Below are 226,723 nucleotides of genomic sequence, written 5' to 3' on the forward strand. Positions count from 1 at the left end.
CTGGGATTTTTATTAAGGGAACACAATCATGATGTCATTCACTGTGGGGAAATGTCTATTTACATGAGTCAGCCCTTGTAATTAGGCAACCTTTGGGGATTCCCATCAATATATGCAACATGGCTCAAGCTTCCTCCTATCACTTTCATTTCGCTCTTTGCTCACAAGTGAGGTCATAGTCTGGAAGTGACACACCCCTCTCTGGGTGCAGTTGTCCATTGTGAAAACAGGATGCTGGACAGGATGAGCTATGGGCCTGATCCAGCAGGCTCTTCAGCAGGTTCTAGGGATGCGGGTGGCACTGTGGTCTAAACCACTGAGCCTCTTGGGCTTGCTGATCGGAAGGTCAGCAGTTCAAATCCCCACGACAATGTGAGCTCCCATTGCTGTCCCAGCTCCTGCCAACCTAGCAGTTCGAAAGCACACCAGTGCAAGTAGACAAATAGGTACCGCTGCGGCGGGAAGGTAAACAGCGTTTCTGTGTGCTCTGGCACTCATTACAGTCCTCTCTGCACCAGTAGCGGTTTAGTCATGCTGGCCACATGACCTGGAAAGCTGTCTGTGGACAAACGCCAACTCCCTCGGCCTGAAAGCAAGATGAGTGCCGCAACCCCATAGTTGCCTTTGACTGGACTTAACCGTCCAGGGTCCTTTACCTTTTTACCTTTACCTTCAGCAGGTTCTGATCGTCCCCCTTCTCACTGTCTCAGAATTCATGTGCGGCCAATGTTCTGGTGGCCGCATGCCAAAAGTGGGTGTGGCTACCCCATATTTGTCTACACACTCCTGCATGCACACACAACACACACACACTCACTCCCTTCCTCAGTTGATTTGTTGCCTGACGATGGGAGAGGAGGGTTTTTTGAACCCTTCAGGGTGCTTCCCCCACCCCAGTGTTATGTCTGCTTTATTTATTTTTTATTTTTGCTTCCACTACCAAAGTCAAATGGGTCTTGAATTACCAGAAAAAGACTGCTTTGTTGGGATCGATGTCGCTCCTAACTATGTGTTGGCCACCCCTGTTCTATGTTTTCAAAAGCATATAAATCAGAGTCCTTAAGCCACTTGTCTGCTTATGTAATTCTCCTTCCTCCATTTTCTTTTGCATTGCTTCATTCAAAGCCTTTGAAATGCAGCCGACAAAGGAGGCTAAATAATATCTAATGCATAAATAAAGCATTTTCGATGAATCTAAAATTAGATCTAATGCACAAGAGAAAGAATGCTATGCAGTTGTAAAATACATAAGAACGCATATTTCTCCTCAGTTCATAACATGCTGCATTACTCCTTCAAGGGTCATTTTAAAAATGGCAGTCAGAGAGGTCTCCCTTCTGACTTGCGCCTACTCAAGATAGATTGTATGCTAAGGTCAAAACATGAAGGGGAAGTGGGAATATCAACCACCAAGTTGTTAGGGCAGAGAACAAGACAGCTGGCAACGACCTTCACTGGGAGAAAAGTGGCTGGAAGGAGAGCAAATGTATTTATTTATTTATTTAAAATGTTTTTACCTAGCCTTTCCTCGAATAGGTCAAAGCAGTTTAAAAACAAACAAACAACCACAACCATCAATTTTTAAAAACTGCAGTAAGAGGCATGATAAAACACAATAAAAAAATTCATTTGTTGAAAATGGTAAGGATTGCCAATTGTTATGGCAGGCAAGCAATCATCCACTGAGGCCCTTATTCATGTGCCTCCTCCACAAAAGGCCCGGAGGATGGCCTTTTCTACAGTGGCTCCCCATTTGTGAAATGCTCTTCCCGGGGAAGCTTGCCTTGCCTGGTGTCTTCGTTACATCTCTTTAAGTGCCCGGCAAAAAACATTCTTCTTTTCCCAGGCCTTGGGCTAATTAAACAATCTATGGATTTTGAAACTGTATGACAGGCGGGAGGTAGGGGTGGGATTTTGTTTGTTTGCTTGTCATGTACTTTTGTGTTTTTGTATTGTAAACCACCCTGTGAAACTTAGATAAAGGGCAGTATAGAAATTTAATACAGTCAGACCTCGGTTTCCAAATGCCTCTTCTGTTTTGGAACCTTTCAGCTCCCGAATGCCAAAAACCCAGAAGTAACTGTAACGATTTTCAGAAGCAAAACGAGCTTCCGTTTTGAGTTTCCCTGTTGTATTGATGCTTCTGCTTTCAGTTTTCGGTTGTCGAACGTTTCTACAACTGAGGTTTGACTGTAAATTACAATAATAATATCCAGCCTTTGAGGGCCAAGGGGCCATTCTTTATAAAAAGGTCTGAGTGCTGCAGCAGAAGGCAGGCAAGGAGGGGTGGGCAGTAGGTGCCACCCTAGGTAGGCCGCTCTAATGTGTGGCTGCAGCATCAGAGTAGTGCCCCCCCTGACCTTTCCCCCCCTGTCCCAACCAAACATGGCCCTGGACCTGACAAGAGGTCCTCTGCAGATATATTGCAAGGGCCCTGTAGGAAGCAGGAGCAATGTGTGTCCCTTTGTGCAAATTCTATATTTATAATCAGAAGCTTCTTCAAAGCCCCGGTGCCAAGTATCACTGTTACGTCTTGTAATCCCTTCTTCAGTGAGCTTCCAGCAGTGCTTTCCTGCCACTTGCAGCTTGCGCAGAACGTGGCATCAGAGTTGTTTACTTTACTGCTTTTGACAACTGTGACCATATTTCTCCAGCTCCGTTCTCTGCATATGCTGCCTGGAGGTGACTGGATTAAAATCAGCATTGCAGAGTTTGTTTCCAAAGCCACAAACCGAATAGATCCTGGCTCTGTCTGAGCACAGACACCACGCATGGTTCGGGGACCCTGCCATCATAGGATAGAATCATAGATTTATGGAGTTGGAAGGGACCCCAATGCAATGCAGCAATCTCAACTAAAGCATCCATTACAGATTCATCATTACCTCTCAAGTCAGAGGCTTTTTAGGTTCCACTTCTGTATACGCTGACCTGTGAGTAGGAATGGGTGAACTTGTCAGTATCTCCTATTTCCAGTCTTAAATTCAGTTATCTACATTTCTACACCAATCTAATGTCCTCATAAAAATCCATCAGCATTTTTCGTGCAAATCTCTCCTAATGACACATTTTGTATGCAATTTTGCCCAATATACACATTTTTGCAAAGCATATTCCCCACCGCACTGCCAATTCAATGCATTTCTGTTCAATTATTTTTCACTCACATATGCAGTTTTTAACGCACACTTTACACAAGTACATGCTGTTTTGTACACATTACCTAGCTGGAGAACTGCATTTCAAAACTGGAAGAAGTGCAGTTTTTGAAGGAAGACTGTGCTTCAGCTCCTTTATGGTTTTGGGAAGTATGAATTAGGAGGTAGGTTCACTGTTAAAGGGGACGCAGGTGGTGCTGTGCGTTAAACCACAGAGCCTAGGACTTGCTGATCAGAAGGTTGGCGGTTCGAATCCCTGCGACAGGGTGAGCTCCCGTTGCTCAGTCCCTGCTCCTGCCAACCTAGCAGTTTGAAAGCACGTCAAAGTGCAAGTAGATAAATAGGTGCCGCTCTGGTGGGAAGGTAAACAGTGTTTCCGTGAGCTGCTCTGGTTCGCCAGAAGCGGCTTAGTCATGCTGGCCACATGACCCGGAAGCTGTACGCCGGCTCCCTTGGCCAATAAAGCGAGATGAGCGCCGCAACCCCAGAGTCGGCCACGACTGGACCTAATGGTCAGGGGTCCCTTTACCTTTACTCACTGTTAAATGTGAACTGAACAAAATCCGCCCCCCCCAAATCATCTGCAGCATCAAGGTGGCAGGAAGAGGTGCCATATGGGCAGCAGAAGTGACCTCATGTGCCCCCCCCAAAAAATGTGGCGGCAACTGGTAATACTAGAGGTTGCCATGTCATTAAAAAACCAAGAATTTGTCTTACCAAAATCCATAAAATCCAGGATTAATATCTGTTGGGGATAATAATATAATCTACTTTACTTTTCCATACTAATTGAAGTTGGAAGTGGACATGAGTCCACAGAGATTTGTGCCATGACAAATTTCTTATTCTTCAAGATGCCAGAAAACTCTTCAGTATTTTTGGTGCTGATGAGGATAAAGGGTTTGAGCAGTAATTCGGACAAACACTGATCATGGCTTTCGTAAGATGAAGCCTCTGTTTCTAAGGTACCATAATCTTGCTTCATAATTGTTTATTTTAACACACACACACACACACACACACACACACACACACACACACATATATATATATATATATATATATATATATATATATATATATTTGCTTTCGTAGATTTTCACGGGTACAGGAATGCAGGTTTTGGTGTCCTCGGGTGTCTTCCCGTGTAAAAGTTGGGGTGTCTAGGCGACGTTTCGACGAGGTCTCACTCGTCATGTGAGACCTCGTCGAAACGTCGCCTAGACACCCCAACTTTTACACGGGAAGACACCCGAGGACACCAAAACCTGCATATATATATATATATATATATATATATATATATCCCACCTTTTTCTCTCTCCAAGTAGCTCAAGGAGGTTTACAAGGTTCTCTTCCTTCCCATTTTGTCCTCACAACAACCTTGTGGTGTAGGTTAGGCTAAGAAACAGTGACTAGACCAAGGTCACCAGTAAGTTTCATGGCTGAGTGGAGACTCAAACCCTGGTCTCGGAGGTCATAGTCCAATACTTTCCCCGCCACATCACACTGGGTCTCTGGTTGCTTCATAAATGTTCACGCAGTTCTGAGGTGTCTCTTTTTGCAAGGAATACCTGCAAAAAGATGCTCTTCTCGCCAAACTGAATGGTTTCTACTCTTTCAAATCCTGTTCTGCTGCTCAATGAAGCTGCTGTACGCACAACTCCGAAGGCTTTGGAGGGAAAAAACCCTTGCAGACAGCCTATCCCTAGAAGGACCTGGGAGGGAGCATGAGGGAACCACTGCGAAGGAGAAAGAGCTACTGTGGGATTTGTCCCCTTTTAGGAACATAAGAAGGCAAAGGATCAAGCAAACAATGGGAGTGTTATCCCAGCTGGTAGACCCTGGAAAAAAAGCTACTGCTTGTATCAGCCAACACTTATCTTAACAGGCTCTTTGTGATTGCAGCAGATATGTAATATCCCTCTTCATAACAACTGGAACATTTCCAGCTATTCACAGAAAAGAGCTGGGAGAGCTGTGTGAAAAACATCGTTATTACAGGGTTTTCAGCTTTTCAATCCCCCCTCTTTCCCCCAATCATTTAATTATGCCTTTTACTCCTGCGTCTCTCTCTCTGATGTCTCATAGTCACTGTCCTAACCTAACCCCGTCAATTTTCCCCACCCTCTCTCATTACCATTCTCTTTCATACTCATTTAAAATCTTTTCTGCTGCACTCTGCTGCAGTTGCCATCGAAATAAACAGGAACTGCACCAATTTGTGCTTGGCTTTCGCTGTGTTGGCCGTGCATCCCTCCATTCCTTTCATTCAGGCTTTCCTTCCCCCTTCCTTTAAAAAGCTGCACCATTGCAGCCCTTCTCTCTCCCTCTCTCTCTCACCAATACGCTGTTTTGGATCAGAGGAGGCTTTCTGTTCCTCATATCAAAGTATCTTTTCCTGACTTCTGCTACCTTATTATTATTCATTCATATCGCACCAGATGTGCATGGCGTTTTACAAAGTATAAGAATGGTGTCTTCCCCAAGGGTCTTCTAATCTAAAATAGGAAGCAGGAAAGGCAATACTGGAAATGGAGGGAGATGGGCGTCAGGGATGTAGACGGAAGAAGAGCATGGCATACAGCAGTATTCTTCAACGATGGATCCCCAACAAGTTGTCAGGTTACAACTCCCGTCATCCCTGACCATTGGCTAAGTTTGCTAAGGATGATGGGAGCAGGAGCGTGGTGGCAAAGTCTGAAGTGCAGGGTCCCCCTCACAGCCACACCCCTTCTAAGATTATGTAGTAATCTCATCATTATACAAGGGGCGTATGGGGTCTTCTTCTCTGGCGATCACTCATAGCCGAGTAAGATTATCTTCCCTGAACACGGTCTTAACAGTGAGTCCATAAGTGACTGTGGAGGCCAATTCTGGATCCACACATCCTCCCACAGTGGGATTTCCGGGTGGGAGTTGATCACAGTGAGGGTTTGCCAAACATGCCTTCCTCTTAGCACATTTCTCCCATTCGCCCTGAATTTGAGCATCTTCAGAGTCCATGACACCTTTGGTAAAGGCTGTTCTCCAATTGGAGCACTCGCAGGCCAGTGTTTCTCAGTTGTCGGTGTTTATACTACATTTTTAAAGATTTGCCTTGAGACAGTCTTTGAACCTCTTTTGTTGACCACCAGCATTACGCTTTCCATTTTTAAGTTTGGAATAGAGTAGTTTCTTTGGAAGACAATATTCAGCCATCCGAACAATATGACCAGTCCAACGAAATTGATGTTGAAGACCCAGCACTCAGTTCTCACATATGGCTCCTAGAAGCTGCTGGTATGCAGCAGTTCCACTGCATGCAAAGACAAGCTCCAGTGGACTGAATGGATAAGACCAATAGTGGGCCCAACGGTCAAGGAGGCAGTTTCTGCATGTGCTATAGAGGGAAATGAGGGGCAGGTGGGGTTCATGGACCTGGAAAGGTAGTCCATCTAGGAGAAGGAAAACTCTGATATTAACTCTCTGCTGTATTCCATGAGAAGAAAAGGCGAAGGAATAAACCATATACAAATCCGGAATGAAGTCCCTAAGATGGTTGCATGACACCATTTTACACCTTCTTCTGGCAATTTCTGCAGCCAGCTGGTGCCAAACATTTTGCTCTGCTTTCCTTTGGATCACATCAGCAAGGCTGAGAGGTTTTTTTTGTTATCTGGAGAGCCCAGGATCTCCATATACACTGCCCAGGCCTGCACCCCAGGGAGGTCATTTTGGTGCTGTTAGTGTTAGGAGTCATTCTGCCAAGAAACAGAAAAGATGATTGTAACTTTAAGAACTGTTTTTGTGAGTTCTGGGTGCGGTTTTCTAGGCTGATTTGGTACAGCTAACTACAAAAGGATGAAAAGTTGCAGTTTGAATTTGCCTGCAGAGAGAGAAAACCTACATGCTTTGTGTTTGTTGTTTTTGTATAACTGTAATAAAACCTTTCTTTGAGTGTTTTACACCGGTCTCGTGGTTCTGTCGTCTGCCACCAGAAGAAAACCCCCCTCTGACAGCTAGCACTACAGTTTCACTTCACCCCTGGAGGTGCACTCCATTGTCTCTCAAGACAGACAACAACATACAATGCCAACAACATACAATAACAATAATTAGGGATGTATTGCAACAGTCAATGCAGATCTCCATGTTTTGCCTTTCAGCTGGACCTACTTGTGATGGGATGATGAGCTGCTTGTGCGTAAAAGCGTAGTCCCTCAGAGTCTGTGCACGTTCACAAACCTCTGTCTGTGACGGAGCCCCTCAGACATGGCTGCTCTAGTCACTTGCAGATTCCGACAGTGGTTGCTTTCGGAATCGTTTCCAGCATAAAAGCTCCTTAACGGAAACACGTCTTCTGGACTCACGGCGTGACAGTTTCCGGCGAGGCGTGGGTCTCCCTATGGGAGCTTCAGATACCTCCCCACTGTTCTCGCTGGAAGCGTCTCTGAGCCCTCCCTCCTGCTCGCATTCCCTCAGAGATCCACTCCTCCCCCGGCTGGTTCCTGCTTCAGCTGTTGAGTCTCTCCCAGCCTCCCTGAGCCCCTCCACCACCTGTTCCTCCGATGGCAGTTCCCTGACATCCACCTCCCCTCCAGGGCCCCCTTCACCCCCTCCCGTTTCCTCTCCTCTGGGAGGTGAGGAGGTAAAACCCCAAAAGGAATCTTCTTCATGTTCAGACGTCTCGAACATTTCCCTCCATCGGTCGCCGTCCCGGCTCGCTGAATCCTCCTCCTCCTCGGACTCTGTGAACCCCTCCAACTCCTCTTCTTCGTCGGTGGTGGCAAAGTATTCCCTCCGGAACCTCGCTACAGGCTGAGGCTTGCGTGGGAACCTCTGATGAAAAGTTTCTATTAAAACCTCGTCATTGACATCCTCTGCCCTGACCCAGGTGTTTTCCGACTCCAGTTCCCCTTCCCACATTACCAAATACTCTACTTGATCTCCCTTCCACCTGGAATCGAGGATCTCCGCTACATGGTAGCTTTGTTCCCTTTCCTCCATTGCTGGTCCCCGAGTGACCCTCCCTTCTCTGTCCCCTTTATACAGTGACAGCAATGACCTGTGGAAAACTGGGTGCAGCTTCATGTGGTTCGGTAACCGGAGTCTGAAAGCCACTGGGTTGACCTGTTGTGTGATTTCAAATGGGCCCAATCTTTTGGGTCTTAACTTTTTACAACCCCCTTTGAAGGGTAACCCTTGGGTTGACAGCCACACTTGGTCCCCCACCCTAATGGTTTCACCTTCTCTCCTGTGTTTGTCTGCCTGCCTCTTATATTCCTCCTTGGCCCTGTCTAAGTTAAGTTGGAGCTGGCGATGGATCGCTTCCATTTCTTCTACGAACTGTTCGGCAGCTGGAACGCTCCATCTCTCCCCTCCCCCCCCCCCTGGGAAAGCCCTGGGATGGCACCCGTAATTAGCCAAAAAGGGGCTCATCCCCGTGGACACGTTCTCCGCATTGTTGTAGGCAAATTCCGCCAATGCCAACTTCTCCACCCAATCATTCTCTCTGTCATTGACATAACACCTCAAATATTGCTGGAGGATGCCATTGGCTCTTTCCGCCTGCCCATTGGTCTCAGGATGCCGGGCAGTCGAGAAATTAACCTCTACCTGCAGTAAGCTCATGAGCTTCCTCCAGAACCTGGAAGTAAATTGTTTCCCTCGGTCAGAAACCACCCTCAAGGGGGCGCCATGCAACCTAAACACATTTTCTACAAACAATTTAGCTGTTTCTTCTGCCGTGACAGCATGTGAGCAGGCTATAAAGTCTGCCATTTTGGTTAACAGGTCTACCACAACCATGATGGCTGTTTTCCCTCTGGACCTTGGCAGATCAGTCATAAAATCTATGGCCACTGCTTCCCATGGTCTTTCTGGTGTGGGTAGCGGTTCTAATAACCCTGCCGGCGCCCGCCTTTCCCCTTTGGCTCGCTGGCATTGGTCACAACTCCTCACATACTCCCGCACGTCTTCCCTGACCTTGGGCCACCAAAATTCCCTGGTCACCAGCCACATGGTTCTGTGTTGCCCAAAATGCCCCGCTGTGGGGCTATCGTGCAGCTGCTTGAGTACCTTCCCCCTCAACTCTCCTTCAGGTATATATAACGCTCCCTTGTAGTACAACGCCCCGTTTCTCTCCTCAAAACCTCCGGGTTTATCTCCCTCCCTCCTGAGTCCCCTGAGTTTGTCCTGGGCGTATTCATCATTCTCCGTTCCCTCTACCAGTTCTCTTTGCCCCACCAATGCCGCCCCACACACCCAGCGGTCCTCTGGAATGACATGTCTTTCTTCAGGTGCTCCCTCCCCCTCCAAATATTCAGGTTTGCGTGAGAGAGCGTCCGCCCTAACGTTCTCTGGGCCTGGCACGTAACGAATCTCAAAGTTAAATTTGGAGAACTCCTGGGCCCACCTCAACTGCCGTTGGTTGAGCACTCGTGCCGTTCTCCAATACTCTAGGTTCTTGTGGTCAGTGCACACTTGCACCTTATGTTGTGCGCCAATTAGCAGGTGCCTCCATCTCCGAAAAGCCTCATGAATAGCAAGAAGTTCTCGATCGTACACCGTGTAGTTCCTCTCGGATTTGTTCAGCTTTCGCGAGAAAAAAGCACACAGCCTCCACTCTGACTCCTCCTTCCACAGCCCCCACCATCCCTTGCCATTCCTTCCTCTGGGGGCATACTCTGGCAAAGTGACCTGGCTGTTGGCAGAGATAGCATTTCCGGGCGCCTTTTCCCTCCTTCTTCCCCCCTTCACTGGGCTTTGAAACTGCGCGCGCGCGCGCTGTTCCGATTTCCATCGGCTCTGCCGGCGGGAAAGCTGGCTCTGGAATGTCTGGAATGCGGAACTCCTTGCAACGTTCCCCCTTCCCTTCCCGCCTCTCCAAAGCTCTCGCCTCCTGGCGCGCTCCTATGGTCAGCGCAGATTTGGTCAGCTGATCCATAGAATCCGCCCTGGGCCCCCGGGAAAGCTCATCTTTCACCGCCGAAGCAAGACCTTCTTCAAAAAGCATTTGAATGGGTTCCGCCGATAAGTCCCACCCTAATCTGTGCACCAGCATGGTGAATTCAGTCCAGTACTCACGGACAGATCGGCTTCCCTGCTTGCAAGCCATTAGCTGTCTGCGCACCACTCCCTTCTCAATATCGCTGGAAAACGTGAGATCCATTGCACGAAAGAACTTCATTGTGTCCTTTAGGATGTCATTATGCGTTGCCATCAGGGGCCGAACCCAGTCCCGCGCCCCCTTTTCAAGATGCCCAATCACGAAAGCCACTCGCGATTCCTCGTCAGGGAATTCCTCAAACTGCACATTGAGAGCATATTGCATCTCTGTTCTAAACGCATGGTAGTCCTTGGGGTCCCCCCCCAAACTTCTGCACCAATCCTGGTACCTTTCTGGTGAACTGGGTGGTTTTCCCCTTCTTGTCTGCATCCTGCGCCCTTCTCTCCTCAAGCCTCGCCGTCTGCAGCGCCAGTTGGATCTCCAACGCTCGGTACCTTTCTTCCAAGCTTGGACCAGCTCCAACCCCTGCTTCTCCGGTTCCGGCTGGGTCACTCATGATGCCTTTTCCTGCACCAGCAGCTTACAAAGACTGTCGGAATGCTGTGATGGGATGATGAGCTGCTTGTGCGTAAAAGCGTAGTCCCTCAGAGTCTGTGCACGTTCACAAACCTCTGTCTGTGACGGAGCCCCTCAGACATGGCTGCTCTAGTCACTTGCAGATTCCGACAGTGGTTGCTTTCGGAATCGTTTCCAGCATAAAAGCTCCTTAATGGAAACACGTCTTCTGGACTCACGGCGTGACAGTTTCCGGCGAGGCGTGGGTCTCCCTATGGGAGCTTCAGATACCTCCCCACTGTTCTCGCTGGAAGCGTCTCTGAGCCCTCCCTCCTGCTCGCATTCCCTCAGAGATCCACTCCTCCCCCGGCTGGTTCCTGCTTCAGCTGTTGAGTCTCTCCCAGCCTCCCTGAGCCCCTCCACCACCTGTTCCTCCGATGGCAGTTCCCTGACACTACTGTTTTCTGCACATGCACCTGGGAAATGATTTGGAGTGCTCCAATATAATTTTTCAGAGTGATTTAAGTTGTGTTCTTTGTGAAGTTCCATTGTGTGTAAGACAACTTGCACACCATTCTTTTGAAGCTGAAGCACCTTCAGTGTTCTGAAATGCTTTGTTTTGCAGCATATGGTGGCTAAAAAGAACCATTTCATCCCAACTGGATGGCTCTTGGATGCTGTAGACAGAGACCCTGCTGCAGAAATAGTCATGGGTCTTCAACACCCTGAAACCCCCTGAAATAGTCATGGGTCTTCAACACCCTGAAACCCCAGAACGATACACTCTTGGGTGGGATTTGTAGTCCAACAACATCTGGGGACCCAAGGTTGAAGAACAATGATTTGAAGGAAGTGGTTGGAGGTTCTTCTCCCTCTCACATAATGCTAAAACTCATGTTGTTGAAAATAGCAACATATTGGGAAATGACCTTCAACAACTGAAGGAGAAACAATATAGTTGAGTGTGAATGATGCAGAACATCTCTCATTGTGGAATGTAGATCTGCAAGGGAAATGTCAATGTGACACATTGTAGAAAACAGCGAAGGGTTGTGAATATGGTTGGGAACAACAACAGAGCCTCGACAAACAGTGACAAGGGCAGGATTAGACAACAGATGGGATTAGAACAAGTCATGAATTGCTAACGTCAGCTGGGCGAGGGGATCAGTTTGGTCATGATAGTTCTTCAGATGAATAAAGCCCTGGAAACAAAGCAACAGAAAAAGTCTGCTGGCAAAGGACAAATAGAATTAAATAATGGGTTGCAGCAGGGCAGGAGGGAAGAGACATGGAAGGAAAGGAGCAATGGAACTCTCAGCAGAAGAGAGAACAGGAAACCTGAAGGTATAACTAGGTTCAAGCGCAAGCAGAAGTGGGGGCTGGTCCTTGAGGAGGAATGGGGCACTGCCCCGGCAACCTCTGTCTGCCCTCAGCCAGCCCCCACCATCATATTTACAAGCAATACGAGGGTGGCTCTGCCTGTCAGCTTCCTCCTCCTTAAATCTAGTGTTGCCCCTTGTAGAACTCAGCAAGGAGGAGGAGGAGGGACAAAATTAGAATCAGGCCACCTTCACATCGCAGATTTAAAGCACTATGATGCCACTTTAAACAGAAACAGCTACGCCCAAAGAATTCTCGGAGCTGTAGTTTGTGATGAGTCCTGAAAGTTGTTAGGAGACCCCCCCATTCCCCTCACAATTTCCAGAGTTCCCTGTGAAGAGGGATTGAATGTTAAGCCACTCTGAAAATTGTAGCTTTGTGGGAGGAGCGCTCAGCACCCCTAAGAAACTGCAGCCCCTAGAATTCTTTGAGGGAAGCCATGACTGTTTAAAGTGGCATCACTGCAAGGTATGAATGTGGCCACAGCTGGCTCTGCCTGTCATTGGTTCTGGCTCCACCTACTGGGTGGGCTCCCTACCAGCTCCAACAGGTGCTAGCCGCCACTGAAAACAAACACCTGATAAGGGAAAGAAAGGAAACACCTGCTTGCAAAAGAAAGGAGAAACGGGGATCGGTTTTTGAGAAACTGCATGGACTTATTTCCCCTCCAGGTCTAAAAACAAGGGAGTTGTTTTTGCCACCTGCGTGCTCTGAAGCCATTACAGAGGCTTCTTAAACCTGCGGCCTACTTCTCCATATTGCTCACCCGGCCACCAGCAAGACCATCGCCACTGTCTCTGCCGAGCGTACAACTTGTGTTGTGCACTTGGAGGTGTCTGTCTTTGTGCCTTCTTTCTGTTCTTGCGCCTGTCTGAGGTATAGAGGACATCCAGTGAACTTTGTGTGCCACGTCTCACTCACAAAGCTTCTGAATATCGGTTGCTAGGGAACAAGAGCTAGAAAGGTCTGTCGTCCTCTGGTTCTGCTTGTGGGCTTCTTGGAGGAATGCTGGTGGTGACCACCATGAGAACAGAACACTGGAAGAGAAAGGCCTTTGGTCTGATCCAACAGGGTCTTTCTTGCATTCACAAAACCTGTGAATTGCTATTCTTGACTCCGACTCTTCCTCTATCTCTTTCTCTCTCACACACACAAACTTTCCCTGTGGTGTATGTGAAGTAGCTTAGACTCAAATATTATGGCTCACCCAGGGATTTTCATGGCTGAGCAGGAATACAAAACCAGAGCTCTTCGATCTAAGTCCAATATCACACTACACTATCTTCACAAGGGGACCCCTAAGTATGTGCACCACAGAGGACTCAGGCACAGAATACACACAGTAATAACAAGGGTGATGGTGCCTCTGAGCATGTGCAGGGTGCCTTTTGTTTCCCATTCATTCCCCTACACAGGGGAATCAGGAAGTGAAGTTTTTAAGTAAAACAGCATTGCACTCAGCCTCTGCACTGATTTTTTTTTTAAAGAACCATTGTTTCAGCAGCTAATTGTTCCATCTGGAAAAAGTTATTTTTAATGCCATCAAAAATACAAGCAAACAGAATACGTATTGCAAGAATCGAGTCCCTGTCAGTCAGCAGATAGCCTGCCTATCTCGTACTTCTGGCCAGCCAAATATAAATGAAAGACAAACCCTAATCTTTAGATAGCAGCTGTATTTCAGTATGGGGTGAAAGGCACCAGTGAGTGGCATTCAGGGTTAACCTGGTAAGCACTAGAAAACAGAAGTCTGTTTGTGTTTCATTTGTTTTCACATGCCCAAGAGGAACAGATAAGCAATGGCACCATTGTCTGCAGTATGTGTGTGCCCATCCAGTTGAAAACACAGGATGGCATGGTGAGAAAACAATTAACCCCTGATTAGATAATAATCCTGGAAGTGCTACACAGGTTAGCCCTCCTCTGGCATCCCATCAGCATGTTAAATGAACACACAAGGAGCAGGCAGCTGTGAGGATAAGTATGGTAGCACCATCCTCCAGTGTATTGGTATTCCCATCAACTTCCCTGAGCTGGAGGGCAACTTTGCAAAGCAAGGAATCTCCTGTGCTCATGGAACCTCCCAGCTCATTTTAGAACCCTGATTTTTCAGGATTCTAAAATGCGCAAGGAGCCTCCTTGAATACAGGAGGGGGGCTATTGGGTTGTTGTTTTTATTTTTATTATGTATTTTGCGGTTTTAGATCTTGATTTTATTCTGTGAACAGCTCTGAGACCCCCGGGTATAGGGCAGTATATTATTATTATTATTATTATTATTATTATTATTATTATTATTATTAGAGACTCACTTTAACAGGCACTCCCCAACTCACAGACAGTAATATGAATTGTGGGGCAGAACTTGCATGCTCAATCCAGGTCCTGCCTTAATCTGTTTCCTGAACAGGCTCACATAATTTCTGAAAATGCTACAATCTGAAAGCAGTGAAAGACGAAGGCTTAGAATATACAGCGATGGTTAAGAAATATGCCTTTAAGAACTCATGGTGATTATTACCCCTTTTCAGTTAAATATAAAGTTGAACAGCATCCTGTAATTACTGGAGGTGCCAATGGTTTCTCACTAGTCCAAAATATATATTTGCCCGAATCCATCAGCTCAGCATCTTTCTCTCACTTCAGAAGCAACTTGGGTACCGGCGTGCCATTTATGAATTAGGAGCAGAAAATCACCCACTTTGTCTTCCAGCAAAATTCTAATTTAGGCAATTATTATTTGTTGTTGCTTTTGTTGTTATTAATCCAAATTAATTGGAACAGATGGAATTTAGCAGCATTCGCCCCATCTCCAGAGTCAAAAATTGCTACATGTAAGTTGCTGAAAGGTTTGTAAGTCTCATGGGTAGACAAAGATCTGTCTGGTTTTATTATAGGTGTGATCAGTCAGTGCGCTGTTTCTCAGATATCAGTGGAGTTTTGTTGGTGCCTGAGGGTTTCCAGATATGGAAGAAGAGAGGAGCGATGAACATACAGGCCAAGAAATAAATAAGATGGAAGAGGCCAGAACAGATGAAAAAAAGATGTTAATGTTTTCCCTCACTTTTAAAACTGACTTTACTGCTTGCAGATTTGCCAGAGCATTTCTGTGGGAATGCGCACCTACACAGACTGCAAGCCAAGGCTATTTTCCTTAAAAACTATGGCTGATGGGCCTAATTCCTTCCCCCCCCAGCCCCCTACCCACACCCCTTGCTAAAACAGGGAGTTCCCAAGAGGGGAACTTTGTTGTTGTTTAGTCGTTTAGTCGTGTCCGACTCTTCGTGACCCCATGGACCAGAGCACGCCAGGCACTCCTGTCTTTCACTGCCTCCCACAGTTTGGTCAAACTCATGCTGGTAGCTTCAAGAACACTGTCCAACCATCTTGTCCTCTGTCGTCCCCTTCTCCTTGTGCCCTCAATCTTTCCCAACATCAGGGTCTTTTTGAGGGAGTCTTCTCTTCTCTTCTCATGAGGTGGCCAAAGTATTGGAGCCTCAACTTCAGGATCTGTCCTTCCAGTGAGCACTCAGGGCTGATTTCCTTAAGAATGGATAGGTTTGATCTCCTTGCAGTCCATGGGACTCTCAAGAGTCTCCTCCAGCACCATAATTCAAAAGCATCAATTCTTCGGCGATCAGTCTTCTTTATGGTCCAGCTCTCACTTCCATACATCACTACTACTTCCCAAAGCCCTCCCTTCCTTATCTACCACTGAGCAACTTCTGCAGGGGCAGCACAAGCCATGGAGGAAAGAAGCCCATGCAGAGAGGAGGACCCACTGAGAGCATCTTGTCCCAAACCTGGAATTGGCATGGGCTATGACAGTAACCCTGATGCGGGGTTTGTTATGTATACAGTGGTACCTCGGGTTATATACGCTTCGGGTTACAGACCCTACTAACCCAGAAATATTACCTCGGGTTAAGAACTTTGCTTCAGGATGAGAACAGAAATCATGCAACGACTGCGCAGCAGCAGCAGGAGGTCCCATTAGCTAAAGTGGCACCTCAGGTTAAGAACAGTTTCAGGTTAAGAACGGACCTCCGGAACGAATTAAGTACTTAACCCGAGGTACCACCGTAATTGGTTTAATTCACACTGAAATGTGAATGCCTGTGTGTATTGCAGAAAGGGTTTAGCTGGAAGATTCAATTGAAGCCAAATGAAAGCAAAAAGGGCTCTCTGAGCTGCCTTGATGGGTTGATAATTAACTGTTATTGTTCTCTGGTAGCTCTGATGTGGCTTTTAACCTTAGCTCACATGAGAGGTATTGAATTGCAAATTCACCACCTTGGAAGGGAGGTGGCTGAAGGTCTTTGTTCCCAGGCTCTGTGAGAGTAAGGATGTAAATGAAGATCTCCAGGTAAACAGCCTAAGTTAGGATGCAGGCTCGAATGCAGGCTGTCGGAAGAGAACAACCTCTGCTTTTAGGTGTGTTGGAATTATTAAGAAGAAGAAGAAGAAGAAGAGTTTGGATTTGATATCCCGCCTTTCACTCCCCTTCAGGAGTCTCAAAGCGGCTAACATTCTCCTTTCCCTTCCTCCCCCACAACAAACACTCTGTGAGGTGAGTGGGGCTGAGAGACTTCAGAGAAGTGTGACTAGCCCAAGATGACCCAACAGCTGCATGTGGAGGAGCGGAGACGCGAACCCGGTTCACCAGATTACGAGACTACCGCTCTTAACCACTACACCACACTGGCTCTCTCATTAAGATGCTGAGCCTATGCCTTGAACTGCCATATGGAACTGTTTGGATGTATTGTTTGATGTTTCTGTTCTGTTTTGAAGAAAGTTCTGTAAGTAAAGTTTTGAAATAAACTCATGGGCCTTAACAATGTTTTATTTCCAAAAGGGCTCGGTTTTTATGCCTCCAGTCACTTCAAACTCTGCAATACTAATATCTGCAATAGGGTTCCCCGTGTGAATTAAGCAACACACCTTTCTAAACTAAAACAGTGCCTGGACCCTATGAATGGGATACAAAGAGAGCTCTTCTTACTGACAGGCCAAACTCATTGACAGTCGTGTGAGCAATGCTAGTTCGTTGAAACAAATGAAAACTGTGCCTTGGTATATGGATGCAGAAAGTGAGAGCTAGCCTGTTGCTGGCAGGAATTCCAGTGCAGCATGTGAAGTGCATTTTCCCCACTTATTAACACAGAATGGCCTCTTTATAGTATGCAGACCTTTTAAAACAGTCTTTAACTAACGGCATTTTTAAAGCTCTTGGCAACATAGAGATGCTGTGAAAACACTAAGTACCCAAATAGAATAATCTTAAGAGGGAAAACTTATGGTGGCAAAGCAGCCAGGAACGAATAGCTTACCAGAAATTTCAGTTTTATTGGCAATACGTTGAAATGCCATAAAATTGTGCTGAATCAGCCCCCACAGAAGAGTAACTGAGGCCACTATATCATACTGGCCCCTCCATCCAGTCATGGCTGTGCTTGCTGAATAATAACATAAGACCCATGAGATTTACAAACCTTTCAGCAAGTTACATGTAACAGCAGTGGTGGACTTGGGTACTATGGAGCCTTGTAGATGTTGAATTTGGCGCCCTCCACCCAGTCTTTGTGATTCCTTCCCAAAGGTGGCCAAGGAGATTCCAGAGAATCTAGACAATGCTCACCCCAAACTTTTGCATTCCTATATATTCTCCCTTTTCTGCGCCTTCCCCCACATACAACCCAAGCACAGAGTTTTAGGTTGTATTCAAGCTTAGGCTAATTTTCTGTAATTGGAAGGATTTATCCTTGCATAATGACACTCTGCCCCCCCCCCTTGTTCCCAGCTCTTAAATATCTTCTGTAGTTTCCTCCAACCCCCTGGAACAGATTTGGTGGTAGTCATGCATGAGGAGCACTACTGGCAATCCTTTTGCATACTGAATGCCACCAATAATCTTACGTAACTGTAGCACAATCTTTTTCTGGTGTCCACAAACTCTAGTGATATTGTCTTACCTAGAAACAGAGAAATGAGTTGTGTTCTTGGTGAGAGCACAGAATCCCACCTCTCCCGTTCTAGGTAAAGGTAAAGGGACCCCTGACCATTAGGTCCAGTCGTGACCGACTCTGGGGTTGCGGCGCTCATCTCGCTTTATTGGCCGAGGGAGCCGGCATACAGCTTCCGGGTCATGTGGCCAGCATGAGTAAGCCGCTTCTGGCAAACAAGAGCAGCACACGGAAACGCCGTTTACCTTCCTGCCGGAGCAGTACCTATTTATCTACTTGCACTTTGAGGTGCTTTCGAACTGCTAGGTTGGCAGGAGCTGGGCCTCAGCAACGGGAGCTCACCCCGTTGCGGGGATTCGAACCGCCGACCTTCTGATCGGCAAGTCCTAGGCTCTGTGGTTTAACCCGCAGCGCCACCCATGTCCCTAACCTCGCATTCTAGTAATCCCTGAATTTTCTTTTCCACTGCCATTTTCTTCAAAGCAGTGTTGCATCTGACAACAATCCCTCCCAACCCAGTCTCTAGCACTAGCTCAGAGGCGGCACTTATTTCCACTTCTGAAACAAAGAGTTCACAGGGAAGAGAAGGATCACGTGGGAAGCACGTACTAACCACAAGGCTCCTAGGGTTTGTTAGGGAATTTCTCACATGCTTTGCCCCTCCTGTTTTTATATATTATAGGAGTAGTATGGGGTGAATCATCTGGAGGCTCTATCCATACTACCAAGATGCCATACTAATCCTTTTCCCAGCTGATGTCGATTGCTGGTCATAGTTTAGTGGTAGAACTCAGTCGCAGAGCACGAACTCTGCATGCAAAAGGTCCCAGGTTCAAGCCTCAGCATCTCCACATAGGTCTCCAAAAGACTCTCGTCCGTAAACCCTGGGCAGTCAGTGTCAATGGTACTAAACTAGATAGACCAATAGTCTGATTCAGTTCAAGGCAACTTCCTATGTTTCTGAATGTTTTGAGTGTTACAGGCTCAGAATCAATAAGAGCATAAGTCCATTGAACTTGCGTGACATAATTGTTTTGAATTTGGAAAATAATTATGTAGCTCACCCCTACTGGAATTTTGCCCAGAACCAAGATAAAGTGAGTAACCTTTCAAAATTATAAATTATCTCATGCTTCAATGGTATTAAAATGGAACGAGATGCCAAAACACCCAAGATATGTGTGTGTGTGTGTGTGTGTGTGTGTGTGTGTTAGTTAATGACTAAGAAAACCGGTCTTTGGTCTCTTTAGTGATCAGAAGCGATTTTTTTTATTGAATTCAAAAGAGCTATTAGAGTCTATTCTCATAGGAAACAGCTGCAATCTCTCCATATTTTTCCATAGCAACTGCCCAGAGCTGACTGCATAGCTGTTCCAAGTCTATTAAGAGAATGAATTTTCAGATATCAAGAAACCTGCTTGTATCCGCCTTGCATTTGATGAGCCTACTGGATTATGCTGGGTCTTGTAAACCAGGAAAAAAATAAAGTTGTGGATATACCTGGAACCTATCACTGGAATCTGTATCACAAGCACTTGATTTTGAACTAGCCAAGGAAATAAATCTTCAAAAGGATAAAATTCAGTAAAAATCTTAACATTTAGCATATCTGGATCTGAAAGCTGATCATTTCAGCCTTGGAATTCTAAGATCATTTGAACAGTGGTCCACAGAGGTGACATCAGGACTGAGTTGTGGGGAAGATGTCTACCCATTGCCTGCATAATGAGTAGGAAGCTGTCCCGCCCCCTTCCCGCCCCCACCCTCTATGCAGCAGGGCTCATTTACCATATTGTGAAGAGATACACATTACCATCTAAAGAGCTTCCTATTCCATAATATCAATGTTGAATGTCTAAAATTTCCCGACTGTACCATTGATGGCCAACATTGCTGGAAAGTTCCAGGAGATGGATTTTTGGACTGTACAAAATGATACGAGCCATAAACAAAAATAATAATTAAACTGATAAGAACAGAGGAATCTCTATATTAGAGGATAAAGGTAAAGGGACCCCTGACCATTAGGTCCAGTTGTGACAGACTCTGGGGTTGCGGCGCTCATCTCGCTTTATTGGCCAAGGGAGCTGGCGTACAGCTTCCGGGTCATGTGGCCAGCATGACTAAGCCGCTTCTGGCGAACCAGAGCAGCACACGGAAACGCTGTTTACCTTCCCGCCAGAGCGGTACCTATTTATCTACTTGCACTTTGATGTGCTTTCAAACTGCTAGGTTGGCAGGAGCAGGGACTGAGCAACGGGAGCTCACCCCGTTGCGGGGATTCGAACCGCCGACCTTCTGATTGGCAAGTCCTAGGCTCTGTGGTTTAACCCACAGCACCACCCGTGTCCCTATATTAGAGGATACTTGATTCCAAATCTATGTACAGGCAGTAAAGCAGCATACATCTTGGGAAATGCAAGTGCACGCAAAAAAATGGTTTTAGTGGGCAACAGTAGAAAATAGCACCTGATATGGTGTACAAGTCCTTCCCAGGGTTGAGGTTTGGAAGTGAAGGTCAGTCTGGTTTGCAAATGTCCAAAAAGGGAGTTTGGGGGCATGTCTGGGTTTGCTTTTTGTGTGGCTACACTAATCTTCTTCCACCATATGGGTGCTTGGCAGCAAGAGTGTTTCTCCAGGCTAGGGGGTACTCTGAGGTGGCTCCTGGGAAGTCCAGTCTTGCCTGAGTCACAGTGGCGTAAGGGATGTGCTATGGTGCACATAAACTGGACTGGTTTATGCTTGGCGGCATTCCGTGAATCTTCAAATTCATTCAAACTTGCAAATCAAATATGGAGGCCAGTGTTTCTATCAAGAACTATTTGTCACTGGGTTAGGACCGGTTTGAATGGTTTAAATCCCCCAAAGTAGGAAATATTCAGCCTACTGTAAATGCATTTTGTCTTACCAAAATGTGCCTTGAGTATGGAGTGTATGCTTGATCTTCTGCATGTTTTGATACTTGCATTAAATAAATTTAATTTTTAAAATGATGCTGATAATTGGGCTCTGTGGTTCTATATTTTGTTCAGAGGACAGGAGTTAGAAAGCATCTGCCTACCATTAGATAAAACAGGAAGGATGCTTAGTTCATATTGAATTGGGAATCTATGTGGCAATTTTCTCTTTCTTTGCTTACAGAACAACGTATTGTTCCTTGATCTGGAGTCATCATTACCCAAAGAGTCCAGCTATTGCACATCCCTGGTTGATCCTCCAGTTGACCCCTATATGGTGCAAGCAGAATGACAAACAATGAATGTGGCAGACTTGGAAAATCATTTGATTGCCAAATACTGCACTAATTGCACAATATCTGCTCAGATGTAAGTCCCACTGAGGACCTTTCACACGGGTATGATTAGCTCCCTGTAGTTTTTTTAATAAGCCGCTTATGTTCTTCCAGATATCTCTGTGTTTTCCTTAAGCTTTGATAGTATGTTTCTTTTCAGAAGCAGATCTATTATTTCCCTTGAAAGTTTTGTCGCTTTCCTGGTGATTGACTGCGGTTTAGCGTTAGGGCGTTTTTCACACCTGGCCTTTCAAGTCGTTCTTGTCATGCCGGCGTTCAAGCTATATTAGCCAGCATGCTCATTTGAATTACAAATGTAACTTTTCCTGCTTTCTGTTCTGCATCAACAACAATCAGATGTTCACACAAATGAACACACTTTCAAAGGCTTGAAAGGCGTTTAAGTCTCTTGTATGAAAATGCTCTTCATCTTGAGATGGGGAACTCTTATCGAGTGTTGCCGGTCTAGACTCTCTTTCCTGCCTATATTGTTACAAACGTTGCATGCCACCCCAAATTCTGCAGAGCGGTGCATGAGATTCCAGGGGGTTCCAGGCCTTCACACAAGGTCAAGACACAGCAGAGACTGCAGTGCCTCTGAAATATACAGTGGTACCTCGGGTTACATACGCTTCAGGTTACATACTCTGCTAACCCAGAAATAGTGCTTCAGATTAAGAACTTTGATACAAGTTGAGAACAGAAATCGTGCTCCGCCGGCGCGGCGCAGCGGCAGCAACAGCGGCAGCGGGAGGCCCCATTAGCTAAAGTGTTGCTTCAGGTTAAGAACAGTTTCAGGTTAAGTACAAACCTCCGGAACGAATTAAGTACTTAACCCGAGGTACCACTGTAGTTTATTAACACATAATTACACTTCAGAATAGGCAAAGTGAGTTTACAGCATTCTCAGCTCAGCAGCAGCTTGTTCTTCATAGCAGCCCAGCATTGCAGACAGAGACATTCTTCTTCTTTTTTTAATTAAAGATTTTCTTGATTTACAAAAGTGTGTGCAATGTCTCTCTCTCGTATTTTCCCCCTCCATGTAACATTTTTACAAATCAGTTTCATTTGTTGAGACATTTGGAGGAAAAGGGGGAAAGGGGTGGGGAGATGGGTGAGGGTGGGGTCGGGTGTCGATGTTTCTATTTTACTTACTATATTTGGGGTTTGGTGTCAGCATTGCTTGTGCAGGTTCTTTGCTGTTCACTTGTGTTGCTTTGGTGGTGAGAGAGGTTGGGGTTGGCCTAGGGTGTGGTTATTCATTTGTGGTTGGCTGTGGTGGTCTTTGTTTTCATGTGTGAGTGGGGTGTGTGTGTGTATTTTGGATCAGGTTAGCCATATTGATTTGTATGCTGTTGGTGGATTTTTGTCGTTGTCTTGTTGGGCTGTGTATTTGATAAAGGGGAGCGTCTTCTTCTATTTGTCCCCGTGCCAGTTTCAGTTTATTGGTTAATTTTTCTAGTAGGGCTGTTTCCCAAGACAGAGACATTCTAAGCACCATCCTTGCTTCCCAGCCAGCTATAATAGCTACAGCCCTTCAGCCCCCACCTAGTATCCTCCCTCTGCTCACCTTCTCCTTCCCAGAAAACCCTGTCAAACACAGTCCCATCCCTTCGGCCTCAGCCATTCCAAACCTGGTGCAAAAGGCCGGATTTTCCTGTGACAGTCACGCCCCTTCCTGTCACCTTGGCAACCCCTGCCCCCCCCCCAGACCTCAGGATTCTTCTTGGAAGTGATAGTGACTTCCTGTGGTTAGGCTAATTGCTTCCTGGTCCCAGGAAACTGGTCTCACCTATATTTTAGCACTTTGCTGAGTCCAGCATCTGGCTCCAAGCATTTATTAAGTTTACAAACTTTGGGGTATCTGCCCACTACCTCCAGAAACCTACACCACTTTATTCAGGAAGACTATGGCTGTGATACATTATAAAAATAGGAGGTTAAAGAAACAACATCCCCAGGTCCTAATCTGGATCCTTGCAAATGGAGAAGATGCTGATGATAATAATCACTGCCACTGCCATCACAACTACTTCTTAAGGAGCACTTACCCAACCTCATGTTCTTACCTGAAATATTAGTTAAATGTGTTTTGAATTAGTATATGCTGTATATTGTTGCATGCCACCCCAGTCTCTGAGCAGTGCAAGATTCCAGGGGTTCCAGGTGATTTGGGATGAGGCACAGAGCAGACTGTGGTGTCTTAATGATATATACACATGATATAAGTGTATATATAATATATACCTGAGCCTGCGCTGGAGGGATTCCAGCATCTACACCCCAGGTGAGTTTTGCTTCTTCCTAGGCCACAGCTTTTGATTCCAGCAGAAATCCAACATGGCTCTCTCTCTCTCTATCACTCCAGCCTTCTGATTCTGCATCCAGCTTTTATCTCACATAACTCCAGCCTCCACTCTGGCCTTTTGACTTTTTAACTGACAGGTGTGTGGGGGACCCCTTTGCCCTCTAGCACAGATCCACTCCCTTGGTTACCTTAACAACCTATATTTAATAGGCCAGCTATTCCAGCAATGGTGGATCCAGGAATTAGAGGGGGCGGGGCTCGTGCATACAGCCTACCCCCCCGCAAACTCATAACAATACAGAGCATTTGGAAACGTCTAAGGCTCACTTAAGACTGCCACCCTCTCTGTATGCAGCACAAAGATAGATTGGATGACCCAGTATTGTCTGACTCTTCTTTCAAAAATCTCTGTAATTCTATTTCAATAAAGGTTTGAAAAAAAAGCTTACATTTCATAACTCCATCTGAAATTCAGGGGATAAAAACGCTTACAAGCAATTTACAAGAAAGCAGCAGCTACTCTTTTAGTGACCCAGCCGCAAAGTATTTTTCACGACTGGAGGGTTGTGGAGGTAAATTTATCCTGGTAAAAGTAAAATTATTCCAGTCACAGCAGGAATACCAATCAAAGCCTCAATAGTGTGTGTACCAAATAGTGTGTTCACAACAGTGAACAACACTCTCACAATTATAAGATTTCAGCGTGCATTAGCTGGTGTTTGGTGCCATAAACAACACAATCTGTGGTAGCATCTGTTTTTGTTTTCTGTAAACTTGCTTGGGTCACATCTGTGCCATGCTTATAGTGACCTAGAAGACTTGCCATTTTAAATATTTTAACATGCATAGTTAATTTCAATTTAATTTCACTCTGTTGGCACTGCCTTAATACTGTAAGTGTGAGGACCAGTGCATCCGTTGGGCAGCTTAGAATGGCGTCCAAGATGCTCAGTCTTCAGATGGCTTTTCTTCCTCTTCCTTATCTTCTTGGAATAGATGGTTTCACAGGTTTTTAACAGTAATTGCAGACCCTCTTATTCAACAGCTTCAGTGGCTCCAGAGGAAGGAAGGAACCAGAGGACTCTGTGCAGCACAAATGGGGCCTTCCTACAAACTGTGGTGGGAACTCAACAGTTAAGAGAATTGCTTTGGAAAGAGTGACAGGCTGTTGACTGGAGCCAGATGGCAAGTACGAGATTCCCAGGTTACAGCAACTACACAAATCCAAGTGCTGGTTATGCCGTATAAACAGTGGCAGAATTCGGGCTCTCAAATTTCAACAATGCCCAGTGTGATGCTAAAATTTGGCACCCGTGTCTCGCGCTCCATTCTACAGCATTGTTGTAACACTTCCTGCAGTGTGGTGCCCAGTGTGGCCAAACTGCTTACACTACCCCAAACCTACCTCTGCTATGAAGTCCTAAATGGCTTGGACCAGGATATCTGAAGGATCACCTTCTCCCATACAAGCCTGACTGGGTGATGAGCTCTTTTGGAGAGTCCCTTCTTTTTCTCCCAATAACATCTGATGTGTGTGTTGGTGGGAACTTGATACAGCATCTTCTCAGTGGCTATGCCCAGACTTTGAAATTCCTTCGTAAAACACCTTTCTTGATAGCCTTGGCTGCCATTCTTTTATTTATTTATTCCAGCTGCTCTTATCTGAACTTTACATTATTTTGCATTATTTTATTGTGATTTATTCTGTTGTTGCTTAATATTTATCATACACCAGGTTTATTGTTAGCTGCCTGGGGCACGTTTTCATGAAAAAGTGGGATATAAGTGTAATAAATTCTCACTTTCTTTGGAGTGATTGACACTGGCCATCACAGTTTTTGAAATACAAGTCGCACACCAAGTACCATTCTTGAAGCAGAGACTTTCAAAATACATACTGTCATTGCATAATATACATGTAACAAAAGTAATAATATTGCAATATTATGTGCTGTGGCAGCGGCATAGCTTCATAAATATGAGATTGGATTTGGAAAATAAGCTGGTGCCAACCAAATACGTGGAATGATAAATAGGCAAGGACCCCTACTTTCTTTAACTCAAAACAGGAACTGCTAAAGAAAGGGTAAGTGCTGCTTTGTTTTGCTTTGAATGATGAACACTTAAATTACTCTGCATTCATCTTTTCATTTTCATTTAGTTATTTTGCAGGGACTCACTGAAGAAAGAAAATAAAATGACAACTCTGAATTTTTTTAAAAAAAACCAACAACCACCATGAGCCAAGACATTATGAAAATACCTTGTGCATTTTTACTCAAAAGTAACTCCTATGTGTGCAATGGGACTTACTCCCAAGCAAGCATGCAGTTCCCAGTCTAAATCATGACATTGCACACAAAAGAGTAACTTCCTGTTGCACAACAATCTCTGACTTTTCCAGTTTGCAACAGGCGCTTCTTCTTCTGAAGAGGTAATATAGATTAACTCTGTTGACCTCCCATAGAAGCCAAGATTTTCAGAAACCTTTTGTTTACGTTGAATAAGCCTCACGTTCCCCTGTGGGTTCATTAACCGGCTTACCTCTATGGGTATATAAATGCCCACAGATAGAGATAAATCAATACATTTCTGTCATGTCTGGCATGGTATGTGCCAAGTGTGAATAGCAAATGTATAAAGGGTATTGACTGAGGAAATGTAATTGATAAGGAGGGTTTTAAGACATATTTATATATATGAAGTTGGCTTATACTGAGTCAGTCAGTTGACCCATCTAGCCCAAGTGTGGGGAACTTCAAGACTGGTTCCCAGATAACTGGCCCTCATAACCATAGCCAGACCCACATCTCTTGCTGGCTCTTCTTTGCATTCAGAGTGTTTTCTATTGCTGGAAAGTCTCCTTGAACTCTGTCCTACTTGCCTAGATGGAGCCTAGAGAGGCAGGTATGTGTACAAACCATCTTACCATACAAAGCCTGCTCCGCCCATTTTTGCCCCTGGCCCTGCCCACCACTGGCATATGGCCCTCAGAAGTTTGCCTAGAAAGCAATGTGGCCCTTGGGCTAGAAAGGTTCTTCCAACCAGTGAACTGAAACACAGACATCCTTTGACATGCACGCTTCTCTGAATTTTGCAATATGGTTTGCCAGCTAAGTAAAAGGTAAAGGGACCCCTGACTATTAGGTCCAGTCGTGACCGACTTGGGGGTTACGGCACTCATCTTGCTTTATTGGCCGAGGGAGCTGGCATACAGCTTCCGGGTCATGTGGCCAGCATGACTAAGCCGCTTCTGGCGAACCAGAGCAGCACACGGAAACGCCGTTTACCTTCCCACCGGAGTGGTACCTACTTATCTACTTGCACTTTGACGTGCTTTCGAACTGCTAGGTTGGCAGGAGCAGGGACCAAGCAACGGGAGCTCACCTCGACTCAGGGATTCGAACCACCAACCTTCTGATCGGCAAGTCCTAGGCTCTGTGGTTTAACCCACAGAACCACCCTCATCCCTATTGCCAGCTAAGCAGCATGTACCAAAATACATATTCAGAGGTAAACTTATGCACATAAATGCATATGTCAGAGGAAATAACTTACAAAAATGCATTAGATATGTGTCTATTGGGCAAATACATGTACAAACGTATTTCTGTTAGGAGCATTTCACACCCGAATGCTGATGAATTTTTATGAGGAATGTTTCCATTGCAAACGAATACACGGAGAACTGAATTTACAAGTGGAAGGAGGAGATACTGAGGGAACCAAAATTAACAAATTAACCAATCCTTAGTAAGCACATAACAGGAGACCTGCTTGATCAGACCAAGGACTTGTATATTAAAGGCTCAGGAAGCAGATGAAGTGAAATAACTTTGCCTGAGACCAAGGAGAGCTGTTGCCAGTCAGAAATGTCCCCAATTTGCATTTTGTGTGTATGCTTAATTCTAATCTTATTTCAGTCGTATTGTCTGTCCTTCTGCCCATCCTTTTCTGTCTATCTTGCATATGTCCTTTCTTTCTTTCTTTTAAAAAAGTAGCTTGGCGGTGTTCTGATGTTAACAGGCTCCACGCTGTGCCTTTCTTCAGCTGCTAATTTCTTCCCCTAAAGATGCTCTGGAATGCTCAAGAGCAAACCAGGCCAGATTATTTTCTGCTTCGTTGACAATGCTCCTTTGTGCTGCACCTGTCACATTTCTATCTGTCACCCAGTAGTTAAAAATCAACAGCGGCCAACCCAAAATCGCAATATACAGGCACGGCCAGCTGAACAGACTTTCAGCCGAACGAGAACAATCCCCAGTCCCACCCGCCCCCCCTCCACCCACTTCAGTTCCTTTTAATACTAAATTATGCCATCCCTAGCCAGATTAAGGCCACCCCATTGTGCCTTAGGCTGAAAACGGAGTCTAAAGAGCAACAGCAGGTGGAGGTGGAGTGCAAAAATCGTTACTACTGATGGCTGGCCACCTGTGCAGCTGGGCTGCTGGAGGAATTTTAAAGATGAAAGGATTCTGGGAGGGAGGGAAGGAGAGAGAGAGGGGGAAAAAATCTGGCTGTGAAAATGTGCAAGACTTGGACATGTTGAGGATTGATTCCCCCCTAGTGTGTGTGCGACAATACAGTTAAGTGCTTCCTCTGATGTCTTCCATTAGCTTCGGGCTGCAATCCTAAGCATATTTACTTGCAGACAAATCCCACGGAACTCAATGTGATGTATGTCTGAAGAAACGTGGTCAGGATCAGGCTATTAAAGAAATGGCAATCATGCATCTTTGGGACCGAGCTGCACCGAATACAGCAGGACTTACCGTATTTTTCGCCCTATAGGACGCACTTTTTCCCCTCCAAAAATGAAGGGGAAATCTGGGTGCGTCCTATGGGGCGAATGCAGGCTTTCGCTGAAGCCTGGAGAGTGAGAGGGGTCGGTGCTCTCGCTCTCCAGGCTTCGCGGACCTCTCCGCAAGCAGCGGGAGCGCTCCTGCTTCTTGCAGAGAGTTGCCTGCATGCCGAAGCCTGCGCGTGCTGAGATAAGCGCGTCCAGGCTTCGCGGACCTCTCCGCAAGCAGTGGGAGCGCTCCTGCTTCTTGCAGAGAGTTGCCTGCATGCCGAAGCCTGCGCGTGCTGAGATAAGCGCGCCCAGGATTCACGGACCTCTCCGCAAGCAGTGGGAGCGCTCCTGCTTCTTGCAGAGAGTTGCCTGCATGCCGAAGCCTGCGCGTGCTGAGATAAGCGCGTCCAGGCTTCGCGGACCTCTCCGCAAGCAGCGGGAGCCAGCGCTGGGCTCCCACGGCTTGCAGAGAGCTGCCTGTTTGGGGGCTGGGGTCGGAGGAAGCTGGGGCCTCCCCCGCCCCAGCCCCGTGCCTGGGGGGGGAATCATTTTTCCCCCTTTATTTCCCCCCAAAAAAACTAGGTGCGCCTCATGGGACGGTGCGTCCTATAGGGCGAAAAATACGGTACTTCAGGCTGAACACGCAGAGGACTGAGCTGTCCTTCTTGCTTGTTTCATTCATCATAATCTCTATGCAGATTATAAAACTTCACCCTGCCCTTCTGATGCCTATGCATTATTCGAGGCAATTTACATAGGTTCGAATTGCAACCTCACAACAGAACATCGACATCAATAAAATATAATAAAGTCATGAGATTTTTTTTAAAAAAATCAAATGTTATCTACACAGCAAGGATTTTTTTTAAAAAAATAGATTATGGTAGCTGTTCTGAAGTTGGTTTCAGGACTTATTCCCACTGGCCCCATATTATTGACTGACTAAGCAAAACTTAAATAATAAAAAGACGGAGCCACACGTCTGATCAGTCTGAGGAACTTTTGAAACTTGGACTTCCTGACATTCTGCTGCAATCGCTTCTCAGGAAATAACCTGAGAGGCTGTTGGGGATGCAATTACTGCAAGCGAAATACTTGTGACGAAAGGAATGCCTTGGGGATCTGTGACTTTGGGCGCAGGGCACTGGCAGCAAAAATGCTCCCCAGCTGTCAGAGCACAAGCGGATTGTCTCACAGTGTAACAGAGGACTGAAGTGTGTCATCTGTTTCCCCCTCCCTCCCTCCCTCCCTCCCTCCCTCCCTCCCTCCCTCCCTCCCTCCCTCCCTGTGTGTGTGTTTCTGCACTAACACACAGCTGCACAGAGAAGACAGCACAGCACTGACATACTGTGTAAGAAGTCAGAATTTAAACAAACAGCATCTTGCTTGCTTTTTTGTAAAATTAATAACCACATTTGTCAAATTTTGGCAATGGGACCCAGCCGTACAATAAAGATCTGGATTTCCCAATGTTGCAGTTTGGTTGGCGCAAAGGTTCGGTGATGCAGTGCGCAGCTGTTGCTCCTTGCATTTTGCAAATGGCAGCTTTCGTAACCGGCTAATCGGTGCACCAGGAAGAAGGCTAATCGAGTGGCATCACTTTCTCTGAGCTTGTGCTGCCCCCCCCCCCTTTTGTTGCATCAAATGGTACATAGTGGCAAAATAATATTCCACAAGATGTGCCTTTGAGATACGTGACTTTCAACACGGGGCACCGACAGTGTCATGCTTTACAGCTGGCAGAACACAAACAGGACTTCTCACAGCGTAGCAGAGGGCTGGAGTGTGCCGTATGTTCTGCGTGGCCAGGGCTGGCAGGGACCTTTCTGGGCAGCCAGCTTGGCATCAGCTCTGAATCAGAAGCAGAGTCATAGCACTTGGTAACAGAGGGCATCATGTTAACACATGCTGATGAGCAACCTCCTTCTATGTGGGCCTTTGGCACACACACACACACACACACACACACACACACACACACACACACACCATGAAGAGCAGCAGAGAGAAATCTGCAACTCCACTGGTGTGGGGGGTGAACAGATGGAATCAATACAGTTGCTGGGTGACTTGCACAGAATAGATGCTCTAATCCAATATATCTCGCCCCTGACAAAATCCTGTTCCAGAAAAAGAAGGCGGCCCTGCTGGCACAATTTGGTCTTCCTCTTGATTCACTTGATAACCAGTTATGGAAACCACTATTTACAATGAGAGGAGTAATAGCTACACAAGGCAGTATGTGCTCTCTGAGCCAAGGTCTCCCCCTAAGAGGCTATGGCCATATGAAATTGTCACTGACAATTTGATAAGTAGAAAGCTAATGTGACTCTTAATCTGTATTTACTCTATTGTTATGTTAACTTTTGGAAGGTCTTCAATTATTGCTGTTACAATTTCTTATTAATAACTTTATTGCTTTATCTTTTTCGCAAACCACTTTGAGGGTTTTATTTTTACAATCAGGTGGTATATAAATCTTAAGAAATAAATAAATTTATGAAATAGAAAGCAAGGATGCTCTTCCTTGTTTAAATCTATGTAACCCTGCCCACCGCTCCCCACACAAAATGCACATCTCAGGCCAACACCACTAACGCTTTATAGTTTTTTTATCTTGAAAAACTTTACTGATTTTTATAATAAAGGAAAGATACATTTTTTGTACACAATAATACAAAAATGATGCAGGTGTGGATGGCAGGAAGGGAATTAATAATAATAATAATAATAATAATAATAATAATAATAATAATTTATTATTTATACCCCGCACTCTGGGTGGCTTCCAACAAAAGATTAAAAATACATTGAAACATCAGTCATTAAAAACTTCCCTAAACAGGGCTGCCTTCAGATGTCTTCTAAACGTCTGATGGTGTAGAAAAGGAAAAGGGGGAGAACAGTAAAACAAACAAACAAACAAACAAATAAATAAATAAATAGGTGCAATGCATCTTTTGTAATGGAAGTCCAAATTAAGATAGAAAGTTTCTGTCTTAGGTTATTAGCAACATACCTTCCCTACAGAACACATACCCAGACCACATCAGACTGAACCAGCAGAGGCCGATGGACTTTTGCTGCTGGCACCACTAATGCTTATGAGACATCACCCCAATCATGCATCAGATACACATGCCCAACTCCACTTCTCTTCTCACTGCTACCATCTTCTCCTTGGGCTGGAAGAACATCAGTGGGGGAAAGAACTTTGAATCCTAGCATGGCACTTTCATAATCCTAATAGCCTAACACAGGAAGAAACTAATGGGATTAAAAGAACATCATTGTCAGATCATGCTTTTCAGCCCATGGGTAAGTACAGAAGTCAACAGAGGTGGAGATGCCTCACATTGACATAGTTTCTAGTTTAGGACTCTGCCTGGAATTTTCAAGGTGACCTGCTGAACTCCTATTGGTTCATGCACATTTGTGTCATCCCACAGAATTCTGGCATGTGGATGGTGCTAATCCAATCCTAAATTTTCCATGAGCAGAGATAGAATCATGTTGACCTGTTCTTGCCATACATGACATCTCCCTAGGGTTCACATGCAGAGGTTGTCAGCATGGCCATCATAGGACCTTATCATGACTGTGACAGCCCTGTGACACAAACTCCTCTGCAGCCTCTCCAATCTTCAGGAGCCAGGAAAGAATAACCTCTCTATTCTTAATCTGACGGAGTCCTGAAAAAGCAAGGCAGGAAAGCCCAGCACTATAAATAAGGGCTCTTGGAAATAAGAGGAAACAAGTGGAACTTGCAGCAAAGTATTGCAGCATGGAGTGCTCTTGTTAGTTAGTTATGCCTCCTTCACCACCACCCATCATTTTCCACTACAGCTACCACACATGCTCCGCCATCACTGGATTCCCCACCTCAAGGTATTTCTTCTGCTAAATATATTTTGGCACTGCTGCTACCCTGAGGATTCCTCAAAGCCAGTGTGGTGTAGTGGTTAAGAGCGGTAGACTCGTAATCTGGTGAACCGGGTTTGCTTCCCTGCTCCTCCACATGCAGCTGCTGGGTGACCTTGGTCTAGTCACACTTCTCTGAAGTCTCTCAGCCCCACTCACCTCACAGAGTGTTTGTTGTGGGGGAGGAAGGGAAAAGGAGAATGTTAGCCACTTTGAGACTCCTTCGGGTAGTGATAAAGCGGGAATTCAAATCCAAACTCTTCTTCTTCTTCTTCCTTCCCCTTGTGTGGTGTTATTTTTTGCTAATAAGGAGCAGCACTCAAAGTCTGAGCCCTGCATATGTATGAGACGTAGCTGATTGAGATAGCTATGTTCATCTCAAACATATTTCAAGGTCGCAGGAGCAGATTAGAGATCTTCACCCCACTTTGCCCCAGTTGAACCTAGTGCTGTTTCAGAAACCACCAGTTTCAGCAAACAGATGTGGTCAGCATATAAAACGCAGTTCTGCTCTTTCTTGGGGAACTTCCCAGCTGAAAAGTGAAGTTGGCATCAGTTCTGCTGGGCCCCAAGCACAGCTACTTCTGGTTGCCGTCACTAAAAACAGTAGAGATGGGAAGCCTGTAACAGCTTTGCAAGGACTGCAAATGAGCTGTTTTCCCCCAAAATAGCAACACTGCCGTCCATGTGGCATCAGTCCAATTTACCGTACTGAAATCAGCTTGTATGGAGGAGAAAGCAAACATTTCTGCTGGCAAATAAGTTAGTTTCATTTTTTAAAAAGGAACAAGCCACCCTAACGTGTAACAAACATATGGAGAACTACAAGACACGTCCCGCTGCTGCCTGGAACCCAGGTCCACTTGATCTAAAGACCTCCTGTTTCATCCAAGATGCATAAGAGTTGGCAGCGGCTGCTCAGGAGTAAGGAAAAGGTACACAGCTATTGAGAGGCAGTGCAAGCTACACTATGTGTTGAGAAAAACAATCCAAGCTAACAGGAAATACAGGACTTCCAGGATGACTATGTTAAACCAACAATGTTCTCTCCCACCCACCCTGCTTGGGACTGGATTCTAGATTCCTGAGCTGCTGGATTCTAGATTCCAAAGCTTTCAGGTCAGGAGAAACCAAACTTACCGGCAACAGCACCCTGTCTCTGTAGCAGGAACGGGGTACCAGTGGTCCTCCTGCTGTTGCTCAACCACAATATTCATCATCCTTAATCACTGGCCATGCAGGAAGGAGATCATGCAAGTTGGAGTGCAACAACACTGGGGACAAGGGCCTGATCCTATGCATGTTTACTCAGGAAAGTCCACTGAATTCAGATTCCCAAGTAAATAGGCACAAGACTGCAGCCTCATCCTGCACGTGTTTATTCAGAAGTGAATCCCGCTGAATTCAGCCTGAAGCATTCATGAGTTCATTGCCAAGCAAGCCTGCCCAAGGGTTCGGCCTAAGACGGGCTTTCGCCACCCAGCTTCCCTAATAACGCCAAATGCTCAGTGCATTATTTTCTTCTCCCATTTGTCTAGGTAATCTGAGCTGGATGATCACCTTATCCCAACAACACGTGGCTGCCTAGAATATTTCATTATTGCAGAGTGACAAAAATAGTTCTTAATTTTATTAATCATATGGATTGAATCCCTTCCCCTCAGACACAAGCACTGGGCATGAACTTAATCTGAAGTGACTGATTTAGCTTTAATGCTGCTTCTGTTTCCCACATTGATCCATCAGTGGAATAAATGACATGGATAATTGCTTTTTTAGAGCAGGCTTTTCTGCTGCTATGGCTGAGCCCACTGTTAAGCTTGTGCTTTTACAGAGCACTGTGTCTGTTTGTTGGCTCAATAATGAGGAGGGGGGAAGACTCTGGTGCACCATTGTGCCATCTTACTGCTCTGTGGATGTGCAAAGCTATTTGCAAAGCCCAGATAGCAAATACAAAGTCATATACAGCTCTGGATGCAGCAGCAGTAATTACATCTATAGATCAAAGGCACAATAGAGCTCAGCTGTTTTATGGGCCTCGGCAATTACAAAATTGACAACAGTAGCAAGCAATTGTAGAGCTGCCTCTATTGATGAAATTACATTAAATGACACTTCCATATGAAATCTCACATAGACCTTATCTTGCACCTTAGTCCCAGTTAAGAAAATTCCTACCAGATGCCGGAAGAAGCTTTATATAGCATCCCCAGATCTGCTATAGCAGCCTTTACGAGGGAGAACATTTCCCTGCATCAACATCATAAAGGTGCATTTTCATGTTTTGTCAACTAGACTCCGTTGGCCTCTCTCTCATTATGAAACTGGCCCTGGGTCGCCTTACACAAAAGATTCCCACTGATTTCATCAAGTGCGAGCTCACAATGGCAGCCACTGGTAACAATTGGATGCAAGGCAGGGAAGCTGCTTCTCAGATGTTAAAAGTCTCCAGGGAGATAAACAGAAAAGGGCTCAAGACCTATGGGGAAAAGCTTGCCTGGCATTGATTGAGCTCTAAAGCACCAAGTCAAACCTTTGCCACCAACTTATATTAGCAGTTTTCAAGGCCACTGAGGGCCCCCTCCATACCGGGCTTGTATTTTTTCCAGGGAGGGAGGTATTTTGCAACATGTCCTTGGTGCAGTCAGAGTGCCCCAGTGATGGATTTATTCTGGACCATCCACACATCGTTCTGCATTGTTGGTTGTGCACTGATGCTTCCCCAACGTTATCTCTTTACTGCCATCTGGAGGGGCACTCTTGCATTATAGCGCAACAAAAGAGGAATTGCAAATAAACAGGAACATTGTGGTATAAAAGGTTGCAGGATTTCAGCACCAGTGTACCAACTGAGAACAAAGCAGTAGGTCCACCCTGAAACATTTGCAGGCACAGGCAGTAGCGAAAGTGGGATCATGTATAACCTTCCTGATACCATCATGAGCACATGTGTCATGAATGCACAATGGAAAAGATATTTGGAAAGGCCTTTGCTATGTCAGCTTCTGCAAAATGGGGACAATCATACTGACTGAGACAATATATGTGTAAAGCACTAGACATCTGCTAAATATTATTTTAAGTGGTCTGACTTTTCCAACATTCAGAGTATATTATTGTTAAAAAGACAAGACTGTGATTTAGCCTGCTCAGCCTTAGCAGAGGAACATAACTGTGTCCTCTAATACAGGAGATGGCTGAAAGAGAAGGGAATGGCTCCACCCACTGTCTGCACAGGACCTCCTAGGGAACACCCCAAGGTTATGTAGCCCTTGATAGGAAAAAAGCCCCCCACCCCTGGAGTATAAGATCAGAAGTCTGGAGCAGCCTTCCTGGCTGGCCTTTGATGCTCACTTTTGACTCTTGCAACGTATCACAGGCTTGGATCTTTCACTGCTTCCTGCTTTGAAAAATATAGGTAGGCAACATTTCATTGCTATCTTGCCATTTCTCCACTGCTTGCCCATGCAATTTGTTTAGTTAGCAAGATTTATATACAGCATAATCAACAAAAGGAAAACTTTGAGGTGTTTGCATAATATAAAATATCAATTTTAAAAATATCAACAAAAGCAAATGTTAAAAACAGTAGACATAGTGTTATCAAAGTATAGATTTAAAACCATGCATAATCAGATTACAGCCCTGTGCACACCATACATTAAAAGCACATGACATCCCCCCAAAAAATTATGGGAAGTGTAGTTTACCTCTCACAGAGCTATGATTTCAAGCACCCTTAGCAAAATACTTCCCAGGGGAAGCTGTGTACTTTAAATGTATGGTGTGTGCACAGCCAAAAATATGGGTAGTCTTGCTAATCAAAAAAGGTTTTACTTGGAGTCGAACCCAAAACAATGAATAATTTCATCACATTGCCTACAAATATTATGCAATGTTAAGCTAAGCAGTGGTGGTATGGTGCAAGTCGTTAAAAGATATGCGTTCCAATAATTACCTCACATGCAAATCAATTTGAGCTGTGCACTTGGGAGAAAACTGTGCCAATGTCACAGAGCTGGAGGTGCAGCTGTCAAGTACCACCATTCAAGTGCTTAACATTTCCCTGAAGTGAAGCAACAGCTGTATGCTAGGAGGCCTATGCAGCTGTATAGCAGGATAGAGAAAACCTATGGCTTTAAAATTTTGATATTTTAATCTTCTGAAAGCTTACTTGTACAGTAACCTTGTGTTCGGGTTTGTTTTTTTAACATAAGACTTGATGATATTTGCATTTTTGTAGGCTCAAAATGAGATACTTGCAAATGAAAAAACCTGTAGCTCTCCATGCTGCTACTCCCATTCTGTTCTGAAATACAGCTGACTTTGGTTTTCAGTACATTTAGTTTTAGGAAGGTAAGAAATGGCTTCGTTGAAAGTAGGTCTGAATATACATCCATCTAGCCAATTTCAGGGGTTCAGCCTGAGGGGGGGGGCAGGACAACAGATACATGCCCCACCTCAAACATCCTCACACATACAAGCTCAACTTCAGACTTACCTGTGCTGGGCATGAAAGCATGAAGGGGCCTTGCAAGTAAGCTCAACTCAACCCCCTTAGAAGTATTCTCTCACAGGGTTCCCAGTTACAGGAAGACTTCCAAGCATGAGCACACCTTTGGGCAATAATTGAAGATTCTGTCTTACTTGCCAATTCCTAATCTGTGTTTGTTTGTTTTTTGCTTATGGCATCCAAAGTAGCCATAAGCTACCAGTCTCCATTCTCCAAATCTATACAGGGCAAATAGGTAGTTATTTCTATCTTTGCAAGAGCCGTTTTCTGTCATGCACAGGGTTATAACATTTGAGGGAGCTGGGTACGTTTAGCCTAGAGAAGAAGAGACTGCCAGGTGATGGAATAGCCACCCTCAAATATCTGAAGGGCTGTCAAATGGAAGGTGGAACAGACTTGTTTCCTGCTGCTTCTGAGGGTAGGACCTGAACCAATGGATTATAGGAAAGGAGATTCCGACTAAACATCAGGATGAACTTTCTGACAGTAAGAGCTATTAGACAGTGGAATGGACTCTCTTGGAAGGTGGTAGACTCTTCACCAGAGGCTTTGAAGCAGAGGCTGGATGGCCATCTGCCAAAGATCTGTAGCTGCGCTTCTTGCATTGCAGGAGGTGGGCCCTTGCGGTTCCTTCCAGCACTACAGTTCTATGATTCTATATGTGCTCAGTATATTTAGACCCAAATAGAAGAGGTCAATGTCTCCCCTTCAGATGTTCCGTGGTCCAAGAGTTAACACTGATTTTGTGAAGGAAAGTCAAGGCTCTCCAATCTACAGCAAAATGTTTGGCTGCTTTCAGAGCCTTGAGATAATCTCCCTCTGTAGCCAGTGTCCACTTGCTGATAAGCTAGGTCTCAGAAGCACAGACCTTCTCATATCCAAAACAAATTATTTGAGAACAGTGCAGATAGAAATGAAATAATATTTCAAGAAGCCCTGTTTTCATGCTCTTTCATGCCGTACCTCATGAAGCAAATAAAAAATGCCGCACCTCATTGCATCTTCTTATTTTAAAGCTATGCAGGTTGATGTCTGTCACCTTATTCTGTGGTAGCAAATTCCAGTTTGCTTGTTTATTTAACGGAGACGTATTTCCTTTGATCTAGTCTGAAACTTCAACCACTCAGCCACACTGGGTGACCCCGAGTTCTGCTATCACAACAAATGGGGAAAACCCTCTTTAAAGTCAGCAGGGAACATTCTACATTTTTGTGCCATCATCAACACATACAATCGGTGGAGCTGCTTGTTTGTGGCCAACGCTGTCAAGTGCTTGTCCTTGTAGCCACACTGATGGGAATATTGCATTTCTTCACAGCCAGTGCTCATAACCTTCTACAGCGCAGGTGGAGAGCTGTGTTTCTTTGGCTAAGAGCGCTGCCTCTGTGCTGTGCACAGACTCCAAGAACAGAGGTTGCCGATTGTGGAACAGTACCAAGACCAGGGAAAAGCAGGGGTAACTATGTCTATGCAAGTCGTAGGAACATAGGAAGCTGTCTTCTACCAAGACAGTTCTCTGGGGTCTATCTCCCTCGGTGTTTTCCAACCTTGGGTGCCCAGATGTACCTAAACTACAACTCCCATCATCTCTGGCAATTGGGTAAGCTCACTGGGGATGATGACAGTTGCAGCCCAACGACATCTGGGGATCCAAGACTGAAGAACACTGATTCTTGCTCAGCAAAATTTTAGTAGTAGTAATAAGAAGTTACTACTTGTATTCCACCCATTGCCCCAATTACGCCTGGAGGCTTCCAACAACAATAATAATTAAAAACACAGCAAGACATTCATCATTAAAAGCTTCCCAATACTTGTATAGGCTGGCAGCAGCTCTCCTGGAGATGCAATTCATTGAGTCTGCGGCCTTCTGCATGCAAGGCAGATGCTCTACCACTGAGCTGCAGCCCTTCGTCAAGTCATACTTGGGCACAGTAAGCCACACAAATGCAGTGATGTTAGATCAAAGTTACACAATAACCTAGGGCTCAAGAAATGCAATGTGCTGGATGAGAAACAGAAAGCTGTAGCCATTTGTCACCAAAAGGCTCCAGCAAGAAAAGATCCAAGTCATTTAAGGACAGATACATTCATGAAAAAATGGGAGTATAAGAAACCAAAGATTCATTAATGCCCAGTTTACTCTTAGCCAGATCACATCATTAGATGTTAAGAGTCAAGCAGACCTGGAATCCTCTACCTCTGCAGCTGAATTCACATCAGCACAGAATGGGGAAAAGCCCAAGTGTCATGTTTGATTATGAAAGACAACCATTATCATGTATATTTCAGATTATTTATGATGTACTTCACTTTGCACTTACATTAAGGCTCAAGTGTGTGCGCACATACGTTTTAATCTTCAATTTAGAACCCCAAGTGTGATTTGCGCTATATATATATTTGCCCACACAAGCTGTCCAAAATTCTACAAATGCACACTCAGACGGACTGACATAATGGATTAACTGGGGGCCAAATGAAACACAGCAGATTTATTAGGGTTTTTTTGTTTGTTTGTTTTACTAATTAGAATCTACAGGCTTTGAAAAACTGTGGAAGAGGCGCTCTGGGAGAAAGTGTTGAATCCTTTCCCTGGTGTAAATCTCCCACCGCCAGCTGCTACTAGCCCAACTGGGATGGATGAGAGAGACCAGAAAGAGCATATTTATCTGTCTTCCCTTCCCTTCCCCTCCTCTCCTCTCCCCAGAGGAGCGAACATGGAAAATCTGGATCACAGATTTGGGTCGGCTGTGCACAGTCCACTTTTATAGTATGCAGCAATTCTGGTGATTTAGTCTGCTAAAGAATCTGCGGCTGCTTTTAACATAACCTTTTATGGACTTGTAAGCATAGCCTTGCAAAATGCACAATGAATTGAACTGATCTGGTTAAGAAGGCACCTAATCATCCATGCAACACATGCTTACAGGTTTTCTGCTCAAAATTCATTTTTTCTATATAGGGTGAGATTTGGTATTCAGAATACCTAAGCAATCGCTAATAATATATAAGAATCATCATCATCATCATCATCATCTAGTACTAGTACTAGTGATTAAGGAGAATGGTTGGAAACAGCTGCACAGCTGGTCTTAGAGCATCTGATGACTGCTAGGAAGTTAGTATGTCATGGGGTGGAAATTACCAGAGCCCCATCAGCAGCTACTCTTTCCCCTTAAGACTTGCCATTTAATTCTTGTTGCTCAACCAAGTTTAGGAATAGTAGTAGTAGTACCCTGCCCATCTGATTGGGTTGCCTTAGCCACTCTAGGTAGGAACCATTGAAACAAGCCATAGTTGGCTTTAGTTTAGAAAAATACACCATGATCCATACATCAGCTATTAAGGTACCTTAGCTCTACTTCATTCTATGGTGTAGAGATATTTTAAGCTTGGAGTGGCGCACCTCTGCACATTCAAGTACGGCAGAGGAAGGAGAGATGCTTCCTTACAAGGAACTTTTTTTAATCATCAAATGATTCTCCAAACTCATTAAGAAACTTCTTTCTGACAGTAAAATACAACCACATTTAATGCAGATACGTGACAGCAACATTAGTCTAAATACAACAATGGAGCTCAAGAGTGAACGTAATGAGCAAGTTTGTGTAATGAAAGTGGGAGGATTTAAGTAGGCAGCAAAAAAAAAGAAGTTTGAAAATTAATTCCTGAAATTAATTCAATTACTTAGCATGTATTGTGGTTTAATCCACAAAAGTTTTAATACAAGCAATGGAGGGGAGAGACTGAACGAAGGCACAAAAGCGGTAAATGACTTGCCAAGCAACACACACCCTGAATGGATGGATCTGGCTGTGGCCCCACTGCATCCCAATTTAGGAAACAGCCCAAGACATTTAGATACCAAATCAGAAAATCACAATAGACCCTCTTATGCGGATGAAGATGTAGACTAAACCATTGTCAATCTGCTGCCCTTTAATGGTTTCCAAAATCTGTTGTTTGACACAGGCAGCCTGCCTGATGTTAAGGCCAGCCTTGCACCAATTGTGTTTGACCAGATGAGCTACTTGGCCACGTTAGGAACATTTGATGCACATGATTCACCACTTCACTGTCTATTGCCACAGAAGGAGTGAGGACATAGAGAGCCCCCGCCCCGCAGTTCATACAAACTGTTTCATTGTAGGAAATGGCCTTCACATATGTTGCTTTTATCATTATGTGAAAGTATTATTGGGTGGGAAAGTTTGCATGCTGAGAACTCGCTTAATGATCACCAGAGAACTAGTCATGTGAATTCAGCCCCAAGTCATTGCTGACCTACACTTGGCACCATTTAAACTCTACTGAAGTCAGCTGAGCTACACTCCAAAGAGATGTGACCTAAGCACTGAAGCAAAGGATTGCTTGTAGTCCAGAAACTACCTCTTTTTTAAGCGCTACATCAACAAGAATGCTTTCTTGCTTGAATCTCCAACCAATGATTGCTTAAAGGAACAGGACATGGGACTTTCAACTGAGCAACTATAAGAGACTAGGAAAATCAACAGCAGCTGGATGATGTCAGTTTTCCTGGAAACCTCGTGGTAAAACAAACAAACAAACAAACCCAGACAGAAGAATGTGTTGGGGAAAACCCACTATATGAAAGGATCCAGGAAGCAAAATTATAAATGGCTAACAATGAAGCACATTGTTTCAGTGGACACACCTCACTGTTAGGCAAGTCACATGAATTTCAGTTACTTTGGAAGTGTTAATTTGTTCTGAACACTTGCAGCCGCTACACAACCTCCTACACCAATCCTAAAACTTTTCTTGCTGCAAGGATGTAATCTATATAAGTGAAATAGGTTTTCTGGAAAGCACACGCAGCACCCTGCCCAAATTGATTAAGGAAGCTATTGCAAGGTTAAGACAAGTTCCCAGCAATGTCAGAATTTGCATACAGATAATCAAGAGAAATTTGAATTTTTTACTGTACATAAGGGTTTAAAAAGAAGCCTTTAGTGCATTAAAAAAGGCCTTTAAGATAGCAATGCTGAGCACACCTAGCTGGAAGCCCAACTGCAAAAATGTCTGCCTACATTCGGGGCGGGGGGGGGGGGGGGGATGACAGCAGCCTAAAATCACCAATAATATTACATTAATAAATCAAGTGCAAAATACATCACAAATCAGTATATCAGATAAATACATTGACAGAAATGACTCACCTCTCAGTGAAAGCTTGAGTTTTAATGGGTGAGTTTTAAGCAGGTGTCTAAATGCTTATACCAGTGTTCTTCAACCTCAGGTCTCTGGGTGTTGGATTAAAACTCCCACCATATCCACCCATCGTAGCTGTGATGGCCTGGGACTCGGGCTCGGACTCGGAGCCAGAGGAGTCTCAGTCTGCACTGGATCCTTTGCCCCAGGCGGCATCTGAACCTAGTCCGGGGCCTGATTCTGAAGAGCCCCAGTCTGCACAGGTTCCTCTGCAACAAGCACCAGCTGGGCCGAGTCAGGGGCCTGAGCCTGCCCTGGCTCCAGATGCGAGGATTACCTCGTTTCCTTTAGCTGGGCAATCACTTACAGCTGCTCCACTACCAATTGGGTCAGGAGAGGCTGAGGTGGCCTCTGGGTCTAGTAACTCATTGACACCTCCCGAGCTGCAGAGACTGAGGTCTGAGAGAAGGAGAGACCTAAGTACTTGCAGGAGGACTGCTCGCCTTTGGGCGAGACAGGGAGGTGAGTCACTGGGGGATCAGGACCAGCTGTTACCCCGATAGAGATAAAAGACTGCTGGACCCCGCCCCAGGCTGCGGGAGCAACGTTGCTGTTTGCCAGAATCTGCCTGTGATCCTGTGCCTGACCTTGCCTGGTTTCCTGCCTTGTGTCCTGCCTTGGCTCTGTCGGACTGACTCCTTGCGGAACCCTTGGACTTGGGACCGGACCTAGACCACATTACTCGGGTTACCCCTGGGCCCTGCACAGTAGCCAAAGGTCAAGAACAAAGTGGGTTGAATTCCTGCAACATCTAGACACACTGGCCTATAATGTAGGCACCTTCCTAATGTTCATTGGGAGAATATTCCAAAAGGCAGGGGCCACCACACTAAAACTTCTAAACCAGGGGTTAGCAACCTTTTTCAGCTGTGGGCCGGTTCACTGTCCCTCAGACCATGTGGTGGGCCAGACTATATTTTGAAAAATAAAATTTAAAAAATGAATGAATTCCTATGCCCCACAAATAACCCAGAGATGCATTTTAAATAAAAAACACACATTCTACTTATGTAAAAACAGCAGGCAGGCCCCACAAATAACACAGAGATGCATTTTAAATAATAGGACACATTCTACTCATGCAAAAACACGCCGATTCCTGGACCGTCCGCGGGCCTGACTGAGAAGGTGATTGGGCCGTATCTGGCCCATGGGTCTTAGGTTGCCTACCCCTGTTCTAAACGGACACGTATAGGATTGCACTGTAAGCATTAGGCAAGTTTGCCAAAGAATGTGTAGACTGATTCTGAGCACAATCCCTTCCCTGGTTGTAGCTCTCCAGGTTGCTTTCTGGCGCATGTAACCATGTTTAGAACAAAGGAACAATGTTAATCCACTTTTTAAAAACTTTTTTTTTAAAAAAAGAAATAGGTCTGATCAGCCAAACTATCCTGATCTCACCAGCAACTAATAATCTTTCCTCCACTTTTACAGCCCATGCAACCTCAAATAAAGCACAGACAACCATGCAACAGGCTGGCCTACCCCTCACTTCATGCAAGGCATCAAGGCCTCCAGTTGCCAGGGCAAAAGGCTGTATCACACCCTCACAATAATACTGGGCATTGGGCTCATTACTGGAGCAGTTGGTGGGTGCCAGGCATCTGCCATGGCCTTTTTCAGCCAGCTACTCTAGAGCAGGTGAAACTGGGCAGCTGATGGGGGAACCAAAAGGGAGCAATCAACAGACCCCTCCTCACTGCTTTCAAACAAGCAGTGTGGACTCAGACAGGAGGAAAAACAGCAGCAAGCTCAAGTGAGTTTAATGACACGTCTCTCTCACGTAAGGACATACCCAGGATCGAAACATTGCAACGCTACGCTCTGCATGTTTGCTGAAAATCAAATCCCACTGACTCCCAAGTGAGCTTCTGTAAGATTGCAGGTTTAATGTATGTTGCTGAAGAGCCAGCAAGGAGTTTCTCAACAGAGCCCAAGGTTATCTTGGACACAGCAGGAGGGATGCTACAGTGTTACATTCATTATCCTCCACAGCTACAGATGCACATTTCATGGTTCTGCTGACAAATCCCATACAAATCAGCCCAGGCATAGCCTCAGAGTCTCTACTTACGTGCCTATCTGTGAAGTCAATTTAGTTGACGAGCCCAAGAGACAGGGTCACTTTTGCAGCGGCTCCCCAGCTGTGGAACCCTCCCCCTCAAAGGTGTACATGGCTTTTATGCTGCAGATTAATAAGTGTTTACTAATAATAAGCAGCTTTTAAAACATCTTTTTCAAACTGTCTTTTGCTCAATGCTTTCTCTGCAGAACTGCGTTACAAAATATAGTTTTTCAGTTGTTTTATTAGTCTCTGAGACTGTTTTAACTGACCTTTATAATAATTTTGATTTATTTTAGACCATTGTATTTACTGTTTTTTATTATATCATGAACTGCCCTGGGTGGGCTATGTCCAAAAATGCAACATATAAATTTTATGAAGAAAGAAAATGAGCAATATTCTTTATTAGTGTGCAAGGATGTTTCACCTTCGCTGGCCACTGTTTGAAAAAGGACGCTACAATTAACTGGGCAGTTTCCCAAATTTTTTTTTGTAGAGAGATGTGAGAACCTCAATCAAGAGGCACTACACCTTTGACTCTGCTTTATTTTTGTCCACTCACCCATTCAGTTTTTTGTTAGAACTATGTGGTTTTTTCTCTCTCTCTGTATAGTTTATTGTCCTAATATTGTAGAAGCCGAACATACACGGCTTTCTTTTATCTTTTCTTGATAATATGCACAAAAATTAATATGTCTATTTTATTTACAAACCTACAATTTATTAGTAAGTGAATTTGAATGATTCTATCTACCAATTGACTAAGCATGACAATAAATTAAAATGTGTTTAATCAGGTTAACAGCTGTATTTAAAACCCATTAGACTAATGGGGCTTGTGCACAAAAGGCATGTCAGCTCAAGCTACAACCCCTTCACTCTGAACAGGAGAGATTTAGGATCTATTCTGTAGACAAGTTCCTGGGAATAGGCGTTCAACTCAAGGCAGAATACAGTGTGCTTTAATTCTGAGCAGACTGCATAGGATTGCTCTGAGTTTATTAGTCACCTTTAAATCAATGAGATCTGAAAAATGCTTGACTGGACAGTGGCATAATTTCTGAGGGCTCATTGCTAAACCAGCTCCTTTATACCAACTAGGTAACTAACCCTGAAGATAGCTCAGTACTCTGTGTAAAGTAGACTTCAGCAGGTCTCAAAAGGCTGAATACAGTCCCTAAGCCTTATAGTTTGATAGCCCTGATCTGAAGCCTATGAAAGAGAAAAGGCATCATCTGCCTTACTGATTACTTAAAGTTTTGCAACAATGCATTTTCACCCCAGATTTTTACTTTCCAATACATCCACCACATTCAATCCAAGTCCTTTGGCCTAACATACTAGAAGCTTGTGAATATTTTTTTATTAATACTTTTTATTTCTATTTTTTTTTACAAAAAGTGTTGTGTAATAAATCTTAGACACAAAATGCAATATGACTGCATTTATACAGACAGAATTAACAGATCTGTAACATTCTATGCAACATGAGATACATAATGTAAAAAAAAAAGTACAAAATCAGATTTGCCTAGAATAAAAAAGAAAATCAAATAAATTTAATAGGTACCAACAATGGAAGAATCTGGAATTATAGTAGCATGCATATCTCTAGTCATATTTGATTTTTCTTTCAGCTTTGACTGGAGTAACGTGTGTTCCACCACGCCAATTCGTATGTCCATCTGAATAGTTTCTTGCTTCAGTTTGGTTAAAGCTTGTTTGATTTTTACTAAGGGAGCTGTTAAAAAAGAAAATGCAAAACAGTAGAGTTTCCTGCTAGCTTTCCACACAAAGGAAGGTATTGTTTTTTCTTCCTAATTTGCTCTCTTTGTTAATCGGGAGAGAGACTTAAATGAACAAAAGAATGACAATACTCTGGAGGCATGACTTTATGGATTCATAATTTCACATGGAAGCTATATTAAAATAAGGTTATCAAATTTTTGACATTTTGGATCTCAAAATGTGCATTAAAGGGTACATACATTTTTTAAACATAGTTATAGTAACAGTATTACATTTTGCACTGGGGAAGGAATATATCTTCTACAGATTTATTTTTCTGTACACGCTAGTACAGATTCAATCAGTTTCTCAGAGTACCAGATGCAGCAGCCTTACAAATCCTGAGGCTACAGCTATACACAGTAAGTTTTTTCCTCAAGAATGTGATGCAAGCCCAGGTAAGGGTTTAGGCTTATGCGGATTTTAAAATGGAATTAAGCCACAACTGACAAGTCCTATATGCTTTATCTTTTTACCAGCTGTGAGCATACCTCTCCCCATATGAATGATAGAAAATGCTCAATTAATCACTCCCTGTCTTCACAAAGGCCCCAGCACAGGGTTTCACGGCCCAACAGGGCAGGAAATCTTTTGCAAACCAGCCATTCTGGTTTTGTTGCTCTGCATTAAGAGTTTTTGCTTACTAAGCTGCTCAGAAGGTGGGAGCTTTGTCTGAGGAAGGACCTGAAAGGCGAGCTTACCTCCATCAGTCATACTGCTTCCCTTTTCTTCCATTTCCTGCTTTATCTTCTCTAATTCTTCAGTAATCTTAAGAGAAACGTAAGCAATGAATCATTTGCAAAATCTAGAACACTCTGAAACCAAAGATATCTCCACTGGTTTTACAAGGAACAACATGAATTTAAGCGCTCACAGACATAAAAAGGTGAGAGATGGGAGGGTTCATTGTTCTGTTTGTGGAATATGGGTTAAGACAGGCATAGGCAAACTCCGACCCTCCAGATGTTTTGAGACTACAATTCCCATCATCCCTGACCACTGGTCCTGTTAGCTAGGGATGGTGGAAATTGTAGTTCCAAAACATCTGGAGGGCCGGAGTTTGCCTATGCTTGGGTTAAGATGTAATTGTGACAGAGGGCCTTTTATTCTTCTCTTCTTATGTTTCCATTTCTCCACTTTCTTCCTTTTCTTCTTCCTGTCCCCCCCCCCCTTATTTTTCTTCGCTAGATTATTTTGGCTTTTATTGTATTTTATGTTGAAAACTTTTAATAAAAATTGATAATATTTTTTAAAAGGTTTCCTGCAATGCCACTACCCTAATTTTTTAGTCTCGTGGCTTTTGTAAAATGAAGGTACCCATGCAGATTTTAATACTATGAGCCTCAGAATAATTTAAATACAAGCCAAAAGTAAAGTGACCCAAGAGATGATAGCATCATTGCGCACAGATAGCTCAGTTGGCTAGAGTGTGGTGCTGATAATGCCAAGGTTTCAGGTTCAATCCCTGTATGAGGAAGCTGTATACTCATAGAATGCAGGGGGGTGGACTAGATGATCCTCAGGGTCCCTGCCAACTCCACATGATTGATTAATCTCTCTAGGCTACTAGTTGCTGATTGTTAAGTGCATGTCTGAAATGAAGAATGGCTAAACTCGATGTAGCCTCAGGATTAGTATCATTTTGCCATATTAATTATATATCAAGGTTTGCATAACTGAAGTGGATCTATCCAGGAATCTGTAAAAGTGAACTAAACTTGGTGGAAGTTGCCCTCCCAGCCCTGCGAGAAGTGGAGAAGGGAGTGGGAGAGCACAATGTTTCTCCTGGGCTTGTCTGGGCCTGCCCTTGTATTGGAAAACACAGCCAAAGAGAGAAGGTTATTTGGCTTTCACAAGGCCATTTTGCTTTATCTTGAGACACAAAACGCTAATAAATATTTGTCTGAACTGTGAAAAGTAAGGGTCATTTTCCATCCTCACATTTTGTGGAATAAACCTCAAGCACCCAGTCTCAATGTGTGCCCTAAGCTAAATGAACTAACAAATTATTATCAGCCCAAGCAGATCACTTTCAAAGATACTGTTGCCAGTGATGTGTGTTTACTCAATACAGTGGTACCTCGGGTTACAAACACCTCGGGTTACAAACTCTTCTGGTTACAGACTCCGCTAACCAGGATGTAGTAGATCGGGTTAAGAACTTTGCCCCAGGATGAGAACAGAAATTGCGGCACGGCAGCAGCGGGAGGCCCCATTAGCTAAAGTGGTACCTCAGGTTAAGAACGGTTTCAGGTTAAGAACGAACCTCCAGAATGAATTAAGTTTGTAATCAGAGATACCACTGTACTATCCCAGCTGGATTTGTTTCATATACAGCCAAGATTTTCATTTACTCATTCCATAATGGTTAAAGGCAAGAGCAGAAAAGAAAATATAAATGTTCACGAAATCATGACAGTAGTGCAACCAAACCACTATTTTGCAGTTTAACTGGAGGTCTTGAATTGGATTCTGTTACTTTAATTACCTGCTCTTACAGGAGCCCTGGTTAAATGAAGGCTTCATACCTATCATTTCTTTATTGTGCCAGGACTGGCATGCAGCCAAGATGAATATGCATGCTTATTCACTTTTCCATCCAGTATCATCAAGAATGCAAAATGGATTAAGGGAACAAATTCCATTAACTGTGATTTGGTGCAGATGAAAACACTCATCTGTGGCCCATCTTGTCATACAAAGTTATGCACTCCTGTCATTTAATATTAGTCATCTCATAAAAATAAAGATTAAAGCTTAGTGCTTATAAAAAAGTAATTTGAAAAGGAATGGTAACTCATTCAGCCTGAAAAACTTTACAGAAGTCAGCAAAGTAAACCACTTAACTAAGGAGTTAAGTGATATAACCTCAAATGAGAGAAATGCCTGATGAACTAGACTGATTAAGTCTTTGCTCTCAGTTTGTTTACGATTTCAAACATAAAACTTCTAAAATACCGAGTCTATGTCCTTACTTGGGAGTAAGTCTTAGAACTAATTGCATCACAAACATACTAACACAGTAGATGAAGACTGAAATGCTTGTCTTGTCATTATTTTAAGATTCTGGAGAGAAAACACACACAAAACATCTGGACTGTAAAATACCACTAAGAAAAGTTCTACCTCAGAAAGAACTCTAGCCCGCTCTGTTACTCCTCCACTTCCTTGTTGGTATTTCTCTTTGGCCTGTGAATAAAAGAAACAACTTTTTTACCTTGAGAGGAAAATGAAGAACCCCTGAGATATGTCCTATTCCACACAAGCAACTTAAATGAAAGACTTGTATGATCTGATCTATAATTAAAAGGCCATGAGAGCAACCTAGAGAATTCTTTATGTTTACATCATTAATAGCACATGAGTAAAAGTCACAGCTTGAGCTTTAACAGTAGAAACCTAGAGTTAATGGTGGAAGAGGCAACACTACAGCCTCTTAACAGCAATCCAAGACTACAGAAAAACAAAGAGACAGTCAGCTTGTTACCTCACTCAGAAGTGCCTGTGCAGAACGGTACTCTTGAACCAAATGCTCCAGCTGGTTGTTGATATACTTTTCTCGACTGCTCACTTTTTCCAGAGTTCTGCTTATTTCATTGTGAAGTTTGTCGAGGTAACCCTGTCAGAGTTTGAAATGGGTCAGTTCTCACTGAAGGCTAGGCAAGGATCTAAAGATCTACTCAAGAGCTTGGGCATGCCCAGTAGGACTTCAGACTCTCTTTTCCATTGATCCCATATACAAGCAAACTTTTAGAAGTTCGCTCACTTTCAAAACCAGCTTGCATAGTTCTTTGGACCATGCCAATGCATTACTGAAGGAACATAGAGAGTTGGCGGAGGAAATATTTCAACTGCTCCTCCAAAACTAGATCCAAAGTTCTTAAGCAACAGCACTTCTGTTACAATTCAAGCTTGCATGTACCCCAAACTTCTACTGTATAAGAGGAGTGGCAGCTAACAGAGAAAGTCTAGCACAGGAGGAAACCAAATGCCTAGCAGCAGTTCATTTTACTAACTAGTGAATCAGAAGCACTTGAGACCGCACATACACACAAAGGGGAAGTTCTCCAATGAGAATCCCCTGAATGATCACAAACTCATAACCACCTCCATTGTATGTGAATTACTTATATGTATCAGAGACTCACCCTGGTATCTTTTAAAGCATATTCAATTCCATCTTGGTGCTGGTGCATTTGATCTACATGGATTCGCCAGTCCTGCAAGTTAAATAAAAAGGCTTTATACAAGTGATATGCAAGCTTGTAATTTACTTCAGACCTGTCAAATCATGGCTTAGCAAGTTTGTGGCATACTTGTCTGCAGATTGTTGTTTGTGACGATTCTTGTTCTAGAAATAATTCTAGCCGAATTCTCTGAACACTGACATTGATTCCAACTCCACTCCTTCTGATACAAGAGGTTGAGATTACTATGCAATCAAAACCTTCATTACAGCCTTCACTACAGAATAGTTAAAGTTTAGCACTGGCAGAATTTTAATCACTTTAAAACAACATACTATTGTATGTTGTACCAGCACCAAGAGATCTCTGAAGGGAAAAGGACTGGCCAAGAGTAACACACAGCAGGCAGCATAAGAGAAGCTCTCCCAGGCATAGGAGATGGATGCATATGGACAATCGTCAGATCAAAATAACCATAGAGAACTATGTTATGTTGGAGATATCCGAATGTACTAGCTAGAGAAGAAGTGAGAGAAGAAGAATAAAGGGGTTGCACAGCTTCTCTAAGAAGCCTCAATGTGTATTACAACACTTTAGTCTTACAACAAGTCATCACATTAAGATAGAGACAGACTGCTAGTGCCCTCCATAGCTCAGTGGAAATATGAACCTAGATTTCTTATCTCCAAGCTCAACACTCTAGTCATTGTGCCACAACAGATGAACTTGTGTGAAACACAAAAACAAGAAGCTTACACTTCTCTCAAACAGCAGATGAGGCGTATAAGTCTGTGTCAAAGCTGAATACTCCTTGACTGTAAAGAAAATTTCTCTATACTTAGGTAGAAGGCTAGGCTAAACCTAGAGATTTTTTTGTATTTAGCAGCATTCAATCATGCTCACACACTCCTGTACACCAACCTGCACTCCTAAGTGGGACAGGTCAAACACAGGTTGACCATCTCATGTCCTGTTTATGAAAACAAGGTCTCTCAGGAGGAAGCAGAGACTGAGGGAAATAACTCAAGGTAAAAAGGAGTCATTTCAGGCTTAAGAGGAGGAATCCTTATAGCAACAGGGAAGCTACCAGATTTTAGCAGATGTACTTCGGAGAGAATGTGGAAGAAAGAAGAGCAAGACAAGAACTGTATTTGTTGAAAGAATGAGGTGAAATTAGAGAATAATCCCTTTAAAATCTGAAATTTTAACTCTGCTGCTGTCACAGTTTTGTATAGACTGTGAGAAGATGTAAACTGATTTCAGCACTTTTAATTTGGTTATTTTATCTCTATTTTTTCTATCTACATTAGTTGAGATAACTGCAGCAACCATGAAAACTGTAGAGGTGAATGCTAAGAAGTAAGCTTGTATTTGAGAAATATATTTGAGAAACAGCAGCAGTCGCCTGGCATCATACGGGATATGAGAGGAGTATCTGAAGACAATCCCAAGGTTTTGATGCCTTCCAGACAGGATGTGGGGGGAAAGATGGAGGAAAACAATTTGGATAAGAAGAAGAGCTCCATCTTCAGTTTGGAAAAACCCATCAAGGAATCATGAGTAAATGTTAGCAATACATTTAAACGTAGCTAGATAGAAGTGAAAAGTTACATGTAGGTGGATAAATGACGGTAATTATACTCATGTATATGGATGAATACAGCCAGAGTGTTCGTGTTGAAGAAGGAGAGTAGAACCCTGACAGATTCCAATGAAGTCTTACAAGTGTGAACAGAAGAATCCAGTCACATGTGTGTGTGTATAATACACAAACTGCAGAGCGATCAATACAACTAAAGACAGCTGAATCCAAAAAGAATACAGATGAAAAAGAGGCCCTAAGATTTGGCAGTAATAAAATCAACAGGAATCCCTGATGGCTTACATTTTGCTTCAAGCAAAACAGATGCTATAAGCAGAGAACTAGATGGAGACTGGAGGGCTACACCGGGAGAAAGCTGATATAGCAAAATGGGGGCAGTAGAGCTCACCACAAAATGCAGAAGTCAAAGATGGTTTGATGCCAACTGTCCAACAGTGGGACTAATTTGGAGACAGCATCATTAAAAGCTGCTCTCCTCAGGAGAGGCTTAACCAACATAAATCTGAACATCCAAAGCATGGGTAGTCAACATTGTGCTCACCAGATGTGGACAACTCCCTTCATCTCTGATTAGTGGCTATGCTGGCTGAGATTAATGTGGTTTGTGGTCCACAACACCTGGAGGGCACTACATTAGCTACCCCAATCTAATGTTTAGGTAGTTGAGGGAATCCATTTAATGCCCTCCTAAAAACTATTTGTTTATACATCTGCACTGCTTTCAATAGGATCATTACATCTAAAAACTGTACAAACATGTTTATGCTGGGTTTCAAGTACTTTGCTTGTAGACACTAATCTATTTTAAGTGCTCAGATGTCAAGTAGCTTTAAAATAGCACTTCACATCAAACTGTGAAATTTTGCAGAAGAAAAGGCAACTAGGATCTCTAAATCAGATTTGGAAATGACTGTTTATAGTCATTTATAATGTGTTGTCTGGGCCTTTAAAAACACACAAGGGAAGGTCATTACAGGAATTTGGGTTACTGCATTAGTAGCAGCACTATAGATATTTATCTATCTATTGCATTTATATCCCACCTTTTCCTCCAACGAGTTCTCTCCACCCTTATTTAACCCCCACAACAACATGAAGTAAGTTAGGCTGAGAGGCAAGGTCACCCAGTGCACTTCAAGGCTGAGAGGGGATTTAGCACTGGTCTTCCAGGTCCTAGTCTGACACTCCAACCACTACAAAATACTGTCGTTACTCACCTTATTATCAGTTCTGATTGTGACTTTCAACTGTGGTAGTACCCGTTCCACTTCAAGGTTCCACTCAGCTGCATCTACTGTGGATTCTAAAATCTCTTCTTGCTTTGATTCAATCATATCCTATCAATAAGTTTACATTATGCACATCAGCAAATGATGAAACTGCAAAATGCAGTAATACCATAGAGAACACAAATTTCAAAACCTGCAGTGCCAGCACAAACATTGAAGATGATGCATACCAACATTTAAATAACTACTAATTCACATTATTATTATTATTATTATTATTATTCCACCCGTCTGACTGGCTTGCCCTGACCACTCTGGGTGGCTCCCAACAAAATATTTCAAACACAATAAAACCTCAAACCTCAAACATTAAAAACCTCCCTGTACAGATGTCTCCTTTGCCACTGCTTGTAAAAGCCATCAAATAATTAACATGAGGAAACTCCTGAAATTAACTTATGTATTACTTAAGCACAAATTATAATGCTAGTTTGATAAGTTAGCATGTATATACTTGATTTGTAAGAAAGTAAACATAAGAGTAATCCTACAATGATGTCTTTAAAGACTCTATGTGATGCAAAATTCATTGTGCATTTTATTATTATAGTCAAATTAAACATTGACTGAAATTGTTAACAGAGTCAAGATGCAAGTCATAACTACTACTGAGAAGTTGTAGAATTTATGGTACATAGAATTGATTGTATATTGTAGAATTTATGGTATATGGTAGATGGACTAAGCTGTCATGTGTGCTTCCAATGATGCATTAAGTGAAACTCAAATTGCATGCTGAGGCTTTCCACATCTGCTAACTCTTGTGCTACACACACACACACACACACACACACACACACACAGGCAAATAGCCTGAAGAGTGTTGACATCCTTCAAAGGATTGTGAAAAGCTGTACACAGCGATGCAGCAGCAATGGGCACCATGAATGAGCAGAAGTGTCTTTCACTTACACAACAGCACAATGTGAACTGAAGAGCAAGAACGCATACCGATTTGTAAGTTTGTGCCTTCAAAACGTTCAGATCAATGTAGTTTTCTTCATTATCTGTCTCTTCTTCCTTAAGAACATAAAAAATATTGTTCAGCAAGAAATGCAGGATTGTGTTTTAAAAACAGTTTCTGAACTGCATCACAACCGTTGCCAAAGGAAATTTGAAACATGGTATTATGTACTGACCCTGGGATAGCTCAATCAGTACAGCATGAGACTCAGTCACAGGGTTGTGGGGTCAAGCCCCACGTTGGGCAAAAAGATTCTTGCATTGCAGTGCACTAGATGACACTCATGGTCTCTTCCAACTCAACAATTCTGTGATTCTACTACCCATGGAGCTTTTTAGGAGCACCACTCTTTTGGCAATAGCTACCACAACTGCATTGCCCCCCTTGCGTTAAAACATCACTGGTGGTTGGCTCACACAATAAATTTTGCTCCATGTATGAGCAATTCTGGACACCCACCGTACATGTATTTACATGAACAAGGCAACACGGCAAGGAAACTGAGCAATCATGGATGCAGCAGGCAGAAATTCCTATGATTATGACAGCTGGAAAATTGCTGCCACATTAACATGAACTGTTGCAAGCTGTATCAGTCCTTTTCATTCTATATACTAGCTTTTGGTTCATGCAAGCATGTGGCACAGAATGGTTTGGACTGCTAATATACTGAACCCTTTGATTTGCAGCAATTTAAACTAGAATTTTCACAATTGTTTAGGCAACAATTCTAGCCTACTCTGCTAGTTTCTAAAGGTTTTCCCCCCTCTGGGGCAACATGAAAAAAGGGGATCATCCAGAATGAACACTACTACCACACTCTGCCGCCATATGTAGACAAGCCTAACTGGCTTTCTAAGTGACAAATCTACTGAGCATATGTTATATCAACAAAATATTCAGACTAGACTGCTACTTTCTCAGACTGACTATTTACACTTCTTAATTCAAGACAGTACTACAGAGCTGACCGTACTTATAAGCCTTTCATGTGGAACACAAAATTATTCCTTTACCTCATTTCCACTTCCTAAGAAAAGTGTCTTCACATTTAACAATAAAATTAATGTCAACGAAAAATTACCTATACCTACCGCAATTACTTCTTCCACTTTATTAAGGGTCAGTTCAGCATCATCTTCTGTTATTGCTTCTTCTTCTAGCTCCTCTGTTGGATATGTTGCTCTAAAACAATGAATGCAAGCCTCTGAGAATGTTACAACAGATATAGACAGACAGACAGCTAATGTAAAAATGCAGCTGTTTTGAAAGCAATGCTAGGCAGTGATATGGGATAGAAAAATCTTCTGCTGCTATATTTTTCTGTGGAAAGTTTCTAAAAATGCATTGTTTCATAAAATGAATTTGAAAAATATGATATCCATCAAATCAGGCAATTTAAAAGTTGTAATTAAGTTTTTCAGATGTTTATGCCTAGGAAGCATCTATGCAAATACAATAAACATAAATGTATAGCTCTTTTGAGTGTACTAAAATTAGTATGTTAATAGCTCCAGTGCTTTAATTTGTTTTGCTTAGAAATCTAAATAATATAAGAAAAATGTATGCTATTGAATGGCCATGCCTTAAATTTTTTACAAGCATTCCGGGGGGGGGGGGGGGATTACCAAGCAAAGCATTGAGTTGGTTTGAATATAATGTTTAAACTAAATTGGTTTCTTCTCTTAATCAAATACTTCAGTTCAAATACGTTGTGCTATTGGAAAGCTCTGAGATATTTATGCAGCATGTAAAATTAACATAATATGCTATACTTTTATATTAATTATAAGTCAAACACGCCAGCCGAGCAACGCTAATTCCCAATCCGCATTGCCAGAGGGTGTGTGTGTGTGTGTGTGTAGGTTTGGCCTTAGCTATCTCTGCTGGGCTCATGTGTGTGTGTGTGCACATGCTCCCCCAGTGCACAGGGTCCCCTGCATTCATTAAAAGCTCAGGCTGCTGACAGGCTACTCCTGGTGTAAGGGCCTGAAACAGGCTGTGAGCAGGGCCAGCCATGGATCTGCTGGATCCTAAGCTACTCCAGTCCTGTCTACTGCGTCAGCCTGGAACTGGTGAAGCAAAATCTGGGTAAAAAACTCTCCTCTTTGCACTCTGGCTGGTGGGAGCAACAGGGCTTTGGATGCAGCTGTGGGCCCATTTTTTAATATATTTTTTTAAAAAACATGCTTGCCTGCTGCTCTTTGGGCCATAGTGCTGAACCAGGACCTTTCAAAGGCTGAGTCCTCCAACCACTGCAGTTCTGAGGAAGAGACTGATTTATTCCCATGTAGGTCTGTTGACACCAGAGCCTTCCTTAGCCCTGAGAAGAGACCTTTGCCACCAGATTTGGATGGCAAGACTGTAGATTCCCATGGGATCAAGAGAGTTTTGGGAGATCACCACAGCTGGAAATTGTGTTACCCCAAAGAACAATCGGCTGCAACAAAAGGCACCAATCTTTTAACTAGCCAGCAGGCAGCACTTGTGGGGGTGGAGCCTCCAGTCAATGACTACCTAGCCCTGCTGTAAAACCCAGCCAGTTGCTTCAGGATATCAGTGAAACAGCTTGGAGGTTTTGGTTTCACCAAAACCATGATCTTGAACCCAATACCCAATATCCATGATCTTGAACCCACACTTTGGATTAACTCCAAGGTGGCTTTGGAACTGGAGACTACTGAGCTTACCTTGCTTAGGCCATCACCTTAGTGGTGGGTTTCCCTTTTAGAATGACAGTGATTAACTTTTTGTGCTTCTGAAAGCTCACAGGGAAAAGGGAAACAAAAGCAGCTAGTTTGAAATCTGCATATACATATTTCTATGCAATGCTCAACATTGCTCTTTTGCTATGAGTCACTGCTATTTTGAGAGGTGACAGAGACACCTGTTGTGGGGGGGGAAATCCAGCCCATGCCATGTTATTTTTCATCAAATACAAGTAAAGGTACCCCTGACCATTAGGTCCAGTCGCGGACGACTCTGGGGTTGCGGCACTCATCTCGCTCTATAGGCCGAGGGAGCCGGCGTTTGTCCGCAGACAGCTTCTGGGTCATGTGGCCAGCATGACTAAGCCACTTCTGGCAAACCAGAGCAGCGCACAGAAAAGCTGTTTACCTTCCCGCCAGAGCGGTACCAATTTATCTACTTGCACTTGACGCGCTTTTGAACTGCTAGGTGGGCAGGAGCTAGGACCGAACAACGGGAGCTCACCCCGTCGTGGGGATTTGAACCGCCGACCTTCTGATCGACAAGCCCTAGGCTCTGTGGTTTAAACCACAGCACCACCCGCGTCCCTAAATTCAAGTACAATCCATTAAAAACAACATTTGTGGGATATCTGTTAGCCAAAACCATCAACCAATCTACACGGTGGATTATGGGAATATCTGCTTCTTGGTTTTGGGGTTTATTTAAGTTTGCAGTACTTGCAGTTGCCAATAAAATCTTGAAAATTTAAGCCAATTTGTTCATGTTTTGTATATTTGATTTCTTCTGCATGCATCTTTAAATGATACTTTGTTTTCTTTCTCTTATTTAATGTGTACACCACTTTCACCGTCTCTGCATGGCCTGGTATACACTGCCTGGTTTGTATTGCTGCAGCTTGCCTTTAACTATTATAGTATTGTAGCTATTTTGTATTTTAATGGCACTTGTACTGCAATCTTTTTGTAAATGGTTTTTTATACTGTAGTTTAAATGCTTTGTACATCATTTTTAGTACCCTGGTATGAAAGAGGCAAAGAAACATATTAAAAAAGATCTGGTGTGTGTGTATCTGTAACTGAATGAGGCTGACAAATGTTATCATTTCCCCAGAGAAGGAAGGGAGAAGACATTGAGAAACAGTGTGAACTGCCCAGTAAGCTTGGCCCTGAGCAGAGATTTGAAATCAGAATCTACAACTCATGTTCTTAAGCACTGCCCTACACCAGCACTTGTGATGCTATGAGCACTAGTTGTTTGTTTGCAGAGCTGTGGCTACAGTGCGTGTGGGTCTTGGGCATGGACAAGCCAGATTCAAGTCTCTGCTCAATATTTCCACATGAAGGTATTGAAGCAAGCAAGTCTATCTCAGCCCTAACCTATCCCACAGGGTTATTGAGACAATAAAATAAGACAACCCAATATGCTCCACTTAAAGTTTCTTGAAGGAAGGGTGGGCTAAAAATTTGAGAGATAAGACAGTTGTGGAAATAGGTGTTCTTGCTAGGGAGAGCACTACAGTTTACCAGCATCAAAAATACTATGATTCACATGGTAGGAAAACAAAACATATATGTAATAGAGCCTCCATCATGAGAAGGACATCTGGCTCTCACACAACAACTGAGTAAAAAGTGCAGACTGACTGTGAAAACATACAAGAACAAAAACTAAAGTGGTGTGAAAACTTAGGCATGTATCTCAAAAGACAGCATTAGAAGATGATCGTTGGAAATGACCTGCTTGCATTGCTTTGGCTCTCTCATTTTATACAATTAATGCCTGAATTCCTGGAAAAGAAGAAATGTAAGAGATTATCTTGTTAGGATACCTTTTCCATGCAAAGGATGTGTATTTTAAGGCTTCTTCAGCTAAACAATCAAGAACATAGCATGCTTGCTCTCCATAACCTGCCTTTAACTTTGAAGGAGGAAAATCCACAGATCTGCCCTAAAACAAAGATAGATATCATTACCAGAAATGCAAAATCATTACACCTACTAACTACATTTCTTCATCCACAAAAGGGTTGTGTGTGTGTGTGTGTGTGTGTACACAGCACCAAGAAGCAAAAGTTTGTGTGAGTGAGTCATCACAGATGGAGCCAGTTCATACATTCAGCTGGAATTATCAGGTGATGAGAAATCAATTGTTATACATATATGTGTGAAACAGACCTCTGAGTGCTGCAATCATGATCCATACTGGCTTACATCTGAGTTTTCTATTTGGATGTACTGTCTAAATGTGAGCATGACAGCCAAAACATATAATAGTTTCTCATTGGCTTTTAAGAGACCTTTCCTGGCAATAATCCATAGCTACATTACTTGGATTGGTACTTATTCAGTTTCATCTTTGATTCCTGGAATTACTAAAATAGCAATTTATTCAGAAACTAGGTGAACATTTTTCTCCCAGTACTAGTCAATTTACATACCACACCAAGCGGTAGTTAAATCAACTTAACTATGACTGGTAGGATGTCCAAGCTGAGAAATTATGGTTCTGAATTGGTTGGCAAACCAAAATTAGAAAGAATAGTTTGCAGTGGGTTTCCCAACTACGGGTAGTGCTAACTATGATTTGGTGTGATGTCCGAATTGACAAGTCATAGTTATGGCCATCACTGTGCCCCCAAAAGCTTGCTGCACCATGAAAGAAAATTAAAACATAGTTCTAAAGTATGTTTGTCTGCTGTACATTTGGAATTGCAACGCATGATCTCAGTTTCAAGCTATGGTTAATTCCAACCACATTTTGATATATTGTTTACATGTAGCCAGAGGATCACTTAACGCATGAAAAAGCGTCTGCTCGGGCTTTGTTTCGAAGAACTCAAAACAGCATGAGAATAAAAAATTATATTCAGAACCAACTCCCCCACCCACTTATTAGAAGCAACACTGAAATGAACTGGTGTTAATCACTCCCATACAAAGCAACTGCTGTTGCATCCACCCACCTGCTCCAGCAGAGAGACAGAATCACTCTTGTTCAGGAGGAGGCGGATGACAAGGCCCTGTCACTTTTTCCACCCTGCAACTCTATGATATGACAAATTGCACCTGCTGAGGTTCCCTCTTCCACACAACTATTCAAGGAACAGGAACTAGTCCTGTCTTCCAACTAGTTGTCCTAACAGTAATAGTGTGGTTTGGGTCTATTTTCTAAGAAAACTTCTCATTTAGTCAAACTCTGTATCAGAACATGCACACACATTAGTGCAAAAGCTTTCAAGAAACAAAGTAAGAGAAGAGAAGCTCAATTCTTAGTCACCTTCCTTTTAAAAATATAAATTCAACTGCAGTATACAAGCATCTCTGCCTTGTTTTCATTTCCATTTGATCCTTAAAAACAATTCCATTTTTCTCTCCTGTCTTTAATTCCAAAATCTTCAGTAATCCAAAATGCAGCCGACCCAATAGAAACTCAGCATGATTACTTCCAAGTAAGTAAAAAGATGGGAAATGGAGTGTCAACCACAGAGCACATGCAGTATGACACTTGGGTTGTATTGATGAACTTGGGTATTTGACAATCATGATTTAAAATCAGCCCAACCACACATGATAAGAGTGACAAAACATATCCCTGATCCTAGACCATGGTCTGCAAAACCATTGTAGCTGTTTAAAAATCAATATAGTTCTACTTAAGGATCAGTTAGAAAGAACTAGCATATAAGTCACCTACAAAGTGATTATAACAGACCAAAAAATTTCAGATACACACAAAATATGATCCACTTACAAATGACCGCAGTTCTGATAGTATGCTAGATATTGTTGCATTTGGGTCATCGTATTCCTGTGGCTGCTCAAAAGGATGCCCTGCTTTATTAATTAGCCAGGCAGCAAGGGTGCAGAACATGTAGAATTGTTCACCTGGGTTAATGGGCAGTGCAAAGTAGTGCCTGTTTTAAAAGGGAAAAAACAAAAAACAAAGATTAGCCTCCCTATATTGAAAAATCTCGTCCTTCTAGCTAACAGAACTTATCTGTATTACTATAACCCTCTATGCCCCCAAATTGCTTTTCTCAAGGATGACATTAGGGCTGGTATTTCACTGACAAGCAATTTCCCCGAAAGATGTGCTATTTTCTTTGCAGTACTTTCAAAATGTTATGCCATAACGAGCCATGACTTCCATTGTGTATGTACACCCTGCAGATAATTAATTTGAGTCCAAAGCTGTAAATGCAATTCTCAAGAGTATTAAAGCTGCACTTGAGAGTTCAAAGGGGATTTGATTATCAGGTAGTTTATAAAACTTTTTGCAGCTTGACCTTCTATGGAAGTACACAGCAGTTCAGACAAACGCACAATATTTCATATTGTCAATAAAACAGAAATTTACTTTAGAAATATTGTTACAAATAAGAAATGTTCAAATTGGGACGTGAGGGGCACATTTGTTGGCTTCCGTCTGTCTTGAGAGACAGAGAATGTGCCCCTGGTGGTGGAAGCACCGAAGTGACCTTCCTGGACAGTACTGTGTATGGAGATCCTGGGTTGCCCCAATGACAAGACTTGCCGATGTGGTCCAAAAGAAAGTAGAGTTATACATCTGGCACCAGCTTGATGGCAGGAGTTGCCAGCAGGAGGCGTACAAGGTGCCATTCAACTGTCTTAGGGATTCCACTCACATCTGTGTAGGGTCTATTCCTCAGCCTTTTCTTCTCCCAAAGATATCCCACAAGGCAGCAGAGGTTTAGGATGAGAATTTTCCTTCTCCTAGATGGGCTACACTCCCAGGCTGATGAGCGCCATCTGTCCAACATTTCCCTCTGCAGCACATGCAGAGACTGCCTTCTTGACCACTGGACCTACTATTGATCTTGTACGCTCGATCCACCAGAGGCCTGTGTTTGCATGCAGAGAAAGGTCCTAACTCACTGAGGGTTTGAGACTCTTCGGGTTCCCTCACCTGGTTTAGGTGGCCAGTCAAAAGCATTCTCAGGGTGTGGCCACTGTTGCATGTTGATAGATTCTAAGAGTCACAAGTGAGAGCTGAGTGCAGGGTGGGGACCAAAGGTGGACAAACTATCCCCAAAGCAGCATTTTCTACCCTTCCCCTAACACCCCATACAGGTATCATTTCCTAAACTACAGTGTCCACAATTTACAAAGCAAAAAGAGAGATTAAATTTGGCCAAAAAAAAAACCCCTATCTTAAAATGAAGTTCTATCTGCTAAGTTCAAACAGCAGCTTTGGAAGTATTTTGAAAAACCTGTTATTTTAGCTCACTTATGGATTCCAAGGTGATGGACAGTTGATTATTTTAGTACTAGTGACTATTTAAAGTATTCATTTAATTTTAATTGAATTTTAACAGAGTATTTATATTTGTTTTAAAAATCTACTGTTACCAAGCCTAGGCCTTCAACATGGAGTATCCTAGAAACTTAAACAAGCAGAATGAAACAAGAACAAAATATTAAAACTCTTTAACAAAAGTGAGGAAACAAAAGACATCACACACAGGGTACATTAATAGTAACAGAAAGCCCTGCTAATGGAATGTTTGGAGACAGCATACCAGAGGCTACAGATCCACAGACCCAAAGCTCTCAGGTCCCCTGAGGGGTCCAATAATCAAACTCCTCAGCTGTGCCACCTTGGAACTTGCACAGCAAACATTTAAATCACCAAGTGACCTTCCACCATCTGCCCTGGCCTGCATGGTTTTGAATACGATAGAGCACCTACTGCTTTTATTAAATAAAATGTAGTCAATACATACCTCGGGTTAAGAACTTAATTCGTTTTGGAGGTCCATTCTTAACCTGAAACTGTTTTTAACCTGAGGTGCCACTTTAGCTAATGGGGCCTCCCGCTGCTGCTGCTGCACCGCCACAAGATTTCTGTTCTCATCCTGAAGCAAATTTCTTAACCCGAGGTACTATTTCTGGGTTAGCGGAGTCTGTAACCTGAAGCATCTGTAAACCGAGGTACCACTGTATCATATAATACCTCGGTTCTCAAACGTCATCTGTTCAGGAAGCCTGTTTGGCTTCTGAAACGTTTGAAAACCAAGGTGTGGCTTCCCATCAATTGCAAGAGCTTCTTCCACTCAGCGGAAGCCGCATCGTACGTTTGGGTTCCGAAAAACGTTCAAAAACAGAAGCATTTGCTTCCGGGTTTTCGGTGTTTGAGACCTGAAAAATATGACAACGGAGGTGTTTGGGAACCGAGGTACCACTGTATAAGCAAGTGACACCTTTCAACATGCCAGTCTTTCTCTTTTGCGGCAAGTATAAAGAGTTCTATCAACTATAATAACAATATGTACTTTTGCAGTGACATTCTTCCCAAGAAACAGAAACATTGACTTGTCTCTTTAGGCAATACTTTAAACTCCCAACTCCCAAATCCTGCCAGTATCTTGAGAATAGGATACTGTATAGCTATCAGTAGTATTAGGGGGCTGTATTACTTGAATCTGATTTATTCACATGCAACAATATTGATTCAATTCTCATATTCTGAGTGTCTTAAATCTGCAATAAAAATGGATTATAATTTATTTCAAAGAATATCCAATTCAGAAAAAGAAAGTGTTTAATAACTTTACCATTTCATTAAAAGCATTTCCAAATTAATGCAAGTTTTCTATTTAAACTGAAGTAATGAAACTGTACAACATATCTCGGAACTGTTAATTGGTAGATCTGCCATTTTTGCCCGCAACAAACCAAGTCTGCAAATCAGCTCCCCCAGATGCTAGTGAATAATATTCTTTTGAAAATCTGCTAATTTTTGGCACAATCCAAACCCTGGTTTCTGCCTGGCGGGGCTTAATGGAGCAGCAGGGCCACCCATCCCTGCTGTGCAAGCTGGCTGGGGCAGAAAGGTAGGGGAGGGCAGGCACATGTCTGTGCCAGCTTGGAGGTGGTGCAGCAATTAATCCCAGATGGGGACTGATGTCATTACACAGACAGCAGTGAGGCTGCCTTGAGATCCAAGGAATCTGGCTCAGCCCCATGCCACCCCAACACCCTATGGGGGGGGGGGGCTTTCCAGTCATCCACCCAGTAGACAGGCAGAAAGAGGAGTTCTGAGCCAGCTGAATGACACTGGCATGACTCTGCAGGCAGAGGCTCTCCACAATTCAACCCCCTCCTATTCTGGGGGCCTGGACTGCCCCCTTGCCTGTATACTAATGTGTGTGGTGCAGCATCAATGCTATTCTCAAGAAGAGAATAGATGATTTGATCTGGGTGTTATAACCTGGACTGAAGGGAGTGCATAAAGTGCAGTTTACTAGTTCAGACACCACAGGAAACTGTAGTCTTAAGAATCAAAGACAGCTTTGACAGAAGTGGATATGGGAGGGAAGGGGCAAAAGGAGGACTACACAGCTCATTTCAAAACAAACAACTATGGTTTGTTTATCAGGTGAAGGATAATGATGTCTGGAACAAGCCAACATCTCATCTTGCATTTTCATCAACTATGCTTTGAAAAGCCGACATGTAAAGTGTAGTTGGAAGAACATAGCTCAGCAAGGTGAGAACAAAGGTTTTACCTTACACAACATAGAAAACATTTTAATTATAGCTGAGTAGTCCTAGAAGTTGTAACTTTGATGTGGATTACACTGATGAACAAAAAAGGACTAAAATGTGCGCAACAATAATCAACTGATTCAACGAGGTGCTTTGAAGAGCTGTTCAAGATAAAGCACCATCTTCTTCTTAACCTAAAACCTCATTCAGACGACAATTAGTTTCCGGCAGTGCAATTCCTTGTGTGTCTACACAGAAGTTCTGAGTTCAATGGGACACTCCTAGGTAAGTATGTATAAGTCAAGTGTACTACATATATCCCCAAGTATAAAGCCTAGGAACATTTAAAAAGAAATCATGAACACAGAAACTGCAAAAATTCTACTCTGCACAGCATTTGAGCAACATACACAAGTTCTCTGAACACAGCTTTCATCCAAACTGCAAAAGGATTGACACTAACAGTCAGGCTGGCCAAAAGCCTAATTGGCCACGCTTAAATTAAATTATTCCATGTTTACAGCCACTCTGCTAGAGTTACAAGAACAATATGAACAAATCAGGCTGATTAATGAATGAATACTATTTTGTATTTTCTTTTATCTGTAGATGAAAAGAGTGCTACAATTTGAGGATGAAAATAAAACCTCTAAAACATGGCTTTGGTACTTCAAAGATGTAACAGACTCTAGTCAGAGCTAGAGCTTAAATTCCTGCAAAACTTTCACCAGTCACAGCACAAACAATTCTGAGCAACAATTACCCTTAAGGAGGAGTGATCAGTAAGCCACAGTCTGATAAAGTTCAACTTTTATAACTTAAGACAATTAACTTAAGATCCATTAACAGTGTCTCCCACTAGGACTTTGGTGCACTTTGGAGCACTAGAAACAAAGAACAGGTCCAACATTGTCTAAGGATCAGTCTTAGGGCTACAGATGAGGAAAGCGGAACAAAACAAATGGAAGCAGGGTGCACCAAAGGTATAAGACTGCAATGAACAAGCAAGTTCTCTCCTCAAAAATTTGACCAATTCTGCTGACTCTCACAAGGAGAGAATCCGTGCCTGATGCACATCCAATCTCAACACCACTCCCAAACACTAGGCAAATTTAGGTCACTGACATTACAGGATTGAGCACTGTAAATGGAACACCTCAATGTCTAAAAACTACTTATTCACCTAATAAAAAAATGACATTGTTTATTTATCAGTCTGAGAGGAAAGACCTTTCCTCACCAAGCAAAATCTCAAGAGTTCATCTAGAAAAGTCCCATCTTAACACTGGTTGGATCACAACCCGCTGCTGCACTAGACGGCACACTTTTATGAGCAGATTCCTCCAAAGTAAAAGTTCTTCGCCTTCTAAAAATTAGAAGGGCGCCAATGTCCCAAAACGCCTACGTATAGGGGGGTACATAAATTCAATAAATAACAGTAACAGTAATACATCCATGTTAAAAACAAAAATCACCAACTCTTGCAGCATAACCACACGCATGTTCCATCAGAAGGAAGTTCCACCAAGTTTAACGACATTTTAAGAAAACGTGCAGCCGTCACAGTCCTAACTCATCCAAAATGTAAGTTTTTAATCACTTAGCTTCTCAGGGGCTGCAGAAGAAAACGCGTGCCCTGGAAAACGGACGAAGCATGCAGACATGCAGCACAAAGCCTATGCACGTTTTATCTGGCAGCTAGTTCTCTTCTGCTCCGGCGGAGTTGCTCACCCCGAAGTGAGCGCGGGCACAGAGACAAAGCACCCGGCGGCCCCGCTCTCCAAACAACATTACTCGTCCTGCACAAACTTCAGCGTGCGCAGCGGTCACCAACCGACTCACCTGCAGGGGGGAATCGCAAACCACCAGAGTTCCCAAGAGACAAACTCAAGTGCCAGCCACCAAGAGGAGACCAACCAGGGGCAGGGCTGACCCAGCAGGGCGGGCGCACGTGGGAACCATCCCTTGCCGCGGACACGTGTACGCCTCGCGGGCAGGGCCGAGCCTTTCGCTCTTCGGCCGGGAGCTTCGGACGGGACGGGAGTTAGGCCCGCTTTTACCTGGAGGGCGGCCTCATGTTGTGGCTCCGCAGCGCCGCCTCCTCCTCGTAGTTGAGCAGCTTCAGCTTCTCCAGAAGGTCCTCCATCATGACGAACATGTGGTAAACCGCGCCGGGGCCCCGCTCCACGGCCCCCGCCGCCGCCGCGGCGTCGCCTTCCTCAGCGGCCGCCATGACCATCCCTCAGCCAGCCCGGAGTTGCCCAGCACAACAACACGCAAGCGGCGAGGCCGGCGGCGGCGGCGTAGCCGGGGAAACAAACCCCGCCCATCCGAACACTCGCCCGCCAATCACTTCTCTCCTGGTGCTTCGGACCCAATCGTTTCGTCGTCGCCTCATTGCGCGTGCGTAGAGCGGCACGGCGCTCCCCTCCCCCAGTCGCCTCGCGCGTACGTCTCCCTCCGCTTCGCCTCCTTACCTCCCTTTTACGTCTCGGCTGAGGTTCCATCGAAAGGGGCGTGTCCCCGGAGGCGGAGTCACGTGTGTTGAGTCCGCTTCGCCGTCTCCCTGCAGAAGGAGAGAGAGGCTGCGATGTCCGCTGCCAAAGGGCAGCGCCGAGGCGGAGGCGGGCAGGGGCGCCGTGGCATTAAAGGGGCCGAAGAAAGGAGCCGTTTCTTTTCAGTCACGACGGAAGGGAACTGGTGAAGCCCTTTGCGCGTTTATAACGGCTGGAGACGTGTGTACGCATCGCCGTAAAAAGAGGGAACGCATCAAGCACAAAGGAACCCCGCAAAAATTAAAAAAGGGGTGCACAGATTTGATGTGCGGGGTAGAAATAAAATTATTATTATTACTACTTATTATTTGCACGAGCTGCATTTTATTCCCATATGCAGATTTAGAAGTCATGACTAATTTAAATAGATGTATTATATATTTCATTGTAATAGAGAGGTCCGTTGTCCAGGCAGGCACTGTTAGTGTGCAGCTTTCAAGGGCTCCTGCTCTTCTCCCTTCTTATTATGCTTCTCTCTCCGCATTTCCTCTCCGCCTATGGAATGTTGCAACTGAAATGCCCTGTAGTTTTGGAGGGAGACTGACAGTTGAAATTAAAAGTTCAAGGTAGGTATTTTCTTATAATGCCTTTATGGGCACACTTAAACCATAGGAATATAATTTTACATGTTTTAGACTGCACTTAGACTGCACAGTGAGCTAGCCTGTAAGTTCCATTGAACAAAGTGGGACTCCTTTCTGAGTAAACTTGCATAAGATTGCACTATTAAAAATAGTCCTGATTTGCGGATAAAATTGGAGGTACATACATCAAAATCAAGGCTTAAACCCATGCTTTTTAGTGAATCTCAACAGTCAGTAGGCTAATACTGTTCAGTTGGCACTGGACTGAATACCACTCCAACACTACCAGCATTGTTGTAATAAATGTCAATTAAAAATGCTAGTTGCACATTTTTCTCATCATTAGTGTCAGCACCCAGAGAATTTTAGGAACTCTTCAGCCCAATTGAATGCCATTCTCAATTCTAAATATAAATTTCCATCTGGGACTTGGATGCGCATTCTTTCTGCAGTTGACTTGTCAGAACATGGTTGGCATGGTGTCAAATGACTTGGTTCAGTTTCTTCATTGCTGGAAAATGATGGACCACATCCTCTGCCAAATTTCTTCCTGGCCAAGTCAGTGACATTTGTTGGCCATCTGCATATGATAGCTTAACTGGCAGATAGCAAACTTCTGACTGCCTTCAAGAATAGTGTTCTGTTGTCAAGTCTCCATGAGCAAAGGATGCTTATCTAAGATCATATTATGGATACTGCTGAATACAAGCTGTTGATAGCTTTTGTTTTATATAGGAACATGGGAAGTTACCTTATACTAAGTCAGACCATTGTTCTGACTAGCAGTGGCTCTCCAGGGTTTCAGGCAGACATGTCGCCTGAAAATATTGGAGATTGAACTCACAGCCTGCACACACAGCAGATGCTCTACCACTGAGCTATGGCCCTTGTTAAGGATACAACTTTTCTCAAGAAAACTAATGGCTTGGGATGGCTGGTAGATGTTTCACTAATGGGAGCTAATTTTTGTAAGATGGCTTAATGATACAGAGTTTTCTCTGGAATCGCCAGAGAAAACTGTAATGAATCCCCCAGCAGCCATTCAAACAGGGCTGAGAGCTTTATCAGAGCCAAGAATAGTCTTCTTCCAGTGCCAACCTGGGCTGGACTAACAGCTACAAACATCAGAAAGGAAAGTGAAACTAAATAAAAGTAGCTGCTTTGCCCCCTATGGGATAATGTCAGCGCTATTAAACTGTTTAGTTAGGCTTAGAGAACATTCCCAGGTGTCAAGGATATGTCAGGATGCAACGAAAGGCATCACTTTGGAGAAGGCGTCACCCGCTCCAACTAAAGGAAAGTATCCGTGGTTCAGTTCAGGGTAACAACAGAAGTAGTTTTCAAAGCAGAGCGAGCTAAAGTGTGAGAAGAAACTGAAGGCACCTTGGGATGCAGGTACATCTCACATCCATACACTCATACAGGCAAATACACCTGTCAGAGCTGGCTCCAGGTCCCAGCTCACAGAGGACCAACGCTAGCCGGTAGTAATGTACAAAAGTCTTTATTGAAGTACAGTTTCCATTTCCAAGCCGCAGCGCCCCAGCTCTACGTCTTAGAGGCTAGACCGGCGAAGCTCCATCTGAGTCTCCACCCCCTGTACACCAGCTTAAGACTCTAACCTTACTCCACCTCTTCCGTCTCTCCTTTCTCCTCTGGGTCCTTCTGCCCCCCAGGGTCTCCTCCTTTCTGGACTCTTCTGACGCTGACGCTGACCCCCCTGACTCCTCCCCCTCCTTTCGGCGGGCTTTGGGACCTGGCTCCCTATCCGGGCTGCCAACTGCGCCGCCCTCCTGTACATTTGAACTTGGCGCGCGCGCCCAGCCTTCCACCTTCCTCTTGACCGTTTCCTCGCTCTCCGATGGAGGTGTGGCCAATCCTGACTCCTCTCCTCCCGCTGGCGGTGAGCCTCCTGGTCCCGATACCTGGGACTCCTCCCCCCTACTGCGCTCTGGTGGGGAAGCTGGTCCTGATTTCCAACTGCTGCTCTCTGAGTCCCCTCTGGCCCCTTCTTCCTGGGGTGTCCCCCTAGGCACCCCCCTTGCTCTGACCATGGGAGCCCCTTTCTGTGAATCTTCCGATTCGCTGGAAAGACTCAGAGACCTCGGACCGCTGTCATCGCTAACATTTCCTTCGGATTCCTCCCCCTCGCTCTCTATTTCCTCCCTTTCCTGTGCCTCTGCTCCTGAGCCCCTGACAACACCTTTTTGTCCAAACTCCCCCTGTCCTTAGCTTAGCTGTTTAGATCACCTGGAGGGCACACCATCCCCTCAACACTCATTAAATGCTCAATCTAATGCACGGGTGCATTGCAGCCCTGGGCTCAGCCTACTCCAGTGCTCTGTACTTTACTTTTATTTAATTTCAACCTTTTCACTGCCACTGTTAAAACATGGTTGGGTCTTTCATGCCAGAAAGGTTTGCTTGGGGCATATTAGACCTCCAAACCACCCCCGTTCTACATACATATTTAGAAATAAATCAAATACTTCGAACATGTCTAAAGTCTCCAGCGATCTCCAAAAGGAAGTGAAGCCTTAGCACTGCTGCCCCTGGAACTTCTCCCAAATTTGGGAAAGTGGGAACTTTGGGGCAGAGGGGAGGCACAACATTTACTGATATTTCATCCCCTGTCCTGGGCAAACAAGAAACCAGGGCCAAACTGGACAAGTCAATCTGAGATTTCTGATTTTTTTTTTTTAAATGGTTGGGGCAGTGACTCGGGGCGAGACCTTGACCATACCTTTTTCTCATGCCATTTTCCACTTCAAAATACTGCTCTCCAGCACTTGTATGTTTCCATATATAGGTCAAGTAGCAGCAGCGGGGGCGGGCAATTTCGATTTGGAAAATGACATAGGGCGAAAGAGGTTTGAAAAGCCCACCTCGCTTTGTTCTATGGCCTCCTGGGGCTGCTTTTAACTCAAAACAATTGATGGCAGGAGATTCAATCACAGATCTCTCACCATTTAGTCTAGTTGAGCCCTGAGAATGAGTATGTGATGCAACTGAAGCAAGGATGATGCAACTGCCCCTCTCTTCCCCTTAATAATGTATTTTTAAAAGATAGAATGAAAAACATTATCAGAGCACCAACATTTAAGCGAACAAACAGTTCTTCCTCTGCACCATTGCGTCCAGACGAATGGTTCTACTGGCAGGTTGCATTTGCAATTTGGGAAAGAAATGCACCATTTCTCTCTCTAAATATTTATATCTTTCTACATTGCCTTTTAAAGGCTGTAGAAAAGGAACAGGGCAATTGTCTGGAGACTATATCCTGCCTTGGTCTATTCTGGTAATGACAAAAGCAATTCACTGGAAGAAATGTGTGCCGCCACCATTACAAGCAAGATCAGCTCCTGGATCAAAACCCCAAGTACAAAAATTGAACAGCCCTTTTTTCATGCAGAAATCCCTGAGGAAATGTACGTGCAAGCACATTAAAATTGCATAGCCCTCGGCTGAGTGACAGCAGCTTGTACAGCTGTTATTGGAACACAACTCTGGATACAACAGAAGCAATGGTTAAGCCAGGAAAACTGATAGCAGGCTGAATACACCTTAACTGCATTATACGTGTTGGCAATCGCTGCCACGCACCTTGGGCCGTACATATCGCAGCATTTCAGGCATTCGGATAAAAGGAATGTAACTGGGGAGGTAGTGATACAGGAAGCACAGTACACGGATTTTGCAATGAATCCAATCTGCAAGGAATCCAACCGTGGACTTCCTGCTAGAATGTCATAGGTTGGGCTATTCTGTATAGAGAATAGTCAAAATATATGCAGAACTACCTGACAGCCCTCTGTTGCAGCCATGTCTGTGGAATGAGTGTAGGTTGGAGCCTGCCAAGGTGCCTCTGAATGGATGCTCATTCATAAAAGAGCCCTGTTGGGTCAGGCCAAAGGCCCATCTAGTCCAACATCACAGGGCCTAACCAGTAGACTTTAGGGATTCTCCAAGCAAGACCTGCTGTAGTTCTCAGCCTCTGAATAAGACTGGTAGCTGTTGATACTTATCTGCCACAGAATTGTCTAATCCTCTTAAAGCCATCCATATTGGTGACCATCTCGTGGGAGGGAATTTCATAATGCAACTATGTGCCATGCAAAGTAGTGCTTTGTTTTGTTTCTTCCAGCATTCAGTTTCATTGGATGACCATGGGTTCTCAAGTATTATGAGAGAGGGAGAATAATCGTATGCACTTCTATTGTATTCTTCTTTACATTTTCTCCAATCTGAAAAACCTGAAATGTCATGACCTTTCCTCATAGGGGAGTTGCTGCTCCAGATCCTTTGGTTGATCTTTCCCACACCGTTTCCAGCTCTATGGTATCTTTTTGAAGTGAGGTGACCAGAATTGACCTCAGCATTCCAAGTGTGGTCTCACCATAGATTTGTGAAATGATATTGCCGGTTTTATTTTCAATCCCACAGTAATATGGAATTCACCTTTCCACCGCTGGGTCAACATCTTCATCAAGCTGTGATCCACTGTGACCCCAATGGCCAGTTTTTGGTCAGTTACCCCCACTTCAAACCCCATGGACATAGATGTGAAATTTGGGGGTTGTTTGTTTACCCACTGTGCATCGCTTTAGACTTGTTTACATTGAATTGCATTTGCCATTCCTCTGCTTATCCACTTAGTTTGGAGAGAGCCTTTTGGAGTTCTTTGCGATCGTCTTGTTTCGACCACCGTGAATGATTCGGTAACTCTGGGAAATGTGGCTACCCCAGTGCTAACCCCTAGCTCTAAATCTAAACGAACAAGTTAAAAAGCACAGGTCTGGATACTAATCCTTGAGGGACTCCACTTAATGTGCATCTTAATTCACATTAATGTGTTTTAAATGTGCATCTCTTTACACTACATTTTTCTTGGTCTTCATCCTAATGTGAGTGCAGCAGAGCCTCTGTATCCTCCACTGGCAGATAGAAGGGCCACAGCTTAGCAGTAGGACACATGCTTTCCATACAGACAATCCTAGATTTGATTCCTGGCAGGGTGGGCTCGAAGAGACCTGGAGGGCCACCACCACTTCATAAAACATTACTGTTCAATGGCCTGACTTGGTGTAAGGCACCTCTTATGTTCACATTGTATTTAATGCTTAGAATTAAGATGACCAGGAAAGTTCATTTCAAATAGGGATCTCTCACATGAAGAGGCGTGTGATAATTGCATGGATCTAATGCCAAAACTAATATTACTCAAAATCCTCTGTTACAACATTTTAAACAAAATTGGTTTAAATATATATTTATTTTTAAAAATATATCCCATGAGTTTTCTTCATACTTGTGTTTGCAAAGTTTGTTTCTTTTCCTTGTGCTGAACGCTGGCAATCTAGGTGTTTCTAAATGTAAAACAGACCCTAACAACATATATAGTGCCATTTTTGAGTAAAATAAACTGTGGTTGAATTTTTTTGAATGCAACCTTCATCCTCCAACCTCTGCTGTATTTGCCAGATACTTTCTTTTTCGTTTTTGCCATTGATTTGCAATGAACTTTTATAGCTCAAGCACAGCTGGCTGAAATTTTTCGGAACATGCAGTACAGAAGTTTTCAATTAAAATGTCCCTGGGGGTATGTCCTATAGTACTAGCTCTAACAGCTCTTACTTTGTATTTGAGGGAAATGATCAGATGGAACAACATCCCTTGAATGAAAACAGGCAGGGAACTTCTTCAGGAAGCAGAATGACATTTTGAAGCCATTGGGGGAAAACACATTGCTTTCCAATTGTCATAGACAAAAAAAAAAAAAAAAGCAGTCAAACTTCACTCATCCTGATATAATAGAGACTGCTCCTACTTGTATATATCATATCATCATATCATATCATCATATCATATCATATCATATCATATCATATCATATCATATTGGCATTAATTATGAGGGATACTGAATATTAGGTCATAGAATAGACTAAATGAAATCAATAGACCTATATAGCAGTGCATGGTCAGTAACCTTGTGGCCAGGCCCTAGTCTACAGATTTCCCCTTGATTCTGGTAATTCGGAGGTATTATGCAACCTCCAGGTTCCCCTGAAGAAAAATCATCAGTCTTTATCAGAATAAGACAGATAACCCAGGCAGTACAGGTCACCAGTGCTCAGCCAAAGTTCAAATCCAACTCTGATCTACTTTTGCACAAAAATGTTTTCAGCTACCCTTTATACATTTACAAGGCACTATAGTGAGGCAGATTATTCTCCTGCCACAAGGATCCATAATATAGGGCTGCCATACATCTGGAATTTCCTGGATATAGCCGGGATTCGTCTGTCAAAAATGGCATCTCGGCAGAATTTTCAAAAAGTGGTTAAAATGTCTGGCCATATCGGAAGTGTCAGAAGTGTCATTTTTTTGCCTAATTTCCTTAAAAAATAGCTTAAAAACAACAACTTTTGTGTCTGGTGTAGATGAGTGAACAACAATAATAACTACCTATACAGAGGAATAGCCATGATTGATTTATGTGCTTATTAGTCCCTTTGCATGAAGGAAGATTGGTGCCAGTTCATAAAGAACCTAGGAATTCCCTAGTCTTTCTGGAAGTAGACACCCATTTTAACTCCTAAATCCTTAACTGCTTTGTCAGTCATTAAGAGTAGCCTTCCCAAACTAGGTGTCTTCCATATTTTTTGGACTACAACTCCCATGATCCTCAGACTATGACTATGGCTGATGTAAGTTGTAACTGAAATCATCTGGAGGACACCAGTTTTGGGAATGCTAGTTAAAAGAAATGCGTTTAAATCTTTGCCATTGTGTGGACATGTTGTCAGTATGTGGTGTGCAACCCTGAAGTGACAGTGCTAGTCGAGTGCTGGCTCATATTTCAATGCAAAGCTTTAAAATCCCTCGTGGCCATTAGATTATGCATTCAAGCCACTTTGTCTACTGTCAAGGAAGAATGGAACGCAGCGACAGAGGTACACTTTCCAAAATTAAAGACTCTTTTGTCACTCACTCTCCAAAGAATCCACTAATAGCCTGGAATCATTAGTACATAATTACTTCCTCATGTCTTGTCAGAAGGCACGCCTGACTTATGTTTGACAAAGTGGGTGGAAGAGCACTGATGCTGTCATGGCAAATCTGGCAAAGCCAAAGAGGCTTCCACATCTTCACCTTGGACCTAGTGGAAAGGATGGAGGCCTCCTTTTCCTTCTACTCTCTCCTCCAAACCCACCATTTCTGTGGAGGATTTGTCACAACCACCTACTCCCCTTGCCCTACGAAACCTAAATACATATACAGTCATACCGCGGAAGTCGATCGGAATCCATTCTAGTCCGTTTGACTTCCGAAAACCAGTGTAGCTTCTGATTAGCTGCAGGAAGCACCTGCAGCCAATCGTAAGCTGTGGAAGCCCCGTCGGATGTTCAGCTTACAAAAGAATGTTTGAAAACTGGAACACTCACTTCCAGTTTTTGATCGTTTAGGAGCTTGAACGTTTGACTCCCAAGGCACCCGGGAGTCGAGGTACGACTGTACTATCTACGTACATAATAATGCATATTCTCCCTGTTTGCTGTGCTACCACTTCACATTTCTTTCATCTGCCACCTCCCTTTGCAAAGTGGATTAAAAACCCTCTGGGCAAAGGTCTGTCCTTGACTATTAGTCATACTGACTGGGGCCGATGGAAGCTGAAGTCCAGCCACAATGGGGGTCTCAGGTTCCGTACCACTACTGCAAAGAGTCATGCACCCTGAAGCCACTATCTAAGATAAATAAGAAAAACAAATTAACCTTTTTTGTCCACCTGCTACTGGTGGCAGCCAGCTGTGATGGGAAGTTCCTTTGTAGGACTCCAGATATACGAATGATTATGCCTGAATATATACTATAGATCCAGGCTATGCCCCTTTCAATGAAAATCTTCAGCGGAAAGGTCAATGGAAAGCAGAAAATATAGTGTGACAAAATTGGTAGCATGCATAAGCCTAATAAGAACTATATTTCCCTTGCTGCTTTTCATGGAGTTCCTGGCTCCTTTATCTGAATGCCTCAATCTCTCAGTAAACTGGGTGACTGCTGAGTTATTACCTATCTCTAACGTCTTGTCATCTCACACACCTGCTCATGCGTCTCACATCTTTCCTCTGCAGCAGCTTCATATATAGAGGAGATCTGAAGCTCACAACATCAAGGAGGAGATGCTAGAAGATTTAGCCTGCTGGAATTTGAGATTGGTACAAGCCTTTGATTGGGAGTTAGGGCCATGTATGTGACAGACTGCTCTTGGCTAAGGTAACTCATTACAAAGTCTTCAAAGGGACTTTTTAAATAATAAAAAAGCTATAGCTCACCTTCTTTGAATTCCTTGCGTTTCCAAAAACAGAAGCTTGGCATGGGAGCATTTAGTATGCTTTACTGTGCCTTTAAACCAGATGACAACCTCTAGATCATGAATAAGAGGCTATCTGACTCATAGGTCTAGGGCAGTGGTGGAAATCTGTCCTGTACAAGTCACATCAAAAGGTAGTCATTAAGCAATTTCCAGATATTTCAATGGGGATTCCACAAAACATGTTTTCCCGTGAAATCTGCACTTTATCTCCAACATCCTAAATAATTATAAAAAGTGCTGAAATTGTTTTTTCACATCCAAATACCAAGCATTGTGAAACATAACTGAAAATACATATAACAAGGACACCAGTAGATTTTAATTTGATATTTGTTTATTTGTTAAGATGCCTGTTTTCTTCTGCTTCAGCGGTGGGCTGCTGGTTTCTATGCAAGAACCAGTCTAGCCAGCAGCTACTCAAGGCATAATAGGTTTACTCCTCATCGTGAACCTGAAATACATTATAAAATATGACAACACAGTTTAGGCTCAACCGAAATGACTGCATGGCTTTTTAAAGCAACAATCCTTTACACACTTCCTAGGAAAGATGGCCCACTGAATTCGTCCTGAATTTCCTTTGTGGAATGCATTTTTGTGTAGGAAGAATATACAATATAGATAGAAGTGAAACACAGAATGTTTTACAAGGCTTCAAAAAGTACCAGGGCACAACACGTTTGTACATAGCTAAGTACAAAATTAAGAATGTACAGTAGCGTCCATGAGGAATGGTGCACCACCTCATGGCTGTGGCATCCAGTGATGATTTGCATATAAAGCACTATGTGAACTGTAGCAAGGTAGCGTGACACTGAAATCCCATACCCACTTTCTTGGCAGTAAGACCCATTTTGCACAATGGAGCATACTTCTGAGTAGAAATGCGCAGAATTGCATTGTTCCTTGAACATCATTCCCACCGAAATCAATGGGACAGATCAGTCATAACTTCCATTAAGTTCAACTAATTTATTCTTTACTCTGGTCTGCTGCTTAGCTCCCCACTGCCTGCAACTGGCCAGTTCAAATGTAAATTTTGGTGGACAATCCCACAAGCCCTTTCCAGCCAGCCGGGGAGGGTTACACTGGCCAGCCATGAGGAAAATAATGTTTTCCATTGTGCCCTAGGGAGCGCTGGGTTGAGCTGCAACCCCTGCCCCACCAGAATTGGGGTGAGTGCCCATTCTCTTCTGATGTGCAAGTCAGGGGTGGAGCTTGCTATCCCTGCCCCACACATGTTTGTTCTATCTGGTTACATTACATATAAGAGGGCCAAGTGTACAGGAAGCAGATGTATAGGTAACCAAGGGCTGCCACATGGAAGATGAAGCAAGCTTGTTTTCTCCTACTCCGGAGGGTAGGACTCAAACCAATGGATCCAAGTTATGAGAAAGGGTATTCTGACTAAACTTCAGGAAGTACTCTCTGACAGTAAGAGCTGTTTGACAGCGGAACAGACTCCCTTGGAATGTGGAGGACTCTCCTTCCTTGGAGGTTTTTAAACAGAGGTTGAATGGCTGAGATTCCTGCATTACAGGGGGTTGGGCTAAGTAAACTGCACTATAGGGAATGAGGCTATGAAGGGGACCTTTTGAGCCAGTCTGTCCACATCCCATCGGAGGTGGGAAAGGGAGATATTCTGAAAACCTTTGGGCAGAAAGTTTTCCTGGCTTTAAAAGGGAATCTGTGTCTTTAAGAACTGTGTGGAATGGAGAGGCTGAGTAAGGGTCTAGTGTTGTGGTGATAAAGTTGCAGCTTGCTCAACGTTATTAAAAAGCATAGCATGTCTCTTCAGATATTAGGTGCTGGCAGGGTTTAAACGTACGAATTATGAATAACCTCCGTTTTCAAGATATCAAGTGGGCTGATGTATTAAGAAGTATTTTTTTTAAAAAAAATGTTGTGTTTTCTATTTGCATTTTATCTGCATGGATTTCTGCTGCCCAAACAAATGTGAAAAAGTAAAATGTAGGATAAATCTCTTTACTAAAACTTGGCTTTGGGTGTTTGGTGGAGTGTTGTTTTTCTTGTCGCCTGAAAAACTTCTGGAAGAATTCTATTAATATATTTTGCATAATGATAAGCCTACCGTGCATGTGATTATTGTTTACTGTGTCACCTCTCTCTATTTGGGAACCCTAAAAGGCAAGAGCGTGATAATGACTTATAGCTACATACATTATCCTCATCCCACAGGATTTACTTCTAAGAGCAGGCAATGTCTAATCTTTTCATATGTTTGAATGACAGCATGTACACAGTCCCCCATCTATTAACCAGATCTTGCCCCCTGTCCAACACCTGCATTTAGCACTGCTTGACCTGCATGCGGAAATGCACTTCTACTTGTGAGTAGCATTCTTTTGGTAATGTTTGAAAAACAGGAAGAGGAGCTAATGGTTTTGATTTGGGGGGGAAATTTATCCGCCTCCAAGTTTCCAAAAATTGCTAGGAACTGCCACCTCCACTGTGCATTACAAAATCACAACAGGGATTTATTATAGCGTTGTAACTGCTTGTAACAAGAAGCAACAGGCAATGTGGGCACTTTCCTCACCTGCAGTGGAAATGGTTGTGAGTCTCTGACTATTACAGACATCATGTGAAGGAGGAAGTTTTGCTGCTTCACTCAGGTTGAAAGCGATTGTGTTTTCTACCTTAGTGTCACCCCGTGGAGCTCTCAGAATGGTGGCCATGACAACAGCATCATAGGATTATGCAATATGGATGTCGGCCAGAACAGGCTCCCTTCTTAGCCTTTACTGTTCTACGGGGACTTTCATTTGTATTAGCAAATAAGATTTTTCTCAATACCCATCATTAGAGAAAATAATGTTGATATAACCAGAAACTATGAGTTGCAGCTGCCAAAATAATGCAAATAAGCCAATGCCAAGGTTGTTAACTGCTAGTTTTAGCTGGTTTTAGGATGTAATCCAAATCCTAACAAAATCATTGTCAACCCTCCACATTGATTTTAATAGATCTGGATTGCACCTTTGAGGATTAATTCTTATATTAATTACAGTAGCTCCAAAGGCATCATTACATGGGCAAAACATAGAGTTTGAGTGATTAATATGTGTTGGGCATTATCTGGTTTTGCCTAGACTAAATTAATATATTGATACCATGCAGTTTGGCTTGGAATAACAAGCATTCCACAACAGAATGGCTTCCTGCAGTCTGCAGTGTTTCATTCACAGCTGTGCCTTTGTAGTGTTATTTGCTGCATACCTTGCTCGGCTGTAAACTGTCAAGAAAGATTCAGCCTTCAGTGCTTCTTGGCTGCATTGTGGGACCTCAGGAGTCAACCCATCAGGCTGCAATTGCTGCCCCTTCTCCCAAACTGGGCAGGCAGAGGAGAAATAGGAAAGACTATTCCAAGTATGCAGGCACATAAATGGGTTGTCTGAGATGCAGGCCCACGAAATCCTCACCTCACTCCAATGTCCTGCCCTGCTTTTCTGAAGGTTCTACCAGAAACATTCTCCCCCGATTCGCTTGACATACCTTTTTTATGCCAATATCTCTTGACTTGGTCCTGAGCTTATTGACCTGGGATTCAGCTATTTCGGCTCGTTCTTCAGCATCATCCAACTCATGCTGCTGCTTCCTGTACTTTGCAAGGTACTGGTTGGCTTGAGCTTCCTGGTAGGAGGGAGAAAAGAACATCGAAAGTGCTTTGCCTCCATAATCTAGCAAGTAGTGGACCTTCCACTACTTGTGAAAAGCATGTGTGAGTCAATGGTAAACATTTCATGGAACTTAGTGGGATTTGCTACACAGGAAAGGCAATTTCATCTTTAAAGGTCTATCTGGGAGGCCATCAGTGATCAGTGAGAGAGTTTTATAGATGTCAGGTAGTGATTTCAAGCCTTTAATTGGAAAGCAAACAGCGTAGAAAAATTCCACATTCTGTGGTGAAGAAATAGCAAATTGCTCTAGACCAGCCTTTCTCAACTTGTGGGTCCCCAGATGTTGTTGAACTACAACTCCTATCACCCCTAGCTAGCAAGGCCAGAGCTCAGGGATGATGGGAGTTGTAGTCCAACAACATCTGGGGACCCACAGGTTGAGAACCACTGCTCTAGACCCTCAAGTTGTGCTATTATCACAAAGGACTCTAAGACCAAATAAGGCAACCTTTGATGCCCTCTAGATGTTATTGGACTACAACTCCCATCATCTCCAGCCAGCAAGGCAAAAAGTTAGAGATAGGAATGGAAGAAAAATCTGATTCAGTTTACATTTAAAGATGAGCCTATGAATTTTTCACTTTCCAAAATAATACATGAACTGAAACACTCATCCTTTGATATTCACACATATCCAACTTTGGCAATGCAGTTCGCCAGCCACGTAATGTGTACAAAAAATGCATATAACTGTAGTAAAATGTCCATAAAAACAAATGCATTAGTAAACATAACATAACCATGCATTATATTAGGAGAAATTATTTTGCAAATATGTGTGTTTTAGGCAAAATGTCTTATAAAAAATGTAAATTAGGAGAAATTCACACTAAAATGCTGGTGATCTTCTGCAAAGATTTTTTAAAAATTGCAGACTGATGTGGAGATGTGGAAGTTAAGAGAGAAATAAGAACTGATAAGAGTCACCCACCTAAAGTCAGGGATAATGGAATTCAAGAACATCTAGAAGACACCAAGTTGGGAAAGACATATCCATAGACTCCATAAACAGTTCCATAATCAGCCTTGTGACTTAATCCAGAAATGTAAACATCTGAGTTTACAGGAAATGCTCAGCAACAGATTTTACTGCTGTAAGTAGGCCTGCCTCACCCTTTGAGAACTCTCATTCTAGGCAGAAAGCCATGTGAAAGTTGCTTGTACAGCCAGTGGCTGTGCTATGGAACTCCAAATACGTTGAGACACTTTTAGTAAACACATACTACTCTGTTTCAGATCTTTAGTGCATTAAGTCAGAATATCTGTCTGTGGTATTCGCTGAAGCGAAAACAGGAATACAGAGTGAAATGTTTTCTGACAGCGGCATCATTTTGTCAAGCACTGGAATGCCTTAGACAAATGATTCTGTACCAAAGTATCATTCATTTTCCATTCTGTGAGATGAAACTGTATTTAGATTTGTTGTAGATAATGGAATGCAGCAGAAACATAATCCTCTCTGTTTTTGGTAAGAGATGCAGCATGCGTGCTGTTGTATATGAAGACAAAACTGCACCACTCCCACATACGATGGCCGTATCAGCAGATGAGAAGGAACATGCAAGGTTCCAGGAGTACAAAAGATCTTGAGAAAGTAGCCTTTAAGGTTGCGAGAACCTATCAAGACGGCCTAGTCAAGACTGAGTGTGCCCAGTGACCATGAAATGCTGCCTAACCCTTTTTCCAAGGTAGGGGAGAGGTATACATAGAAAACTAGCAGGGAGGAAAATGGAATGAAGTCTGACAGAATGAGGCATGATTGACAGTGAATAGGGGTGCTTCATAGTACAGCAATTTGCTGAAGGTCTGCATCCTTATTTCTTAGGGGGAGGAGATGTGATTTAAAAAAATAATAATACACCAAATTTTCCAAAACTGAGAAGCTTCTATGCTGTGCTTTTTAAAAAAATTTAAACCATTTATGGAAACTGAATTAAATTAAGTAACTGTGCATAATTTATTTGTGCTTCCAATTCAAGTTTTTCTTGTAAAATTAGATGTTTTGGAAAGGTCTGGTGTGGGTGAGGAAAAGAAAACCATTTTTAAAAATTGGAGTTTGGAAACATTCTGGACTTAGGGTCAAAGCAATGACACAGCTCTCTGTGCCCCACAGTTTTCAAAATCATTAGTAGAAGATTTACATGTACTCTCTAAACTTTCCTCTATGCTTTTGAAGGTAGAAGAAATGTGCTTCTCAAAAAGGGAAGAGAAATTGCTGCAATGTCCAGGATTCTGAGGCGATTTGATGATACCTGTTTGTGCGGTGTTGTCACACATCAGCAGTTTGTCTTCCTTTCCCGGTTTGAATAATACAACTCCAATCAGAAATTAGGTGAATTACTGATTTGATAAGGGCCACACATTACACTGTACCAACTTACAGCTTCTTCTGCTTGATGCTTGTAGCTTTTCACTTTCACCTGCAGCTTATCAATCAGCTCCTGCATCCTTGTTAAGTTCTTCTTGTCTTCTTCTGCCTTTGTAGAACAAATAGGAAAAAAATAAGTTGAGTGTTAACTTGGCAACCGTCCACTCCTCAGAGTTAGATAGCTTGTTTCACTGGAAATCTAGAATTATGGAACTAAGAGATTCTATCTAATTTTTATCCTAGCCTTCCTCCAATGAGCTCTGGATGACTTAAATTGGGTCATTCCATTTTATCTCACAGACATCCTGTTGAGGTTTCTGCTGATAGTGAGTTGGACAGTGAACTTCACCCAGAAAAAATGTGTGGTTGAACAATTTCAAACCCAAATTTTGCAAGTCCGGTACTCTATCTGCTGTAACATACTATGCTTGGAGAATTCCATTGACCTCTCAGCTACCAATCCTCATTCTCATTCCCTTGCTTCAGTGTTTCCTGGAATGAGTCAGAGGTTCAGGCAGAGGAAGACACAGAAACTGAAGAGTGCTGGTGAGATAAGAACATTTCCTCCTTTGACTCAGACATCTCTCTGTCCTTCATCCCACAAAGCTATTTTAGTCAGCATGGAGATGAAAGAGCCAGAAGGAAAAGAAAAGTGGTAGAGAATCGCCTGCAGGCTGTTAGCTGCTGCCTATAATATATAAAGTCTTTGGTAATGCTGCTTTACATCAGAACAAGTTTCTGTGATTGGAAATTATGTGTATTTGTCCTAGCGCAACATTTCAGTTCACCCACTTTAGTTATTATTACCTGGTATGTCAGCTCTTTGATGCGCCTTTCATATTTGCGGACTCCTTTCTGAGATTCCGTATTGCGGCGGGCTTCTGCCTCTAGTTCATTTTCCAGCTCGCGGACCTGCGGCAGAATCAAAAGCGTTTATGTGCTCCTGTTGGGCTCTGCCTCATAGGAATAGCTCAAAGAACTTAGTCTTAGCAATAGGTCTTCAGAACGTGCTTTATAAATATCTATTCAAAAGCTTTTGGCACGTTTGTTGAGTGCACTTTTACATCATTCTCCAGCACTTAGCATTTCAAAATAAAACATTACTACTCTAGCCAGAACTGAGCTCCCGTTTTAAAAATGAACATGCCAACCATTTTCCAAGGAGGCCGACACAACAGGTTCTAAAGGTGGACTCTTAGAAGCCTACCCTGGATTCCAGCTTTTGAATCTGCTTCTTGCCCCCTTTTAGAGCAATTTGCTCTGCTTCGTCCAGTCTCTTCTGTAGATCTTTAATGGTCTGTTCCATGTTCTTTTTCATCCGCTCCAAGTGAGCACTGGTGTCTTGCTCTTTTTTCAGTTCTTCGGCCATCATTGCTGCCTATAATAACATAAATGTGTGAAACGCCACCCCAAACAAACAATGAGTCCCAATAATTTTGGCGATTTGAGACAACTACAAAATCCTGGGAAATATCTATAACAAGAGGACTCCTACAAGTCCTATCATACATGACCATTGGACATGCTGACTGGGGCCAATGGGAGTTGGAGTCCAACAGCATTTAGTGGACCACAGGTTCCCTCGATCTGGAGAAAGCAATGAACCATTTCTAGGTCTTAGGGCTCATCCAGACTTTGCCCTACCACTTCCCCCCAAAAAAATCTGAATTAGAGCAAACATAAACAAAATTTTCTCAAGATTGATGTTGGCTCTGATTTATCGCCGAAGGGTGTGTTTTCCAGGGACAAAACCGCTTGTTCCCATGCTTCCTAGGCATGGGACAAGCATAAGGCTGGATGAGCCCTTAGTCTAAAATATAATAATAATAATAATAATAATAATAATAATAATAATAATAATAATAATAATAATAATTTATTTATACCCCGCCCATCTGGTTGGGCTTCCCCAGCCACTCTGGGCGGCTTCCAAAAAAATATTAAAATACCATAATACATCAAACATTAAAAGCTTCCCTAAACAGGGCTGCCTTCAGATGTCTTCTAAAAGTCTGGTAGTTGTTGTTCTCTTTGACATCTGGTGGGAGGGCGTTCCACAGGGAGGGTGTTATGTACTGAAGTTCTCACCCTAAAAGTCAAATAGTTGTTTTTTCCTTGACATCTGAAGAGAGGGTGTTCCACAAGGAGGGCACCACTACCAAGAACACCCTCTGCCTGGTTCCCTGTAATTTTGCTTCTCACAGTGAGGGAACCAGCAGAAGACCCTCGGTGCTGGACCTCAGTGTCTGGGCTGAACGATGAGGGTGGAGCAGCTCCTTCAGGTATACTGGGCCGAGGCTGTTTAGGGCTTTAAAGGTCAGCACCAACACTTTGAATTGTGCTCGGAAACGTACTGGGAGCCAATGTAGGTCTTTCAAGACCAGTGTTATGTGGTCTCGGCGGCCGCTTCCTGTCACCAGTCTATAAATTTTATTTGTAACTTCATGTAGTATAATTAAGCACAATGTGAGTTGTTGTACACATTGGTATTATGTACGGATATCACTTTATTATATCCCTACACTTGAGCCATTTTCTGTTTAAGCTGTAACTGAGCACATTTGTAATTATTACTAGAGGTGGCAATAGGAAAAATCTGAAACAGACAGTTAATATTTCAGAGAGGCAAATGCTTCTCCCACCCAATTTAGGAACACTGCTGTTATTCTACCAATTTTCACCAAATTTCACATCTGGGTTTTTGAAATGCAGTGAAAGCCAATCTGCATGAAGATATATGGGGAGAAAAGGTCACTTTCACTATAAAAATGCCAAACATCCTTCTAAATTATGACAGATGTTCTAACATATATGACTTCTGAAGACAACGGATCACCACTGCTAGTGAGTCTAAATAAATAATTTTTCACAATCCCTGACTTGCCAGCATGCAAAGCAGTACTTGATTCAGAAACGAAAACCATGGGCAACAAAAGATCAGCAAGCCAGGAAGAATAAGACTGGACATCTGTGCAAGCAGGAATAAGCTGTCTACTTACATCAGTGATTGCTTTTTTGGCCTTTTCTTCGGCATTCCTGCACTCCTGGATGGCTTCCTCCACTTCATTTTGCATTTGAGAGATATCAGTCTCCAGCTTCTTCTTCTGGTTGATCAGGCTTGTATTCTTGAGTTTGAAAGGAAGAGGAGAAAGGGAGATCCTTCAGGGACACATGGTCATCTTTATCACCTTCTAGGACTAGTGCTACACTGAGGCTATTCACACATTGTACCTGGGGGTGGGTGGGTATAATTCACAAATTATACTTGGGTGCACAAGCGAATGTGTGTCATTAACTACCTTTGTAGTTCCTAGGCAGACAATAGAATTAGAGATATAGAACAGACCAAAAGTATCAATAATGCCACGTTTTTGCTTTAAGATAGAATCAGAATATCTACCATTAGTCATACTCAGAGCAGACCTAGTGAAATGTATGGACATGCAGCTTAAAGCCATTGATTTAAATTGTCTACTCTGAGTGAGATTAGTATTGAATATTGCACTCGGTTTTCAGCATCAGAATTTATGGGAGAAATTAATTCAGTAGTGTAGGAATGTCTTTTGGTTTTTACACCTGATGTGAAAAAAAATGACATTTGAAAGCATCCCTCATCAGAGTAACCCGAATATCACTTAATCCACTTCTCTGGGTAATTAAGCACACAATCAGTATTGAACAGATACTTTTATGCTAATCTGTGAAGGAGAGAGCTAGGGTGTGATTTAGCCAAAATGATGCATTTGTAAATCTCATTCTTTCCATAAGAAAGATTTACAATTAACTGTTACCTGCTAAAATAATTGGATTTAAAGGTAGTTAATATTGGCTGGATCATGTCCTGATCTCAGTATGGTTGACAACAGCAATAAGGAACATAATGTCTGTGCCAAAACGGCTAATGTTTTATTATCAACTCAGCTGTTTCATGTTGGAAAGTTCTCAGAAGTAGTGGTCGGTGTCATATTTTTGAAACTTGGAAATTGAAAACATTTTTAGCAATAAAGAAAGGCTCTATTTATTGAGAACAGTCCACTCTAAGGCACAGTTCACTCTGAACAATATAGGTAAGGCCAATTTTAAAACAATGGAACCTGGGTAAATACTCTAAAGTCTCCCTTGACAGGGATGAGTCTTTAATGTTATTGTAGCAGAGACTGGGATAAGCGAGGAGTAAAATCATGAAAGAGATCATTTTGACAGAAAGAGAGCACAACGGGAGGCAAACTAGACAATTTTAAAAGGTGGTAGGTGTCACAGAAATGTTCAGCAAAGCCATTTTTCTTTTATCTAGAGGCTTTCGAACTATAAATGTGTTAAAATTACTCTTTTGCGCTTTAATTTCTCCCCCCCCCCCCAAGAATGAACAGTCTTTGTGTACCCTTGTTAATGGGGTCATACTTTGTCTGAAACCTGCATTGCTCTAAGTCACTACTCTATGTAAGAATGTCTGGTTTATGATCTAATGTGATGGGGGGTGCGGCAGGTTAGGGAAACAACATTTGGCATAACAACCTGGGTGTGCAGAAGGTTCACACGTTCAGTGGCTTCCAGCAGCTCCTGCTCTGCCAGTTTACGGCCGCGTTCTGTCTGGTCCAGCAGAGCCCTGAGCTCATCCAGCTCAGACTGGAGGAGAGTGTTACGTCGGTCAGTGACTGCCAGCTGCTCTTTGAAGTCTTCATTCAGGTGTGTTGAATCATCAAGTTGTACTTGCAGTTCCTGGAGAAAAACAGCAGCATGGTCACATACTGGGCCCAATGAAGTCAGGCTTTACTCCTGTTATGCAGAGAAGGAATCTTATAGATGGGATCCCCCATGTCGCTGTCTGTCAGGGTTAGGATTGACTGTATTGTAGTGCAAGGAATCCTATTCCTCAACCAAGGGTGCACTGTGATTTGAAGCCCTGGCAGTCAGCTGATGGTTGGAGATTCAAAGGCACCCCTGATCCAGGCCAGGAGTGCCTGGAACCCCCTTTCATTTTCCTACTGTGGTTTCACCTGTTCCATATGTGGTTTTCACCTTTACCATATACCTTATGTCAGATGTACGGCAGATGGTCATGGCTTGGCCAAAATGACCTGGTAGGCCAAATGGGTAGACCTGGCAGGACTAATCAGGCTGTGGACCAGAGGTTCCCCTATCCCTACCTAGCACAATAAATCCACTTTTCTTTGCAATGGACTTTTTGCTGTTAGGAAAGTGATGGGGAACTGCATTGAACTGTATGGAATGGTTAACATGAAGGCATATAAACACTCAAGAAGCAAATAAAGATGCTCATTGTTGTATAATCGCCAGGCAAACAACTCAGAATGAATGCTCAATAAAATCAGCATGGGGGAGAGGACAGGAAAAGGTTAAACACCTTCCCTCACATTCTCCCCAGGTTGCAAGGATTCCCCAGAAACCACTTTAGTACTACAAGGGAAAGGTAACTTCTTGTTTGCCTTCTAACCCTAAGTTTGAAGCTGAAGGAGCGTCTCCACCCCCATCGTTCAGCCCGGACATTGAGGTCCAGCTCCAAGGGTCTTCTGGCGGTTCCCTCACTCAGCCCAGCCCTCCAGATGTTTTGGGACTACAGTTCCCATCATCCCTGACCACTGGTCCTGTTAGCTAGAGGTCATGGGAGTTGTAGGCAAAAACATCTGGAGGGCCGAGTTTGCCTATGCCTGTCTCACTGCAAGAAGTGAGGTTAAAGGGAACCATGCAGAGGACCTTCTCCGTAGTGGCGCCCGCCCTGTGGAACGCCCTCCCGTCAGATGTCAAGGAAATAAACAACTATCTGACTTTCAGAAGACATCTGAAGGCAGCCCTGTTTAGGGAAGTTTTTAATGTTTGATGTTTTATCATGTTTTTAATATTATGTTGGGAGTCACCCAGAGTGGCTGGGGAAACCCAGCCAGATGGGTGGGGTATAAATATTATCATTATCATTATTATAATTATCATTATTTTGAGTGCAGTCGCTCAGAATATTTTTTGTTAATGCCCAGGTCCCACAAGCAACAAAAAGTACGGTACCTTTATTTGAGCCTGAAGGATGCGTGTGGTCTTTGTTGCTTCAGAGGCATGCCGGTTAGCATGGCTGAGCTGGATTTCCATCTCGTTGAGGTCTCCTTCCATCTTCTTCTTCAGTCGGATGGCCTCATTTCTACTCTTGGCTTCCGAATCCAAGGTGGACTGTAATGTGTCTATGGCACGTTGCTGGTTTCTCCTGATTTTGAAATCATGTCATGTAAGGAAATGTGGGCACAGGCTTCTCTTTTCCTAATTTTCAACTTCAAGCAATGCCCTGTGCTGCTAGTGAAGTCTACCTTTTCACCTATAGGTTTTTAGCATAAAGAGTAAATAGGAAAATCCAGCATTCCCCTCCATTCCCATCTCCAGATCTTCTTACTTCTCTCTGTAAAATCATTTCATTTTGAATCTCTTCCCTGAAATACTCTCAACTGTGAAAGATTCCAGGTTTTTTTTTGTTTATTGCCTCTTGTTTATTAATGTATCTTTTGTCAACATATTGTGCAGACAGTAATTATCAATCAGCCTTAACAACATTCTTGCAAATTAAAACAGCATGTACAGATGGCAAAACAGATACATAAGCAGAAGAAAATTGCCCTCTTCTACATAATGTGTTACTGCCAGGACAAGTTTGAGAAATTCTGGTGATTGGTAAGAGACACACTGATCATTTGTGTCTAGTTCTTAAAAAGAAACAAAAAACCTGTGTTGGAGCCAGACTACATTAGGTTCTATTGAATTCCATGGGGGAAAGATATTCATGATTCAAGTCCCATTAGTTTAAACTGCATCTAAGTTCAGTTAACCTACTTTGGATGCTGAGAAATACTAAAACTAGAAATCTTGTTTTCTTTTAGTTCCAACCCTGTTCTTTTTAAAAATCACACTTCATATATAGCTTGGCTCTGTTAATTGCCTTGTGTGCATACTATACCTGAAATTATCAACTTCTTCATCTTTTTCTGCCAGTTTTCTTTCAAAGTCTGCTTTAATTTGGGAGAGTTCCAGTTGAAAACGCAATGTCTTGCTTTCTTCATGTTCCAGAGCCCCCTAAAATATATATAATGCATATTAACAACACGGAGATAATAACTTTGAAATATGGAGCCTAATCCTATGCTTCATTGTGCAATGGAACATACATAGGATCCAATTCTAGTGTCTAAGGAATGAAGCTTTCTGCAGCTGCATGGGTCTCTAGGAGTGAGAGTCAAGGGATATCAACAGCTATGTTTATCACACCCTAACAGTGCAATCCTATGTATGTCTACTCAGAAGTAAGTCCCATTGTGCACAAAGGGACTTAGGCCTGCAATCCTATGCATGGTTACTTGGAAGGATCTCCCAATGAACTCGGTGAGACTTAACCCAAGTAGTCATCTATAGGATTGCACCGCATCTCTCAGACAGGGTGTCAGGGACTGGTAGGACGCTCATGAGTGTGCACCGGGGAAGTCTGACGCAGGAGAGGGGTACAGTGATGGCAAGAGTCAGAAGCAAGGGAAGTTTCAGAGCTAGAGGAACAGGTGGGTCAGCAAGTGAAGGGTTGGGTCCTTCCTCACCCTCTCCTGAACCACTGTCTCACAGAATCAGGAGCGGGTGAAAGTGAGAAGAGCAGTAGCAGCTTCCACACAGGCATAGTCTCTGGCTGTGTGTGCACAGCCTGTTGGGGGAAGATGCATAAGCTGGTGAAGGGGACATGGCTCCCTGTTGCTGCAACTGCTCCATAGAGCTCAGACCTGGCAATAGCTGCCTAGATGCTAAACCAGCGTGTGTGGTACCTGGAGCCTACTGTAAGTGTGAGCTTTGACAATATAGAGTTAACTATCTGCAGTGTGCATTCCTTTGGCTAGGGAGCACCCTTGACTCAGGGCTAGCCTAGCATTAGCTGTGTGGTTCAGGCGGCAGATGAACCTGCCATTGCCGCTGTCACCACTGCAGTTGCCACCTAGTCACCAATCCACCATGAAGCACTTCTGCTTTTGCTTCTATAGCAAGCATTAAATAGCATTTGCCACTGCAGGGAAGTGGAGCCAAGGCCTACATCCCCCCTTCCTAAGATTGAGGCAATGTGGGTGAGGTGGCCTAGGGTAGGAAAGACTCTTAAATTTTAAAGCAGCAATGGGAAGTCTGTGGCCCCCCAGATGCTATTGGACTACATCCTGGGCCATTGACTGTGCTGACTGGGGCTTGCTGAAGCCCAACAACACCTGGAGGACCACAGGTTTCCGTAAACAGTAAAGGTAAAGGGACCCCTGACCATTAGGTCCAGTCGTGGCCGACTCTGGGGTTGCGGCACTCATCTCGCTTTATTGGCAAACCAGAGCAGCACACGGAAATGCCGTTTACCTTCCCGCCAGAGTGGTACCTATTTATCTACTTGCATTTTGACGTGCTTTCAAACTGCTAGGTTGGCAGGAGCAGGGACCAAGCAATGGGAGCTCACTCCGTTGCGGGGATTCGAACTGCCGATCTTCTGATCGGCAAGCCCTAGGCTCAGTGGTTTAACTCACAGTGCCACCCATGTCTGTAAACAGTATTCAGCCGTAATTTCCACCACTGCGGCAAAGCAGGGGCAGCACAAGCACTCTCTGGGGCCACCCAGCAAACAATGCTTTGCTCTGATGAAGGACCTCTTTCTTAGAGTTTGACACTGAGGCGTGTGGTGATCCCGGTTATCTTAGAAGTGATTCTTATGCTGCTGTCAGCGAGTGTTTGACGAGGTGAGCCTGCATGTTAATGTGGGACAGGAGGAGGCAGCTGCAGTGGAGGCAGAGGAGGAAGACAGTGGCAACAGCCCACCTCAGGCGGTGCAATGCCTTGCACCGACACTGTTCTCAGGTTAATGAGCAATGGGTAGCAACCAAAGTGATGTCAGAGCAGCTTCATAAGTAGCACCAGCACAGCTTTGCTAGAGTATTTTCCTTCAACAAAGGGTGCTCTGGGAGCTTGCTTCATGTAAGACACTGCTTGTGTTGTTCTAGCATCTACATCAGTGGACTCAGGCAGAGGACTCAAGATGTAAGTTACAGTCTTTTGGGTTATTCCTGCACAAATATCCTCTTTAGCTGACAAGACCCCTAAAATATCAATAAGAAGAAAGTCTGGTTTTGCTATCAGAAGAATTGATGTAATCTGCTCTGGTTTCAACTTCTATGATATGGGATGTTGTGGCAGGATCTTAAGAAGTGGGACTGGAAGAAGTAACCTTTCCCCACAGCTACCGTTGTTAAAGTTGTAGGGGGGATTATATTAAATGCATTCACACATTTCGCCTGCATTCCTTCACATACATACCTGGGATCATTGCAATCAGTGAGTGTTGCAATCGTATACCTGAGTAGACAGGTATAAGATTGCACTGTCGTGTCTGTTTTGGCCATCGAGTTCATCTCTTTTCCCTCTTCTTGCATAATCTTTTTGCAGAGTTTATATTAAACATGCATAAGAGTTCTCCCCTCCATCAGCTGAGAAGCAAAGAGGCATGGAAGGTGATAAAAAAAAGAAAAACTTAAGTGGTAAGGCTGGGGGTTTGGGGACTGACACTGAGATAAGTCAAGGAAGAACGGCATTTCTGCAGTCTAGGGACTGCAAAAGACATGGAGATTTGGCTGGACTGTGTGTGTTTGTGAATGTAAGAGTGTTGTGGAGCTAAATCTATACGGTAAAAAAGGTTAATGGGTTATAGGGGCTCTAAGGGTTGTTTAATTCTCTCTCAACATCCATAAAAATGGAAATTTGTTCTTCTTTGTGTACAGTTTATGCCACCACACTATGCACTAGATAATCATTGCCCACAATATGAAGATCAGTCAGGGTCTGTGGTGTTCTTGACTATCTGGTCATCAGCAGATGCCATCTGGAAAATCTGTGTCATTCAGTTATTAGCAAAAGCAGTGCAATTGAAGAAACAAGTTTACCTGATTTAAACAATCTGTCAGACAGAATCAAATAAGGTCTTTATATAGTTATTGGATGGGACGTGGGTGGCGCTGTGGGTTAAACAACAGAGCCTAGGACTTGGCAGTTCGAATCCCCGCAACAGGGTGAGCTCCCGTTGTTCGGTCCCTGCTCCTGCCCACCTAGCAGTTCGAAAGCACGTCAAAGTGCAAGTAGATAAATAGGTACTGCTCCGGTGGGAAGCTAAACGGCATTTCTGTGTGCTGCTCTGGTTTGCCAGAAGCAGTTTAGTCAAGCTGGCCACATGACCCGGAAGCTGTACACCAGCTCCCTCGGCCAATAAAGCGAGATGAGCGCCGCAACCCCAGAGTCAGCCATGACTGGACCTAATGGTCAGGGGGCCCTTTACCTTTACCTATAGTTATTGGATATAGTTTGGCATCTACTACCTTTAGAAATAAAAGGCAGAGGCAATATCTGGCTGAATGCTGTCCAATATTGCTTTCGGATTGTGACAAAAGTCAGAGAATTTTGAAACGTACTATGAAGGATAGAGGGGTTTTTTTTACTCCAGGATAATAGCCAACACACACACACACACACAATTACATCATGCATTATTTGCATAAGTAATATTTCACTCATGCGCCTCCTAATAAAAATCCATTTGTGCAAGAGAGGAAAGGAGGAGTTTCTACTAAATTAGCATCAAAAGGCAGCCACTTAATATTGGCTGCCTCATATCCTAAGCAAATAATTTGTTCTTGGCGGGTCTCAAATCATGGAAGCAGTAAGGTACATAATTCCTATACTGAAACTGTTGGTGATCTACAGCTGACTCAAGCTTTCTAATATTTGGGTAGTGCTCAGAAGCAATGACTGTGAACTTCCACTATCTTGAGTTAGCAAGGGGAAAGATGTATGGCTTAGCCGGGTTCCAATTTCTGTACAATAACTACCACAGCAGAGTAATGGGGCTTTTGGAGAGGGAGAGCAGGGTGCTGGTAGAGTTTAGAGGATACACGGCTTGACTGTATCAGGCCTTTGGAGCTGTTCTCTTTAGTGTGGATGGCCAGGAATACCAGACAACTGGAAAACAAACCCCCACCTTTGTAAATAATATTGAATGTTCTCAAATGGCTTGCAGCTTTCTTTGGTGTTTCCAAGCACCAGTCCCTGGCCCAGAACCACCACCACTACTAATGCACAGCCCCTGCCTAAGACACTTGAATCCCAATACTGCCACAACAGAAAAGCAGAAATTATGCATCAGCAAAGGCCAGGGGTGGGATGATACCATATGCAATCCAAAGAGCTAAAGGGCTGGGAGAATGCCTTGAAAGCATTTCTGCAGTTAGTGGAGACCTATAGGATTGGTCTGTTAGTACGACACACTGCTTAAGAAGTGGGGAAGAGCAAAACACTTCCCCTTCCATTTTGTTTACAGATCTGTGGCCGTGCTGCTTTTAGCACTAATATGCCATGGCACGTTCTAGGGTGATCTGTCCAGGTAAAGCTCTTGAACACACCACAAGCTGATGCATTATGACCAATCAGCTAGAGTATATTCGCAACATATATTATATATAAAAATATAATATATCTATCATCTATCTATCTATCATGCTTAGCTATTCAAAGCAGTGGGATGAAACATGCTGTTCCTCTGCTCTGATAGCAACACCTTTTTATTTGGAGGGGAAATCCCTGCAAAGTACAAAACAGCCTGCAAGATGAAAAAAAGAAAGAAAAGATTTTGATAAAAGTTAAATAGCTTAAGCTAAATCTTGTTTTCAAGTATTCCAAACATTTCTAACAGATAAAGAAATGGAACTTTTAAAAAAACTAATGATGTGTGATTTTTTAAGGTTAATTTATGAAAATGCCCTTGGTGATGTTAAATTATTCCACAATATAAACAAATCATGTTCCAATGCACTGAACAAACCTCCAGATATCACAGCAAATGCAGGTGCCAGGTGGGCAAGCCAAAATGTTTCAGGCGCTCATGAGAATAACTGATGGCTTTTAAGAATATATTCACTCTAGCTTCATAAAAATAAAAGTGATTTGGGGGGTATATTAGCTTTCCAGTCCTCACATTATCCTGATGGCATTGGCTGTATCGCAGTAGATATGAGCAACCATTTTTCCTCCCTCCAAAAACACTCCTGGGAATGAGGCTGATGGATGACTGTAGTTAGCTTGAAACAGTGGCCAGGCATAAAAGAAAATTAAAAGAAAGGAGAAGAGAAATCCTAAGCTCTTATTTCAAGGTAAGCCCCTGCTGTCCCCAAAAGGTGCTAGAATTTTGCCTGCATCAAGAGTCATCAAATATTCAATTTCATCCTACTTGTGTAGGGAACCAATGATCTCGTGAAAGTCTTGGGGGTACATTCAGCGTATCTTTTTTTAAATTCCATGACTGAGATTCTCATCTCTTTTTAATTAACAGCAGGAGAAGTTAAGTTAATTCTGATTGGGAACATGGTATCAGGGGGAGAAAGATTTAACAGTTCCACCAGCCCCATTCTGTTTTCCCAGTGAAATTGGCCCCTCATGCCACTTAATTGAGGCTAACCAGCAGCATTCAACAGTGTTTTGTTTTGTTTTGTTTTAAGGGGGGATTTCCAGCAGGCAAATGGCAGGGAGGGGAGATCAAGGTCCCTACATCTGCTCTAAAAAGAGAAAGAGAATCCCAGTTATGAGATTCATATAATTTGATCCTCAAGATCACTTGATTCTCTAGACTGTGTCTGGAAACCAGGAATGGTCAGCACCATCGAGCTACAAAACCTTCACACTTATGGAGAACGTGCTGTACAGCTCACATTACATCCAGATAGGTCCATTTGCATATTGCATTAAAATCCAAATGAGAGATGTGATATGAAATGTAGAATCCCTCTTTCTTACATATGTGTTTGTTTATTATTGTTTTAAAAAGATGTTTTTATTGTTCCTAATGTATTGTGCATGTGTGTGTATCTAGCTATCATCTATCCATCTATGTATCTATGTATGTATCTATCTATCTATCATCTATCTATCTATTTATCTATCTATCTAACTATACTATCTATATCTTAATTGCATTGTGCAGGCACAGATAAATAAAACAACACTTGAACATTTTTTGGCAGGGTCACCAGGGACCAGAACCTTGCTTTGGGGTACTGCTGCCTACAAGCCATTACTTGTCCATCCCTGTGCAGGGGAATAGTCTTTGTTGATACAGCACACTCTACAGACTTGTAGTGCTGGCTCATCACCATATGATGGGGCTAGGGTGCCTGTGGTGCTCAAAATGTTATGGGACTACAATTCCCATCATCCATGGCCACTGACCATGTTGACTGGGGACAAAGGAACTCGGGATTGGGCAATATCTGGAGGGCTGTGATTTTCCCATCACTGCTCCAGAACATGCCCAACACTCCCTTATGGCTGTTTATTACAGGGTAAAATAGGTAATGGTGGAAAAGCTACCTTCAGGGAAACTTGTCTGCTATTCCTGATACACCCAAGGATTTCTAGAGTCCATAGCTCAAATGTCTAATCTGACTGAGTTTCTCCCCCCCAAAAAACATTTTTTAAACCCACACTAAATTCAAACGGAAACTTCAAATCATGAAAGTTGAAATCTTTTGAAAAGTATACTGCAACAGCACTTGTACATAGCCTACCCTAGGATCCCTACGTAAAGAGAAGGGGAGGAAGAAATCTACGTAACAATAATATTCCATATAATAACTACTACATCATTTTACCACACTTTGTTTTCCCCGCCTATGCACATGAAGCGAATCTTGCTTATCCTTTGTTTCCTCTGTTTTTCTTTTGGGTGGAAAACTGACAGCGACTCTAGAAACCTCATTTCTGGTTCCAAACCTTTGTCTTACCTCAGCTTCTTCCAGGGCTAGCTGGACTTCCGATTTTTCTTGTTCAATCTGCTTCTTCATCTTCTCCACCTCATGAAGGTTCTTGTTTCCTTCACTGATCTGGTCAGTTAGATCTGAAATCTCCTCTAATTTTTTTTTTAAAAAAAGAAAGACCAAAGTGTCAGAAAGTCCTGAATGCACCAAGTTATCTCTTCACAATAGCAATTTAGTTTTTCCTATCTTGGATTCTTGCTAAAAACTTAGAAATTTATGTTTATCTATTTATTTAAAAATTGGTGGGTGCGTGTCATATAGAACCATCAAATTTATTAAACAGGCTTATGGAGAAATGAAAGCTATTGACTGCATCTGAAGATCACATAGGTTAAAACACATTCATTGCCCTGGTTTTTTTTGTGAGGGAATATTTATATGATTTTTTTTATGGATAATGTATTCTGTATGTACTTACTCTGAGGATTATTTTTGCTTTGTGATGTGTGCATTGGTATGAGTGTGTGCATGCTCTAGGCTTAGTTGGTCAAAGAACAATGAAATATTTCTTATATTTATGATTGTTTTTTAATGATAAAACGTGATAATGATGACAATACAACCAGTCCTCTAGAACTGGGTTTTGATCTCCTTCCTCTATGGTTCCCAGTTCCTGAAAACAAGGTGAAAACTCTTATTTGACACAGCTGAAATCAGGGAAAGCTACATGGCTACATTTTCATCCTGACAGAACCGCTTGGAGCAAACATTGATTGGTTGGCTCCAGCTCTGGCAGTTCTGTTCACAGTTGCAGACAAAACAGGATGCATGCCAATCGACTGGAGCAGGGTAATTGCGGTGCCAATCTTTAAAAAGGGGCTTAGAAATGATCCAGCCAATTCCTGCCAGTAAGTCTTCTTAGTACATTATAAGCTAAACACTTATACAATAAATGACTTGACTAGATAGAAGCACAAGGTATATTATTTAATGAAGGAGCTGGCTTTAGACAAGGCCAGTGTATCTTATATCATTGCTCTCTACTACTCCATTCAGTTGAGAAGTATATTCAAACAGGGGCCAATTGACCTGAAATCTGCTCTTGCCACAGTGGCCTGTGAAGTTTAGTGGGATAAACGGACAGTTACCAGTACTCCACTCCAGGTGGGATAAATGGCCACCTTACCACTTCATCCAGCACTTATCAGGGACTCAGACAGGGGTGCACACTGACACCAATTATTTTTAAAATGTGTTTATTAAGTTCCAGTCTCTCCTCTTGCAGTTGTTGGTTCTTATCCTCCTGATTTTGTTATATACTGGCAATAATGTCTTGCTCTCAAAAACTCTGCTTAGTCCGGAAAGGCTGTTGCAAATCTTGTTAAGCTCATTATATTAATGAATGGCTTGTAATTATCATTAAGATAGATTCTATCTGGCAGAGGGCAAAAGATCCTCCAAGCTCAGTTCAAACGGCTTCCTTAAAGTTGGGGAATATTTTGAACAATCACATGCTATTTTATTATAAAATGGTCAATATGCAATCGTTATTAAAGAACGTATTCTGTGGAAGGACAAAATATTGAATATATTGTGTCAAAGTGTTTCAGTGTAGTATATAAAACAGCATTAACATGGGTCATAGAAGAGGCAATGAGAAGACATTCAGGTTTACTTATGCACATCCCTGTCCCACCCACATGTAAAGCATGGCTGGATATCTTATTGGATATTGAAATGGGTAAGAACAGCTGTGCCTTCCATCCTACACTCCCTCACATTCTAATGTTCCATCACTTCAGGACCTTTTCTCCCCAGCCCACCTAACTTTTGCTATTGGGAGATAAGAGAGGCACGTGCACATTTTCAACTCTTTTCACCTGTACACCCCTCTTTGTATTAAAACAAGACCACTTACCCATGACTGTATATGTGAATGGGGCAGGCAACTGAACAGCATGGCCACATCTAGTTTGGCCCCTAGCTATAAGTAATCTTCAGAGGTGGTAGGGGTCTTTAAGTTCTGGTACGATTAGTTCATGCCCCTAGATTATTTTAGACTTTGCAGGAGAGTTGTCCAAGTCCCATTTTATAGGGACAATAAGATACTAAGCCCATACATTATTGGTAGCCTTGCTGTGGGAGAAGAACTAGGCAACCACAGTGTTATTCCTAACCATTCCTCACTCCCTATCATCACTGCTATTATATCTGGTTACCACCTTCTCACCCATGCCTGCTTCAAGTGAACCACTTCATATGCTTCTGAATACCAGTTGCTGAAGCCACAGGGGAGAATAGTGTGCAGTGCTCGGGTCCTGCTTGTGGACTTCCCATAGGCAACTGGTTGGTCACTTTGAGAACAGGATGCTGGAATAAATGGGCCATTGAACTCATTTTATGTTCTTACGATTACATCTATGCTGCCAGTCTTTGAAATAGCAGGAAGATCTGATACCAGCTGGTCTCACTGGAGAAAAGCTAGGCTCTTAGACTAATGACAAAAGGCATCTGGTCCCAATATATCTCTCAGTCCTCAGAGCAAAAATATTTTATGATGTAGAGACTGTTTCCTTGCCTGGTTTGTCTCGCGCAATGGTGAAGCTAAACCGCTAGGACTCATGAGCTCTCTTTCTTTCACCATCTGGCTTCCCCCTCCACTCTCCGATTCAACTCGCGTGACTGTCCCACGTCTCAAGTGCAGGACTTACCTTGGAGATTCTTGTTTTCCCTCTTCAAGGTCTCCAGATTGTCCATGCTCTCTTCGTACGCATTCTTCAGCTTAAATAATTCCGTGCTGAGGCTTCGGGCTTCCTTCTGGGCACCTTCAAGCTCTGCTTGGGACTCCTCGTACTTTTGTTTCCACTCATTCAGGATCCTGTCAAAATTGCGCTGCTTCTTGTCCAAGGATCCCGCTGCTGCGTTGGACTTTTCCAGATCAATCATCATGTCCTCCAGCTCATTCTGCAACCTGTGCTTTGTCTTCTCCAGAGAAGAGCATTTGGCATTGGCCGCCTCGATGGCTTCCTCAGCCTCTTGGAGACGAGCTGCCAACTTTTTCCTAACAGAACAGGTACATGGTAAAACAGTGAAAAGGCTCTTAATATTACCAAAATCAAAACAGTGTGAGTTTCCCTTTGTGGCATTGTTATTTGCTACATTTAAGCAGTCAGAGTGGCTTACAATTTAAAATAGCAGCTTACAGCTTAAGATGCATGATATAAAAGGGGAAAGGAAGAGGGTGTAAAGGATGAAAATAAGCAAATTTGTTTCCATATTTCATGTTTCCTTTTTAAATTATAGAACATTCTTATATACCGCTTTGTGTAAAACAGGATAACCACCTCCAAGCAGTGTACATTGAAACCAAGAGTACCAATAGGGACCACACACATGCACACACAAGATGAAGAATACAGTAAAACCCACCAATAAAATAAAATCATGTTATATTATGAAGCTACATTGTGAAACTGTCAGAGACAGTTCTGGGTCAAGAGGAATCAGATGGCCATTGGCCCTAGCCAAGCCAACAGAGGGGGTCTTGCTGTCTCATCTGTGCCTCTCAGGCAGCCAAGAGGAATGAAAACTGGTAAGACATTTCAAGGAAGGGAGGAGCCAAAGGGCAAGCTGATGGAGAGGGTTTTGCTGTCTCATCTCTGCCTCCAATGCAGCCAAGCAGAAGAAGAATTGATGAGACGTTTCTGGGAAGAGAAGAGCCAAATAGCAGTTGGGCCTAGCTACCCTTCAAAAGGACCTCACACCTCAGCAGGGGTGTGTGCCACAGATCAGGAAAGGTGCCATGAGGATGTCACCTTGGTTAATGAGCAGAGTTAAAGAAACTATTAGAGGTGAGAAGGCTTCCTTCAAAAAAATAAATGGAAGCCTTGTCCAAATGAAGAGAACAAAAAGGATCACAAATTTTGGTGAAACAGTGCAAGTGGATAGTTGGGGATGCTAAAAAAATCAGGCACATTGCTAAAAACATTGAATTTGACAACATAAAGTTCTTTAAATAAATTTGAAGTGGAAGACTGTCTAATGAGGCAGCTGAACCCTTGGATGACAAGGGAATCAAAGGTGTGCTAAAGGAGGATTAGGAGAGAAAATGAAATAATTATTTGCATCTGTCTTCACAATGGAAGATATAGGGTGATCCCAATGCCTAAACTAACTTTTGCTGGAAAGGAGTCTGAGGAACTGAGGTGGATAGAGGTGATGAGGGATGAAGCTCTTGGTCTAACAGACAAAATAGAAACTGACAAATTACCAGCTCCAGATGGCATCCACCTGAAAGTTTCCAAAGAACTCAAAGGTGAACTTGATGATCTTCTAACAAAATCATGAAACTTGTCCCTCAGATCAACCTCCATACCTGAGGACTGGAAAGTAGTCAATGTAACATATATTTTTTTATTTTTTTTAAAGGGATCTGGGGGGATCCTGAAAATTACAGGCCTGATAGATTAATGTGTGCCCTGGGAAAACTGGTGGAAAGTATTGTGAAAGATAAAATAACCAAAAACAGCCAGCATGGCTTCTGGAGTGTCAACAAGTGCATAGGTAGAGGCAATCCAGTTGATATAGTGCACTTGGACTTTAAAAAAACTTTCAGCAAGGTACCTCACCAAAGATTCCTGAGTCAAAAAATAAGAGGAGAGATCCTCTTGTAGATCAGGGATTGGTTAAGCAGCAGGAGAGTAGGAATAAATGGGCAGATGGAGAGATGTATAAACTAGAGTCCCCCAAGAATCAATACTGGGACCTGTGCTTTTCAACTTGTTCATAATCAGTCTAGAGTTAGGAGCAAGTGGTAAAGTGGCCAGGTTTGCTGATGAGATGAAATTGCTTAGGGTTGTTAAAACAAGAAGAGACCATGAAGAGCTCCACAAGGACCTCTCCAAAATGAGTGAATGGGTGGTAAAATGGTAAATGAAACTTCATGGACACCTGAAAGATAGCAGTGATGGGGCAAGGGGAAAATGTCTAGAGAGTGAGTTCTTTAACTGGGGCACCACACACAGCCACCAGCCTTACCACCCAAGTCAGGGATGCCTTAGATCAGCCTTTCTCAACCTGTGGGCCCCCAGATGTTGTTGGACTACAACTCCCATCACCCCTAGCTAGCAAGGCCAGAGCTCAGGGGTGATGGGAGTTGTAGTCCAACAACATCTGGGGACCCACAGGTTGAGTACCGATGCCTTAGATGAGTTTCTCAAGTAATGAGCAGGCTCACATTGGTTTTCCTGATCATCCTGGATTAGTGACATGATTGCAACAGGAAGCCATAAGAAATAAGACGTTGATATGTTTGGATTGTAATTTATAATCACATCTGACATGGATGCTTTAGCTGAGGTTCCTGCATTGCGGGGGGGGGGGGGGGGTTGGAGTAAATGACCTTTGGCTCCCTTCCGGCTCTAAGATTCTATGATCTCACTGCACTGAACTGCATGCAGTCTGTGATCTAGAATGTAACAGTTTAAAACAAGAATACATGTGGAAACGTAGGATGGCATCTCTTGTATATCTTACTTGGCATCTTCTAGCTCCTCAGTCCTTTGAATAGCATCGGTTTCATATTTAGTTCTCCACTGTGCCACTTCCGCATTCCCCTTGGAGAGTGCCCTCTGAAGCTCTGCCTTGGCTTCTTGCTCCTCCTCAAATTGCTCCCGCAGGAGGTCACAGTCATGGCGGGCAGCTTGCAAAGCATGGGCGAGGGCATTCTTTGACTGTAGGAGAGGGGGGCGCTGTAGTTAGCACATTCAGCTGTGGACAAAGCAGCTACTACAAGCACTGAAACTCGTTCTGATGGTGGGTTCGCCACCTGGAAATTTCCCCTTTTCCAAACTCTGTACTCCTATTTCTTCCATCACACTGTCTCAATCCTTAATAGCAACCACAGCATTTCCCAGTCATACTGCGACTATTGTATCCCCAGCAGCCCGCATTTCACTAATATCTGCAGACTGAGGCACATCCTCAGCTTATGCACTTAAGTCCCATTCCCTGCGCATGTGGTTCCATACCTGCTTAAGGGCAATACCTTAAAACCGAGTCGTCGTTTCAAGCTGAGTCAGAATCATGTTGGGAGCCTCAATCAAAGCCTTACCTTGCTCTCTTCCTCCAGCTGCCTTTTAAGCTCTTCTATTTGTTGAGTGAAAGACAACTTCCCTCGGGAAAGTTGGTTTATAAGCGATTCTTTCTCTTCCAGCTGTCTTGTAAATTCACCTGCCGGAGGGGTAGCACAAAAAAAGATGATGAGCATCAGCTTTCCATGACAAGGGAGGAGGAGGGCAAGGAGAAGATAGTCCCAGGAGTTCTGAATAATTGAAAGTAACCTGTGACCCTTTTGCCCTTCAGGCATATGGGGGTGGTTTGATGAGGTAGATTGGGGATTTTGTGGCATTGGACATAATTAGCTACGTCCACGTTTTGCCTATGCCAGCATGACAGGAGACATCCTAAGAAGTCCTCTGGACACAGCCAAAGGAACTGGGGAAACTGTAGTATTTGATGATGGACTTGAAACATGCATGGGAGAGTCCCACTGATCACAATATTAAAGTGCTCATATTCTATGCTGCACACGCTACTGTAACATGCTCTATGCAGGGCTGCCATTGAAAACCATTCAGAAACTTCATTTGGTGCAGAATGCCGCTGCTAAAATCTTAGCTGCTGGGGTCATGTGATTCCCCCTTATTCTATCAGCTGCATGGGCTCCCAGTCAATCTTGTAGGGCCGTTTACTATGCAGTCACTGTACCCCCTGTGCTGAGTCTTTAATCCGCGTTCACATGACCTTATCCAAAATGCATCCTGTAACTTGTTATAAAATACTATTGTTTGATGTGTTGTTTCTCAAACCAGCTTCATGCCGACTGGAGTCTTTAAGCCATTCCTAACTGATCTCTAGCCAAGGGGTGAACACCTTTGCATAGGGTACAAACATCCTGGCCCCTCAATGTCTCCCAGTGTTTACACAAACAGAAATGAATCAGAAGCTAATGAAGCTGTGCTGATGTATACAGGTGGGGGGCAGGGGGGAAGCTGTGAAATGCACCAGAAAAAACAATAATGTGAACACATGATTCAAGGTGCTGGTTATTAGCTATAACCACCTAAGCAGCTGGGATCTAGCTTGTCCTGTGTGAATCTGGCTGTCCTTTGATTAGCTAGCACACCCATCTTCCCTGCCTTTGCCTTCTAAGGCAAGGGTAGAAACAACATGCAAGAGGGCATTTTCTATGGTGACACCCCATGTGCAGAAGTACCTTCCTCTTGATTTGTGACACACCCCACTCCACCAACTGAAAACATTTCTTTTTTTCAAACCAAGTTTTGTCTCCTCTGTTGCTGCTTGTTAGTGCTGTTCTTTGAATTTTTGCTTCTTGCCATGTTGTTAGATTTCTCAATTTGTGTTTTAATGATTGGGTCACTGTTGTTTTCATGTTTGCTTTTTATTTGTAAGCCACTTTGAGTGAGTCATGTCTGAACATGCCCAGGAATCTAATAAAATGATATCATCCCGTCAGGAAAAAGAAGTTGCCAACTGGGAAAAGATCACAGAAAGCTGTTATTGCAAGCTGAACCGGAATGAGTCCTTGGTGGGCAATGAATGGAGTGTTGTGGAAAGACAAGTGCATTTTGCATCAGGAAAACTTCTACTGAGCATCCAGCATAAATCAACAGCAGCAGTAAAGGTTGGGAGTCAATGTGATAAATGTTGTATAGCCATGAAGCTGGTCCTCCCTCCCTTCCCATGTTTCATCATGTGGACAGGTATATAAGAAGAGGACAGAAAACTAGATGGAAAGGAAGAAGCAATTGTCCAGCAGATGAAAGGGATCTGTTCTTATGTAGGGGAAAGGGAGAAGAAAGAGACACGAGTTCCTCATGAAAATATTGCACATGTGCAATTATGTGGGGATGTGCAGATCAGTGTATTTCTGATATACATATTTCTGATAAGTTTTAAAAAGAACAAAAAGTATGAAATTTAAAAATGTGTGTGCACCATATTTCTGACAAATCTTTATGTATAGTGTGTGTGTGTGTGTGTGTGTGTGTGTGTGTGTGTGTGTAGTATAAAATTTCTCACAAAATTTGGAGAAATACAGTATCCAAATGATAATTGCACTTCATTCCACACAGTGGTTCAGTGAGTGCAAATCAGATTGTTCTGCAACCACATAAAGATGCGGACTGAATTAAATCCTCAAGCATCCCTCCTGACTCATATAAGGCGTTGCAATAGTGTTTGCCTAACCTACCATTTTCAGTTTGCAGCTTCCCTTTTTGGGCAGTGAGGTCATTTACCACACGAGTCATCTCGTCCACTTTAGTTTTTGCCTCATTGAGATGGTCTTCCAGAGTACGACAGAGTTTTTCTGCATTTGCCTAATGTGGTTAGAACAAAGGTAATCAAACACCATCCCAATCAAAGTGCATTGCTCATCTCATTTGTCCCATAAAAAGACCAATATCTGACAATTAAGAAAGATCATGACAATCTTTTTCTATGTAACAGAAGATAAAACTTGGCATATGCCAATTAGTCTAGAAACTCAGGAGGCAAAACAGAAACCATCCAACATTAGGGCCACAATTTCTGTGTAAAGTGTAAAATTTGGTTTACAAAATTTGCAAAAATGAAAAGGGCCCACCAACAATTATAATTAGAAAAAGAGCAATAGCTGCAATGATATATTTTAAAAAGTATTTCTATATGCATATACCAAAGATTCAGTTTACTGGAAGGAATAATAAAAACAGATTCTTTTAAAATAATTAATTGTGTCCAACAGTTTCAAAGTACAGTAAGACTTACATAATCTTGCACGCAAGACTACGACAACCTTTTGTCTTTATCACATACATACTCACCAGTTTGCTTCAGCTATATAATATATTTTGACAACAGGAAGAACATTATTTTTTGTTGTTAACAAAAGCAAAAGCAAAAGCAAACACACTGAGCTACTATATGATTGTTGTTTGTACTGAGAGTCTTGTGGCACCTTAAAGATGGATAAATTTATTATGACATAAACTTTTGTGGACCAGAGTTCACTTCATCAGCTGCAGTGTTCCCTGTAGGCCACAAAAGCTTATGCCATATGAAATTTGTTAGTGCTTAAGGTGCCACAAAAATCTTTGTCGTTTTTGCTTCAAAAGACTAGCACAGCTACTTCTCTAGTAGAAATCGTTACATGACAGTGTGTGGCAAATGGAAGGGAATCAATCATGTAATTAATAACAGCTCTGAATTATTGAACTGAATTGATGCGATAGAAAAAAGTTCACACTGAAAATTACACATCTGTGAGCCATAAACACATCCTTCTTAAGAGATTCCTTAAGAGTTGCTTGGGAGTTAAATATCCCCAGAGGAGTATTATTCAATTGTTCTGTATATCATTTATAAAACCTACGCAGGATGAGAGCTTTCCAAAGATCATAATGTGGAAAAAAACATACTCCACCTTCATTCCCCCTCCTGCCAAAATCAGAAAGTATACTAGTTTAGCATTCTGTATGAGAATAGTGTAATCTGCAAAGCCATCATAAATATATCAGAATATCTATGAATTATTAGAGGATGAAAAAGCTTGCATGCTATTTGGTGATATTTTGGTTGGCCTAATAAATATATTGCCCTAATATGGATTTTGACATTTATTAATAGCGATGCATTATGGTTTGCCAAAAAGTACCAAGTACGACTGGAGGAGTTTTAGAAATGATTACAGAATGATATGTGGAGAAAAATTTGGAAAACCCAGTGTCTGATTCAACATGGTGAATATCCTAGAGTTGTAAGGCATAGTAAGATGAGCAAAAGTAAATACAGTGGAACCTCGGGTTGCAGATGTAATCCGTGACGGAGGCATGTCCGCAACCCACAGCATTCGCATCCTGAAGTGCCGCGTGTGCGCAGGCACCGGTGCTTCTGTGCATAGCACGATTTAGCGCTTCTGCGCATGTGCGAGCAGCGAAACCCAGAAGTAACCCGTTCTGGTACTTCCGGGTTTCCTGCAGTCCACAACCCGAAAACACATAACTTGAAGCATCCGTAACATGAGGTATGACTGTATATAAATAATTTAAGAAGTTAAAATGGACACTTGAAGACTAACATGTTAGGCAAGCATGATTCTCAGAGAAGGCGGGCACTCAAGGGAGAAACTTATTGTTATGAGTTTGTGGTGGGATCAGACTCCCCTAAAAGGGTTCAAATTTAAGCAAATCCTTAAATTCCTGGATTGAGCAAAGGTTGGAAATAACGCTGGCCAACTTCCTCATGAGGTAACCACTTGATAATGGCTGAGTCTTTAACCCAACCAAAGGTACTAGATGGATCATCTGGAGATTCAATGCCAGACAGCCAAATGGGCGAAGCCCCTGCCCAGGCTCTGATTTTAGTTAATAAGACAAAAGGCTAGTGTTAGTTTTTTAAGGATGGGAATTAGTAAGGATGTACTGGCAAAACTGTGAAGGGAGACAGAGAACACGGCTGATTTCTGTTTTGGATCCAAGGCTGTGGGAGAATCAAGAGACTCTCTTGAAGTGTAATGCTGGGAACCTCTTCATTGTAGGCTCCAGTACTATATATGTGTAAATAAACCATATATCATAAAAACACTGCAGTGTCTGCTGTTCCTCATTTCCAAAAGGAAACATAAACCCTTGGTAAGTGCCTGGACCCCTGGAATCTCATACTGCTCGGAGATTGGCGTGGGGCGTAACAATATTTTGTCATTGCATCTCCACACACACTGTACTTCCTCTCTTACTCCTTCCCGTGATTCTCGATTGCCTGCTTTACATTTGCAAATTCTTGGATTGAAAGGTTTCCCCTTCTGAGAGCAAAAGGTTCTTCTGCTTGTATCTGGGAGTTACTGATCCCCCTGGCTACAGCTCCCCTCTCCCCCCAGCAACCCCCTGAAAAGCTGTTCCAGCAGAACAAGAGACCCTCCGGTGTGTGACTGACACATAATGTGACGCAGGAGGGCTCAGCCAGGAAAGAAAATCAATGGCATCCCCACATGAACAGAGAGTTTTTTGGATCCAACCATTTGTTATATTTTGCTCCATTGTTTAACCACTTGGCATTTCTGTGTGGCCTTTTCTATATGCATACCTGATGTATTGCATGAACATTGTTTGCAGCTATTCAAAGAATGCAACTCCCCTAAGAAATGAGTGAATGTGACTAAATTGGCCCTATTCATTTCAGCGATCCTACTCCCAGCAGAACTTGGCGGGACAAAGCCTCCTATTTTTGATTCACTGATCAGACTTTGTGGAACTGAATGGTTTTGGTTTTGGTTGTAGCTAATCCAGGTCGGCTTGAAAATACCCCTATCTCCATCTGGTCTGTCTTCACAGTAAACCCCAGAGGCTTTACCTTTCCCTTAATCACTTGCTCCATAGTAGAAGACAGATCGTCCACTTCCAACTTGAGCTCGCTCTTCTCTTTCTCCAGCTTTTGTTTGACCCGCTGCAGGTTGTCCGCTTGTTCCCCAAGCTCCGCCATGCTGTCTGCGTGCTTCTTCCTGAGTGTAGCTGCGGTTGCCTCGTAGTGCAGCGTGGCCTCTTCAAGGTCCCGCCGCAGCTTCAGAAACTCGGCCTCCCGCTTCTTGTTCATCTCCAGCTGTGCCGCAGTGGCGCCCCCAGCCTCTTCCAGCCGCTCACTCAGCTCTTCCAGCTCTCGGGCCAGGTCTGATCTTTGCTTCTCCACTTTTGCACGGGCAGCTCGTTCTGCTTCTAGCTCTTCCTCAAGTTCCTCTATGCGGGCCTATCAGACAGAGAAGCATGTGAGCATAACAGCACAGCCCTAGATACCACAGTGCCTCCATCTTAAGACATTGGAAGTAACCTTTGTGGTAACTCTGAACCCTCAAATTCAGAGTGTTCTCTCACTCTGAATTTGGGTCAGAACTTTAAATCATGAATTGCAACTCGGTTAGATGTTTTTAATCATCTGGGGAAATGTTCTCTGCCATCTTTCCAAGACATCAGACACCCAGGCTGCAGTCCTACTTACACTTACCTCCATTGCCCACTGGGAACTACTTCCAACTAATATTGTGCAGGATTGCTCCAACAGTATGGCAAAATAGACATTTTTAAAAGCAAGATAATATTGGAAGTGGAGTATTCCGTTACAAAGAGTGTCCCCTGCCACTTTAAAATTGTGAGTAGGGGGTGAAATATAGGGTAGCAGCAAGCATTTGTGGTCCCTTTCCGTAATTCACCTCTGTACTAGAACTGTCAAAACTGGTTAGTCACACATTCTGCCTCTGGGCAGCAAGCAAGTTGCAGAATTATTAATGCCACATCCCACCCCCTCCAGAGGGAAGAAAGAGCAACTTTGGCAGCTGCAAAACCAAGGAGGTCATAGAACCTCCATAGATCAGCAGCCAAAGGGACTGTTTTTATTCTTGACAGAGTTTCTTACTTCTGTGCAAACTTTGTTGCCAGTGTTAACACATCGCTGCAATTCACATTGTCTTCCTCTGAGGTGTATTCTGTTCTTTTACTGACTCGCAAGCCCCTCGGTGCTTGTAACCAAGGACAATACAGTCAGAGGTGAATGTCCCCTTTCCATTAAGGATATACCGCCTAGAAGCCAATTTCCCTACTTCCATCCCTTTCTTCTTAAATATCTTTCCTTCAAATGTGTCTCTTATTATCTTTCCCAACCACCAACTCAACAAGGCACCTTCTGTTATTAGGATTCTTGTAGCTCAAGAATGGAATTTCATTTAAGCCTGCTTGTGATCAATGGTTTCACCCTCAAAATCCAGCACAACAAGCCCTGTGAAGATGTTCAGTGAACACACACTGAGAAGGGGAGAAAGCAGACTCGTGCCCACTCTCAGCCTATAGACTAGGGATGGGAAATCTGAGGACCTCCTGATAACATTTGGCCACAACTCCCCTCATCCCCAAGCCTGACTATGAACTGGGGCTAATAGGAGTTGGAATCTAACAATATCTGGAAGGACCTAGGCTCTTCCAGATCCTTGCTCTACATGTTCACTTGAAGGTCTGAAAAGAGCCAATATGCATAAACAATGCACACACATAGCCTCCAGCTGCTCTCCACAGAGCATCTTATAAATTTTATTTTCTGTGTTTGTGTAGATTTGGTTTTAATTGTTTAACCTTTTCTGAGCCTTCAAAATAGGTTAAGAAATCAAAAAATAGAAAAAACCATATCATATGTCCAAAAATCTTACTCCTCCTCCTCATTCTTTACTAACATAGCTCTTCACATGACACTTAACAAAGTTATAAAATTTGCTAGTTTTTTAATCCTCTCTGAATTAAACCCATTCTTGTATGCAGTTTTGGCTGACCTACATCTTTTGCAAGGATTCCCCTAATAGAATGAATTGTTGTGTTTTATTTTCACTAATATATTCATGTTTATGCACACTTTCACCTAATACATTTTTGTAAACACTGTTTGGTTGAAGAATTTCATCACAAAATTCAGAGAAGTGTGAATTTTGAAGGCTGACTGTGTTTCTGTTCTCATACTGCTTGGGGATATGCAAATTAGGTAGGTCCACCTTTCAATGCACAGTTAATTTAATTTCTCCACCATCTATAGTCAGTGGCTGTTGGTTCTGGTAGCTAAGTGATAGCTACAGGTTTGGTGGTAGAAGGCCACTGAATACCAGATGCTGGGAAGGAGGAGGTCAAACAATGGGAGAAAGCTGTCACCTTCAATCCCTGTTTTCAAGATTTCCCAGAGCTGTCCACTCTGGAAAACAGGGTGATGAATGAGATGGATGTCTAATCAGGCAGAATTAGACTGATCCCTGTATTGTATAAATATAGGTTTGTAGGGAGGTAAAAAGAAATTATACAAGGAATATGTAACTGTGCGGTATAAAGTAATGGATAGACAAAGTACAGTGAGATTAATTGGAAGTCATTTTTTAATTTCTTTTCTATAAATTTTATAATTGTGCTCAATACCAGGAGTATATATGATGATAATTATATTAATCTTCTTATATCTTATAGTGTGGTGGTTTGTTTGATTTTTCTGTTATTTGTTTATTTGTTTGTATTTGTTTTACTTGTATGTATGTCTGTTTTTCATAAATGTATTTATTTTAAATTAATAAAGATATATTAAAAAAGGGAGAGAGAGGTGGATGTCTAATCTGATCCAGTAGAGCTTTTCTTGTGACCTTAAAAGAGTTCTAATAACCTGGAATTCAGATCAAATGGGATTACAACCTGTACAAAGCCCAAGGCTTTCTTACAATACAATGTCCAGTATATCCAGTACTGAGAGAAACTGAGCAGGAATAATTACCTGAAGCTCTTTTATCTTCTTTTGGAGCTGCATCACTATGGCCTGCTCATCCTCAATCTTGGAGCTCATCTGACTGATTTCAAATTCTTTCCTATTAATGCAATAGATTGGAGTTGAGTACAATGGAGTAATTAGTTGGTTGCTTTTAAGCAGAAATGCCATCTCAGAACAAACAATTAATATAGCCCTATTCAGGTGTTGCTCTACACATGCATGCATGACTAACCTCCCCTCCACCCTCCTTGCAGGGAGGAGTGTTCGTGTGTACAGCAGCACATGTGAAGTCTTCTCCCCAAACACACAGAATTCCAGGTTGGATGGAAGACCAGCCACCACTGTACATTCACGCTGAATGCAAGGATGCCAAGGACAGGGCTAGCAGTCAGCACACACTACGAAAGGGGGACTGGCTACTTAGTTTGGCTCCATTCCTTACCCATCTGATGCTCCATACAGGAGCTATAATGCCTGAATATGACTCATTCCTGCTACGTTTCAAGGTCCTTAGGAAATTGCTGCCTGCAAATTTGCAATCTAAGTAACACAGAGATCTGGTACCTGTTAGAACTCTGTTGGAGGGAAAAGCTGGTTAAGTGAACTACATTTTGATCTGCCTGCCAAAGCCCAATCTGCTATAATGTGGAGCACAAAACCATACCAGATGGAAGGAAGAAAAGCAGACTGGAGCATGGGGAGTTGAATCTGGCTGGCTGCCCTCCACTTGGAGGTAGCAAATTTGGTCTACCTTTCTATTTTCTATGCTGTTACTGTTTTATGGAACTGTCTCACTAGGCAACCCTATTTCTAGTTGTGTGGTGTGTGTGTGTGTGTGTGTGTGTATAGCAGGCCTACAGAACCTTTGACCCATCAAGCTAAACACACCCACCAGTCACATATGGCAACTCACCAGGGACTAAACAAACCTCCTGTTTTTGGCTGCTTTCCAGGGACTGAAAATATAGTGGCACTGCAAGATATTATTGTTACTCACTTCTTGCGTTTTACACAGAGTACAAAGCACCATAGGGCAGTGAAAGTTTTACAGTATAAAAACAGCCTCTGCCACTAAGAAATCTAACACCACCTTACTTCTTTAACTTTTCGTCCAACTGCAGCTTATCATTTTCCAAGTCCATGACACTTTCTTGAGTCAGCTTCAAGTCACCCTCCAGTTTGCGTTTGGCTCTTTCCAGATCCATCCTCACTTTCTTTTCTTGTTCAAGAGAGCCCTCGAGCTACAGAAATGAAAAGGGACAGATACAGGAGAAAATAGCCACTCAACTTTTCAAGTTCTTGGCAGACCACAGACATTTGGCAGCATCTTCAGGTATTGTAAGCCGGACTGAAGTTTAGAGAAACCGAATCCTCTTTTTATTGATGTATGTAGACTTCCCTCTTTCCCCATAAGGAACATGCTGAACAAAATACTAGAAAGGGGTGTGGAACTACCTCCCACTCCCCACCATTCATAGGAACATATGAAGATACCATACTGAGTCACACCACTGATCTATCTAGCTCCAAACTGTCAACACTGACTGAGTCTGTTGGTGACTCTCCAGAGCTCCAGACAGGAGTCTTTTTCCAGCTCTACCTGGAGACCCAGGGATTATACTTTGGTGTGCTCTACCACTGAGCTATGGCCCCACCACTGCATCTCTATGTGAAACTTGGAATGCAAATGAATTCCTTGCCTTTATCTTCCATTCAGAAACTGAACAACAGATCGACTTTCATTGTCACCTATTTCAATAATAGGTCCAACATTTATAACGGGACAATCAAAGCCACTTGAATGTCTAACCCCGACCCCCAAACAACCTAGGTGAACGAACAGCAGCGCAAACATACATCATCCACTTGCTGCTCCAGTTTCACTTTAGCCTTGCTCAGCGTGTTGACTTTGTCCTCTTCTGCTTGCAGGTCATCCAAGGCCTGCTGGTGAGCTTCCTGCAATGACTTCTTTTCCTTCGTCAGCTTGCTGATGGTCTCATCAAGTGCTGCCATTTCTTCTGTCAGATTCTTAACCTGTTGGGGAAGGAAGACACAGGTCAGAAGTTTTTGCAAAGCAATCTTAGCTCAAAGGTTTCTCTTCCCTGCCCGCGCTGCGGTTGAAGTGGACCAAGTGCTATGTATGAATGTGGGACTGATTCCCACAAATAATTTTTCATCCATGCAAGTGATGCTCGGCTTTCTTGGATTATCTGGTCATGTGAACTGAATTCCAGATATCAGGTGGGGAAGCAAAGAAAGCAAGGAGCATACATCAGGTGTCTAATGTGGTACTGTTCAATTCCCAGTTCTCAAAACATGAAAATCCGGGCACCAAATATAGGGCCAGAAACAACTTGCACAACAACTTTCTAGTCTAAGGGACATGATGTAGCCACCTTGGAAAAGGTAAGCAGGTCCGGGTCTTGTTACTGCCTAAAAGGAGATCTCCTGGGAACCACATGTACACTGTCTTGAGTTCCATTGTGAGAGAAAGACAAAGTAAAAATATATTAAATAGACCAGGCAGAAGGTTGCTGATAGCAAGATCACAGATGTCCTGGTTCATAAATTGCATCAGTCTTTATAGGTACTTTCAAAGAATCGCTAGACAGTCCTCATGGGCAAAAACATAGCTGTCTTCTTATTAGTCTGACATAGTACGGGCGGAGCATGTAGCCAGATCTTTTCCCAGCCAGGGGTTTTGGAAAATTATAGACTTGCATATTGATTACTGCCATAAAGCAGCTCTGAGGGTGGATTTTTGTTTTTAATGGCCAGGTATTAAAGCTACCTTATTTTCAGTGGCATGTTTTTCTTTCTCCACTTTTGCCAGTGTTATTTCAAGGTCATCAATGTCCTTCTTCAGCTCAGAGCATTCATCTTCCAGCTTCCTCTTCTTGGATGTCAGCTCAGAGTTCATCTCCTCTTCATCTTCCACCCGCTCAGTCAGCTCTTTGACTTTGGCCTCCAGCTGGATCTTAGATTTAATCAGCAAGTCACATCGTTCTTCTGCATCTGCCAGGGTGTCTTGCTCCTGTCAGGATTTGCAAGGGACTGCGTTAGTGGCTAGGGAGAAAACTTATGTAGCAAACGGCTTCTCATCCACGAATTTTTTTCTCTCTTGAGGATGCGTGTGCTCTCACACATTGCGAGATTGATATATCAATCTCACGCACAGACGAACAATCAGATATGAACAGCTTGGGAGATAATTGACATTAATTGTTCAGCGCATTAATTCTGGGCGCCTTCATAACCCTGTAGATAGATAACAGGCCTGAATGACTGGTATTCATTTCTGCCCCCTCACCAAATGTACCCATTATGAGTCCTCTTGGTAAAGGTTAACAATGAAACACACCATTGGAAGATAATGTAACAGCTGAGCAGAGACTATACAGCGGGATTACATCTGTGGCAATCCAGATGTTGTTAGGCTACAGTTCCCATCAGACCCAGTCAGCATGTCCAGTGGTCTGGCATGATGGGAGCTACAGTCCCATAACTTGTAAAGAGCCACAGATTCCCCATCTCTGCTATGCAGCAAAATAAGAGATGTTGGGCCAAGATAGGACCCATATCACTTCCTCTATCAACCCTGCAGGTGACAGAAAGGTTCTTCTGAACATAATTGTTTTCCCTAACCCCCTGAAAAAGCCAAAGGATTGCTAAGCAAGCCTTCTGAGGCAAGACGTTCCTCCTGGTGAAAAAGGCCTGCTTTAAATAACAGCAACAACATCTCTGCATATGCATAGACATGAATGAATAATATTAGTGACATAGGGGATGCTTCCAGTTGGGGGCCTTGGCTTGCCAATCGGCCATTTGGATCTAATTTTCCACTGTGTGCATTTGCTTCCACACATTCCTATTTTTCAGTCATAGCTATTCACTGCTATTTCGCCACTTGCCATCCAGACCAGTGGGCAGAGCTGGATGGAATTTATCTGGATGTTTGTTTGCTGTCCCTTCCCTCAGTCGCTCTTCCCTTGCACTCCACTACTTCCCCCACCCTTCTGTACTGCCTACACATGCAAATATTTCTACATGAAGAATGAAGTCTACAAGAGCAAATGTTATCAGCCTTAGTCATCATGTTTCACAACAGGCAAAATGGAAAGTTGCCCTTTGGGTGGAGGGGCAATACCCATTTCCATTTGTTTTGTTAATATTGATGTTTTGTGCTAGAGGGCTATTTTATTTTTAGCTAAGTCTTTAGCTAAGACTGACACTAGAATAATCTCATGTAAGACCTCTGCATTATTTAAATAATAATATTTTTAAGACCATTGCAATTACAGTCTCCGACAGAATCCCACACGTTCTGTGTGGCGATCTTGAGAGAAGAGCTCCTTCTGGCTTGGTTGCTGAAATCTGAAAGTGCCTTCAGCATGCAGCAATTAGGGGAAATAAGCACACTCAGACTGTGTGGGTTGTCGCAAACAACATAGCTAGGTGGTTCACAGGTGAGGAGCAAATGGCAGTAGGGGTTTGAATTAGATACCACTGACTGAAATGTCACCACCCATGTGACAAACTTCTCACCACAGAAAACACGCAATCGAGTTTACACCCTAGTAGTGACTGCAGATATAGTATAATGGGTTATTTTTTATGGATTTTCTATGGTAAGGGGGAAACTGATTATTATTAAGGTATGGCATTCTGATGACAACATTGTCATGTAGATGTTGAAAAAGACTTGTGTACATGAGTAACACTGATTGCACAATAAGCTGCCATCTGGAAACAATTCAATTGACTGTTTCAGCCACAGTTCCTCATCTTCTGAATGAAAATAATAGTGTCCCACAAGGGATTTAGGAAGATGAACATGATAGTGATTACAAACCACTTTATGTGTTAAAAACATTCTGTGTACTAATAATAAACAGTCACTCAGTTTGGAATGTGCTGTAAGCTCTCAAAAATTTAAAATCTGCATTCTTTGTCATCTTTTCAAATAATTTCTTTGCTAGTTCAACAGCATGCTTGCAAATTGCATGTAAAATGCCCCATCTCCAAGTTTAACATCTCCTTGCTTCAGTGGTTTGCCATGGTAACCAACTCAACTGATTGGAATGTAGATGAAAAACATTAGTATTTATATCCAAGCCTTTTAAGTATTGCAGTTCTTTTATTTGCATGTAAAGTAATGTAAACTAATGCAAAGCAAAACTAAGACGCCAGTCCTTAGTTGAACAAATTATGGAAAGCAATTGTTATTTTCTTTTAATGTACTTATTTAGAGATAAAGATTCCCGAGAAGTCTAAATTTAATACAAAATATACACGCTGACATCTCACAACTGAATATGAATGTTCCTAATGCCTGTCTTTTACTGTGAGGAAGAAACTTTCTGAATATTTAATTATGAACTGCAATACTGTAATATAAAAAGAACTTCTTTCTTCCAGATTTTGTAGATCAAAAGATTGACAGTGGCCCTTTGTTAATTTCTACATATTATCATGGTTTTGCTAGGTAGTTTGTACATCTCTCATTGCACATGTCCACAGTTTTAAAAAGACTTTCCAGTATGATTGCTCTGAATATAATAAATGCAAGCATATTGCTTGTTTCTTTGCAGGAGAATTGGAGTTTATGTTTCAAGACAGCACATCTATTGCAAGAAAATCACATTCTCTCAACATTCCTATTGCAATATTTATTCACTAGAAAAACTGCTATTCTTTCCTAAATATTGAGATCGTAATGTGATGGTTGTCTGTATGTCACAAGGACCTATGGAGCAATCCCTGTTACACCACCAATGAGAAGTGGCATAATTCCCCAGTGTGTGTGTGTGTGTGTGTGTGTGTGTGCGTGCGTGCGTGCGTATGTGTGTGTGTGTGTCTCACTGGGGAATTATATATATATAACAACTTTTTAAAATAAAATAAAATAAAATTATGGTTTTTATTACAGCAAGTCTACATCTACTGCAATGCCCCATCGTTTTGTTAAGTTTTAGGGGTTTTTTTATTTGGAGTGCTGTGAAGAAGCTTGGTCAATTTAACTTCGCACCTAGACTTGGGGCTGGTTCACACATGTATGTGATCTCTTGATTTTGCCTCACTTGATTACTCTAAAAAGATGCCTCCTGGTAGAATGTGTGAACCAACTCTAACAATAATAATAATTTATTTTTTGTACCCCACCCATCTAGCTGGGTTGCCCAAGTCACTCTGGGTGTCTTCCAACAAGGTATACAACACAACAGAACATCACACATTGAAAGATTCCTGATACAGGGCTTCCTTCAGATGTCTATGGAAGGTTGTGTAATTGCTTATCTCTTTGACGACTGACGGGAGAGCGTTCCACAGGGTGGGCACCACCACCAAGAAGGCCCTCTTCACTCCTTGCAGTGAGGGAACTGCCAGAAGGCCCTCGGAGCTGGATCTCAGTGTCCAGGCTGAATGATAAAGGCGTTCCATGTCAATTCTACTTCTCCACTTTGGGCAGAAAAAGTGAAATTGATAAAGAGTTCATCTGAAGGAACTCAAACTGTTTTTTTAAAGGTTAACATTTGGGAATCCTGATTATGTTGCTGGAGCCATCCTTAATCTGGAAGCTGACCTGAGCTCTTCAAAGTGCCTAGTGCAGGTTTATTTTATCCATTTGGGGCTCCTTTGCTATCTTGCATTAATTCCTTGGTATTTAAAAAGCAATGTTCAATTCTATTCCTGGATCCAGCAAGGATTAACAGCTAATGGAGGATCCTATTGTTGAATGAAGCAGCCAAGGGCCCATAAATATGGGGGTTTTTTACCATAAGAAAGTGGCTATGTGCCAGAGGGCAAATGAGTGGGGGCCCCTCCCTCACCTGGTTGGTAGTGAGAAGCACAAGAGTCAGAGTTGTGTGTGAGCTGGACTAGAAGCAAGCAGAAGTCTGCTTAAATTCAAGGCTGTGGCTAGAGGGAAAGCTATGGGGTGTTGATGTTGTAAGTTAATACTGTGTAAAGAAACCATATATCATAAAAACACCACAGTCTCCACTGTCCCTTATTGCACAGAACCCCTGGAATCTTGCATTGCTTGGTGATTTGGGAGGCGTGCAACACTTTATTTATCCCTAGTGAATTCAGTATGGTGCTGCTGGTGCTGCTGCTGTTAACATTATGGGGTGATATTCTGCCTACTTGTTATAACCTTCTGATTTGACACCTCATCGGGGAACAAAGGGTCCTTGGAGGGAAATTGCCCTCTGAGCCAACCTTGGAAGTCCCCACTGCTCTGGAAGTTCCAGCAGAGGAGGAGTCCATTCTGTCAACGCCTGAAGAGGACCTTTTGTCATCCTATGACTCTGATGCCTCCAGCCCAGAAGACCTAGCAGAACCACAGTCTTGAAAACAGGCAAGCCCCTTTGAACTAAAAAAGCTTCCATTATTTATTCATTTCATCTATGAATTCCTTGCTACAAGGCATCCCAAATAAATTTGTAATAACCTGGGGGCAGAGATAGCCTCCCAAACTGTGTAATATTTCTATTTAAGATTCAGTCTGAGGTTACCTGTTGGCAACCCCTCCCTTGATTTCTACTGGAGCCATCATCACCTACAGCATGCGGACCACAGCCCCGGGCCACCAGCAAACGAGTCAAATCAAACAGAAAGTGTTTGTTTTCCCCTTGGCATATCTGGAAAGGTTTGAGTTATCTTCTCTGTTCCATCCTCCCCCCCCCCCAAATGCGGAAATGTTTGGCAATCTGTTCTCAGTCAGAGCCAGTTCTTGTAAACAACACGAGTGCCTGTAGATTCTATTTTTACTAGATACGGAGCAGCATATTAATAATTGCTCGGGCTACGTCTTTAGAGCTCTGTTTCACTATTCATTCCACTTTATGATTCATAGCAAGTGCCATGCAATAAAATGTTATATGAATTGTATTCACCACGTTGTTTTTTTAAAAAAAAGTGTGATTTTCCAGTTTTAAAGTGAGGCTCGCACTTTGCGTCTGATGCTGCTGCCCCCAAATGGGTCTATATTCCAACAACAAAATAATTTTGGTCCACTTACTGCCTGCAGCTGAAGAAGCAGGTCATTCTTCTCCTGCACCAGAGATACCTGCTTTTCTTCAAGCTCCTTCCTCCTGGCTTCAGATTTTTCCAGGGCCTCCTTTAATTTCAGGAACTCTTCTTTCATGTTGGCCATTTCTTTTTCAGTTTCTGCAGATTTCAGCAGAGGCTTGATCTTAAAGAAAAGCTTCATCCAAGGCCAGTTTTTCACAACCATAAAAGCTCGGATATTCCACTGGATCACAAGCAGGGCATCCCTGGTTTAAGAAGAATAAGACACTCCCCTGAGCATGCTTCATAGGATCTCTGAAATGGGGCAAATTTATCTATGGTCCTTTGACTTCCCCACATCACCATACCATTTTTTATTGTTATTTTTATTTTTTCCCAACAAGTACACACTTATTACTCATTTGTTTCCTATTAGGTTATATCCACCCAATACATATAAAGCACGATTATAAATAATAATAATAATAATAATAATAATAATAATAATAATAATAATAATAATAATAATAATATATTTATACCCCTTTATTTATACTTTAGCAGTCATGGAGAATCCTGAGACCTCTAGCTTGTTAAGGGTGCCAAACTCACAGAGCTACAATTTCCAGCATACTTAACAACTACAGTTCCTAGAATTTCCATGACTGTTAAAGTGGCATAAGAGTACATTAGATGTATGCTGTGGATGAGACCTTACTAAATCTTACAATTTTTGAAAATATTTTCATGGTTCTCATTTATAGTTGGTCTAGCCCATGCTGGAACTGTCTGGTTTTTTTCTACCTTTTTTCATTTTTAGCAATGACTGCATGGTTACTTATTTCGTCTCCTGGATCTGAAACAGCATCAGTCATAATAATAATTGTTGTTGGTTAGCAAGCTACCTGTATTCTCCTTTAATCAATATTTATCATATTATGAGTTGCCTTGTCCTTCAAGGTGAGAAAGACAGGAGATAAATGGAACAGGACTGGCAAGTGTCTAATGCTTTGTTCTTCTCCATCTGTGCAAAATCCTTTTCATCCCGCCATGTAAGGAAAGGCAAAATCTGCCCCCACACTTCCCCATCTCCCTTCTGAGGGTTATGCCAGAAGATCAATTTCTAGAGAAATGTGCATGTGAAGAATCAGGAAGCATAAAACACTCGCATTTCCTTTTCTCTTCACATCATTATAACATCCAAAAGCCTTGTCAGAGTTTTTCCTCAAAGTACCACTTACCGTATTTTTCGGACTATTGGACGCACCGGTCCATAGGACGCACCTAGATTTGGGGGGGGGGGGAAATAAAGGCAAAAAAATTTATTCCCCCCCCCCCGCCAGGCGCGGGGCTGGGGCGGGGAAGCCCGAGCTTCCCCCTCCCCCAGAACGGGACCCAGAGCCATGCCGAAGCTGCGCGCAGCTTTGGCATCGCTCTGGGAGCTTGCGGGGCTGGGGGAGGAGGAAGCCTTCCGCCAGCCTCCAAACCATGTCGGGAGACAGCGGGATGGCGCGCTGCGCCTCTCCTGCTGTCCCCCGAGTTTGCGGGGCTGGGCCAGCCTTCTAACCAAGTCGGGGGACAGCGGGAAGGGCGCGCTGCGCCCCTGCCGCTGTCTCCCGAGTTTGCGGGGCTGGCGACGGGGAGGAGCAGGCTTCTCCCCCCGCCAGCCTTCTAGACAAGTCGGGGGACAGCGGGAAAGGCGCGCTGCGCCTCTCCCGCTGTCCCCCGAGTTTGCGGGGCTGGCAACGGGGAGGAGCAGGCTTCTCCCCCCGCCAGCCTTCTAGCCAAGTCGGGGGACAGCGGGAAGGGCGCGCTGCGCCTCTCCCGCTGTCCCCCGAGCTTGTGGGGCTGGCGGTGGGGCTCTCCTGAAGCCTGGAGGTTGTGGGGCTGGTGGGGGGGGGGAGAAGCAGGCTTGCTTCTCCCACCCCCAGCCTCCAGATCAGGTCGGGGAATAGCGGGATGGCGGAGCGCCGCCATCCCGCTATTCCACGACCTGATCTGGAGGTTGTGGGGCTGGGGGGGGGGGGGAGAAGCAGGCTTGCTTCTCCCACCCCCAGCCTCCAGATCAGGTCGGGGAATAGCGGGATGGCGGAGCGCCGCCATCCCGCTATTCCCCGACCTGATCTGGAGGTTGTGGGGCTGGGGGGGGGGAGAAGCAGGCTTGCTCCTCCCACCCCCAGCCTCCAGATCAGGTCGGGGAATAGCGGGATGGCGGAGCGCCGCCATCCCGCTATTCCCCGACCTGATCTGGAGGTTGTGGGGCTGGGGGGGGGGGAGAAGCAGGCTTGCTCCTCCCACCCCCAGCCTCCAGATCAGGTCGGGGAATAGCGGGATGGCGGCGCTTCGCCATCCCCCTATCCCCCGAGCTTGTGGGGCTGGGGGGGGGGAGAAGCAGGCTTGCTTCTCCCCCCGCCAGCCTCCAGATCAGGTCGGGGAATAGCGGGGTGGCGGCTCTGCGCCTCCCCGCTGTCCCCAGCTTTTGGGTGCAGGCTGCTGCCCGCAAGCCTTGCGAGCCCGCGGGACATCCCGCCGGGCTTGCAAGACTTGGGATAGCTTCCTGAAGCCTGGAGAGCGAGAGGGGTCGGTGCGCACGGACCCCTCTCGCTCTCCAGGCTTCAGCAAAAGCCTGCATTCGCACCATAGGACGCACACACATTTCCCCTTCATTTTTGGAGGGGAAAAAGTGCGTCCTATAGTGCGAAAAATACGGTATGCTACAAGGACATAGTCCCTTCCCAGCAAACATCTAGTGTTTCATCACTTAAATATTCCCCAATCTTAAGGAAGAACTTGGAAAGGCATTATCAATTATAGAAAATATTATGATTTGGTGTCCAAATATATAACTGTCTACTATGGGAAACGTGGATAGTGCTGTGGTCTAAACCACTGAGCCTAGGGCTTGCCGATCGGAAGGTCGGCGGTTCCAATCCCCATGATGGGGTGAGCCCCATGACGGGGCAGCAAATACATCCCAGCAGCTCTAGAAGTTTTTCAAGCCAAATCTTTGGCGCAGATACTTTACGGGGCCCAAATTTGGACAGATAATCATTGTAGCATTCTTGAAAATGTCCAATCCAAATTTTTAAGGACAGGGTGAGCTCCTGTTGCTTGGTCTCAGCTCCTGCCAACCTAGCAGTTCGAAAGCACGTCAAAGTGCAAATAGATAAATAGGTACCGCTCCAGCGGGAAGGTAAATGGCGTTTCCGTGCGCTGCTCTGGTTTCGCCAGAAGCGGCTTAGTCATGCTGGCCACATGACCCAGAAAAACTGTCTGCAGACAAACGCCGGCTCCCTTGGCCAGTAAAGCGAGATGAGCGCCGCAACCCCAGAGTTGTTTGCGACTGGACTTAACTTTCAGGGGTCCTTTACCTTTACCTTTACTATGACATAAGCAGTCCATACATAAATACCTTCGCTCTACGATCTTCTGGAACTCAATGCGCATCAATCTGCCTCGGGCTCTTGCTTGAATTAGTGTTAAAATCTTGGCTAATCTCTCATCCCTCATTTCTTCCAAATGTCCCAGAAGACCAGCCTTAAAGAAGACCTGAAAGGTACATGAACCTAAGACTTACAAATTCAACAAACCCTTGGCATGTAATATGGTCCAATTCAATCTTAGATTTCCAAAACAACAGTGCTAACTGGGTCAGATTACTAATGACACAACTTATACTGGCTGGTTTTGAATAGTGTAAAATCTTGTACCAAGGGAAGGTGAAGTGACATTGTAGTGTCCTGTGTGCTCTGTTGCTCCTCAAAACAGCTCAAAGCTCCAGTCCTACCCACTGACCCCTTTCCTGGTAATATGTAGCACTTAGTTCTGTGCAGACATGGCTAGGACTGCATCATAAATTTCTGCAGAATTGGACAAAATGACAGGCAGGATTCGAAACCTGCGGGACCAGAGATTTACAGAAGATTGGAAGAAGTATATGAATTATTTGAAGAGCAACTGTAATCAACAAATTACGCTAGTAGGACTACAAGAAGTTTTGTAAGGAGAAATATACAAAGCGTTACAAAGTAGAAAAAGATAGAGATATTGGCTATGAGTTTGAAATGTAATAGGGAAGATAAGAAATGCATACTGAGAGATTAGATTGGAAAATTTTCAGACAGGATTGATGGAAGTCAAAAATTGAAATAAGATGTAAAAGTATGTTTCATTACTGTTGAAAATGATATGTTAAAAAAACTTATAAAAAATTATATATATATATAAAAAGGATTGCATCAAAAAATTATACAGCTCTATGCATGTTATTTTGTAAATGCTTCCAGATGACCTGTTTACTGAACGCTCATCCTGATGTGTTTGCAGAGAGATTGGACAGCAGTGGCTATTTAATGAGCATCCATTCTGTTTAGTTTACCAGGAGATCAGATGAGGTTGCATCAAACTGTTTTCCCACTCTTTCCAGTGAATTATACCACCCTTTTCCTTATTGCAAAAAGTCTGGGGTTGGTGTTTTTTTTGGGGGGGGGGGAGGGGCGAGAGCAGATTTGTTGCACAAGGCTTCCCAATCAACTATAATTGTGCATCCTGAACTTACCAGTATGCAGTTGAAAATAGCGACAGACTATCCTATATCTACCCTATATTACAATACTTTACCTTGCAAAAAGCATGCCATATTTTTAAAAAGTCAAAGAAAAAGAATAAAGACATATCTGGATGTTTGAAAGCCAGGGGGTATGTCTCTACCCTTGGCAAGGTTTTAAAAAAATATTATTCATAAAAGTGGCAATTAGTTCTATTCTTTTACATCAATTCCTTTGAAAAATCTAGCTATTAGTAATGATGAATGGCAATTGAAACATTACAGGTACAATCAGAGCTGTGAATTATATATCCTTGGGTGGTAGACAATTGGTGGTATTTCTGATCTACTTCCTTCCTGTTTTATAATTTGATCTGACATTCAACATTATGGGGTGCATTTATTCTGGCCATTTAATCTGAAGTGCTAGAAAAGGTGTTTCCCTTATTTCTTCACATCGGTTTTCTGAACAGTGCTAGAGATTTTAGCATGAGAAGAGACCTGCTGGATCCAGAGGCAGTTTTAGGGTAGCATAATTGGTGTGAGCTGCAGGGGCCCCCCCCCCCGGTGTTGGACTGCAGGGGGTCACACAACATTGCCGTAGAACAGAATGTGAGAGGCAGGGGGCACCAAATTTTAGTGTTGCACAGGGCACTGATGAAATTTGAGAGCCCAAAGTCCACCACTGACTGGATCAGGCCAGAGGCCCACCTGGTGCAACATCCCATTTCTCACTACGGCCAATCGTATAATGTCTAGCACAGAACTAGAATACTTTGCCCACGAAAATCAACAGCATTTCTGGCTAAGGTTTATTGAAATGGGGTTACTTTTGCAAACCAACTTCCTTGCATGAGCCCAGGTTCTCTGCACACTAATTCCAATAAGCCAAACAAGCTGCATGTGAAAGCAGCAATGGTGACTAGATCAGGGGTCAGCAAACTATTTCAGCAGGGGGGCCGGTCCACTGTCCCTCAGACCTTGTGGGGGGCTAGACTATATTTAGAAGAAGAAGAAGAACGAATTCCTATGCCCCACAAATAACCCAGAGATGCCTTCTAACTAAAAGGACACATTCTACTCATATAAAAACACGCTGATAACCGGACCGTCCATCGGCCGGATTTAGAAGGTGATTGGGCTGGATCCGGCCCCCGGGCCTTAGTTTGCCTACCCATGGACTAGATAGCCTACTTTGTGTGCTTTGGAACACTTGTCACACGAGATTCCATTTGCCCCTCCCTTTCATTTCCTTAACTAACTTGTATACTGTTCTATATTTCAATAGAAATCTTAAGTGGTTTACATAAATACAACACAGAACGGAAGTGAGAAAATGGCAGTGGTGCCATTCTCTTGCTGTTTTCTGTCACTTAGTGAAGACTGTTTTACTCCAGGGGCCATTTGCCAGGTAATTTTTTTGCTTTTAAGGTTGTTTTTATATGCCATGCCTGGCTGTGCTGACTGTTAGTCGTGCTGCAATTTTATTGTTCAGGGGTTGAATTCAGGGGGACTAGGAAGGCCCAACCTATCTAGTTGTTTTAATGGGTGGATCCACCCTGCCTAGTTATTACCATGGGGGGTCTCTGTATTTAGCTTTCTACCTGCATTAATCTTTGTTCTTGTGGAATATTTGTTTGGCTTGCCCCTTGGCCTGGGTGCTTAAAGCTGAATAATGACACACAAGGAACCTCAGTTTGGTGTAATGTGTTAGGTGCCACACATCATCTGTGGGGAGCTACCTTCTTGATTTCCACTTTTGATTGTCATGTTGTTATTTTAACTGATGTAACGTGTATGGGATTGATTAACACTTGTGATTAATCAATGCACAATTCTATACAAGGCTACTCAGAAGTAAGCCCCAATGAGGTGTTTTTTGTTATTAGCCTTGGGTAAGTGGCTATAGGATGATAGCCTCTCTTTAACCAGATGTCATTTCCTACTGCCCCACAACCACCACTCTTTCATAGATGGGACAGAATAGCGTACATTGATCTTCTAGTGAACATCCATCCATCCATCCATCCATCCAGGCCTTCAACAGTGTTATAGCATCAGATTCTCTCAGATGATTAACTGAGCTCAAGGAAAGATTGAAACCATTGCTTTACCTTTGTGTGTCCAAACTTGTACTGGTTATTATCAATATCTAAAGAGGCGAGCAATTTTTCAGCAGCTTTCCTGCTGTCTACAAACTTGTCCTCGGGAATTGCAGAAGGATTCAGAATGCGGTACCTGGCAAGAATAGATTAAAAAATGTGTAAGCAGATGAAACTCTGGACCAGGTTGCTATGCCTCTCTTTACACTGGAATACAGGAGGTATATCAGACAGAAGACCAGATTCTCTGCCTTTCTGCGCATTATATGGGGGTTTCTCTGGGTTTCAGGCTGAAGCCATTTTCAGCAGTTGCTACCTACTTCTTTAAACTGAAGATGCCAAGGACTGAACATGGGACCTTCTGAATGCAAAATATATGCTCTGCCACTGATCTATGGCCCTTCCTCAATTAATGCACCCAATTAACCAGTGAAGTCAGAGCAGTCATTTGTTTTCCCCCCCTCATTAACCCAGCCCCCAACACATTAGCTAGATAATAATGTAAAATAAGGAAGATTAGGGTGAAAGGAGATAGCTTTGAACTTACAAGGCTTCACCCCAACAGCCAATTGAGCAAACTTTGCCCTGTAACTTTAAGTTATGGAAAGCATTTAAAGCAGCAAAGGGTCGTAAATATTCCCTGTAATAGCATTGCTATTAACAAAACAAACTTAAAAACATTTCTCCTTCCGGAATCTAAACAGAATGAGCTTCTCTTTCTCCAGATGAAGATTTATATAGCTGTAGCAGCAGCAACAACACCAGCAAACACTGACAACTTCCTTTTTCCCGAAAGGAATGGCACAAATGTTGACATTTAATTGTTTCCTGAAAACTAGGGTAGACAACACGGAAATTTTTTTAAAATAAAAAAAAACACACTACAACATAGAGGCAACCAGGCACAATCCTGTCTAAATTCTTACCCTCCTGCCCAACTCCCAGGTGTGGAGTGGCTGGAGGCAAAGAGACATATGCTAAGTACATGTTCAAAAGCATACATTTCATAAGCTACAGGGTTAAGGCAGGCATGCTAACAGACGCTGGGCCAAAAGAGAGCCCTGGCCCAAATGAAGTTGAAGTAGCTAGGCAGCTGAACTTCCATAACAGCCAGTATGAACTGGTGGTCTAGAAATACTTTTATAAATAAATAAAATTCTGGACCAAAATCCACACATCTGCCAAATTTCCAGCATGTGCAAAATTTTTGATTCAGCTCAGCTGCGGAAGGAACAATCAAGTAAACAAAAAAAGCCACCCAAAAGTGAATTAAGAGGATTAAAAAGGAAGGTTGCTTCTTGGGTTTGGCGGATCAGAAGTAGTAAGAATTTGGCTAGGCCACTGATCTTCACGATACCTTTGTTTAAAGTCGGCATAGATAACCCTGTTTGGAAATCCCTTGCGGCAAATACGAATTCCTTCTAAGACACCGTTACAGCGAAGCTGGTGAAGCACAAGGAAAGGGTCCATAGCACCTGGAAAGAAAACCCAACGTAGGGATTTTATTTCAGGGTGGCTTCATCACATGTCACCGGAGATAATGATTTGTATTGTGAGACCTAAGAAAAGTGCATCGTTGAAATGTTGATCCCATAAGATTATGCTGGATTTGCTTTACCTGGAGTTTTTGTTTCATTGGGAATAATGCAGCGCACAAAATGGGGAGATGTGGACTTCAGATTAGTCATCAGTTTGTTTAAATTTTCCTTTGGAGAGGAAAAGGAGATTAAAACAAGCAAAATCATGGAACATTTCAGAACAACAAACATCTGATGAGCAAGCCACCCATCTCCATGGGATAAAGAAGTGATTCAGTAGGCAGGTACATACAATGAGACTACTGTAGCTCCTCTGTTGCCCACAACTTCCCGGTGCCTGGTTACTTCTTAGTACACTTGCTTCACAATCACTGCTCTGGTTTGGATGTCACACTAAACCATAGTTTAAGCTACGTCAATGAACTTGCTCATGCACTTGCTTCTCCACACCTCCCATCTGATGTAGTCATGAGAAGGAGGCTGGAAGCACCCAGGTCTTGGTTTAAATTAAGCACAGTTCGCAGTTACATTGCAAGAGGACCAAACTGTGGTGAGTTTAAACTATGGTTTATTAAACTGTGCCAGTATCAAACTGTAGCTTCTGATCTTGATCCCCAAATAAGCAATTGATGTTGTCAAATCCAACCACGCCAACCACCTGCTAAGTTTTGGATACAACTTCTAGAGGGCTAGCCATATTTGACCATTGTTGCCAATGCAAGAGTTGCCACCATTTGTCTGTTATGGTCCCTTAAAGGTTAACAAGTTCATTGTGACATAAGCTAAAGCATACTCTATTCCCTTAAAGTTTATGGAATAAAACCTTGTAATTTTTTGAAGTCCTCCTGGATGCATTGGTGGTTGTATTGAACCCCATCCTTGATGAGCTATGACAGCTGAGTATAGTTTACCCATCTGGTTTCAAGTGCTGAATCAGAAGAGGAAATCAATAAAATGTACAGCTAATGACTTAGGAAGCTAGACAATCAGGTCTTGTATGGAGGCCTGTTTCTAATATTTTAGGTTCTCTGTTAGGAATATTCCAGCTCGTTGGTGTAAAATGACAAAGACAACAGAAAGGTTACATTTAAAAAAGAAATGAAAAATTACTTTATGCATGGATGACACTGTTTGGAAGGAAGCACCTTTCTTGCGTTTCTTCTCTCCACCTTTATCAGCTTGTGCTTAAAAAAAAAAGACAGAGCAACTAAGTTAAATACTGATTACAACACTGACATGAAGTAGAAATGTTAAATACAGTTTGCATGTTTATCAATGGCTTGGTAGGCCAGGGACAACATAGGCATCTAAACTGATTAATAAGGGGAACTTCATGGAGGGGACTTTCCATGAGGCATTTGCTTTGGTTTTAAGTTAAATATTATGTCATAGGAAAAGTGTCCAAAGGAACATTTTAGAAAGGAAAGGCAGTTTTAATAGGTCAGCCATATATTCTGGTGCTTAACACCATGTGTGGGTTACAGATAACATCAAGAACGTTATGTTGTTGTGGTGTAAAGCATACCCTGATCATGCTCCAAACACTCTTGTCGGGTTAGTGTGATGTTGCCTCATATGCACCCTCACAGAGCTACAATTCCTAGAGTTCCCTGAGTTCCAGAGGAAGAGGGATTGACAGTCACACCACTTGGGGAACTGCAGTTCTGTGTGAGGGAATAAGGGTCTCCTAACAACTCTCAGCACCCTTAACAAACTACAGCTCCCAGGAGTCTTGGGGTGGGGGAACCATGACTGTTTAAAGTGGTATGACACTGCTTTGAAGGTATACTGCACATGGGACTAACTGGAGTCAGTTCTGAAGACCTGCAAAGAATCTGAGAGGGCACCTGCTATTTTCTACACCTACAGTATAAAATTTCAGAACTGGATGAGATCTTGAGGGTCATTTAGTCCAGTCCCCTGATCCATGTAGGGCCAACAATGCAGGATGCGACTAGAGAATCCATGGCAGATGGCCATCCAGCCTCTGCTTAAGCCACCAGGGAAGGAGACCTCACCAGCTCCAGATGTGTTGGTTCTGATACAGAATGGCTCTTGGCATTAGGAAGCTTCTCCTGATAGTAAGCGTCCGTGTAAAAAAGACCTGAGTTGTGCCATGTGTTTCATGTTGCTACTAAGACGGCCATGCCCTTTGGCAGACATAGTGTGAAAACTGCATAACAAGTCCCTGGAATAACATTCCATGGCAGATTAAAAAAAAAAAAATCCCCACAGGCAAGATGATGATTCCTAGTTACCTGCAATGATGTGCGAGTGGCAGGTTGTGTTATTTTGGCTCAGCTCCTTCTCCAATTTGCGTTATGGAGCCTGCATTCTGGCTGCGTCTTCTAGACACCCTCTTATGATTCATGACAACTACATCTACTCAAATGAGGTTCTTAATAAATATTCTGTAAATTGATTGTGGCTGTAGGATATAACAGCTAAATCTCTGTAATGAGTCACACTCCTACTTATTTAACATCATTTTATGGAAACCTGCAAATTGCTGCGGTGCCCAAAGAGGACAGTTGCAAATGCGGTTATTTAAGAATTATTTCTGCTCAGTGGAGCAGAACCTTCAAAACTAAGAGATTTGATATTGAGAACCACCATTTTCTTTAATTATCAGGTGCAAAATATTTTTTATTTCCTGAAGCTGCATTTACCTTAAAGGTAAAGGTACCCCTGCCCGTACGGGCCAGTCTTGACAGACTCTAGGGTTGTGCGCTCATCTCACTCAAGAGGCCGGGGGCCAGCGCTGTCCGCAGACACTTCCGGGTCACGTGGCCAGCGTGACGAAGCTGCTCTGGCGAGCCAGAGCAGCACACGGAAACGCCATTTACCTTCCCATTGGTAAGCGGTCCCTATTTATCTACTTGCACCCGGGGGTGCTTTCGAACTGCTAGGTTGGCAGGCGCTGGGACCAAGCAACGGGAGCACACCCCGCCGCGGGGATTCGAACCGCCGACCATGCGATCGGCAAGTCCTAGGCGCTGAGGTTTTACCCACATCGCCACCTGCATTCCACTTATACTAAAAGATAGGTGGGGTGTTGCAATTTTTAAAAACGCTTTATATTCCAATAAGCGACACAACGTAGCCTATTTCCACAAAGAAACAATTCATACTGTTCCTTTTTAAACTTTGGGTGACAGCCAAGTAAACAATTCCCCTAGTGCAACCACCTTTGCTATACAGCAGAGCTTCCTCTCCCTCTCTTCTGCCCATGTGCCCCCTAAAGATATTCTGGAGGGTTTAGCTGGATACTGCCCCTTCTTTCCAATCCATATAACCATTCTTCCATAGCATCCATTATAAGCATCAACTGCTGGGCTCAGGCTCAATGAGCTCACACATTACTTGTGCTCAAGGCAGTAACTTGCGCTCATGGTTGCTGATTCACACAACCAGCTCACTATGTGCCCACTCAACCCCCTACAGAAGCCGTGTGCAGGCATTCAGGCTCCTATGTTCATCTTTGTGGGAGTGGTGACATTTCAAGCAGCCTCATCCTCTAGCCTTTGCGCAAAGAGCACAACCACCTGTGGCAGTGGAGCCTTCACACGTACAGCTCTACGTATGAAGGTTTCCTCGAAACATGGACTCCCAATGGTGCAGAAGCCTAGAAGCCTTCATGTGCACAGCTGTGGGCAGAAAGAGTCTGTTGTTACAAATGGTCATGCTTTTCACATTTCGGGACTAGCGGAAGAGGTTAATTGGTGCCTCCTTGCCTCCATGTTGATGAGCACAGGAGCATTCATGCCCAAGTAGGCCGTGACTGAAAAATGACATGGCCCCAACTAGGATATATAATTCCAATGTATTGGAAAATGCATACTATTTGTGAGTAGTACAGGTGTCTCCCCATTTACGTTATGTTCCAGGGCCAGCACGCATAAGTGAAAATAATGTAAGTAGGGAGCACTCTCAAAAAAGCCCATTTTTTCCTGCCCTCCAGCTCTCTCTGCCTCTCAGCACAACTCTCTTCAACTAGAGTTGAAGCTCTGGGGATGACTAGAGGCTGGAGGATGAGAAAAAGAGGTGGCTACCACATGCATCCACTGCTAGGCGGGGAGACTCAGCAGCCTAAACAAAGCCCCACTGTGCCTGCAGTCTCTTTAGGGCTTCCTCCACCCTCTCTGAAGACCTCTTTGGGCTCTGGGGAGGGTGTCCACATGAGCCACAAGGACTCTCCAACTCTCCCGCCATTTCCTGGATTGAATATATGTATTTATTTATTTCCCGGCGCCATGCATATATGCGGTCACACGTGTGTCAATCTCACATAAGTGGGGGCATGTCTGTAATATACATTTGCTACTTCCAGTATTTTCATGATTCGTGGTTCTGACCTCCCACAGTACTCCAATCTGTTCTTTGGAGAGGTTATTTCACTCATTTCACAGTATCATTCCCACCAACGGTGTATTCATCAGGAGTGTTAAAGACATTCCTAACTGTCTAGCATTTAAAGATGTACCTATAAAGCATTTTATGGGTGCACCTTCAAAATGTAACTCATAGTGCCTATGGCTACAGCTGAGTGATGTACCAACATCTGAGCCAGAAAGAAAGCTGAGTGATGCACCAACTGTTTGAATCAGTAGAAATAGTCATCCCACAGAGATGTTATGGAAAAAAGTACATTTAAGGCAGCAAGACCTTCAGATCTCATGAGATGGTATATTTACTCAACATTTCTGCTAAGCTTTGATCTAGGAATTAATGGGAAATGGTCATTCGACTTACCGCTGTCAGCACTGACATAATTTTCAAATAGGCTTGCCAGAAGTTTGTTGGAAGATTTTTGAAAAGTGCTCACTACAGTTTCATTGAGTGGGTCTTTGTTTTTCTCAAGCCAACCCATAATGTTATAGGGCACCTAGTGTGTGTGTGTGTGTGTGTGTGTGTGTGTGTGAGAGAGAGAGAGAGAGAGAGAGAGAGAGAGATGATAGACAGACAAAACGGAAGCAAAACAATAAAACAGATTAAATAATCAAGTCTTTTGCTTTTACCTAAATCTAATCTAATCTAAATGCCTTTTGCTTTTACCTTATAACCATTTAAAATTCTGGTTTATCTATTTATGTATTTATAAACTGCACTTTCATTAAAAAAAATGGAAGAGAAATGCAACATCTAAGAATAAAATCAACAAAAAGCATACATAAAAACATAATTAAAAAAAACAGTAACTACTGGTTGGTTTGAAAAGAGAACATTCATATTGCAAAAGTCTGTCTGCACAATATAGTTTCCAAAGGACATCTGAAAGAAGGGAGGTAATTAAGGGGGATTTTATGGGTCACTTCAGGAGTCTTCCCAGTAATATATTCATCTTAATATCAGATCTCCATTTTCCTAAATAATCACCACATCCTTCTTCCATGCATGCCCCCAGTCTTTCAGTTCCCCCTATCCCTTAGGAACATGGGAAACTGCCTTCTACTGAGCCAGACTACTAATTCATTTGTCCACACCACGGCTAGCTAAGATGGTGACAGATGTTCTTGGATTGCAACTCCCATCACTCCTGATTCTAGGGTTGCAGACTGGGGTCTTTCCTAGCCCCACCTGGGGACAACATGAATTAAACCTTTTGCATACAGAGCATGTGCTCTACCACTGAGTTTCAGTCCTTCTTTGTAGAGACAATAATAATAATAATGCCTAGAGATGAAGACAGGGACTCTGTGGTTGAATTCTAAGGCATATGTTTCAAGAGCAGATAATTTCAAACTGCTTCCAGCACACTCAGAAGCTCAACTGACTTCACCCTCAAGTTAACTTTTCAAAACTCAAAGCGTGGCATTCCTCTCGTGCCATTGCAACCACTTTGGCCCATGGCTCCATTCATCCCAGCAGGGCTTCATGCTTTGAGGTTAATGCCATTGTCCCCATCTGCAAATGCCAAAAACTTACCGCTCCAGCATAGTGCAGGAGTTCAAAATGAGCTTCATATTTCCGTTTTTTGTCAGGCCTGGGTTTCTGCAGATTGGGTGACTTGCCCAGATGATTGTCGTAAAGCTTGGCTTTGAAGGTCATATCTGTAGCCTTCGGGAACATGCATTCTTCTTCTAGGATAGACAAGATCCCCAAGGGCTACGCACAGCAATAGGGAGATAAATGTTAGGGTTTTGTTTTCCAAGGATGTCATTTAGGCTAGCATGAATGAATACTGCATCTGCAGAATCTCCCCACTCCCAATAGCTGTTAACATATTACTCTTTCAGACTGCTATCAGACTTGACGACACAGTGTGAAAATATTATATTTTATACAGATTGCTGACACAATATTGATGCTTTGGTTTTCAAAAAGGCTTGGATTGACTTACTTTTCTCAATAAATCAGTCAGAAAACAACCCAGCGTTATAATAGCTGAGGTCTATATAACTTACTACACAGCATAATGAACACATACCGCCAGCTGTGGCTTGCCAAGTTACTGACACCCATCCCAGTCTTTTTCTGCAGTTCTTGCATTGTTAGGCAACATTTGCCTTGGTGGGGCAAAAGTTGTTTAATGGTCTCTCCTAACTAATGGAAAAAACTGGTCAAGAAGATTTATTTGTTTTGAATGTGACTGCTACATCTCTGAGCATGGGCAACTATGGAAAAATGAATAAATATAGGTATATCTGTATCTCCAGTGGAAACATCAAGAATCAAAAGGTACCAGGTATATTGCTGTTGTTTAGGCTTGTCATGGTGCTAGTAGAAGAAATCAATCTTCAAAAGTATGTTTGTATTCCTTCTTTCCTTCAGAGAACTCAAGCTGGCATAGATAGTTATCTTCCTCAATTTTATGGTCAAAACTAGCTTGTCAGGTAGGTTATGCCCAGAGGCAACGACTGGCCCATGGGTCAAGCAGTAAATTTTACAGCTGCACAAAGACATAACCTAGTTCAGGGCCTAGTCAGACACGCTAGTCACTACATCACATCACTGGTAGACCTTGGGGTCTCAAATTTCAGCGGTGCCGTGTGCAATGCCAAAATTCGCCCCCCTCGCATCTTGCCTTCTGTTCTACATCATAGTTGTGGTGCTGCCTGTGGCATCCCCAAATCTCCACTCCCAGTGTGACCAAACCAGTCGCGCTCCCCTAAATCCACCCCAATCTCATTGTCTTTATGGTAAGCCATTCCTGCTATCAAACAGAAACCCCAATGATGTTTTCCATACCTTTTCAATGAGATCAATGCAGGCTTGCAAATCCAATCCAAAGTCAATGAACACCCAATCGATGCCTTCCTTTTTGTACTCTTCTTGCTCCAAGACAAACATGTGGTGATTGAAAAACTGTTGCAGTTTTTCATTTGTATAATTGATGCAAAGCTGCTCAAAGCTGTTAAACTATGAGGGGGAGGAAAGTCATAAAATTAAATTTACAGAGGAACAAGAACGAAGGCAAATATATGTAAAGTCTGTTAGTATATGATCTGAATTCCTTTAAGACTAACTTCAGTGCTAATGTGCAGAACACAACTGCTTAATTTTCAGATATGGATAGAAGAGCGCCACTGAATTCCCAAAGTGTGCCAGGCATAATATGCCAGGCATATTTTTTGAAGCCCTATTCAGAGAAGTGCCTAAGTCCCATTGGAAGTGCTGTTAGATGAAACTTTGAGCAGAACTGAAGTCAAAGCCTAACGAACATTTCCTGGATTGAGGCTGAAGTAGACTCATTATGAAAGGTATCTGTCAAAAGGCAAATATTTTCCACTTTCCAGCAACAGAAGAATTGAAGTCCTGCAAATGTCGGGGATGTTTGCTAAGAACATGAGAAGTAAATTTGTCCAAACTATGGCATTTTCCTTGCAGTGGATGGTGCTAAGTTATATAAATACTATCTACAGTTCATTGACCCTTCTAATTTTTATGGTTAAACATTTATGTCCATCTTCTCTGCCTTTGTGTGTGTATTTATATGTGCATTCCTACTGCCCTTGGGTGGATCAAATAAATTAGGTCAGCTGAACACTGGTATGCCTGTTGCAAGTATAAGTTTGCAACTTTCGTATGAAAACTTGACTACTGCTTATTTCTTACCATCACCAAAAGATCAAAATCGTAATACTAGTTACAGTTCCTTGCTTTCCAAGATGGGTTTGGAGTACGTTCCTCATGCTCTCATCAATGATAAATAAACCACACCTATACATTATCGACTAGTTCTCATTGCTCCTGATAAACTCAGCAAGCTGTACAACACGGATGTGTAATCTGTGGCCCTCCAGATGTGGGACTCTAACCCCCATCAGCCCCACCCAACATGGCCAGTGGTCAGGAATGATGGGAGTCAAGCAACATCTGAGGTGACATTCCTGCTAATACAACATTGATAGCTGGAAGATAACATTTGTTGAAAGAATCAGTTAAGAGACATAATAATAATTTATAATAATAATTTATTATTTATACCACACCCATCTGGCTGGGCTTCTCCAGCCACTCTGGGTGGCTTCCAACAAAATATTAAAATACAGTAATCCATCAAACATTAAAAGCTACCCTAAACATAATGACTTTAAATCAATTTGTTGCTATCATGAAAATTTTTGGAGGCAATTACTCACATCAAAGATTTCAAAGCCAGCAATGTCCAACACCCCGATGAAGAACTGTCTTGGCAACTTGGTGTCCAAGGTCCTATTGATGCGAGTAACGAGCCACTTGAACATCCTATCATACACTGATTTGGATAAGGCCCCAACAGAATAGGAAACCTGTAGAAGAGAGGTAGAACAATCACACAATACCATAATAATCCTCGTGAGCATCCTACATGCCAGGTTCAGATCTATTGACATTCTGGGTTTAAACCTAGCATACAATTATTGACCTAAAACATAGATCAGTGTAGCTCAATATAGAGGCTGTTGGACCTGGGATACTTGATCCAACTATGCAACCTTGATAAAGCAAATCATTTCTCACCCTTAGTCCCAGACTTATAAAACAGGAATAAATATAGCTACATATGAAATCTGCAGGAGGAATTGTATTTTTTCATCACCAAGCAACATATTTATTGGCTCAACGGCAATTTATCTAGTTCCTTTTGCACTTGCACAGTTTACTGCTTTGTCCAATGGCAAGGACTTCAGTGTGGTAATGTGTGCTTTAATAATTGCCCAAAGCCATAGGTTTTGCAGTTTCAACTCAGCATAAATATGCTCACACAGCTGCATGCAAGATGGATTTCAATATAGCTTTGGAATCTTTGAAGCTGGATTTACAGTTTTGTTTTATGAAAATCCAGCTACGTACTTCCCTGTTTCATGATATCGTCGTGGGAGGTTTTAAATTTTTCTACATTAAGCCCAACTAACCCATATCAAAACCAGTAGCACTTATTTCTGAGGTAAGGAAATGTGTACTGAAGAAAGACAATGGCTTGTATCCAAATAGTTCTTGCATTAATTGTTTTTTGAGTTTGTTTGTTTTTGCTTCACTTATATGCTGTTTTGTTTTTTCATATGCTAGAAGTGTTGTTTGCTAACTTTTAACACTTTGTTATTATTGTGAGCCAATCTGAGCTCAATGTATTTGTTGGAAAGGGTCAGACAAATAATAAATTGAAGCTCAAAAGAGTCCCCCACCTACTTTTAGCTCCACTGCTGGCTTCAGCCCCCCCCCCCCACAGTAGCATGCAGTCCCACACAGATTGCTCCCAAGGGAACTGCAGCCCTCAAAAGAATGATGGTTCTCCATCCCAGCATATAGGTTTGGTATCATGCTGGCTCATGTAGTTTAAACACCTCCTTACCTGTTCCACACTTTGGCCTTTGGTGACATACTCATTTCCAACTTTCACTCTAGGATGCACCAAACCCTTAAGCATATCAGAGGAATTAATTCCCATCAGGTAAGCAGCTTTGTCAGCACCTGATAGAGGGTTACAATATTTCAACAAGTTCATTGACACAGGATAGGACTGGTTTAGAGTTACAGATCACTCATTTACTGGGATAGCAACAATGGAGCATGAAAATCAAATTGGCTATATAAATCCTAGCAAACACCTACCCTGTACTAGAATTTAATATCTTTAAAAGACTGCAGACCTCTACATCATAGATCCTTCCTGAATTCACTGTGTTTCTCTAACCCCAAGTACCTGAGTCTGAAAGTCTAGCTGCTGCTCTTGCTGTGTTTTGACATTTATTTCCCCCCAGGAGAGTAATATCAACATCACGGAAAACACAGAAGTGTCATGATATGTATGTTCCAATCACATGGAAATGACAATCGCAGAAGTGAAAGGAATAAAACTTGAAGATTATGTATGATCTGAATACAGATCACACAGCAATAACAAGGCTTATTCACATGTTTCAATGAACACAGATATAAGCTGGCCCTACAAATGTACAAGTGTTTGTGTGAAAGATTGTACCCTTGATGTATAGCTTAACTATTGTGTGGACAGTCTGTACACTTGCTGAACATTACTTGTGAATAACTGTACATGTGCACAGCTCAACTATTTGTGTACACAGATTGTGCACTCATTGAATGTAACTTGTGAACATCCCTGCAGTCATTTAAAACAGACCTTGCCTTGCAGCCTCGCAGCTCAACACAGGGCATGGAACATTGCGAATGGGCAGATACGGAAGAGCTTACTTTCAGTGCCATCGGCTTCTGCCTGCTCCTCCCTGGGTCTCTGTTTAAATTTCATGTTTCCAAAGTGCATAATGGCACCAGTGAGCTTGTAGGCACCATACTTTTCATCCGCCACAAAGCCCAAAATATCCATGGCTTGCTGTGGAAAGTAAAAAGAACAGGGCGTTTTGTCACTTGCCTGTGAAACAACATGCAGCTTTATTTTCTAGAGCTCTTTCGCGGCACGGCTGATGTTTGTGCTTGTTCTGGTATTGATCTTTCAAAAAATAAACTAGAGGAACAAGAAGCCTCTGCTATTTATTTTGAATCTGCCCTATTCCTCAAAAACAGAGAATAGTTCCTACCACTAATCTACTGAAGAGAGAGAGGGAGATTTTTCATTTTTAAGGTAAGCAAATAAAACCTTCAACCAAAAAAATAGCCCAACAACTTCAATGGCATGACAGCTGAACATAATACTGCTACACGCCAACCCAATCTCTGTCGAGCGGCTGCTTAAGGTTCCAGGGGTCCCAGGAGCTCAGTCAGGGTTGCGTTTCCATTGGGAAATCAAGGCACAGTCTTGAAGAAATGTGGTTTATTGTGCCCATATTTACACCTGGGTCTACTTTGGAGAGAGTTCAGAGCATTACATCACAAGAGGGACTTGCTTCCCACAGCAGCACAGCATTGGAGTCTCTGTCCCAGCCTGCCAAAATGGTTCTGCCCTGCATGGCTTCTGCCTGGAGTTCTGGCTCCACCCTTCTCCTTCCCAAAGACCCTTGCTAGGAAAAAAAACCCCCAAGTCTCATGTTAAACAGCTATTTTTTTCTGTGGGTACAGCCCCCACTTCTCTGTTTTCCTATGTCATGGAAGCTGAAATCATACACCCATGGTAACCATGGGAGCTTCCCACTAGGTCCTTGTCAGAAAATCTCTTGCCCTGTTGATGGTTTTTATTGATGGGTTAACTCACTTCCAGCACCTTTTGCCAATCTTAATAACTTCTATCCTAAGTGAGGCCTTGGCCTGGCATCTTTCCTTCAATACTCCAAACATTATCTAAATTATAGCATTTATTAATTTCTAGCATTCACTAACTCTAGCATTTATGGGTGCCCTTGCACCCCCAAACTCTGTTGCCCCAGACCTGTAAAAATATTCTTTTTTGCTATGGGACTAATACAGAAGAAGACAATCACTGCTATCATATTCATCAATCAGAGAGACTTAAGGCATCATAAACAATGTTGTTTCACTTGTCTCTCCTTTCTCTTTTTGAGGAGACGAATAAATATATTAATACAACAGGTCTGTTCAGAACGTTAGTAGTGAGAATCTTTCTAGTCCAAACTTAGTGAAATTTACAAGGTCTATAGGGCTAGATTTATGGTTTAGCAATGTATGAATAGCTCCTTCAGGAAAAAATAACCCATGATGTAGCAGTATAGAGGGGAGAAAAGAAGCCAGTTACATTCTGTGCCAATTAATGGGCATTTTGTACATATGTGGAATGGAGAACACTATGTTGACTGCCATCAGCACAGATCTGGACTTCCTGGCTGCTTCCTCCTTGTTAGAACTATGTTTGTGTATGTTTTGTCTCCTTTGATTGATGGAGATGATGGTGATGATATGATATAGAAGATCCCTGCTTGAAGGATTGACAAAAATAGACAGTAAGTGAATATGATTGAAGAGCATACAATATAATATGAACAAGAACACTTACTTCTGGCAAGAGGAGGGTGGACCCTTTCTCACTGTGTGGATTTAATTGTGTCCATTTAATATATATTACTGGAAAATCAATTAAAATATGGGGGATAACGAATATTGTTTATAATGCTTTAAGTCACCCTGATTGACAAATATAACAGTGAGTCTTCTCCTGTATTCCACCGATGAGAATTCCCCACAAACTTAAATCATTGTTTTTTCCTAAATCACTATATATTGTCTTGTCCTGTCAATCTTATTAGCATTAAAAAAAGCTACTCCTTTCTGTAAAAAAAAATTGGTGCTTTGTTTTGTTTGTTCCTTGATGAAATGGATTTGATGTATAAACTTTTCTGCAATGGTAATTTCCCAAGATTTACTGTAACCGAGATGTACCGTGAGAGTCCTATTGCTCTTTCCACAGTTCCATTATCACAAATCTTTCAGCAGCTAAAATGAATCTAAACAAGCCCTTAAATACTACATTCTCTCTCTCCCCCTCCAAAAAAAAATCTGCTTAGTTATTACATTGCTCTCATTGAGTACCCAAAATCTCACTATCTGTTGCCACTCTCAGCCCTGACCACAATCCCGCCAATTGTCGGGAAACATTGTGTCCTGCATTTGTGTGTCAGTTTCACTGAGGTATAATACCACATGTGGGCTATTCTAATGTATTCCCTTTAACATATGCAGAAGCCAGGACCCTCTGATCATTTACCGTATCCAAAACTACATTCTCAAAATGCCTGAGTCCTCTGGTTGCTTGCTGCTCACTTGGTCTGTTGGAAACAACATAATTTATCTGATAGATACTAAGCAAGTGACTTTTGCATTGGCTTATCTTTCTCTCAAATTGTTGTTCCCATTGTTCATATGAGGGGTGTTAATACAGAAGTACCTTAGCCAGTAAGATCCCCCCTTTCCAATCCCTAAATACACTATAAAAGGATGGATGGTTTAATACCAATATCAGGGGAAACTTATTGGGATTATTCTGGATTGCTATGTTCTCCATACCAAAAATATGCATTATGTGCAATGTGAATGCATTACAAAGTACTTGAGAACATCAAAAGCGTAGGGAATAGCATTAAAAACACATTATAGGATAGCATTAAAAATCCATTATGGGATATGTGCGCGTAATGATGTCAATATCTTGTGAATCCCAGAGGAATGAAATTTTACAACTCGGGAACAGTCACCAAGAGTACCTCAGTGAGGCACCATTCACATTTGATGGGAACTGTCAAAAGGTTACTTGAGGTTGACTACAGAGATTGCAATGAGCAAAATAGTTGACCTCTACATAGATATCTACATCAAGATGGAGAGCCTTCAGCCCACGCACAACCTTCTGGGGCCTCCATGCCAGTTGTGGGCAAGACAAGAGATAGCAAAGTGAGTGGGATCAGAGACAACAGATTTGATTCTTACCTTTGTACAATAGGCTACATTCCAGCCATGTGTCTCACCTTCCTCTATGCAGGCAAGCAAGAGGCATTATCACAGCCCAGACACTTGAGGAGGCTGCAGAGCATGGCCTACTCAGAGGCATAGTTTGCGAAGAGTCCCAAGGGCCAAATTTGGCCTGTGGCCTGGAGATTACCCACCACTGCCCTACATCAAAATGGACTTCTTATACCTGGTGTGTTTTTCTTAGTGCTGCTGTCTATGATTCTATGATATGACCATCGCGTTGTATCAAATGTTCAATGGAAATCCCTTGTGGAACAAAAATTTTGAATACCACCTACTGTCTCTGCCATGGCAGATCAAGTTTTAAAGAATTATTAATGCTGATACACAGATTTAGTGTTGCTTTTATAATATCTGTACATATAGAGATAAGAATTATTTTCCTATGTACTCAAGACCTAATAGAAACCTACAAAATGTAATGGAAACCATAGCCCTAAGGCTATGTCTGCATTTCCCCACTCTTCCTACTCTGAAAGACTTAAAGCAAGAAGAGAGGTTTGGCTGAAGGGGACCCTATGCTAAGAGCATCCTAAATACTGAAATGCACCAGATGCCCTGACTTGGTAGCACAGTTGTGCTCAGCTACTGTATGCTACATCACGTTTTCCATTTGCTGGGTGTGCAGTGCTTCAAATCTGCTGCTACTGTTTTAGTGAGAACAAAAGAAATATCTAACCACAGCAACGTCTGCAACAGATTATGGCTTGCAAGATTTTGCAATCTTTAATCAAAATGAATCATATCTTACATCAGTTGCCAGCAGCTCTTCCCCATCATCCAGATTGTCCACAGTAACTACACCTTGTGAGCAGAAGTGGAAGTCGTAGGGATTTGTCGACACCAGGAGCATATCTGCAAATAAGAAAAATTAAAATAGCTTCTCTTCTTGAGATCTGGTCTGTTACTGAGTATGCCTCATGAGCCAACATGTACCCATAAATGCAAAGTCATAAGACAAGGTTTATGGTGGCATCACAATGACAGTGGAATATCGTTGGAAGAAGTTAGACCTGCAGAAATGTGTAGAGTTTAGCTCCTAAATTGGATCACTTATAAGTGCCATATGCATGACTTCCACAGGAAAGACCAGGAGAAAGAAGTTGGACACCACCACTTGAAGTCTGACAATTATTTCTTCTGAGCCAACCTGCTATTTGTTCACAAAAGTACATAAATGTTTCCTCCACCACGAACCACTTTGATATGGGCTAGGGAACTTGTTGCTCTTCAGATGTTGCTAGGTTAAATAAGTAATCCACTTCTGACATCTTGCAGTGCTTGGATTTCATCTTGAGGTGGAACTGCAAATGATCTTTATTTCTGTGCTCAAATAATCAAGGGTGGTATTCAACTCTGTTTTACTCAGAGTAGACCTGTTGAAATTAATGGACCTTGCTGCACAGTGCCACAGCTAATTCCACTTGGCCAAAAGCCCCCAAGTCTCACACCTTGGTCAACTTGGTATCATACGGTGCCATGCTTTCAGATCCTTCCTCTTCTGCAACAGATAAAAGGCAAGAGAAATTGCACAGGGCCCAACAAACTCTAAGTCAACTAAAGAGCCTCAGCTGATTCCAGTGCATTGATCCCCTGTAGGAAAGCACTGGAAATTCAAATGACAGTCAAGAATATTGGCCAAAAAGCAAGACAAAAGAAAGACTCAGGAAATTTGTTAAGACAACAGGATGTGTGTGTACTATAGACATTATTACCAGCAGTAATTTCTCTCTCTCAGTAGGACTACTTATGAGCAACTGATTGTAATAGTTAAATAAAAATTTGGGTGGTGACTGATGCATGCAACCATCTCTGCGAATGTGTGTAGCAGAGGAATAAATTCACCATGGAAGGTACATTTTCACAGTACAATATTTGCGTTCAAATCCTGTTAGCACAAAATTACTTTGAAACAGTTCCTTTAATCTTCCTTAATTAGACCACAGCAAAGGCTAACTGGGTTAAGGGTTTAGCAGATGGACCACTCTGCCGGGATAACAAGAACTCAAATGAGATTATTACTGCTTTTGCCAAGCAGCAATTTAGCGCATGGATAAAGGGATGCTTCGCTATATTAGAAGAAGCACAGCCTAGCTGGGGATTTCTAGCAATCTGCATCAACTCACAATCAGCATGTATAAATGTCACGAGGCAAATATGTGTCTTAGGCAAAACCCTATCTACAGATTCAAAGAGAATAATATATTAGAGGATAATATATAAGAACATAAAAAAGAAGATGGCTGGATCAGGCCAATTGCCCACCTAGTTCTAGCATCCTGTTCTCACAGTGGCCACCCAGAAAAAAAGCAGAACATGGGCATCTGAGCACTGTAACCTCCCATGGTCTCCAGCATTTGTTTATTGAAAGGAATTCTAAACTGCCTGAGAGGACACAATGCCCTTACAAGGCAGTGTACAATTCTAAAATGAAATGAAACTATATATAACATTATCGTTTGAACCCGTGTACACATTAAATTGATCCCAAGTATAGCAATTAATGAAACACAGATTGAATTAAAATGGTTTCTGTTTTTTTTTAAAAAAGAACAAGTGAAAATATATGGAAGGGAATCAAGCAAGGAGATCCACCCAATGGGGTGGAAGCCAGATACCCTGGGAAGTGTTGCCAATTTCTTTGTTTAGCACCAGCACCAATAACATTCTAGGACATTGCATAGCCCAAAGGCATTTTAAGGGTATGTTCACACAAACCCTCTCTTATTATGTTTTTATATCTGTTGGAAGCCGCTCAGAGTAGCTGGGGCAACCAAGTCAGATGGATGGGGTATAATAACAAACAAACAAACAAACAAACAAACAAACAAACAAACAAACAAATAATAGTTCCACACCCAGTGTGCTCCCACTGTTAGTATGCATTAACACAACATTAGTGCCAATCCAGATCAGCCCTGTAGCTTCTCAAACCAGTTTCAATCCAATTAGAAAAAGTAAGCCACATTTGCTTTATACTGCAGAATGGTTTGAACATTTGAGACAGCCATTGCACAGGTGACAGCTTCAGTGGTGGGGTGTAGGGGGTGATGTTGCCGAGACAGGAAAACCAAAAAGCTCATGAGTATTGGGTGAAGAATTCTCTCTTAGGTGAACAAAACCATGTAAATTGAGGCTTCAAACACAGCAGGGGAGGGGAACGACCTTGCCGTGTATTGAGCTGCCAATGTGAACATACCCCAAATGAAAAAATGAAAAGCAGTGGGGCTCACTCCCATAAAAGTGTGCGTAGGGTTGCACCAACAAGCAGTTACAAAAAGTGTAAAAACAACAACCCACCACTGGACCTAATTGGCTTCTGCAAGTCACCAGTCTTTAGTTTTTCATTCTTTAATGCAGCAGTGCTGATCATAGTTGCATTTCTTAATTTGGACACACCACGTCTTTCCTTTCTCTTACCTTGTAGCTCTGCTTTTTTCCCAGACAAGATCTGGTAGAAGATATGGTAGTCTCTTTCACCTGGTTGTTGGAAAATAACTCGGGATTTCTCTAGCAGATCTGGTTGGGTAATGAAGAATTACATTGAGAAATAGGTTGAAACATGCAATCTGAATATATAGCTCAAGTAAGTATAGAAATTAGTATGTTGCTTACAAATTTCAATATCTGCTGAAGATAGCTTTCCTGTAGTTCCAAAATGGATTCTGATAAATTTACCCTAATTTGTACAAAAGAGAATATATCAATACACATAACTGCAACAACCAACAGATAGAAAAGAAATATAGAACCAATTAGAAATATGAACAAAAAAGCAAGGGTGGGCATCTATTTGGAGATGCTTTAGATATTGGTTGTCATGGTTTAAGGTGGGGGGGCCCTAAATGATGAGTGGATACATTCAAATAATTTTAAACATTCCTTTCAGGTAGGCAAGGTTTATCACCTCACATGTATGAAGTGAGATTAGGGGGGGGGGGACAGGACCCATGTAATCTGCTTGAAACAGATTGTGCAACCTCCAGGTGTCTAAAGATTCTCATATCTCCTCTGCCTTTGTTAAGTACATGAACTGGGAAACTGCAGAGACAGACTATGGTTTCAGTAGCTTTGCATTCCGCATACCATAATTATAACAACAAATTATAACCCTTCTGTTGACTTGTGACCAGCTTGCTTTGCATCCTTTGGGCATTGTTCCGCATGACTTGTGTGCTTTACTTAACACAGTGTTACACAAGAGCACAGCAGTAATTGTTGTTATCTGCATCCCACTCATCCATTCAGAAGATGTAACCACCTTCCATCTGCTGGACAGGAGGATGCAGCACTCAGTTCATTGATACGTCATTGCTGTACTTGATTAATTGGTCAAATTATCCCCTTGACAACCTTCTTGCATGGATATATGCACCTTTCTGCTTTCTGACATTTCCTGTGGTTTATGCATGCTGCTATGTCCATCTCTTCCTAGTTCCAATTAGCAAGCTCCATTATTTTGCTGTGAAGTGCTCCAAAAATATCTGTATGGAGGATGTAACGGGTGCTTTATAAATATCAAGTGATTGTCCAAACAGAACTCAAGTCCGCTGGCTGACATTCAAAATATGTACAATGTGTTCAATAAACACCTGTTGTGAGAGGGAGAAGCAAGATCACGGCAGCAGCCTCCAGACAAAGCCAACCTGTGTTCAAAGCTTGTCCGCACAACTCCTGCCTCGCAAGTTTAGGAACTCTGCAAAAAGCCGTGTCTCCAGCTGTATGGATTGTGTAGTTGGCTGGGTGAATGTTTGGTGAAGACAGGGATTGCTGCTTCAGTCCTGTTCCACCCGCTACACGGCAGAGACTACTGCGAAGTGCTTAGTCAGAAGGGCAAAAGGTGAGACTGGAAGCAACATCTGTAGATGTTTCAATAAGTGCCTTTCCACGCTTACCATTTTATAGTGGAATAGCTAATTGGGGATTTAGATTTGGGGGCATATTGCTAGACAACATTGGTATCATTCAGCTAGTATCCCAGAATAATGGCCTCACAACCCCATACTTCTTGGAACGCAAACCACCACTCCCCCAACTTTTGTGAAGATCCAGAATGGATTCTCAATATTTTCAGTTGTGTGGCATGTGTGCAAGCAGCATCCCAGTTTCTGTGAGGAGGGTGGGTGGGTGGGGTTGGGAAGATGCCTATTTCATGCCACTTCTTTCTGACAGGTGCAAGCTGTTGGTATGCAAGCTCAGTTCAGAGATGAAATGTGGCAGAAAGAGAAGACGATACTGAGGCAAAGTACTGGCCATGACAGCAGCAGACCAAATTTCATCAGAGGAACTAGGCTTGCTATCGCCTATCGCCTCGGGCAGGCATGTAGTTCCTCTTCTAAACTCCTATACTTCCATAAGGTCGGTATTCTGGAATTAGTTAATTAAATAGCCACGAAAGAGCTATCCCCATGCTCATGCTCATAACTGTGACATTTACTGGCTGGCAGAACACGAGAGTTCATTAGGGGTGTGACTACAGTTACTGAACTTTTCTCAGCTCAAGCACAACCTTCCAATCACATTGACAGGAAATCCCTACACTGCTCTCTAATAATAGCAAAGTGTGAGCAAAAGTGTCGATAACTAGCTACAAATTCACTCTTACAAATGTCAGATCAAAAAACAACTCTTTCACCACAAATGGTAGGTGTGAAAAGGCCCTAAGTATCAGCCGTACAGCTGTCTATGTTGAATGCTGAACATTTTTATAAATATGGTATTACTAATGAAGGCAGACTGGTAAAGTACCACAGCAATAAGGCATACTTACAAAGCGTGAGGAGTTGTCATTTCTCAGAGTTTTGGCATTCCCGAAGGCTTCCAAGGCTGGGTTGGCTTGGATGATTTGATCTTCCAAAGTCCCCTTACAATGCAAAAGATGGAAGTACATTTAGGGCACAACCCTGCACTCACAATTTGCCAACTAAAGGGCTTTAAGATTTGGTCGAAACTCAATGATTTTGGCAGAATGCATCTCTGCCATTTTAAAAAATGCACTTGTGGAAACTCCCAAATATTTATTTCATAAAATTTATGCACTGCTTGACTGTTAAAAGAAAGAAAGAAACATAAAAGGGATTTACAAAGATGCCAAATATGTGGTCTCTTTCTATGCTAAGGGAAGTGGGGAAGTTTGGAAGCAACTTAGAAGGGGATATTTATAAAGTCTTATAGGCTAAATTTCTACACTTTACTTTGCTGTATATTTTGTGGTTTTAAATCTCTGCTGAGGCTCTTTCACCAAAGAGTACTTGCCCAAACCTGAATCCCAGGCATCCAGGGAATTCTTTTATTTTACCTATAGTAAAGGTAAAGGTAAAGGGACCCCTGACCATTAGGTCCAGTCGTGGCTGACTCTGGGGTTGCGGCACTCATCTTGCTTTATTGGCCAAGGGAGCCAGTGTACAGCCATGTCATGTGGACAGCATGACTAAGCCGCTTCTGGCGAACCAGAGCAACACACGGAAACGCCGTTTACCTTCCCGCCGGAGCGGTACCTATTTATCTACTTGCACTTTTATGTGCTTTTGAACTGCTAGGTTGGCAGGAACAGGGACCGAGCAACCGGAGCTCACCCCGTCGTGGGGATTCGAACCGCTGACCTTCTGATTGGCAAGTCCTAGGCTCTGTGGTTTAATCCACAGCGCCACCCGCGTCCTTACCTATAGTACTTTCCCTTAAAACGAAATACAAAATATTAAAAACCAACAGATTTGATGTGTAGTCTAATGCGTACTGGAAAAATAAAGTCTCTTGCTAGCATACTTTATGCTGAAGACATGCAACGAAGCTGAAGGAAAGGGAAAGAAGGGGCAAGTTTGTGTAAAAAGGGAAAACAACAACAATCATGTCACTGAATGAAACCTGTGCTAATATTCTCCAGTTGAAATCAGCAGAACGTAAGCACTTCTCGCTTAGGCTGACCCAGCTTCACAAAATGAAAGAAACATTAAGTATAAAAAGATGCAATAGGATTGGTCTAGAAAGCTAAAAATGTTTAGAATCATACAGTTAGATTGCTCAGAGCCAGTTTCTATGATTTTGAGTTGGCTTTGTAACAAAAATTAATTTCAGCTGAGTTCTTCTAGGTTTAGAAGCAGGGTAAGTGCAAATGAAGTTTTACATACACCTGTGAACAACATTCACGGCACGTCAGCAAAATCTGTGAAATACAAATTCAATTACAGGAAAGTCATCTACTTACCCCAGTCTTGGTTGCTGGTTGCTTTCAAAGAAAAATGAAAAGACAATTAAACAAACAGTTAGTCTAAGTGATTAGAAAATATCATTTAACATTGCTTATCAATCCCGCTCTATTCGTGATTTCAGAGACCTTTTTTATTCTGCAACTTCTAAGCTGCTTGTCCTGAACCAAGGAGAGGCACCCAGTCCTAGGATCATATGTGGATCTTCTGTATGGCTGCAAAACCAGTTTCTATATCTATACTCCCCATTCTTCCCCTTCCTTCACATTCAGAAACCAATTTTTTTTGCACATGCTTTGTTCCTACACCTATCAAGTTGTCCATTATTGCTGTCAGTATTAAACCATCAGTCCCTGCCATGTTTTAGATCCAATCACCCATCATCAGAGTCTGAAGCCCAGCCATTGACCCAACATACTAGATTTGCAGGGCCCTGTCCCTATCCACACTATGCTACTCCTGATGCTTCGCTGTGTGTCCAGATGACTCTGTTGCAAAGCACAGGAAAAAGAGGTGACAGATCAGAGGTGGTACAGCAGAACCAGGAATGGCTATAGCTATTAATGGAGCATTACCAGTTACGGCACTGTTCCATCTCCAGGTCCCCAGGGTACATTTACACTGCAGGCTTGAACTGGATTTACAGTCATTCACTCTTCCCTGGGATCTGTCATCCCGGAAGAAGGACTAGAGATCTCTAATATAAAATTCTTAGTAACCTTCACCAACCTCTTGAGGAGCTTCTGGAACAAAATGGACGTAAATGTACCTACCCACCAAAGCCTAATCCATCAACAGCATTGAAATAGAAGACTGAGCCTTACAACTCACAGATAAAGATACTAAGCAAACTGCAATACTGTAATCAAACAGAATTAAAAGCAGCTCAAATGGACCTTTGTCTTCTGAAACACTGAACCAGTTTTTATATCCCTACTCTCCATTGTTCCCCTTTCTTCACATTCAGAACCCAAAAAAATATGATGATATGATGATAAACAACAGCCAGACTCATTGGGCAAACTCCCATGAGCTCTGCTTCCCCCGAATCACTTTGAAATATTACAGCTTCTTCTCACATATCCCCATGCAATTAACAACCATGCTAACTGGTGCTTACAGGGCCTTGGAAACAGAATGTCTTCCACCTGTTGGGTAATAAATATTATTTGCACAGAAGAAGAAAACAGTCATTTGAATATTTACATTCTTTTTTCCAGGTTCACCGATTGCTGCTACTGTGGCAAAATACTGAATGACACGTTTCGTGTTCACAGTCTTGCCGGCACCAGATTCTCCACTAGGAAACAGAAGGAAGATGACATTATTAATCTCAAGCTTTTCACTTCAATCAGCCTTATACATTTGCATTTTTTCCAAACTCTAAACTGTGCTACATTGGAATGAATCATGTCCAGCAACCTCACCTTTAAGGAATTCACTTTCGATCCATGTTTACAGGTAAGTCCACTGGCACTGATTCAACACAGGCTTGTCGTGATGGATGATTCCCAGCAGGCGGGAGGCCAGATAGGCCTCCTCGCCTGCCAGGAAGTTTGAATCCATGCCTGCAGCCAAATTGGCCAATGGTGAGCAGCCTAAGGGGTGGGTGCTCAGCCAGGGAGCGAACCCAACTGGCAGCAGGCTTCACTTGGGTCTGCTCCTTGAGTATAAAAGGAGGCCAGTTGTGGCCTTATTTGACCCAAATACACTGTGTTATGTCTCATTTTGTTCTCTAAGTTGGGATGCTGAGAACTGTGATCTGGGCACACATGAGGATAGGAGTATGGAAAGGATAGCGCTATCAGGGCAGTATCTCCCTAACTCATTCCATCAGTGCAATAATTTATATTTGGAACTTTCTCCCCCTCTCATTCACCTCCTAAATTTGTTATGGGGCTTTCTCCCAGCCTTCTGGAGCACATTTGAGGAGGGCAAGCGGGGCAGAGAGAGGGGAAATAGAATTATCCGAGGGCAAATCCTTGTGCTAAGGGAACAAGTTATTCAGCATTACATTAGATACAAGCCTTAGTCTTATTGATGGCCATGTGAAACACCACTGAATAGAAGATGGTGGAGGCACCAGTGGGCTACTGAAACTCTCCTTGTGAGTTTTCTCAAAGCCACCTGGTTGGCCACTGTGAGAAACTGGGCCCAAACTTAGTACGTCTTTGGTCTAATAAAACACAGCTCTTCTTCTGGAACAAAGGTACTAACAAAATATACACTGACTAAAACCAGAGTATCAGAACCTGAGTTGTGACGCAACAGAGCTGTGTTTCTTAGAAACAGACTCAAGGCACCTCAGGTAAATCCAATCAGGAATAGCAATATTTAAGCACAGTAGCCAGGAAGCCCTGGTTAATCCTTGCCACCCAGGCCCACACTGCCTTTCTGCTCACACTCACCCCTACCAGGCATTCCCTCTGTAAGTACTTACTCTTTGCCCAATAACTAACTTTATACTCCGAACCCAAGGGTAAAATTTACTTCTCTTAATGCCCATGCTGAAAAACCTTGCAAACGAATTAGCAAAGGCGAATATGTGCTTCGAAATAAAATGTCTCCAATTTCGTGTGCTCTGGTAAGCATACTAGAAACCAATTCGAAATGTTTGCTTTTGCTGATGTGAGGCATCTCAAAAGATTGGGGTGGCTATACATCCTATTTTACATAGAACAGTCCTCTTCTGAAGGAGTCCTCTGTGTGAAGGACTGTCTGATCAGATTTGAAGATAAGAAGGGAGAACTGGGCCTTGAAGTAACTATAAATAGTTACTGAGTAGGCACATAGATCACTTGGTCACAATCTTTCCCACTGTGGTGGGATATATTGTATTTTTATTTATATTATAGCAATTATTTCTCAATTTGCATCTATACTATAATTAGAATATAGAAATGTTAAGCGAATCTGTGTCCTCTTTTGCCCTTCTTTTTGAAGATGCATTTTTCCTTTTTTGGCATTGCATAAATAACCTCCCTAGAAAAAGATCCACTTACGTGATCAGCATTGACTGGTTCTCTCGATCTGTGCAGAAGGGAAAAAAGGAACCTGTAATTGCACTTGCTACGTAGTCACCAGGGAATAATTTCTTATACAAACAGAAATAAACAAGAAGAAACCCATTCAGGCAAACTCCCCTCAACATGGGAAATATCTTGTTTAGTATATTTTAAGTGCTTTGGCAAAATGCATTGGCCTGCAAAACCAATTCATTTTGGGTTCTCTCCATTATTTAGTGCCATATCCCTGCTGTGGAGGTAGCTGCAAAAGCCATTGCATGACTCCATCGCAAGCAGAGAAAGACAATTTAACCAGATCAGTTTCTTGGTAGAAATTCCAAGAGCAAGGTGTGTTGTTGAGATTCACTGGGCTCTTCAAAGGAAGTAGGAATGAAGAGAGCAAAGAGAAACAAAGGAGGGATGGGTTTTTGACAGGTTGGGGTTAATTAGCATATCAAAGGCTCTGTAACATGGAAAACACATTCAGCTAAAGACATTCAGATTAGAGGGTTTCTAAACCTGTTGTGTTAGATGCTTCCCTTCAACCTGTTCTATTCGTGTTACATGGAAGAAACGTAGTGAAGTTTCAAATTTTGCATTTAAACCAAAAGGTTTGGTTGCCCCGCAACAATTTCGAGAACATGGGACTTCTGTTTGCTTTCTAATGAAAGGGCATGTTTTGGGAATTAAAAGGAAATCAGCATTGGCAATCCAATTGGTCAGGGCAAGGATGGAGAACTTGTGGCCCTCCAGCTGCTGCTAGACTACAAATCCCATATTCCTTGACAACTGGCTGCACTGGCTGGGGTTGATAGAAGTTGGAGTCCAATTTCTAAAGGGCCACAGGTTCCCCTTCTCTGGCATAGAGATTGTCTCATAGCACCAGCTGTGTAACATGTCGGCTTAGCAATCTTTTTTTATGCAAGCGATTTGAGAGAGGAGAGAACCTAGAGGAATTTATGTTATATTGGGCAAGCATGTGCTTTATTTGCAAATGACAGTCAATGGAATTTGAAGTACTTGCCTCCCCTACCAACCCCGCCCAGAATGGTCAGTCCATACAAGAGTTGCAAACAAGACCCATACAGCTGCGGTATTGCACTGACTTGATAGGGGTGAGGGGAAAGTTCTTAGTTCAGGGGATCTAGACAAACTAGCTCTGTAACAATAGTGCATGTCTCTTAAGGGCAGACACCTCACATTTAAAGATGCTATAATTATAAGGACCTAGAAAGCCAAACACATTACTGTGCCAAGCATAATTATAGATTTTGCTTTGCTTTTTATGCTTCAACCGTTATTATAATTCAGCCAGCTCCAACAAAATGCACAAGACAGGAAAATGTCTCATACTTTGATATATTATTTTAATGTTATCAATGGCAGTATACCTATTGTGCTCTGTGCAGAGTCACATTTGAAACCGATGAGCACAAACCCCAAGCTCCCTTGGTAATGTTCCAGAACGTCGATGGCTGCACAAATATTAGTGCTCCAGATAATCAGGCATGCATCACCACTGCCCTCTGATGGAAGAAATCTGCTGCTCGGACATGAATTTGCAGTGTGCTCCAGTTCTGGTGGCATGATGTTATATCACTGCTCCAGTGCTTGAGGGAGGCTAGAGTCAGTGGCCTTTAACATTTGGCTGTAGTGCAGCCAAAGCCATGCAGTTTTAGCACACATTGATTTCAACAGGAGAGCTAAGCGCATGCTCCTTCTCTTAAACAGCTGCTCCAGTTATTGAGATCACTATTTCTGCCTTGTGGTTTCTGTTCAAAGAAGGCTCATTTGTTACAGTACATTCCTTTCTTTCAGCCAAAGGGAAGCAGGACTGTAAAAAAGAAAAGAAAAGAAAGTGCCCTGACCTACTGGCTGATTATTTCTCTGTGTAAACAGGGAGCAGGCAGGGGTAGGAGCAACAGAAACGTGCACATAGAGATTGAAGCAAACCAAGGTTTGCCATTCACTTTACTGTCAGAAAGAGTTATGGGGCTACTGAGTACACAGATTCACCCTCTGACAATGATGTCCATGGAGAAATTCTTGTTTATGGGTGGTCCATGTGAGCACAGGAACACAGGCGAGGTGACCTGGATCATTGTGTTGTAAGACTGGAGGTTTTGACAAGAGAGTGTTAGAGACTAGAGAGCAAGAATGACTGCTGAAGCTCCTTTAAGACACAGTTGCAAAACCTTTTTTTAGGCAGATTGCTAACTGATTGCTCTTGATAGATGGATCTCCCTTAAGTCATCTGAAGTGGGTGGGTTCTTTCCCTATCCAGCTAAGGATGGTGTATGCTAGGTCTGTGTGTGCCTGGGAAGTGAACAAAAGGGATAAAGTCTAGTTTCTGAGAGACAGGCACAGAGAGCTGAGTTTTTAGGAGCACAGTAAGCAAACTGTGTCAGGGAAGTTGGAGACCTGACACATGACAATGAATTTGGCTTTCTGTTGGAATATTAAATCTAGATCTGCACCTGTAAATAAATTCAAATGCTTAAAAACTGTCATAACCTTTCATTGATCTTCTTCCAAATAAATTAACTCAGAGTGAGCGCTGCACATCCCTGGAGTTTCTCACTGCTCAGAGACGGGAAGACTGTGTAATGATGGTTTTAGTGTCTTATAAAACCTAAGCATTACTGGGGGGAAATAAAAAATCCTCTCAACAATGTCTCTTTCTTTCTTAAAACAAAAAAAAATTCCTTCCAGTAGCACCTTAAAGACCAACTAAGTTAGTTCTTGGTATGAGCTTTCGTGTGCATGCACACTTCTTCAGATACTTCTTGTAAACCAGGAGCAGGGAACCTGTGGCCCTTCTGGCATTGTTAGGCTACAAGTCAATTCAAGGATATACAGTTCCGACAGTCAGGAGATTAGTAGATATTATCCCTAATCTGAGTGGCACTGAAGATCACAGATCTTACCATCTCCAGGCTCTTTGCCCATGATATAGTGCCTAAATGCCCTTCCTAGAAGCTTCTCTTGTCAGCATTTGGAAAACATTTGAAAGCAAGATTTAGTTGTAGGACAAACAAATAAGGGCCATGTGGGCAAATGACGCTACTTACTACGCAGCATGTCATGGTAAGCGTTATCAGCTATGGAGAAGATGTGAGGAGGAGCCTCTGAACGTCTCTTGCCCTTGTAAGCTGAAACAACTTCTGTCTTGTAGACAGGAAGCCATTTGTAAGGGTTTATTGTCACACAGAAGAGACCCGAATAAGTCTGGAAAGGAAAACAGAAGAAAATCACTAAGAACCTTGGTAAAGAACATGAAGATTTCACACTGTGTCCTAATGCCAACAGTGCAGTTGTTCTAATCCAGTTCATTTATAGGGTTTGTCGTTGTTGTTTTTAACAAAAGATGGCTTAACAGAACCAGACTGCCCTGGCATGGAAATTGAGAAAGAAATTTACTGATATATTAATACTAAACACACAAACTGAAAGAGAATCCCATCGATAGCAGAATGGTTTGTATCAAAGTTGTCCGTTTCATTTTGAAGCAACGGATATGTTGGTCACAGCCAGCCATTTGTAACTTTCAGCTCAAGATTTCCTCATAATCCCAGCCTCCAACAATTCACCTGAAAATGCAAACCTCTGTAAATATAAATGCTGACAACTTTTTGAGGGGAAAGCAACATTAGTTGATTGGGACTTGTATAACACTAAAAAGGTGGGGAACATGTGGCCCTCCAGATGTTGTTGGACTACAATGCCCATCATTCCTAGCTATTGATTATTCTGACTAGAGTTGATGGGCGTTGGAGTCCAACAATATCTGACGAGCTACAGGCTCCCATCGATGCTCCATAGTCACTTGATGTAGCAACCTTTCTAAAACTAAATGGGATGGAAAGCCACATGAGAATCATATCCATGCCACCTGGAATTCTACTGAAGAAAGTTGTGATATATATGAAGTATCCCCAGACTTTGATGATGTGTAGACTGAAGCCCACTAAGAAAATCTCATGAATAAAAAACCTCATTTCATTAGTACAACTCAATTAGAAATTAGTTTAACCTTGGAAATGAGGAACATGGCCAGTAACAATGAATTTCGTTGTAAACTAGCATGCATTGGAACATGATTTTCCGATACCAAACACTTCATCTACTACAATAAAATTATGCACAAGGCATTTAGAAAGGTAAGCAATCTTCACGGCTAACAATATTTGTTAACAAAGGCGTTCAACTCCTGCTGCAATCAGGACTGGGCACACGCCATGCTATAAACATCCAGATTCTGCAGCAATTATCCAAACTTTGCACTTTAAAAGGAAACTACTGCATCTTGATAATATTATGCAGCATGTGTCTTTGCTTAATATGCATAGCTTATTCTGCTTCTGCTGGTGTGTAAAGCATGAAAACCTATTGTCCAACCAGAGTGAAACCAAGAGGTAAAGGCTCGCTAAGCCACAGAGACAAAGTAAACAGATGCCTGGTGCACCCAAATTATAGGGGTGCCCTCATTTTTTCAAATATATTAGAAAGAGAGCTGCTCCCTGCATATTTAGAGACTGGGTACACTGAGGCAAGTTGTCTACTGTTTGACACCACCTGTATTTCAGGAGGCAGGAACATTCTGACCTCTATCAGCTGCCCAAGGCACAGACGCAGTCATAAAATGGGTGAATTAAGGATGTGACAGACATTAAAAAATGAAAAAGTAGCCCTCTAGTCAACCTTTGATCATTTAATGTGCTATAGCTATACTGCTCGGCATCTGATAAAACACAGTGACAAAAATTTAATTCACTTACAGTGATTTTTTTAAAAAAACACTTTAGCTTGCTAGAGGCAAGGTAACATGTTAGTACAGTGGTACCTCTGGTTAAGAACTTAATTCGTCTGGAGGTCCGTTCTCAACCTGAAACTGTTCTTAACTTGAGGTACCACTTTAGCTAATGGAGCATCCCACTGCTGCTGCGCCACCGCTGCACGATTTCTGTTCTCATCCTGAAGCAAAGTTCTTAACCCGAGGTACTATTTCTGGGTTAGCGGAGTCTGTAACCTGAAGCGTCTGTAACCTGAAGCGTCTGTAACCCGAGGTACCACTGTACTGAGCATTACAAACATGGGAAGCACCAGAAGGGAGACAGGGGGTTTGCACTCCAAACAAGGTGATCAGTCATCCTCCACCCCCACTTGGACCGTCATTGCAAATAACATATACAGTGGTACCTCGGGTTAAGTACTTAATTCATTCCAGAGGTCTGTTCTTATCCTGAAGACCACTTTAGCTAATGGGGCCTCCCACTGCTGCTGTGCCGCCGGAGCACAATTTCTGTTCTCATCCTGAAGCAAAGTTCTTAACCTGAAGCACTATTTCTGGGTTAGCAGAGTCTGTAACCTGAAGCGTATGTAACCTGAAGCATATGTAACCCGAACTACCACTGTACTGCTATTTTTATTTCAGAGAACAACTCGCCCACCTAGAAATATACTTTGCCTCTTCTATGCCCCCATTTTTTTCTGGTGACACCACAACATTTGAGACAGGGATGCTAAAGAAATCACATGGGGGCGGTCTCATTCCTGTCTTCTTCCTAGTAGGCAAAACCACATGAGAAAGGTAATGGTTCTGAATACCAGTTGCTGGAATTTTCTGCACACCAGTTTCTGGAAACTGCAGGAGGGGAGAACGCTATTGTGCTCAAGTCCTGCTGCTTGCAGGTTTCCCATAAGCACCTGATTGGCCACTGTGAGAAAAGGATGCTGGACTTAATAGACCACTGGCCTGATCCAATAGGCTAGTCTTATGTTCTTAGGGGGGTTTACAAAACAGCAACCATTCCGTAATATGCATTCTGAGTAGTTGTAAAGGCTCGAATGACAGATAATCCATGTTCAAGAAGTTGCCAGAGAGCTCATACAGAATTACAATTTTATGACACAATCTACCACTCCATTTAACCACATACTTGACACTATGTGCAGCAATAACCTCCTTACCCCTTGACAGGGGTATAGAGAGCTGACCTACTTTTGGGGGAGGGAACTGAACCCAGGGGCATTTTGGTTGTCTGCCTGTCAACGGTTATTCTGGAAACTTCTGACCAGCAGCGTGCACCAGAAACTCAGTTTCAAAGGAAGATCACAGAAGTGAATATACAAAGGAGCAGAGAGTATACAGAGGAGAGTCCCTCATGCATAATAAGCCAGGAACAGGAACCACAAAGGGGTCAAAGGTCAGAATGTCCATCTGGCACTATTGATTCTTCTCCTGCACAATGGAGATGCAATTCAACATGCAGTTTTGAATGAAAATCAATGAATGACTCATACATAGATCATCCAGTTACTGTAGCGTCTGTTCAAATTTTGCAGCACAGATGCCTCGTTGAGGTGGGTCAGCATAGCCATATCTTCAATCATGTCAAACTTGGGAGGGTTCATCTGTTGAACATCATCTTCCTTCAAAGTGACGGTCTGCAAGAAAAGGGAACACTGTAGCCACGGCCTTTCCAAACTTCCTGTACTACAGAGCGATCTGACAACACTTTTTTTTAAATTAAAAGATTGTTTAAGGATTACTTTCAAGGACAGGCTGCCCACAAATGGAAACTCAACTTTGAAGGCTTCTGTGCAACCCTAAATATCTGGTCTCTTGGGAGACTGATCGAAAAGAAAAAAAGAAAATGCATCTCTTATCCATTTCAGTTTGTTTGATACTGCCACCCACTGTTGTAAGCAGTAGAACACATGATTTTAAGAAAGGAATAATGATGATGGACATCTGAAGTTAAAAAAGCAAGATGGAGAAAGTGGTCAAACACTGGGAACTGGTTATAAGCTAAATGCTATCCCAATTTGCCTATGATGGATGTAGCAAAGCATTAACCTGAAGCTGTTGTGATTTTAAAACAAAACAGGAACCAATGAAGACATAACAGTTACTAAGCATTATAATTTGTAGATAAATTACTTGCAGAGGGGTAGCAATATTAGACCATGGCAACAAAAACAATGAAGACCCTTGTGGCATCATAAAGGCTAACACATTTATTATGACAAAAGAGTGTTGTGGGTGATGGTCCATTTAATCAAGTACATTAAGTGTTATGCTGGGATGTAGGTAGATATACAAGTGGCAGTGGGATAGCGGTGATTGTAAACAGTGAGGTCAGGGAAAAAAATTAAATGCAGAAAGTACAGACCACGACAATTAAATTAACAATTTTCATTATTCACAAAGGACAGTTGTTGATATCAGAGACATCCTAGCATTGGTAAGTCAGTAAACTCACATGGACCTGATTCACACATAATGCTAAGTCAATCCATGGCTAAGTGCCAGACAAGCCATGACCAGATGTGCAGGAGCAAAGGTCATGATCCTGGAGAGAAGGTCATGATCAAAGGAGTAGCCCAGAAACCCACATGTTTGCTCACTCATGCTAAGCCATGGTTTGGCTTAGTGTCAAGTGTGAGCGGGACCATGGTGTGGGGTAGAAATTTAATAAATAAAAAACCTATGTCCCAATTCAGTCTACAGGTCATAGCAATGAAGTGTTTGGTGAACCTTAATTCAGTGCATCTGCTTCATGTATACCTGAAGAAGCGTCTCCATCCCCATCGTTCAGCCTGGACACTGAGGTCCAGCTCTGAGGGCATTCTGGCGGTTCCCTCCCTGCGAGAAGTGAGGTTACAGGGAACCAGGCAGAGGGTCTTCTTGGTAGTGGCACCCACCCTGTGGAATGCCTTCCCTTCAGATGTCGAGGAAATAAACAACTATCTGACTTTTAGAAGACATCTGCAGGCAACCCTGTATTGGGAAATTTTAATGTTTGGTGTTTTATTGTGTTTTTAATATTCTGTTGGGAGCCACCCAGAGTGACCAGGAAACCTCTCTCAGGTTTTATTCATTTGTTTGTGTCAACAGTGATTTTTAAAAGACTTTCTTGCTTAATCCTTTGGGTCGATGCATACAATATAAAAACAAATTAAATATACTAAGGCCTTGTTCATTTATTCTGTAGGAATCACAGAGAGATGTTTATGGCTTCCATATGTGCCACATATTCTCAGTCACCCCAACTGCCATGGGTAGAAGCTTAAACAAAAATGCTTTCTCATAAAGCATTTGTGAAGGGGGCTCCTCATACGCTCCCCACATGCAGGTACCAATAAACGGCATATCTGTAGGGTCGCCCCCCCCCAAAAGACTGCAAGTCTCATAAGCTCATGTGCACCCATAGGCAATTGCTTATAGGCTCCTGGATATATGAAGATAACATACACACAAAGAGCTAGGAGACTTAGAGAAAAATATCCCATTGTGAACTTTTTTGCCTAAGCTTCCTAGCTATACTGGGAGGAGGGGAGGGGAGGATTTTCATCGTGAGCATGGCTGGGGGAAGAGAGATAAGCCTCCCTTTCCCTTTTGCTTTGGTCTGGATAACTATCAGGCTCCTCCTCACACAGCAAAAATTAATTAAACAAAATCTGGAGGTGTAGCTGTATATATACGCGTTGAGCTTAACACGCATTTTGGCCCTTGGTTTTAGAAGCACAGTGAGATCGTACATAGTGAAGCAGCAAGGAAATCTCCAGCCCTCTATATGGTTCTCTCTTGTGTGATCCTCCGTCCCTTCCTCAGATTGTTGCTTCTTTCTGTTTAACTGATTCTGGCCTAAGTTTGTATGCAGCAAAAACTGTTTCTCTGTCCTCATTATGTCTAGAATGCTTTATTCTTGTGACTAATGAAACAGGGAGGGGGACTCTTTACCTTCCCGTCCACAGTCTCAACGGTGACTTTGCCACCGCCAGTCTCTTTTATCTCAGCTTCAAGATAAGCTTTCTTCTCATCTGGAATCCAGCATTTCTTCTTCCCTAGCATAGAAAAATGAGTCCTTCATTGTTATGCAAAAATATTTGATACTCAACATTGCAAAATAAATTACGAATTGTATATATAGAGTATTAATTAATAGAATAGAATTGTGTTGTTTTTGTATGTGTTCAGAGCACATTCACAAACTCAAGTAATCCTTACAACAGCCCTGAAAGGTAAGATGGCGCTTTGACCCTCCTTCAGATTGGGTAGGTGTTGAAGCGGGCAGTGGCCTTGAACAAGACCAGGCATAGGGAAACTCGGCCCTCCAGATGTTTTCGGACTACAACTCCCATGATCCCTAGCTAATAGGACCAGTGGTCAGGGATGATGGGAATTGTAGTCCCAAAACATCTGGAGGACCGAGTTTGCCTATGGCTGCACAAGACCATCATTTGTGATAGCAGCTCAAGTGAGATTTTAACTAGAGATGTTCCAGCTCATAGTTCATTTTCCTGAATACTATATTCCACTTGCATTGGTCCTCCCAGACAGAAGATGAATAACCTGTGCCTACTGCACACAGCAAGTGCTCTGGCACCATTTCTGCACTACAAAAAAAACAAAAAAAACCCAACCCAAATGTGCCTTTGGTTAACCTCAGCTAAATGCAAGGAAGTGTGCAATTCACAGGTTACAATTTGATTGTTTGGAATTTGAGTAATTTACAAGTATGTTCCACTCCCCATTGCTCCACCCTCTTACACTAGCTTACTTTTTACTTGAAACGCTTTTGGAGCATTCGCTTTTATGAATTGCTCAAATCAAAGAAGCCAACAAACTCAAGCTGAAAATTCAAGAATCAGGGATGCAATAATTGACACATTTGCACATCATCACAATGTAACAGTGCCAAATCTATCATACCACAGGGTAGAGTATGGATGCACTTATACTGTTGATCTTACAGTATACAGTGCAAGTCATAAGAGCTGCAAATGACCTCAGCCATTTCTTATCACCCTAAAGGTGTGGCATCACGCTCTGAACTCTGTTGCTTTTAAGTTTTTTCTGGTTCCAGCTAGTTGATGCTTATAGAACAATGCCTGGAAGCTGTGTGTTCTTTGCTTTGATGTCTAAAAGCACACACTGAATCCAGGCAGGCCATATGTCACCCACATGCAATAGACGTACTTACCTTCTTAAAATACCATTAAGAACAATACATGTTCTCCGAGCTGGCTAAGAGCTGCTGTGCTATTTCCAGACAACGTTACTTTATACTTTGAGATGGTGAACATCAAAGTTCTGCAACCCTTCTTGCAAGATCTTGACATCAGAATAATCACAACATCAATGGAGAAAAGAGGGTCTTGTCAAGTAAAATGGAAAGGCTACCTATTATATATTCAAATTGCAGTGCAATTTAAGCTACATATTAAGCTACATATGGAACATGCAGCTGGTCAGAGCAGCAGAATAAATGCACATTTTTTAAAAGTGCAGAAGTATAAGGGGCACCAGTCTAAACAGACTGCTGTAAAGACATTGGCCCTTTACGATAGAACTTCTAATCATAAGCTATAGAAGTATGCATCATTCAGCCTTCCTGGTTGATGGCAGAATCAACAACTAACACCTTACCTTCAAAAGCCACAGTCTGCAACACCATCAACTCCTTGTCACTTTTCCGGAGGAAGGGAGCAGCTTCCCCGAATTCCGACATGTCCATCATCTTAGCGAGCAAGCTGAAAGTTGCACTCCCCAAAAGAAAAACAAAGCAATCTAGCCTGTAACAACAACAAAATTGCTATCTATCTATCTCATATCCAAAGCAGAGCGATATATAGCACTTCCACATGGCAGCTGTTTCCAAGGAAAGCTGAACTATGCGTGCATTTATTTTTCAAATGTGTGTCTTGTCACTCTGTTCTGCACAGCTAAAAGCTGCCTGCAATGTGGTATTTGAGAGATAAGTTGTAGTTGTACAGGGTTATGGAAAATTAATCCCACACATGTTCGGAATTGGTTTGTTGCGTGCCCAGCCAATGCAGCTCACCACCCTCTTATCCACTGCAACAATTAAAGCAAGGACTCAGAGAAGCATCATGGGTTCAAATTAGACCACAACTTTATTGAGTACGGATGCAAGTCTGGCATGGTATTGAGCATCTCTGCTATTGTCCAGCCTGCCTGCTGGTCAGTTAGTGGTTCAAGCCTGCTAAAGGATGACCTATGACATACATCAAATGGATACCATTTGACAGTTTTGCCATGATAGGGAGTGCTATGGCCCTTAACTGCCACCTGGGTGTATGGACAGAAGCTCCTCCCCCTGGATTCATTTAATAGAATACCTCACTGTCACGGAAGGGTCTTCCCCTTGGGCAAAGACTAAGGATCAAACCCAATGCCATAACCACCAAAGTTGTGATGATTGCTATGAGGAAGGCAAACAAACCAGACAGGCCCAATTAGCCTGAGGGTGAAATTCCTCCCTGGCCCCAAATACAGAGACTAAAGCAATCCATAGCAAGGTCAAGCAAATACCAGTACAAAGAAAGAAGCCAAGGGATAAGGGAAGGAGGGAGGGAAATCTGAAAGGCAACTGCGGTGCCAGGCAAGGAGGTGGACCACTTTAAATGGCCAGGGAGCAGACCTGAGTAAAGACTTCCTCTGGTGTCCCAGTCAGCTCTGCCCACCCACCCATCCCAGCACCACCTACAGGCCCACCTGTGATTGGCCAGTTGGCAGGCAGGCCAGTTTTAGTTTCCTCAGCTGATGGGAGAGGCAGCAACATCTCCCATTGGCTGTGGGAGCCTGGCACATGGAAGCCAGAAGGTGGCAGCAGGGTTCTGCCAAGCTGCAAATGTTGCCCAACTCTCAGGTGAATAAGTGGAGATTTGTGACTTCAGGGCTGAAATCTGACCTGGAGAACAGGTTGTTTCTTGGATCTGATTAAGATTTGCTAGAAATAAAGTGTGTGTGTGTGTGCGCGTGCGTGCGTGCTTGCGTGCGTGTGTGCGTACGTGCATGTATAAAGATACAAAGACTCAGGTCTGAAGGCCCTTTCCTTAGCCAGGAATGCAGGAAAACTCTGTGAATGATCACAGGTGAAGGAATTTTAATTTATTTCTTTAAAATATTTCTATTCCTTTCTCTGTTTTTTGCTGCACTCCTATGCATATTTATTGTATTTACTTATTGTAATTAATCTTCACTGAAAGCTTTAATTCATTTATATTCAAGACAACTCACAACATATCCAAAAGACAATTCAATAAACATAGACAAAACAAATGGCCTATCATTTTAGCTTGCGCTCCGAAAATTCGTCTCTACCTTATTCTAAGTCAGATCATCAGTTCATTTTGCCTAGTATTTGTCTAATCTAGACTGGTGCTGGCTTTCTAAGGACACAGGTAGAGCTGGCAATATAAGCCATGAACACAAAGATCTTTAAGAGATCATCAGTTGCTCTCATGGCTCAGCAATACATAGACTGCTTGATGAGGAATCTGTGTATGATTAAAGGAGTTTACTTTTTTAAAGAAACAGTAGAGCAGGCCAAGTTGAGCAAACCCTATGTCTGTCTCCCACCCAGTGCCATATCTGGTAGATTTCTCAAAACAAGCTGCAATAGTGATCTATAGTCAGAAAATAAAGAAATGCTTCTGGAAGGAAAAGGGAATCTTACCAAGGACTGATTGATTGGGAGTAATCAATTTTGCTCTGCATGCAGAAACTAAGACATTTCCCAAACATGCAGCCCTTAAAGAGTAGCAGATTAATGGCATTAAGTTTATTAATGGTACAATCCTAAGGATGCCTACTTTGAATAATGTCTTGTTGTGTTCAGTTGCGTAAGTATGCACAGGATTGTCACCTTTAACAGGTCCTTTTATCTTATTCATCCCAGAATACTTGTGGTAGTCATGGGCGGGGGGTGGGGAGGATCCTTGTGTGTTTTGCTTTCTAAATAATAAAACATTTAACGCTTGGATAATGAGCCTTCTGTATTTAGTGACAGGCAGAAGGACAGAAGAGCAATCTGGGGGAAGATAGCTGACTTTAACCTTCAGTTAACACAAGATTCAAGACAGAACAGTCTGTAGTCATGCGATACTTGTGTTTTTCCATCTATGTAGGCCAGCAGAGACCAGCTAGAATGAAAACCATTTACAGGTTTATAATGGAAGTGCTGAAACATCACTCTCCCTGTGCCTGAAATCACAGCCATCTTTAAATGAGAAGTTTCATTTAAAGGGAAATGAAATAGCCATTCGGCTCTCATTCATTTTTGTGCATTATTCTCATCCTGCACCGAAGTGAATTTTGTATTAAAACTGTCCCTTCGGATCTTGCTGCAGCAGGTTCTAGCGCTGTGATATATTTTCATCTCCAAAATCAAGTACCAACTGGGGGAAGGGTTGCATTGGGAAACATTAAACTGGCACTGGGTTTTTCTCAACGGGTACTGTATTTGGGTGCAGCAAATGCTATTTTATTACTGAAAAAACTGAGCAAAATATTCTGGTCCAATTGCAAGATTTTTTTTCTGTTTTGAAGTGTACATGCTGCTGTCATTCCTCCTTAACTTTAGACAAATGCTCTAACAGTCAATGCATGATGTTACAACAAGACAGCCTTGTTAAAAACTAGAAGGCAGAAAGCTCACCTAACCTCTATGTACCAGAGGCCTCATTAACTTTAGGCTACATCAATAGCAATTGACTCAAGCTTGCAATCCCATTACCAAATATAAGAACACTCTGCAGGATTTCTTTCTCGTGTCTTCACTGTCTCAAATCTGTATGTGTCCATGCATCAGAGACTGAAACTGCACTCTTAAATGAGTCTACTCTGAAGTAAGTCCCAGTGAGTTCAGTAGGGTTCATTCTTAGATAAAGGATTGCAGACTGAACCACCTGGAACTGAGTTGACTCATAAGAGACTCTCTCATGAAGCCTTTCCATTCGTTGACGCTCTTCAGTATTAGTCAAGTTTCACAGATTCCCAGGGAATATAATGCATTGCATGCACAGTATGAATGATGTGATGGTTATACAAAGTTTAACTAGGGCATACTTCCTGGGCTAAACAGGTATTTGGCACGAATGCTGGTGTGGGTATGAAAGCTCAGGACTGAAAGGGGAAGGATTAAAATTCATGGGGCAGCCTATAGTCTCTGAAAGAAATAAAGCCTCTGGAGGGGGCGGGGAGTGAAACACAACGAGAAGTTAAAAGGAATGATTTCCCCACTGAAACCCAAAGCAAAAATCTGTATTTTTTTTTGCCCTCCACAATCCCAACCAGTGTTTTCTTGTCTGCACTATCACTGAAAACTGGCTTAGGCTGTGCATTTTCTAAGGTGCTTCAGCCTCGTTTTCATCTAAGCATGTTTTAGCTAGCTGATCCACCGGAGCATTTAAGTTGTATAACTGAAAAGCTCCCGAAGGTATTTGGAAAGATAGAAAACATGACTTGCATATTATAATAAATGATCAACCCATCCTCAGCATACCAAGGACAGGAATCTCCTTTCAAAAGGAATATGGTTCTTTCCAGCTGATTGAGCGCTTGGCTTTGTGGGTCTCAGCAGAAAGATCTCTTCCCGGAGCCCCCATGCTGGCTGGCAGCATCACAGAGCTACTTAAACACGGCTATCAGAACTAAAACCTTTACATCTTAGCAGCATAAAATACAATACTGAGAAAAGGTTACAGCACTCTGGACTACAAATATATATTTAGAAGAGAGATTGGTACCTACCCTGAAAAGTAAAGGACCAAGTAAGGGGTTTGTGCTTGCTCTGGACTTTATATACACCTTCTACCAAGGTCATTGATGATAACGTTGTACAGTTGTACATCAACAGTTCCCCTTGTTTCTATATTTGTCTTCTGGGCCCTGGAAGAAGAAGAGGAAAAAAACCACAAAGCACTTCAGCATGTGTGGCATTCTAAGGGGAGTGGTTTCATACTTGATATGTGGTTTATCTCCAGCATCCTTTCATTAAGCAATATACATTGTTTTTATTTTTAATTTGGGGAGGGGGGGCAGAATTTTGTCTAATCATAGCTCGCTTCAACAGAAAAACTACAAACTGCAAGCCAGTAACTTTCGAGGATTGTTGAGATGTTACTTTTCAGGAAGGAAAGCTCCTAGCCCTATGCATACAAACAGCTCAATGAGAGAACATGCATGCAGGAGAGGAAAGAAGAGCATGTCAAAAGACGACCCCCTCCCCAACACACACACACACACACCTACAAGCATTCATTAGACTGCATGAACAGACCTACATGCATATGAACTGAAAGACTGCCTAACCCTGTATCACTTTGATCACCTGGGAAAATTCTACTCGTGGTACTGCAGTTTACAGAATAGAATAGGAGGGTGACTTGGAAAAAGATGTTTTCCAGGGCCTACTTGGAACTAACAGGACACCCGTTTAAAAGAAACATCCTTCAAACTACTATTCATGTGCCAGAATGTGGATAGGGGGAAGCATTTAGATGCCACCCACTGTTGCTTCCAGTCCAGAAAAGTGGGTTTGGCAAGAAGAAGTCATATCCATATCCTGATATGTCTCTCTAGATTGGGATGAACAAGTGTGCTCCAAAATAGTTTATAAACTTTCAGAGCCGTTGGAATTTAATACATGCACAGTACAAAGTGTTTTATTTACTAGTAAAGTCAAGAGAATTGGAGAGTTAGATTATGTAGATCTGACTGACGTAGAGAACTTGTGGTCCAGACTGTGCAACGTCTGGCCACATCCCTAGAGTACCCTGCACATAGAAAACAAGCCTATCAGGAGCAAGTCTGGGCTCAAAAATACCATACATTTTCTGTTCAGGGGGCATGTTTAGTATGGTACAGTGTTCAATCAGGTGAGCCCTTATCTGCAATGGTTGCATCCAGACACAGATTTACCTTCTCAATGAAAACTACTCAATTATCTGGACACCTGATGTTAGTCATGTTGAAGAAATGACAATGATTGTGTGCTATGTTGATGTAATCAAACAATCAGATAATGATATGTCTGGGCCTGAGGTTATCTAAGATAATATTTATTGGGAATTGTTCTAAAGGAGACCACAGATGCCTTTATAACAGAAACTGTTTTGGACAGCTTGAGCAAATGAGATTGGAAATCTGCATGGTCAGGGTTATGATAATGGGAGTGACATGAAAAGAAAAGGAAATGGCATATAAAAGAGAGTCCTGGACATTAACCCATGTGCCCTTCTTTTGCACCATGCAATGCATTATTTTTAAATCTTTGATGACACAAGCCTAAAAGGTTTACAGTGGTAGCTTGGGTTACATACACTTCAGGTTACATACGCTTCAGGTTACAGACACCACTAACCCAGAAATAGTGCTTCAGGTTAAGAACTTTGCTTCAGACTAAGAACAGAAATCGTGCTCCGGCAGCGCAGCAGCAGCAGAAGGCCCCATTAGCTAAAGTAGTGCTTCAGGTTAAGAACAGTTTCAGGTTAAGAACCGACCTCCGGAACGAATTAAGTACTTAACCCGAGGTACCACTGTATCTGGAAATAATTCCCAAATTGAAGCTAAGGCCCTTGGTGATACAATTTGTAAGTTCAAGTTTGTGAGATTCCCTTGTTACATAGGACAACATCCTTTTTTGAAGTCAAACTTACAAGCAAGCTTCTGAAAAATAAGGAAGCTGATTTAAATTCAGCTACAATCCAGTTGTGAGTGATCAATTATTACCTTGTGGGATGCAGAATTTTCAAAGTTTTGATAAATGCTATTGAGATCGCAAGGAGCTAGAAATACCACCAAACCTTGAGACAGATCAGGTTAGAAAAAGGAGAAAGAAATAGCACTTTGAATATGAGGCCCAAGGAGAGGCACCACAAGATCTAAAGCAGAAATTCAAAGTACAGTAGGTTCCTCCTGTGTTTTCTTAGACATGACCATACAATCTGTTGATATAACAGATGCAACAATATAATTCCATATTTGGAATTTTTTTTTAATCTACTAATGATGGACTTAGGGCCTGCAAGAATTTGGAAAAATAATCGATCCACAATGGAAACAAAGATATTGATGCTGAAGAGCTGTGCTGTGAACTTATAACAATAGCCCAAAGACTTTCAAAGTCTATGCTGCCACAAAGAGTACTTCTTTTCATACTACAACAAACAAAAAAATCCTGAATAATGTGCCTAATGTTTCTGTTGCTCTAAGGATCCTTCTCACACTTCTAGGGTTCAATGGCAAGTGGTGAATGCAGTTTCTCAAACCTCAACCTTATAAAAATGTACGCTCCAGATAAGGCTGCCATTGGCAGACCATTCAAAGATGGTAGAAAGCACTCATGGCCACTGATGACGTGCCATTAAGGACTTCAGAGGTACATTTCAGACCATAATAGCTCCTGGTCCATAATCCTTATTAATATGGAGGCATTCAAGTGTATGAGTTTCCCACATCTTTGAATGCCTTAGGGTTCATGTGCAGTCTGGATGTCCTGTTGGAATGGAAATACTGCAAGTTATGTTAAGTTGACTAGAAGCCGAAGTGCTAACAAGGCTCCAAATAGTCTGCTTGTGCAAACGTTGAATGCTGCTAACAGTAAAAAAAGAGAGAGAGCAAAGGTTAGATGTTCTATTCCTAGATTCTACTCAGAAAGGCAATTAGCTATTTTGAGCCAGCCAAGTATAAAGCCATTGTTTACGGATTATATCTGCTCTTGCTAATGTGCTCTTTAAAACGTCTTGCCCAGGGGAAAGAGTGCTTGCCGCAATAAAGATTTGCAGAAGATAGGACTTTCACAAAAAGTGTTGATTCAACAGGCTTTGAGAATTGGTGACCCAATAACAAGATAATTAGGTTCAGTAGGAAAGGGACTGGATCTCTTTGAAGGAAGTTGTTTACTTTTTAAACTGTAGGCACCAATTACTGGCAGGATTCATGGTGCAGACCTTTCAGACAATAGCTGAAATAGGATTGCATGAATGTGCACCTGAACAGGGAAGAAGCCACATTCTCTATAATCTATCACCACAATTTAAATGCCCATCGACTATACTTCTTTATCCACTGAAAACACAAACTCAAAATAATAGCTTTTTTCTTTTGCATTCAAAAGTGCCTTGAGCAGCCAAATTGATTCAACATTATTCTACCAGAGGAATGTCCAATGTGATGTAACGATGAAGTAAAAGCAGAGCAGATAAATTAGGGAAAGCCAGTGTAAATTAAGTAAAGCCTGTTTTCAACATATTTCCCCTAAGCATGACTAGATCCAATGTCCCTGAAAGCAGCCTTGCAATGGAGTTAGGTTGTTAAAAGTATCCAGAATGCGCTGAGAGACAACACTCCTTCATCCGGTTTTGTAAAACCCAAAACATTTTATACCAAAATGTTGCAGTGTAAAAACAAAGTATTCCGCTGGGTTTAGGAACTGCTTATAAGCAGCTGAGCTTCCCACATGGCATGGTTACATTCTTCTTTTTAATGAGCTGAAGAGCTTTATGGATGTATGAGAAGTTTCCCTATTGTTTGCAGAAAACAGCATAAAAAACACCAAGTTCCATATGCGCAGAGTTCTTTGTGAGTCATGTACGCCCATGAGAACACCAGAGCCACAGGGGGAAAGTATCCCACCCCAACATTTAAACACAAACAAACAAGAGGAGATGAAATATTGTTATTTTCTTATTCTCTGATCCTTGAAGCTATTCCACACACCCTTCCCAACTTAGAAAAATCAGGAATAGAGAACTTTATTTCATTTTATGGGTGTATATATATTTATCCTTTTTATTCACCCTGTTCGAGAAACAAATTATTGATCCTGTGAGAGCTTGATTAAATGGTGCTACCTCAAACAAGATCGGCTGCATCATCATGCAAGATGAGCTGCAATCCCCTCGTTTATAACCAGGAGGATATTGTTGTGAAGGCAGGGGGTGGGATAGAAGCCCTGTCAAGAAGTGTAATTGACCTGTACTTCCACAGATGTGCCTCAAAAAGGCAATCTTTAAAAATAATGAAAAGATCCCCAGAGAGTTCTGAAATCTGATTGGCTCCACCAAGTTCTGAAGAAAGACAATCCTAATTGGTTGGCCACCTTTGCCTTATTTAGATGTCCAAATTATTTGCATGTGTGCAAATAATGCTCTGCTCCCTCCAGTGTGTCACCTTCAGTCCATTTTTAGCTCTCTGTGAGTTGGAGGGTGATTTTATGAAGCAGAGCCAGTGTGATGTAGTGGTTAAGAGCGGTGGACTCGTAATCTGGTGAACCGGGTTCGCGTCCCCGCTCCTCCCCATGCAGCTGCTGGGTGACCTTGGGCTAGTCACACTTCTCTGAAGTCTCTCAGCCCCGCTCACCTCACAGATTGTTTGTTGTGGGGGAGGAAGGGAAAGGAGAATGTTAGCCGCTTTGAGACTCCTTAGGGTAGTGATAAAGCGGGATATCAAATCCAAACTCTTCTCTTCTTTTACACATAGAGACTCGACACAATTTGGAGTCTAGAACATAAATTGCTCTACTCCACAAGTGGAGAGAGGTTCCTTGCTTTAGTTGCCCTCACTCAGGGAGGGTTGACGACTGACTGAAGGGGGCAGGACTTTGCAACACACTTTCTACTCTCCCTACATGCAAGTAATCTGAACGCCCAGATGGGACCTCTAATCATCAAAATTTCAAATTTCTTTTTTTAAAAAAAAATTTTAAATTGGTTTTACAACATTTTTATCAACAATACAAACAAATAAAGAAACAAACAAACATGTATAATTTCCTCTCCTTTTTTTCATAAACCTCTCTTCTCCGACTCCCCCAGACCTCCTCTTTCTACATCCCAATTTCCAAACTTATTTCAGCAAATCCTAAATTTAATTTTAATAAATTTATCCCTTATTGTTCTTTTCTTTAACTTAATCTTTTGTTGCTGTAATCTCCTTTTCTTACAAAAACCTCAACATTTTAACATTCATTAATTTTATGGTGTTTCTTGAGATAAGCTTTAAATTTCTTCCAATCCTCCTCCGCCGTCTCTTTCCCCTGTTCACGGATTCTGTCAGTCATTTCAGCCAATGTCATATAGTCTATCACCTTCATCTGCCATTCTTCCAGAGTGGGTAAATCTTGAGTCTTCCACTACTTGGCGATGAGTATTCTTGCTGCTGTAGTAGCATACTCTGGTTTCTCTTCAGATCGTATAAATCTTTCGCCTTTTACAAAATTTCAAATTTCAAAAGTCAGTATACAGCAGCAAAGTTCTTAGACTTGGTATCCACAGGATGTTTAATGCAATATAGTGAGAAAATCAGATACTGCACAAATAAGCACAACTGGTGGAAACATTTCTACCATTTCCCCATACTGAGATGATAAATGGTTCCTTATCTGTTGGCATATGTATCATTTCAAGTTCTAGCTGCTGTCAGAAATGGCAGAAATGGCTAATTTGCTTTCCTTACTAACTTTGGCTGTTTTCAATGTGATAATATTTCAGTCATATTTTTATGTTTCCCGTTGTTTGAACTAATTCATGTGAAAGGTGACTTTTCTTTGTTAAATTTGGAAACAAAACAAACACCATAACTAATTATGTGGAAAGGTCAAAATTCCTTTAATTGGTAGGTTAAAACAAGAGCGCATAAGAAATGCTGATAAATTATCCTGCAACTAGTTTAGTCTATTTTTAATAACATTGCCTCTTGGAAAAAGAATGTAATAAGATTTATCTTCTCTAGGCACAGAGATAGTGTGAAATAGAGTGCCACAATCTTCGAGTGGTTGTCTGGATTGTGTAAAATCTACTTATGACACCTTACTCCTTTCTAAATGAAGAACTAGATGCATTTTTTTAAAATTGGTAACTGACGTCAACAGTTTTGTTCTTTCATATGATGCCCTGGGTATAAAACATCTGTTCCAGAGGCAAGACTGGGTGCTGAAGCATGTTTTTTATTAAAAGACCAGCACGGAGAAACTGCAATTGCCTACTATTGTCAAGCATTGTCCATGTCAGTCTGGACTGCCAGTTCATTTCTATGCCCAATTCAAGGTGCTTACATTACTGTTTAAAACTCAGAAAGATTCAGGCCCCCACTATAGGAAAGACCACATTTCCTACAGATCCTCTTGAGGGCCATCTTGGTAGTTGCACTGCCCTCTTGTGTTCGAGGGCTGGCAGCCTTGAAGAGGGCACTTTCTGTGGCATTTCCTCCACACCAAATGCACCTGGTACCTTCATTCTACAGTTTCTGTCATATGCTGAAAATGCGTCTCTTTACCATGGTCTTTGGCATGTTTTCAGGACCCATCCTGTTCCTGTGATCATACAGTGGTACCTCGGGTTAAGAACTTAATTTGTTCTGGAGGTCCGTTCTTAACCTGAAACTGTTCTTAACCTGAAGCACCACTTTAGCTAATGGGGCCTCCTGCTGCCGCCGCGCAATTTCTGTTCTCATCCTGAAGCAAAGTTCTTATCCCGAGGTATTATTTCTGGGTTAGCGGAGTCTGTAACCTGAAGTGTCTGTAACCTGAAGCGTTTGCAACCCGAGGTACTACTGTAATTTGTTTTGAACTGCTTTGAGTATTGAATTTTAGATGGTTGTAGCCTCCTTCCCTGGGACCAGATAGTGAAGGGCCCATGAAAAATTGAAATAATAGTTGTAATGATGATGATAGTGATGCAAGCCACTATATCTTGAAGCAGCACATGGAGATGGAGAAGCACTTGGTGACAACCAGGCTTAGTGGCAGGTGTGAGGAGGTCTTTGGATAGGCCCTCTCCTCTGGGACCTGGGAAGCTTACTTCATAGAGATGGCAGTGGTGGCAGCCAGCATCAGCACTCTGAGCACCAACCAGCTGCCATTTGAACCTCCCAGAACCAGGGTTGGCCCAAGACATTTTGGAACCTGTTCACCAAGAGGCTGCTGCTGGAGAGGCAATATTTGGGGGGGGGGGAGGGGCTGCCAAGGAAACAGCAGGTCCTTCCTCTAAGGAGCATGCCACAGCTGTCATGGCCACCATGGCAGTGGCAGTGGTGGCAGCAGCAGAAGTTGCATTCTGGATCTGCTGCCCCTATGCATTCTGCCGCCTGAGGCGGTTGCCTCGCCTTGCCTCATGGGTGGGCCATTCCTGCCCAGAGTGATGCTACAACATAAAATTCAAATGGCAGTGACCAGGAGAGCTGAGCCGAAATAAAAATTAAAGGTGGGTCCCACACAAAGTGCTGGATCCCTGGCAGCTGCCTAAGAATATCCAGTGCTGATGTTGGTCCCAATAGCTATGATCTCTGCATTTTAAGTCAATGCCCTACCCCTTGTAAAAATACAAAACTGTTAAGTGTGGCTTTCAAATCAACCATATGGTTAATGCTTATATTCAGGAAAGTGCTCTCCTACTCATTCTGTTGAGTGGTGTCCTGGGTCCTAGGGCCTCTGCCTCAAAGTCCTGTTCTGGCAGCATGATTCTATTTGAGCATCTCTTTAAGGCAAAACCTTAGGGAGAGAGGTCCATCCATAGTAATGAAATGGCAATATTTTGCTGGCTGATCATTTGGTAATTTGCAGATCACCCCTACTGCAGGTAGTTGCCAAAACTCACAGAAATCACAGAAAATCTGAGAGCAGCCCTCCACCATTTCCTTTGGTTTAGTCCTGTGAACCAGGCCATCTGTAGAATCGGCACATGCAAACCTTGCAATGGAGTCATCATAATTAGCAGCTTTCGCTCACTGTGAAATCAGGTCAGCTTGTCACTGAGGCTCTCCTGGGCTCTTTACTCAACCTATGAAAAATGCATTGAAATGGTGCCCAGGTGGTGAGCAAATGGCCGGATTTACTCTTGAAAGCCACCTATCGAACGCCTGATTGACAGTTTGCCCTGCGTATGCAAAAGCAATTAGATCTGTTTCATGCCGTGTGAAAATGCCCTATTGTTCCTTGGCCTCAAAAAGGCCTACAGTTTGGAGTTGCGTCAGGAGAAGAGATCAAAAGAAACTCTCAGGTCGCAGAAGGAAAATAATGCTGCATACTTCGCTGGTTCCAAGCAGACAAAGGCACGCCTAATCTCTAATGTGTTTTCAAGTGGACAAGAGTGCTTGGCAGCATAGCACACAACTGTCTACTGAAACACCCTATGTAAGTGCCACTCCTCCCTCCCACCAACCCCAGCTATTCCAGTCTAAGTAGGGATAAATTTCAAAGCTGTCATTACTCATTCTGTCCTGCTGACATTTGATCATTATTGTATCTTAAGAACTTCTAAATAGGTCATGCCTTTAGCGGGAGAACTCAGTTGCAGGAAGCGAGGTTGATGGAGCTCTCGGAGCTCTTATTAGTCATCACCAACACTCACGAAGCAACTACTGGGCTCCAAGTACAGAAGGCAAAAGCTATAGCTGGATCCAAAGGGACGTGTGACATTAAACCCCCACCCTGAAAATATTAGTAGGGACCTGGGGGATGAAGATCACCGTTGATGTTAATCCAAGAAATCCATTCTTTTATTAAGTATTTGGGGTTTGCCATGTGTATCTACTTCTCATGCTTCTTTAAAATGAGATTCAGAAGCAATACAAAATATACAAGTGAGTGAGAAGTTTAAAGATTTTATTCCAAAACAGCAAGCAAGCACTTCAACCTGCCACCTAGAAGCCCTCAAGAAGCGGTGAAGTGACTCTCCCAGGTAGCCTCAGTTTGCACGGCCCTGTGGCCAATCAGTCTGTGCACGAACTTCAAAGAAACTCTGCCCAAACCGTCCAATTTTATAGATAGCCTGTGGGGCTTCCAAGACTGGTTACATGCAGATCGTCCATTAGCCACCTGCTCCCAATGCCTCACTTTCTCAAAACAATGTCCAGTATCAAAGAAGGTGCCCAGCATTATCTTCCACAACTGATTAAGGCAGCTGTGTGGGGGGCTTCACCTCCTCCCAACGTTCTCAGGACATTAAAGACTGTTCTCATACCATCAAAAAACTTAACAAGTGTGCAGGAGGGGGAAGGACAGAGGCAGGAAGTGCTCCGTGTCAGATCACTAACTCCTCAATACATTTTGTCATCCAAATGCATTTCCCATACACTTATTCAGCCATTTGGCAGAAGAATCCTAGCTAGAGTGCCTAGCTAGATTCCCCAGCCCTTATCAGAGAGTAGTAGTCCGGAGCTAGCCTGGTAGAAGAGCCAAAACATTATTTTTCTGGTTTTAAATCTGAGAACTGAATGAGTTGCCTCACAGTGAATGAAAAGGCCTTCACATATACATGGAAAGCAGTCTGTGCTGCCTGGGGCTGATGGTTGCCTGAAGGGCGTCATGATGGTGAAGGCTGCCCTTCAGTTCTCTGTCTCTTAAAGTTAATTTCATATCATGTACAAGAATATAGCAAAGGACAACAATATACGTTTTTAAATTTAAAAAATAAATAAACCAAAATTCTATTGTCATTGCACATTGTTAAATTAACTAAAACAAAAAATTGTAATGATGTACAGTATTATTTCCATGTGCATTATATAAAAAAAGACTCAACATGCCTCTTTAACACATGTATGCCAACCGTGAGAAGAGCCAACTTAGCCATAGGCCACTTCAGCCTTACAGGTGTTTCGTCAAGCTGCACGTCATGAGTATTGTGGGCAAGATATTGCTAGGTGCAATAGGGGTATCAGGTGTGCCAGGTTCTGCCCCACATTGTGGGTGTCAGCCATCTGCATGTGATGTCATGCATGTCACACAGGTGACATCACACGGCGTGCCACAGCATGTGCATGACATCATGCTGTGTGACGTCATGTGCACGCTGCATTGGGTTGACTAGCCAGGCACCCACAGTAAAAAAATTGTGGGTGCTTCAACACTAAGAGTCCCCCCAAGTTGACACCTATGAGGGGTATTAATTAGGTCAAGAGTCCAAGACAAAAAGGACCCCTTGGAGCTGTGCCAGCATCTTGTCCACAGAATTCTGAAATAAAGGCGACAGACATTCCAAGCAGCTGGTATGGCCTGATATAAAGGGCTGTTATTTAACTGAAAGACATCAAACAGATGCACAAATCCTTACAGAACAGCAGGTCTGATTGGCAGGTTGGTTCTGTACAAATGAATTTCTATTCATAAGTTCCTGTAGGGTTTGTTTGGGAGGTTTTTTGGTTTTAAAAAAATGAAATAGATTTGTGCAGTCCGTTCACACTGAAAAATATTTATTTGCTATAACTTTTTTTTGCTAATGAGTGCTCTACAACACCAGCAAAGATGTTATTACACTGAATGCATTTTATTTCTGTTTTTAAAACCCATCCAGTCAAGATTAGAATTTGGAGAAAACAGCTGATCTGTCTAATCAAGAGGGAGAATGTTTGTGTCTGCGTTGCCTTAATCATCACCCACTGATAGTGAGCTTTTCTATTGTTACCACAGTGTTCCCCACCCAGTCATGTCACATGCATCTATCACCCGCCAGTCACCCACCACTTGAGTTTTCTATTAGCTTGCCAACATTTGCCTAGTTTTAAAAGTGGCTCTAAATAAAATTGAAGCTTGCTTTCAGAATCTGTAGAAGTCTTAGAAATGAATGATGGTACTTATCCGAACAAGTTGCATCCAATATTTACATTTCTATAGTACATTCTATATAACAGAACAATATGAGCTGGGGCCTGGAAGGTGCAGAGTAAGGAGTCCTCCATTGTCTCTGGGCAGATGCTCACAGGAGGGTGATGGTTTTCCTTTTCCCCTTTTTCTTTTTACCACACTGGTTCCAGGCAGGCACAGCTGAGGCCCAAGCCCCTCAGAAGGATCATCCCCTCAGTCTTCAACACCAGGAGATTAGGCAGAATTGCACCCAAATTTCTCAAAACTTTTTGCAGTGTTAAGTAAGCTTCATAATAATGCCATTATTCACTTTGCCCCAACGGACTTTTGTCTGAGACACAGTTAGTAAATCTTTTGAGGCTGCCGAACAAAATGCCCCTTCCACAAACGCATTTCCTAAAGGCATCCTTACTTGATCATTCCCCTGCTAATTTGTCTATTATAAATTAAGTGTCCTACTCTGCCACACAGGCAGGGCTGATTGTATGGGTTTCGTTGAAATGATTTTCACTTTACCAGGAAAAAAGACAACAACTGATTGGGAAAGACCCAATCTCCTCAGCAACATTGTGGTGATATTCATTCATATACCACAGGTATGTGAGATCACACCTCGCTGCAAGTGGGCGGGGGGAGGGAAGTGTTACTACATAATTTACAGCATTGCTTAAATCTGGGTGGCCTCAGGATTTTCCTCTTGTCTCTTCTAAGCCTTCTATGTCAAAGTGTTCAAAGCAGCCCTTATTCAAATAAATCCAGTGGTTTTTTTCCTGGGAGGATGCAGGGGTACGCATACCCCTAAACATTTTGTGAATCTAGGTTTCGCCTCATATTTCAATTTGGGTAGGAAAATGAGAGTACCTCTAAACATTTTTTTAGAAAAAAAGCACTGAATAAATCTATTCACCATGTAGCTTGTTAGATTGCAAGGAACCATTTTTCTCACAAATAGAGAGTACTGGGATAGGATTTCAACTCAGAAGAACAATTCTTGCCTGGTATTCCACTCCAAATTCAAAGCCCCTTCTTTGGACGACGTAAGTCTCCATGTTAAGTGGTTTATGAATGCACTTCTACTGGAGTCCTCCTGGTTTAACATCTTGGGCTCTCAAACTTTCCATCCTCAGGGCCCACTTGGGAGGGCTAAAATTTACTGAGGCAGTGGTGCAAGGGCAGAGCTAGTCACAGCATGGATGTGGATGGGGGCAGAGATTGGCATAACCAACCATAATTACTGACTTTTAAAATAATATCTACTCCCTCTTGGAAATTGCTAAGTTCTTTGCCGCTGTGATTTCCTTGCAGAAGTGAGTTCAGTTTTCTTCACGCACAGACATTGGTTCTGGAGACTGCATGACACAGCATGCCCAATTTAGTCAGAATTTACTGATCTAGAGGCTTTAAGCGGAAAACTTTTTATACTAACACACAAACACACTTTCCAAAAATTTTTTACTCGTCTCTTGACATTCCTTCTTTCACACTTAACTTGTACCCAATGACCTTTGCCAGACTGCCATTTTCTTCCATCCTTCCTCCATGTGACTTCTACATTCACTTCTTCATCCTGTGACCACTTCCCTTCTTTGTCCCTAGCTCAGAATTTGGGAAATTTTGCTTTCCTTTCAACTGATCAAACTATGGCACTTTCACATAGGAGCCAACCCCTTGGGGCCAAGGTCCCTTCAGCCCCCCCAAAATATTTCAGGGTGCTGCCCCCCCCCCCGTTGATGGGCATTGCCATTCAAATGGTGGGCATGTGCCGTGTCTTGTGATCAATTATGCAGGGTGGGGCTTAACTGGGCATCCCTGCACTTTCATGTTGTCAAGAATCCATATTTGGTTTAAGATCTGTTACATTTTTATTGCAGAAGTCTTATCCTAAATGAGCAGAGAAGGGTTTAAAATACCACAACCAGCCAAGCAGCAAGGCCATGAGCCAATGTAGGCCTCCCTAACGCTGCTTAACATTTTGCAGCTCTGTCACACCTTGGCTACTAATTTTGTCCTTAATCTGTTGCAGTACAAACAGCAACATATCTAAGGTGCAACAGGAATCTTAACGCCATCTCATGTACTTTATATCAGGGGGAGAGAAGTGGATTCTAAATGCCAGAAATGGAAAAAAGGCACATCTATTGTGTTGTAAGTTGTGTTCTATCGAGAGCCTCCTTCAGCAACAGCATGAAGTGGTCTAGAAATGAGTGGGCTTCATAATCTGGGCAAACTTTGAAAGCAAGGGGGTGAGAAAAGGCAATTTCAAAGGTTGGGTATGAATTAAAAATTGATTGAAATGTATTTCTAAGCCATGTCCTCAGGAGGCAGAGTGGGAAACAATAAAAGCACTTGACACGAGGCAAATAAAGGCACAGCAATGACCCCCTGACCTTTTTCCCCTGTGATGAGGCTAGACTCTAGTGTAACTGATAAGTGTTGCTTTTCAGAGTTTATCATATAAGCCTTTTGAGTCTGAAATTACTATGCCCTTTTATTTCCTTTCAGATGTTAAAGCTTTTTGGCTGTCTTATAAGACAGTTGAAATGTAACCCTTGAATACTAACATAAACAATATAGCCAGCTATTTTACCGTAATAGCCAGCCAGAACAACAGCTGCCTCCAGACAAAATTAGTTTTTAATAACATAATGCAGAGCTAGAGCCCCGAATGTATTGTACTTGCCATTACTTTGAAACCATTATCTTGGCATATTGTGTTTACCTTATTTTGCAAAGTCTCATTTAAAGCACTCCTCCTTCCCGGCTAGCCAGTTCTGATATGAAAGGAATCCTGGAATGAAGATGCTGCTTTCTGAGGTTGGGGCAGCCAAATAACACTTTCAGACATCTTTTGCCTCAGGGGTGGGGAAAGAGAGCTTACAAACCTCAAAAAAATCCCCAGAATATTTTTTTGGTAAGGTCAACTGAAACTGAAGCAGATTAAAAGCATACTAATTGTTTGTATTCTACCACATAATTTTATGCATATATAAATATATACACATGCTTCACGCGGTTCTTTAGAGGGAGCGCTGAGCAGAGCCTCCCGCCTGCATTCGCTCCATAAGAGGCACACACATTTCCCCTTACTTTTTAGGAGGGGAAAAGTGCGTCTTATGGAGCGAAAAATACGGCAAGCTTTTTCTCATGATAACATTTTTGTTGGTTAGATAAAAAGGGCCAAATCAGCACTTTTTAAAAACACTAACAGTGCCCTCTTAATCATAGGTTTTATTTCCAGATAAATGGGTAAACAGTTGGAAATCAACCTCTTTTTCATTTTCTTAGAATGTACCATTTGCCATGGCTGATGCAGATCCCTCCACACGTTTGGGCTAGAACAATTTCTATTCTTAGCTATTCTTATCTGTAAGCTGTCTTGAGTCCCTGTTGGGGAAAGAGACGGTGTATGTATGTATGTAATTAATAATAATAATAATAATAATAGCAGCATTCATGATCCCCAGCAACTAGTATTTAGAGACTTACAAGCTCTGATACTGAAGGAAATCTATAGCCATTAATAGCTTTATTTTAGATGGAAATAACTTTCAGTTATTTCCTGAAGTTTGGACCACAGCAGTAGTCATCCGTATATTCAAAAAGGGCCTTACGTGCAATGCGGCTAGTTACAGACCAATTAGTTTGCTACCTGTAATTAGCAAATTATGTGCAAAGCATCTTTACAATAAGCCAGTTGACTGGATAACTGATGAAGCTATTCTTGCTGAAAAGAAGCAGGATTTAGACAAGGCAGATCCATTATAGACCATTGCTTTGTACTAGCCCATTTTATAGATTTGTTATGATTTGTTTATAGTATTGTTAAGAAACCAGGTGGTGTGCTACACACAGCTTTCATTGATCTGAAAGCTGCATGCGATTCAATCTCTTGAGTAAGACCATGGGATAAGTTGAACTCTTCAAGTATAGATAACATATTGTTGTTCTTGATTAAATGTCTATATAAAAGCACTGCTGAAATGCATTCCTCTACAAATGGGCAGCTCACAGGATCTGTACCAGCTACAAAGGGAGTTAAGCAAGGTTGTATCCTGGCTCCAGCACTGTTTAATTTATATATATATGATATTGTCCAGAGTTTAACATCCCCAGAGTATCATGCCCCTAAATTGGCCACAAAAGCCATCTCTGTATTATTTTACGCAGATGGTGCCATACTTCTCTCAAACAAAAGTGGATTTAAAAACATTGCTGAAGGCATTCTCAGGATACCACCAAAGAGAACAGCTGGCTCTGAATTACAAGAAAACTAAAGTCATGGTGTTTTCAATAAACTATAGGGCCTATAGATGGCATAGGAACCAAAAGTTGATCAAACAAGTTAAAGTTTTTAAATACCTCGGCCTTATTTTTCAGTCAACAGTGTCATGAGGAGCACATCAGAAATATGCAAAGGAAAAAGCATTTAGTATTGTAAGATTGTCATGACAGCACTTGGACTAAAACTGTCAACCAAAAGCTTTACAGTGGTATCTCGGGTTACATACGCTTCAGGTTACAGACTCTGCTAACCCAGAAATATTACCTCGGGTTAAGAACTTTGCTTCAGGATGAGAACAGAAATCGTGCTCCGGCGGCACAGCAGCAGCAGGAGGCCCCATTAGCTAAAGTGGTGCTTCAGGTTAAGAACAGTTTCAGGTTAAGAACGGACCTCCAGAACAAATTAAGTTCTTAACCTGAGGTACCACTGTACTTTTCTGGTTTATCACCACAACAGTTATTAACACTGGGTTTCATTAAAGCAAATAATTTAATTAGACAGTGCCTATATATCAAGCAACAGAATAATTTGGCCACGATAAGGAAATTTTATCCATGGTATGATTATTTTCCACCTAGTCATTTTGATACGTTGGCACCCTATTTGCTAAATTTAGCAATTCCAAAATACAGACACGCTTTCACTTATGTAAGATTAAATACACTGCCTTCAGCTGTACTTGAGGGTCAATTTAAAAAATCCCGCTGGAAAAATGGTTATGTCCATGTAGAGATGGCAGTACTGTATTGAATCAGTAGCCCACGTGCTTCGAGCTTGCACTCTTTATAAAGATTTGAGGAGTGAGGTTATTCCCCCTCTACTACTATCCATACCAGGTTGCTCAACCATTGCTACTGTGTCCTTTATTCTAACAGATCAAGATAATCAGGTGGCAGCAAAAACTGCTAAAAAACAGGAGCAATTAGAATAAGATTATTTGAATATTGATGCCTAGAGTATGTATTTTGTATAGTTAAGTTTTTACCTCTATCTTCAGTACATTTTATTTTATTTCTATGGCTAGTGGCTGATGCAAATATTCTTCTTCTAACCTTCTAACTTTCAAAGCCACCAGAATTGGCAGCCATTGCTACATCTTTTAGAAGAAAATTTCACAGCCTCAACTTTCACTGTGTGAATTAGTACGTGCCTCAGTCTGCCCTAAATCTCCTGCCATATGGCTTCATTGGCTTCATTTGTAGAGAAAAGAAGAAAAACATTCCCTACTTACTCTCTTTACTCCATGCTTATCAGGTACAGGCATCCCTACACATGTTCTTTTACATGGGTCACCACGAAATAAATTTAAAAAATTGATTGAAACAGTACTCCTTCCCTCCTTCGGTGCTGCTCTTGGTTGCTCGCTGCAAATTAATTCTCCTTCAATTAACATCTCCCAAAAAACCATTTCCCCCTTCCAGGTAACCCCATTTCCCTCCTCCATATTTTCTCCTCTTTCTTGACAGATGGACTGATGGCCTGAATCAGTAGAAGGCAGCTTCTCCTATGTAATTGTCAAGTTGTGGTAGAGAAGAGATCAGCCTGGCTCCAGCTATTTACAGTCACTTGTCGAAAAAGCTCTCACCCTTCTAACCATCAAGTAGAGCTGCATCTTAACTGACACATGCCCCGAGGACAGATGCTTCTAGCTAGTGCCAAAGGGTGTAGAGTGCTTGGGGATCATTAGGAGAGCATTTGGGGGAAAGATGTAATTCATCTGCAGTTGTATTCGAGCATTAAAAAGCAATGAAGTTTCCTTCAGCATTTATGAGTTCTGATAAACCAAATTCGGATGAAAACTGTCAAATCTGGCATTTGAATGGGTGGGGGCATTGAAAGAGCAGGAAAGTTGGTAGCACTAGCAAATAGATAAGGAAATAAAATGAGCATCAATAATATAGATCTTTATTATTACAAATTTATTTGGTTTTTCAAATTAAAAATTTACAGTCACATATCGAACATATAACAGAAAAACAAGATTCCAAGGAATCTCCTGGACTTCCCTCCTCCCCTTTGTGGGTCCTATTGTTAATCATTTCCTCCTGCATCTTATATGATAATCCAAATCTTCTACAACTCCATTGTGCCCAAGATTCACCATTAAGTGATATTCCAATCCTACTAACAGTTTTAACTGTTTACAGTGGTTTTCAAGATAGGTTATAAATTTTCCCCATTCAACAATATAGATCTAATATATACTTTACAGAAAAGAAATCCAATTTTACATAGTTGCTTTATTCATTATTGGTAATGTGGTGGTGGGGAGGGAATTGCCCAGCATATGCCAGTTGTTTTCCTCCTCAAATTTAGAACAGAGACTCATCTTGGCCATTGGCTGCACAAAATATTCTAATCCTATGAAGATGATGGACTTTTCGGAGCTAGCCAACCTGACCGGAAGAGTCCGTGACCAGGAGGAGGAAGAATATCAAGAGGAATGAAAGAAATTCAAAGACTATTTAGTTAAATATGTTAAGATAACGTAAATAGAATTACTTGCGAGTATCAGATTGGCCTATGATTTAAATATGTGATGTTGTAGAATACTAGGGATAAAAGTTAAAATGAAAAGAAAGAAAGATGTTCATGGACTAAGTAAATTTTATGTGAAATCAGTTTTGGAAAACTGCTACAATGATTTATATGGAAACTCAGCCAGGGGGATTCGAGAAAGTGACTTAACAATGATAACAAAAGTGGAATTTCTACAGTCAGGATATATGTTTGTTTGTTTGTTTTTTGATGTTTGTGGATATGTTTGTTATAAATTTGGAAAACTAACAATATTTTTTTTGAAAACCCCCCAAAATATTCTAATCCTAAGGAAAAGCAGTTAGCTTAAAAGTACTTCCTAGAAGCTTAAGCATTTCCTTGCAGCCCCTACAGCCTACAGCCATGATCCAGTCAAGGTTCACCATTTTCAGGTCTTACTGATTTTGGTGGAGGATACGCGATGTATGCACAACACTTTTATTTATTATAGTCATATTCCACATTTCATCCAAGGAGTTTAAGGTGACATGCATGGTCCTCCCAATTTTATCCTCCCTCAAACCCTGTGAGGTAGGTTAGGCAGACAGTGATTGGCCCAAGGGCATCCAGTGAGCTGCATGGCCAAGTGAGGATTTGAATCCTAGTCTTCCAAGTCGTTGTCCATAGGAGCCAACTCATTATGGGCTGAGGTCCCTTCGATCTCCCCAATATAATATGTGAGGCTATCCCCCCAACCAGATATTTAATTCAAGTTGGCACCCCTGTCCTAGTCACGAGACTTAAAAGCACAGGACCTGTACTGATGCACTATAAATATATTTCACTCATAAATTATTTTTCACTTGTGAACCCCTCTACTCATTACTGGAATTCAAACTGAGAAAGCAACTTTTAAAAAGCTCTGCTCGACTGCAAATTTTGTGACTTTTGAACGAAATAAATATTTACTTTAAAATCAAGTTATGATTGCCGTGTGCTGGCCTCTTCTTATTCTCCTCCAGAAATCTATATTCACACAAATTCTTTAGTTCTATTTCCTGCAAAATAATCTACATTTCTCCAAATGCAAAATTGTTTAAACCCGTTTCTGATCTCTCTCATGCTTATTCTCCCAAACAGCCTATGAAGAAGTAAATCAATTCCCATGAAACTGCATGAGAACTCATGGCTGAATTTTGGTCAGGGAGATAGCTAGGCTAGAACCTTTTCCCCTAGACGTTCAGTTTTCCATGTACAGATTTGTACATCGAAAAGATTTGCAGGAGTGCTCAGGGAACTCCTTTATTAGTGGGAAATATCATGTTTGCTCTCACCCATCTAAAGTACAGTCCAGAGACAGATTTATCACCTCAAATGCTTCTTATGAGAAGTGCCTCAATGATCGTAGAGAACAGCTGCTCTTATTCTTTAAAAAAGGAAGCTTATTTTATCACCAGCACATAACAAGTGTAGCTTAAGAGAAAGTGAGGTGATAATTTCATATCATCCAATCATGCCTGTGTAAACAAAACATTTGTGCTTTAAATTATATATTAAACACACACAAACACAAGAATCCAAATATTTTTTTATTTCCCTTCCCAGAGACAAAACACAACATTTAAAACAATATTACAAAAGGACAAATATAAGCCTATAATAAATATTTTATTAAAATGACAAAAGCCACTACGGAGATGAAGACAATAGATGCAGTTTTCGGAAATGCAACTGATGACATTAAGGCTACATGGTTAAGCGGAAGATTAATACTCAGGAGCTTAAAGTTTAAATGTATTTGCTGACATTTTTGGCTAACTATCGCTGTACATTAAGTGGCATTAGTACAAATGGAGTTTCAGAATTTAAATGTCTCCAAATATCATTGGCTCTTTTATTAAAATACATAAGGGACATACAATGTAGTATATTTTAGCAAAATACATGCCTGTGCCTTCACATCCTAAGTTAAATATAAAATGTATACTGTATTCCCATTAAAGTTAATTACTTTTAAAATACTCAGGCAGTGCTTGAAAATGTAAACTCTTTTTCTAAATGTAGCAAAATATGGCTATATTTAAAAATATTCAGGCAGTGCTTGAAAATATATAAACTCTTTTTCTAAATGTAGAAAATACAGCTATATAAATATTCTGAAGTGTAGAGAGGAATTATATGAAGAACAATTAACAGCAACCAAGCGTGATCTCTAGATAAAAATGACAAATATTTTCAGAAATCTAAAGAATTGAAAGTAAGTGGAACTAAAAACATTTAACACTGGAAAATAAAACAAAGCTTAATGTATATACTCACATATTTACTAATTCCTAGAAACTATAAATTAATACTCCAGAATTTTGGAGCCACATGCTAACAGGGCTAGGACATTTCTGTTTTCACAATTCATTTAATACATTGTAGTAATTTAAAATATATGCATTACTTTAAACACCTAAATCAAGGTTTTATACATTTTCCTTCTAATCTCTGGGTGTGTATGTTAGTCAATTAGGTTGTATATACACGGGTTTTAAAAGAGACTAAAATTCATACTTGGAAATTTGCCTAAAAGTGCAACATCACCTACCCTAACCCAACTCTTATTATCAGTGACAGTATGTGTATCAAAATTATCTCAAATAATTTATTTCAAAATCAGGGCCCCCACAGCAGCTGATTGCTATGCGGACATTAGTGTCAACATGAGCAGAAGTTAGCTTGCATCCAGTAAAAAGTTTTCTTCTTTTTTTCTATATGTAACAATACTTGAGGCTTGCATTAAGTTTTGGTTGGCCTGTGAAACGCACCACCAGATAACCAAATTCTATAAACTGAGATTCACAGCTTCTGCATTTAGTTTGCCACCACTTAAGCTATGTATCATTGCTATCATATGAGAATGTTTGTTTAGCTCTTCCTGCTGGACTTTGACCAAAGCTTCCTTTTCTTCCAGTCGTCCTTCCAGCTGTGACTTCTGAACTTCCAATGAAGATGCCTAAAGTCGTATATTAAGATACTATTCAATCATATTTCTCCAAAATGCATATTTGCCATCTAGTAAATTGGGTGAATCCATACATCACAACAAAGAACAGTTAAGGAAACTTTATTGGTTTGGTACCTAAATGGACAATCCATGGGTTATGACTGGACAGAAAATTGGAATCAAACCAAGCTTTGAGATGAGGTTTTGGAAACCGTGGTTCATGCTAATTATATTTTGGGGTAGCAACTGCCCTAGAGACTGTTGCACGATGGAAGTAGGAAATAATTTATGAATCATAGTGCAGAGAGAATAGTGTGATGCTTCAGAAAGAGTCTGGTAGCAGCTGGTGGTTGCAAGTCCAGAGCAAACAATAAATTGCTGGTCAGAAAAAAATCACCATACTCAGCTGATTCCACACATGAGATGAGGGAAAAGCTGGAAGACACAAGATGTGCCTCATGTGACCAGAACTAGTGACAAAACTGACTGTCAGAAGATGCTGACAAGGTGTGCATATCTATCTGTCAGTGGATCACAAAGAGAGACCACAAAAGGGGATACACAAAGGTGTACAATGCCATGAACAGGAAAGGGAGAGTTCAGAAAGCAGAGGATGCAGTGGACTTGGTAGGAGAGGGACAGAATGTACATAGCAGGGAACACAATCTGCGAGACAGAAGGTTTTGGCGATTCATTGGCCAGCAAGTTGAGGAAGATTTACTAGAATATGTTAAACTACAGGCTGTATTACTGTCCCTCCCCACTATGAAAATAGTAAGGCCTTATTATCTTTACACTATGGGTTCAGAATTGGAAACACCATTGCTCTCCACAGAAGGGTCAGTGATAAAATGACCCATCAGCCTCAACCAGCATAGCTAATGGTCAGAGATGATGGGAATGGTAAACCACAACTTCTGCACCACCAGTTTCCCAACACCTCAATCCTTCCCATCCTACATATGACTATGCAGAAGCTTGTCTTATTGAGTTCAATGAGGCTTACTCCCAGGTAAGCAAAAACAGCATTGCAGCCACCACCTACTCCACTTAGACAGAAATATTTCTTTGCAACTTTAGTAACTAATTCCTTGATACCATTAGAATTTTTCTAAAATGACAAACTCCAGCAGAAAGCTTACCTTAATGCTCAATTCTTTTCTTGCTTGTTCCGTTTTACTCAATTCCTTTCTAAGGATGTCTACAGTCTCCTCCATATCTGATTTTTCCTTCTGCCTGGCTTTAAGTTTTTCTTCCTGAATCTTTACTTTCTGTTGCAAATCTTTTGAAGAATTTGTGAAAGAAAGAAGTTTGGGTTTTTCTTTTTGCCAATTTACAAAACTTCTCTAAAGCGACCACTGAAAGAGTTACACCACAGTGCCATCTACTGAGCAAATGCTAATATTTTGTGCTCCAGAGTTAAGTGATTGCCTGCCTAAGCAGATATACATCTTTCAGTTGAGACAATTGAGTTCAAAGGGGTAACACAGAACTTTCCCCCATTAAAGTATATTTAGCTTTTTTTTTAAAAAAAATGTGTCACCTGTGCTTTTTTAAACAAACATAATTTACTCTGAACACACAATGGAAGCTGCTTGCACCTAACAGGTTACTGTAGCTACAACATGACCACCTTATGACCAGTAAACAACCACCACAATGGTTACTGCTGTTTCGTAGACTGCGAGCAGGGACATACTGTTCTCAGGCCAAATGAAGAAAGTAGTTGCGACATCTGTACAAACCTGTGCTTGTGACTGTGCATCAATAAGGTGACTGTGATGATTAATGGGAGTTTCCCAAAGTAGCAGCAGAAAATACCCATGAGCCATTAGAGGCATGCTACACTTGCATATTTGGTGGTTTATTTTGAGAGTTTGAATCTGGGTCTAAATGAGAGAACATGCTGTTCTTCAAACATCAGCAAAGCCCAGAGCAAGCAAAGGAAATTGGGTAAAGTAATAGTATCATAGTGCTACAGAGCTGTAATTGCAAACTCCAAAGCAAAAATGATAGGATCACCCAATCTGTTGAAATAAAAGGTAGGTCTGTGTATTTAAAGATGGTTCAAATGTAGCATAGCTGGAGAAAAACATGTTCCAGGTTTTCTCTATAAAGCCAGACTCCTGATGAAGCTAATATAGAAGTCAGAACTAACTTACTTGATATTTTCCCATCTTTCTCTTGCAAATGTTTGTGCAATTCTTTTCTATGCTCTTCTGTTTCTAGCAACTGACTGACAGTTCTGAAATATTGAAGGATACAAACATTAAAGATCTTCCAATGGAAGAAACATGAGAAAATCGCTCCCCTTATCATTAGTGTCATATTACAGCAACATTTGCCTATTGTTCAGTGTGATTACTAAGAAAGTCAAATGAATTTTTCAACTTTATTTCTTCCTGCATTTCATTATTTCTGTAGCTATTGTAAGCCAAATAGTATTCCTCCACATTGTCAATTGCAGAAAAGGGACATAAATAAAGCAAAGTACAAACAAAACAAACACCCACCACAGACATTTGCAAACAAAACACCAAGTATTAGAACTTCCTATGTGAAAACAGGGAAGATACTATTTTTAATTTAATTGTACTTACAACATCCCTGTAGATTGAGAGATATATATATATATATATATATATATATATATATATATATATATATGTTACTTAACATTCAAACACTATGTATTTGAAACTCACACAAGATAACCACAGATCTTATCTCTCTATTTAACTGAAAACAAGAACAAGGCATTCTTCTACCCATCACCACCATGAACGTCAACTGGCATTTCCCACCCAATAATCATTTAAGAAAATGTTAAATGAGTCTAATTCTGAGATACCTATATGAACACATGGTTTCAATTCTCGTTTGTTTGGACAGGAGCCAGGAAATATATATAATTTATCAGATAGAGAGTTGGAGCAATGTGAATTTGCTGCCTTAGAATGGAGAGGTGAAGGTATACCTGATTTTCACCCTGCATCCTCTTTACGAAACTCTTACACATAATTCCCAAAGTGGGTTACGTTCTGGGGTTTATGTTCGAGTGACCCATGTGCATAAGTGAAAATCACATAAGTAAGGAAGTACCCTCTAAATGCCCTCTCAGCCGCTTTCTCTCCAAAATACTACTCTCCCAAAATAAAAAAATACAGTGGTACCTCAGGTTACAGACGCTTCAGGTTACAGACTCTGCTAACCCAGAAATAGTACTTCGGGTTAAGAACTTTGCTTCAGGATAAGAACAGAAATTGTGCAGCGGCAGCGCAGCGGCAGCAGGAGGCCCCATTAGCTAAAGTGGAGCTTCAGGTTAAGAACAGTTTCAGGTTAAGAACGGACCTCCAGAACGAATTAAGTTCTTAACCCAAGGTACCACTGTAATGTACCAAAAATATCCACAACTGGAATCGAAGCTCTGGGACTGGATGGAAGACATGTGAGAAAGCTGCTGCTGCATGCAACAGCTATGCCTCTAGTCTCTTCTCCGTGCTCACAGAAGGGTCTCCTTGAAAGCCACAAGGACTTTCCAACTGTCTCCAGCCATTTCTGGGTTTGAATTTAATTCTTTTAACTTTTTCCCAGTGCCACGTGTATACATAGTAGCAAACAAGTGGGGGGGATGCCTGCAATGTACTATTCTGATTTCCAGCAGAATTGTATCTCTAATGTAGACCCAAACCATCATCAAGTTTTGTTTGTATGCTAGCTTTGCATGGTGAACCACGCTCAACCATGTCCCCCCCCCCCCCAATACTCCATTCCACGCTGTTCAGGAGGGGCCCCAGAAAGACTTCAGAAGGTGGTGACAAGGAGCGGACAGGAATGTCCCAGTTTGCAAGTTTCCTTCAGTTCGCAGCACTCAGGAGCCAAATCATTTTATTTTATGTAGTTCTAAAGGCAAATAACTGGACTATCTTGCATTGTTGAGTTTGTTGGAAGAGCTGTATTAATTTTTACTATTCATATATAAATATAGTCAGAAGGAAAATGAAACATTCTTGCCCTTCCACAGTTTTGAAAGCTTTTGTGAATGTGGGAAATGGGTGAAGTGAGAAGTTGAAAGTCTTGGTCAGAAGTGTCAAACAACTTCAAGTTGTGCAGTTGACACAGATTCAAAATGATCTGCAACGAATTACACCAGAGATTAAGCTTAATTAAATAAAAAAACCCCCAAACCCACAAAAGCCATAAACAATAGTTTCACTTTTACTACACAACTATATGAACCTGCTTGATTATCATCTTCATGATTGTTCTGTGCATGGAAAGGCAGCATACAAACCCTTTGAAAAACTGCAAACAAATCATAATACACTTCAGAATGTTTCCAAGTATGTTAAAAAAAAAAAAAACCCCACTTGAAGCAGTTTTGATTAAAAATGAAGGTTTTCATTGAAACATAGCATCCTTTTAACTTAAGGTAAGAACTGAACTTACTTGTCGTTCTGTTGCTTGAGAGATTCATTCTGCCTTTTAATGGTCTCAAGTTGTTTGTTCAGAGAATTACACATTAGCTGCAGGTCGTTATATTGTTTTTCAATGGTTTCATGCCTAAAAAAAGGAAAATATTATTATTAAACATAATTAATTTGAAGCGCTTTTCCTAAATGTGTTCTAGTAACATGTGCCAAAGTTCCTACTTTCAAAATTACTGGATTTGCTAACAGGTGTGTTGACAGATGTGCAGCTTTCAGTATAAGCCTTAAAAGAGGAGGTTATACTGAATCATGATCACAGATTTCAAACATTTGAAATTGTGATCAGGACTTATTTTCGCGGTTATGCTAAAAGGCAATTCATGGCCTAGGAACTACTGCTAATTTTCCATGTATATACAGCAAAAAGAAACCTAGTTAGTATGAAAAAGTCATAGAATTGGAGATTTGGAAGGGTCATCTAGTTCAACCCTCTGCAATGCAAGAATAAGAATAAAATTTTATTTATACCCCGCCCATCCCGGTTCAGAAAACTGGGCTCTGGGCGGCTAACAACAAATTTAAAACACTTAATTGTAACACATAGCTAAAGAACCCCTAACAGATGGCCATCCAACCAACCTCTGATTAAAGGCCTCCAATGAAGGAAAGTTCCTATTAATGTTCAGTCAGAATCTCATTTCTGGCAATTTGAAAGCATTGGTTCAGATCCCGTCCTCTGGAGCAGCATGTGACAGCCCTTCAGATATTCAAAGATGGCTATCATATCACCTCTCAGTTTCTCTTCTCCAGGCTAAACATGCCCAACTCCCTTAACTGTTCCTCATAAGGCTTGGTTTCCAGACTCTTGATCATTGTAGACACCCTCTTTTGCACAGGTTTCAGCTTGCCAATGTCCCTTTTAAAGTATGGTGCCCAGAAGTGGACACAGTACTCCAGATAGGATCTGACCAAAGCAGAATAGAGTAGTACTATTATTCCTTTGATCTGGACACTCTACTTCTGTTGATGCAGTCTAGAATTGTCATAGGCTTTTTGCTGCTGTATCACACTGTTGACACGTGTTAAGCCTGTGGTCTGCTAACCCCTAGATCCTTTATATGCAGCTGTCAAGCCAGGTGTCCGTCCGTCCCCATCCTTTACTTGTGCATCTGATTGTCATTGCTTACATATTCCTGCCTAACCTTACATTTGCCCCCAGTGAAATTAATTTCAAATTCATCACCAAGGACTAGCTTATTTTCTGGCAGCTGTGCCCAAGTGTCAACACACAAACCTGCTTTTGACAAGTCCTGTTCAGGTGTTCAGCCTGACCAGCCAAGGACAAAAAGTGTGTAGGAGTCAGATATATATATATGTGTATGCCAGCCCCACCTTCAACATCTCCATGTGCACCTCATTTCACCCTCTACTCCAACCTTTGTGTGAAGTCAGAAGTGGAGAAGCAGAGCTGGAATCCATGTCCCTAGCCCTCTACATATCTGAAAAGGGCTAAAGATTGCAGAACCTAATTTGTGATGCCAGTTCTATAGAGGTGGAAGGTGCAAGAAGATGTTGCAACATAGTCTCACCTCCTAATAGAAGCACTCTTTTTCCTGTGCTCTGGGCAGCCTGGATATTTCATCCCACACCTCAAATTTTCCATTTCCATTCTCAAACTGACACTTTGCATTCAGACACTGCTGGGAAAACTTAGCCTTCCTGGGCTGTTTGGTGTGGAGAAGAATTTGCACCTTCCTAGTATCCCCCCCCCCCCCCCCCCGCCGATGCTTCTATGCTGATACCTCTCTCTTGTTTCTCGGTGGCTCCATTTCATCATAGTTCTCTATGAGACAGTTGCAAGCAAGCAAGGACAGGAGTTACCAAAATAAGTTCTAGCCGAGATCAACTGTTGCCACCTAATTCTGCAAGCTGCCCTGAATATATAGATCAATCTGAATAATCTAATCTTATGAGACAAACTTCTATCCATACGTGTGAAGTCTTACATCAAAAATCACATTCACGTCTTACAACTAAGGCCTAAATTCTCAAAACCACAGGTCATGGCTCATAGGCATTACCTGCTGTTTCTAGAATAAGAAGTGGTTATAAACACTAAGCCCCTTACCTAAAGGGAAAGTGTCCCGTCCCCCCAAGACTGACTGTGCACCAGACTTGATCCCATGTTGTGTGCTATGAAACCCATGCTCTGAATTCCTACTGTTGGATACTGTGGTTTTGGTTTGGCATCTACCAGATGCCCACCTCCATCCCTGCAACAACCACTACAACTTTTGCAAGCCTCACACATATCAATTTTGGAAAATGTGCATATTTGTATAATCATCAAGTACATAAGGTTGTGGGGTTTTTGTTGTTTTGCTTCAAAGACTCATTTCTTCACACATTTTTCAAGGTAGCTTAACATCTTACTTTTGAAGAAGGTCAATGGAAGATCTTTTCAGTATCTCATGTTCCTCTGCTATTGTCTGTAGCTTCCTATTGTGTTCAAAGAGCTGTTCAATATCACTCTGTGCCCGTTCAGATTCTACTTGCTGTGCTTTCAACAATGACTCAAGTTCTTCATTTTTTCGTTCAGTTTCCTTCAACATCGAAGCAAGCGTTCTAGCCTTTTGGAAATACAAGGAGAATGTATTTTACTAGTGGCTTATGTTTGCTGCTCCATTCCATAGCTCACTTAAGGAACACTATCTGGTCAATGAGAAGTCTACATTCCATCAGTAACTTCTGAAGGGCACCAATCTATTCTTAAACTGGATAAATGTTAAAATTCTAAGGCTTTAGAAACATCAAGTATTGTGGACTGCAAAAGGATTGCAGTTATGCAAAAATTTAATATCAGTATTGATTCCACCCCCACCCCCCAAGTAAGTATAACCTAGTTTTCAAAAACAAGGCATACTGCTGATGTACAACAAGCTTGCAGTGGTAGCTATGAGCAGACAGCAAATTAATTCTTGTGCAAATGTTTGCTTTACATACCTCTGACTCAGCTTGAGCTCTCTGGCAACGGTACTGGGCAATAAGTCTATCAGCTTGAGCAAGTGCTAAAGCCTTTGCTTCCAAAAGGTCTTGCAATCTAGTTTCTTTGGACTAAAAGAAAAACCAGAAGCAAAAGTAAATTGAAATACAGGTATGGACAAAGCAATCAGATGAAAAATTGTGCATATTAAACATGTACTCACTGCTAATGCAGACAGTTTCTGCTCATACACATCCATTATGTCAGACACCCTTACATCAGTGGCTGATTCTTTCACCTGTGGAAAATGTTAATAGCATAAGCTATGACAGAATCTTTCCTACTTGGACAAATGAAAAGCTCAACAAAAGCAACAAAAAATGACTACTATATTGGCAGATAACATTGGTTATCATCCCTGTATTAACAAAACAGTAATATAAATTGTTAAAGGATTTATATAGAATCCATATAAATATATTTGTGCTTTATGCTCTGGCTGCAAGAGAGAGGGCTAGACAGTATTGCAATAAGTTGTGCGGGAGATTCAGAGGTCTAACAGAAGTTAAGCTAGGTATAAGCTAACATACTTTTTAAATAAATTCTGACTGCCTTTCTTCAAATCATTGATCACTTATTTTATGTAATTATTGTATACCGTATGCTATAATTTTCAGTGTGGCAAATTGTGGTGGTTGGGATTGTTATGGCCTTTGGTTACTACAATAAATTTTTGATTGAACAGAATATAAATATACTGACATTTCATTCAACTAATTCTCCATGATCTTAAGCAATTTACACTTCAAACAAAATTATGGTAGAATTCAGCGTCACACTATGATGAACATTTGCTTTGTGCAAGCAATTCAGCTTGCCTAATGGAAAAATTTTCCCTCTCCTCCCCCTCTGCATTGTTCCAGGTGTTCCCCTAATGCCCCACCACCAAGGCCAATTTGGGGGAGGGGGGAGCCCTGTTGCGAAAGTCAAAGTCTTTGTGCAGGGCTTTTGCTGCTGGGATTCATTAGGTGAATACTGACCACATAATTTAATTTTTAGTTTGTGACATACTGATGGCTGCTACAGAAAGCACATTCATTTCAAGTTACTCTATCTAGAACGCTTCTGTTCAGAAGTGTCCCTTTACACGTTATGTACTTAATCTACTTGCCAATAGGCTTTCATGAGTTCAGTGGAGCTTGGCCTAATCCATGGTCATTGTGGGTTCAGATCCCATATGGAACCTACTGTTTTGTAACAGTTTGGGCTTGTACTGTCTCTATCATGCCTTTGTGCAAAGCTTTCTATAGAAATTAGTCAGACTTCAGAAGCCTGAAAAATCCAATCGGAACAGACTGTTTTGGATTTTACATATGCCAGGACAAAGGTGCTTTTATTCAAAAGCTGTATCTTAAAGCCATTAACCTCCAGGCTAGACTGGAGTTTCTGTATCAGGTCCTGAATGTTGAAAGTTGCAGCATCGTCATTTGGAGCACAAGCAGCAGAACATTTCATTGGGTTAACACAGGTAATGGATGCTTGCATGTGGTTCCTTTTAGATGCGTGCTCTGCTTCCTGTTGTCTGTAAGAGTTATTGGCCGCAATACTTTCACCAAGCCTATATGAAAAACACATATAAGATTAAATCAGCAGGAAGGAATTGCAAATAAAATATAAACAGCTTTTTAATGAAGCAGGATCAAGAACCGACAACAAAAGCCCAGAGTAAACTTTTAACACAAGACAATTTTTAAAAATATGAAGAATAAGAAACTCACTCTATGGCAGGAAAATCTGGCAATGGTGCTGCTTCAAACAGAATTCTAAGTCCTGCCTGCACTTGCTCTCTGTGGTCTGATGTTAAAGCAAAAGCCAAAGGTGTAACCAAACGTTGGTCCTAGACACAAACCACTTGTGAGTGCAGATAAGCAATTATTTTAAGCAGCTAGACAAATATATTACACAAGAAGGAAAAACAAGTGATAAACACGTTCACTTTATCTGTTGCATTCTTAATGAAGCATTCTTTCATTCAACCTTTAATGCCTCCTCTGGGATATTTTGAGTTGAAGCAGAAGATGTGGAAAGTAATCAGATCTGCTCAATTCTATTGGAAGATCTCAAATGCTGCCACTGTACAGCTACACTCTGCAACCAGGCCTTTGGATGATTAACACCCTAGACCCTTTAAAATGTTTCTGTGGGAGGGGTTATTGGTTTGTGGGAATTTTTTTGCCCTTGGTTTTATTATCTATCTTGTGTTTATATCTTGTATTTTTATGCTGTAAACTGCCCTGAGATCTATGGATTGATTGATTGATTGAATGAATAAAAGCATACCCCGTGCTATAGGCAATACTCTTCTAAAAATGAAACTGCACTAAAATTAAATTGCAACAATTATGTTGAATCAAGGGAAGTGTGAGCAAAACTCCACTTATATAGTGGGGCTTTCCTGGCCCCTCCCTTCTTGCACCCACAAAAGCTCCTAAAGGTTAAGTGACCCTTTAGAACAGGACAGAAGAAAGCAGGGAATTGGGAGAGTTTGGATGTAGAGGCCATTTCTATGCATACAAGGCACCTTTGGATTCAAAACACTGCCATGCACTTCTTAAAAAGGTTGCAGTCTGGCTATGATGGAAAAGGTAAGTATTTGAAGAATGGCAGCTAGTATGTTGTCTGTAGATACTGTTAGTCACTACCACAGAATGGACATAATTATGTACACTGTCTATCTTAACAGGCATTTAAATGATCAAATAAACCTTACCTGAAGAACTTTGTAAAAGTTGACTTCCATGTTAGAAACTAGCTGCTTAAGCTTGCTCATAAGATCCAGTGTTTTTAAGATTGCATCAGCAGCAAGCTTGCTGAAAAAAGGTGATAATTAAAAGAAAAGTTACTGTACACCATAAATTCCAGCAATGACTAGCATGTCACATCAACACTGCAGCCACCTACCCCAAACCTGACATCTGATATGGGGCAGATAAGGACATGTCTTCAAAGGAACAATTAGAAGCTTTAAGAGCTTCAGATTATTCCTTTGCAAGTGGGGCTCATTGATCAACACTGACACTGAGCTCCACTGTGATTGGCTACATTGCAGAGTTCTGCCCACCTGATGAATCAAAAAATGATTAGAATTATTAAAACCACCTATGAAGCAAGCCAACTTAGCCATATGGTAGAATTGATGTCATCCAGTAAAAGGATCCATTCCTTCTCTGTTATGTTGGAAAGGATGCCAAATTATAGGCACATACTAACATATGTGGTGGGAATGTTCACAAATAGAACAATTTTAGAAGTTTCAAAAGAGATATCTCAGATTACAGCTCATAAAATCCCAATAAAGCCTTACTTAATTTGTATACTTCAGAATATGGACCAAGTAAGAAGCAAGGAATTAAGAACAAATTTATTAACAGCAGCTAGAAAAGTTATAGCCAGAACTTGGGAATCCTTGCAATTAATGAATATTGATCACTGGTATAATATAGTCTGGCAAACAGCCATAATGGGCAAGCTATTGCAAAAATTCATGGTGCCAAATGGAGAGAAAAAAACAAGATTATTTCCATACTGTATTGTGTGATTTTATTAAATACAGTAAGCCCGCAACTTACTCACATTTAACTTGGGCACATTCAGCTTTATGTGCTTGGCAAAAAATAAAAAGGGGGTGGGCATCCAGGAAAAAGGCTTTGGCAATCCCACCTGCCACTGAACCCAATGTGTTTTGACTACATGAGATTTTGGCTCTAGGCATGATTGCTGGAAGGTACCGTATTTTTCGCCCCATAGGACGCACCGCCCCATAGGACGCACCTAGTTTTTTTTTGGTGGGGGGGGGGAATAAAGGGGGAAAAATTATTTCCCCCCCAGGCGCAGGGCTGGCGCGGGGGAAGCCTGAGCTTCCCCCGACCCCAGCCACCAGAACAGGCTGCTGCCCCAAGCCTAGCGCGCGCGCCGGGACCTCCCGCCAGGCGCGCGAGGCTTGCGGACATCTGCCCAAAGCATGGGGCGTGCTCTGGGCGCGCGAGGCTTGCGGATAGCTTCCTGAAGAGCTAGAGGGGTCGGTGCGCCTCTCGCTCTCCAGGCTTCAGCAAAAGCCTGCATTCACCCCATAGGACGCACACACATTTCCCCTTCATTTTTGGAGGGGGGAAAGTGTGTCCTATAGGGCGAAAAATACTGTAATCCCTGTGTAAACTGTGTGCTTATTGTATACAAATGAAACAGCACACAGACAAGAAATACTCACAATGTATTTTGCAATATGGCCTAGATAAGCAGGCAGTTCTCATTAGCTCACTCCTATTACTCTGTGTTCTCCAAGTTCATTTCAGTGGTTTACTGTTATCACCTCATTATTATGTACTGTAAAATAATGTTTCGTATCTCCCCCACCCCGCCGTGACCCATTTTTTCTTAGTCATGTCATGCTTTATGATTTGTGTGTGTACAATTTTGTAACAATAAAATATATATTTTTTAATAAAACTACTTTTGTTTGTTTTTTAAAACTGAAATGCAAAAAAACAAAAAAAGTAACAAACAGATTTTCTTTTGTGAAACTTTGAACCAGCTATTTATATCTTACACTGCTCTTTGCTCTGACACTGGGTCTTTCATTTACATAGCTTTTGCCCTTGGAGGTTAAATCAAACATTGCATATGTAATAGTCAATCTGCCTTGCATACCAAGATGTCTTGAGTTCTTTTCTTAATTGAAAGAGGCCTGCTGTGACACAGTATTACTGTGATGATGCTTATAACATTCCCCCACCCCACCCTATTTGCCTGTTTAAAATTATGTATAAATGGAAAACTTGAACACCTTTATTCCTTTCAAATGCATATCCATATAAATAGAAACTTCAGAATATTGTAATTAAAACGAAAGCCTTCAATTTCAAGGATATCTTGCCAACTGCTAGGGCTCAACAACAGTCAATGTTAAGCCACCGGGCATGCTCACTTCCCCCTCTCATGCAGCCAGGCCTTCTGCAGTGTTTATTTTACTTTCAGTGGATCCTGGCTGGTTGTATTTTAGAAGAAGAAGAAGAGTTTGGATTTGATATGGTTTTTAAAAGCCAGCGACATAACCCAGGGTTTGAAACCGGTTCCTTTTGAAACTGATTACAGTTTGTTTTAAAACATGGACTGCTGATTGTAGGACATGAGCAGTCAATATTTGCAGAAAGTGAAACTAAAAGTTGCAGAACTTGACCGCAGGAGGGGCAAAAGGGGAAGCGAACTGCATGAACCTGAGGCTTTGCTCAAGCTTGTTGTAGCTTACACGTGGCTTGGTGTTGTAAATGAACAAAATCTATATGTTTGGGCTATTTTCCCCCTAAAGAAAGATAATGTAAGTGTATCCTTAAGAAGACTGAACCTATGGGATTGGTCCAAGGGTTTTTAAGCAAAAGGTGCTTACCTCAGTTCAGAGTCCATTACCTTTGTCCCAAAGCCGAAGTCAATCCCACTGCATGTAAAGTGGTATTCAATTAAAGATGTACAGTTGTTAGCTGTTAGAGCCTTAGTAACATGCATTTTTAGCGTATCATCTGCACAAAGCGGTAGGTTCTGTTAAGGATAAAACTGACTAATGAAAGAATTTTTTTTTTTTACAGAAGGAAATATTTAGCAGGAGAACATTTGTACTTTACTAGGAGTCTCCAAGTAGTGTTCATAAGGGCTGATGCTATTCCTTAATTACTTTTCAACAATTTAGAGACTGGATAACTATTATGTATTTAAAAATAAATAAATAAGCCAAACAGAAATTTGCAGCTCTAAGCTAGTCTAATCGATCTTGATTTCTGTCTAAATGCCAGAAAAACTCTGATCATATAATCATTAATGCACACATGAAATTCAGGGCACTTTTTGGTTCATATTTTTCTGGATGTACATTTCCTATAATGAAAGGAAAATGCGTAAAACACAGAAAATACATATTCAAGAAGTGCAACTGTTTGATTTCCGAACATTCCCTTCACATATTTAGACACATGACTCTTCACACTTATGTTTGTCATGACAAATGCTAGCTTTGTGCAGAAAATGAATCTTTTGTGTAAACTGTAAAGCAGTCTTTAACAAACACTGTTCAAACATGTATCACCTTTCTAAAGTCCCTTTTAACCGTTACATTGTATTCCAGTTACAAAATATAATGCATAGACACCATATTTTATCCTGAACCATTTTAAGAGCAACCTTTTCTATAGTTTGCCTCTTTAACCAAAGTCTTGGGTTTAAAGTATTATTTAGATCAAATGCATTTCATATATTTTACAGACTACTGAGTATAGTTTCACGGTAAGCTCATGATAAAAAAAAAAAGAGAACGTGGATCAAGGATATTTCTCAAGATATCAACAGCCCCGATCATTCTTTCACACTTCTTCTTTGCCAACAGGTCTTCTAAGACATGATCCGGCAAATGAATATGGTCAAGAAGAACAGGAAGAAGAAGATCCACAAAGCGCTCAGCTGCAGCACTGCAGCCTGTATCAATAACATCCTGTAGTAGAAGAATGACATGCTTGTTGGTACCCAGGTAACTGATAAATAATATATACTACCCCCTCCTCAAATCTGCTTTCTAAGTCCAAAGCCACTCAGTCTTCATCTCAAGGTCCATGAAACATACCATTCCCATGATTACTTTTCTCTCTCACAGAAGATAGATTCTGAAACATATTTCAGTCCAATCTGATGAAACTTAACTACACTATTTTGCAGTGGCAAGCGCACTACTGTTGGTCTTTATACTGTAAGCTTAAGAACTTGCAAAAACTATAGGTGGCAGACATTTTATTACAAGACGCATAAGCCTTGTTAAGCAGAGGCTTAAGATCAAGGGAAAAGAAAGGTTGGAGGATCCATGTACATCTTCTCTCTCTTCCTTTAAAAACAATTATTCCATACTGTTCCTTTCCACCCCATGGGGAGAAACATCAGACTTCACTTCCTTATCAAGGAAGTGATATGGGCACCGGGCTGATGAAGAGGAGTCCTAACCTGGCTACTCATGAAAACACCCTGAGCCAAGATGAGGCAAATATACTTACAGAACACCAGGTGTAAAGACTGCCCCCTCAAACACTAGATAGAGGTAGTTTACCCCAAATTTCAATTGATTTGCAAAAACATGCAAATGGCTAGCAATAACCCAATGGGAGTGGCCAAAAGGCAACATGTATTTTTTTTTAAAAAAGTTAAATATGAACCTTTTGGGATATTGTTTATAAAATATAAGAACTATTTTGCATTGGCTTCATTTGCTATTTTCATATACAGTTACCAGCAACAAAACTACCTAAGGGCTTAACGATATTACCAAATGACAAGGCTAAAAGTGAAGCAAGTTGTTTCTTATTGGGATGTGTGTGGCACAGCTATGAGGCTGGAGCAAGTGCCTCATTTTCACATTGAATGGACTGGCTCGCTGAGAAGACATTTGAAGCCAATTGTAAAAGAAGTCGGTACCTCAAATATCTCCCTGAACAGCTGCAACGCAAGAGCTGAGCAGTTTTCGGATGCTTCTAGCGGTTGGTTTGACCAATGTACTAAGAGGACAGATGGCTCTGAAGGCTTAGATCGAGTTGCAAGTCTTGTGCTTCCACAGCTTGCCTTATTTGGCTCCAATATTGCCTGACGCAAGATGTGACGGAGTTCCGTTACCGAACAGAAGGAAAGTAGCAACTCCAACACCTAAGCAGAAATGACTGTCTTTCAGATTACAGTAATGGAAAGTTTCGACACACAAATAAACTGTTTGTTTTACCCATGTTACAACTATAAAGGACCTGCCAAAAATCTGACCTCCTATATACAAGTCTGTATTATACTGGAAACACACCACTGATCCATTCAGCCTGCAAATGTCAAATGTTTACAGTTCTCTCGCTTTTGCCCTCAGGGATACTTTAAAAGGAGATGACAGGGCCTGAACTTTCTGCATGTAAAGTTTGTGGTTTTCCACAGACCTACGGTCAGTCAGCGCCTGTATCAGGGAGATCTTATACAAAAGCATGGTGGAAATAGTGTTCACAAAATATGAAGGAACTGAACAGAGCATAAACCTCACAGCCACAGTTCAAACACACACATTTTCCTCACATGAGGATGTAACTTTCTACACAATCTGCAAACTGTTTTATTTGAATACACACACTCAGTCATATAATGTTGTGGCTTACTTGGCTTGTAAGTAAAGTTTAATCTTATTGTAATAGAAAGCACAACATGATCCATACAAGCCTAGCTGCCCAAAATATGTAGGTATCAACATTAGTGTATTTCACCATATTTCAAGGCATTTACTTAAAGTTAAGGATGGATGTAAGAATGCTCAGTATTTGGATTCTGTTAAGGCGTATCACTACAAAGATATTTAGCTGTAAAGTACCTTTGCTGAAGAATCAGAATCCCTTCCATGAAGGAGACCCAATACCTGAGTGACGCAGGAGGTAAAATGTTCATATCTACATTGTTAAAAGAAAAAAAAAATGTTGAAATATATTTTTCATTTTGGAAACATTACTCAACATTCAAAAGGAGAATTTCTTGAGTATTGCTCATAACTCATTTTTAGTTTAAATATTGTAGCTTTAACTATTGAAGAATGTCAATGAGTCACAGTAAGTGGTGCTAGAAAAGACTGGCTACAAGGGCTAATACACCAACTAAAAGAGTAAAAATAGCCCAAACACAGCATATCAATGCTATAAATCAAACAAGTGTCTTTGAGTCTGGGTGTCAATCCCAATGTCTAATTCACAGCACATTAAATAAGTTCAAATTCTTACATGTTATTAAGGCAATTCTAATTAAGCAAGACATAAAACCTAATGCAAATATGACAGTTCTATGCACAGATGTCACTTAAGCATTTTTATCTTGCTCTTCGGCCAAAAAGACTTACATAAGATCGATAAAAACGAGGTCTCCCTGCCTACAGGCTTACAAACAGAAAAATGTCATACAAAAGGAAAAAGGGATGGGGAATGGAGTGGGGGAAGCAAACAAATGAAGACACCACTTCTTAAAATTTCAATGTTCTGGTAAGGACCACTTTGAATAGAAACACTATGGGAGAGGAGTCAATTGGAACTTCTCTCTCAGCAAAACATGCCTGTATGAATACTGGGGACCTATTTGCTTTCCATTTAGGAAGCCATACATGTTTCAAATATCTATTCTGAAAATTAGATTCTGCTGCTCTTGGAATACAGCTGGAGACCTGCTGTTGATTACAGCATTATAGGAACTGACTGAAAATGAGAAAAGGAGCATAATTTCATTTTCTGTTGATTCCAATATGGTGAAATTTCAGATCTAGCAGGTGATAACAATGTAGGCAAAGCTAAGCACATTCCACATGTGTTGAATGGGCACGAGTGATATAAAATTATATTCTGGTGCAAGGGAATAAAGATATTTATTGACACATCTTCCTGGGAATAAAATGGATGCTAACACCAAAAATGTCAAGCAGCTGGATAATCTACAGCTCTTTCTCAGTGGCAGCAGGAGGGAGAAATGACATCTAAGGGCATGATTATTGAAAATGTCCACTCCGCAGGCCTGTTTCACAAACAGAAGGGAATACATCTTCTAAAATGGTGCTGAATGAAACAGTGGCCGTCATAATCTTTTACTGAAGCAGAGTGCCCCGTGCACCGGGCAGACATCGGCCAGCCCCACAAGCTCGGGGGACAGCGGGGAGGCGGAGCGCCGCCATCCCACTGTTCCTTGACCTGGTTTGGAGGCTGGTGTTGGGGAGAAGCGTGCTTCTCCTCAGTGCCAGCCCCACAAGCTCGGGGGACAGCGGGGAGGTGGAGCGCCACCATACCGATGTTCCCTGACCTGGTTTTGGGGGGGAAATAAAGGGGGAAATTTTTTCCTTTATTTCCCCCCAAAAAACTACGTGCGTCCTATGGGACGGAGCATCCTATGAGACAAAAAATACGGTAGCTTCTGTCACCTTTAAAGCCACATGATTACAGAGCTTAGGACAGAAAAACGTGTAAAAATGGACACACAAATTAAGGAACAATAACAGAGAGCCCCCAAAAGAATATTTGTAGCTAGGTTTATTTTGAAGACATACTTGGTAAGATAAACTGCAATCTTGGGATTTTTCAGAAGATCCATGAGAAGATCAACAGAGTACTTTCTTGTTAGTGTTCCATCACCATTCACAAGAATGTTGAATATCAACTGGAAAGTCTGATGAATATTTCTGGAATGGAAAAGCTAAACAAAGAGCTCTGATTTACAATAATGAACCATCACACACCCAGCTATATCATTGCAAACCTATAAACCTGAAATATGATAGCAATAAATATGATTCAATTGGATGAAAAAAGATATGCATAGTTAGTATAACAGGCCTGCATTACTTGATCTGCACAGGTTGCTGGTGTAATTCCACATCCTGGCACAAATATTATTATCGGCAAGATTAACATGCCTGAAGTAAAAGCTATTTCTTTAAAAGAAGAAGAAAAGAACACATCCTTACCTTTTCTCCAACTTCTTCATTTAATGTAAGACTTGACAATATTGAAAGTGCGAATACAACCATTGTTAGACTACTGTGGGCCAAGAAACTGATCAGAGTACGATAGAAACTCTTCACATTTGTCTAGTACAAAGAGAAGAAAAAACATTCCTAGAAAAAGTTGCATTTGAGTGTAACCTGTTGCTGCCTAAGTCAATATATTCTATTCCTTACCATTTCACTAGATTAATTAAAAGATTGCTTTCCCACGGAATGTACATGTCATTTCACCAATATCCACTGGAACCAATACTGCATTAATGTTTTATTTAAATGTTACTTTGGAACTATGTTTAGAAACCTTTAGAGTGTGAAGGACAGTAGAGATCCAGGATGGCCAACTCAAGAAAATAAAAGTTTACACTTCATCTCTGAAGTTATTTATATGCAAATTTCCACTGAAATCAATGAGATTCGTACACATTTGTGAAAGATTGCAAAATGCTGGTGTTCACTGAGAAGTGAAGTGTATTTTTTGAGGATTTGGATTTCAGAAATATTAGCATAGCTAAGGGGGGGGGGTGAGGAAATATGAAATCTATATAAAAGACCTTTACCGAAGAACTTGGCCAAAATTAGATCTAGTGTTTGTTAAAATAATCAAAAGCAAGAGGAGTCATAACCAAGTGCTGTGGAAAGTCCTCATTCTCGACTTCTTTTCTGCATTACATTAGTGTAATCATTTTCTCTGGGCTCATTAGCATAAAACTATAGTCCTGTAGTTTTGAAGGTACACAGGAAATGTCTTTACCACCTCTGCTAAATATGTAAATACAGAAGGAAATTTCCCCAGATTAACCAAGCCATTTCTTGAAATTCTAATTTCTTCCATGTTCTTTGGAGATAATGGTTGTGCTCATCTGCTATATAAGATCAAGAGAAAGAATCAACTCCCACTTGCTCACTTAAAGTGCTAATGTTTCACACGCTCAAATGATTAGACTCCCCTTTCTTCAAAAAGATTTCAATAAAGAAAGTTTCTTACCAATGACTTAATATGTGCTTGAATGGATAGATTGTGTCGACACAGATTTGCCATAAGTCCTAGGCATGGTATTGTTAACTCGTCTTCTGTAGACTGACTAAAATAAAAGCCCATAATAAAGCAATCTGCTTTGTTAACATGCTTATTAGAATTCCATACTTCGTTTCTTATAAAACTGATTCCTTCAATTTAATCGTTATCCCCTCAGAGCAACTTTCACTTTGTTATCCAAATCAGTAGAATGATCCCACATGCAGAACACAAGTAAATCCCTGCATTGGAATTGCTGTATGCTTATACCTATCATTTATCAAACTATATGCTACTCACTTTATAATTATGCACAGAGTGCAATCCTACAAAAGTAAGCTCCACTGAGTTTAACAGGACATACTCCAAGGTTAGTGTATACAGGATTGCAGCATAAGCCATTCAAAACACTTATCAGTTTGCCCACCCACATCCAGCTGCTGGTGTCATAATGACTTTAGTGGTAGGACTTAACACTTCTTGCAGAAGAGAAGCCACTAAAGAGAATGAAAACCCAAGTGTAATTAGCTTTATTAATTTTACTGAAAACAAAAGTTATATGTCTTCTTACGCTGCCCAAATACATATGCTACTTTTATTTTAGTGCATTTTAGAGACTGACCTGAAGGTGACCAATTAAACTCTCCTCTGAAACTAAACAGGAGTGGTATGGCAAATATCTGCATAGGACTTTCCTTCCTTGGAGTTTTTTGAGTAGAGGTTGGATAGCCGTCTGTCATGGATGCTTTAGCCGAGATTCCTGCATTGCAGGGGGTTGGACTAGATGACCCTTGGGTCCCTTCCAACTCTAAGATTCTATGATTTTATGATTCTATGAAACCACCTGGGAAGTGGAGAGGAGGGCAGGGAGATTCATCTCTCTTCACTTGCTTATTGCAAGTTCAGCTCTACCCACCAACACTACCTCTGCCCCATCTTCCCATCTCCTAACTCAGTTGGTAGAGCATGAGACTTTTAATCTCAGAGTTGTGGATGTGCGCCCCACATTGGGCAAACGTTTCCTGCCTTACAGGGCGTTGGACTATTTGACCCTCGTGGTCCCTTCCAACTCTACAATTCTGTGATTCTATGAATATACCTCTGCTGGAAAATATTGGGTCGTCCTGTTCTATCATCCTCAGTATAACAGTCTTCTGTTCCTTAAAATGCACCTGCCCTTTCTCTCTCGCTGCCCCAATGCCTTAACTACCTCCCTGAAAACAGCTCAGCAGTTTTTACTCCAAGATGAGCAAGTATACAATTGTAGTCTTACTGAGATAAAGATTTAATCCTATGAGGTACTTACATATGGTGCATAAGAAATGAAATTAAGTCATCAATATTAGTACTGCCATGGAATACTCTTGCATTGTAGGTCAATTTCTGCAGCAGTTGAATACTCTTGAGGGGAGGAAAACAAATTATGATACAACTAAAAGATATAACTTATTGAGGTTCTAGATATTAGAAAAGTATTTATCTGTATTAGAGCCATTGCATTCCATTTTCAGCTTAGGAACTAGACAATATACTATTTCAAAACTATTAAAATCATTTCTCCTTGATGATTAATAGTCTTTTAAAAATTCAGTTTATACAACTAATCAGTAGGTTTAAGGCAGAGGTTTTCAAAGTTTTTGAGTCCACAGCTCCCTTGACCATCTACATTCTTTCTGTGGCACCCCTGTGGGACTCAGGAGCCCAGTTATGTCACCCCTTGCCTATGGAGCTGGCAGCCTCTCACCCTTTTTTGAATACCCTCCCTTGCAAAGTGTTCCCTTAGCCTCCTCTCCCCTCTCCTTGCAAGTCTTCCAGGCAGCCACTCCTGGTCTCTGAGCTGCCTGCTCCAACCCCAAAGAGAGGTACCTCCTCATGCCACCTGCCAGGGGCCTGGAAAGAGGGTGCCCTCAGCCTAAGTGGATCAACAAAGACTTTCCAAAGGCCAGCACCTTACCTTGGGAGGCTGAAGTAGCAGCAGCAGGCGCTGCCAGCCCTGCATGCTGGAGAGGCTCCCCTTTGGCACTGGACACTCAGCTCCCAGGCAGGCCTTGCACTCAGCAATCACAAGAAAGGCCAGCACAGTGCCTGCCTGGCCTCCCACTTGTCTGTCCAACTGCAAGCGCTGGTGGACCGGCTGGCAGGCCTCCCTCACCCACTTGCTTGCTTATTCGAAGACTGCCTCCGCTCCTGCAACCAGCACCCCATGACCAACCCCAGAAGCACCATTTGCCTGGGGAGTTTGTAACCAGGGCTGCTGCAACATACAGCTGCACAAGCCTTTGGGAGGCAGAGATGCAAGAGGACATCAGAGAAGGGAGGGAAGGAAAGAAGGACAGAGACCAATGTTGCCACCTCTGACTATCATTCAAGGCACCCCAGGGTGCCACGGCACACTGGTTGAAAACAACTGGGTTAAGGGTTCAATTGCATGCACAAGAAGCTGTCATGAAGCAAGCTTAAGCCTGGAAGAGGGGAAACATGCCTTTCAATGTTCTACACCAAGTTGCAAGTTCACATGACCAAGCTGAATGGGCTTAGCATCCAGCCTAAGTCCTCACTCTATGGTCAGGCTCCTGCAACACTCCAGAACACATTTTTGGGACTTACACAGGCCTAGGTTTAGCCAGCTTAGGCTCACTTGGATGAGCAAGTTATGTGTTGGGGCTGGGGACTTAATGCTAGCTGAGCCAGAAAAGTGCTTCACCCTAAGGTGCTCATCCTGGCTGATTGCACCCTAAGACTATTAATCATCAAGGGGCATTAATCACTGAAGTGCAGGTGTGAAACCAGTAGTTGGCAAGGAAAGGGGGTGGAATAAAACCAAAACAGTTTCTCTCACTGACTGTAGTCAATCAAGTTTTGGTTTTAGTGAAGATGAGACTAACCCATTATTTCACACCAAAAAGAACATGAAGCAGAAATAATTGTTCCATGGCTATAGGATACAAATCTATTTAAATCAAGTAAGGCAGGCGTGCCATTACTTTTCCACATTTTATTAGAATTTCTACATTTGCATTTCAGCTATAGTCTGATGGCATGGACACCTAAGCAGGTTTGGATATCATGTGTGCTTGGATGGGAGGACACCCCCTGCCCCCGAACCATGTGCACATAGCTTTGAGTTCCATAGAAGAAAGGCAAAACATAGCTAAAAATAATTTTAAAGCTTTACATTACTTACAAAAAATAATTCCCGCTATATGAAGTGTTAAGCATTATATTACCTGTAATAATACTGGATCAAGGGGATTGATAGAACTTCGATGAATCACACCTGCCAGGACACTACACAAATTGTAAGTATTCAGAAGGGCTTCTCTGATCTCATTATCCAAAACTAAAATATAAACATACACACATAGTCACTAGAAGCAACGCGTCAAGAACAAAGGCAATTAGAAAATACAGTGGTGCCTCGCAAGACGAAATTAATTCGTTCCGCAAGTTTTTTCTTCTTGCGAGTTTTTCGTCTTGTGAAACACGGTTTCCCATAGGAATGCATTGAAAATCAATTAATGCGTTCCTATGGAAACCGCTTGCCAGGCTGGCGGTGCGGAGAAGGGCTTTTCTCCCCACCGCAAGCCTTCAGGACATGTACGGGAACAAAGGGGAAGGCGCGCAGCACTTCTCCTCTGTTCCCGGGCTTGCGGTGGGAGGAGGGTTTTTCCTCCCCACCGCCAACATTCAGAACAGCCTTCCGAAGCCTGGTGGCGGGAGGAGGTCTCTCCGCCCCGCTGCCAGCCTTCGGAGGAGGTCCGAGGACAGTGGGGAAGACTGCTTCCCCGCTGTCCCGGAGATTTCCCTATGGGCTTTCGTCTTGCGAAGGAAGCCCATAGGGAAATTCATTTTGCGAAGCGCCTCCAAAACGGAAAACCCTTTCGTCTAGCGGGTTTTCCGTCTTGCGAGGCGTTCATCTTGCGGGGCACCACTGTATTTCAGAAAATTTATAAAGCAAAAACCCAACAGCCAATTATATTTTAATAAAGAGACTTTGAACCTATTTTTTTAATTTTCCTGAAATGTGCTGGGATATAAAGTAACTTAATTAAGCAAATTAAGAAGAAATGCTAGTTGCTTCTATAGATCTAGTCTTACACACTGGAAACAAGTAAATTTCCATCTTAAAACAAAAGGCCAGTTAACATATTTCCCCAAAGTCTGGCATATCTGCAATAAAATCTGCTAAAGCAATGTTGACATATCTCTAGCTTTACACAATATCGCTGCTCACTCAGCAGCATTCAAATCACCATCCCATTTATTTAAAAATATTTTTTAACCATTCATCAAAAGTTTGTGTAAGTATACAAAAGTGTGAATACAATTAATTCAATACAACGTAAAAATAAACAAAACAAAGTAAAATAAAAGTTAGAATACAGCACAATTCCAAAGGCCATCTAAAATTTAAAATGCTTGGTCAAATAGGAAGGTTTTCAACTAGCACCAAAGCTAGTTTCAGTGCCAGCCATGCCATCGTAATTTCAGTGCCAGCCATGCCATCATAAGGACACCATTCCAAACTTGTGGCACCATTGAACAAAGAGCCTTCTCCTTGCAGAACCACAACATACTGTACATATACTAAAGAGGGTACTTGGAGCAGAGCCTCTCCAGAAGATAAGACTTGGGGAGGTTGCTATGGAAGGAAGCACTCCAGAATGTGGGTTCCAATTCTTACAAGGTTTTAAGGTAAAAGCATCAGCATCTTTAATTGGACTTGGAAGCAGATTTCAATATAGATCTTTCAAAATAGGTGCAATATGAACAGCTCTGGCTAAACCTGTCAAAATTCTAGCAGCTGAGTTATGCCCTTCCATATACTCTTAAAAGGGCAGCCCCAACATATTACAGAACTCCAACCAGGCTAACAGAGTGGTGATCAGCATGGCAAGGCTATCTTGTCACAGGTGGTGAACCAGTCATAGTTAATAAAAGGCACTCCAGGTATCAAGTGACAATGATGGATCAAGGATTACTCCCACCCTGTATACCTGCTCCCATCCAGAGCAAGTGAATACCAACTTCCTGGACTCCATGTACTACCCACCCACATCCATCTTGTTAGGATTGTGCTTCAGTTTATTGACCTCATCCAGTGCATTACTAAGTCCAGACACTGATTTTGTATTCCTGCTTTTCTTACAATAACTAAGTTGTTGCATTCATGAGCTGCACAAAAGCAATAACTTTAATATTTTTAAAATGCTTTTTTTAAAAAAATATCCAGCCAAGAAATTGTGGTTATGATGATCAGAACACTCTAACATTACATTTTAGTGTGGTGTCTGAGAAAGTTATATACAAAAGTTTGCAAGAAATCAGAGCCAATCATAAGTTTTACACTACACTTTATCTGTAATTATGAAGTATTTTGACCTACAAAGCATTAAACAGCTCAGGATATGCAACTCAAATGTATTTAAGGCTTACCCAGTTGAGAGAGCAAGCCTACCACATTCAGGGTTAACTGGGGGCTTGTATTTGGATCTTCAATGAGTTCCACTAAGCAGCATAGACATTCACTTGGTAAAATCTGGTTCGATGCAAAAAATCTTGTCAGCTTCAATCCTGAGATGACCTGGAAAAATGTATTTAATATGGTAACTACTAACTGAAGCTAAATAGTAACACTGAACCAAAGACTCCTTAAGTATATTGGAACTCTAGTAAATACACAGCAGTCTTCCACAAAGCTAAGTGAACTATGAACTCACTTTCAATGAAGTGAAGACATAGTACAGTATCCTTAACTTTCTCTCGCAAAAATCAATAGAACTTAGCAGGGCTTAATTTAGAGTGGAGCCATTCTTTTCAAAGACCATTCTTTGAAATAAGTACATAATCAAATACATACACAACAACTTACTATATGTCATGTCTTTACCATACTTCCAAAAAGAGTTCTACGAGTAGTATAAACACACCAGAGCTAGATAACATGTTAACAGCATCTTCCAAAAGTATGACAGTTGAACAAAACTGACAGTTGGAAAAAAGTGTCCTTGTGAGTGCACCCTCAGAAGAACACTTCAACCTAGATGCTTACAAAATTGAGGCTCTCAAGAAGTGGCTAAAGGTAGTTTTTTCTCTGAATTCTATCAGATCTGCAAGAATTCTAACTTGAATACTGTATGCAGACAGAATTGGGGAGCTGGTGGAAATTCTACATAGATTTATTAACTACAATAAGAGTATTTTCAGACTTGTTCTATACATTTTAATTAATTAAAAAAACTAACCAAGTGGCTTCCAACCGAAAATAGCAATATAGGCTCCAGTGCTACAAGAACTGCCAAATGCCTATGGATAAGCACTTTCTTTCATAGCACCCACTTTCCAGAGTGGGTCAAGATTACAATTAAGCGAAATGTAGTTCAGATAAACAATGAATTTTGGTGTTCCCTATTTAAGATTTATCTCCTCCACCTTTCTGAACATCAAAAGGGGTTTGTAAATAAATAAAAATAAACAAACCGGAAAGCCAAAGCAATCAGAACTAGCACCTAAACAAAATTTCCCAAATCAGTTGATTCTGAATGCCTTTTTTAATACAAGTGTATACAGGCAACCATCTTAGACGTGTTTGATGTGTTCGACCATGCAATATATGCAATTTCACTTAAATATGTGGTGCTTTGGAATGTAACCGCTGTGTAAATTGGGAGTTGCCTGTATAGATTTATTTCAGAACGATCCAAGGGAGCCTCAGTAGAGATTAAGCAGTAGAGATTAAGTTCCATAAGTCTGGTGGTCCTCTCCCCTGTGACCACCATCCATAACTCTGAAGCAGAAAGTACAGAGCAGAGTCTCCATAGTTAACCACAATGTGTGACCAGGTTCAGATTGTGAATCCCACAGATCAGGGCTTTTAACATTTAGGGGGAAATTACCTAAGCCATTCGAAGTCCATGGAATACAGCAAGCTATAGAATAAAGTGCAATAAATAAAAGAAAAAACCCGTGATGAGATCCTGAGTTAAGGGGTTTCAGAATCATATGCTCCTTAAGATATGCCATTATAGCCCTCATATGTTGCTGGACTCCAGCTAGATAAGTTTCAATCCACAGGTCAATCATCAGAGTGGAAATTCAGCTTCGCCTGGAGGGCCACTGGGACCCCATCCCTACTTTAACAGCAGTGCCACACAGCACATATTGCAGTAACCACTACAAACACACACTGCAAATAAACATGCTGTACAATTCCTTGATTGCATATGCACTCATAAGAATCTTTATTTTATTGCTATGGCTAGTGGCTGTTGCAAATAAAGTGTAAGAACATAACTATGCAAAATATATTTTAGAGGTTTGCATGAATAATCAAATAATATATCTTATTCTAATTGCCCCCGCTAAAAACCTTGCAGTTTTTGCTGATGATTGCATATGTACGGCAGCTTCCTTTGTTGTGAGCAGGCCTGTTGTACGCCTGCCAGCTAAGGAACCAGTAGAAATCAAACGGGGGTATATTTCCCCTCCCCGCTTCCAATCTCCACCCCTACCTCTCACTTCTTTTTCAAATAATGTAGAAAATTGCACTTTAGGTCCCCACGATCTCAAAATAGGGCTTACTGCCAGATTAAGTTTGCAAAGGTTAAGTTTGCCTCGGCCGCTTTATTTGCAAGGCACTTTTTCGCTGTGCGTATCGGGGTTTGTTTGTTGCTGTTGTTTTGCTTTCGAGAGAAAACCCCTAAAAACAGAAATCCCAAAGGAAAAGGGACATTCCCAGCCGCTTCCGTCCACTCCCGGCCAGGCACCCGCGACCAGCCGAGCCGAGAGACGGAAAGCCGCACACCTAGCAGCTCGGCTGCTCTCACCTCCAGACTCCGCTGCAGCAGCGCTGCGTTGGGCGGGGTCCGCGCAGCCCGGTACTGGGAGGCCGCGAGGAGCAGCGACTTCATACAAGCCTGCGCGTCCATAGCGCTGGCGGCCCAGCCGCCTCCGCGGACCTTCCCTCGCAGCGCCTCAAATCCCGCCGTCAGAAAATCGTATTTGGCGCCTTGGCCGCCATTTTGACGCGAGGAGGAGCCCCCGGCGCAGGCTGGAAGCCCCGGTGCATGCCGGGAGGTTGGAGAAGAGAGCCGTTGAAGTCCTCTCGTCCCAGTCGAAAGGAGGAACGGGGGGGGGCGGGGGGAGGAACGGGGGCAACAAAACAATAGCACGAGACACCCCCTCGCAGCCTAGAAATCGATGCTAGACGGAGTGGGCGGCCGGGGCAGAGTTATTTCCGTCCGCGGCGGTGGTTCTTTCGCATCGTGTGACGAAGTAGCGGCTCTGTGGGAACCAGGACGAGCTCGAGAGCGAAGCCGCCCTTGCCCCGGTGCATGCTGGGAGGGAAGGGTCACAAGCGGCGCTATTTTTGTCCTGCGGCTGCTCCTGAGGTGATGCTTTTCTCCTCGCGTGGGAGCTCTCGAGGCGGATGCGCACGCGAAGCCGGTCCGGGGTGGGCGCCCATGTCCGGTGGGAGATGAAAGAAAATAGCCGCGGAAGAAACGTGGCCGGACAAACATCACAACAAGCAGCGGCGAACTGGCCCGTTTCCTATTGTGCGTGCGTGTGTTGTGCCAGTTTGGTTTGCGTGTTTGCATCAAGAGAGGGTGCTGCTCTGTGGCTCTCGTGCAATAAGCACAACAGTGCATTGTAATTCCCCATGCATATACAGTACCGGTTTATTTAACATCTCAAAGGAATGGCCAGGCTACCTAGAAAAGGCAATCAGATAAGGCAGGAACGTCCAACAGGTAGATCGTGATCTATGGTAGATCACTGGACGTCTGTGGTAGATCACTGGCTTCCCCCAAAGCAGCTCAACAACTTTGGCTCCCCTAAAAAAAACTCAACATTTAACATTTTAGCCCTTCGGCCCCCCCCAAAAAACGGGGCCTTCCTCCCGACTCAAAAAATCTCAGCAACTTTGACCTGAACCCCTAAAACACGGGGCTTTCCTCCTCCCTAAAAAAAGCTTAACTTTGACCTGAACCCCCGAAAAGGGGGTAGATCACTGCCAGTTTTTAACTCTCTGAGTAGATCGCAGTCTGTTCAGAGTTGGCCACCGCTTGGATAAGGCTTTATCAGGTATCCTGGCAGACAGGAAAAAAGCAACACACTAAGATTTCTGCTGGGGACCACCCACCTCTTTCTGTGATGTTTTGGGGGTAGGCAATTTCAAAAGTCTGTATAAGAGCTTGCACACCAATGTTCTAGGTTCCTCTCCTCCCTCCCTGCGTTGGGTGAGCAGGGAACCCTGTTGCAACAGTTTAATAAAGGTTATGCTTACTAGCTGCTTTGCTTCTCAATATTCTCTGGTTGGCCTCTGTTATTTTCTCCTACCAATAGAGAAACTACATAAGGACTCTATATGGGCTCTTGGATACCTCATAAGGGAAAAAGGAGCAGTTTTTTCTTATAACAGTGACTTACGACATACAACTGATGAGGTGGACTCTTGTCTAAGGTATAAACTTTGCTGCATTTTTTCCCCTGCCACTATTTGAAATACCATTTCCCACTATATAAGGATACTCATCCAGGCCTGTGCTCAGTGAAATGAATGGTGGAAAACAAGAAGCATAAATAAAAACACTTAAATATACTTCACAAACCAAAAACATCATGCAGAGATGTTCAGGACGGTGCAAGCTCCTCAATCTTCCCTGGAGATGACGGGGTTATTCATTTTTTGGAAATCCTCTAACGTTACAACAAAACACTGCTGCTGAGTGAATGTGGATGAAATGTTCTGCTAGCAGCTGTACAACTTCCTGCTCACTGCTGTCCATCTTATCTCCTGATCAGTTTTCATGTGTTGAGATTATTCTTGAAATTGTTGCACTGAACTTTGTTCTGATTTTGCCCTTTTTAATTCCAGCATGGAATTTGGTATTTGGTACGTTGATTGACAGTACTGTTCTGCAAGGTAGGTTTCTTCTCTTATGGTTGCTTACTATCTTCATATAATCATAATGATGACATCTACAAGGGTCCTCTGGTGTTTGGTGAAGCCTAAGGCTAACCCTTTTGGCAGCCCCAAAGACACAGCTTCTGGCACCTCTCCCATGGCCAGTTAATCCACTTTCCATGTCTACTTGTTATTTCAGTTTCTGCATTCTTCTCTTCTTCCAGATACCATTTCCGTGGTCTTTAAAATTGTGTAGATGCCCTACATCTGTGGGTTACTTCCATGGCTACAGGAACTCTTAATTTTAATTTTGAAATTTTACTGTTCACTATGTATTGTTCTGACATGGTGGCTGTGTGACTTGGTGCTTACATAGCTACTTTAACTCTGTTCCAGCAAGAAGTATCACCTTGGATCAGGGATGGTTAACCTATGACTCTCCCAGTATTGTTGGATTCCAATTCTCATCAGTCCTAGCCAGCATGGCCAACAATCAGAGATAATTTTTTTTTTTGGGGGGGGGGGGGGAGAGTGCAGCAACATCTGAGCTCAATAGATGAACCAGCCTTGCCTGGGATAGTATGACTATAATAGGACTTATCTGGAGTAAATAAGTAGAGGCAGCCAAAATAGATAAGAACTGTTATTTCCTGTGGGCACAGATAACTTTAAAGGGGTATTGACACGCTAAAACAACCAGCCACTATGAAAGTGCTAAATCCTGTGTAAGCTAGGTGCTAACATATTTTCCACCCACTTCTGACATTGTAATGTGTACAAAAGAGTTGAGTAAACTGAACAAGGAGTTTTGCAGTCAAAAACTGTGTTGGAAGTAAGCCTGATATACAGGAATGATAAGTACAATTAAGAATAAAAATTCCAGTAAAATTAAGTTTAAAATATAATAATAATAATAATAATAATAATAATAATAATAATAATAATAATAATAATCAGAACAACACAACTTAAAAGAGAACAGCATAAAAGCAGTCAGCGGAGAGAAGGCAGCATAAAAGTAGAGATAAAACAGGTCATATTAAAAATCCTGGGAAAATATAACGGTCTTTGCCTGGTATTAAAACGACATCAAAGTTGGTGGCACTTGAGAGATGTATGTTCAGGCATTGTGCATTAGTGCAATGGGGCTTTATTTCTTGCCATTTTATGATACAGGTAAAGTGGTACAGGTGTCTTACAAGCTGAAAAAATAGGAGGAAAGCTGTTGCGTGCAACTGAATCACATAGCACCATATAGTTGTAATGTATGAGCAAACAATGGATTTGGACATCTGGCAGCCTCAGATAGTGAGCATCCTAAGATGGTACCTTAAACTGGTATATGGAGTAGTTTTATTTATGTTTTACCAACTTAAAACAATTATGAATTTAATATGACCACAGGTTGCATGTTAAAATCTTCATGTAATATTTACAATCCTGGCTACGTATAGACTGGCTACATATAAACTTTGCTTTCCTTTTCACTAGAATAGGGGTAAAGGTAAAGGGACCCCTGACCATCAGGTCCATCATGACTCTGGGGTTGCGGCGCTCATCTCGCTTTATAGGGGTACTGGGAACTTAAAGCTATTCTGAAGGAGAGACAGAGCCTTACTATCTAGAGAAGGAAAAAGTCCTATTTACAAGTACTTGGTTTTTCTAAATGTTCTTACCTCCCTTAGGCCCAAACTGGTCAATCAAGTGATTAAATTAACGAGACTGCAAACTGCACTATGTTTATTCCAGAATGAAAATGCGCCTTTAAAGCACTAGCTTCTACAAACTCTTTTTTCTTTACTACACATAAGTAAAGGTGGGAAAGCTGAAGGGGGGGGGGGCTTTCAAAAATAGTTCCCAGAGTGTGCTATGCTGTTAGAACAGGTTCTACAATAGCTACCTGCAAACACTTACACCTAAATGTACATGTGTATTGCTGTAAAACTGGTTATACTTCTGGGGAGTAGTTCTGGCATTTCCGGGGTATAGCTTGAAGTCCTTTGGGAACTAGAGTGGCCTCTGACCTGACTAGAGACTACAGTGAGACATTTAGAAATAATTGAACTATGCACAGTGACAACTTTATAGTACTGTCTTTGAAAATTTAAATATCCTTAACAATATAATTATAAAATTGCTGTGACTTACTTCGCCAGGATAACATGATACAGTTGAAGCAAATTATCATTTAGTATTTGATATATTGTTATGGATATCCGCAGTAACTCTTGCAGAGCTCTATGGTGTATATCAAACTTAATCCCCAATTATTTCAGTAGGATTTAATTGCAAGTAAATATGTTTAGCATTACTCTGTTCAACATGCTGCTACTGATGCTAGTTGCAAATTGCCAAAATAAATAAGTGAAAATTTAAAAAATAAAATCAGCCAACGCTTGTGTTCATGACTATTCACAAAGTTGAATGAAGGAAACAACTAAAGATTAAAAACTAAAACTTCTTACAGAATAAGCTTTTTTGGTCTATAGTCCAGTTCATCATTGATATAGCAAGTTCAAACTTGAGTCCATGTAGGGCAGGCATGGTCAAACTTGGCCCTCCAGATGTTTTGGGACTACAATTCCCATCATCCTTGACCACTGGTCCTGTTAGCTAGGGATGATTGGAGTTGTAGTCCCAAAACATCTGGAGGGCCAAGTTTGGCCATGCCTGATGTACGGGATGCTATTAAACTTGCTTCTCTTAAAATGCACTGCAGCTTTTATAGTGGCATAAGTTTTGCAGCTCAGTTTCCATTTCATCAGGTCTATGAAGTGGTCACTTAAGTGGGCAGGTATAGGTAACACGGATACAGGAAGGAAAAGGAAGAGTGTTGGGTTTTTTGCTGGAGCAAGAGCCAAGTAAGCAAGAGATAACCATGTGGGCAGTACTATCTAGAGCACAAATGAAAACAAAATCCAGTCAAATGGACTATCCAGTTAGCAAGAGTGTGACCCACTCAAGACTAGTGTCTGTGTTGAGAGATGAAGCAAGTCATGAGAAATGGTCCTTCAGCCAATCACTCAGGTAAGACTTCAAGATAATCCTCAGCATCTTCATTTTCTGGGGAGGAAAAAAAAAGCAAGTCATTTGATTATTTCTCTAATTCCTGAGTGGAGAAAGATAATATTTTATTGGCAGACCCAAACAGATGGTGTGATGGCTTGTATTGGAATAATTACTTCTGACGGAAACTCAGGGCCTTTTTCAGATGGAACTCAGTTCTGGGACCTCTCAGGTGGGCAGCATTGCCATTCTAATAGAACAGGGGAGGTGTTCATGTTGAGTTCTGGCACCTCTTTTTAGGGGGGGGGAATAGCGCTGCTGAAACTGAACATTTGCAGAATGACGTGGTATAGAACATAATAAGACATATTGCTCAGTGAAGAAGCTATAACTACACATTTCATTATCAGTGTCCTGTAATCCCAATAGCTACGTGCTACCTCTCTGCAAAGCAGTATTAGGAGAGGAAAACTGCAGCAGAAAAGGTACTGTGACGCTTATTTATCTCAGTTGCAAGTTGCTCCCTTCTAATTCCTCTTTTCCTGAGAAGGGTCCATCAAGGCGAGGCTTTTGCTCACAAAGTTTCAGCATAATATGTGCTTCTGCGAGCACATGATAATTTTGCCCAATTTGGGCTCATTCCTTCCACAAAGCTGCAATTGGAAAGGTGGAAATAAAGCCCAGTTACTCAAGCAGAATAACACTTGCAGTTTATTAGACCCAAACCAAGACAGGAAATATTTCCATTTAGACCAAGGGTGGTTAACCTCTGACCTTACAGATTTTACTGGACCACAGTTTACATATCCCCAACCATTAGTTGCACTGGTGGGGGGCTAATAGGAGTTAGAGTCTTAACAACATCTTATTTAGACTGTTCAACTGTCGCTTCGTTTTTTAATTCAATTTTGGTCCTTTGAATCTGAAGTAATGCAAATATCTAAATTGGACATTTGTGATCTAAACTTGGAACAAATGGAGAATTGTTCAAACATTCACAGAATTTACTCCCTCCACTTGGCAAATATATTAGTAAAAATAATCAATAAATTACAAGGCAGGCAAAGATAACATGAGATAGCTTTCCCTGCCAGTGATATAGCTTCGTTCCTAATTAAAGCAAGAGTATCACTCAAATTGTAAAATAATCTAATTCATTGCTTATGTAATGGGAATAGAGGAAAGTCATGATGGACAACGTTAATATGATGCACCCAACACACTACAAACAAGTTGACTCTTTCACTTAAAGAAGGGATGGAAACAATTTCAGTTTATTCCTCCTCCTGCAGTCACCTATTGCTCTAGTGATTCCACAACCCTCCTGAGTGAATGTTTACTCTGGTGAATGGACATATGGCTTCTGATTCCATTTTCAAAGTTCTCAAGGGTAGAGTCCAAATAATCCAACACCTCCGGGCCAAATGTTTTATTTCCATCCCAGAATAGACTAACTATTTAAAACAGGCTTTCGATTTTGAAAATATTATAGTTCCTGAACAAACATATATACCTTACTGGTTACTACAGTCATTAAAACACAGCGGCTCGAAAGTAGATAGAATCATTTGTACAACTGATACTGAATTCCTTGCTATTTATTGCTTCATTGTGGTGGGTTTTGGAAACAATTTCTAAAAATAATTTTATAGTAGAAAGATGGTAAATGAATGAAAGAAGTATGATCCAAAGCTCTTTTCGTGCAGCCTACGTGCATTTTAGCATAGGGCCATAAGCATTATGTATTCTATGAATCTTTACAAATTTAATGTACAGCTGTGCTATAATTTTAAAACAAAAATTAAAACCTGTATCCAGTGCTGGTCATATGCTAATAGAAGAGACTTGCACAGTGGAATTTTCCTCTTTTAAATGCCTCTAAATAAGCTCCAGAGGGTTGGGAGAGTAGATTATGGGGAGGAGATTATAGGGGCTGCAGGTTGAAGAAAGAGTGCACAAGTGGAAGTCTGATCATGCTGTATTTTATTCTACTTCACAGATATTCTCAAACTGACATTTCAATAGCTCCAATGACTTGAATCACAAATTCTTTGACCTATCCCATTTTGCATTCATTCTGCAGCATTTGCAAACAGAAGAACAAATCATTTATTACCTTTATTCATTATTTAAAATTTCATCTTCCTTACCTAATGCTTATTTCTCAAAGCCATATGTGAAAAGGAATGAACATAACATAATGTGTAAATCAGTTTTCATTGCTTTATTAGTAGGGATACCCACAAAGAGAAGACCAGGTAGAATACATCCCTGTTGGGTATCTCTTGATAGAGTAAGATTGGATTATATATGCTCATTTGTTGTTACTTTTGCTTTGGGATTGGTTAAAGCTATCCAGTTCTAAATATTGAATCATAACAAAACTTGAAATAGAAAAGGGCACTCAACATTATCAAATGCTTTTTTCAGTGTCTAAAAAGACCAAGAGTCTCTTCTTATCTGGAACTTATCTGGAAGTCTCATTGAGCACAATGAGAATTACTTCTAAGTAAATGTGTATAAAATGGCACTGTGTGGCTAAAATCCAATACATATTCAAATGAGGGGGGGGGGTGGAATTCCAACTGAACTTAATGAGACCTAATTAAGAGTAGACATTCCTGTAAATCGGTAAATATATTATTTCCCCTATATTATCTGTATCCTCTTACATATAAAGCTAATTGTTCTAAATATTTTATAATAATTATTTAAGAGTGATATTTTTCTGTAAGAAGTAACTTTGAGACAAATTCTTACCTTGCTTAAATGTAGGCTATATAAACTTCTATCCAAAAGTTCTAATTTTTTTTAAGATCTCATTTACAGTACCTCTTAATGCCTCAGTCAAAATTCTGCAAAGACTTTGGAATAGCCAATTAGACCAGTTAAGCCGAGAGCAGTGCAGTATAGTGATTAGAGTATTGGACTAAGCCCTGGGAAACCAAGATTTTAGTCCCCACTCAGTCATTGAGCTCATTGGGTGACCTTGGACCAGTTGCTGTCTCTTAGCCTAATCTAAATCATGTTTTGAAGCGAAAATGGGGAGAGGGAGAACAATGTACACCACCTTGAACTCATTGGAGAGAAGGTGGAATATAAGTATAATAATCAGATCCAGAAATTTTATGGTGCCTCACTATTGTTGCAACCTTTTTTATTTCCTCTATGGTAACTAATTAATCTAGTTCTTTAGGCTCTGAAGCTCTCAGTTTTGTGATTTTTATTGAAGTAAACTTTTGTATATGTGATTGATATTACTTTTTATATAGAGATTTGAAATAATTCCTCTGATATGTCATCATATAGCACCTCTAAAGGCCTTGGTTTTAGTGAGTATCAATTAGAATCTGCTGCTTGATTGAAACTTCCCTTTTTACTCAGAAGGTTTAATTGCTTAATTGACACAGCGCTGCTTTCAGAACCTCCTAAACCATCCTATGCTTTTAATGTCAGGTTCCATGGAAATTCATGAAGGGCATATTTGTTAATACAGTGATATCTCTGGTTAAGAACTTAATTCGTTCCAGAGGTCCGTTCTTAACCTGAAACTGTTCTTAACCTGAAGCACCAGTTTAGCTAATGGGGCCTCCTGCTGCCCCCGCACAATTTCTGTTCTCATTCTGAGGCAAAGTTCTTAACCCAAGGGACTATTTCTGGGTTAGCGGAGTCTGTAACCTGAAGCGTCTGTAACCTGAAGCGTCTGTAACCCGAGGTACCACTGTACATGTTTTCTTATATTATTATTTTATATAGTATTATTTTCTCTGATTTTTTTTTTAAAAATATCTATTATATTTTGACCCAACTCTGCCTCCTCAAAACTCAAAGCAGATACATGGTTCCCTTACCCTAATGTTCCAAGTCATGGGTACACTGTGGCTGAGAGGAGACTTGTGTTTAGGTTTAGGTCTCCAGAGTGTTAGCTGTGCGCTCTTAAACTACCATCCTACACCAGGCTTGCTTTATCATTTTTAAAAAGACAGAGCATTCTGATAGTAAGGGCTGCTCAAGCTGTTTGAGAGTGGAACAGTCTCCTTCGGGAGGTTGTGGGCTCTCCTCCCTTGGAGGTTTTTAGCAGAGGTTGGATGGTCATCTGTCATGGATGCTTTAGCTACGATTCCTGCGTCGCAGGGGGTTGGACTAGATGACCCTTGGGTCCCTTCCAACTCTATGATTTTATTTATAATCAATCCTCTACTGCAGAGTTTATTGACCTTTCCCATTACAGATCATGGGTAATATTCAATGTTAGCCATACCCAGAATAGACCTATTACAATCAATGGTCTTTAAAGTCTTGATTTCATTGGGTCCACTGTGAGTGAAACTTAATTGGCTTTCATCTCATGTTGTTTCACTAGTTTTGTTAATTTGGAAAAAAATATATATACCCGTAGTTCTCTCATTACAAGAATTGTTATACAGCATAGTATTAGTAGTATGTCATTCTTTTCTGATTATTATTATTATTATTATTATTATTATTATTATGTGTGTCTCTTACCAGGAATCAAATATGCTTCACCTTTAGTGACGTAGACGGTCTGAGATCTTTGGGATGTTGTAGGTCTATTTACTGGATAGCGCAGGTTGCTTACTAGCCCTTGATTTGGTTTCTCATAAGTAGCAATTAAATCCTTTAAAGTTCTGAAGTCCTGTTTTGGAGCACCCTCAGAAGTCTGCAAAAGAAGTAGATTGTTGCCACATTTCCATTTGATTATACTATTTGTAAATTGCTGTTCCTCACAAGAGCGAAGATTAATTAATTTCACTGAAATGGATAACTAGAATAGTACTCTCCTTCCTTGGAGGTTTTTAAGCAGAGGTTTGATGGCCATCTGACATGGTTGCCTTAGCTGAGTTTTCTGCATTGCAGGGGGTCAGACTAGATGGCTCTTGGGGTCCCTTCCAATTCTACAATTCTGTGATACTGTGAATATGAAACTGATATATATTGTGCTCTTGGCAGAGTTCCATCCCACTGAAAATTAAGGTTGTCATGGTGGCCACCAAGTGTTAGAATGAATGAATACCCCAAAATAAGGTCATCCAGAGACGTAGATTTTTTTTTTAAGTAGTTAAATAAACAAAAAGGTTAAGGAAGGTGGCATATGTGTCTAGTAGGACCTGTTAAGTGCATATTTATTACAATATTTTACTCTAGATGTAGTCGTTTTCTTACCCAATAAAGACACAAGATGTATCCGGCTGTACTTTTGAATAAATAAGGTATACTATTCGTTGTATCAAATTGTAGATTTCAATGGAAGTCTCATAAAGTTCAACGAGAAAAGCAGAAGACCCAGTGGATCAGTTCATTCTCTAGTCAGACTGCAACCACTACTGTGCCATAAGATCCACTACCCTGTAATATTACATATGAGCCTGTTCTACTGAGGAAGCCTAGGACAGTGAAACAAGGCTAATATTCTGGAAATCCTTGTCTTAGACTCTGTGAAAGGATTCTGTGGAACTGTAACAACCCTTCATGTGGATTATTGGACACTTTGAACAGACGGGTGGAATAGATACTTTTACATGTATGGGCCTTATGCATGAACTGACTAGAGAATGAACTGATCCACTGGGTCTTCTGCTTTTTTTTTATGAGACTTCCGTTGAAATCTAAAATTTGATACAATGAAGAGTATACCTTATTTATTCAAAAGTACATATTGAGTATGTTTCATGTAACCATAGGTTTGCTGTTGTTGTGTCGTTTTCTTACCTGCATCATAAAGTGTCCATTATGTTTCCTGAAGATTCGGTAAGTGTAGATAATCTGTTCATAGCTGATTTTTAAATAGGAAACAGACACATTAATAAATAATTGCCTTATTTGTCAAATTGCTATAATAGTCATATATGTCAAAGAGCCATTAGGTCTGTAAATCCTATCCAGTTCATTCAGAGAGAAATGGTCATGTGGGCTACCACATTATGCTAGAGGAAGACTGCCATTCATGCTACTAGGTTTCTGGTTATCTTTTATGAGCTGAATGGAATCACTGCTATAATTAAATTTGTATAGCACTTCAAAAGAAACAGATGTGTTCTAAGTAGTGTGTACATAAACTCTCTTCTGATGGTATCGGGTTGGTCGCAATAATTCCGGCTTTCTGATAAGGAGATCAGAGATAGCACTAGTTTTGTCCAGCAAGCCGTTAAGATACGTCTTCAGTGTGAGACAAACAAATGTTATTTTCCTACAACTTAGAAACAACAACTAACAAATCAGAGTAATCATGTTTGGGAAACGATGTAAGTTCAATACAGCAGAAACTATAAATATAACTTGATTTCCAGTAATATTTACGACGATGAGGTTTCTTGTACTGATTGAGATCAACAGTCCGTTGAGATCAGTATTAACTACACTTGCCATCATTCATATGTGATAACTGATTTTATTATGTAGATCACTCCTCTGGATGTAAACCTGCACATCTAAAAAGACTCTGCTCCTACACCACAAAAACATTGGAGAACGGATGGTGGAGAATAACGTACCACCATATGGGTGAGAGATAAAATCTGTAGCTTACTAGTTGAAAAACTTGCTAATTTTAAGATTTTTCTGTGAACATTGTCCGTGTGGAGGGGTTATAAGTACCATTTACTATGAATATGTAAAGAGACAATTGATTACCAAATATTTAGAGTTATGGCTTCCATAATTTGAAAAATTTAAAACAGATTTCTGACAAAAATTGGTCCAATATATATTTTACTGTATATGTACATTTTGCAGCAAAAGAAGTACTTTGATCTGAGCCAGACTCTAAATGCAACTTACAATCAAAAGCAGAATCATTTTCATGTGCGCACACCCCTGGGATTACATTTATATATGACTAGATGAACTTCTTTGATTTATTAAAATCAGGGGGCTGTTATCTCTCAAAAATTCCAAACATAATAAAGATTGGACCCAATCCATAGAAAGTTGTGTGTAAGCCCCATTGATATCAATATCTTTTATTTTGAAAAATCTATAAACCACTTAATCAAATAAACTTCTGGTGTACGTAATATCATGTTGGCTTAAGTTAGACATGGTTAACTTTCATAACTGAAGTGTAGTTAGGTTTCTCTGAACTGAAGCTATTCTCTCCAAAAGAAACGCAAGATAACTAGTTTAAATGAAAAGGGAAATACTTACAAAACACAAAGGCACAAGACTCCTGGAATACTCTCACTGTTTCGTATTAAAAAGCTCCCATTTTTTCCTGTTTTGCTCAGTAATTTTTCACAGTCGTCTTTAGTTATAGTTCCGTGGAAATACTGCAGTTCCATTTACCTATGAAAATGTTTTCAGATCAATTATTAAAGATTTAGATCAAAAAGAGGATCTGTTCTTTACCTAACTAAAGCCAACCTGTTGAGCACAGATGTTGAAACTGGCACAGCGCCTTTATGAAAGGCTTTCAACTGTGTTGTTTCAGTTCAACAACGTGATTGTTTTTTCCCCTATGCAAAACCTAGGAAACAGCACAGGAAATGTAAAACTGATAAATGGATTAGTCGTCACCAGAGCTCTTTAAACAAAGAACTTTACTGGGTTTCTTAGTGGTTGGTTGTGGGGGAGAAAAGTGAAGATTGAATCATTTCTTGACATATATTTATAATCTTTTGTCAGCATGATTAAGGTGATTATGAGCTACACAAAGATATGCTTATTCAAAAGGATTTTGTGTGTGCGCGCGCACCCAACAAATAGTATGATCATCTGTCAGAAATGGAAGGGGCTAGATACAAGTCTTTGGCAAAGTGAACAAGGGTCATTGGTTTTGTCTTGCAAGTACAATCCAGTCAAGCAACTGGAATAGTTTACATGGCAATTGGTTTGTGATACTTTGGTCCAAGGAAGGACAACTGTTCCACAGCAAACTTTTACATGTGATATTCAAAACACAGGAGATCCAATTACCTGAAAACTGCTCCACAGTTTGTGTCCTCCCTTCTAGAACAGCAGAAAGCAAGTTTGCTCCATCTTCCATGTGATATCCCTTTAGATATTTGAAAATGGCTATCGTATCACCTCTGAATTTCCTCTTTTCAAGGCTAAACATGCCCATCTCCTCCAAACACTTCCCACAAGGCTTTGTTTCCAGATCTTTTCTAATCTTGGTTGCCCACTGCACATGTTCCAGCTTTGAAATTTACCACAATTCATGCAGCTTTCTTCAAAATGCTTGCATAATACTTTGCCCCCTCCAACTCCAGCTCCAAATTAGCTTTAAATAAAATTTCATGACAATGTTAACATTCAGTTTTATTTATTGCAAAATTCGTATCCTGCCAAGTAACTGACTCTTGCAGCAGCTAGTACTAATTTAAAATAGGAAATTAAAAATACAAAAATTACAGATACAGGTAGGTAGCTGTGTTGGTCTGCCGTAGTCGAAACAAAATAAAAAAATTCCTTCCAGTAGCACCTGAGAGACCAACTAAGTTTGTTATTGGTATGAGCTTTCGTGTGCATGCACACTTCTTGTGCAAACTGCAAACAAGAGAGAGCAAAAAGGCATGAAAAAGCAATGCAGCTGCCCTCCAAGTAATATCTTGGCCTGCTTTCCTGACCACAGAGGTATTTCTAAATGAGTAGCCAGCCAGCCAAAGGAAAAGGCCTAGTTGCTTCCCTTGCGAGGGTGGAGTGGATCAGGTCACAGAGGCCAAAGATGACAAGTACCCAGGTTCTACTCAAGTCAACTTTCTGGCAGCAACTGCTAGTCAACCTGACACCAGGGATCTTGAGGTTATGAAACTGGCATTGTTTTTGTGTGCATGTGTGAGTGAAGTGGTTTTGCACAGAGAAAGCCTCCTGTCTGCCAGCGTAGTTGCTAAAGCCATTTCCATCAGTGAGCTGTCAACATATAGTTTCCTGTTCCCCTCTGAGAGTCTGATTAAGCTCTTAGAGTTCATCCTTGCCTGTTTTACTCCATGCTGTGCACCTGCATGAAGCTGAAGCCGGGAGTTATTTTACTGCTTGGTGAAAAATAAGCAAAAGCCTGTCACATCAGTTTTTCATGCTGAAACAATCCAGCAAATTGCCTTCCTTGCTCAGAAAGCCTGCTTGTTCATGATCTTTTGTAACACGAAATGTCACTCAAACAGTTACCACTGCCCCCTGTCCCTGTCAGAATATCAGGACTGTTCTATACAAAATTATCATTGTTTGATACATTATTCTGTAATGCAGATGTATTGGAATGTCCCCCAGGAGCAGGCATGTACAGGATATATTCCCTTGCTGAGGTTTTTTTTCCTCATGAGATAGGATTTTTGTCATGAGGAGGAAATTGTACTTTACTGTTATGGGCTGTTGCATTTTACTTCAACGGGAATGCACATTTTCTAGGCTTTGTTTAAACAGACGGTTGGTACAAACTGTTGCATGTAATATCAGATGCATATTTTCACTTGTTTGTTCAATGCGGATTATAGGGTTAATTTGGAAGCCTAGCAAATGCTG

The 226,723-nt window shown here is 42.0% G+C and overlaps 4 protein-coding genes across 8 annotated transcripts; all 4 read right to left on the bottom strand.

The window, feature by feature from the left end:
• Positions 1-45,534: 45,534 nt before the first annotated feature.
• IFT57 (intraflagellar transport 57) lies at positions 45,535-66,543 on the bottom strand. Of its 3 annotated transcripts, none has more exons than XM_028726714.2 (11): positions 66,291-66,540; positions 60,473-60,635; positions 58,551-58,669; positions 55,105-55,195; positions 53,959-54,066; positions 52,975-53,094; positions 50,116-50,187; positions 49,455-49,586; positions 49,094-49,156; positions 46,669-46,735; positions 45,535-45,920 (listed from the first exon to the last, which is right to left on the bottom strand). In XM_028726714.2, the coding sequence occupies exons 1-11, from the start codon at positions 66,467-66,469 to the stop codon at positions 45,739-45,741; spliced, it is 1,296 nt and encodes a 431-aa protein (XP_028582547.2). In that variant the 5' UTR covers positions 66,470-66,540; the 3' UTR covers positions 45,535-45,738. The 3 variants fall into 3 exon arrangements, with proteins under 3 accessions (XP_028582547.2, XP_028582548.1, XP_028582549.2); XM_028726715.2 differs by having other exon boundaries at positions 53,998-54,066; positions 66,291-66,539; XM_028726716.2 differs by lacking the exons at positions 58,551-58,669; positions 60,473-60,635 and having other exon boundaries at positions 66,291-66,543.
• A 9,517-nt stretch (positions 66,544-76,060) lies between these two features.
• Positions 76,061-160,755, bottom strand: MYH15 (myosin heavy chain 15). The gene is made up of 42 exons (XM_028726718.2): positions 160,610-160,755; positions 158,921-159,024; positions 156,478-156,621; positions 153,246-153,402; positions 150,172-150,199; positions 148,376-148,469; positions 147,169-147,189; positions 145,735-145,827; positions 143,580-143,643; positions 143,385-143,483; positions 140,716-140,819; positions 136,785-136,923; positions 135,925-136,043; positions 134,732-134,881; positions 133,338-133,508; positions 132,075-132,254; positions 130,902-131,034; positions 127,260-127,333; positions 126,230-126,317; positions 125,969-126,086; positions 124,624-124,747; positions 121,376-121,512; positions 117,974-118,229; positions 112,742-112,984; positions 111,808-111,984; positions 111,046-111,191; positions 109,957-110,047; positions 107,026-107,415; positions 103,889-104,015; positions 101,726-101,844; positions 101,149-101,345; positions 98,325-98,674; positions 95,641-95,765; positions 88,773-88,888; positions 87,839-88,031; positions 86,333-86,536; positions 84,817-84,942; positions 83,025-83,195; positions 82,625-82,729; positions 81,831-81,926; positions 79,265-79,402; positions 76,061-76,199 (listed from the first exon to the last, which is right to left on the bottom strand). Exons 1-42 carry the CDS (start codon positions 160,698-160,700, stop codon positions 76,182-76,184), a joined length of 5,820 nt encoding a protein of 1,939 aa, XP_028582551.2. The 5' UTR covers positions 160,701-160,755; the 3' UTR covers positions 76,061-76,181.
• A 23,149-nt stretch (positions 160,756-183,904) lies between these two features.
• On the bottom strand, positions 183,905-212,397 carry CIP2A (cellular inhibitor of PP2A). 2 transcript variants are annotated; one of them, XM_028726719.2, is made up of 21 exons: positions 212,160-212,397; positions 209,770-209,917; positions 207,561-207,673; positions 205,640-205,734; positions 204,304-204,400; positions 203,280-203,402; positions 202,863-203,008; positions 201,159-201,234; positions 200,237-200,461; positions 199,109-199,268; positions 198,177-198,318; positions 195,504-195,603; positions 194,512-194,630; positions 194,159-194,351; positions 192,957-193,031; positions 192,754-192,864; positions 192,184-192,380; positions 189,770-189,883; positions 187,483-187,565; positions 186,463-186,602; positions 183,905-185,329 (listed from the first exon to the last, which is right to left on the bottom strand). In XM_028726719.2, the coding sequence occupies exons 1-21, from the start codon at positions 212,259-212,261 to the stop codon at positions 185,159-185,161; spliced, it is 2,730 nt and encodes a 909-aa protein (XP_028582552.2). In that variant the 5' UTR covers positions 212,262-212,397; the 3' UTR covers positions 183,905-185,158. The 2 variants fall into 2 exon arrangements, with proteins under 2 accessions (XP_028582552.2, XP_028582553.2); XM_028726720.2 differs by lacking the exon at positions 199,109-199,268 and having other exon boundaries at positions 198,177-198,325.
• Positions 212,398-215,374: 2,977 nt separating this feature from the next.
• On the bottom strand, positions 215,375-224,684 carry SH2D1B (SH2 domain containing 1B). 2 transcript variants are annotated; one of them, XM_077927208.1, is made up of 4 exons: positions 224,411-224,684; positions 222,977-223,040; positions 221,774-221,927; positions 215,375-217,303 (listed from the first exon to the last, which is right to left on the bottom strand). In XM_077927208.1, the coding sequence occupies exons 1-4, from the start codon at positions 224,542-224,544 to the stop codon at positions 217,260-217,262; spliced, it is 396 nt and encodes a 131-aa protein (XP_077783334.1). In that variant the 5' UTR covers positions 224,545-224,684; the 3' UTR covers positions 215,375-217,259. The 2 variants fall into 2 exon arrangements, with proteins under 2 accessions (XP_077783334.1, XP_028582554.1); XM_028726721.2 differs by having other exon boundaries at positions 221,753-221,927.
• Between the last annotated feature and the right edge of the window lie 2,039 nt (positions 224,685-226,723).

The sequence above is a fragment of the Podarcis muralis genome, chromosome 4 (genome assembly GCF_964188315.1).
Source record: "Podarcis muralis chromosome 4, rPodMur119.hap1.1, whole genome shotgun sequence".
Taxonomy (NCBI): Eukaryota; Metazoa; Chordata; class Lepidosauria; order Squamata; family Lacertidae; genus Podarcis; species Podarcis muralis.

What these genes read in the sequence shown, in the direction of transcription:
- SH2D1B (XM_028726721.2), bottom strand. Translation starts at nt 224,544, where the DNA reads ATGGAACTGCAGTATTTCCACGGAACTATAACTAAAGACGACTGTGAA. An exon ending in GTCTTGTGCCTTTGTGTTTT is followed by an intron (nt 223,041 to 224,410) that starts GTAAGTATTTCC and finishes TTTAAAAATCAG; the next exon opens with CTATGAACAGATTATCTACA. An exon ending in ATGGACACTTTATGATGCAG is followed by an intron (nt 221,928 to 222,976) that starts GTAAGAAAACGA and finishes CTTCTTTTGCAG; the next exon opens with ACTTCTGAGGGTGCTCCAAA.
- CIP2A (XM_028726719.2), bottom strand. Translation starts at nt 212,261, where the DNA reads ATGGACGCGCAGGCTTGTATGAAGTCGCTGCTCCTCGCGGCCTCCCAG. An exon ending in AGGCTTGCTCTCTCAACTGG is followed by an intron (nt 207,674 to 209,769) that starts GTAAGCCTTAAA and finishes TTTATATTTTAG; the next exon opens with TTTTGGATAATGAGATCAGA. An exon ending in GGCTGTTGATATCTTGAGAA is followed by an intron (nt 198,319 to 199,108) that starts ATATCCTTGATC and finishes AACAGAACCTAC; the next exon opens with CGCTTTGTGCAGATGATACG.
- IFT57 (XM_028726714.2), bottom strand. Translation starts at nt 66,469, where the DNA reads ATGGTCATGGCGGCCGCTGAGGAAGGCGACGCCGCGGCGGCGGCGGGG. An exon ending in ACATCCTTTGCATGGAAAAG is followed by an intron (nt 55,196 to 58,550) that starts GTATCCTAACAA and finishes TCATTGTTTTAG; the next exon opens with AGCAACATATCCAACAGAGG. An exon ending in AAGCAGTATGACTGATGGAG is followed by an intron (nt 45,921 to 46,668) that starts GTAAGCTCGCCT and finishes CTTTTTTAACAG; the next exon opens with CTCCCTTAGTAAAAATCAAA.
- MYH15 (XM_028726718.2), bottom strand. Translation starts at nt 160,700, where the DNA reads ATGATGGACATGTCGGAATTCGGGGAAGCTGCTCCCTTCCTCCGGAAA. An exon ending in AAGGCCAAAGTGTGGAACAG is followed by an intron (nt 134,882 to 135,924) that starts GTAAGGAGGTGT and finishes TCTCTTCTACAG; the next exon opens with GTTTCCTATTCTGTTGGGGC. An exon ending in GAAGAAGTTGATAATTTCAG is followed by an intron (nt 88,032 to 88,772) that starts GTATAGTATGCA and finishes TTTCAAAATCAG; the next exon opens with GAGAAACCAGCAACGTGCCA.